This window comes from Ammospiza nelsoni, chromosome 1, assembly GCF_027579445.1.
Source record: "Ammospiza nelsoni isolate bAmmNel1 chromosome 1, bAmmNel1.pri, whole genome shotgun sequence".
NCBI lineage: Eukaryota > Metazoa > Chordata > Aves > Passeriformes > Passerellidae > Ammospiza > Ammospiza nelsoni.
Window position 1 is genome coordinate 65,228,154 of NC_080633.1, and position 243,793 is coordinate 65,471,946.

The window sequence follows — 243,793 nt, forward strand, 5'->3', positions numbered from 1 at the left end:
TGTCACCCCAAAAACAAAATATACCCTGCTGAAAGCTTTTAATGTCTCTACAGAGGGATGCTCTGGGAAAGACAGAGAAGAAACGCCCAGCTAGGCTGGAAAAAAAATTGGAAATGAGAAAGTGGGTGATTTTACAGTGAAGGACATGAAGCCTTCTGCTAAAGCAAAGAAACAGGTCATCTAATTCTGCTGTGTATTTTTCCAGTGTTTGTTTTATCACCTGAAACCCTCTACTTTTTAATAAATCAAACTAATGTAGACAGTTTATGTACAACCTACTACCAACATATGATTAACTGCAGTACAGTGGGTCTTATATTCATCTCAGAGACATTACAACTCCAAGGGGTTTTTTTGCTGAAAGCCTGGAAGATTACTCTAAAAATATTCACAAGAGAGGAAACTTCTGGAGCAGTCTTGTTTTGTTCCTACAGCAAAAGATTCACAGTCCATGGACACCAGAACAAATTGACTAAATTCAATGATTACTGGAGTAATCTTCTGATCACATTTGGGGTAGAAAGACAGAAAGAACTGCTGCATGTTTTTGACAAATACCTACTTCCATCCTTCAGGACAGAGCATTGCACATTTTGGATTTTGTTCTATATTACGGAAGAGGAACTGAATAAAATACCACAACACATCACATTATTTTTTCCCCCAGAAACTGCTCACCAAACCACAAAGAAACAGACTGAAAAGGACTGCCTGAGTTTGGAAAGCCAGGGAGGTACAGACACCCTCAGCCCTCACCTTTAGATGCTGAGCCAGGGCTGCTGCTGAAGAAAATAACTGCAGTAGACAGAACAAACAATTGTACTGAGGAGGACACTGTCACTGAGTCTTGGTAACTTACAGCCGCATCAGTGAATCAATCTGCCTGTGGCTTGCAAATATGAAGAGCTCCTCTGTTCCCTGCAAATATCTTTTTTGAGGGCAGAAGTAAATGATTTATAATGGGGCACAGCTGACTCTTGCTACTACCTGTCTCACCTGGGAAAAGGTATCTCATCTGTGTGTAACAACACACTAATTAGAAGAAACAGGTGAGAAGAAGCAGGAAGAGGCAAGTTAGTAATGAGCCAGTCACTAAATTCAAGCACATTCACATTATCATAAGTCTATCAAATTTAACTTGCTATTATTATATTATTAAATTTATCCAACTTCTTTATTGGCTCCATGACAAGATTCCCTTTTCCTAGGGATCAGGAGGTTGGAAACACATTGTATACACACAAGAATACATAAAAGCAGGAGCACACAGGGATAAAGCTGTGACCAGCAGGGATTTGGGGCAGTAGAAAAACATGGTGGGACCCTAAGAATTTTAACAATGCAGAGAGACTGGCAGAGAGGTGAGACCTTCAGACAGTAAGGTGACAACAGGTTCCAAGAACATCTGTTTGACAAGCATTGAGCATATGAGGGAAAGACAGAACAAATACCAAAATTATCATGCAGAAAACAACTGATGGGCTGAGATATACAGAGCACAGGTGAGTTGCAAGGAGATGACTCTTTCTATTCCAGAGTTGTATGTCTGGTCAGTCTCTTGACTTTGCAATCCTCTATGCCCTACCTTGAATGAGCATAAAGCATTTATTACAGCCAGCTCTTCCAAAAAACCAGTAAAGCTCTTCCAAAAAACCAGTAAAGCAATTAGGCCATTTTCAGTCTCCCTGCTATCAGCCCTGCCATCACCTCCTGGTCCATGCCCACTTCGATTTGGGCCACTGGCTTTGCCCACCTCCTTTCCTCACCAATCTCACACCATGCTCACCTCTGCTTCTAGCCTGGCTTTTTACTTTCTTACCTTCAGCTACAGGTGACACATTCTTCCTTTCCACTTTCCCAGCCAAGGAAATCCAGCTGCAGCACAGGACCACTCTTCTCTCAAATCACAGGCCAAGTACTGCAGAACAGATTAAAAGATAGCCCCGATTTTTACAGCTTTGTGGCAGTTCTCCTAGCACTCTCAGGAATAAAAAAAGCTTTCCTGCTTTCTCCTCTCTTGACAGACTTATACTAAATCACTAAGGGGAGGAGCAAGAGATCATCTCGTTTCCTAAGCAGCTGGGATCCCACCTGAGAAGCTGAGAGAGACAGCCCATTAGATAGAGCTTACTCTTTCAGCCCACCTCCAGGCCTGGTCCAGTTGGTATGTTTTGCAAAAAAATTGTATTAGCAATAGAGAAGAAAACCTGAAAACCACCCTGTGTTGCCTGGAAAGAACAATGGAGAAACAGGAATATGAGGAAAAAAAAAACCTTAGAAAATAGAGAAGCTTTATTCAGCTGGTTGAAAATTTTCCAGCAATCTGACAAATAGGAGAAATAAGAGACCTGAGGATACATTCTCTCTACACAGTTAACCCAAGCTGTTCCTTGAATTTTGTTTCTTAGGTACATTTAGCTAAGGTTATCTGGCCAGGTATGGAATAAAAGCTGTTGTATGCATATACACACATCCATACAGACTGTTCCACTCAAGAGCTAATAGTCTCCCAGTGCCTTGTCATGTTTTCAGAAGAGCAAATGATCATCTCTTTGCAGCCAATGCCATTTCTTCCATTATTTCCTGGGCAAGAATTTTAACTCCCTGCAGCACAAAGCCCCATAAACCCCTGATGATACAGAGAGAAAAGCATAGCATCAGTAAAAGTGCCTTTTTGTAGCAGGACCACTCATGTGGTTCTGTCTGGCTCATCTGTGTGCCACATGTGAATGTTAATCTCTCAAATCAACTCAGCAGCAAAGATACCTTGGAAAAAGCAACAAGAAATGCAGTACTAATAGCAGGCTACCTCAGATAAACTTCCTAGAATCAAAAACTTAAGATGAAGGTGGGGCATGGTGTAGTTCTACTGGTGGGCTGAGAAGTGATCAGCTTGTCAGCTTTACTTGGGGAGAGCACAAATCTGTTTCAGAAGTGAAACACTCAATTCTTCATCCTGTGCACATCCTAGGACTTAACCCAGAGCAGGTAACTTTTCCACCTGCATCTATTGGGGCAGGGTGCATGTTAAAGGTAGGTAGCCTGGTAAACGCTTTGTGAAGGGGTTGTTGTGTTGTCTGACCCCATTAGACCAGGGGAAGAACCATTCTGAGTCTTTCTAGGATGCCTTTTGGAAGAGGCTGAGCACTGCGTGGAAGGCAACTTCAGGGGAAAACCCCACATGGATTTCTCCTTTTACAAACTTCACAACAACTTTAATAATTGCCTTTATTAGGAGGATCTGCTGAAATCCACAATTTCATGCTTTTTAACACAATAAGCTTCTGAGCCTCTTCCTGCAATACAAGATACAAACTCTTGGCTGGGCACACAGTTTAAATATTTTCTGGATTTAGAAATAATTTAAAAATAAAGACCAAATGTCTCTGTTGAGTAAACTAATTTCTGTGTTATTAATAAGAGAAGCAGTTAAAGCCTGCCTTATTGAATTGTGTATTTAACTGAACACTGATCTAACTCCCACTGAAAACCATCCATGTCTTTCCATTACTTTCAGTGGATGTTGGACTTGTCTCTTGATGCTTAAGAGAATAGCTAAGCAGGGAGAACTCAGTTACATTTCTGAGCAAAGAAACAGCTTGCTGTTTTGACTTAGTTCAAGTGAACAGTACATTGTGAATATTCCTGTGTATAAAATTACACTGAGATGTAGCTGACAACTGCAGGGCTCCTCACCATGGCTAACTGCACAAAAAAAACTAGGACAGCAAATAGGTGCCAGGTGTCTGCTTTTAAAATGCCTTCAAGTATTAGATCTCCTCCTGTTTGACTGCTGGGTCTCTTACCAAAACCCTCGGGGCACAGTTCAACAGCTCTCATGACTAAGCTCCACAGACTTGTGTCACAGTCACATTTGCACTGCTCCCTGTCCCTTGACAGGTTGAAAAGGCACCAGCAAAGCAACAGAAGCCCACAACTCCATGGCAACTGTGGAGGAGAGCACTGGTCTCCCTGTCAGTGGCAATCTCTCTCTGCTAGCCATGCGTGGAGGGAGACACACAAGCCTAGGCAAGGGTGACTTGAGGAGAAGCATCTCTGGAGGTCAGCCCAGCCAGGGCTTGCTCTCCTCAGACATAACCACCACAGACCTGTTTCCATTGGAGTAATTTGCCTGAATTTATTTCCTTGATCTTTACCAGAGGGCAGCCAGCTTTCTGAGACTGAACTCGAACTGGCAGAGCAACCAGGTGAACAGAGTCGGAGCTGCAGATGTTTGAGTGCATCAGCATCACTGGGGCGGGCCAGAGGATTCCTACCCCGGCTGTTTGGGGACAAGGCCGCAGTCTCTGAGCCTCCTTGCATGATGAAGAAATGGTCGGTGCACGATGCTGTAACGCGTAGTCAGGCTCCTCTGAGCACACAGGCTTGAGCGCAGCTCGCTGCTCCTGCCCTGGGATTTTCCCTGGAGTTCCAGCACAGAGCGCCCCCGGCAGGGGTCACCCTGTCCCGCGGAACTCCGTCCCGGCGCCGCTCCCGCCCCGGCACTGCCACCGGGGGGGTCAGGTGTTCATTCCTGCGGCTTTTTTGTTTTTTCCCCCCCCGAGCTTCTGAACAGGAAGGGAGAATATTCCGTGCCTGCTGTATTTATGCCGCCGTCCCTTTTAAGTCAGTTTCCTAAGATACCCAGCTACAAGAAAGATGTGAATAACTTCGTTCACGCTGTCACCAGGAAGAAAAGCGGGAGAAAAAATAGAGTTCCAAGAATACAGAAAGACAAGTTCAAGGGAAGTAAAATTATGTATGTACTATCAGTTTGCTTTTTCTCTTACTCCAGAGGCAACTCTGCCACAGGGAGCAATGCCAGCCATACTCAGAGATTTCTCCTACAAGAGTCACCTCTGTTGAAGGGAAATGTTCTGTGTGATGCTGAAATTAAGAGTTCAAAGGAAGGGAAAGAAATGCTCAAAATAATCAGTGGATCAGGGACCAGGTTTGATTTTTTGTGGGGTTGCATCTGCCTGAAGGAAAGGCAGTAGGCAGGATCCTGTGCTGGTGGGAGCTCGCAGTGCCAGGCTGCTTTGCCTGAGGCTGACACTCGTGTTTGTCCATGGAGCTCATTCCAGGGCAGGTGTGAGTGCTGCTGGAGGTCCCTGGGGGGCATGGTCACAGCTCCTCCCTTCATGAGTCTGTGTTTCTTCTCCCCTCGTACTGATTTAGTCTCTTTTCCCTTCCTCATTTTGTTCCTCTATTCCTCTGATACTGTTCCTTATGACCCAGTTTGCCTTCTCTCCAGCATGCAGAGGAGTCACTCGGCTTTTTCCTGTCCTTTCTGCACTGCAGTTCTTTATACGCTGAACAAGAATGTTCCATTTAAAATACCAGCCATTGCTGCTGAACCACCAAACCCCTCCGATTTCAAAACAATGTCTGAACAGCTGGGACAAATGTTTTTCTCACAAAAAGTAAGACACAATTTACCACTATGCCCTACATCCTCGGGGAGACACAAAATACACACCTAGACCACATTTTCAAATAAGCCCCTAATAATCGATAGACAGGAGTAGCTGGCAGGAACTGAGATGTCTCCAGTTTTGAGGCATTTGAACTCAACATCCAAATGGTTTTATGTTGCATAAGTCTCTGTTTTATAAACAGCCTGTAGTGCTGAGACAGTGTGCTGCAGCAGCTCTTGGGAGCTCTCTCTTGTGAAGCCACACTGTTTCCTAAATTACTCTGTTCTCACTTTTAATATTATCCAGAATGATGAAACTAAATTTGTTCCTTAGAGCTTTGCGTTAACTGCCTGTCTCTGTCAGTGCACTTCAGACCAAGCCAAAATACTGAATGGTGGGAGCACAATTGTGCTGCACAATGCAATGCTTTGGCTTGAGTTCAAGAAGCTTAATGCCAGAAAGGGGCAGTAAATAATGTCATTACTCCCTATATATACTGAACTTTAAATTTAATTACAGACTGTAGTACCAAGGGTACAGAAGGATTGTAAATGAAAAAAAAAAAGAACCAGGAGCCTTCAACCTCCCTTTGTTTTTCAATGTTACCTTTACATTTCAAAACAACTTGTCCTCTTTTCAACTTCTGTCAGAAGTGCTGGTTTCCTTTGAGGAGCCAGTCGTTCTTATTTCAGGCAGCATATCAAGAGAAACCATGTTTTCCCAGCACATAGTCAACAAGCACTGAAAAGAGACTTCAGTGACTGTAGAAGCAACTACTGAAAATATCCCAATTGGTGTAAGATTCCTATGTTTAAATGTGCAGGGAAGGTTTGGGAGCAGTGGGCATAGGGAAAGGGCAGGATTAATGAGGAGGGAAGGCTGGACCAGGGTGCTTTAGGATAGAAAAGTCCCTCCCAGAATGGCAGTAACAAAATTATTTCCCTCCTCCTTTTGAAAAACAAAGCAAAGCAAAAGAAAACACAAAGTTTTGATAAAACAAAGAGGTAACTTTACTTTACAAAGTAAAGCCAGTATCAATCACACACAGCAGGAACTCAATTTAGCACAGTGAATTCATTCTCTTTTCCTGTTGACTTGCAGATTAGGAAGGCACAGGATAAAGAGATCCTGTCAGGGATATTAAGGGAGCTCTCCTGCAAAGATACCATACATAAGCTCTGCTCACAGTCTCTCCTTACCATGGAGCAGCCAGCTCTGGAGACGTGTTTCCAGCTGATTGACACTATCTCACAGGGGGTGAGGACAGAGACAAGCTAGAATGTCCTACCCAAGTGTGTGACCCCTGTGTGCCCTCGCTCACAGCTACTCCATTGCCTGGGATTTAATTCTCTGGAGTGATTTGTTCTGAAATAGGGACCTGACTGATGTATACATAGCAGAATAAACCTGCCCACTATCATCACTTTTCCACTCCCATTAAATTCAGTTTTCTCTTGTTCCTTCTGTGTTTTGTGTTTAACAGGCCATCTTTTATTTTTAATATTTGAACACCTCTGGCAGGTGCTAGATCTGTTCTTCCTCCCTGGCAGTTTTAGCATAAGAATTGTTTGGCTTTGGAGGAAAGTGGGGAAGAAAATGAATAAGGTAAACATAAACAAATTCAGAAAAATATTTGCAAAGACAGCACTGGGAAAATTCTCTCTCCTCCACATGAGAGCCTTTAGTGTGCAGTGGCAATATGTAGTGACTGGCCACTACAGTGTGCTGGTATGTCTGCTTCCATTATTTTAATTCTCTTTATATTCTGGAAGATATTAAAGCCAGCTAGTGATATGGAAGGTAATGGTTACTGGTGATGGCATCTCTGAGAGCTGCTTAGACATGAGTCACACTTCAAAGTCAAGAGTAAGACCTGCTGCAGAAAGTCCTGCTGGCACTAAAAACTTCCTTCTGAAGTGGTACTCTCATTTAGTTGTGAGAGCCTTACGTTTCCTGTAACACTCCCTGGATGCCTAGAGCTAAAAACATGAGCTATTAGAGTTGGAATTACTGAGCCAGAGCTCTCAGCCTGGGACTGCAAGGGATCATGATCCTCAGCAAAACACTGTGACTTCCTCTGCAGTGGGAAATTAAACATGCCTGGGGTCAAGTGGCATGGGATGCCAACATATATCCTATTAAATGGTCCTTGATCCAGAGTATTCTCTGAATTGTGCCTGGGAGCTGTTGGGACAGTGCTAGCTGCCCAATGTAGCAACTGCCAGAGGTTGTTCTGACATTTGAACTCATGACAAGTTTGTTTATTCTCAGAAATCTTCCTTGACACTTTCAATTACTAGAGTAGGCACAACCTGTCTGAAACAATGTTTTCCTCACTTTTCTGCCCAGTGTACTATTCCTTCCTCTATCCTCAGTAAAATGTGCCTTTGACTATACTACCAAAATACTTATAATTATCCCACGATTGAATACTTAACAAGCTACTTTAGTTAATAAACAGCCATGTGAAATACAAAACTCATTAACCTGTACCCAGTCTGCTTGTCACAAATACTGTTTTTATCACCAGCTCTAGCAATTGATAAGTCTCATGCTTTACCATATTCCTTTTCCTTTAAGAGTTCCTGAAAGATCACTGCTTTGCAATGGCAGTTCAAACACTCTTTCTGGGCACTTGGTGGCTGACAGGCAAAAAGGAAAAAAAAATAGAAAAAAAGAAAACTTTCTGATGGATAGCCCTCATAAGCTAGGAAGTCAGTGCTCTCCAGCAACTAAACTGCTCCAAGGCATATCCATATCAGCCTTCAAAAAGAAAGATATTTCATGATCCTATAGGATACTGAAAACAAGCACTAGATGGAGCAGTGGGTAAACTTCTGGACTCTCTCCCTGCTTTTATTCAATCCGTGAAGTTACCAGATAGCCCTCTTGGAACCTGAGCTGACAAGCTGATGCCAGGTCAGTAGTTTGTGAAGACACAAGTGTGCCTTGGGTAGGGCTGAACCATTAGTCTGTATTACAGGACTCTTTGGATCCACGGCAGTTAACACTGATGTGTAACTGGTGGCCACATTCCGAGATGTACTCTTAGATGTTTGTACATTCTTCTTTGTCTAACAGTTCTGACTAATATCCATCCTTTTTGAAGATTTTCACTAAGGATCTATAAGTCCACAGTATCCCACTTATCATTTGACTGCTGAGGACGTCAGTCAGCAAAATCAAAACCAGACCTTCCTTTTTAATTATGGACTGTGCATTTTGCCTTGTCTGCCTTACAAAAATATCACAGCTTTTTCGTAGCTGAGAGACAAAGACTCTGGTCTTCCTTGGTGTTTGAGGATTCCCAATATAGGGTGTCCCTAACATTAGAAAACTCAAAATGTATATGAAGGGGGAGAATTTTTCACAAGGCATCTGGTCTGGGTTTCAGGCATTTTCCCAGTTGGAGAAAAAGTTATCTTGTTGGAAAGGAAAAAGCATATTGTTAGGAAACAGCCTCATGATTCTTAGGGTAACTTGGAGGGCAAGGGGAATGCTGAAATTAATAGCTTTTAAGCATTTGGGAATGCCAGTGTGGACTTCAGCTTTCTTTAAAGTACAAGAAATAGAAAAGAGGAGGGGATATTTTCACCTCTTTCCTTGACAAAAAACATCTTTGTCATGTCAACCAACAGCTAGTGCTGAGCTTATCACTGCTTCCACTCTGCCCTGCTCTCCCTGTTCTGGCTTCTGAAACTTACACCCTTTGGAAATGATTGAATAATGAACTTTTCACTTCAGGCTCTCTCAAATAAGAGAAAAAAATCCTGTCGGTTGCATATGGAGTTCTTAAATCTAGCTTCAAGATGCTACATTTGAAAATTAATTGTATAAATGAAAGAGGGTCACTTCTAAAATGCAAAAGAGGATTGTTTTGAAAATAACAATTGTTTTAAGGTCTTACCCTGTGTCTTGGTTTTTTTGCTCTCTGGACTGTTTATCAAAACCTGCCCTAGTTTGCCAATTTCATAGCAAATGACTTGAGTTTTCCAGAAAGTGCAGATGTCCCCCACCAGATTACTAAGAAAATAACAGTAGAGTATTTAATGTTTGCGAGAGAGCTATTCGAAGAATTATTCATGTCAGCAGTTAGTCATAAACCTTTATACAAACATTTATATCACCAAAAAGCTGATGAGAACCCTAAATTCTTCACTTAATTTTTTCCCCTCACTCTTCCCTTTTCTAACGAGCTTCCTAAATGAATCCAATGGTTTGTCCAGAATTCATCCATCTGACTTTATGGCTAGGATATGCTCCAAGGAGGTGGGAACAGCTTACAGCTTGGTTAGAAGGACTGAAAAATAAGTTTCTTTTACTCCTGTAAACCTGGCATTTAGCTGAATTCAAGCATTGACAGGCTAATGGTTGTTGTTTAGCTGCAACACCAATTTATTTTACATTTTAAGACCTGATGTAGCATCATGCTCCATCTCTCAATAGCCCCAGAAGCACCTCGAGAGAGAGGCATCAGGGACTTTCTCTGCAAGGGAGAGCCCAGCCCACACAACAGTAATTATTACTTTGCTCACCTTGCTCCCTTTCAGTCACTGGTAACAAGAATGGATGCCCAGACAGCAAAGAGTGCTCCAACAGCTCATTGTCATCTCCTCCAGCACAGGCACCACAGGCAGTCACTGAGGAGGATGGACACTGGAGACAGGAAATTGCCTCTTTTGTCTGTGCCTGAAGCTGCTCCTGATTCAAGGTGTGATGGCAGGACGTGTCAACACCTGACAGCACCCTCATTTTCACAGTGTATGCAAGATGTCAGCAATAAAACCTGGGCCTGGGAAAGGTTTAAAATAAGCAAAGGAATGCTAAATTACACCTTGAAACCCTACTCCAGAGAAATGCAAAATGACAGTATTAACCTGAGCCAAAAGCACTTGATGTTGGAAGGAAAACCCAAGCAACAGTGGCTAAATTGACAGAAAAAAGACCTCAGTTTATGCAAACATTGATGACAATGTTGATGACAATATCGATCAAGAACAAAAACATCCCTGTCACCTAATGGGGAAAAGTAATCTGCACATGGCAATATCCACTGGCAGTATTACTGTAAATAATCACTCTGAAGTGCAATTTATGATTATCACTGAGACCATTTTAAAGAAGAAAAGAGTATAGGGTGATAGCAGAGAAAAGTTTTGCTTGTTACTTTATTAATAATGATTTGTATAATGCCTTGTTAGTCATCATTTATATTTGTGTAGAGAACTTCATTACAAAAGTTACTCTGCAGATTCACCTAATTGATTCTATAGAGAGAACCACACTGATTTTGAAGACATGCACAATAAATATTACATCACTTTCACTTGCTCTTCTGTTGGCTGTACAGGAGAGAAATCCTCTTTCTACCACATACTGTCTCTGCAAAACTGTAGACCCAGATGTAAACAGAACTATGCTAAAACAGTGAGTACACACAACATACTCTGCATTTGCCTAAAATATACAAATTATTGCAATATGCAATTTACTATTTCAAATGACAGTTGATCTGAATTATGATAAAGTACTTGAACCAAATTTTTACTATTTATAAACATTTCTTGAACTTGAAAGCCATGCACTTATTCAGCAGCATGCGCATATTCCATATAATGGGATAATGAAGTGTAGGAGCTAAACCAGGCTACCTGCACTTTTTGGCATCCTATGTAGCATTGTCAATAAAGTGATGCTGTGGCAAGGGGAACAGCTCAAGCGTATCACGAAGCCCTGAAACAAGCTATGCCATTATGTGAAAGTTCCCATGAAGCCCCAGTGACTGTTAAATTATTGAATGTGAATTGCTTGAAAATACAGCATTTCCAGCAACTCCTTTGCAAAAGACTGAAGTGTTGCTCACTACTAGATATCTCAAGCAATAATAAAATCAAAGCATGAAATCCCTATGCAACAGCAAATTAAAGAGAACGAAGAGAGCATATAGTATTACTGAAAATTAAAATTAAGGATAATCTTGTATTCAGTGTTTGGATTCAGTCTTCATCCAGAAAGAAAATCCTACAATAAGTACCTATGGATTCATCTTCTGGTAGCATGAAATGTCACTGCTTTCCCCACACTGTCACTGTGACCCTCTGTGCAGTGGAGTCAGAATTATTTGGCTCATTGCTGTGAACTCTCTGTTCTGTTATTGTCAGGACACAGCATTCCTTTTCTGCCAAAAAGCTGGGATGTGTGCAAAGCAGGAAGACTTGGGCCTTGCCCTTTACCCCTTGCCTGTTGCCCCTTCCCCCTTCCTTTTCCCTCTCCTTCCCTTTCTGTGCTTTGCTTGGGACAGCAAAAGCAGCTGTTTTATTGGTGTGGTCCTGGAGATCTCGGATTAAAGGTCTATCAATTTATACCCAGTGTACATATATATATAATATACATATATTTGTATACACAGCATTTCATATCAGCCAGTGTCATGTGATGGTGGGACTTGGTTTGCTTGCTGGGAGAGTATACCTTTTATTTAATAAGAGGAGTGTAGGTATTGCTGTTTTTCCTGGATGCCTCTTGGGAACTTTCTTTGACATCTAAAGCCTTTTTCTGGCAACCAGTTTGTTCTCTAACAACAGCAGGCTGGGAGTTGTGATAGATCCCATTTAGTCTTTTGAGAAACAACTAAATTCTGTGAGCTAACTTGTCTTCTTTTACCATCTAAGGAATATTGGCAGGCTGCAACCATTTTCCTCTGTTAGCTCTTGAAATGATTCTTCATGCTTTTGTCACATAATTAAAATTAGATTATTGCAACTCCCTGCTGGCTGGCCTTAGAGCTTTGTAAACACTCCAGCTGGCCCCTAGGTTCAGAGTGAAAGGGATGCTCTAAGCATATTCTTTCTTTGTCCTCTCTTCTCTCATCTGTGTTGAAATCACTGCACTTGCTAACTGCCAGCAGAATGTATTGGGTTATTGCTTTCTAAGGGCAGTGAACATAATGTTAAAGACATTATGTGCCAAAGTCTCTCTCAAGCTTTGCTTGAAAGAGCCTGGATGCAGGAGCTTTCAATCTATTTTCTCTTTGTTGGTGAGGTCTCTTTTTGCTGAAAAGAAGGGAAAGAAGGGGGAGGGAGTGGAGGAGCACAGACTCTCCTAACAGAATTCAAATAGAAAATGCATAGAGCTACACGATTTCAAAAGCAGGGGCTGACTTTCATTGACCAGTGTGTAAATACCATGGACATTATGCAGTTGCTTCTTCTCCTATGACAAAATGACTCCCTTCCACCCCAAAACATGAAAGCCATTTTGAAATAACAGCCCTCCCACTAGAGCTAGGCTTTCTGAGTTCAGTAGGCAGCATTCCTGGCTGACTTCTTTTTATGTCACATTTGCTTATGGACCGTTACTCCCACATTCACATCCAGCAAGTTCCGTCTTATAAATCTTGCATGGAACATCACAACCGTGTGAGATTTGCCTGATGAGCTTGTAGGGATATCATATTAAAGTTCTCAAGGGTCTGCATGACTAATTGTTAATGAGAGAGAACAATGCAGGGATAATGGTGCTTTAAAAGTAAGTAATACTAATGGCATAGTTTGTGTTTGGATGTGATTGTGCATCTTGCTGTCACATGTAGAGATCATCTCTTAGTGTCCTCTGGTTTTATGAGCCCATAACCTCAGCTCTATAATCAGATAGTCAGTAAGCACTTACTCTGCTGAAGGAGAATTATCGTGGTGAAGCACAGACAGGCAGTAAAGCTGGCAGTATTGAACTCTGCAAAACTATCAGAGCCTCATCACTAAAGCCAAGAGAACATTTGTTTGGGGTGAGTTTTTACACAGTCTTGGCCAGCCAGTGCTATGAAATGATGATTATGGCTGCAGAACCACTGGGGTAATACTGTAGAATACCAATATTCTCCTTATTTGTGCTTCAGCTTATCTCTCATATTAATGATTGATGTTCCAGCATGGTCATCTCTGTGCCCAGTCATTTTTCTGTGCTATCTATTCCTTTAGACACCAATATTTAGTCATGCAGTGCTGTTACTAGCCAGGGGCTTGATTTTAAATCCCTTGGACAGATTTCCAGAACGACTCCCCCATCCAGCTGAAAGCATAAGCACTGCAGGTCTTTGGCAGCTCTGCAAATCAAGACTGCAGCTCCTAGAAGAAGTCTGAAAACAGTTGATTCTTACACTCAGCTTCCTGCCACAGTGCAGTTTGTGACTGCTGGCAGCCACAACATAACATAAGCTCCGTTTCTTTTCTCCCCTGTTTCATTGGGGATTTTGCTGACATAAATACGTTACCATGGGTGAGCAAGTGCACAACGCCATGGCTAATGCAGAGAACATCCTCGCCTACAACAGGGATGGCATTTGCCATGCTCTGCTGCTTTCCCAGTGCAAACATCTCTGCTGGGGACCTCACCACTGCAGGGCTGGCATGCCACTGCCTTTGAACAGGGACGGTGCCAACCTCCCAGACAGCCGTAAGCATGCGAAGCCAAGACACCATGTATCAGGGCGTGTGCATGTGTCAAGGACAGGTTTCCCAGCCTGAAATGTCAAAGCAACTGTTTTTTCCCTCAGGAGGTGCATTTGTCTCTATGGTGAAGAAAATGTATTATCACAAGTGTTGCCTTTGAGCTCAGAGCTGGATAAAGACCAAACAGACACTGAATCCAGCAAAATTTCAGCATCCCCCTCTTCTTATCCTCTGACAACTTTTTTCTTCCAAGAACCAGTCTGCTTCCAAAAGGAGAGAACTAAATACTGACCAACACACTCCTTGCTTCCAGACTTTACATGACAACTGCTTGGAAAGTGACACTTGAAGTTTGTTCTATTGAGGACTAGTCTCAAGTCTAGTGCCTTGTTAGCCAAATTGGGACTCCACTTCTTGTGAGCCCGTGTCTCCTAATACTGGCATAGATAAATGGCCTCTAACTGGGCTCTCCATTTTGCTCCTAACATTACAGACCCCACACAGAGACACAACCCTTGGTTTCAGAGCTGGGGACTTGCAGAGGGCTGTGCAGTGATCCTGTTGCTGCTGAGTCTCAAAGGAATGAAGGGGGTGACTGATTCCGGTAGGCTGGCAAGCCAGCTAGGACTCCAGCTCCTGACCTCGCACCAGCTTCCCTCTGGGTGCCAGCTGCTGACTGTGGCTGACTCACTGATGAGAGCCAAAGGAGCCAAGACCCACAGGGTATTTCACTCTTAAAACATCTTGCAATGCTGCAGAAATGCAGGCTTGTGGAATAAAACAGTTAAGCAGAAGATGGATACTTTTTCCCTTTCCCAAAACGGGCGAGCAGAAAAATCTCTAGTTGCCTTTCACAAGTAATTTCATGTTACTTCTCCTGTGTTGCTCTGATGTTTTTGTTTCAAAGAGAGTGAGGGTGATGTGGAGTTTTGTTTCTTTCTTTATTTTTAATTAGCACCTCTGGGCAGTGACCCAATCAAAGCCTCATCTCCCTAACAGAAGGCTGTCTGACCACAACTTGCATGTTCCAATTTTCATTCACAAGCAAAGACTATCTGTTATCCAAGTATTTTTACTCTGTCATAATCAAAATACAAATTGTAGCTTAACTTAAAATAGACATGTCAGAAACACTTGACATGACCTGCATACCTGTCAACAAGTGATAATCAAATTTCCTTGCCATACTAAAGTTGGGCAGAAGACATTTATTTAAAAAAAAACCCAACCCAACCTATCTAGTTTCCATATTATATTGAATTTCTGAGACACAATGGGAGTTTTTATTTTATGCAAAGGATTCTAAAAGGAGTACAAGCAGTTAAAGGGATGTCTGCTGCAGCTGGAACAAGGGTACAACTTCTCTTTGAAACAGCTTACATGCAGCATTACTGAAACTTAAAGAGCAGAGGTGGAATTATTTCTCTGCTTTTTCCATTTATTGATTATGCAAATACAGTTTCCTTTGTATAAATATTTAGCTTCTCCATTTCTCTCTGAAAATCAAACAGCAGCAGGGCTAGAAAAGCAGGGAACTCAATTGTAAAACTGGCATTACGGTGTATTTGTGAAAGTTGAGAGCACAAATTGTAGTGCATTTTTAATGAAAGTAAAACCCAAACTGACACTGTGCCTTACAAAATTATTGGGAAAAAATGACACAGTGCCAAAAGGAAACTTCCTACAGAAGAAGATGATTTAAAAAAATGTGGCAATGTTTAGCAGAAAAAGATAAAGGTATTAGGAAAGAGAAATTATTCTAGTTCCTTTCTGCATAAACTTGATCTGGAAGTGTTTGCCAGAAACAAAAAGCTCACCCTAGGAATACAAACAAATAGGCCTCTACAGTACAGGGTTAAAATTATCCATGTCTCACTAACTTGTGATCCAGACTAAACAGGGCATTAAAAAATCCAAAAGAGCACCGCTTCTTCTATTCCTGAAGAGACTGAAAGGGTACACTGACATAACAGTTTCCAACAGCTGTGATAACAGCCTGTGCAGGGTCATGCTGGAGCTGATGGACAACAGCCCCTTGCACGCAGAGCACTGGAGCCGTGCTTTGGGGGTTGCCTGTTGCCAGGCTCAGCTCTGGTTACCTTGTACAGTATATCGCAGACTAATCCTTCTGTACTTGTCTGATCCTCCTCTGAGGGTTCTTCCCCATCTCCTTTTCTGGTTTTGCCTAGGCACAGGAATGCCTTTCCCTGCCTCCTTTACTGGATTTTGCCTGTTTCAGCTTCTGACACAAAATGGCCCTTCCTCGCCCAGAGGTGTTGTGAGATGCATAGAAGAGAGCTTTCCTTTTCCACTAATTGCATGGGTTTGATATGTAAAAGTTACAAACCTCTACTAAATTCAGTACCAGAACAAATCATCTCTTTGTCATGACATTGCTGCTCTAAGACAGGAACTTACTGGGTTAAAATCTGAAACACTTCTTATTTATTTGAACAATCTCCCACTAAGTTCAATGCAACTATACTGAGAGGAAACTACAGTGAGGACTGCTGAACAGAAAAGCTCACAATTATCAAGTAATTATCCCAGGAAACCTACTGCCGAGGGAGATACTGTTGCCCTTGATCCCATGGGACACAAGGACCATGACACAGCAAGCTTTGGCCCTCTTTGCTAGCCTTAATCCCAGCTCTGGGAAGACTGCTGTTCCTCCCTGAAAAGCCACTCCATGGAAGAGGACTATAGAAGCACATCCCAGAATACTTCAGCAGGGTAAAACGGAGGGCAAGCTGCCCACAAACACACATGGTAAGTAAGGAAAGTAGATACCAGGCCTCCTTAGCTGATGAATATTCCAAAATAAACGTCACAGGAAGAGACCTTTCTCCTGTCCAGCAGCACAGCTTCAAGAGGGGCATCTGCAGATCAGGTGTTGCCATGGGATGCCTTCAGATACAGTCTCAGGATGTCTTGACTGTTTCCTGTGGATTCACAGAGCAGGTGAAAGAGTGAATTCTGAAGATATTGTCCTCTCTTTGTATGTAGTCTGAGGGACCTGGAGTCGGACTCTTCATAAGTCTAAAAAAGTTGCAAATACCGTATCATTTCTGGCGGGAGGAAGTGTGCTGGCACCCCAGGGAGGCTGAGGAGCCTTAAAAACTAAAACCCAAACCTGACTTTTTTTGCAAAGATGCCACCTGGATTCTGACAAAAACAGATTTGCAATGCAAATTTGCATATTTTAGGAAAGTCTGAGTGCAGAAGGTTAGAAAGGTGTCAAATGTCTGATATAAACTATGTTCTGAAAATACATGGAAGTAGTATGGATAAAGATGATGTCAGAGGTGTTAACCAGTTTTCTGACTATTTGTCTTTGCAGATGGCACTTTATGTCAGTGTAATTTTTAAGCTGCTTGTGGAATTCTCCCTTTCTGTTCCTCCAGATTCAGCTGTCCCTTGCAATCCTATCACTCTGGACCATATTCTAATGCCCTCTGTTGTGCCAAATGGGGAAAGAACCAGTTGCATTTGTCATGCTTTACAGGAGGGGTAAAACATATGAAAAGCAGCAGGAATTGCAAATTTTTAACCTTTTCTTCTTTCTCACACAAACTGACTGTGATTGCAGGAAAAGGCAGAATTGACATGTGACAATGCAGAGTCAAAGGATGGGGAATTCATCTTCTAAGCAAACAATGAAGAATAGCTGCAGGACTTTTGGCACCTAAGTATGATGAAGCTTTCAAGAGCATTTCCTCTTGAAGGAACCTGATCTATTGGAGATTACACATACTGCATACTCAGCTTGCACACTTACAGAAAAATTCCGTTTTAGGCAATTGTAACATGCATGTGTTTCAACCATTTCCCTGGCACTAGAATAAACAAAAATGAGGAAAAGAGGGCTGCAGAGAACGATACAGAGAGGCTGAGGATTAGAGGAAGGAACATGAAACCATGAAAGGTGTATATGCCCATATTTTCTCTAATGCTCACAGCAACTACTGAGTAAGCAAATGGCCACTCCTAGTATGACTAATGGTGTAACTACTTAAGGACTTATTTCCACTGAAGTTTACGAAAGTTAAATCAAAACAAACCACACAGTTTAAAATAGAAATGTTCACTATCTGCTGTGAGCTGCAGCAGACTATTTCAGCCCATGCATGATTTTAAGCACACGTGCAGTTCTTTGGAAAGAGATGCGGTGCTTAAAACCACGTGCTCACATTGACTGCTTTGCTTAAGTGGGGTCTCCATCTGACCATACTGCGCTGCAAATCCAAAGTCTTTGCAACTTTACTTTGTAGGCCATTAGTTTTGGCCCCATGGAAAGCTATTTATAAATATCTGAAATAATTAAATCAGATCTGTACAGCAGAACAAGGAATCAACGAAATATGGTCACTATGGCAACAAATATTTTCTGGATGTAATTTCACTTCTAATCAGCAATGGCATCCCCATGTTCCTAACAATGGCAAAAGTTGTCAGGCTTTTTTTCTTGTTTCCCTGTTTGTATTAAATGTGTTTTTACAGAGTAAAACAATAAATGTAACGTTCAAGTATTTTAGACAAAGGTCCCTTTTCAGAAGTATCTTACACTAGTTGGAAAAAATATTAGGAACTTGAGAAATAAATCCATTGTTTTCCCATATTCTTATTGCTCTCCTGCCTCCCTGGTACAGAGCGAGCCTCTGCTAGACTGAGAAATTTCATAGGCTCTAACTCTGCATTCAGATGTAAAAGTGATCCCTTCATCACCAACAACAGCTCAAAGCAGGTTAGAAAAAAAAAAAAAAAAAAACACCACAAACTAAATTGCTGTTTTTGACAGGCAGTGCTGGCTGACTCCTTTGTCAATATTGAACAAAAACAGAAAATAAAACGTGCTCACACTTCACCAGACCCCATCTGCAAAATATTCTTCTGGCCATGTCAATCACAAAAGTTAGGCTCTACATGCAGTACATGCTGGAAGTGTCAGGACAGGTCATGTCCTGTTCATCTACATAGTCTCTGAACTCACCAACTTGGCCACAGCCTCCTTGGAGTTTTGGAAATTTCATGCTTTGTGGATTGAGTCTTTGATAGGTTGTAGATTTCTCAGAGGAGTTTGTGAATTTGTCTGCACTTGGTGGAACTCAAAATCACCAAGGAGATGTCTGAGCTTGGTTTCTCTTTTATTTTTTTTTTTCCTTGAGTACATAAAACAACATTTCAAAGATAGTTTGAAACACCTATCTTGTCCATTGCTAAATGAGAGGGCATTTCCAGGACAGGTCTGTATTTCCTCTCTGGTTTTACATTCCTGTTTTTTATATAATCAGTGGCCTCAAAGGTATGCAGTCAGTTAATCTACTTTTTTCCTTTGCTTAAAAGCTAATAACTCCATTGGCAGTGTCAACCAAATGCAGCAAAGGAGGTCAGTCCTCAGAGACTGTCAAGATTGTACAAGTTTCATGAAAGCAGTTCTTTAGTAGAGAGAAGTGATCTTTTCCATGGCATGACTGCCAGAAAAGTTTGTTCACTTATCACCTGCGCAAGAATCTGTGTTAGCACTGGGGCAAGTGGCAAAAAAGTACCCACGCTTCTATTGCCCCACTCAAGGGAAAAGGTTCAGTGGGAGCTGACACCTTTTTTAGACACTGATATAAATCATAGCTCTTCATGAAATCAGCCTTTGTGACTCCCAGTGCACCTGACCTTGCCAATCTTATACAGATGATTAAATTGTTAATATTGATCATTAAGAGGCTCTTCACAGTTACCTGTGCCAACTCAGATGGGAGGTTTTAGATTGAGGTCACTCTCCAGTGTAGATTTATTCATTTATTTATTTATGATAATTATCATGTGATATTTTGGAGAAGAGAAATCTATTTATGCAAGAGAGGCATTAGGTTTGTAAAGCTCAAGCCACACCCTCCACACAACCAAAACAGCAGCAAAGCCATACAGAGATGCCAGAGTAAAGGACATGCTCAGCAAGCCTCTGACTTGCAAAATTTGGGGGTTGTTTTTCTTCTCTTTTATCAGTGTGGGAAATTCACGCTAGCAAAGGAATTATAGCTGAAATGAGGTATTTAGAAAATCAGCAACAAAATACTTGGAGCTGACGTGACTCCTTTCCCTCTGATCTCTAGCCTCCAAGCCCCTCCTGACACAACTCACCTTCTGGATACAGCAAAGAGAGCAAAGGAAACTGATGACCTCTCACCCACATCAGCACCCACAGCAGCAGTACCAGCGCATTAGGCCAGGTTGCTCTGGGAATATACAGCTGGATTTTGGCATAATATTTATCTTCTTTACTCAAACAGTGTCTTAAAGCAAATATTCCTGGTAAAATTAAATGCTACTAGTTTTGTCTTATGTTAAAGAATGTCTTCATGTCCCCCTGTGCATGGGTGAGGGATTCATAAAATCTGAGGTCCTTTATGTTGCATTGAGAGGGTACCCCCGCCCTCAGTGTGGCTGTTTGTCAGTGGGGTGACAGCTGCAATGCGGGGTTATCTGACATTTGTTTTCTAATGCACATGCTGTTTCAAAAAGAATAATGTAAATGTAAACAAATGCAAAGGAATCCCGAGGACAGAAAAATATTTACAAAAAAAACACTTAATGAAAAGCCCACATATTGCTCTGTATTGTTTCACTGACTATATATATATGTGTTAATTCTTCTAAGCCTCATTTGCCTAACAGCATGGAAACTGCCAGCATTTTAAGAGCTGCTATCAGATAACTTGAAATGACATTAGACAGACCATACAAACAGCACACAGACTCTAGTGACTGTTTCCTCGGATCTGATCTGAGGTGCAGCATGGTTTTGCTACATGTAAACTTTAAGGTTGCTGGACACCACCTGAGTCCCTAAGCTTCTGTGGTAAGAGAAGTTGCACAATATATTGCAAGCAAGGTCATGGCTCTGAGAAACCTCATGTGTTGGGGACCGATCTGAAATTTTTATTTATACCCTTGCCAGTCCAGGGGGTTGTTTTTCCCTGCTTCTATCTTCTCATACTTTGCTGTCAATTCTTAGTCAGTGAGATGAGAAAACTGTTACATAATTCCTGAATTTCACTTTTAGGACTGTTTTCCTGATGCATCCAGGGTCACAGCAGTACAGAGAATCCCCAAGCCATAACTCCCTGTGCTACACACTAACTCAAAACAATCACAAAGAGAGACAGGCGGTATGGATCTCAACCACAGAGATACTCTGAGATCTTGAAAACACTTGTGCATGTACTGAACTCATTAGAAGGAACTCTTTATTATTTTCTAGGGTCTTTTCACGTGTTTCAGAAGATGCCTATTAGGATGACAGCACAGACAAAACCAATAAACTTACAAAGGATACCTTTACAGAAGAGGGAGAAGAACAGAACAAATCCTCCAGAACAAGCTGTATTTCTAGCACACTATGCATCCTTTTACAAAGATTTCCTCCATTTAAATAAGATTATGAAAATATTTTTCCATCCCCTGCATATAATGTCAAATTTAAATTACTCTTCTTACTAGTATTTCTCATGAACTTCTCATCTGGTTGCATTTAGGGTCTCTATTTTTTTCAAGCCAGCTGCCTTCCCCCCACCGATCCAATTTTAATAAAACCTGTTAACACGCTTGTGAGTCAAACATGAACAAAAATCTCCCATTCCCTCCAAAGTATGGCATTCATGAAGATGTCATGAATAAATAAACATTCTCTAGTGTTCTGTTTCTTTTGTCTAGCTTATTGGTGTTGAGAAACCCTCTTCTTCATTTATTTATGTTGGTATTTTATTTCCTTATTGAGTTTCAAAGATGAAAAGAGAAAAATAAATACCAAGGAAATAGCTGATAGACTGAAATGACCAAGAATTTTCCCAGGGATGTTAAAAAACAGTGCTTTAATATGAAGATGTTGGATTCTCATTATTTCATTTAATATACCTGCTTTTAATATGGAATGCATGACATTCTGTGTATGAGAGCAGACAGCAAGCCAGTATAGTAAAATCACTGTGCAGGAATGCAGTTCCTTCTAATTGTGATTTAATGATATTGCATTTTACACCCCTAAACAACTGTTGTGCTCTGAAGTGAGGCAATCCTGCCTAGTCCATCCCTGTTCAAATGGTAGAATATGTACAGATCAGACAGCAAGTCAGTTTTGCACCAATCCACTGAGGTCCCCTGCACTTGCCTGCAGCAGATGCAATATCCTTACCTTTCCCCAGATTCCCTAGGGACACAGTGCATGCAACATACTTGCAGCTCCCAGTGAAAAGACAATGTGCAGGATCAAGTCAGCAAGTGGGCTGATCTCTTTATGTCACCTCATACTTCATTACAGATCTTGGTAAATTGAGCAAATCTCAGAAAAATCATTGCTCAGACTCTAATTTTTAAACGAATTGATAAACCTCAGTGAAAATTAAAAGACTTTGACAAATGCTAATTGGGTAGGCAAGATGCTTATCTTGAGTCTCAAAATACAGTCTACCTTTTGTGTCTTAAAAAATCCAAGTACTATACCTGATTCTTATATGCAACTAATATGAAATTTTAATTGTTTCATGTTGCCTGGTCCATTTTTCAAAACCACAATAATTCTTTGGTAGAATTAAATCCAATTTGATCCTTCTACATGGCTTACCAAGCGACAGTGTAGTATCTTTTCTACACAGTGTTAACACAATCACTGTATTTTCTCAGCAAAGGTCCTTTCTAGAGGTGAAAATGGAGGCATTAGAGCACAACATGCTTTCTGTGTCCTACTTCATAACCTCACACCTTATATGAACTGTGAAACTTAAGACTAAGGGACAAACATGACAAACCAGCCAAACAGTACTATTTTTATTCTCATGACAAAGCCTGAGTTTGGTTGGTTGGGTTTTTTTACTTCTTTTTAAAGGCAAAAGTCATGCCTTTTCCAACTGAGGACAATAAAGGCTGTAAGAATGCTTAGAAACCTCACATTACCTTACTGGGTTGCAGCAATAAGTATGTAGATGCTACACTGACAAAAGTCCCGCTACTCAAGCGGTAACATGCTCTAACTTCCACTTACTCTGCAAAACAAAACAATAAAAAAAAAACCAACCTGCTGCATAGTTTTGAGGCTGTAGCCCTTGGGGCTGGAATCTTACAGGTTAAACTTACAGGTAAATTTTTGACAGAATTTGACTTTTAAATTTGTAGGGTAAATGCAGAGAGTAGTGGTGACTCAGTGCAGGCAGAGCTCCTCCCTTCTGAGTCACTTCTGCTTGGATGTCACAGGGAGACGGGAGCAGTGCTGCATACCTGCAGGTGTCACCTTACCAAGGGATCGTACTACAGAGATCCTGACCTTTTGGCAGGGGGCAAAGAAAGCCTCCACGATCTTTTGCACATGGAGGGTTATTCCACTTTAGTGTTTGGGCCAAATTCTAACTTACCTCATTCCTACCTACCAAAGAAAGAAAACAGAAAGGGAAAAAAGATATCTCTGAAGCAGCAAAGATAATGTGGTCTGACAGTCCTTGAAGAAGAGGAATGCTGTGTTGCAGAGGAGCGCTGGCCGTACCACAGCAGCAGGTGGTGAGACTCAGCGCAGGGCAGTAAATCTCTCCAAGGTCCTTCTGGACTGAAGGCACTGAACAGTCATCACAGGCTGCTATTTTTTTTTAACAAATCACATCTAATCCAACAAGTGGAACCACCTAAAAGCTATTGTTATATTGCAGCTATTTTTAGTTGAAGAAACCAAGACTGCAAAGTAAACTGGATAGTAAGAAGCACAGACTAAAAATACTTGGCAGCAACATGATATATTTGGATCAGAAAACATGGCTGAGCTAGTAAACAAGCTACTTTCTCCTACAGCACAACTCATGAGCACAGGATGGGTGAGACTGGCAATACACTACCTATCCAAAGAGACAACAGCACATAAATGGGATGACTTCCAGCTAAAGTCCATCTTCCTCCTCTCTTCAGCCCTTGCAAAGAAAGTCTCAAGCTTTAGTCTGACTGTGCAAGTCACAACATGAAGAAGTCCTCCACATGCCTATCAAAAGATGCTGTGAGAAGAAGATGGAGCACAAACCTAATTCATCTGCATTTCCTCTACACATCTTTGTGCCCCAGATACCTCCAAAGGAAAGGAGAGGACAGTGCTCTGGAGCAGTTATCTCTCTTCTTTGCTTGTGCTGTGATTAGCAGACATCCCTGAGTGAGTGCTGAGGAACACTGAAACCTCTCTTTTCCTCTTAATGAAAAAGCAGTCAAGGGAACATTTTGGACTCTACTTTTAATTGCTTAAGCAGTGAGGTGAAAGCAAATTTTCTTGCAAACTCAGTTTCCCCAGTACAAGCAATACAAGAAAAACTAAGTCCTTAAAAAAAAACGAAAGGGTTGGGTTGAACTTGATAAATGAGGATGTGGTATTTTCTGGCCATAAATCAGAACCTTCCAGCTCTCTGACAGGAAAGCACAAGTCACTCCTCTGGAGGGCTGAGAGTGCATGAGGCCACTGACACGGCTATTCCTGAATCCAGAGCTGCGTTCATGTCATCAGTTTCTCACTAAGGACTAAGGGGCTGAAGCGCGTTTGAATGAGCTCTTCTCTGCATTTCTATCCATGTATCCACATTTCATTTCTACTAACCTACTTCTGCTAAGAGATGTGCAGAGTTCTATGAGGCTGATGTCTGGCATACAGCTTGTCGACTGCCAGTTTAATCCCTTGTAATAATAACTGGTGAGGGTTTAGTGGCTGTCTTTCACCAGCATCCCCATATTTGTTTCCCCCCCCACACTTATTTGACTGCAAGTCAGATGCAACATGATGAAATTTAGTTTAATTTCTTTGCTTTTAGCAGTGCTTCACCAGTTAGACTGATTGAGATTTTTTTCTCAACAGTATTCTTTGTACCAGACTTCTTGTTTTGCATTCAAAATACAAGTAAGTAATGAGTTTTGTGTTTTATCAGTCCAGGCTATGTGTATATGGCTCAGCAGACAGGTCCAAGCACTGATTTTCCCATTGGGCACTATGGTGGGGTGGGTGTACAACATTTTAAAGATGCACAGGAGTGTGCTTAGCAGGCAGTCATTCAGTTATCACACCACACAGAACACCAATGGGATTTTGCAGATTTTTCAAATGTCTGTCTCTTAGTTGCCTGTGCTCAGGACAGGTAAGCATGAGACTCAGGTGTTTCACACTCCAATTTCTAAGTTTTAGCTAGTCTGCAAATCCCAGTTTATTGCTTCCCTGACACAACTGCCTTGCTTTTTGTCAACATTAAGAATCATTTTTCTAACCCTGAGTGTGTCACATGGTGGGTGTGAGAGCTTTGTGATTTTGCAGGTTCAGCCTCTGGCATCGGCGCTCCCTCCATTACAGCATCATAGGACAACTTCAGTTCACGCCAGGCACCAGCTTCATTCTATTTTCTGAACTGTTCTAGCACTGGCCAGCACTGTTCAGTGTACTACCCATGACTTGGTATTCATAAATCCTTTCCCTTGGGGTTTTTTCCCTAACATACCTTTTCCTTATGTTCCCCTACAAACACGACATGCATTGTAACTTTTATGGATGCCTTCAACCTCTGGCTTCACTCATCATTCACCCCTGCTTCCCCTGACATACTTATTATTTTCCTACAGATAGGCAATGTGTCTTAAATCTACAGTTCCTCAAGCTTTGAACTTTGTTTGCTGGATCACTGAAATTCTGTGTCACCTCTTCCATTGCCCTTTAAAGGGAAAAATATTCCCATCAGAAACTACACCTGGTGGTTGACATTTGGTGATTTAATTGGGAATAAGGACGTTTTCATAGTTGAAGTTCATGTGGTTTAGAGCTCTGATACTGTAACAAAAGGGACTTTGGAATATGGCAATATTAATAGGTATCGGGGAAAAAAGAATCCTATGATGAAATCTGTTATAATAGGGACACTATCAGGAAAGAGGTGGTGGAAGCTTCCCCAGTTAGGAAACTTTTAGCAGAAATTCACAATTCAAGAACTTATCCTAGATAAAGATTGTAGATCAGCAAGAAGAGTGAGAAGATGATGAGACTTCCAAGTTTCCCTCACTGTGATCTGTTGGAACATGATTGTACAACCTACTTTATGCTTACCTAGACAAAGTCAAACTACCACCCATGTAGCACACACTGAGCAGAGCAGAGGTTAGACATTCTGCTCTCCTCTGTAATGGGACGTGGTTGGTGGAAGTGCACAGATTAGCAGACAAAGCTGTGCCTAATGTTATTAGTCGAATGCTTTCACAGAGCTATAGCATTATGGAACTTCAGCAGAAATGTCTCACTGACCAAACTGATGGTCTTGCTAGGTTAACAGAGAAAGGATTACTTTTATTTTCAGCCCTGCATAACAAATCATGGTGGTTTATGCCCCAGGCATTCTAATAATAGTGTTAGCAAATAAAGTGTGCATGTAAGTATATGTATATGAGGTATATGTATATAGAAATTCCAGCTGCATTTAATTGATGGTGCAGTGAATGTTCTGAAGACCACTATTATTTACTGAAATAAAGCACTAGCAAGAATGACTGGTGTGCAATATAATCACAGGTCTTTGTTGCTTCCAGAAACCTAATGAATGAACACACAACATCCATTGGTTTCCAACATGACAGGCATATGGTGTTCATAAATAAATAAAAAGCATGATATTACAGTTACGCTGATACCACTGAGTGGCAACATTTGGTAAACTGGAAAGCTGATTATTCTGTCCTACCTCGACAGCAAAAACACAAAATCTCTGAGTAAAACCAATTAATTGTGACTGATAGCTTTTGGGGTTTCCTCCCATTAAGCTGTGTTACTAGGTTCCAAATGAAACACTAGATCACTTTCTCATTTATAGCTTCAGATATATATTTTAAAACCATTAAAATTACATAGAATGTAATTGGCAGCTACAATACCCTTCAGCAACAATACCCCCATACCTAGGAGGGATTCCCAGTGATATATCAGACTGCAGCAGGAGCTGGGTGCCTAATCTACTTTGATTTAAAAGTGAGATCCTGAAAAGGCCAAAATAGCTGCCTGCAGGAACAATCCTGCTCTTTTACAGTGATCTGCTGTTTGTGGTAATTACCAAAACATGGGTAACCCTGATTCAATTTCCAAATTTCCTTGCGTTTAGGAACCTCAGTTTCACATCTCTCCCAGGAATGCTCTACCTAGACACTCCTCTTCCACATGTTCTCACTTCTTTCCAAAACTGGCACACTTTCACCAGTGGCATCATTCCTGCAAGATTTGCAGCATATAGAAATACATTTCTTTCTGCTACACTTGCATTCCGAAGCCACAACCAGATCCCTAGCAATATCAGCTGATCCATCTCAAAACACCAAAATACACCAAAATACATATTATCTTAAGCAACTGGGGACATGACACTGGTGAAGTTGTTCACAGACTTCCCTTCAGCACAATAAATGTTGTACAGTCCATGCCTTTAAATCTTAAAATCCATTAGTCTGACTGTAAACTTAGCCAGACATCCAGCATGGCCAGGTAAACACTATCCCGTCAACTCAAGCTAACTTCAGGCTAATCCTCATCTGAATTCATGCAGATTCATCAGTTTTCTGTGGGACCTACAGGTTCTGTAGATAATCCTCACTCTTCAGGCTTTGGAGAAACTTAGCCCTACCACAAAGACACAAGCCCCAGTCAGTCCAGAACATTTTCACAATGTGTGAAACAGCTCCCTTCCTAGGCTGTTCATGGTAACCTCCTTTGGGCTAACACTAGCCCAAAATCTGGAGTTAACATATGGTATAGGAGAGAAGCATGCAATATATTCCTGATCACTAAAGTGTTCAAATGGTCTTTAATTAATTTCCATATGATAGAGGTCGCCTTTCTCTTTGGGTAAACCTAAAGTAATGATTAAGACTGAGATATGGTTGGAAAAGATTTTTATTTTTGAGGGCTGCTGAAGGAGTAGATAGCCGGGTGCTAATAGAATCGTATCAGCCACAGTTAGGTCATAAGATCATGCATCCAAGAGCTGGAGGCCTGTTTTTCACAGGTTATGCCATGCAAAAATAAAGGCTTGTATTCACAGTGGACTGAATGGACTAGAGGAGGTTGCAAATGATGAAGTATCACTTCTCTGGGGTTTAGGTAAGGATTCCTAGGAATCTTAAGGCTGGAAAATCATACCCTAGATTCTGTCAGGACCACAAAAGCAGAAAAAGGTCTGATGCTAGAAGGGATGCAAGGTAAAACTGAGTTTTGAGGAATTATACTCCAATAGTAGGGGTTGTTTTCCTGTTATGATGTTAGTAATACAGTTCAGTTATAGGAATGAATGGGCTAGAGAACTGTATTTATTCCTGACTTTTACTGGAATTGCCATCTTAAATTGAGGATGCTAATATAGTAATAGGACTGTTGTAGCATAGCTTAGAGGATATATTTTGATCTGTTAATGGCCAGCTTCACTTCTGGTTTTACAGAAGAGGATGTGTTAGCCTGTCAGAGTAGGTCAAAAACTGTACTGCAGATATTTTGAATTAGCAGTACAAACAAGGGCTGCATGATGAACCCTACCTACATGCAAGAAGTTTGTCTTTTGTTGAGACATAGGCATGGAAAATTAGGGGTTTTTTCTGAAAAAAAAATCCAGGATTTTTTCTGAGTCCTCAAAGACCTGCTGTTGCTGCTAGACCAAAAAGCTGTATTTTGGGTTTGGGTCTGTCAATGTCATCCGTCTTCCCCTGGGCTGAAAAAGCTGAACTCCTAAATACATCTGCAAGTATTTCTGGGACAGCCAAATGTTGCTTTTCTGGCCTTAATACGGGAGTTTGTGCAATGACTGGAAAGCCAGGCAAATTCACCCTTTGTGCAGACACCACAAGACACTCAGGAGTGCTGGGCACAGCAAGGGAAAGGAACCGTGATGGGATGAACTGCATTTGGTTTGAGATGAACATTTTAAAAGTTCATCTTCCTGGTCCACAGGGGTCTGAGAAGGTAAATGCACTACTAAGTGGGCTGGGTGTTGCAGGGCTCCATTGAGCACTGACACCCTTAGCTGGGCTACTATTTAAGTTCAGGTCACTGGGCTAGAGTTTAAAGTTACTATTAGCCCTCGGAACAGAAGTGGCTGGAGTGTCAGGTTTAACACAATGTTCCAGACCAACAGGAGAGTCAAGCTGGAAGACATCTGGGGACAGAGTTAGCTGACCTAACCAAATTCCGGTGAACGTTAAGGGCTTGTCATAATTTCAATTGAAAAGCAACATTTATGTCTCATCCTGCAGGTGCTGCTAGATTTCACTTGAGTTAGCCTTAACATGTTAAACCAAATTTAACCTGGAGAGTCTGAAGGGTCAACTAGGGTTTAGTGACAGCATGGCTTAGGACTGGTATAGGTACAGGCCATTAGAACTAGGAAAACTACTGATGACAAAATCAAATGGAGAGCTAAGGTTAGGTATGGGCAAACAGGACCTGAGTTTGGTGCTAAGTGCTCTCATTACGGTTAATGTTTGGTACCAGAGGGGCTGAAGAACTTAGTGAAAGTCTGTCCTCCAAATGATGCACTGCTCATTTTTCTAAGCATGAGAGTCTTCATAGGGAAAAGCCTAGCAGACAGAAGAAGAAAGTGAAAGAGGAAAGAGGCACACAGTACTTATCAAGACTTTGGGACTGCAAGAGAATCGTTTAGAAGTCTATACACATATGCACATCTGTTTTCCCCAATCTTTAACCTTCGTCCCATCCTTCCGGTCTCCCTGCGAGTCTCCCTTCCCCCCAACTCCCACAGTCCTCTGTCTCTTCATGTCACACAGACATTCCTTTCTTTATGTTTCTCTTCATCCTTCCCAGTCCCAGCATTGGGCAGAGGCAGCAAAAGAAGAGAAAAACAAGGGAAACAGCTTTACCATTTTTTTTCATCTTGTGACCAAACGAACAGCAAGAATCACAACCACCAGCACCACCACAATAAAAATGGACGTGTTGCAGCACCGTAGCCTTGCTAGCCGGGAGAGAGCAGTAAGTGAAGGCTGCAGAGGTTTGACCACAAGCCCTCGGGGAGGGATCGAAGCATTTGGGGACCGCCAGCAGCCAGTGAGCCGGCTGTGCCCGCGGGCTCTCTGGCCGGCCGGGCACCGCTGACCCCACCGGAGCCTGTCTCCCGGCACTTGCTGTTTGCAGCAAACCTGCCTCGAAGGGCACCGGGCGTCCCCGAGGGGCACCCCTGAGGCCGCCCCTTTGCCTGGCGGCCCCGAGGCCCGGCTGCCGCGGCACGGGGGGCATCCAGCTGTTGCCAACAGCTGTGTGTCAGCCCCGGCCGCGCCGCGGCCGAGCGCGGGGTCCGCCCCGCCGGCGTCCCCGCCCCTGCGAGGAGGAGGAGGAGGAGGAACCGAGAGTGACCGACCCGGTGGCTTTTAGGGGGGAGGCCACTCAGTTGTTAGAGCCCAGGCCCTGCACTCCTCTTCCAGCTGCTGTTTCTGCTCGTTTCCAGCACTACGGCCGCCAGGCTGGCTGCTGCCCGGCCTCCCCTCCTCCTTTTGCCGGTACCTACCTCAAAACCGCCCGAGGCTGCGAGGCTCCGCTCTTGAAGGAGGAGGAAGCTGGGTCTGCAAAGGCAGAAGGGAATTGCATTGTAGCTGGGTGGCGGGGGGAAAACGGGGGGCGGGGGAAGAGAGGAGAGAGAAAAAAAATTAAAAGGAAAAAAGGAGCGGGGCTGACTCTGGAAGCGGGTCTCGCCGCCCAGGACCCGCACGCCCCGGCCGCCACGCGTGGGTGCAGATCACGGCGCGGCGCGCAGGGCCGGGCTGAAGATGCACACGACGCAGAAGGACACCACTTACACCAAGATCTTCGTCGGGGGCTTGCCCTACCACACCACCGACTCCAGCCTGCGCAAGTACTTCGAGGTCTTCGGGGACATCGAGGAGGCGGTGGTCATCACCGACCGGCAGACGGGCAAGTCCCGGGGATACGGCTTTGTAAGTGCCGGGGCGCGGGGCAGGGCGGTGGGCGGCTGCGGGGGGGCATCGCGGGGAAACTTCCGCGGGGGCCGCTCTGAGAGCTCGGGTGCCGGGAGGGGCTACCGAGCGTCCGGCTTTTTGCTTTTCTCTCTTTTTTTTTTTTTTTTCCCCTTTTTATTTTTCTCTCTCCCTGCTGGGGAGTTTGGATAGAGGCGGAGGGGGTGGGGTGGGGAATTACTGAATAAGGAGATTGAGGGGGGGAATTACCCAATTCCTCGCACACCGCCGGCGCGCCTGTTGCTCGCTGATACGGCCGCTGCGGGGTTTATCTGCCGGCGGCCGAGCTCGGCCCGCGCCCTCCGCCCTGCGCCCGCCGCGGCTGCCGGCGCCCCGCTCCGCTCGGCGGACGGGCCGGGGCCGGGGTCGGGGTCCGGCCGGGGGCCCCTCGGCGCCGCCCGCGGGTACGGCCGGGTCGCTGCTGTGGGCGGGAGGCTTCTCCTTCCCCGCGGAAAGGGATCTAATGCGCGGCATCGCCCGTTAAGGTCACCATGGCTGACAGAGCTGCTGCTGAAAGGGCTTGTAAGGACCCCAACCCCATCATCGATGGCAGGAAAGCCAACGTGAACCTGGCGTACCTGGGTGCCAAGCCGCGGATAATGCAGCCAGGTGAGGAAGCAGCCCTGAATGGCTTTTCTCTCCGTACCTCAGGTTTCTGAAGAGAGTAAAACTTCAAAAAAAGGTAGTGCTGCCCTCCACCTTCCTGAAGTACGCACATAGTTGGGCGTGCTTTGGTTTTGATGTTTAAATGCAGCATGTAGTAATTTTCTGGCTATTTTGCACATGTGCCTTATTTAAAAAACAAAAGCGATCAAAGATAAAATATCTGGAGTTCCCCAGGAAGACTTCCACAGCTCAAACACTTCATTGGTTATTCCTGCTGCTGGAAATGTGGTGGCGCTGACCATTTACAGTATCGTTGCAGGGTAAGATTGGCCTAGGAGTGAATCGCTTCCAATGTGTGCGGTCTTATTAATACAAACAATATCCTAATACAAACTTCTCAAGCAGATGGGAGCTATTATGCAGATTTTAAAATGAAGGTCTTAGGCTTCTCCTAAGACCACATCTGAGACAATCTGATGTCCTAGCCACTTCCCAGACTACTGCTTTGCAGCAAGAGTGAGAGGAGCATGGAGTGTGTGCACATTTGTGCTCTAAAGGAGGTCATTCTGAATTCCCCTGTGTTTAGCCTGATGAACACTTGTGCGAGTAATTAAGTGCCCGCCAAGGAAAGACAGGGTTTACGCTAGGGTGTCTGGAGAACAGAAATGAAGTTGGGATTTGACCCCCTGTGCTAAGTCCTGATGAGTAGAGGTGACTTAAATCTTTAAGTCTGTAGAAATTACACAAATACACCAATGAATGAAAAGTACCACACAGTCATTCAGATGTTAAAGTTAGGGATCCAAATGGAGCACCATGTAAAATGTGAACAAAAACTCTGTACTTGTTTAGAAAAAGTCATTTTCCTAAACATCTCTATGAAAGCGTGTGCTTTACTGGTTTAAGTTCTCTGTGTGTCTGTGTGTATGGACTCATATATTTTGCTTTCTAATTTGTGGTTCTACAGCCTTTTAGCTGTTGTTACTGCAGGCTGTTAGTAAAGGCTCTTACTCTGCGGTTATGTGTGTGTGTGTGTGTGTATACATATAGCATAAATAAGTGGCCAAAAAACCCCCATACAGAGAATGCGATGTGTTTTTGTTGGTAGGTTTTGCCTTTGGTGTCCAGCAGCTTCATCCCGCTCTCATACAGAGGCCTTTCGGGTAAGTCTCAATGGGACCTCAAACAGGGGAGGAAAAAAAAATCTTTTTTAAAAAAAAAAGGAAAGAAAAAGTATGATTGTTGAAGGCCTCTTGCAATAGCATCCTTAAAGCTGGCCAGCAATGCTGAAGCTCTCAGATTTATAAATGTATACTCATATACTCAAAAAAATGCGCTCACCTTGTCGGTCATGTTCTAAATGCCGCAGCTGAGTCAAGTTGTGTGGGACGTGGCCCTTCCGACTAAGCACTCCAGTCCCACATGACCCTATGATAAAACAAGGAGGTATGACTTGATGCAAGATTGCTGTGCCCCATTTCTCTTTTTTCAGCTTGACTCAATGTTATTTATCTCTTTCTAATCTGACAGGGATCGTTTACAGTTAAGATAACTGATCAGAAGGATATGATGATAAGAGGTGGAATAGTTCTGTTTGGAATTAAACTCTGTAACCAGTAGACTCAAACACAAACAAGCTAAAATGGTGATTAACGATGCATGTATGTTTTTTCATATAGTCAATAGACCTCCGTGTGCTTTTTTTTTATTTATTACAGTAATGAAGTGGTGTTGATAGCTAAACTGTGTGCTTTTATTTAATTGAAAGAGCTGTAGTGAAAGTTTTTTGGGGGGGATCTTTTTTAATTTTGGTTTTGTTGTTGAGGAGTGACTTTGCCATGGGGAGCAAAGGGCCTTTTTTTCCTTGCTTTCAAGCTGTAGCCTGTGACTTTTTTAACCATATTTTGTAGTGAGTGCTAAATTGTGTGACTTCTTGATTTTTAAGTAAATCAACATATTGCTTGCATGTTCATAATTTTTGGGAGGTTTGTTCTTGGGAAGGGTGTGGATCTCCTTATTAACGATGTGCGTCCATTTGGGCTTTCTAATTTGAGGGGATTTTTTCTTCAATCTGTCTTTAATATGTAGTGCATTTCTCCTGAATTTGAGTATAAACTATTCCTAAGTGGATCTAACTCTTGCTTTTTATAGGCATATCATTAGGAGTTGAAGTCTGCTTTAAGCTTTCCATAGTGCCACTTCGCTAATGCACAGTGACTGAGAAACTCATTGTGAATTAGTGCCTTTTGCTAATTAATGCATAAGCTAACAATTAAGTAGGGAAAATGTATCATAGATGTATTTTGTTTATTTGGTTAGAATGGCTTTAGAATATAATACTTACCTGTTATTAAGCCACAACAGCTTCTCAGTAATTTGATTTGTCAGAATGGAAGGAAAAAACAGTTCCTATCTTGAAAACCACAGGAAAAAGTTTTTCCTAGAAACTTCATTTTAAAAGAGCATGTTGATTTTTCCAAGAGTGGGGAGGCTGTAAAAACTATCTTTTTTTTTTTTTTTTTACCTTGTTATGATTATCCTCTACTGTTATTTTGCTTGCTTCTTTGAAGTGTGAGATGACAGTGTGTATGCAGTGATCAGTTTATGATGCCTGCACTAAGGTAGGCAGGAGGCAGAACACCTCCTCTCCAGAGCTGTTAAAACACTTGTTGAAAAGGGAACTACTGAATTGTGCAGGGATCAGCTGTGGAGAGACTGAGTATTTGCTGAGCACAACAGAAAGGGAGGATCTGTGGCAGTCCCTTGCTTAAAGGACTCTGCAAATGTAGGTGTCTTTCTTACTTTCCTTACCCAAAGCCAACAATAGATGACATAGACCATATTTAAGTCAGGTAAATCCTTCCAGCAAGCTGAATAAGGTTAGATTTCTAATGCATTCACATAAATCCGAAAGAATGTTTGTCACAGAGTCATGTATATATGAAATTGGTAATTTTTCATTCATCCTTGGCTGTTGCATTTCTTTTACTATGTAAACAATAGAGATTACCAATCCTTCTTCCTCCTCAAAATTTCCAATGACCTGTACCTTTATCTAAAGTACGTAGTTCAGATTAAGGAGAACAGCATTCATTAGGATGAATGAACATGTTCCTTCACTTCATTGAAAGTAAGAGGGAATGTTTCAGCACTTATTTGAATCTCTTTCTGTTGAAGAGTTCACTTTTGCTGTGTAGTTTGCATTGAAATACATGGTCACCCTAAAGCCTTTTTTCTTCCTGTGCAGTTGCACTTTGGAAGTACACTTCCCTAATACGCTGTGTGAAACAGGCTGTAGTGGTGATTCAGTGCCAATACTCAGCTAATCCATACACAAAAGCTTCAGATCTTTTGTGGTTGAGTTTTGTGTTTTTTCCCTAACAGTGCAAATTAGTGAGGTGCTGCCATATTTTGGTACGGTCAGCTGTGTTTTAGAATCACAAAATCATAGAATAGCCTGGGTTGGAAGGGACCTTACAGATCATGTTGTTCCAACCCCTGCCATGGACAAGGACACCTTTCCCTAGACCATGTTGCTCAGAGCTCCATCCAGCCTTGCCTTGAACACTCTCAGAGATGGGGCATCCACAACATAAGGTTTCACATCTATCAAATAATAAACTTAAAATAATTTGATTATGTTACATTACTTTTACTGAGAAGATGCAGAAGTTCAATATTCTGACTTAAGTACAACACAGTTATGGTGGAGGGAGACAGAAACTAGATTAGCTTCAACGCATGATGCATTTAAAATGCAGGGAATTTTTTTTATTCAGTGCTGCAGAATAACATTTCTTCCTGCTCTTTACATTCAGCATCTATCTTACTGTTGATGTGTTTCATAGAAAGCTGTTTGATCACAGAATTGGTTATTTATACAGCTTTATTTTCGGGATTGTTTATTAAAATACTATCTCTGAATTCAACAGGAATTTATGGAGGGGGAAGATGACTTTGTTTCCCAAGATAGCTTTTCTTATTTTGCTGATCTAATTTTTACTTTAATATTGGTGGTAAAATTCAAGGTTATTCATAGGTATTGCTGAAGGACATAGCTGGTGTGGAGATTTTTTTATTTTCTGTCTAAAACCTGTACTTATATCAAATGAAAACATACCCACTGTTTTCAGTAAGACCAGAGTTAAATCCAAAATGCTTAAGCCCATTATCAAACAGTTGGCTGATATGACATGCTTGGTATCTTCCAAGATTTAGGCAAATCTGCCTTTCTTAAGAGAGAAGGAAAAGCCCCCTCTTGAGTTTTTGATCAAAAGATCTGTATAATACTAGACTACAGACAGCCTGAAAAGAGGGAATGAAGCTGGAACAGTCAGAAGTTAGCCTGCTGTTACGTCCTCTTAGTGGTTATCAGATAAAAGGAAACATAGTAAGGGTCTTGTATGTTTAATGTTTATGCAACCTATTTCTCTTTAAAGGAGAGCTGTTCATTGGTGAAAATCTGCTCTTTAACTATGCTTACAAAAGCAAACAATGCCATGCAAGAGCCAAAGCAAAACATTTTTTTTAAAGTTGAATATCTAGTTTTTTTGCGAATGTAATGCTGAGAGTTCTTTAACTAAGATGCACTACTCCTGCTGAATTTCTATATGCCACAGCTCTCTGCATTAATCTCAAAAGTCTCTTTCCTTTGAAATTATCATTCACTTTATTGTTGCCTATAGGATTATTCTTGAGGTCTTTAGTTAAACATAAATCTTCTGTTATAACAACAAAGAAAGTCTTAAGGCACATGGCAGGGATGTAGGTCATTGAGTTTTGAGTATCTCAAAGCTACAGTTATTGCTGAAGTTAAATACGGCTTCTATTTTCCTTTATTGCAAAAGCATAAAACAGTAAATACACATTCCAAAATAAAAACTACTGCCAGGAAAGAGAGCTTAAATCCTGTCAATTTCTCACACTATCACTCTGAAAAGTAAAGCAGCAGCTTTTATTTAAAATTAAGGATACTAAGGATTTCTAGTGTAACTGGGAATTGCTTTTTCAGCTTTTGACCTGGCAGAGCATGAAAAGCAGTTGGGTTCTGAATGGCTGAGATCTTCGTGTCCTGGCCTCCGCAGTAGGTAGAAATTTACTTTGGCCATATAAAGCCATTTTACTTGACTGAAAACAGTTGTAGCATGACAGATGATCAAAAATAGCCCCACTGCAGCTTATGCTGTCAATCATCATGTGTTAAATGGCATGGTGGAGAGGAGCCTGCACAGGGTTTATGTTTATTGTAGGGTAAGATGTGGCAAACAGATAATGTTTCATAACTTCACCACCTGTTAGTTTCTTGGCTTAAATAAACCAAGTCACAAGAGCTTAAGTAGAAGCACATATATCTTTCTGTCTTTTTCAAGGATATGGCTGAGTATCCAAGTGTCTTCAGAAAATCTTAGTAAAATCAGTTCAAGGCAACACAAGCAGCCTGAAAAGCTTTCTTATTGTCTCTTCTGTTAGAATTACTCTCTTCCATAAGTGCTGAATGTAAAGATTGCTTTGATGTGATGTTAAATGGACTCTTCGTGATGCAAAAGAGGCTCTCTGTGACTTCAGATTTGTTTTTATACTTCTTTCCCTAAATGCTTAAGAAATATGGTGTAATGTTTATTAGAATTATACTTGGTTGATGACCAATACAAAATGCTTGCTTATGCTCATCCATATGGAGAGCTCAGGTAATGATGTGTATTTAAATGCACAGAGCCAGCTTAAGTATGCTTCAAATGCACTTCTGGCTAATCACTTCATAAATTAGGTGAGTGTTAAAAACCCAACTTATGGTTTCGTTTTATGTTTTCTTTCCCTTCCCAATCCCTCCCTATTTGTCACTCTTTTTTTTCCCCCTTCCCACAATAGGAAATGAATTTCATTTACTTGTTGGGTTTTTATGATTGTGGTGTTCACGTCTTAAACATGGCAACTGAACATTTCTCTCTGCTAATACTCTTATTCAAGTGACTGAGCTCTTTTTTTCTGACAAAGAAAACTAAGCTGTTTTAAAGTCTATTATCACTTATTTTAAACTACGTTTTGCTATGATTCCAGTTGACAGTGTCCCCTCTGATTGCAAATGTTTCCTTGTTGACCACTTAAGTACATCTTAAAGCTGTTTTAAAAATGAAACAAAAAATCCCCCAACAAACCTTTCCATGAAATCTTGAATTTGGAGAATAGAAGACACTTTTTACTACTACAGTTTTCATCTGTGCCTAAAGTGTGTTCAAAGGTTGGTGCAGTCTTTAGAGGTGTCTGTAAAGGTAAAGAAAGTTCAGTATGAAATAGCAGTGAATCTGTACAGGAAGTTTTTCATGCATTTATAGATATTCACTGGCTGGGAAGGAGTTGCATATATGAAGGACTTCTCTTTGGCAATCCAGATGCAAGACAGGGTTATGAATGTAAAAGTATTTTTTTAAATCATATTATAATATAAAATCCAAACATGAGATTAACATGTATGTACACTTGTGTGCTAAGACAAAGATATGATCAGTTTTTAAAAATAAAGGGCTAAGTAAACAAGCCAAGAAAGCAAATTATGTGACTTGGACAAGATGGGAAAGTGTTTACTCATCTATTCAGAATGGTTCTTTCTTAAACTGTAAATTTGTGGGTTTTTTGCTTTTGTTAAGCACCAGATCTATTTAGACTTAATCTTATGCCCACCTCCCAAAAAACTCTATGCTGTATGTCTTGCATAGAAATAAACAAGCTGGCACAAAACAGGACATCAGTGACCTGATAATCAAACAGGTTTGACTCTTGTGTCCTTATGAACTTTTATAAAAGTGTGATGCACATGTACTTAGGAGTCACTGTTATGGATTTTAATAGCATCTATGTAGCTTCCCCTCAATGGCCTCTTGTGACGGAGTGAGCTGCACTATCGTTCGTTTGGAAAGTGTGATTCTTGCTGTGTTTACCACACTTGTGAACTCTATTTAAACTCCTTTGTCGCCTGTGTTGGTTTTTTTCTTATTTTTAATAAGGGTGACTGAGGTTGCAGAGAAATTAATGTGTGCTGAGTCTGCATAGCAACTTAAGTAGGGTTGCCACAATACACTCTTAACACGCCTCCCTGGGAAGACTTGACATAAAGTCAGAGTTCAATAATTTTGTTGCCTTATTGGCTGTTGTCGAACTCATTATAGTGATGCTGGCAAACTGCTCAGTTACTAATAATAAAAGTATTACAGGAAGTAATTTTACTAAGAGTCAAATAGTTAAGAGAGAAGAGGGGTAATAAAAACGACTTACAGGTGATTTGAAAAACAAGTACTGCAATTTTCCAGATGGAATAATCAAGCTTAGTCCTTCAGAATTGTCTTAAAACAGACATCACTAATGCTGGTGCTTTGAATGGCCTTAAAGATAATATCCTTAAGGAACACCGAACACCCCAGCTTAACTCAGCTACAACGCTGTGCTTTGGAGCTATGCATCTCTTCGGGCCAGTGAACTGATAATTGGTCCATCGAGTCAAGTTATTGTGGCAACCCTATGCACATAACAACAACTAAATTGAGTTTGTTTTAGTTCGGAGTATGAATATGGCACTTAGGCGCTGACTCGCGTACCGACTCTAACTCCCTCTCCCATCTTTCAACAGGATACCCGCTCACTATGTCTATCCACAGGCTTTTGTGCAGCCCGGAGTGGTAATTCCCCACGTGCAGCCCGCGGCGGCCGCTGCCTCCACCACGCCCTACATCGACTACACCGGCGCGGCGTACGCGCAGTACTCGGCGGCGGCGGCCGCCTATGAGCAGTACCCGTACGCCGCCTCCCCGGCCGCTGCCGCCGGCTACGTGGCGGCCGGGGGCTACGGCTACGCCGTGCAGCAGCCCCTGACCGCAGCAGCGCCCGGCACGGCCGCGGCGGCCGCGGCGGCGTTCGGCCAGTACCAGCCCCAACAGCTGCAGGCAGACCGCATGCAATAGCGGACGGAGTCCCGAAGGAAGCTCGCCAGCTCTCTCTTCCTCTTCTCGGCCTTCCAGTAGAAGTAGTTAACAGTGACAATTCGTAGTAACTAAGGAGCTTTAAAGAAAGCGATGCTATTGCGAAACTAAAGATTTTTATTCCGCTGTCTTCATACAGTATGCATCCAAATCTTGTTGTTAGAGGGGAAGGGTAGTGCGGCATGTCTAATTTCAAGTATCGAGCCAGAAGAAAATGGGGGGAAAAATACTGTACTGTCATGAAAGAGTGGCAGGAGTAGCAATGGGACTTCATCTTTTGAAACAAACAAAAGAGAACCAAAAAAAAGCAAAGATGTACTTTCTACAGTATCAGGGAAGCAAAACTGCCTTTTAGAAGTAAGAAAATGGTATCTGAAAAGTTTGAACCAGGGAAAAAACTTGAGTCAGCAATATGTAACCTTTAACCATTTAAGAGGAAATGAGCTTAAAGCACTGATTGTCCTTTCTAGCTTTCAGAAGTTGTCTTTGTGAGACAGGACCTTGTCACTGTCTCACTGACGGGCACCGAACAACCCAAGGAAGATGGACGGCTGGTAAGATGGTGGACAGGCACCAAAGTTATTTTCTTCTCTGTCCTCTGGATGAGTGGAACTATGGAGCAAGTGATGTGGAAGTAAGGGGTGCAACAGCTGTAGAGACAATCAATAACACAGACAGTTCTGGACAGAACACATCACTCGTGCTCATGTGATGAGCTTGTCACATCCTAATCCCTCACCCCATCCCGTTTCACTTTTGGGAAACTTTAACTGCTGGTGTCAGCTATTCTGATTCTAAAATAGGATCAGCCCTTTACTACAACAGCCTTCTCTTTCTATTTATTGCATCTATTCGTAACTTGTGAATAAAGGCAGGAAGAAGCCTAATTAATTAAAACCTTTTAAGAACTGTTTTAAGGGAATTTTCTTTTCTGAAACCATTTGTACAATTTTAATATCTATTTCAGGATTATATTTAAAGTATTTATTAGCAAACATACAGTACACAAGGCAACTTTTTGTTACCAAGACTGCAGTTCCTGAAGGGTTAATGGTATGTGATTTATACTGTGCCTTAATTGTTATGCTATTTAAAAAGAAATATTTATTTTGAAAGTTTTACTATGCTGCGCTCTAAAGAAAGCGACTTTAGATGTGACACTGTAAAATTATGTATTCATCTCATGGTATAAATTATTTAGTAGGCTTAGATGTAGCATATTAAATATTAACCTAATTAACTAAGGATGTTGACTTGGATTTATTTAAATTCAGTATGTGCACTGTATGAGGGTACTCTTAAATTAACACTTTTTTAGGTTTTTACATAAAATATTGCTAGTTCATTCTTTTTCCCTCTACTAGTTATTCATGTAGACCTCTCAAATACATTAGTGCCGTTTTCTCACTCATCTGTATGTAGACTGACTATTTTTCCCTTTGCTAGAAAATGCTGCTTTACATTGTCCTGTGAAACTACAATACTTGCAATTTTTATTCTTGACCGAAATGGAATTTAATATTTTACACTGTATTGGATTTTTTTATACTTGAACAATTTCATACAAGGGAAGACAGGATAGCATTTTTATGGACTTTATCCAATGTCACTGGATTTATTTGAAGTATTCTGAATACTAGCCAGTGTTACAATGTAGATGTGACTCTCCTGTGCATATTATTTATTCAGTATGTATATTGCTTTACAACATTTCAGATCTCTTAATCTATTCACTCGTATTAAAACAATAAAAGAAAATGTTGTCTCATCCTGTCTAGTGTTGTTCTTGCCCAAATTGTCTTAGATCTTGTTTTGTTAAAACTAGAGGGGAAATCTTTTATATAGTTGTCCTGGTCTGTGGGGTGAATAGCAGCATGTACACTGACTTCAAATACACAGAATGATGGGAACTGCATTACATGGAGGAGATTCTGTTGAGGAGATGGAGAAGATCCATTCCGAGGTTTGTCATAAAGTAATTCAGAATGGAAGGGACTTTGGAAGGTCTGAGGTCCTTTATGTCTTTGTCCAGTCAGGTCTTTAAAAATCTCCATATGGAGACTGCACAACACTGGATATTCTATTCCACTACCTAATTATTCCCGTTGTGTCATTTTTTTTCTCCCTTCTATCTAACCAGAACCGCCCCTGCTCGTTACAGCCCTAGTCTCATTGTTTGGCAGAAAGCCCAGCCCTATCTTCTTGGTAATCTGTTAGGAACTGGAAAATTGCTGTTCTCTTCCATAGGCTGAACAAACCCCAACGCCTCACCCTTGCCTCACAATTCTCATGCTTCAACCTCCGGCCGTCCTGCTGACCCTTCAGTGGAGTCGTTCCAAGTCTGCCAGCAGCTGTCATGTACTGGGAGCCTCTAGACTGGACCCACTATGCCAGCTGTGGTCTAATGAATGCTGAGTAAAATGGAATAATCAATCTCCTTGATCTGCCATCTGTGCTCCTGTTGATACAGTCTAATGCACTTTCACTGCTGCCAGAGTTTACCACTGACTCCTGTGCAGCATGCCCCAAGTCTCCCATGTCCTTTTCAGCAAAGCAGCTAACCAAGCTGTGGGGGTTAGTCCACCTGAGATAAGGAGTGGTCTGTTTGTCCTGACTGAGCTTCATGACGTTCCTGTTTGCCTAGTCCACTGGCAAGTATAGATCCTCCTGAATGGCAGGCCTGATCTCTAGGGTCAAGTACACCCTCCAGTAAGTATAGTCAGTCTACAGACCTCACTATACTGCATCCCATCTCTCCCTCCAAATCATTCACCGAAGTATCAGACCAGCCAGATCCTGAAGAAACTCCACTGTAACCAGTGGAGACAGAGCATAAACCCTTTTGACCAATGATTCAGTTAGTTTTTTTACCTAACTATCCATTTGAAATTGGATACAAGGATTCTATGGGAGACTACATGGAAAGCCTTGCTAAACTCAAGGTAGACAACATTGATTGCTTCCCCTCTTTGACAGATGAAGTCACCTCATCACAAGAGACAATTAAGTTGGTCTGGCGTGATTTACCCTTGTAAATTCATGCTGGCTGTTCCAAATCACCATATTCTCCCTAATGTGCCTGGACACCTCTGCCAAGATGACTCCATGGTTCCATGGATGGTTCCATGATTGTTCAGTATTTCCCTAGATTGTCCTGCATGCCCTTTTTCTGAAGATGAGTGCATCGTCTGCTTTTCTGCAGTCGCAGAAGACATCTCCAGTCTCCATGACCTTTCAGTGACGACAGCAAGCAGCCTCAGAATGACAATATCCTTGGGTGCAACCCATCAGGTCTAATGGGTTTATATGGACTGAGCTTCCTCAAGAGGTCCCTGAATCAATCTCCTTCCACATCTGGCAGCTTTTTGGTCCTTGAACTCTTCCTACAAGCAAAGTGATGTTACTAAAAACCTAAAGGTCAGGACACCTTTTTGCATATAGTAATTGAACTGGGAAGCTGCTCAGATCCAGCTGGTGATGGATTTGTAATCTTTAGGACTACTTAACATTTCAGTGCCAGTCCAAGCCACTAATGACCAAAAGGAGTTGCCACCTGATATCTGAAAGAAGGCTGTGGAAATGCATGGCAGCATTAGCCAGTTCTTTGAGGAATGGGGGGATGTTCATACAATCTTCATACTGAAATTCATCACTGCAGCTGTCACTCTTACTGTGACTTCAGCAGAAGCACAAGCTTGACTGCAGAATTTGAGCTGCTCTTTCACCCACAAAAAGGGTCTTTTTCATCTGCAAAAGAAGGGAGTAGTGAAATTGAAGGGATAGAAAAGATTTTTCCTGGTCTTGAGGTCAGACTTCATTTCACCATGGACAATTATGAAACTCCAGAATTGAAACATTCACTAACATCCTGGCCTGACGCTGTCATGGTTCTTAAGAAGTGTTTCAAGCCTGGCTGCTGAGAAGTGTTGCTGAACTGCCTTTTGCAATCTGACCTTAAGATCTTCGACCTGGCAGAGCACACTGTAGTGCTCTTTCTGCTAATAAGCGTGTAAACACCCAGCAAGGAAGTGAGCAGGAAACAATAAATGCCATTTTCTACTCTGTTCTTCTATTTTCTTACCCTGGTCTTGCTCCAAGAGGCTTGCATAGAAGACATGGTATCAAGCAGGAATCAAAGTCAGAAGTGCCTCTGAGAGAAAGGCTGAGCACACTGCTGGCATGCTAACCTTCTCTTGGATACAGGATGAAGACAGCATCCTTTCCCTACTGAAGCAAGCCCCTGACAATGTCCTTGGGCCTTCCCCTGCCTCTGCCTGGAGGTGACAGACACCCCCAGGGAGGGGTGTGAAGGGGAGTGCTTGCTGCCCTGGAGGGGTCTATTTTGTGGTAAGCCACAATTGGAACAGAATATGACTCAGAATGGGAAAGTTTATGACTCAGCTTATAAAGCTCAATCGCATGCTGGCTCTAACTTGACAGAATAAATAACATCAGCAAAAATGAAAATGTGTGAGCTCCACTAGCAAACTTAGCTTTGAGCACACAACATGAACACTAATGCTTTCTTTTGATAAATGAGTAGCTGAACAGACCTTTGTACATAAAATACACCTCAGTAACACCTCACATACATGAAATGCCAACAGTTCACATTACCAGGACCAAAATAAAAAAAATGAGAAACAGCAGCACATAATTATTAAATATATGAACACTCAGAAAAAAATGTTATCATTTTACTTGAGAGATGGTATATATGCAAAAAGCTGCTCACAATAAAATTTCCAGTTGAGTTTCCAAAACCTTCAAGAGAGTTTCTATATCGAAAAGTGACCAGTGCTAAGTTTCAAGAAGCTGAAACTAGGAAACATTGCCAAGGAATATGTAGATCAAAAAAGGTGCAATACTTTGAAAGGTTACATTGATGACCTGGCTGCTAAAATTGCAGTTTTTCCTAATATAGTTATTTTCCTATTAACTAGTGAACATAACTTGGCATTGCTAAACTTCATTGATTCTACTTGTTCTTGGGTTTTTCAAATATGTAGAAGGACTATATTAGAATGAAACTAATGATGCAACCACTCAAAGCACCTCTTAGTCTTGTTCATCAAATGCTTACCCATTTTAAACTGAGCAACTCCCTAGCTATGCTCAAACCCTTGTGAGAAAAATCATTCTATTTTGAACCTATGTATCCGTTTTTAAGAGCCTGCATATGTTTAAAAATAACATGGTTATGTGTGAATTTACAAAATGCTTACTGTGACTGATGATTGGGCTTTGGGGGCTTGTTTGCAGATACTTTTGTCCCTCCAAAATGCAGTGTAAAATTATGAGAAAAAATTAAGATTGACACAGTGTCAAAGAATAAGGAGAAAACTACAACCATGACTGCATTCAGATGAGCATATAGAACAATTATCAGCTTTTCTCATCCTAAAGAAAATTAGCTCTGGAATGTTTCCCAGTTCCATGTGCCAATTTTGCTGAGATAAGCCATGAATTTGGGCTAGCTTACACTATCATAATTTTTGACCTAAACAGTCTGGGAAAAGGGAGGAATCCACCAAAGTCTGTTTCATCACCAAGCATCTGAAAGTCAAAACACGCTATCCAAATTAATTGGTTAGAGGTCTCTGATATACATATAATCCTCAGCTCAGTATCCTCATGTTAATCTTTGGACCAGACTTCACTGTGCCTCCTGCTTCTTCTCTGTTCTCTACATATGGCTGTTGTGGGTGATTTGTTCCCCACTCCTTTACAGGGCAAGGGCTCTTGCAGCTGCCCAGTCACTTCCTTCTTAAGACTTACACTAAGTAAAATAAGAAAACCCCATTGTCTTTCCCCTCAAAATTTACAAAATCTGGACAAGTCTTTACAAAATAGCTCTTTTTATCTGCAGCTCATCTTCTTCTGAATTTGATGACTACATTTGAACCTGAGGAAAAGATGTCAAAATACCAAAACCGACAGAGTTGGGTCATAAGCAAAGCTCAGTGAATCCATCACCTCTCATTAGGCTGTTAAAAGAGTTTTTTCATTGCACTTGCAAGGACATGAATCAATCTTTACAACACACTTGAAGAACAAAACACATTTTTATCCAGCAATGCAGATAAGGGATTTTGCCACCCTGTGAAAAATTTGGACTTTTGTTGTTGCTGTTGTTGATGATGGTTTTTGGATTTGTAGTGATGACAAAAATAAGCTAAAGTATAAAATCCTGCAGTAAACAAACTTGTTTCCCTTAACAGTAAAACTGGATAATTTAAAAAAAAACATTTTATATTAACCCCCCTATTTTTTAAAATAATAAATTGCTTCAAAGCAAAATATCCCTGCACTTAGAAGCAGAAGTAAGAAGAGTAGATTGTTTTTGTTTTTTCCTGACAAGAATCAGTAGAATTGAAAGGCTTTCAACAAACACACCACTGCATATTCCAACTGCTACAACGGGAAGGCTGTGGATACCATGGTGTTGCCAAAAACTGGGATTCCCTGGCTACTTGTTCAAACTGCTGGAATTCGTCTCCTAATTTGATCACTAATAATATTTCTGAATGAGGATAGAAATAATGGAAGTCTAGAGGAAAACCTTGTTTTCGCTGAGGGTAGGTGGACAATTTCGGAATCATGGAATCATTTAGGTTAGGTAAAGAATGTTAAGATCATCAAGTTTAACCATACTGCTTTATGCAGACAAGTAAACATGGGGAAGAACAGCCCAAGCATAACAAAGCTGGAATTCAAGCTTTTTTCATATAATGACCAAAGCTTTTTTAAGTGATGGACACTCTCAATTAAAATGTAATTTCTTCATCGCAATAGCAAAGAAGGACTTAAAAGTGACTGCTCTCTTTGTCCAGTATGCTCTTGCCCTAGCCTTGGAAGATCATAAGTAGCACATTAGTGGAATGAGGAATGTTCACAATTTCTTTTTCAATATATGATTATGGAGTAGTGTGAATTCCTTTATATGAATTCACGTTATGAGCATTATTTAAGGAAAATCTGTTCTTCATTAACCAAGGCTTAGGCATCACAGTATGTAAGTTTATGCATCAATCTTTCTTGATTTTCATCAGTATTAGCTTTTTCTCCATTAGAGAACTGCTTTATCAACTAAAATATTTTCTCCTTTTCTGTAAAGTGAATCATTTCACTAAGCCAAGTGCCATCATCATTTATGCTGGTTTTCATGTTAAGTGAGAGTGAAGAGATCTCCAGGCTTTATTCTTCTGTAAATGTCACCAGTTCCGTGTACATTACTGTGTCTTGAAACTGGTTTTCCTCTGACCTTATCAAGAAGGGCTGTCTGCTCTAACAACACCTGGGATCTTGCCAAAAGAAATCAGAATCTGAGATAGAGTTCCGAGAACAGCAGCTGAGTGTGAAAACAGAAGTGTGCCCACCAGCCTTCAGAGGGCTGCCGTCAGCGGGGAGCTGCCCTGACGTGGCTGCAGTGGGTGAGCTGAGTGAGCACCTGAGAAGGGCACACCACAGCTCAGAGGCTTTCTTTGCCTGCATGCATCAGCTTAGCTTAGCAAACGCCAGTCAAAGGGCAGAGAAAGCAGCTCTGTAGAGTCTTTCTGGGGAAGAAGGTATTGGTGCCCACTAGAACTTCAAGAATGAAGCTGGCTTCAAAGATCTTGTGTCTTGTCTTCAATATAATGAAAAAAAATGTACGAAGTGCCTTAGCCAGATCCCGACAACAGCAGTGGTGCTTGCCAGCAGTTCTCTAAGAATACAGGTTGGCAGAGATACAAACAGTGTGTGGAGGAGCCTCAAGGAATCTGGCTTTCCTAAATGCAGGGAATGGCAGTATTGGGCAGAAGCAGGCGCTGTCTCTATTGCATTTAAGATACGGTTTATTTGAAATGTGGCTGCTCTGTATTAATGACCCCTTGTTTTAGCAGGACAGCTGGGATGCTGACTGCCACAGCCATTGCTGCAGAAAGAACAGAATAGCAAGCTTTAGGCACAATCAAATGAGCTTAATTTCCAGCCAGGGCCCAGACTGAAAACAGAATGCATGAATGTGCCCTGAGAGAACTGCAGGAGACCAGAAAGTTTTGCTCCAAAGGGGTAAAAACTAGTCTGCTTGGTAGTGGTGAAAGTACAACTAATTGCAAACATTAAAAGAGTTTACTGGATTCTCAATATTTATTGTGGTGTTTAATGCGATTATGAATATGGTATGATTGTCTGGAGATTAAAAACTGGATGAGAACAAGGGCAGTTATTGCCCATTTGTTGACGTCTGAGGACAAAATCATAAATATGCCAACATGAAAAGAAATTGTTTCTTGGTGGGATGTTCTTCAATCTAAGCAGGTTTACCTACAAAGTCTCCAGTTCTGTCACTCATACAGGTAAAAGATCTAATGATACTGACTTTTAATTCCTAATTCAGCAGTGATCTCAAGCAAAGAACATTTAACTGCACTGCTCACTTATACTGGTGTTCAGAACATTCTTGGTGTTTGCAAGTCTTTCTGGCTACCCCAGAGAACAACTCATGAGGGCCTTGTTGTGGAGCAGAGCAAGCAGCATGCAAACCCTTCAAGCAGCTTTGTGTTCTAGCAGGCATTGATCAGCTCTCAAACTTATAGAATGGGAACAACTCTTAATACCTGTGTGGGCTTAGTGGAAGAACAATTCTGCTGTTCAATTTGATGTGCTGGAAAGAAGAAAAAGGCAGGACATGTTCATGTTTGTGATGAAGGGTCCTCTTCAGATAATGACTCGGTGTAGAGGAGAGGAGGGGAAAAAGAAATATTTAAGCGATGCTCAGTTTCTTTCCCAGAGTTTGAAGCAAATCATCAGTAGTAAAATTTCACATGTTCTCAATTTCTGAGGAACAGTAAAAAGCAATCTTGGGATTGTTTGAGAAATGATGTTTTGAGTAAGATCACTCACTCAAAGAGCAGAATGTGTGGAAGCCATGCCAACTACGGAATGAATGTATCGTGATCCATTTAAATGGAGCTGCCTAAGCACATCCCTAGTTTGTAGATCTCACAGCAGCTTGTCTGGATATACAGGTTCGCGCTCCTGCTGCAGGAGGTCCTGCAAATTCAGTCTCTCCATGACTGCCTCATTTTAAATAAAAATATAACTGACCAAACCACTTTTCGTTCTGCAACTGGAGTCCTCCTTTCTCAAATTCTACAGCTGCATGACCCTGAGCACCTTTCCTGGGGGGAAAATTCTCCTAAGTCGCAAGGTGGTGCAAGCTACAGACAAACACCTTCTTAAGGTACAGGCTGGAAAGCAGGACGTGCAGAAGGCTGAGTGATTTCAACTACCAAAAGCAATGCATTAAAAAAACCTAGCAGGAAAGTGCCTCCCCCATTATTTCTCAAATCCACTATCTCACTTCTTTTCAGATACGTGCACCAGCGCTCACTTCTCAATTTACTTTTTTTTTTAAAGCAGAAGCCATCTATATTTACACCAGAATGTAGAATAATGAATTGCCTAGTCTGCTGCTAATAATGGAGAAAATAAAAAAGTGAAGATGAAATTTCTTATTCCAAGAGAATAATTTATATAAGTATAAAACATCCAACACTACATCTTATACATAGAATTTCTTGCAAGTCTATGCTTTTATTAATTGCTCTTGTTAGAGATATATAATGTCAAAGCCTTCAAAAAAAATAGATCTTATTTAAAAGACACAGTCAAAGGCTTTCAGGTGACTGAAAACTTAATTTCAATGCTTTCATTGAAAACAATTCCTCTGCACTATGAACATGCTTTTTTACTCACTCCAAGTATTTTTCTCTTTGCCAGACAAGCATGACTTTCCATTACTGGAAAAGGGAAAGTGCTTCCTGTGCTTTCTGTCTCATTTAGTATTTTATCATATTGGACTGTAATCCTTTGACAGGACACTATTATTTTCTTTAATTAAAGTTTTTAGTATAAGCTGCATAATGAATTATATTTCAGCAATATGTGGTAATAATTCAGATCTCTTTTAAAAAGGTTAATTCTAGTATATTTTAATATGCAGTTTTGTACTCTCTCCCCCTTTCAATTTGCTCTATTATATTATTACTCCACAAGTCTATTTTCATGCCCTTCAAAAATGCTGTTGCTCTTCCTGGACACAATAGTGTGCTTCAGGCAGCATAAAAGATATCAGGAATTTGATGCCTGATTATGGCTTTGTTGTGGCAAAATAATTATTAACTATCTCCATTCTCTTTAATGTGCTTTGCATCCTTCTCTCAGTCGGCTATTTTTTCTTCTCACAAGTTTCAAGTTGAAACTATGCCCTCTAACACATTCTAGTTCATTGGAGGTCATTAGCAAACAGCTTCAGAGAAGCTAGACAGCACGTTTGCTCTTTTCATGTTGCTGTATTTCAGTTTTTTGATGGGACAGAATCTATTAAGATCTTCTCCTGTACTCTTTTTCTCACATAAGCTCTTTGTTCCTTATGATCTATAGGGAAAAAGTACATACATACTGTCTCTTGCTTTCACAGCTGAAAAACAGTAGACAAAGGTAAAGAACGTGCTATTGTATCAGATATTGGCATATGTCTTTACATCACTGGTGCACACGCCTCCACTAGATTCAAATATGTGATCACATAAAAGTAAATTAAAATTCTACATATGGCAAAATACATACAAAAACACACTTGCAAGTGTAAAGTGTAAAACCTTGAAAATCTGTGCATTTTTTAAGTTGACTTTCCAAAGTCACCATGTTCTTACTACAAACTTGGTTTAGACCCTGCCACATTCTAGAGGCAGCTGCCCAGGCCTGCCAAGCCTGCCAGCTCCTCCAGCTAGACCTCTGTAATACAAAGCCATCTAAATCTTACAGGTCCTACCCAGAATGACACTTGGAGCTACTGAAATCCACCACTACCTGTGCATTTCCTTCACAGAAAATGATGTTCCACCAAAAGGTTTTCACGTTCACAGTAACAGGCAGGTGAGGAAAGAGACAAATAAGCAGTTAAAATTTTGGTCCTAAAGACTATAAACAAATGAACCGTATTGTTCAGAAATACTGATTTTCTGTGGAGGAAACATAAGTTCAAGAGGAAGAAGAGGCAGCAGAAAAAGCCACTTGCAGATTCTGAAAAAAGATCCGTGAAAACAAGAGGAACTTAGGAGAGCAGAGAGGAAAAAAAACCAAGTAATTCATTTACCCATTCAATAGTCAGCAGAATTTGCATATCCATCCCTTTGAAATTTTGTTTATCTCCAGCTGTTTTTCTTATCATTTTGGCATGTTTTCTCATCACATGCAGCCATTTAGCTTTCAGATGCTCTCACTAACAGACTGCTGGCACCTTTCAGCTGCTCCCAGGCCTTCTCTTTTAGACCTCCCAGCTGCCTCTCTTACCCCTCATAACATGACTGGCCTACCCAATTTTTTAAAAATTGTTTCCAGCTGCCACATTTGTTGCTCTAGATATTTTCCATTCTCTCCCCCAGAATACGATATTTTGGAGTGTTTCTGTGGGCTGATGGGATGACAGCAGATTTCCAAAGCCTATTTCTACCCTAATAGGAATCTCATTTGAGTCCTTTTGATATTTTCATGCACCAAACTGAAATTTTTATTTTTTTGCTGTTAGTGAATGCTGGGAAGCTGAGATGAGGAGGAGAGCATGGTGCTAAATCACCAAAGTGGTAAAAATACAATGATCTATGACCAGATAATCAAATCTCACCTCTTGCTGTTCCACAGATCTCATGTATCTTGGTTCTGCCTTCTCTTAGAACCTGTCAAATCTCCCACACTGTATGCAACACCTCTGAAATTTAGAAGAAATTTCAGGTCATTTCAGCTTAACAATTTGGAATGACTAGACCAAGAGCATCCCAAATCCTTACACTACTCCTGCAGACTGCAGCCTCTGGAACTGACATGGAAAAGGCTCTATGTATTTTTAAGAAACATAGATTGATACATGTTAGTCCTTCAACTTTCATGGTCAAGAAAACATCTTTATACACAGATTCCTCTTAACTGCATAAGAGACAGTTTAGACACACCTGGTGGTGATTCTCATGCAGTCTTCTCCACTTTAGAAAGCAGGTAATGCTTTCATGTAGAATGGTTTGCAAAATTTTGTCCCAAACTTATATGGTTATAGGAAATTCTAATTGCCATCTAATTAAATGTACTCAAATTTCAAAGCTATTTGTCTTCCTTTTTTTCCACATTTGGGCAAAAGTAAAATGGAATCTGGTCATATGAGGCACTTAGAAATTATAAAATCCTACCTGGATTTTAACGATGCCATTTGAATACACATACTTAAATGCTCAGAAAAGAATAATTTTTAAAACCCCAAAGACCTGCATATCATTTAAGTTTCTGTGTGATTCCCTCAGAGCTGTTCCTTTTTATTCAAGACCTTTTCTTATCCAGACAGAAGCTCAGATTTACCCATGGGAGAGGCCTGGGTGAAGAATCTTTGTGCAACAGGTGCCCACTGTGCCCAGATGAGCCAGGACAAAATGTGTTGGCTTCTGGCACTTGTTTTGAAATAGGTCATGAACTCAGATAATCCATTTATAAACATTGCACCAGGCTGTAGGACAAGGCACATGTTTGGTGGTGTCTGAGAAAGGAACCCTTCTCTACCACGGTGGAGGAAGGATTCTCTGCTCATCTTCTTCCATTCTCCTCTCTGCAACTCATAGCACAGTGCTGCAGTTCCATTCTAACTGGAGAACAACTGGCCAAAATCAGGACACACAGGAAGAGGAAAAGGACTTCTGGATCTGTGTGCTCATTCTAAAACTGTTAGAGGGAGAAAGGAACCGTATTATGAGGCCTTGAAAAACACTTAAGAGCAGCTTGCAGCTTGATTTTAAGAACCAGTTAGGTCACTACAATGGCCAGTAAGAAGCAACCATAGAATTGACAGGCTCAAGCAGAAGGAGAGGTAGGAAGAGAGGTTTTTAACAGAATCACATTTTCATACTGTCTGAAAGCAGTTTCCCTCTCAAAGGGTCTAGTGGTGTTCTCCACAGCACAGTGAAATTATGGAGAGCTCTCCAGACACCTTCAGAGAACTTTGTGGTGGGTCTTGTGGTCTTGTCTTCAGATTAGATGGATATAATGAAGTGCATTAGCAGACGTTTTTAAAAACACCTAAAAAGTCAGTAAGAGCTGTGAGATCTTTGCAAGAAATAAGATTGCTATCAGACCTGAGAACAAAAATCCCAGGTTCCTTCCCAGTTTGGTTCTTATTGCTTGCAAAATGCTTCTCTGGTACAAAGAGAAGGAATCTGGAAGTCAGCTCATGAAATAAAGGAGAACCAAATTCCACAATTAACTAGGTGTCCTGGTTTAGGACCATCATCTACCACACACAGTTCTCCATTCCTGCCAAGTACTATCAATACTCTAAAAAGAACCCTATTACTAAGAAATGTTGTTATTTGGAATAGACAAAGTTGGGGTTGCCTAGTTCCAAAGAAACCAAATATGCTGACCATGACACAGCACTCTGAGCTTTCCACATGAGATCACTAGATATCTTTGACAGTGAGAAATGAGAATGGGATTATATATTCAGTATACAAAACACAGAATCACTTTCTATATCTAGGCTGCATCAAATTAAATGGCAAGAATGGATTTAAGTACTTTCCTTCTTAAAAAAAATCAAATAGTATATACAGGATAGTATATATCCTGTTCCTGTAATTAATTGGACTAGCATTAGCAGATAATGACAAATCCTATTACTCTCTATCTTACATTTTAGCACTGAATACTGTAGTCTGATGCAAAGCAGAAAAATAGAAGCAAATTGAGAGTCATCCCCACAGACTTAACTTTACTCAAGAAAAATTGCCCTAGTCCTATTTTGTGGTCAAGAGACAGACACATAAATCCTCTGAATTGCTATCAGAAGGATCCTCTTTCTCCTGCTTGTAGAAGGATGCAAAGAGGACTAGCTCACCTAAGGTAAAGTTTGCTTCTGTAGTGTTATTTTCCCAATGTACAAGATTTTCTGCTGTTTGTTTTGTTTTGTTTTTTCAAATAGAAATAGAAGACAGTCATTGCCTAGCTTTGCCTCTCTGATTAATACTGAACTAAATCCTAACGACAGTTCCTAGAGACAATCACAAAAGCAATATAAACCCACAATAAATTATGAATGTATTATATCAACAGCAACTCTACTGCTAACTCACTACCAGGTTGATATCAAAAAGTGGTGTCTCCAGTACAGAGTTCTTTAAAAAAAAAGTCAAAGGGAAATAAAAAATGGAAGGAACATGTAGCACCACACTTTTCAAATTTGAAATTTTGTAAGTACATAATCCAATTAAATGTTCTTTTATGAGGGCAAATGGAAGTGCACAGTGATCTCCAAGTCCTTGGTAAGAACTATATATTTTTGATTTGGTTATTTTCAAATTTACTGGTATATCTAGTGTCAGCATCTAGTTAACAGAGCTGACACAGTGGGGATGCTGTACAACATGCACATTAAATGTGATATGTAGTCCCATGTAGCTTCTGCAAATGAACATTTGCAATTCTCTAAAGACCACAGACTGTAAGTTAAGAACAGATGCCACAGACTTGAATCCCTATCATGAAATACTAGGGTATGAAAGAATTAACCAAATATAGTAAAAAATTATCACTTAATTGCATATTGAATTTATCTTATGCATGCTGTGGAATACCAAACATGTATGTAACACATTCACTTTATGCATACAACATGTATTTTTTAGATATTGGTTATTTTGTTCCAATCAACAAATCGTTTTACTGCTGGCACAAAGTTGCCTGTTTTCCCTTACATGCATACAGCCAAACATAGTTGGGTAAAAGTCAAAAGTCTTTTCTGCATAGCCTTTTCCTGAACATTTCTACTTTGTTTTGTTGCTCAGTGTGTCAGCTGTGTTTAGTCACTTCTGCTCACTGCAGTGTGAACACACACACATGCATGCATCTGTGTGTGGACTGAGAGCCAGACAACATGTGGAACACCTAAGATGTGCTTGCCAGGTATCTAGCACAGGTGGAATGGTACAAAGCTGCAAACACAAAAGCCTCACATGACTGTGTGCGTGAATTTCAAATAAACTCAGTGTCTGTGGCCCAGGTTTTGTTCTTGTGTAGCTTCACCGAGTTTATCTTGTGACATATTGTTGTGGTTGTTGTTAAAAAAAAAAAACCTGCTAGAAAAAACCAGCGTTTTTCTTTACAATAAAAAGAGAAGGGTGGATTATACAAGTTTTTTTGAGATATTTGAGCCGGAATTACTGTGATCTTAATAGCCATTTCTACCTAGCCAAGACAGTGAATCAATACAGTGTATCTATTTGTTAAACGAATTCTCTTCAAACAAAAGAAAGTAGCAGGCATTTAATGAATAACTAGTCATAGCAAACCCATAGCTTTTAAAAGATGGGCTAAGAAGTTGCAAACAAGTGTAAAAAGTTGTGGCATATAAACAAAATTATGATAGAAAGTTTCATTTCTTCACAAAGCTGCATCAGAATTTCAGAAATGATCAGGGACATGCAAGGAAGCCCAACATTCCCTCCATTACTGAAACACTGGTTGTATTAATTTGAGCATTATCTGATGCACTACCAATACTATCCTTCCTTTTTTTTTTGGACAACACCACAAGTGTAGTGTCAGTAGTTACAACTTGTAGAGCCAACCAAATGTTTGCTGTTACAACACGTTCATGGAGGTGGTAATGGCCAATCCCACCTCATCCTGTACAACACTGGCCAAAATAGCCAATGGTGCTGCCAGACTCAAATTCTGTCACTATGTCCTTCTGATAATACAAAAGGACAGAGTCCCACAAATTCAGATCTGTCATCCTTCTGAAACAGATGGAACCTGATCGGAAAATTATCAAAAAGTTAATTAGAGTCAATTGAGCCAACTGAATAATAAAAAAGCAAAACAGCCAAGTGATGTATATTCCCCTGCCTTTTGCCATAGACAGGCACAATCTATCTTTATTCACTGCATATACAATTACTGGTATGCAGGTTTGATGACAAGCTATTCCTTAGAGCACATAACAAATTCCAGGTGAGTTAATTTGTGTTGAGCTGCAACACTGCAGAGCTATCTGAACCCAGACCCTGCAGCAGCAACAGGTATCACAGGAACTCTCAAGTGCAACTTATTCTGATAAAGCCCAGTGCAAAGTTCAGCCACTGAGCTTTTGATCCACAGGATCTGGTCTGTGACTCACATATTCAAATTTTGCTATAAGTACCTTGATTGAGGCTTCTGAAGTTAATAAAAAATTATGAGGTAACATATTTGACTGATCTCAGTCCACAATTCACTGATCCCTGTCAACACCTCAGAGTTCCCACTTCCCAGGGTCATATCTGTGTCCAGTGTCTGAATTCTAGGTCTAGCAGGAAGTCTGTGTGACCTAAATGACCTAAAAATATTCAATATAGAAGCTATGTTTGATGGGCATGCATTTTTGCTACACCACACAAATGAAGTTTTAAATCCTTAGCAGCATACGCATTCCTAGTTTCAGATCAATTTCAGTGAAATAACTCCATGGACACTGGGTCAGATGTGCAGTAGCTATAAAGCAGCAGATCTCTGAGCTTCCTGTAAGCTCTGGAGACCTAGAAGAACAGAGCATTTAACCCGAAGTGTACTAGGTAAAAACATAGTCTCCTTCTAAAATATCAATGGAAAAATTTACTGAATTTGTCTCCAAAGATATACTGGCTGAATAATACTACCTGAACTCACAGTTCTTGCCTTAAACAGGTGCCCTAATCTAAGATGCAAATAAACACAGATAAAGGAAAATAGTGAAAATATTATATTGGAGAGATTCAATACAGTAAAATCTGCAGCTTTCACAGCCTTTTCAGTATTGAGGTCTATTTCTCAGAAAAACAGAAGTTTGAAGGAAGAGGGGGAAAGATCGTATATTTGTCATGGTCCAAATTTAATCTTCATTCAAAACTAAAAAGCCCCACAACACTGTCAAAGCAAAACTGACACCCCAAGCCACCTCCAACTGTCAAAACATTTCTATTAATCTGTTTAAAATAACTTTAATGGCCTCTCCAGATTTCTTATTCCTAAAATGATCCTCTAAAATAAAGGAATTAAACCCCTGTGTTTAAAAGGTCATTGGCATAGGAAACAATGAGTTAACAATAATGAGGTATTAAGAGCAGTAATGAGGTAATTTTTTGATCCCAAGCTAATCCAAACAGTTGGAAGATAATTCCCTAATGTGCCAAATAAGTTCCATCCCTCTCAACTTTGAGAGAACAAAAAAAAAACAAGCATGAAAATAGGAGTGAGGTTTGTACAAAAACACATCCCATGAATGAATCTAGGAAATCATTAAAACTGTAATAAATTGGAAATAACATATATGGAGCCACAGGATGGATTTTTAAGCTCTTTCAACACAAATTTTACTTCCATTTACTGAAATCACTCTCACTTAGTATGAAACTTCATTTGACACACATATTGTGCCTCAGACAACAAAAAGCAGTGGCTTGGCCAAATTTCCTACCAGATCTGTGGATAAGGCCACAAAGCTTTAGTCTGCAGGGAAAAGCAGTTGACTTGGCAAGTCTGCCTATGGCTCGCTGACCTTTGTTTCAGAAAAGGTCACTGCAGAGTCAGGTTCCCGAACTTCCCAGGGATTCTGCAACTCTAAAGCTAGGGATCTTTTAGACTATAGCATCATGGTATCCTAAATAAACATGAATAAATAAACCCTTTTTTTAAATTCCCACAAAACCTTTTCAGAAGTGCAGGAGCAATCAGGAGTGATACCAGTCCAGTTCTTGGTTATCAGCAACCAAGACATTGTTGAAAAGCGCTGTAAGAGCACACAAAACCAGCTGCATGTAGGTGAAAGGCTGAAGGTTTCTGTGTCTGTGTGAGGAGCTCTGATTGTCTCTTGTTTGCCCTGAGCACAATTATGAGAATTTAGCTTACAGTGCTATCAAGCTGGCTCTTCTTGTTACATTCAATACAACGAAAAAATGAAAAGGCAGTGATTTTTTTTTCCCCAATTATTTTCAGTGGAAGAATAGAACACTGTGCACCTTCGGCTGTCGGAATGAAACTGTGAGCCAAGGCAGATTATAATTGATTTGCTAAAGAAGCAAATAGAAACCCTTGAGTTACACAGCATTTTCAGCAAGAGAAAGACAGACTGAAACAGGTTTAACACTGATGCTAGGTTAAATCTTAAATTAGGCATGTGCAAAGCCTTTCGGTTTTTCAGGGTGCGGCTCACATATGGAATGAACAAACCAGTTTTAAAGAGGTGACACCTCCACAATTAGAATGATTATTTTAAAGAATCATAGAATAAATCAGATATGGAATTGTAAATGCTATAGAAAAATCATCCTATTATTATTAGTTCCAAAGGACCAGTAGCTGCTGACACTGCTGAACTTTGTGATCATTCTTCTAGATTAAACTACTAGTAATTTTCTAAAAAGTGAGTTTCTTTTCTATACTTTATGTAATTTAAATTCTTATCTTTGGTTTCTTTTTTAAAGATGCATCAAATAAATGGTTTAAATAAGACAGAAGAAGCTGTATGAAACTAGTCTTGCTGAAATGAAAAAGTTGCTTTCTTTGGAAAAAAAAAGATAATTTAGGGGCCTGTGGATTAGATGATCTCAAAAGGTCCCTTCCAATGTAAAAAATTCTGGGATTCTCTGATAGATATTTTTATATATTATATGTTCTATATTTCATAAATTTAATAAACTTTCTATTTTATTTTACTGATAAATATTAGTTAATATTAAATATTTTTTCATTACACATTATGCAATTTTATGCATTGTATTTTATATATTCTATCATGCAAATAAAACAAAATCAAACAAGAGATAATGTGGCCATTTTTCTTTAAATAAAGTTACAAACTCAAGAAGTACTGGCAAAAAATAGTAAGAGAGAAAACCAGATGTTCCTGTGTTGTTGATGGAGTATTTTAACAGCAGTCTCCAGTTCAATGTGTACAGTGACAACAAAGGAGCAGCCACCATGACTATTAGCACTGCAATTCCTTATACAAATGGATCAATGGATCCTTATACAAATGGATCTGTACACACACACACACACACACACACAACAAACCAGTCCCAATAGAACACTGGTTCATTTTCATTCATAATTCTGTGTGCAGTCACACCTTTCCACCTATCCTGAAGATCATGAATTTGTATTTGGTGGGGGAATGGATGTGTATTTCCAGCACCCGAAATTTTTGAAAAAGGGAAACTGCAACTGCTTTACAGCCAAGTATTAACACCAGGCTGCATCCACCGGCGCTGGATAGAAACTGAGTAGTCCCGGCCTTTGCAGGTGAGCGTGGGAGGTGAAATCCACCGTTAGGGAATGAGGTTGCCAGGCAAGACACACACACACACACTCCCACACAGCAGCTGCTGCTGCTGTTCTTGTCAATAGCCCCAAGAGAAGGAGAGAGACTTTTTCAAAGGTGAGCTGATTCAACTGCACAAGGGTTTAAGGACATTTTACTAATTATTTCCTGAATTAGAGCTATCTTCAACTAAATAATGGTAACTGCTCAAGCGGACTTTGGCTGGAACAGGAGCAGACCCCTAAAAACTGCCACCCACTCTCTCAAATCAATGACTAAACTTGTGCTGACTTCAATCACCCTGGAATAAACAGACCTTTAAACCTGAGGCTTTCCCTCAAACAAAAATGGACTAAAGTCAGCAGGTGTTTTGCTCAGAAAGGCTCCAGTATGAACTTCCAACTACTAAAAACAGCCCCTGGACACATACAGATGCACTGCCCATCATCCATCAAGTCTCTCTACTGAAATGTAGTTTTGTAGAAAACCTAAACATCTCTGAGGAGCTGAGCTTTTGCTTATCATTCTCCTCCTGGAGAGTATCAGGAAACATGAATTAATAAGTGTATTTTCACCTGTACTAAGGGGGGGTCTAACGCTTGTTATTTGTTGTCACTCAGCAAACAGTCAGAAATGTGACACTAACTTTTGAGTTTTGGTTGTACTCTTGAAAATTAGTGTTTGCATTTCAGAAAATGAAAACATTAAAAAGGTTGAGATTGATGTTATAGAACTGACATCCAAAATGACAACAGGAAAGTGGAAAATGTAGCAACAAATATCAAAACAACTAGTAATACCAAAACAGCAATTGTCCCTTCTTTTCTTCCCTGCTTTTATTCATTGAACAGTAAATTACCACAGGAGATATGCATACAGCCTTTAGGCTGGAGATCTGTATCACACAATAATCAGTATAATCAATCTCCAGCAACTCCCATATGTGCAGCACATCAGGTTCTCTACCAAATTTGTTCAATAACTACTATTAACACTTTAAGGAAGATATGGTATGAATACCACAGGGATTCCTGGAAAAGCTGCACTTCAGGAAATATTTAAGCTTCTTAAATTTTATAACATTAATGCTGATGAACCATTATAAATACTAATGAATGACTCTAGAAAGGGATCATGTGTTGTTCAGCCCAGCTGATGACATAGATGAGCCTGTGGTTCCAGGAATGTTAAGGGGACTATCTTTCCCCAGAAGATTTCACTCCAGTGTTCCTATGACACATTTTAGTTTCTTTTTATGAAATGCTTTGCAGAACTCTGCAATTCACTCCCTGCTGCTGCTGACCCCAGTGTGGCCCCTAACTTTGCTGATTTCTAAGGTACATACACAAGAGGTGACAGCAGCCACAGACAAACCACTGAAGCACACTGAGGCAGCCAAGCACAGGCAAGCAGAACAGGTTTAGCTGATTATTGCAGGATGAATGAAGCTGGTGGCTGGAAGAGGCTGGATTGGTCTGCTCAGAAACCTGAACAACCATTTGTAAGCCATGGCACAGATGAGTGCCTACTGGTTTGACTTTGTAAATACATTCCGCATGGCAATACCCAACTATTTGCATTAAAACCATTTAACCTTTTATAAATACCACAACATGCAGTTTTGATGCTTTAAACACACTTCACTCAATCTGTGGTGCCTGAGTCTATCTTATAGTGGGGAAATGAGTTGGAAAAATGTCCCAGCTCAGCAGCTGGGCAGTAGAGGTAGATGACCTCCAACAGACCAGAGGGACAAGATAGACCTGAACTTCACTGGGATGCAGAAAGGTCTCTTGCTAATCTGATGTGCACACCAAATGAACAACAGTAACCTAATAACAAGCATCTGTAGGCCACAGATTGTCTATGAAGGTGCTTCTAGGTTTTTTTCCTTTGCATCTAAACTATTTATATTTCAACCTAATGGGACATATAGGAACTTGGATTAAAAGTTCTTTTATCAATTATTTGTTTCACAAATATTACAAATTACATACTATTCACAGTCATATTTAGATTGTACTCCAAGTATTTCTTTTTTCCCTTCAAAACCTACATATATGATTAGCCTTATTAGCTCGAGGTTAAATATCAAATCTTCATCATATTTATTGTTCATGCTTCTTTTCATACTCTGTGATGTCAGTTAGAGTAGTGGAAATCTGTATATAATCAATAGTATTGTTCCAGAAGTACTGAAACAACTGAATTAGAATCAAAACTGAAGTTCTTATTTACACCAAGGTTTTATACATTTTTACTCTTCATGGTTTACCTCATAAATCAGCCTTAGAGTGTTGTTTTCCCTTCTTTTCCTTTATGAAGATACAAGAATGGCACACTTGATGAGGGATTAAAAGAGAACTCCAAGATAAATTATTCATGAGAGCAAACAATATTCTTTTCTAAAGAAAATGATAGCTTTTAGAAACTCAGTGCAATATATGCAGAGCCTTTGTAAATACAGGAAGCAAGAAAATAAGAATGAAATAAATGACTGGTTTTGAAACAAAAATACTATTTCTGGTACCTACATGATTGGCCTACATTTACTCAAGGAAAACATTCATTCAGACATGTAGGCTGAAATGCTGACCCTGTCAGCCAGCAACAAAACACTTACTAACTTGAGGAGAAACAGGATTTCATCCCATCAGTGTGAAATATTTATAGTTCCTCCAATCCATTTTAGATATTAAAATTAAGCATATTTTGTTACTTTTCTTTCTGTTTTGTTACTTTACTTTGCTCCTCCTCCCTTTTTGAGAAAGAAAAAAAAAGTAAGGTAAGTAAGGTAATGTGGCTATTTAGACTAGATGATCATTTGTAGGTCCTTTCCAACTGAAATATTCTATTCTATTCTATTCTATTCTATTCTATTCTATTCTATTCTATTCTATTCTATTCTATTCTATTCTATTCTATTCTATTCCTTAGCTTGATTCATCCTAGACCCTTTTTGGCTTTGTATTTCCAAAATACACCTTCTTTATTCAACAGAGGAAATCCTTCTGCCACAGATGTTTGGAGAAATATTGAGAAAGATTTCAGAAAAGGGGCCTAGTCTTAAAAAGCTCTCAAAATATTTTAAAATAAAAAGATGCCACTCCACTTGCTATGAAGAATATAAAAGCTGGAGTAAATGACTGTGCTAGGCTGTATGCTGCTGTGCCTGATCAGCTCTGCATCCCTAATCTAGGTAGTCATAAATTGCAAAATAATAATTTAGTCTGACAAAACTGCATAATAATATAAGTAATGTACTGTACTAGGGATCCTTGTCAGCAGTGTCACTTTGCAGGAGGATATAAAACTGAGATATCCTGACTCTTCAAGTTCTTGGCTGAGGGAGAGGTTGAAAGATAGAAGAAAACTCGCATTGCTGTAGGGCCTGGCATTCTGCATGGGGAAAAGCATAAATCACCTCAGATTCTTTCAAGAACTAGGTAAAATATTTCAAAGACTCACATTCAAAACTCATGGGTTTGCCCCCTCTCTATTAGGGTAGTAAGTGTATTTACAGAAGATAGCTGTCAATAGCTGAATGGGTTCTTACAGGAGAAGACCAAGCACGGTGACTATGTTGAGGTAAAGGTCTTTATTTACTGCCTGAGTGAAATGATCTAACAGGGACTAAGTGCTTTTCTTGCTTTCCCCTCACCCACACAGTGCAAAGGAGCTTGGAGATGGACAAAACCAACTAGGAACAGCCTTGGGAGAAGGGGGTAGCAAATGTCACCTGGCAGCTTATTAACAGTTGAGGAAGAACAGAGGAATTCTGTCTCTAAGGGGCTTTTTCTTTGATTTACTTGGCCTGTAATGAACACAGCTGGGGTTACACTACTTAGGAACCACTGTTTAAATAAGGGCACAGTCTATGTAAATGCTTGGAGCAACACTAAATTTCTTTCAGAATGCACATTGGTTATCTGTCCTCATTGCTATTTGATCTTACAAAGTCTTCTCTCTGTAAAAAAACTTATTAAATTATCAATTCATGTGATTTCACCACAAATATTGCACAATTAGGTGTTTTCTTTGAAGCACCATTCCCTAGAATCAGGCAATTCTGTATTTTAAATAAACAAAAAAAGTTTCAAGCCCAATGGTTTTCACAGTAAACGTTGGATTTATTAACAAAAAAGAATCTCAAATATCCCCAGTTTTTCAGGAAAAAAATCTTATTTTCTGTGCATCTGGATTTTTCAGTACCTCTGCTGCACCACCTGTCAGGGCTTTCCTATGCAACAAGAATATTGAACTCTGGTAATCATTTTTAAGTCTTCCCAGAAAAAAGTTTAGAGCTGACTCCATGCTTTCTACCACTAGCAGATGGAAAAATAAAATAAACTAGAACCTGGATTTACTGGGGGGAAAAAAGGAAGTCACCTCCTCAGCAATAAGCAAAAATGACTTTGACTGATGACTAAATGAGTGATTTTAACTGTCAGTAGTCCATGAAGAAGACTGATGCATTTTACTGATGTCATAGACACAGCAAGTCTTGACAAGCTCTGATCACAACAGTGATGCCATCACACACATGGTGATGAAAGAAACACAGCAGCAGACAACAAGGAAAAAACATGTCACCTACAAAGAAAAAAATGCAGCTGCAAGAATACCCAGATTAAAACACCAGACTTGCATGCCTGACCCATTTGCACATTCTGAAAGTGACTGGAGCTTCAGGGATAGTGGAACACATAAGTCAAAGAAGCTGTGGCATGCAGATGACCATGAAAAACTTTATTTAACTTCCAGCAGTGTTTGGGTGCACTTGCATTTTTCTCTGTTGCAGATGGCTTACAAAGCACTGGCTAAGACTAGGCTGAGAGCGTGGACATTTAAGTAGCTGCAATTATCCTACTCAGATGGTTCACAGCTCACATCTGGGTCTGGAACAGTGAGCCAGCATCATGGTAAAGTTGTCCTGAAACTACCAAAGCAGAACTATACATTCAACTACTCAGCTGGAAGCAATAGCTTGCTTTGTTTAGTTGTGTTGGGGCCTCACTAGAGAATACTGCCAGTCTCTCTTAAACAATCTTCTGCATCCCAGATTGAAAGGAAGGTGAAAACAGAACCAGGAAGCTTAAACAGAAATGCCAAGATCCTAAAATGAGAAAACTAACACTGACCAATGAGTAAGACTTTGTTATTCCTTTTGACTACTGCTTCCATAGCTTTGATCCACAGCAAGAGAGATCAAGGTGGCACAATAACACTACACTCACATACTTGGAAGATTTGCTCAGTCAAATCATCCTCACTAGAAGTTCCTTGCACATTTCTTCCTGTAGTTAAATGAAAACCACAAAATTTCACTTGAAATCCATATCAGAATGCAGTAGTGTACTAAACAGGTTGTTTAGCAAAAACACAACCATGATCATGAATAGACAGGGCAATGTAAACACTTAGAGCTGAGCTACCATATCCACTGAGGAGCTTTCCCAAAACTTCTGTGGAACTGAATAAAACCACACAACTACCATTAGTAAAAGTGGTCACAAAGATTAGTATTTGTGAGATCAGAACAGTTTCCCCTTGGAAACAGCAAAGCCCTAAAACATATTCTGAATTATAAAGAAGTGAGTAATTCCATCCCTATGTGACAAGCTGCTTAAATACAACAGGAATGCTTAAGTGCTCTGCTACACAGGGCTGCCATTACTCACACACTTAATGATAAGCGCGTGCTCATTACTTCACTTTTTATGTTGCCATGTCTAAAAAGAAGCATGCGACTAGTTAATGTACAATTATAAGAGCCCAAACCCCAGAGCTCACCGCATAAAAAAGAATACAGAGAAGAGATAAAAAAGCAATAGAATGACAGCTATGAAATGAAATGTAATTTGAATCTACCTGCATATTTTACAGGTGAATGAATGACAGATTTCACCCCAGTTTGAAAGAGGAAAAGCTGTCCACTTCTTTGGCAGAATCTTCCCTTTATTTTTTCCTGCGTGTTTTGACACTTGATCTGTACAAGATAACCACAAAGGGCTCTTCAGGGATCCATTTTGCTAATTAGCTATATTTTATCAAATTCTGTGGACTAAACAGCAGATTTTGTAAGCAAAACCAATCCTGACATGTCCTGAATGAACTCCAATATTATTTAAGTACCTCTAGCAAATCACACTACCAATATTTTCACATGATAGTCCAATTTCTTTTCATATCAGTAAGTGCTTCTGCAATTTTAATCCATATTTTCTGCATTGCCCCAGCAGACTGCATGAAATTAAGGCAATAAGCAACAATATTTGTGGCTTTCTCCAGACTCATCTATGAATCATTTAGGTGCAACTTTCATCAATAAAGAAATTTTACAATCATATACATTGAAAGTCCATTTTCAACACAGACTAGGAAAGTAACAATTAACATTTTTAAGTCTTCTTCTGCGGGAAAAAAAATCTATGCAAATAAAAGATGCATCAGAGTATTTTCTTCTAAGTAGGTTACAATGCTGTCATTCTACAGAGATTTTGATAGCCTGCATCTACAGCTTCTGATGTGTTCTTTGGGATCCCTGCACAACTTTAGAAATACACTCTTCTATAAAAGGGAATAAAACATGTCAGCCTTGGCACAGATTGTCTGCAGCAGCAATGTTAGGAAGTAAAATGAAAAAAGAATCGTAAAGTTGTATTAAATCAAATCTACTAGACTCCATGAACTGCTACATTTTAACAGGGTAACTTCCTGCAAGAGGGCTATTACCGCACCTCTTTGCTTAAGAGGAGCTCCTCAAAATTTCAAGAGGACTATGGCCCAAGTTAGAATTTTAAGGCTTCTTCAGAATGTTTTGATCTGGAAGTTGGTGACCATGTCTTCACTAATAAAGTACATCAATAAAAATCTTTAACTGTTAATGTTTCAATTATGTACATTTGAAGCATCAATGTAATTTCTGTATATCTGAATGTATTGTTAGATTGAGGGCAAAGTGGCCAGTCCCAAGGCCTGATGTTCCAGTCATTCCTTGCTCAGTGTTTCACTTGACGTCAATTCCAACACCCACTTTCAAAACTTATTCTTTAATGCTGTCCAATCCCTTTTCCTGATGGAAGAGAACAAATGCATGCTATCTACTCAATTTTTTGCACATATAATATTTTGCAAAGTCCAAAATTTGCACATCTTTCATATTCTTCTCTTTAGGGGGATGTTGCTCAGCCTGAATTGAAAGCTCTGAAGTTCTTTGGTAGAACTGCCCTTTCAGATTACCTTTACTTATTACAGAAACTGCAAGGCTTTCTTCTCTAGCATTTTCAGGCACTACATCTTATATCTTTGCTTGCCATTGGGTTTCCTGCCTTTTATGAGGTCACTTTACAGTTACTGAATCTCCCTTTTTCTTCTTACTAAATTTATTACTTCTTGTTGTTCCTTTTACCTTAGACTAAGCCTTTTATGTTTGCCAAAATTCTCCTTGTGGTAAGAAGACTGTTTAGTTGACTGTTTTGTGAAGAAAGGACTAGAAGACAGGAGCAAAGATGGATTACAGACATGTTTTAGACATGTAGGGCATATGGTCGTTTGGTAGCCTCATAAAACTTTCCATAGAAAAGGAATGCCTCATAGTTTCTCCTTCTTTTCTGTATGCCCATTATATAAAAGGATGATGTGAAGTGCTCAACTGAGCTCTTACAATAAGAGCTTATAAAACTTTTCATCACTGTTATGTTTGCCCAATTATCCCATCAGAAAAAACCCAAACAATATTAGAGGTAGCAGCAATTTAATGGAATAGTTTAGAAAATATATAAAATCGGATGCACTTGAACTATTGACAATATAATTTGATTAAGATATGGGATAATTTGGTTCCAATAATAGCGCAAAAGCAAAATATAACCGCGGGGTACGGAGGGCAGGGTTCTGGGACCCTTGCCACCTCACGTACGAGCTTGCCAAGTGAAAATCACCCCTTATATGCCATGTGCCAATGCCATCTCCTCCCATTTTTGATTCATCACACTTCTACCTCCGCCCTCATCACCACCTTCACCATGCATGCTCCACCATTCATTTAGGTGGTCACACAAGTCTTCAGGGGTTGTTTTTGATGAAGGCCTCTACTCTTGCTCCTTCAACTCACCCCTGGGTTACACATGCGCACCAAGCCAGTACAATGTAAGCCAAAACTAACTTATTACTACATTTAAGCATCAAAGCAATAAATCTCTTATAGCTGGCATTTTCCTGGGACCCAAACAGATTTTCCCTTCTTTCTGTTAATTTTTAGTAACTGTTATCTCTTGCTTTTTTCCTGTCCTTGAACATCTGCAGGATGGGGCAGGGGGAGGGGGGTGGAAACCCTCCTCTCCCTTTCTTTCTTGGCATTACATCTTTTAACTGTTTTATTATTATTTTCAAATATTAATTACTGTATCAATATGATTACTGTTTCAATTTTGCATGAATCATACCTATTTACCACATCACTTAACTGCATTTTCTCAAATTAAATTGAGATTCTACAGAAACTCTACTGCATTTCTCATCCTAAAGTTTCAACTTATTATGCAGACACTACACAAGTCTTGAGATTTTTTTTTCCTCTGAGTTGTAAGAAATACAGACCTGGAGATTTACTCTAAGTGTAGTAGTTTCACTGTTTCTTAATCCTTTTGGGTTTTCCTTCCAGAAGGAGATCTTCTGGCTTGTTTCTTGTCTCTCTTGAGTAGTTTCTGTGTTCTGTGCATTTTTTCAATCAGGTTTTCAATTCCATATTACCTTTACCCTTCTGGAAGTTTTGGCAAGACCCTCTGGTTAAAACATGTGCTGTTCTGTTGATTTCATCTGTCTGCTTGTACACGCCAAGGAGAACTAGTTCGTTTCACTTCATACGGGAAACTATGCCACTGATTTTTTTGCAATTTCCAATGCCAATTACATTGTCTGCATTACTGAGCTTGGATCCCAGACAGATCCTTGCAGTCTGCTTGCTTTTGCTTAACATCGACTTTAGGCATGTGAGGTCTGTGAACTGCTATTAACCATGGCATTCTTGTTAAAATATGACTTTCCTCAGCCTACACTTAACTGCTGCACAATTAAAACAAATCCTTGTGTTCTATGTTTTACAGTGATGCTGTCAGACCATCAGAAATGAAACATAAATTCTTCTAAAATAAGCTATATATATGACAGAAAAATGCGCTACCGTTTTTCACATAACCACATGGTTGAATTGAAAAATATATTGACTTGAAAAATATATGTGGTCTTTTTTATAATCACCATCTAATAATTTTTTTTTCCATTCAGAGCATACTGTTTTTCTAGAGGCTGTGAATTCATGGTCCTCTCCCAAGACTTCTGTGCAGAAAAGCCAATTCATTTGCTATGAGCACGTGAAGCAGATTTCAGGTGAAGGTCCCTTTGGACCATGTGGTGACAAGCACTGCACAATTGCAGAACACTCACGCTTCCATTTGGCACGGGGTACGGACTGGTGCAAAGCCCGGCGAGCCTGACAAATGAGGCCTAAGCACCAGGGTTTGCCCACTGAAGTCCTGGTTTCATGGCACACTGATTGAAGGCAGCAGCCCCACCATAGGCCCAGCTAAGCTGTGGCCAGGCTGACACAGTTTAGTCCAGCCCAGAGCAGGCAATGAAGTATCCAGGTGTACATGAGGATGTCCTCGACGTTCCCTGCCGTGTGAGGTGAGGGGTCTGATGGTTTTGACAGAAGCCTCACTCTTCCTTCCTGTTGTGGACCACAGCAGTGTCTTGTGGGATGCTCACTCCCAACCCTCTCAAGCTGTGCCCGACGGGCAAAAGCAGGGCCACCGTATCAGCGGCCATCCACCCTGGGCTGCCTGCAGTGTCCCCTGCTCCTCCGTGATGCTCCACGCATCCATTTCCCCGCAGATTCCCAGCCGCCGCCGTGAGACACCTCTCCCTCTCCCTCTCTCTCCATTTTCACACTCCACCCACTTTTTGCTTTCTTTCTCCATCTCTGCCACCGTCTCTCTCCCTCTCTGGACTTGTCTTTATTTGGCACTCCCGGAAGCCGCTGGGCATTGCTCTCCCTGCCTGCCCGGGCAGCTGATGTGACTGACTGACACCGGCTCCCGCTGAGGAGGAGGAGGAGGAGAAGGAGGAGGAAGAGGAGGAGGAGGAGGAGGAAGGAGAGCAGCGGCGAGGCGAGGGAGGGGGGGAGCGAGTGACCGGCCGCGGATTTTCATTGCAGAGAGGAGGGGGGAAAAAAGGCTACGCGGGTCATCAAAACAGGTAACTCAAGAGCTGGCGGCGGCGGGAGGGGCGGGATGCCGGGCAGGCGCGGCCGGGGCCGCGGGTGCGCTCCCGCCGGTGGCGGCGGCAGCAGCGGCCTCAGCGGACATCTTGGGGATGGGGGAAAGTGATGTGGGGGCGACTCCGGGCTCGGCCGGGGGTGGCGGGGCGGCAGAGTTATTCCTTGGGCGGGCAGTGCTCTGGAGGTATCTGGGTCAGGGACCCGCGCTGCCCCTCGACTTCCCTCCTGTCACCTGCGCCGGCCTGCGCACGGGAAACCTTACCCTCTCTGCCTCCCCCCCTTCCTCCGGGTGCTGAGTGGGAAGGGAGTAATCTGGGCTGGGAGAGGGGAGACCCGAGCGAAATACCACGGCATGCGAGGGATCCTCTTTGGGGCCGAAGCCGGATCTCGTTCGCCGAGCCCCCCGTCGGCGCCGGGAGCGACTCCGAGGGGGCTTTCGGCTGCGGCCCGGCCCCCGCCCCGGGTTCCGGCAGCCGACGGGTTATTAAAAATGCCCTCGGCTTGTTTGTGCAGACCTGGCTGTCAAGCCGTGCCGATCCTGAACTCTCTTAATCAGCGTAAGATGATCTAATTCTGAGGCGGGCGGCTATAGTGCCGCTGGGTGTTGGGGGCGCCGAGCCCTTGGATCCCTTGGAGCCGGAGGTGTGCGTGTGGTGGAGGTGGCAGAAGAGCCTGCAGGTTTAGCCCAGAAGAAAGGGTTAAATAGCATCTTAGGGTGAGCGACCTAAAGGCGTAATATATACCTTTACATAAAAATATGTAAAGGATACTTCAAATACAGGTAGCTTTCAGAGGGGGCGAGAGGAAGGTAGAAGTGAAGCCGAGGTCCTGCATTTTGCAGTATCTTGACATCAGGAGCACTCCTCCAGAGACGCAGCCAGCACAGAGCCGAGAAGAACTTGTTGTGACCTCACCCAAAAATGTGCAATCTGTCCTTTGCTTTGGGGATTGCTGTAGATTTGTATCCTGGCATTACAGCATCAATACTGAGGATTTTTACCAAGTAGGATTCAGATCTTATAATGTGTAGGGGCAGTCTTAAAAAACAAAGACCATCTGGTGAAGAGAGCTTTTTTTATATACCCTACCTAATTGTTTTTTGAGTGATGGAAAATGTCAGAAAAAAACCCTTCACAGAGGCCAGTCCATTTGGAAGTAGTTGGAAGGGATCTGTTTAGCAGGGGATCTGAGTGGGATAAACCTGCAGATTTTATAAATTTGTTTCTAAGCCAGGAAAAAGTGACAGTGGTTTATGGACTACCATGTTTCATTGTTTTGTGAAATTGTAATGAGAAGACTCATCCTACTTCAGAAATGTAACTGGAAAAATAATTTAGAATAGTAACATGGTAGATGGAATGAGTTGGAACTCAATACAGTACTCTCAAATATGGCCTTTTAAGACATTACTGTGATACCCTAATTTTTGTGCAAATTTTATCCTAGCATTTCCTTTTAATTGCTTATTATGCAAATGATAGTAAACTTTTTTCTGGTTTTATGCATTTTCAGTACCAGGATTTCATAACACTGGCTCTATTTTGAGCAAGTTTGCACAAAAACAAAGGCAATCTACCTTCTGTAACAATGCCAGGCACATACAACAATATGGTCTTTTTGGTCTTGAGCTTAACAAAAATGCAAGTCTTCTGAATACTCCTATGATTCCTTTGTGTCTTTCCCCTTGAATGCTGCTCAGATGTGGAAGGTGGACAGGCAGAACTCCGAACTTAATGAATAAAATATGTTTTCTCAATTAAATAAAAATGAAGAGGATGTGCATTATTTACTATAATGGTAGAACCAACCTCTGACATGTTTTCATTATTCTTTGTCAGCTGTGGCTCTCACTTCAATGGAGAAAAGTGCTTCTTATTATACCATAAGGAGCAAGGGTACTAAGATTACATGTATTAAATTCCCTCCCATCATTAGATATTCTGATCCCACTGTATCATTTTTATTGTCCATGCAAAATATGTTGGGCACCCTAGGTTTAAAAAAAAAAAAAGTCATTAAAATTCACCCAGGTCCAAAATTCTTGGTAATCTGAATTAGCAGATACTGGGAAAGTAAGAGTGAGTAAGGAGGACTGAAAACCAGGCAACTTGTATTCAACTCTCAGGCTCAATGTTGACTTGCAACATCACCTGAACAAAGTCAGTTAATCTATGCTTTAATCTGTGGCCTATCAGTGGCAATAAAGTTGCAGTTGGTTTGAACTCTAGGGAGAGAAATGATGAACTGCCAAATATGTTAAAGAATATTCTTAGTGGTTCTGCACGAGTTCTAACATCACGTGCATCAGCAGCAAACTCAGTAGCTGCAGTTGCTGCCTACTGGAACATCTGACTACATGAAAGAGAACATTCTGTGCTTATTGGGGCAGAACCAAAGAAACACCTATGATAGATAAGGCATACATTTTTTGCAGTTATTCTTCTGCTTTATTATGAACTGGTTAAAGGATTTTGCTTGATAAAGCACCCTTGATATATAAAAATAATTTAAATTCCTTTTTCTAAATCTTCAAGTGCATCTTTTGCAGTAGAGGGGACAAATGGGAACGTGTCATTTTCATGTGGTACAGAGTCCACTCCAGTTGCTTACATAATACTTGAAACTCTAAAGATTCAGCTTTTCTTCAGAATGTTACTGCTAACAACTATACCAGATTAGCAACACCTTTACTAAGCACTGTATGCTGAAGTGACAAAAGCATGCGTGAGCACAGCTGCATCTATGACAATGATTATGCTGATTCAGATGCTTCATCAAGAGTAGGGAGTGTGGAGCTTCTTAAGTGTCTGTGACCTCTGTCACCATTTAGCAAGACTTTATGGCACAGACACCACTAGAGTCTACACACATACTGCCTACTGCTGTGTTAATTTCACCTGTGTACTTCAGGTATTCTGACTATCAGTTTCAGGGACTTTTTGTTATTTAAAAGGTCCCATTCAGACTACTTTCCTGAGTATATGCTAATGGCAATTGCTTTGTCTGACCCACAATTTTTCAGGGAACAGCAAGCAAAATAGGTTGCTCGTAGAATTCCAAATACCAGTAGTATGCTGGGAATTAAAGCCTTAATGCTTTTGTGGGCTATATTAAAAAATGAAACAGGAAAATGCTCAATTACATCGTTAAATAGTGGCACATTTTTCCAAGATCTGCTCAGATCCTAAGCTTTAAGCTATGTTTTGTATTAGTTTAAATATTTAATTAATTGCTCTTTGGAAGGAATGCAAAGAATCATTTACATTTCTGTGCATAATCTGTCATTGTCTAGAAACAGCAGACTAATTCACCTAGAGCTCTGGGTCCTCTAAAGCAACAGCCACCCTCAAAAAGGCTGACTTTTACAAGCCTCTAGGGTAGGTCCAGTTTGATTCCTCTGTGTTTAGCAAGACCTCACACTGAAATACAGGAGGGATAGACAGTTAAATGTCTAAGATCTTGTATGTGAGCAGGTTGTATGGATTATCATTAAAGCTTAGGACCTCTTAAGTAGTAACCAGGTTATATCCGGAAATAAAGGTCTGTTTTAGTAGCAGCTGGCCCATTTCATCCTGAATCAGAAGCAAAGGCACAAATTGCAATGCCAGCAGTATTGCAAAATCAGTGGGATGAGTTTTAGAATGGGATGCATGAAGACCTTAAAATTTTGTGACCAGTAAAGATCCCAGTTGAGCTGCAGAGCAGAGGGAGGACTCATGGCAAAAAGTTTGCTTAAGCCCCGTTGGCTGCTGCTGTGCTGGAGGAAGAGCCACTGGCTACAGGCTGAGTGGAGCAGCCATGATGAGCCTGAGACCATCAGACACAGATTGCAGCAGGGTGTTCTGGTAAGAGCAGGAACACTTGCAAACTTGGCTGAAATCAAGCCCAACTATTCAGGCTTCAACATAATATGGATATGCATGAGAAGTAGGGTGTGGAAGTTTTGTGAAAGGCCACCAGCGCAGCAAACAAAACTTTTACAAACCTTGATACTGAATAACTCTAGTCTTTTCTTCAGAAGTAATTTCACAGTTTCTGTTTTTAGAGCTTGCAATACCTTTCACTTAGTTTTAACTCCCTCCTTTGTTTTTTTCCTTTCACATCCTGGAAGTACTGAAACATTTGTACTTTGGAATTTACCCTTTCAGAGAGTTCAAATTTACCCTTTCAGAGAGTTCAAATTCAATTTGTTTGGAACCATAGCATAAAGATCTTACTGTTCAGTTATTATGAACTGCACTGAAGCACTTGAATAAAATCAATGCCTGCATGCAGTATTTTCTCGGTTCAGCAAGACAGTCTGCTTACATACAGTAATTGGACTTGTGACAGGTAATTAAATGGTTTGTAAGGCCTTTAGGATGCTTGATTACATGAAGAGCACAACACTAATATATAGTAAATGAGGTGGCTAAGAACACTGCATTTCTGTTGATTGCACACATACTAAATTTCATACACTTCATTTGAGGGGGTAAAGAAAATAAATCCAATACAAAAGACCATGAGCAGTGGTGACATGAAAAGTGAGCATAAAAGGAATAGGAGAATGTACTTAGAAACTGGGTTGCCTTGGTTATTTTAAGTCAATCATGCTTACACAAACTGTCAAGCAGTCTTGACTGCTTCAGTATATCATTAAATAATTAACTCGCTCTTTGTGATCACAAAATTCATGACAGTCAAAATTATTCAGCAAGGGATAGAAGCTCTTCACAGAACTTCCCAATAATTAGGAAGTGAACTGATACTCCAGGAGATACTAAGCACATACATGAACACATGCCATATTTTAAAGAATTCGTATTAAATTATCAGAGGCCTACTTGCAGTCCATGTTGTTATTATTACATTGACTTGTAGACATACAGCTTGATGTGTGCAGTTGCTCACCCATATTATGGGACTAAACTGGGATGTGATAAGAAATCTAAAATGCATCAACAGTCAGAGGTATTTGTCAAAACAGAGATTGTTTTATGATGCAAGTTTTACAGTTTTTTCTGGACAGTGGGATGAGTAAAGGGTTCTATTCTTTTTCAACATGGTTTTGTAGACAGCAGCTTGATCACTAGGAGCGGGAGAAAAGCAGAGGAGGAGCCAGAATGCAAACAGAAAATTATGCTTTGTGGTACCAACAGCATAAGGCCAGACAAAGGAAAACACTTGGGTTAAATGGGAGAGATTCAACGTGAACCTGCTTTTACTTCTTCTATGCAAATGGTTTTTTGCTTATAAAAAGTAGCCCTTTAAAAACACAGAGGTTATGCCAAAGAAAGAAGTCCACACACAAGATAGTTGATGTAGCACACTATTATGCACAGCCATAAGGGACTCATTTTATAGCATAACAGTGGCTTTAACACACACAGTGAGCTACAGACAGAAATATTTTATGATGGATATGCTAGAGTCAGCTAAGACTTCAGATCAACTTAATAGTGAAAATGGCACATTCATCCACAAAAAGCAGAAGTCATACAGACATTTTTGTCTTTTTTGCTATTTCAGTTATAACTCTCCATCTTAACAAAAATAAGGTCAAAATTCTAATACTGTTTGATATACAAAACTAAATATTTTAACTAGGTTTAAAAAATAAATAATTCTCTATACTTAAGAATTAATTGCTCCCAAATGAGCTTGTAGTAGATTTATGGGCAAAACAATAAAAAAGGCTCTGATTTGAAACTCAAATCATTCTTCTCACACAGGGCCCTACTGAGAGGTCATCTGGTTTAATCCAAATTGACATCAGTTTGAGAAGACTCTGTTTACATTCCTCCCCTACAGCTAATGGAAAACAAAATACAAACCATACAAGGTAATGTTCCTATTGGTCTACCAACACATACTTTCTTCTCACCACTGTTCCCTTTGCATTCTCTGCCCAGAATCTTTTGTGATAGAATTTCAAAGTGCTCCTTTGTACCACCCAGCCAGTACTGAGCTGCTTCCAAGCTCTATCTGGGAATGAGGAACTCCAGAGACCCCAAGCCAGAGGGGTTCTGAACAAGAATGGGGTGCAGCAGGAATTTGGGTCTCATGGGAAAGGTGGCAAAGAGACTGCTTCCTCAAAACAGCTTGGATTTTTTAGGTGTCAAATGATGATATAGGAAAAAGAGCCATTTCAGACCCAGGCTGTCTGTGTTTGTGTCAGAAATGAAGTGCTGTACGATGCTTTTGTAATTTGAGGGGATGTTCAGGAATGCATTTCTCCTCCCTTGATGTATGTTGACATAAATTTGTACAGAGGAACTCTCAGAGGACATGGTGCTGTAGATCTATAAAATGTTCCTGACTGGCTCTCTGATAGCACCAGCTGGCAATCTGGGGAGTTGTGTATTTTATTTAATATCGTGGTAGCAATTTATTAAAAGACTAAGAGAGAAAGCACATGTGCAAGGTGCTTCCAAGGACAGTGTGATTTTCCACTTCCAAGGCAGTGCAGCAATGGTGAATACAATTAATATGCACATGGCTGCCTGTATTCTGGTTTAGGCATCTGCCCTTTTTTGGAATAGAGAGGAAATCCAAATCTGACATGTAGGATATCAGATGATGTGCATGAGTGAGACCTGGCATCAATTTTCAGATGCTAGATGAATTTGGACGAACTGGCACTGAGTGGGCCAGGGGAGGAAAGCAAATAAATTAACAGGACATTTATTTTCCTTTCAAATTAGTAGAATGTTAGGAAATAAAAAAAACTGTGGAACTTTGTACTCTGTCTCTTGCTGATGTTTGTGAGAATCATTTCATACTTTACAAGGTAGCACCACTCCTTTGTTCAAAACTCCATTTTTACATGTCTGGTATGTCATCATATGGTTTTTTCCCCTTTATGCTGCTGTACTGCTTTTCCCTGTGCATTCATTACAACTTGTTTCTTCTTGAGGATGGACCAATATAGTCCTCTGTTGTAAGTCACATACAGTAGTAACAGGAACAGTATGTGTGTGTTTTGACTTACAGTTTGCTGTTTGGGATCAGTATGTCAGGAAATTCTAGTCTACAGCCAAGTTTTTTCCCCTGATAATAGATAAATGGTGCTTTGAAACAGCTGGGGAGGAAAGCAGTGATCTCCCAAGGCCTGTCTATAAAAAGAAATCCACTCTTTGAGTTTCAGCATGCTTTCTTCTACCTGGTTTTGGCTTTACTTCTTTTGTGGAAGAAATGACAGATGGTGATACTACCACATGCCTTTAACACTCCCAAAAGAGATACCACTAACAGTAAACAGGGTAGAGCTGTGGATCTTCTGTCTTGATTTTGTGCCCAAGAGACGGTTACCAATGTTGTGTTTAAATGATTTGTCAGTAGATGTGTGTTAACACCTTTCCTCACTCTTAGGTGACCTTACTTTCAGTGAAGGACAATGTTCTTCACCAGGAGAGCAACTGGATAAGGATTATATGGGAGTTAAAGCATTGTTATTTTTAACTCTTTATAGGTGGTCAGCATCAGCTCTGGGAAAAGATACATGGTTTACCCTGATAATCACTTCAAATCTTTAATTAAAATCCTGACAGGTGAGATAGAGAGTCTGTCTTGAAGTAAAAACATGTTTTATGAGAGTGGAAGCATGCCACAGACATATTTACATCCTCTTTTCTTTAATGTGCAGAGATTTAATTGGACACTGTAAGTAGACCAATCTTATTATTTATTTATAATATAAGCTCTGATGCTGTATCATGGCAGATAGTATCTTCACAGAGTCAAGCTTTGCCATTTGTATTCTGATTCCTTTTGAGCTGTGGCTTTGTGGTGTCTCTTTGACCAGGCAAAGTGCAGTGTGGAATAAGTAATCAGATAAACAGCTGAATATAGGCCAAGAAAATGCTGAAGTGTGTCATAACGTGTGCCAAATATGTAAATCTCAATGTATAGGCAAAGATGTCAGTGTTTAGATTGAGAATGGATGAAGAGAGTTTTCATGCTATTGTTCAGGAGATGTTTAGAACAGTAACTTTAATTCCTGTGTTGTTTGTAAGGTAGATAACACTGTGTCATTTAATGGTAAAGAGAGGTGTAAATGTAAGATTTGAATATACAACTGATTGCTCTTTTAGTGTTATGGACAGTAATCACAAAAATGTTTTTGCACTTTATTCATACATGACAGGCATAACTGTGTATTCTTATGTGCATGTACACATATGTATAGAAATAGATGGAAATACCATGTACTCATGGTTATATAAATCTACAGATAAAAAGGTAGACAGTGTAAAGATGATGATTATTGAGTGTAATATTCTATATAAAAAGAATAGAAACCTGACATCCCTAATATTAGGGTAAAAACGGTTTCTACTTCTGTTTAAAGACTCTGACTATATATTATTCTATGATTGCTGGTGATGCCTGCTTTTGGAAGAACGTTGTAGTTCTCCAGTTAATGGGACTAGAATAAAACAGTGACCAATATAGTGAATAAAAGCCTATGTGGTAGCAGGAAGGTATTGCATAAAAAGATCCTTCAGGTTTTTGAGCTGGATTATTCCCCTGAACTTCTGACACCACAATGTGTAGTTTTACTGCCTTACAGAAGGTCATTTATTGGGTAATACATCAGAAGTCTGCTCATTTGTGAGACTCCTCAGACCTCCTGGTGTGTGCACTCAAATCATTGAGTTTGTCATCAAACAGTCATATTCTTTCACAGGCAAAATCAGGCTGAAGAGGCCAAAAAGTAACAGGTCCTCCATAGAAGTTTGTGCATAATTTTTGTGACATTTGATGACATCACAAGGAAAATTTTAAGGCAAATGAAAAAAACTCAACTTACCAGACTGTATCTTTACATAAAAAATTAGGTGCTATACTAAAAATATATTTTAAAATACTGATGAAATTAGTTGACTGTTTGCTGTGTTATGTATTAGTATGCTATGTTACATCATCCAGACTTTAGAGTGGTTGAAAACAGAACTTTTAAAATATACACTATTTTAGGCTTTTATGTAGTAGGGTAAAATGTGAAAAGAATGTACTCATAATATTTTTTAGGATTAACAGTGCTTTGTTTTAAGAAAAATTTTAATATTCTCGTAAAAGTTTGAATATTTCAGAAGCTCCTCTGATCCATTCATCTCATTCCTGCCAAGATATTTGTAACCTTACAAAAATTTAAGGTGTGTTTTTTTAAGGTGAATTGATTTTTCAAACAGAATAGTGTGCATTTTGCAGTATAAAGAAAGTACATTGCCAGTGGGTGAAGAAAGGTGATCCCACCCCTTTGCTCTTCACCTGACTGAACTCTTAGGTCAGGTCAAGAATACAAGCAGTTTTCATGGATAACTCACCTGGCATGGTGAGTTGTCTCCTGTTCTGAAAGCAGCCCTGGTTCTGCAATACTGTGCTTGGATAAATACAGATTCACGTAAATGGACTCATTACATGACTAATGAGCCCTGGTGAGGTCACACCTGGAGTGCTGTGTCCAGTTCTGGGCTCCTCAGCACAAGGGAGACATGGAGCTCCTGGAGCAGGTCCAATGGACAGATGCAAAGCTGACCAAGCAAGTGGAGCATCTCTTCCATGAGGAAAGGCTGAGGGAGCTGGGCCTGTTCAGCCTCAGGAGGCAGCTGAGAGGGGACCTCATCAGTGTCCATCAGTATCTGAAGGGAGGGTGCCCAGAGGGCAGATCCAGGCTCTTCTCAGTGGTGCCCAGCAATAGCACAAGAGGCAGTGGGCAGCAGCTGATGCCCAGATGTTCCCCCTGAATACGAGGAAGAACTTTACTGTGCAGGTGACCAAGCACTGGAACTGGTTGCCCAAAGGGGTTGTGGAATCTCCTTCACTGGTGATATTCAGGAACTGTCTGGATGCAATCCTGTGCCATGTACTCTGGATGATGACTTTAGTGGGAAGGTTGTACCAGACGACCCCTCTGAGGTCCCTTCCAACCTGACCCATTCTATGATAAAACAAGAGAGCCCCTCTGAATTTTTACACTGTTCATGTGCATGCTGTTTAATGTCATCCTCTTTGGGGGTTTGATTTTTTAATTTAATATAAATAGGAAAACTCCATAAATTCCAAACAAAACTTTCTCACGAGAATGATTCTTTCAAGGGTTTCATGCTGTAAAATCTTCTACTTCACTTTTAGGTCAAACACAAACCTCAGTATATTGATAAAGTCTGAAAGTCCCTCCCTGTTTGAAAGGCAGCATGACTCAGAGCACAAGAGCTTTGCACGTGTTTCCACAGTCCTAGTAGCTAATTTCCTCTCATGCTTAAAATTTTAGTAGAAAAATATTACTATATTTTACTAATAAGAATTAGTAGTACTTGTTTGTAAATGAAAACATTTATTTCCATGGTACTTTACTTATTGATTATAACATTTAGGCACTCTGCACTGGCTGTGGAGACACTGAAGCAGCAATGTTTAGTTTGGTTGCTGAGTGTTCCATAGTGGTGCATTTTATTGGAATCTGCTATTAGGCTTTAATATCTCTGCAATACTAGCAGGCTGTTCTTTAGGAACTAATATATTTACACTTGTGTTCCCTGTCTGCCTAACCATTCTAGTGTCTGAGCCATAGAGGAATCAATGTCTTGTGGAAGAACACCACAGGATGATGGCCCCAGAGAGCCTCTGACTCGCTGCTTATTCCCCTGTTGCTCCTGCCTTTGCACACCCCGGTGCTGGGCAGGGGATGCAGCCTGGTGTGGGGGCTGGGCTGGAAGTGGCCACAGGGAGCATGTTAATCAAGAGCCATCATCACCACATGCACCCCTTGCCAAATGTCACTTATCAGGATCAAACACTCCCAACCTTCAGTGGGGAACGTGTACCTTAAACTTGCTCTATTAAATGATAGGGGATTTAAACATAGCTTTGCCTTTGCTTATATAACTTTCTCACTCTGTATGGTATACAGCACTTTCTTCCCAAGAGATTGGCCAATATTCAAAAATGTCAATGCCTACACTGCCTCACATGTAAGAGAGTAGATAATCACATTGTGAAGAAAGAAGGCAAGGTGTGAGTTGTTAAAAATGTAACCTAATTTCTGTTTAATCTTAAACCAAAAGCACTGCAGCAGTACTGCACAAGCAGGCCTCTGGGGTTTTTTTTTCTATCCAAATGTTAATCAGCATATGATTTTAAAAGTTTGGGGAACACTGGTTCATATCGGGTGCTTCTGTAAGAAAAAAATTATATAAGAAAAATAAACAGAAGACCTTCTTGGATTTTTGTGTAGTCTTCAGTCAAGTGGCTGGGTCCTTCTAGAAAGTATAAAAGACCAAGGCAAATTTCAGAATGAGCCTTTTCAAAAATCAGTGAGTATTAATTGGGTCTGTATGTTAGTCTCTGTAAATGCTGACTCAAATCATTGTAGGCATAAGATTTTACCAATTACTTTTATGACTATTCCAGTTGTCTCAGTATCTGGCTGGGAGCATATATTTGCATTTTGTCATAAGCTGTTCATGTGCAGACTGTTAAAAGCTACACTAGCAGTGGTTGGAACCTGCTACTTAGAAGGAAGAGACAGAGTTGACTGCTGATCCCTGCTGACAAAGAAGCAACTTACCCTTGAGAGCTGCTTCACTGCAAATGTTTATGTGCCAGAAAGACAGTGCTTAAAAAATGAGAGTTTTACCATAAAAGAAAAAGCCACAAGATGAACAGAACTGCAGCATGAAGCAAGGACTTTACTGAGAGGGGTCTAACACTGTTTCTATCATAATGATTTTTTTCAGAATGGCAGAGACTCATGGCTTGATGGAGAGATTGGAGAAAGCAGTGACTCGACTCGAATCATTGTTTTCAGATTCACACAGATCTGGTGGAATGGAGTGTGATGGCATCAATGGAGTCAATGGAAGTAAGTATGTTATCTGTTATTAAAAAATATCTCTGTTATTAAAAAATTACAAATAATGTATATGTTTGTCTTCTAAGAGGGAATGTGATCCCACCTCCTACAAATTCTGTATCCAAATTTTAAAAATTTAAAAATTATTTAGAAGTACCATGTGACAAGCTTAGTAGCATGCACAATCTGAACTAATATGGCCTAGAAAATTAATGATTTTACTGTTTCTTTAATATACTGTCCATCTCTTAAGCTTTATTACTCTTTCCATTTTAGCAATTATATTTACAACTTACATAATTGTAAATAACTCCCCTGGTGAAGATGTCTGCTTGAGCCCAATTAGCAGAAGAAATGAGACATCCCCTAAATGTGCAGCATAAATATTCCTGTAGAAGTCACCAATGTAAACACTATTGATTTGCCAACTCTCTCTGAATTTCACAGTGCAGACCCACTTAATTTGTTTAACATCCTTAATCAAACATGAGTTTGTTTGGAAGCATTTACTCACTATAAATCCATGGCTTTACATTCTTACCTCTTGAGCTGTCTGTTCTCAAGTGGCTCTCCAAAGCACTACAGTGGAGAATATACTAAAAAAAGCTTGTTCTTTGTCTACTCATATCATATCATATCATATCATTGAATCATATTTTCTTGTGCCTTAATTTTGTGGTACCTGAAGTTATAGGCTAAATAACTTTACATATGTGCTACTTCTAAATATGATGGAATAGAAATGCTCTTTCCTTTCTCCAAAACTTCTTTTTTTGTCCAGAACCCCAACATGCATCTCTTTATTAGCTTCATATTCGTTGCTTTCTGTATTCCTTGCCCTTTCTTGCATTCTCCAGAGAAGACCACATCCCAGCATGGGCTCAGCTGCTGTACAGAAGCTGCAGGACACATCTGAAGTTGCAGGCAGTTTCCTTTACTGACACAGCAACAAGTGAAGTGTGTGAGGTGCTGTGTCGTCCCCTATGCCAGCTGACACATGTGAGGGACGTTCCCTGCACCCTTGTGTGCCATGGGCCTGCACACTGGCAGCTGCTGTGGGGCAGCTGACTGAGAGCTGTGTGTTTCTGTGGCAGGAAAGGAGCATCTTCCAGCAGGCTTCCATGGCAGATGAGTTAGCCAGGCACAGAAAGCTTCACTAGAAAAAGTGCTTGCAGTCCAGAGAGAACCTAGGCAGCTAGCAAACTGTAGCAAAGTCAGGGAGAAATATCCATATACAAACTGACAAATAAATCAATCACCACTAGGAATTGTGCAATTCTCAAAGAATTTAGTAATGTAATGAGTCCATTTAGGTGAATCTGTATTTATTGCAGAACCAGGGCTACTTTCAGAACAGGAGATAACTCACCATGCCAAGTACTTCCATGAAAACTGCTTGTATTCTTGACCTGACCTAGGAGCTCAGTCAGGTGAAGAGATTCACCCCCCAGGGAACCAGAGCCTGAACGCCCCAGCAGATCCCTAGAAGAAACCAGCTAGAAGCCTTGTTGAAGTGTGGTTATAAAATACACCCACTGGGAGACTGCAGTAAGAAGCTGAGATGAGCAGCACCATGGGGTGTTGCCAGGCTGCATGATGTCTCCAGGCAGAGCTGTCTCACACAGGGACTCAGGAATTAGCTTATGCTGGTGCAGTTGGGAAAGTCTTCAGTTTGTGTGCCTGGTCCGCCTACAGTGCCCCAAACACCACTCTGTGCCTTTGTCACTGTGCCTCTGCAGAGGTTCACATTGCCACAGACACTGCAAAGGAAACAGTCTTACAGGTACCTTCTTTCTTTTTCTCCTTCAAAACTGTCACTCAGGCCAGAATGTGACCTTTTTAAAATCTCCAGTCGAAATGGAGGTATATTTCTTCAACCATGACCTCTATCCCCTAAAAGACCATTCCATAAGTAGAGTTAATAAAAAAAAATAACCTTGGCTTTTCAATTAGTACATTTTCAGAAACAGGATGGGAGATCTGTACCTTTACTGTTTTCCTAAAGGGCATTACAGCAGCAGAACTGCAAATAAATCATTCTGTTGCTCTGCACGGCCCACAGCAAATTCTAGTAAATGCTCCTGGGAGTGAGCTGCATTGAATAGTAAAAAATAGCATCGTTGCTTTCTAGTTCTGCATAGGAGAATTTGGTGAACTGTTATGTAAAACTCTGATCTAAAAGGAAAATGTTACAATGAATCTTTTGGAAGCATGCACAGATTTTGAAAAAGAACATAAATGTCCTTTGGAAAGCATCTCCACAGCTAAAACCTTTTGTACATTAGGTCATTTGAGGGGTTTACACACAAACACTTAATATGGAAGAAAGCCCAGAAATTCCTCAGAATTATAGGTGAATGGCATCAAGAGAACAAAAGGAGCCTTGAAATCCCACCTAGCTGGCTAACTACATTTTCTTTTTCACACAGGCCACTGCAAACTCCAGTTGCCAGAGCCTGTCTTTTATTCTGTCATGGAGCCAGATGACTCTTGTGGAATAAAGGGGGCTTTCATAAGTGTGAATTTGGACACAATTGTTATATAGTGCCAAAAGGTTAAAGCAAATTCTCTGGGGAAAGCTTGGTACCTCTTCAGAGCAATCCTCAGGCTTTATTAATGAGGGAGAGAGGCAGGGAAGAATTTTAACCTTGTTCTCTCAGATCCTACATATGTCATAGATTCACATGTGTGTCATTCATGCTGGATCTGGCAAAGGTTCTGAGCATAGACAAGACATGAGGGAGTAAAGGAAGGGTTGGAAAGCATCCAAGGAAAGATTATTTTTGCTATCTTAAAAGGTACCACGTAGTGCTAGGTAGAAGCCAGGTGCTTAAGAAACTGAGACTGATCTGCATTTTCTGATTGTTCACCTAATCAGGAAATTGCTCTGTGTACCATATAGAAAATAGCAGCTTTATTCCTCCTTTGTAATGTATAGTATATATAAAGTCAGTAGGGTATGTTGTCTGGAAGACTTGTTTGAGCTTTCTTTACCCAGTGACAGTTTCGCAAGGTGAGACAACAAAACGAGGCGATTACAAAGCCATATCTCACTGCATAAATCTACGGTCAACCCATTCCAAAGACTCTCTTACTGGAAATGGAATTGGTTGCTATTAAAAGCCACCAAACATCACAGAGATATTCAGGAATGGAGTAGTATAAAAATAGTTGTTAAGTACAGTGCAGGTTCTTTTTAGGGGATGATATTTGGTTAAAGTACAATAGGGGAATTTTATTAAGAGAATTACACTCCTCAGGTCCTTTGAAGGGCTGAGAGATGTTTGTTTTAGCACATGTTATTTTAAGACAAAAGAGGCTTCCCATTACATTATACACAGGAAATTTTCTTACAGGTTCCTATTCAAATACTACCAAGAGCAGGATTTTTTCCTCTTCTTTCTATCTAGGACGGAAATAATTTTGCATCCTTTTTCACTGATTTCATTAATCAGAAATGAAGTTACTGAAATCTCCTCAGTTTCTATGATACATCTCCTCCATCTGCTACACATCCTATGCATTATATACTTTATGAACCCATTATAATGGAATGTTCCTCTTCTACAGGCATAGCACCGTATGTGGAGGCCTTTGATAGGCTGCTGAATGGAAGTGTTGCTGAGTTTCTCAGGTACAGCAAGATTCTTGAAGGTGATGTGAAGACACATGTAAGTATTGACTCAGATTTTCCTATGATGGTGGAAGTGTACAAGTGTTGGAATCTGTGTGATCAGCCTTGATTTCTGACTAGAGGGGTATCTTAATAACAGAACAAACTCTTAAGTTATTAATGCTTGTAGTAGAGATCGCCTGGCATTACACACTGAGTACAGTTGGTTTGGGAATGGCACAAGGTTGTGTGGATTCATAAGAAGAGATTGCTTGCCTTCTACAGCACCAAAGTTGAACACCATAAAATGCAAAATATATAAATATTCTCAGTCAAAAGCAATTTGAATAGTTTTATTGGCTGCTGAGCTCTTTGTAGGACAGGAACAATTAAAAACATGTGCCAGCAAATCAGTAGCAAACAACAGGTGGGCCCAAGCAATGATATCTTCCTGTGGTTGTTTTTCTAGGCATGTGTATCATCATTCCAATTAAATATAGAGATTTTGTTCTGGTTGTTTGTTTTATTATTCACATCTCTTTCATTTGTAACAATGTAGCAAACTAAAAATGATTCAGCCATTTAAATGACCTTTTGTTAAAAATATAAGTTGCATCAAGGAAGTACTATGGTATCATTTTCATTATGAGAATACTTTCTAACCTTATGATCTTAACCTTGTGATCCAAACTTGTTTGTGTTGTTTTATTTTTTTAAGCTGGTCTTCCCTAAAATGGGTGGTGATGTAATTGACAAGGGATGGACTCATTTTACCAACAGCTTATCAATATAGATATGGGGGAAAAAAAAAAAAAAACTGAAAGCCATCCCACACACAAGAGAGCTGGGGTCAGTGCAAGCTGGATCTGAAGGAGTGTGATGCTTTTGACTTTTCTAGTAGATCCATGCCATCAGGCCTTCCTCTGTGTGTATGGTTCCCAGTTGATTGCTGCTGCTGCTCTACATAACACTGTGGCCAGAAAAACATGCAGTCCTACAAGCTACTGAGATTCATGTTGCAAGGCCAACATAAATATTCCTATTTATGTCTACTTACAGAGAAAGATGACTGGATTATTTTGTCATCTGTGTTTTTTTCCTCTGGTGTTGCATGTTCTGGTTTGTAGGACAGAGTTTCTGACCTAGTTAGGCCTAGAAAACAGGAGGGAATAGGAAGACCAGGCAATCCTAGATGATCTTTGTTTTTCTAAGAAATGCTTCACTCCCTTTCTATTTGAAAAAGGACAGACAATTATACTATAAGCTACAATATATGTACTTTGTTCTTCAGAGAAACTAGAGGAAAATAAATAAATGGGGGTCGGAAGGTTGGAGGAAGAATTATGGACCTAACTGAACAGAGGATTGCTCCCTGGAAAGGATTGATTCTAACTTGGTTTTTACATTCATTAGACGTCATTATTTTGCAGTTGATTTCTCAACAGTTTAGATCTGAGTGATACAAAAATAGTCTTCCTACCAATACTAAGCAGGGAAAGGGATTGCATTAAACATTCTAAATTGCTAAACCCTTTTTAATATACACTATCTGTAAATGTTTAAATCATTAAATCAGTAAGTGTATTAATTTATGCATTTGTCACTATTTCTTACTCATAATTGAGTCCATATAAAAGATTATTAATTATTTGTCAGCCAAGTCTGTGGACAGTCCCTAGCATATTGTTGATGATAGTGTAATGCAAGCTGTGATATGGAGTATTTGTTAGTGCTGTGAGCTTAGACATTGCATTAGCTTTCTTTACATAAAGAAACCGGTGATTCTGATTGCAGCCTACTAAATATTCTGAAATCTTAGATTCTGCATTTACAACGTGGAGCAGACTGTGGTTGCCTTATGCTCATGCTTATCACTGAAGCAACATCTGTGCTTTACCTTAACAAGTGGAACAAGGAGTATTTTTCTTCTGGGTGTCTTATAGACCATGTGTCCTCAGCATTATACTTGCAGCTGCTGTCTCTTTCACATAATGAGCTGAAGGAAGGTTGTATTTTATTTCAAAAAACACCTGTTGCCTTGAAAAACCTCACATACCTGATGGACCAGAATGGTAATATGAGAGAAAGAGAGACTTCATATTATGCTAAAGAAATGAGGGATTTAACATGATGTGTTTTGTGCTGATGGCTCTAATGTTTGTGTGGTTTGTGTGCCTGGCAAAAGGAAGAATTCAGACACAACTGGTATCTATTGGGGAGCCTTGTTCCTATTTTTTCAGCATGCTGTACTCTAAAAAGTCTGCTGAAAGAGAACAAAACAAACAAACCACAAAAAAGAACTAATAGCTAGCTTCTGGCTCTCTTAAACACAGCAGCACAGTGGGCTTTACAAAGATTAGTTTATCAGAGTCCTGCTTAGGCTCAATCTTGAGAGCAAGATATTTCTCATTCAAATTACAGTACATATAATGGTGAATCTCTGAGGTCAACTGCACTGAAGCAATAAACCACTTTTGAAAAGACAGGGAGAGTGGTTAGGCTTTTACATACTCTATTTAAAGCAAATTACCCTAAACAGCTAAGATAAGATCTTTTCCCTATTCTGTCACTGTGGAGTAAAGATCTGGTGATTATATGGATATTTATATGAAATGCAAAGTCCCCTACAGGCCCGGGTTTTATGAAACCACTTTCTGCTGTCCATGTCACAACTAGAGCATGTGAAGTCAGTGAAAGAGTGAAAGTCAGGACTGCTACCAACCAGCTGTCTTTGGCCCGACATACCAGTGTCTTGGAGGCTGTCACAAACCATAACAGGTTGTAACAGCCCTGAAGCTGACTCTCCATACATGCCAACACCAAAAGCTGTCCTTCTGTCAGAATAAAGGAAATTCAAAATCAGTATAAAACAGATTGTGACTCTACAGCATAGGCCATGAATCCAGCACTGCAGAAAATGTGTTAAGGATGGCAAAGAGCTGCTTGTGGAAGACATAGTGTACCTTTAGATTGTGTCCCAGTGAGGAAGCTGGGTTCAAGCAGGTTTGGTGGGCTCTTCACCTTGGCAAACAAAGAAACCAAGACTTTAGAAGGCCAAGAAGCAGGTTTTTGTTATGTGTTTATTATGAATTTCTTCACATTATTTTTGTTTATGTGCTATCTCAAGTGGTGGAATACTTTGGCTTGAATTTGAGTAATGTACTAGATGAGACATCACGATAGGAAGAGAATGTACTGGTTCTACAAGAGAAGGATAGATAACCTCACATTACCATATTTTAGTATTTTATGTGGTACAGAGCAGAGCATAATTGCAGCCTTCTGTCAAACACATAAGCTAATACTTGCCTTTTAAAAAATGTTTATTTGTAAAAATCTTTTAACCTCCCAACCCCACCAGTTAAAAGAACAGATTGTCTGTGTGATTCATTTATGTTCCCTCTTCTCTCATCCAAGCCTATTTATCTTGGAATGGAAAACTATAAAAATATGGATGCCTTTTCCCTCCTTTCTTCCATCAACTTCCAGCTGCTGAAATGCAGAGCTCAAAACAAAAGCTGAAAGAGCTTGGAGCATTCAGAAATGAAGTGGTAGGTGGCTCAGTTGCTCCTTATTGGAAGAGGGTTTGGATGCAATCCATTATATGTATGACTGGCTGAACAAGGTTAGCACTGAGAATTAATTCACAGCACATTATCCAATCTGCAGGAGTTCTCTGTGTGCATGTACTTGTTTCTTATCATGGTGAGCAGAGAAAGCAATGTGCATCCCACAAATGTCATATGCACATACCCAGAGAATTTCTTTATCTCTTACATGAAAGCAGTGACATTCTTCTCTTCTTCCCAGTAAAGTCCACGTAAATAGAGAGCTGAAAGCAGGAGATATGTATTATGAGATATATATGCACTTTGCAGAGTGCCACTCTGGTTTGGATTATCAGTGAAGTTAAAAAATCCTACCTTTCTGGTTTTTTTCAAAAGAGTAGTTATGACACATGAAATAGCTGCATGTTGTCTTTTCATGTGAGAGATGCTGTAGGAGTCAATGATGTTCATAGCCCTGAACTTTGAGCAGAATGTGCTGCTGTCTGTGCTACACCAAAAAAACCCCACTTTTGCACTTATATCTTAGCTTATTTAAATGCAGACTATCAACCCCATTATTTGACTGATTCCTCATTCACAAGGCAATTTGCTTACAGGGCAACAGAATGCACAAGTGTACTCTCATGTTCATCTTTTGTGCTCAGAGGCTGTGCGGTTTTAGGCATTGTGTTGAAAGTTGAATTAGAGCTCAGAGAAGAGGATGATGTCAACATGCCCAAAGAGAAGCTTGCTGTCAGACTGCCTTTGCATTTCTGTGAGAGGTATTTTCTGCTACGTGGAATAAACACCAAACCAAGGTGCTAGTGCAGGACTGGGTAAAATGGAATACATAACGAAAGAATAAAAAGGTAGATATTTTTGACAGCATACAAAGTGCACTCAACTGAGAGCAAGAGTCTTAGAGTCTTAGAGTAGAAAATGGTACTGCTGTCCAGCAAAAGGGAAAATAAAATAAAATCATCAGCCTTGGAAATCTGTCAGTGTTAAAGTTGATTTTGTAATGCTAATTCAGCTATGTTTCTCACCCTATGTATGTACTACAAGATACTTCATAACATGAGCATTAAAGAATGTTCACTTTAATAGAAGAAAGATGGAAATGCAATATATACAGTCTAGCTGAGAGGCTAATTTAGAGGTCAGTTTAGAAAAAACCTGACATTTCTAGAAGTTTTACAACTTTTGATTGCTCTGTTCTAAAGGACAACTTCCCATATGGCCCTAGGGATTGAATCTGGCTTTCAAAACAAGCAGGATTTGTTGAGGCAGGTGCAGTGGTGTGCAGACATACAGTGCTTGTACCTGTTGGACTGTATGACACCTGGTTGGGAATAAAGATGGCTCCTGAGCAAGAAGAACCTGTCCATTCCAAGTCTAGAACACCACCTCCTGAAAGAGTGCGTGTTTTTCCAACAATTATAATGGATCAGGCTGTTGGTTTCTTGACACTGACATTGCAGTAAATACCACTTGTTTTCCTTATGATTTAAAAAGGCAAGGAAGAGATAAAAGTCAAACAAGTATTGAAAAATCAATGCCATGATGGCCAGTACTGAGCTTTGAGTTGTGTATTGCTGGCATGAGAAACATGCACCTATAAATCTGGTGGGGGATAGGGGTGGGAATATATGAGAATATTCCATATGGCATTTAGTCAGAAACATAAGAAATCAGAAATACAAACACTCAAGGTTGTCAAGAGTTATTCATAACCTGTTTTCATGGGGGTTCTTTGAATGTGGAGTAGTTCCTGATTTAATCCATAAGCACTGATTTCAAAGTAGTGCAGTTGATCAGGGACCATTACAGACCATTTTTGACCAAGGTCTAAAACTGTTTTCCCCTAAAAAGGATATTACATGTATGTGGTTACTCGGTGCAATGGGATTTTCTGATCTCCTGAGGATGCTAGAAAAAGATATCAGAATTATTTCAGTGGGTAACTTTATATGCAGTGTGAAAACAAAGAAAAATCCATCATGTTTGCCCAAGAAAATGTTAGATAAGTCACTCTTATGAAAAAAGTCTGATCACGAAGGTTATTTAAATGGCCAGATGAATTCAGAATAATATTCAGTGTTCACACTAGATATAAGGTCCACGTTTTACCAATCAATTTACTTAACGAATGGAACAATTAATCAAGGCATGCATTGCATTTCTGGCCATTTGAAGTCAACGTCAGAACTGATCATATGCTTTAGCTCATGCTAATTTTGCTATCCCTATACAATTTTTCATTGAAGCCCTTTAAGAAAATATTTGAGTCAACTGGCAAGAAACCAGTTTTTCTTGGTGGTTTTCCAGGAGAAGCAGTGTACAGACTAGAGGCATAAGAGTTCCACAAGTTGAAAACCACTGCGTCAGCTTAACCAAAAATCATAAGGTGATAAAATTACATGGCTAAAAGAGCGAGCTAAATCACAGATGGCTTTAGAGTGTGAACCACCTACACTCAGAGCCACAAATACAGTGTGAGCGTGTCTCTCCATGAACCCGTTGCAAAGCCATTGCCTAGGACACTTGCTGGTATAAAGTCAGGAGAAAACTTCTCAGGGAGGATTGAATATATGGAGTTGGCACAGAGCCAGGGTCCATGAGGAAGCCTTGGTAATGACTTTTCTCTCTGTTTCAAAGCAGTCCAGGATCTAGAGAGCATATAGGTGACAGCCATCTCAGGCACTTAGTGTCACAACTGCTGTGAGGTGTGTGGTTCTCACAGCAGTAATTTCTGGTGAACCACTGCCAAGTTACACTTTCTTGATTCATCAGAAAAACAAAGGCAGCCTCCTTGCTATTGTCATCATCATGAACCTCTTGCGAATGAAAATTCTTTTTACTGGTGCTCATAGTGCTTATATCTCTGGTGAAGATTATGAGTTGGAGTGGTAATATAATTCAAACCCGTTTGGTTCAGTCTGAGAAATACACATCCATGAATGGGTTTTTTTTCCCTTTTTTGTTTTGGTTTTTTTTCTGTTTTGGGACACATGCTTGAATGATGTCATGTGTTGCTACAGGCTATGAATAAGTCTTTTATTAATTTTCAATCTCATTCTTTTCTGAAGAGCACGTGTACACTCTTTTCACTCATCTGCCTCCCCATCCCTGACCTGCTTTTATTTTGCTAGTTGGTTGCAACTGTTTTGAGTGTATAGAAATGCTGGGCTTGGAAACTGAGAAGGCTGTTCATTGTCGTCAGCAAAAAATCAAACAATGAGCTCAGAATCTGGCTCTTCAGTCAGTTTCTAGTAAAAAGGAGTTCAGTGAATAATGAGAATTAAGCCACAAGGGAAACCAGTGGCTTTGAATGTTGTTTTAAATAAGCTGGGAGTGCTGTCAGGAGTGATGAGGGTATAATGTGGCCACAAACATGCATTGCCTATTTTTATCCAGTATGAATTGCTTGATCAATATGGTCACATTTCTGAATGTTGAAGAGTCCATTAGGATAGATTAAACCATGTCACTGTCACTGCTAACTTCTTTTAGTCTACTGACACCCATAAATGAAACTATGTATTTCCACAATTAATCTGCACTGCAAAGCAGTTTAAGTATTGGTGTAGAGTTTCATAAGCTTAATTATGTGTTTTATCCCAGAGACACAGTAAAAAGATTCATCAAGCATCTTTATGTAGAACTTCGAGGCTGAAAGATTTCTTTCTTGTTGCTTTAATACACGTTCTGTTTTTAAAAACACCTTAGTTCAGATCTGCTTTTAAATCACATCCTTGCCTTTTAGAGAGGCTGAGGCTCCCTCTCCAAGTACATGTAGGGTTTTGTTATTTAGCACCTCTGAAAAGGAAAATCTGGTTCAGGTGGGAAGAAATACTAAAATATTATTATAGATGTCTGAGCTTTGAACTGACTTCCATGTTAGCAAATTTTGGTTGGGCGCCTGGGATTCTTTCAAGGCAATGAAAATGGAAGTGAATTTACAAGGAGACAAGTTCTGGCACTTTCAGCCTTTGAGTTGCTTTCAGAGAGCTCAGAGGGACTACTTGCAGAGTGAGGTGGCAATGTCACCAGTTGTCTTGAAGTGTATGAGAGGCAGAACATACAAAAAAGTCTTCTCTATATAAGAACTTATTTGTCCAAGCTTTCTCTCTAAAGGTAGTACAATTTCTTAGAAATCAGTAGGTCTTCAGTCTTTATCAGGCAACTTGTCAGACAAAGTCAAGAAATCAGTTCTTCACAAGGGTGCTCAGTGATAACTGCTAGAAGAATATTTCTGAAGTAAAACCTCAAGAAGTGCCGTAACTTTTTTAATTTACAGAGAGAAGCATCTGCACTTCCTAGAACTTATATTTGTTAAATCAGGGACACATCTAAGGCCTGTGAAATTTTAAAGTCTTTTCTGAAATTCCTTTAATATGGATTTGGACCTTCACAGAGAAGGGCTTCTGACAGAAGAGCTGGTGATAGAGAGTGGGGGCGCTCAGCAGCAGCCTCAGGGACAAAGCAGCCCAGCAGAGAAATAACCAGAGTGCCTGCAACCAGCACAGCAAAAGCGTGTTTGTGCACATCACAATGAGACCTGCAGGCCCCGAGATCTCTGTGGTTCTCTGATGTGCTGGCTTACAACATGTGCTCCATGGAGGAAATGTAGGTTTGCTTTTCCTCAGGGAAATGAGGTCTTTCCACAAGTAGTTCCTCAATGCTAGCAACCAGGTCCTCCAAAGAACTCTGAGCTCAGATGTTCATGGGAAAGAAAAAAGGCACCTGAATTTTAAAAACTGTTGATCTTGGTAATAACAAAGTTTAGACTTCATTACTTCAGTGCATTGTATGCAGTTTTTGTTTATTTAAAGAAGTAATGCACTTTTTCAGAGATGCATAATGTAGCTCCAGGTAACAGGAGAAACTAGAGGCTTCAAAGAGCTGTGAAGCGTTAATGTACTCCACTTCCTGTTCTTCAGCCTGATCATGAACTAAGCTGGTTTCCCTTGCCATCACTCTCAGAGAAACATGCTTGGTTTTTTTGTACACTAGGCAGGATGAAGAGCTGTAAGACCTCTCAGGAAGACTGTGGCCAACTTCCTCCCTGTGCAGGTTGGGGTGCTTTCTGTCCACTCTCCCTAATACAGATTACCAAAAAAAAGAAAAAACATTCTGCCATGGCATAATCTTTGACATGTGATACAAAGAATATTCATGTAATATTTTTACTTAAATGTATTCCCCCTGGAAAAGCCTTTCATCTCAGGAGTCCTGGGTTATTTAACAAAATGGAGGCAGGTCAAATCCCACTTATCACTGATTGCTTTTACTCATACTCTAACGCTCATAAAATACAGTATTGACAGTCTTTGGTTATTAGAAGCTCCAGCCAACAATGGTGGCCTGATATTTTAGTGACGAAGAGAAGCCATTTGTTCATATGGTGGTTTTATGCTTGTTTTTAAAATGTTTGGCTCTTTTTATCTGTTGTTTGTTTCTATTGTGATTGCTAATGACATATTACAGAGGCAGAAAATGACAGCACAAATCCTGCACAGCTGACAAACAATTTTGTGGCTTAGTCTGGTCTATAGAGAAACACCAGGGACTAGGTGCTTACATCTAGATCAGGTGCTGCAATATGACAATAGCACCCTTTGCTTCTACTGATGTGGAGGCCTCTAAACGTGGATCCATGGCTGTGTGCTGTGCAATGAGGTGGCAGGAAATCTCCATCAGGTGACTCGGCCCTTGGCAGAAGTCTGCGATGGAAATGGCAAACTTGAATTCTTGAACATTTTCAAAACTGCTCAGAAAAGAAAGGTGGTGTAAAACCACCAACACTTTAGTCTGTAAATAGACCACATCTTGAGTAATGAGTGGACTTCTTATTTTTGTACACAATTCTCAGTATTTTTCTGTAGGGGGATAGAATATAAGAAAATAAAGATAGTGTAGAAAGTAATCTTACCCCTAAGGAGTTGCAGCTGGGCCAATGATCAAAGATTAGGAACAGGCCTGACTTTACCAGGCCACAGCTGTAACCCATGGGAAGAAGAGTGCTATAAAAGAGTGGGATGGCCGGTTGGGAGGGGAGCTGGAGTTAGTTTGCTCTGTTGTGAAGAAGAAGGAGTCAGTGCTCTGAGGAGCTGCCCACGAGAAACACCAAGAAGGTATGAAACTTTTGTGATAGGAGACAACAGTATGGAACCCCTGCAATAACATGACAATGGTTTTCTGTGCTGAATTTTCTGGAACCCCTGACTATCAGTATGTTACATCTGTTCTTGGAAATTCTGTGTAAAAGTTGAAATGAACAGAGGTCAAGAGACTCATATCTTTTTGGCCGTTGTCAAAGAGATTAATGAAGAATTTGTGAATCTGGAAGAAAAAAGCAGTCTGAGCTTTAGGAGAGCATCAGCTAGTCAATAGCTTTGGTCTGGCCTTGCTCTTCCTCTCTTATGGATGGTGAAGTTTATTTGAGACATTTTTGGAGAATATGATCTCCTATTGCTTCACTTGGCAAAAATAAAGAGCTGCAATGGCCCTAAAGCAAAACATTTATATCCATTTTAAGCAGTGACAGATGAACAAAATAATTGACTATTTCTGCTACTAATATTAATAATTAATTAATTAACAAAGCTGACATTTCAATAGTATTCATTATGTTTTAAACTTAACAGTCCCTTGAAATCAATCAGAAAAGCATGTCATTCAAAACTGAGAGAGTTCAGAGGAAATTGTGGAACATTGCGGCAAACTTTATTGGTGCAAGTGGTGCAGAACACTTATATTCTTTACTCAAGGCAATTAATGTAAAAACAACTGTTGTGTTTTTAAATATCCCTTTTTTCTAATTCATCTGTACAGTTCGTGTTTCAGATGGAGAAATAAAATGACAGCAGCAATTTACCCCAAATGATTCTATTCATTTTACATCATTAATTAGCACTGAGAGATCTTAAGGAATGGTATGGTTTGAACTCCACCAGAAGTAAAAGCGGTTTAAGTCACAGTGAAGGTTACTAAAAATTAATGAACAGAGATATGGCTGCTACTCTGAAACAAGTAATACTGTGCATTGTTACATGACACAGTGTTTAATACACTGGCAGATATCAACATCCAAAGAGACCAGCACCCAATTGACAGCACTGATTGATACTGTACAGGCAGTAGCACCGCTGAGAAATGTCAGCTAAAATTCCCTAATATAGACATAGCCATAAAGGCTGAAAAACACCAGAAAACCTCAGTACAGGGCACAGCTAATTGGTGGTAGTCAATGTATCTGTCTGAAAGTAGAAAATATCTCAGGTGGTGTCTGGTATTGTGAATACCAATGGCAAATCTCACACTGACTTTGATTTTTAATTGAATTTCAACCCTGTTTTCTGCATGGACCAGTGAGAGAAAGGTGACAGTTTTTTTCTTTTTTACTTTTTGTTTTCCAGAGTAAAAAGTGCTTTGTTTGTAGAACTGTGACTCTTTAAGGATTGGTCCAGTTTTTAAAAATCTCTATCAGCCAATTAGCTGTTCAAAATAAATACTGTCTATTTCACTAGCCTGGGTGGTTTCTATAGCAGCCCCATCTTAACTTAAACTCCATTCTTTTTCCATTTCTTTCCTCTCCCTTCAAGCCAGCAGCCACTTTACCACTTCACTTTGAAGAGGCTTTTGAAAGCAAAATAGAAAAGACAAACGGTGTCTCTTCCTCTGGTAGTGCTGCTCCTCTTAGAGAAAGGCTGGGGGCAAAGAAGCTACATCTGTAGTTTTCATTTGCGGAAATGAAAACTACAGGCAGTCACTGTGTCATTTGCTAGATACATAGGACCCGTAATTATTTCTGCAGAAGCTGTATTTTGAACTAAGGACCACTAATCCCCATTTTTCCGTTGTGTCCTCTTTGCTATCTAGAACTGTATTTTGATTTGGTAATTAGCTCTGTTAAAGTTAGCACAGCTATTATTCTCCAACAATAGAAATCCAGTGGATTCTGATATTTACACTGTGCTTTTAAATGCTATGATTTTGAGGAAATGCAGTATTAAATACAATAGCATCTGACAAATTCAATATTATAAGGTCAATAGGGTAATTTTCTTGACTAAAATTTCATAAGGAAATCTTATGTTTGTTTCTCTTATTTCTATTTAGTTTTGGGGTTTTTTCAACTAGTGAATTTAAATGTAACTTGATCAGAGTGCATGTGCCTGCTTGTTCTTGTAGCTTGCTTGGCACATAAATAATATTTCTTTATTGGTACTTGGATACCAGAGTGAAGGTCAACTTAAATTGAACAGAACATTTAAAAGGAGAAAAAGGCAGATCATGAACCTACATATGCTCTGTAGAGCTGAACCTCAGCAAAACAAACTGGAAATTTAAGCTTCAGGTCCGGTGCATCTCTGTCTACTCAGTTTGAAATAGTGCAAGTTTGAGTGGAATTTGTACTCATGCTCCTTCAAACAGGTCAGCAGCATTGTCTTCATTAGACATCTCTCATACAGCCTCTGGCAATTTTTCAAGCAGTGGCTTCTGACAAATATCAGAGATTGGCATTGTGTTATGACAGAGAAGGTTAAACCAGTTGCTATTTAAAAGATTATTTCTAAATACGTATGATTCTTAAATTAACCTCTGCAGGCTTAACTGAGAAGAGACCTGTGCTGTTACTGTAGTGGCAACAGAGAGATCACTCACTGTGGTCAGCCACAGGTTTCCACAGCATGGAACTGGGCTGTCATGGCACACATGTCCAACTTCAGCTCTTCCAGCCACATCAGTCCCCTGAGTTGGCTGTCAAACACACCTGAGGTGAAGGATTAAGATGCATTATTCCACACTCTACCAGTGGGGAAATTGGGGTGGTGCATGGAACACCACATGGTCCTGGAGTTCAGGTCCTAAGTCACAGCTGTCTCCTCCAGCCTCTAGAACAAATTGCTAAAAGCAGAGTAGGAAATGCTGTGAGGAATTTGCTTCCTTCAAAATATTCACCTCATCTGAGGAATCTGATGATTGATGTGTCTGTACGTAATCCCAGGAATGCCAAAAGGATTACCCTAAGTTATCAGGTGTTAATTTTCTGTTGCTCCAGAACATGTCCATTTTTGTCTGCAGATAGATGTGTGCAAGTTGGTGGTGTACTCTATTCTGACAAATTTAATCATGATTCCTATACTAATTTTGGCATTCAAGCCTCATTACTAGAATTTAATGTAACTGAAAGAGTTTCAGCTGATTTCTTCTGTAGCAGTCTTTTGTCTGAGCCACACAAGCTGTTGAGAAAGATGCCCTCTGTTATGTTTTCACTCATTAGTCTTTGCTGGTTTTGAGGGGGGAGGTCTCATGAAAGAGTCACCTCCCTCCAAAATTGTAGCGCTGCCTGCTCAGTTACACAGCCTGGCTGCTAAGCACAAAGAGGTAGCAGTGAAGTGTCACATTTGAAAGACTACTAGAAAGAAGTGGAATGGTGATAGACTGAACTAATGCATTCCTAATGAGAAGAAACTCTTCTGTTACTTTGAAGGGAATGTAGGGAAAGAAATACAGCATGCTCAGAAGCAGTAAAAGTCTGAAAGCTGTTTTTAATGCTGTTGCAGAAAGAAAGAAGTCACTGTGGCAGAATTCTTATAAAATTCTACTTGTAAAATGCAAATACTGTGTTAGCATGATCGTTTTATTAAGATGTACATTCAGAGGTGGGAGATCTGGCTGCTCTGATCCCTACACAGTTAAAAGTTTTGGGAGTGAATAAATTTTGGGCACATAGCCCAAGCCTTGCAATCAATATATAGTCTACTGACAACTGAATGTTTCAAACATTTTGTAATAAATTTTGAATAATAAAAAAAAATGCAAGAAGCCACCATTTAAATGTAGCATTCTTTTGAAGTAACTCAAAAGAGTGTTACCTATGGCTTCTGTGCTTGTGTGCACTCAATTGCACAAAATTTCTTAAAGATTGTTCCCAGACATTTTGAGAAAGTGGCCTTGGCCACACTCTGCACCAGAGGAGAAATAATAGAGTTCTGGAGGAGAAGTGAATCCTGGTTCCACATCCAACAATAGTTTTCACACACATGTGAGGCATAGTCAAGGAATGTCAGTCTTTTAAGAGCATCAGTGTGTATCATCCAATGGTCTGTCTCCAGCTCTAAGCAAATTCGAGTGCTTGATCAAAAAGAAATGAACAATGAGACAAGAAATCAGTTGTTACTTTGTACTCAGAGTGGAGGAAAAAATCCTCTTCAGCCTCCATAGTGATCACTGGGATCCCAAAAGCGTGCATTTAATGCAGTGCAGACAAAGTGCCAGACAGACACATTTTTTCAAACCTCATTGATGTTACAGCTCAGTATGTGTTCAAGAACTCAATAAGCAATCTTAACTTTCTATATCTAAGGACTGTTTTCTCATGTTTATGATCTGTTTGATCAGCATTTAAAGCTCTGTCTTAAAATAATGCTGCCTCTTTGGAGGAATTGGAAAGATCCCTTCTGAACTTTTTGCATTGTTGGAAATCTTATAAATTTGAGACCATATTTACTCATGGCCCAGTTTTCAGACCTGTGATTATGTGCTGACACTACCATTTTCTTCATTCTCTAGTTGCATTGTCTATGAGAAAGAATTGTCATATTCCTCAGCCACTTTCTTGCTAAGAAAAATAAGTGAAACTTACATTTTCTTTGTGTGACAGATAGTAATTGTTTTAAAAATCCAAGTAGCTTGTTTCAGCATCAACTCTGATTTAAGCTCATCTTCTTTTTAACAAGGTGACTGTTAATTCTGTGCACATAATTCCAGAGGAGATTCTCTCTAATGACACTTCTGTAGATCTGCTAACAATACTTTGCCATGTCCTCTGTAGAACTGCATATGTTCTTTTCACAAAACCACCTTCCTGGCATTTATACTTGTATTTCCCAGTTTTCAGCATTTCCATTTAATCAGTTCCATATTTACACTGAGAACTATGCATTGTTTTAAAAAGGTACCAGGGAGGATTGCTAATTTTTTTCCAATTCATATTATCTGTACCAACAAAATTGTCTTATTCTTCTTAAGCGATGAGTGAGTCCTTCTTGACTGTGTTAAAACCTCCTGAACTTGGGTTGCCCAAGAATTTTATGAGTGCACACCTAATTCTTGTTCTTATGACACTAGAAACACATGATTGCTCCTAAAATTAATCCTTGAGGAGAACAACTAGCAACTTTCCTCCTCTCAAGTAACACCATCTGTAATATACCTTATTATTGCCTCTGCTTATCAAGATTCTTATCCAACTGAAAAATTTTAATACTAATTTGTGTCATTTCCACTCAAAGTATGCGTTTCCCATGAGGACCCACAATAAGCATTTTATATGATACCCAGAAATACTAGATCTTGCACATTATCTTTGTGTAAAAAGTAAAGTAATGATTTCAACCATAGGTAATCCCATTGTAGTTTCTCCTGCTTTTCATTTCCATGTATTTTAATCATTTGTTTCAAATCTGGTTTAAATGTTCATGGTGCTGAAGTCAAGCTAACAGTCATGATATCACTTGACTTAACTTCCCTCCCTCTTCTTGGGCATCTTTGCCATTATTGTGTATTTCTGACATGTAGTACTAGCTCCAAATAATATATATTTAAAATATTTTCTGCTTGTGCTTCCATCTGCCAGTGTCTTCAGTAGTCTGGAAAAAAGATAATGTGGACCCAATGATTCTGTCACTGAGCTGTGGATATTTGACTTCCTTTTCAAATAATGTAATTCCCATTGATTTGCCATCATTCTCCTTAGCTACCCTTTCAATATCTTTATGGATATTGACTTCCTTGAAACTGAGGAAGAGCATGTTATTCAGCAGCAGATAATCTATACATCAAAAATAATGTAGACATACCAAACTTGCCCTTCTGAGCAGTGTCAGGGCTTCACTTCATTGCTTTGTTTCTTTATTGTTCCACTAGCTAAAAAAACACATCTTTGTTTTACTTTCCCATGCGAGGTACAGTTCAAAAAAGCTTTTATCCATCACTCCTTTGCTGTATGTGTTACAGTGCTTGAAAAGAAGTTCTGCTTGATAATCCAGGCCTCCTCTCACTCTGTGAGGATTTTGTACCTATTCTTATTATATTGCTTTCATTATTTGTTCATGTAGAGACACTAACCCTTTCCTACAATTTCTCTCTCCTGCCCAGTGCACACAGGTTATTTCCATTCTTAGTGTAAACGCATCCTTTTCCTTCATTCAAGTAATTAAGTTCCTCAGACCAATCATCTTCTTTCATTGATTTTTCTATTTTCTAAAAGTTTGCCTTATACTAAGCCTTAGTTACAGATTTATTTTTATCCATCTTGCAATCTAAGCAGCACTGAATTCATTCATAATCACTTCCTCCTCAGGAATATCAGGTTTTTCTCAGCTGTTTTACAAGGTTCTCCTCACACACACAAACCCCCCCCTAATCTTAAAATAACTCACACCTTGTTGTTTTATGAATTTCTGTACCAAAAAGAAGTCATCTGAAATGTCTAAGAATATCTAAACCTTGCTATTATTGATTATATTTATGTCTCTGGAAAATTTAGGCTTCCCTTATTATTTATTCCTTTATCTATTTATAGAGATGATTATACCCTTCCAAATCTCAGCATGTCAGACCATATTATCCCTTTCTCCCCAAATACTGTCCAAGCTGGGTCTCTTTTACCATCTTCCTTGCAGTGACTTTCATCCTAACAGATTGTTTTATTCATGCCATCACATTTTAAGATGAATAAACACAATTTAGCTGTTTTACTTTGCTACAGCATCAAATTTCCTGACTTTCATGTATTTTAAGTTGCATCCACATGGGTCTGTATATATAATTACCTTGTTTTCTTTTTAGATTGAAAAAACCCCAAGGAAAAATGGCATGCACTTCCCCACCCTTTCACAAAGTGATTATAAATGTACCTATTCATATTAGGTTAACTTAAGAGCATTTGTTTTGGCTTGGTTTGTATTTAGCAATATATACTAGTTATGAATAATTCTTTTCTATACCAGTAATGCTTTTTCCTAGTCACTACTCATCCACCTGGATGAGGTAGAGGTGACACTGGAATACTCATTCAAATCAGTGTATATCAATAAGAATGTACAGAAAATGTATAGGGTTCAAATAAACGAAAAAGACCAGAAATTTGAACATTAGTAAACAGCCATGAGTGTAGATATTTATCACCCAGCCAGACTGGTGACACAAAAGCATACTGTCAGGTGCAGCTCTAACCCAAATGCTAAAGTTCTGTGAGTGGACAAGTGCCCAAAAACCTTCAGCCACCATCTCTCATGGCCATCAGTTGTGCCCACAGATCATGGGCAAGGAATGAATTACAGCATACTCAGTCAGCAAATGTGCCAAGCTCAACTCATCCTGAACATCACCACAGCCTAAGCTGCAGTTCAACACAAAGCTTGCAGATTGCTGTTCCCAGTGGTAATAAGTTCTTGCTATGCACTTGGGTATAAGCATCACCATTAAAATGCCTAGACATACTCTGAAGTGATAAAATTAAGTCCTCTGTGACTAAAAGTAGGAATTATAACTAAAGGCTTATAACTGCTTATCAATTAATTTTATTTCCTGTCTGAAGAAGGTAGGGAATTTAACCTTAGGTGTAAAAAAAAAGAAAATTATAGCTAAGCTAGTACTTTAATACATTTCTTCCAGTCAGTTTGCTGTGATTTAGATGAAAAGCAGCAAGGAAGATTTGAGCTGTCACACTTGACTTTCAGCTGCCACAAAGAGGCACTGGAGGTTACAGGCTAAGGTTTAATTTATATTCCTCCTTTTGTTACAGGCAGAGATGGTACGTGCTGCTTTCCAAGCACAGAGATCTTTCTTGCTGTTAGCATCGCAATGTCAAGAGCCTCAAGAGGTAAGGAAAGTGACCTGGAGCTTCAAGAGGCAGTGTATAAAAAAGTCTGTGTTGCCGGATGTTATTGATCCTGCATTTGCTTTGTTTGTTCCTTTATTTATACAGTGCACTTGAGGGCTTGCTTTCACTTTCATAAGCATGGTGTGCTGTAATAATCAGAAAGCCGTGGTCTAGGGTTAAGAACCTTTTCTGTGATGAACCTGTGAATATAAGATCATTGAAGAAAGCAAAGGAGTGTCCACTTTACATTTGTAAGTGGGATCAGGCTTTCTCTGGAAGCTGGAAATGGCTATTTGCCAGTCCCCCAGGGATGCTACATGGTAGACATTGAAGTCAGAGTATAAGCTAGTGAGAGAAAAACCAGTATTAGCCCATACACTCAGTATTCCTCAAACTGAGGTCCAGGTTAGGCCAATTCTGGGAGGAGGGGAAAGCATTTTGTCAAGAAAATGAAAACTAAACTTTTATCAAGTTGATTTATATACTTGTTTCAGTGGCAACTCTTTAAATTCTTCCCTCACTAGAAAGCTCATGGAATCTGTGGAGTTGTTATGAATCTCATTTGTAGTTTTTAGAAGGCTCAGGGCCAATAGCACTTTATCATTCCTGGCAATAGCAATCAGTTAGCTCTTCTGTGGGACCACCCTTGAACCTTCCTCCTTGGAGTATGCAGAGAATTGTCTTCCCTTGCACAGTCCCATCATGGCCTTCAGTTCTGCCTTTTTCCACTAGTTCCCTGCTCCAAAGTACATTAAAATCCATTTTCGCAAATCAGAACTCTCTGCACATGGTATAATTTGTTGAAGTTATGCTGTCATTATTGTTCTTAGAGACACAAATTGGAAGTTTTTCTAATCAGTATGTTTTAATGGCAAGGGTGCTTAAGGAAAAGAAAAAAAAAGCCCATAGATATTCAAGGGTAGACTTCAGAGTTCCAAGCAAGAAGGGATCAGTCATTTTTCCAGCTGTCTCTGATCTCAGGGAGTAAAAGTGGGTCATGGCTCACACAGAACAGGCAAAATTCCCATTGGTACAGGCCTCAAGCAGTCATTTATATTGGCTGTGAATACAATTGCACCTAGTGGCCCACAAAATTCTACATGTTCATAGGTAAAATATTCCCCAGTGACCAGTTTCTGATGGCCCATAATGTAATGCAGCATTCTGGAGTGTTGGGATTGTCCCAGCTCTGGTACAAGAATAAGCTGTGGGTCCTGCTTTGGCCTCCTGTGCTGATGTGCTATCAGTAGGATTCTGTCTGCTTTTCCAGTGAGAATGGCCATGGCTTCTGCCTACTCCTACCCTTACAACTTTCTGACCTCATGTCAGAGGTCAAGTTTGAGATTTTTCAACTGTAAAGTTTAGAAAATATTTTTTAATGTCAACAAAACAGTGCTAAAAACAAACAAGAATGAAAGAGTAGAGGTAAAAAGAGATTCTCTAGCAATCTAGGATGATGGTTACAGAAGCATTAAGAAAAGCAATTAATAATTAAAATCTTATTAAAAACATCACCAGAGCTGGCCATCCATATGTCTTAGTTGTACATTATCAGGCTTGCATAGATTTCTGCATCTTGTTGAAGGCAAGAAAGTACACTTTTATCATTTAACTGTCCTTTAGCACAGAGGACATGCCACATGATATGTGTGTACACATCATTCCAAAGTTAAAATACCAGGAATATTACAGACTACGTTTTCTTTTTATCAGTGAGAGCAAACCCAGTCCAGTTACTTACTTTTTTAAAGACTGTTAGCTACACATTTTTATAGACATCAAAACACACACTGTTGTCCATTCTTTTTCTCTTTTTGCATTTTTTTTTTGCACAGATACACTCAATTATACTATGGACAGATGTGAAAGTAATTGAAGGCTGCCTGTTCTGTGCAAATTGAGAATTTTTTTCCCACTGCAGAGAGTGATGGTTCTAGGCATTAGGTTTTTTATATCTCCATCACAATGAGGAAAAAACTTTCTATTATAAAGTCACATTGGTCAAGCATTTTGAAAAAGCTGGTAATCACCAGCTAACCCAGGAGAAGGAAAGAAATAGGCATTCTGCTCCCCCGGGGCCTTACTGCTGTGATGTCATCTCGGCTCTGGTTGTATTTATAGCTTAGAGCCATGGAGTCAGTGTGGAATCCAAACAGGAAAGCTGATCATTAGTGTATCAGAATGCACAGAGTAGAGAAAAGCAAATGAAGATGACAGCATATCTATAAATGCAAGAGAAAAGAGAGTAATTCTGTCATTCAGCTGTCTAGACTGTTTGCTTTATAATGTAAAGCTGTGAATGAGCCAGCGAGTTGCAATTATGGCATAGGAGCTTTGTAGACATTCAGAGACAGCGGTGTGGAGACTGAGGGGATTTACTGAGTTCCTGTCAGGTTGGGATGTCATACATGGTGCCTTTAAAAAAAAAAAGAGGGAGGGGAAAATGTGCTGGAAAAATAAATTAGCTCAGCTCCTGCAGCTTACAAACTAATGAATAAGGATTTCAAACAAAAGGAAAGCTCCTATATCTATAATAATCCTTGGATATTTTTGTGCTCAGCAAAGAGAGAAACACGTATCATCAAAAAGTGGTATTTTTTTCTCTCTATGGAAATTGTGAAGTTACAGAATTCATTTCACTCTTTAATTCATGCTCTGAGTCACTAGCACACATTTTCAAACAGTCAAGATTGCTAAAAGTTACTTTTGTGGAGTTTTGCTTCTTGTTAATAATGCTTTTTTTTCATTTGGAATCTGTTGCAGTGCACAACCTTTATTATCTGTATATGTGAAAGTAGTAGGAGCCAGGAAGGTAATTCCAGCTGGCATACCAATCTAGCATCAACTGCAATAAATTACTTTGCGGAGAGCATGTTCTGTTACTTTTTATGGTCATGTTCTATATTTGTGTGTGCAGTGGAGGAGATCACATGACACAACCACCAGTTGATATTCCTATTTGTGTATGTCCCAGCTAATGGCTGCTAGATACAGGCTCATTCAGCAAGATGGGATTTTTCAGTCCATCTACTTACCAGAAATTATTATCTGATACAAAACTTCAAACATTAAAACAAAAAAATGTCTGTTATAAATTGTTTACTACTATAAATAGAATAAGATAATAGATGAGTTTATAAAAGAGTGCAAAGAAGATGGGAAAATAAATTAGAATATTGCTGTAATCTGTGAGAAGTTGTTTAAAAAGATATTTTCAGACCATGTGTTTGCATGTTGCTTGGGCTATTCAGAAGACAGGTTTTAGCATAAACCTTCACAAAACATTCTAAAACAGTTTGGATCTGATTTTCTATTTCCCACAGTCTAAGCCAAATGCAATTCTGACTGAAATGTGTTTTTTATTTCATTGCATAATAATTGTAAAAGTTATTAGTGTTCCTGGCAAAATTTATCTGTTTAACAACTTTCTTTAATTTGCAGTCATGAATGCTGATCACTGCTCAAAGTCACTGCATTAAATTCTTTGTGAATGGTGACTCATATACTGCCTTCTCTTTATGAGTTGTTATATTTCACTTTAAACATTCAAACAGTTGTAAGAGTTGTTTTGAGGGCTTGAGGAATCCATTGTTCCTATGCTGAGAACAAATTAATGAGATTATTATTTTTGTGAATCAATATAAGCATATGCAGGATGAGCATGTTCATGGTGAGAAGTACTTCAAACAGATTTAAATGACAGATGCAGTTCAGACTATAAATGATTACGTAATTTCTCATTAGAGAAGAATGCTGAGTTCATATGACTGCCAAAGCTCATGGATTTATTCCTAACATTGTGCAGACAAACATTCCAATTAAATACCTAGCTTAAATATCCAGATCCTGCACGCAGGTGGGAGGAGAGGGGTGGAAAAAAGTGAGAGGTAAAGGAGAGCTTTCCCTTTTTTTCCTAGAAAAGGGAGACCTCACCACACCTCACAGAAACCCAAGAAATTGTATTTGAATTCAGACTTAGAAGCATGAGAAAAAGTCCTTCTGTTTTTATTTTTATAGCCAAGCAAAAAGGAAAAAATCTATTGTAGGGTTAGAATAGTTGTGGCAAAATCTTTGACTAAAGAACTCATTCTCAGGATTTTTATGTAGAAATCAAAAGATGAAGATTCACAGTTCCCTACTCTCTGTCAGTGTGGGATTGCTCATTTTCTTCTCTATTTTAAAGTACTTCAATAACAAGACTCCTGGGACTTATTATTCTGCATTCTAGCAGGATTTGTTTTCTAATTACCTTGACTTGCTTATGTCATTCCATTTCCCCCTACTTTTCCTCATGCTTACTGGGATCACCCTTACTGTTTTCCAAAAATACAAACAGTAGGATACTTCTCACCTTGTTAATTTAGCACATTCTTATGCAAAAGAGTTTGGGCTGAGTTTCGATGCCATTCTCTCAGCTGCTGAGAGTTCACTGCTGCTAACCTGCTCCTCTGTGTCTAGAAATAGCTTAAGGGAGAATTTAGTTCAAGCCTTTTAAGGCCCTCAGGCCTCAAACTCAGAGAAGGTGCCAAGAGTGACATGGACAGGGGCCTGAGAGTCCTGAGCTCGAAAGGGAACCCCTTCCCCCGGTCCTGTTCTCTGAAATGTTGCCAAACTGTTGGCATACTTCTGTTATCTGCAAGCCTCCAACTGCATGTGACGCGTGGTCACAGCCGCAGGGACGGACCAACAGTTCCCAGTCTCTAACCCACTGCAGTGCACAGTTCACAGGCTCATTTTTGGGTACTGTTGCAAGCTCTTACTCTATTTCACGTCCAGATAGCCCCTGACACCTGTTACCTCATAATTCTGTCTCAAAATCACTCATCTGCATTTTATCAGCCTCAAACTCATTGTATTTTCAGTTCATAGAATCGTTTAGGTTGGAAAAGAACTTTGAAGTCATCAGTCATAAACCCAGCACTGCCAAGTCCACCACTAAACCGTGTCTCTAAGCACCACATTTGCACATCTTTTAAATACTTTCAAGGATAGTGGCTCAACCTCTTTCCTGGGAAGGTTATTCCAGTACTTGACAACCTTTTTGGTGAAGAAATTTTTCCTAAACTCGAATCTGAACCTCCCCTGTTGCATCTTGAGGCCATTTTCTTTTGTCCTGTCACTTGTTACGTGGATGTAGAAACTGATCTACACCTCACTGCAACTCCCTTTCAGGTAGTGTAGAGAGCAATAAGGTCTGTCTGAGCCTCTTTTTCTCCAGGCTAAACACTCCCAAGTCCCTAACTGACCCCTCATAGGATTTACTCTCTAGATCCTTGACCAGCTTCATTGCCCTTCTCTGGACACACTCCAGCCCCTCAATGTCTCTCTTTTAATTAACTTCTCTAGGAATCCTCGTCCCATTTCACTTTCTTCGCTTGTGTTTGCCAAAACCCCCAGCTCAATAAAAGGTGGAAGCATTTGAGATTCACTTGTGCCCCAGGGGCAGTGCACTCAGCAGTAAGAAGGCCCAGAGGCACTCAGGGATCGTGGGAATGCAGAAGGGCCATGATCAGTGCAGCATCACCCAGCTTGCACAGAATAGAGGCAGAGATTCACATCAGTGGCAGCTCTGGACTGGCTCACACCAACATCCCCAGGCACAGACTTGCCAGCAATTCCCATTCTGTGCAAGAATCAGGCTCCAGTAACCAAAGGCTCCTTGCACTTGTGACCTCCAGTGTACCTGTGTACTCTGGATCCTCATTTGACGTGCTAAGCAATCCTAGGGATCTGCAAGCCTTTATCGGATTTCTGCTGTTTGTAACATAATGTCCAAAAATCACCAGGGTAGTTTTCAGTCCCTCTAGCAATGTTCATATTCAAATTGTGCCATGTGAGACCCTACTGAGCTAAGCTGATAGGACACTTCCTCTCCCATTGAGTACCATATTCTTTATTTCTGCTAAACACAAATCCCAACTAGTACTCTCCTTCCTCTGTGTTACACAATTCTTTCCTGGGATTTATGCATATAACCTTCTAAAAAGGAAAGCACAGGGTGTACAGATAACTGAAAAGCAGGGCTTTTTGATTCACAAGTTAGTTCATTATTTTCTTTTTTTCAAATTTTATTTTGGTCTAAATCAGACCACATTTGTGAATTCCAAAAGTTATGTCAGTTCCAGGACTGCTCAATGAACTGGACAGTCTTATAGTTTGGCCAAAGATGGAAACCTGTAATATCTAACATCTCTTTCCTGGGACATGCCCCATGAAAGGTGATTGCTCTTAGCAAAGATTCATAGGATCTCAGATGTTGTGAACAAAGCAACTGTGGCTTAACAGAGTCTCCTTGCTACCTGGAATGCCCTGGACCCCACTGACATGGACTATAATCACAGCAGCAGGATTGAGTAGTAGTAAATCAAAAAGTTGAAAGCAGTTTATTAGTTGTCATTGTTCTTGTTGATTAATTGTGGGGTGTTGCCTGTGTGCCTAAAGCAGGAGGAGCCTTTCTTGTTGAAAATACTGCCCACAGAAAGCTGCAGTGGACAAGAACACAACACACAGAACATTCAAGTCAATTTAAAACCAACCAATCCCAGCCAAAGGCAGTGGGTGTGATTCTGCACTGCTGTAAACTGATGTATGCAGGTTGTATCAGGCCCTGGATTTCTCCACTGGTTAGAAGTGATTTGTCTTTCACATTCCTCTCCATTTGCCCTGCCTCAGAGTTTATATTTAAAAATAAACCCACAAATGACTAAAGTAGTAATTTGTCATGTGGGTTGTGGTTTGGTATTCCCTGTTTTTTTTCCCACAAAGGACAAAACTGCCACAGCTGATATTGGCTGTTAGATTGAGAATTTTTGTGCTATCTAAGAGGAATAAAAGCCAAATACCAATTAAGTCACTTTGGAAGCACACAAATGTGCCTAAGCTTCTGTGCTGATGAAGCTGACCAGACAGTTAGGCAGATTTGTCTCTCTGTGTCATAGTCCTGCTGCTGCACAGCAGTGAGTTGAAGTGGCAGAACCTGTACTGTTGATCAACACATCAAATACTTGTTACACCGCTGTGTTGAAAATTTACAGTCTAAAAAAACTAGGCCATAATAAATTAATGTAGTTAGGTAGGAGGAGAGGTTTGAACCCTGAAAATATCAGAATACTAGAGTATTAATGTAGTGATCTCAGAGAAAAATCTCACTTATGGTCTCTACAGCCAATCAGAAAATAGTCACAGAGAAAACATTGGATTTAGGTGGAGTAGGGTAAAAAAAATTATTTTATATAAATTTAAATCAATAGGTTATTTCTCAACCTAATCTGAACACTGATTCCATCCAGCCTATGTAAAAAGGCTTAAAGAAAAACACAAACCTTTCTTAAACTGCATACCTACCAAAAAAAGTATGAAGTTAAAGTCTTTACGTATTTTGAAAATATAAAAAAAAGGGGAAATTACAGTTAATCAAAAACTATTTCAGTTCTAGAATCACAGCCACTCATAGCAGAAATGCATCTCACTGGTGATCTTATTCCTGTAGACACAGGATGGGCTTCTGCTCATCATCTTTAAACTGTCAAGGTAGGAATGTTGTGTAAGGTATTTTTCTAGGCTCTCTTAACAGTAATGGCCAGCACCTCTAGAGTCCATTTCTTCACATCTATTAATATCTTCTAACATATAGTCATCTAGTATCTATTAATGTGTGCAAATAATTCCTCAGGGATATTTCTTTCCTCATTTACAGTAGAAGGAATCAAGTCTCAGCTGAGAGCAGATGCTGGTCTGTTAAATTGTTAGAGCTGAGTGTGGTGTTGCTATCCATGACATCTTTCATCCCTTGAAAGGATGAGGTGTGGGATGGGACTGTACTAGGCAGTTTGCAGAGATAATGGCTGTGTCTTTGTTAGTCTTTTAGCTCACTGTGGGACTGTATTTCTCCTTCACATCAGCCCTGTTTACTATGTCATGGTTTACATTATAGAGCAGCCTAAGGTGTACAAAGTGGGTGTCATTCTGAGGTTAAGTGGAAGATCCACTCCCAGGCAGCATCTAAACCACAATTTACAGCTAGTCCCAAACAGCACCTCCCTTACATGCATACTGTGAATGTTGGAGCCTCAGCACCAACTGTTTTGCTCTGCAGAGTCATTCCTGTTAGGCTGCACTGCTTGCCAACACATACAAAGACACCTGATTCAGATCAACTCCATGTTTCAAACTTGCTCCTTAAAAACACAAAGCAAGTATGATGGAGATTTTATGTAAGTATGAAGGAGAAACTAACAGAACTGTGCACCATGGAATAAAGGTTGTACTCACGCTGTTCGGGTTGCAGCTGAGTAAAAGGAAGAGGCTGTTGATTCCGAATTCTCTGAGTTTTCTTTTGCTGCTCCTATGCCAGAGGTTGCCATGCCCTCATTTTGCATAACTTAAAAGGGTATTTGTTCTCCTGACATGTTTTTTTCATAATAGGTCAGGTTGATTTGAACACCGTGATAGTGAGTCTGAATTGTATTGCCACTCATCAACATAAAAATTCTTCACTAAACAATCTCACCCCTCAAAACCATGTAAGATTAGCTTAAAAATATATAAGATCTTTAAAACCATAGTTTTTATTTACCTTCTGTGTTTTGTGCCTTTGTGATTCATGCTGGCAGGTTTCTGCACAACATTGTCCTGAGAAAATACCCATTTTCCCAAATTAAAGCTGAGATTTTCAAGTAATCACTGGTTCAACCAGCCAAAATTTAGGCAAGCCATTCAGTTTAATGTGACTTTACAGGCAGATTTCAAACATCACAAAATCCAAAACTTTGGCCTTTCTCTTGAACTGAGTGTCCCTGTCCACCAGTCCTATAAGCCTGTCACCTGGGGAATTTCTTGTGTGGGTATTTTCTCCTTCACAATTATACGAAGGAGAAGAAAGTCTGTGTAGCGTGATCTGTTGGAGTACTGGTATTCCAGGCCATTTTATGAGACTGGGCTGAGACTCTTAAGTCTCTGCAGCCAAAGCCTAAGGCAGTTCTTTGGCATGCTGGAACTTTTTTGCAGTGTTTTGGCTAATTGTGGCAATTAGCCAAATTGTCTTGATTTTCTAATAAGAATTATAAAATATAAGCTGGCTGGTTGTCAAGTTATTTGTGTTTAAAGTGACAATCTGGTTTTAATCATTATTTTAAAAGGAAAAAAAGGATACTGGGAATTACTTCTGATATTTGTCAGTTGTGCCCATGTTGCATTTTTAAGCATTTCAGCAAAACTGATATTATAATAGGAATGGTGTTTATAAAGAGACTCTTAAATTTCTGTCAAACAACTGTGCTGGGTCTTAAATGACAAGAAATTTTATCTACACATGCCAAAGGCATGCTGAAGATTTTTCCAACAGTTCTGATTCATCTCCTGGAATTCCCTTTTCTTAGAGATACAATATAGACATTAATTTTATTAAGTCAGCTGTTTTAATATGCATTGCAATAAAGAGATTATTCTTCTAGAACCCTCAGCACAACTGTTTCTGCATTGTAAAGCCAAACAAGACTGATTACTGCCAGAATTAATGAGCCTTTCTATACCCATATGCCATACACTCTGTAATTCATCTGCAGTTTAATCACTAACTAAAAATTTAGAACTGAGACAGAACTCAATTCAGTGATTCCTTGCAGGCTGTGTTCCTGTGTCAAACCCTTACACAGAAACTTGGAAAACAAAAAGCTTCCACAAACACACACATTTTGTGCAGCCATTGCAGAACAGGATGAGTGCAGTGAAGGGGAGGCAGACTCTGCTGCTCTGCCAAGACCTCTCTCATGGGACAGAGCTGAGCAAAGCCTCCAGCCCACTCTGGTGTCACTGCAGTGCCAAGGGAATGATTACTTGGAGAAAGTTTCCCTAGCAATACATATTTCATCTTTAAAACTTGCACAGGTTCTGTGAAATTAAATAAATCCACTACATTTTTATAAACATTTCTTATAAATATGTAATCATTGGATAGATTAAGTCCTGTGTTTTGAGGGACAGAATCTCTGTGCCACTAATAGAAGATCCTCAGAAAAGTGGCTGAGAGCTTTTCTAGAAGGAATAGGAGGAGGTTTGGGTCATTGTGGGTTATTCAGAGAAATGTTTTGACCATAACTTTGCCTTCTTATCTATAGAAATCAAAGTATTCTACAAAATAAAACAGCTATGTTAACACCATTTCATATCTAGGAAACTGAAGCACAGAATGCTAACCCAGCTTTACTGAAACCTGATGAAATTTGGTGGGAGAGCTGCAAAGAGAACCCCCATTTAAGGACTCTCACTTCAGTGCACTATCCACAGAAATGTGCTGCCTCCCAGTGCCGTCTAGATATACCAGGCATCTGTGGAGCTGTATTTTTAGGCCTGATATTCTCTTTGTCTGGAACTGGGCCATGAAGATTCACAGTAAGCTCAGGACTGTAAATATCCCTCAGACTTTATGGGAGGAAAACTGGCATAATATCAAAGCAGAACAAGCAGTTTCTTAAATTTCAGTTTTGTTAACTACTGTCATACTTGAAAGATTTCCCTGAAAAATAAGAAAATACCCAAGAAAATACCAGCTGCAGCATGTTGTAAACAAGCAAAAATTAGAAAGGAGAATTTCTGCAGACTTTATCATGTTATGGCAACAAGATCATGTTTTCAGAACTACAAATTATGGGGGTTTCAGGGCTTTTTTAGACTTAATGACTTTTGCTGGTCATTAGGTCATCAACAAAAAATCTTATAATTTCACAGTAATACTGTAAATATTTGTTTTCTCCCAACCCATTTTGTTGTAGGGAAGATCACATATCCCCATATATTTCTGATGCATAGGTCTTTCTCAGAATTACTCTACCACTAAAATGTTCAGGCTCTGTAGGTAGATCAAAATACTTTTCAAAATGCACAACCTCTTTTTGACACATTTTTGAAGTGTCTTTGACCTGTGCTGATCCATAGTAAACATGCTTATTCTAAGCTGACATAAAATTCTCTAATGCTGAAGTCTTCTAGAAAGGTGAAAAGAAAAACCTTAAGATGACAGAGATCAAGCAGGACATATGTGCCCATCATTTTTTGTGTGTCATGGCAGCATTAGTACTCAAGATCATGAGGATTAGTTGTCTCCAGCAAGCACATCACAAATAGTCCTGGAAAAGGTGAGAAAAAATGCAGAATTCTGCTGCAATCCTGAGTGGTTTCCAAGTGAAGTGCCAGGGAGGATCAGAATGGTGCCCTGCCTTTGCTGGGACATTGTATGAGTTTGGGGAGCATACTTTTGCAATGTTAGAAGGTTGCAAGGTACAGCAGTTGTTTTGCCTGTAAACTGATGACTCCATGTCCCTCAATCTGCTGTTTTCTGAGTGGAAGAATTTTTCCCAGCGAATTAGTGCTCTAAATTAGTTTTTCTGAGACACTGGACCAGTGTGATTAGCATTCACTTTGCACAGGAAAGAGTTTGGATAGCTTCTGCATTCATTTTGCTTTTCTCTTTGCTCCAGACACTATTCCTTCCACTCAGCAGTCATTCCCATGGATACCATTCGTTTCTGATTAACCCAGGAGAACTTCCCCAAACCATGGCTTGCAGGCAGCAATTTCCCATGAAATCCTTCTGCATTGCTTGCAGCCAAAACATTAAAATGTACCAAGAAGGACAGGTAAAACTGATCTTGCCTACAGTGTCTTACTTTCTCAGTCTTGTTGCCAGATAATAACAGGCAACTAACAAGTAGTTTGTGTTTCTTGGGAAAAACAACTTGGTTAATAACACGAAAAACTCAAGAATCTGAAGAAGTTCAAGGGACATCAGATGAAAATGACAGTCATTCTGCTGACTCTGAGCTATGGGGTTGATATGGGTCTTAATCTGGGCAGCATGTGAAAATGCTGCCAGTGCTGAGAACAGTTTTTGCTACAACACATTATTAATACTTAATGTCTGTGCATTTTATCACTGCAACTGTAGGAGGGTAATTAAACTGTTGCTGTAATTTATGGTGACCTTTCTTTATGGATGTAAATCAGAAAGCAAGGAGGACAATATTAAACTACATGGTGCTTTTGGACCACCCACTGTTAACATCAGTCCCTCTCCTCTCCTCTCCTCTCCTCTCCTCTCCTCTCCTCTCCTCTCCTCTCCTCTCCTCTCCTCTCCTCTCCTCTCCTCTCCTCTCCTCTCCTCTCCTCTCCTCTCCTCTCCTCTCCTCTTTTTTTTGCAGAATGAGGTGGCAATGCTTCTCAAGCCAATATCAGAGAAGATTCAGGAAATCCAGAACTTCAGAGAAAGGAACAGAGGAAGTAAAATGTTCAACCACCTGTCCGCTGTCAGTGAGAGCATCCCTGCCCTTGGGTGGATAGCAGTGGTGAGTGACACATGGTATGGTTGGGAGGGCTGTTAAGAAGCTTCTGGATGGTGCAGCCCAGGATAGTTCCAAATCATGCAGTGCTCTGCAGTCTCTACTACACCCAAGAAGGTAATAAACCTAGTATGTCAGGGGAGGTGTCTGACTAATGTTTTACTTCCTTTCTCCTTCTGTTGTTTCCTGCTACCATGGGGTGATGGTCCTAGTCTCCTAAACCAGGCCCTTATGTCAAGGAGATGAATGATGCTGCTACCTTTTATACTAACAGGGTATTAAAGGACTACAAGAACAGGTATGTTACCAAGCTCCAGTGTGGACTAGCCAGAGAACAGAGCATTAACCATACCAGTAGGGTTCACAGTGCTAGCACGGGAAGTGTTTTGTAAACTAAAAAGCATTTGATGAAACCTTCTTGCAGTAGCATAGTTTCCCCTCCTCACCTCTGACCTGCAGCATGCTGCAGTGAGAATGGCAGCAGTGTTAGCAGTGCTGGATTTCACCCTCTGCACATTTTAAGATTAGTTTTAATTTTTCTGGCATTCCAGCATCATGAGCTTATATGCAAATGCCTGTTTACATAGCGACGTGTGGCTAGCTGGCTGCTGTGCATCCTCCTCTCATTTGTGCTCTCATACTGTTGCTGCTCTTGCTCTTGGCTTCAAAATGTGTATTAGGTGGTAGATATATACAGATTCAAATTCCATAGCTCCTGATTGGATTTTTCTCTGCACCACTTCACTATTCTTAAAGAGCACAAGGAATTCACAAGAAAAGTTCCATGAATGATATCTGTGAACTGATGGAGAAAGAGAAAAAAATTCAGGTCCTTCTTTGAAAAGTCATGTATAAATCCTGCTGACTTGATGCTTTTGAAGGCCAGATTTTGGGTCTTGATTTTCATATCCCAGTGAAAAATGGTATTTGCTATTGAATTTTTCCTCATTAGTGAGGAGAAGGTTTTAAATATTAAAACCTTTCACATGTATTTATGTTTCTTGAATATGTATAAATATAAATGATATGCTGTATATAGTATGTTATTTTATATATATTATATGTTATATCTTATTCCTAAAGCCTGAGTTTACCTACTGAAGGTAGTACCTGATGCTGGGGTAACTGATGATTTTTACAACATAGTATCAGTGTTTACACTGGAGAAAAAAAACGTCTTGTGTAATGGTATAAATGGAGTACATTATTTAGGTATTTAATTCTTCCTTTAATGAGGAATTATTTCCCTGTTTTTCACTGAATCAAACCACAATGTCTTCCAAAGTATGGAAGGCTTTCCCTTGACTTCAGTAGGCTTTGGATTAAACCTGTTGACCCAGGTCCTCCACATTATTAAGGATAAAATTCCAAAGGAAATAAATGGAAGGTAGACACACAAATCCTTGTAAGCAATCACTATTCACTAATAATTTGTTATAACTATGGACTTCATCTTACAAGCAGCTTTTCTCTTCATTATTTCCTGGTTTCATTTCTGAGTCCCATTGAAGGACTAACGACAAAGATTCTAAAGCCACCTTTGACTTGTACTTTAAAAATTCTTCATGTATAAATATTTTGGTCTGATGACTGTAACATGACCCAGTATTGCCCTGGCCACATTTGAACATGGCAGCCAGAATACCTTACAGAGTCAGTGGGTATTTAGTTTTCTAAAGTTCAGCACCCTGAAATTACATCTGGGTACCTGCTGTAAGGCTCAATGTGCCTTTAGTGATTTTTCAGTTACTTTGAGCCTGAGAAGAATGGTGACACACACTTCTAGCAGGAAGCACTCTCTGCTAGAGGCATCCTTTGCTCTTGTTTGTCCTCTAGAAGGATCTAGAAGCTTTCCAATGTAGTAGCTTCAGTCTTTGCAGCACTGGGCAGGTTGTCTGCCTGCTAACTGATTTGTCCATGGCTTTTAGCCAGTCATTGGGTTTACCTGCTTTAAGCAAGAGCAGCACTGCTCTCTGATTTTAAATACATTCACAGATAAATATTGCCTCTGTTTTTACAGTGACACACGCCATGTTGATTGGGTGAAGTCATATCTGAACATCTGGTCTGAGCTTCAAGCTTATATCAAAGAGCATCACACCACAGGTCTCACCTGGAGTAAAACTGTAAGTACTCTTTCTTTCTTGAAGAAGAACCATAAAAAGCCAGTAACCTCTTTGTCTTCTAATGTGGGTCATTAGCTCAGGAAAAATAAATATCTATGCCAGGAACAGAAGTCATGGTCCATGGATTTCCCAACCAAGCCAATAAATGTTTGAGATATAGGTGGAGATGTTCAGGCCATTATGGTACATGTTTGGAGGAAGAGAAAATAATTACTTGGGATTATTATAGCCATAACCCTCAGCTGCAGATGGTAAAGAGAGACAGACACAGTTCTACATGCCTGTACAAGGTATGCAAAAAATTGAAGGACATGTCAGACCAAAGGAAAACTGAGGGAGCATGTCATGGAAAGAAGAAGGATGGTGGGAAGAATCTGAACAAAGAGAGAGATTTAATAACAGGGAAGACAAAGACAAGGGATACATAATTTTGTAGATGTATAGCTTTATAAAACTATTATTTTAGATATATAGAAATAGCTTCTGAAACAGAGAGAGTAAATATAACTGCATACCTAATTATTTATGCTCCTTATGTAACCTGCTTCTGTGTGTTACATATGAGATGGTAGCAATGAATATTTTTCTCTAAGAGAGGTATAAACATGAAAAATTAATTTTATGTTTGGTATAAATGTAAGAGTTTATGTCTACCATCTACATTGATACAGTGTTCTATTTTACTTTAATAATGTGCTCGTGTTTATCATCTGATTAGGAGAACTGCTGAAATATATTAAAAATGTAATCGTCCTGCTCTTTACTGATACCATATCCTAAACCTACCATATACTTGCACATGCAGTCTTTCACACCAAATTTATAATTTTTAGGTGTACACAAATATCATTATTTTTAATTTTAATATTCAGAGGACTAATACAGGTCACCATGTAGTTCTCAAAACATAATGGTTTGTTATAGAACTAAAACAATATGTTTTAGTTCTCAAAACATAACAGTTTTAAGAACTTGGGAACATAGGGAAGTGAAGTAGAACTTTCAGATTAATGGCCTTCCAATCCAAACCATTCTGTGATTCTATGAAGTGTAGCTTAACATGGAATAAGAGCTGCAACACCCTTCCTGTGAAGACAGGCTGAGAGAGTTGAGATTTTTTCAGCCTGGAGAAGAGGCTTCATAGAGACCTTTTTGCAACATTGCAATGTATAAAGTGGGCTTGTGAGAAAGACTGGGAAAGACATCACCAAAGCTTGTAATGACAGGACAGAGGGCAATAGTTTTAAATTGAAAGATTGAATATAAGGAAGAAAATTTTTATTTTGAGGGTGATGAGACACTGGAACAGGTTGCCCAGAGAAGCTGTAGATACCCCATCCCTGGAAGTGTTCAAGGCCAGGTTGGGTGGGACTCTGATCAACGTGGCCTATGAAAGGTGTCCCTGCCCATGGCAGGGGGTTGGAACTGGATGATCTTCAAGGTCCCTTCCAGCCAAACATTCCCCTGATTCTGTGGTACCTGGAAATGTTGTTTTCTCTCTCCCTCAATGGAGGTTATAACCATGTAAGAGAATGTAGGTTACTTGTGCTCAGCAACAGGCTGCAGCTTTCTCTTCATAGCCTTCATGAGGCATTGTACAAGACCTTTCAGTTCTCAAGTACTTGAGTGCAGGTTCAAACATGGGAGAGAACTGTGATCTGCATGTACATCTTAGTCTGAAGCAATGCAAAAATGTTTGAACAGGATAAATTAGAACACTGTAATTATTAGCTACGTTGGAAGTTTCTGTAGTAAAAAATGTAAATATTAAGCATGATTCCTTTATTTAGTACAGAATTTCACACTTGGTACATCCTATTCTTTTATGATCTGTGAACGTGAGAAGATCCAATGATTTCTAAATTATTATTACATAAGGACAAGGAATTGTAGTACCCCATTAGCTGAATTAGCCTGAGAATCTGGGACATAATTCATTCTGTTAATACAGAAATAGAATAATCTTCACCTTTAATAGAACTTCACTAATATGGAGATAGTGTTACGAGGTGAAGGCTTGTTACAGCCATTTGGTCAAACAGGAGGAGCTCTCAGTGCTGGTGAGTACTGGTTGTCTTACTCAGAAGGGTAGCTGTTGAAGATTATGTTTGACTGGTCCTAAAACCAGTACCTCAGCTATTGTGTCTTTATATTTCTCTGTCTTCAGCTGTCCAAGAAATTGCTGAAATCTAGGTGTGACTTGTTTATTTATATTAAGCATCATTTCCTGCCAACAGTGCTCATTCCATCATGAGTGATGAGCCCATCACTGCATGTGAAGTACTGATTTCACTTCACTTTGGATATCACTCATATCTGGAAGTTGTCTTGGAAGTATGCTTCATTTAAATTATCCTTTATGTGATACGAGTCTCAAAGATTAAATTGCAGACTCATTTTTATGGATGTATATATTTTTTTAAGTTTTACTAAATGTGTGTGTAAGAAAATTAGAATCCAGTAAGTTAGCAGGTTGTTTAAATCGCTTAAATGTTATTTAAATATTTCTATGAAGCTTGGTCACAAATACATTCCAGAAAGTAATGAGCTGCTCAAGTGATAATTTCATTTTTGTTATACATTTTAAAGTGTTGAATGGAAGTCACAGATTCACATTGTGTGAAGTTAAGCATAAAGGTCTGCAGAAGCAGGGTCTAGACAAAAAATGTGATATATAAAAAGGCTGTAGATATATTCCAGACACAGTTGTTAATCATTGCACACAGCAGCTTCCACTTACATGCATAAAAGGAAAAAAGGAAAAGGCATTAGTTTGGCAAGGCATTAACAAAGTGGAACGTTTATGAGAGGCAGACATTGGTGTAAAAAAGGTATTTTATTATAGAGGGGGAGAGAAAGAGAGAAATGTCTTGGGGTATCTAAGTACAGATTTCAAAGTGTATTATACCAATAATTTACCCTTCACATCTGCAGAAGTCAACAAAGCAATGCATGAAGTTTCTATAAAAAGCTCTTAAGTAGCACATTTGGATATTTCTAACCAGAGTGAAGCGTCAGGAAGAATATTAACTACTTCTTCTCTGCCAGCTGTATTGTCAATGCTTGAACTCCAACCAAACCCCAGGAGCATAAGCTTAGATCAGAGGATTTCCTATGCTTGGGTTTCCAGAAAGGGGACAGGATTTTTGAGTTGGTGCTTGGCCCACTAAGCTATACTGTGGTGTGCACATTTGTGTGCATGCAAGATCCTAAAGCTGTGCCATTTCCAGCCTCCCATACCCTTCCATCAAGCTGCACAGGGCAGCTGCAGCCAGCCTTGGAAGAGATCACTAGTACACACAGGAAAGTGTTCCTGGCTCTGGCAGCTGGCACACAGGCAGACACTTCAGAGGAAAGAGAAAAAAAATGTCTTAATGAATTAGAAGACAGACACAAAAACTGGTGCAAAGAGTTGAAATAATGTTCAAGCAATCACTTCTGACAATAACACTTATCTCTATCTGCTTTATAAAAAGTTTGTGATAAAAACATGTTCATGGATTTTTGGGTCTAACACAGTTCTGTCTTACTTTGGTTGTGCCAAGTTGTGTGACAATATTTTACTTATTAAGGGCACTCTATTGAAATGTGTGACTGTGTGAGGAGAAAGCCAAGGAAATAGTGAAGCATGTAGTGTATTCAAGAATACACATAGAAGGAAATAGTGTAGTTAAGGACCTTTAGACTTCTGTGTATCTGAACCTGTTTTGCTCCTTGTATGGAGTGGTGGTACAGAACCAGACTGGACTGTGTAAATTGGCATTTCAAGGCATGATGGATATGGTTAGTATATTTGATGGTACTGTGCTCACAGAACAAAAGTACATATCTAATGTATGTTTGTGAGCAGGATTGTCCCAGAGAGTAAAAAGTTCCATGTATTTTCAACATAATCTGAAATGGTCATTTTCATTCATTGATTGTGCCTGTGGCAGAGAAAATATGCTTGCCAGTGCAAGTCAGATGGATCTACAGTATTTCCTTAAAAGTGTAATTTTGTAGTTCGTTATCTTGGATGTAAAGTGTCCTTCTGCCTCCTACACCCTGTGCTGAGTGGCCATTCACTATACTCACTACATCTCAATTTAGCTATCTTGACAATGGGGACAATAAGCAATTACCAGCCTAATGGAGATTTGTTTTAATTTGCTACCAGATATGACATTCATAGATGTCAGTGAGTCTTTGGAAAAAGCTGTTGTTACAGTGAAATATTTTAAGTGCCCAGGGTAGCATTTTACCTATGCAGTAATTGTCATTTTTGCTTGCTACAGCTTTCTGTTTTTAACAAGCAATCCACAGCTGTAATAGTGACCTGTCCTTTTTCAGTTCTTTCTGATAAAGAGCAAGTGCTTTTTTTTCTCTTTTTTTTTTCTTCAGAAAGGATTCTGTTGAAGCATGCTTCTTTCTACCCTCCACTTCTTTTTGGTGATGCAATTAAATGAACAGCTGTAATATAAGCTCACCAGAATGCTTAATGAAAAGTTTGTTTGCTACAAGACCTGCATGAGTAATCTGGGGGAAGTGAATCTTCTGCTCCTATTTCTGTAGGTTAACCTTGCAGCAAGAAAACAACCAGTAATAATAAGAGACTGCTGTAGTTTTCCATATATCAAATAAGAGTTAAGACGCAAATCTTGCTCAGAGATAATTGTCTTAAATGTTTCAGTTGCAGGTGGATCTGTATTTAACATTTTGTTCTTTGTATACAATAGTAATTTAGGATAGATTTTACCAGCAGAATACAGAATTTCACTCAAGTGATAAGTGAAATCCTCTCCCTCTTTACAAATCAAAACAACTTAGGATGAAGTCTGCACATCTTTAAAAGCAGTTGAGATTTATTTAAATCCTGTTACCATTGAAGCCAGTATCTTCAAGTATTTTTCCCCCTGAAATAGCATTTTTAAAAACATTTATTACTCCTTAGATAGTACTCTAAAAACATTCTTTAAAAGCTGAAAATCTCCACACGCTCCACACCAAGAAGTACCATCATAATTCCTACATTAGCCTTATTGAGTGCAATTATCCTAGTCCCAGTGCAGACTTGGGCATTTTATTCTAGTCTAAAATAATTACCTCCAGACATTTTCTTATAAATTGGCCCTGCCTTTCTCCTGTTCTATCAAAACATTTTCCTGTAATACATCATCTCTGTACATATTGATGTGAACAAGCTGCAGAAGACCAACTTCTGCAGGCAAAAGCCTCCTATTATCTGCCCAGTATCTCTTCTGTGCTGTGTTTAGTTTGACCTACTTATCAAGCAGCCATCGTCTGAGCCACTTCACTAAAGCTAAAGGTCAAAACTGTAGTGCCAAATTCCAGCCACAGCCAGGACTGCAATCCCAGAGGCCTTACTCAGATAGAAGGAAGGGCAGCACAGATATACCAATTTAGATGCCTGTATCTCGGAGAAGACATAGACATTTCCACAGCGCTCAGTTTTTCTCAGTAATAGCCTTTTCTCTCCTTTTCTGTATACCTCCCATTCCTTTCTCTACCCTTCCCTACTCCCTATTCCCTTAGATTTTTTTTTGTTGAAAAAATTGTATCCTTTAGGTGCAAGTGTTTCTTTCTCGGACAATAGGCAGTGTTCTGGTTTTTGGTACAGGGTCAATTAAAAAACTGGCTATCCTGGCACCTCTACAATAGTTGCCTCTTTGGTGGAGACTGCCTCAATCACATCCCTGTCCCTTTGAAAGAAAGTATTTTTACTCTCTTATTCCAACAGTGGGTGAAAATATTTGTCTTTACTGTATATCAGTTGTATTCTCTAACTTGGACCAAGCACCATTCAGACATATTAAGGGAAAACCTGGGCAAGGCCTGCAGCCTAGTTCCAGTGGAAAAGGGAAAGGAAATAAAAAATTGAAAGTGTGCAAGAGAGAAAAGGAAAGGTATATCTATTAAAACTTCACTATCTTGCTAAAAAGATTGGTCTTTTTTTTACCCAAATTTTTCTGTAAGTAAAAGATGGTTGAATCTGCCTGTTGGAGCACATTACGTGTTGGCAATTACATTATCATACAGTTCTCAAATGATTTAGAGAGAGCGTGGCTGTATAAAACATTTCTGGTTGGGTAACTCTGAAGATGTAAGCATCATTTTAAATCCTGAACAGGTGATGAACGGCAAAAGTATATTACAGGAGGCTGCAAAGCTTGAAAACTCTGCAGATAAATAATTCTGCTGAGACTCAGTAACAAGGAAAGAACGGAGCCGGGTTTTTGTTGCTTTGTGTTTTAACTGACAACGATTACAGGCCCTGCAAGTCAGCTGTTTCATCCAGTAAATTGCAGCTCTCTGGGCAGCATAACTCCTTGCAGACAGGTGGCTTAAACAGAGTAGGTAATAGAACTGTTGTGCTAAGCTACTTTTACACAAAAAACACCTTAACAAGAGCTCTGTGCCTCTGAGTCACAGTCCACCTGTTCCCAGAGGTTGATGATATTTTGAGCTTCACAATTCTTGTCTTTGGCTGTGCATATGTATGAAAAGAACAATACAGAATGCTGTAATCATTTTAGGTGTGAAACTACGATTACTATAAAGGGGGAGAAAACAGCTATATTCTTCCTTTTTCGGGGGGGGGTGGGTGGGGGGGAAGAATGTATTCCCCATTAGGATTCCTGTTTGTCTGCTGCCATGAAAAGAAGGCTTTTCAATAAATTAAGGGAGGGATTTCATGACCTCTCTCTAAGCCACCTGTTGCTTCAGCTGCAAATAGATACTCACCTCTTAATAGGAATGGCCAATAAAATAGGTACTGTATATCATACACATGCATGTATAATTTCTTTAAATGCATTATATAGATGCTTATAATCTTCTGGGCTCACAGTAAAATCAACCATTGCAGCTACAAGAAATGCATTGTTCAGATGCTCCCCAGCAGGTTCCCAGCACAAGAACTTTGTTGCCCTCAGTGTCCAGGCTGCACTGTGTCAGCCAAAAGCTGGATAAACACAGAGGAACACTGCGGGTGTTTGCACAGGGTCTGGCACATAAGCCCCTCATATCCCCAGAGATAGGAGTGTCTAACAGGGGCTCCTTGCTGCTGCACTTCTACAAATATAGTAACAGTGACATGGAAGGCTAACCCAGGGAGCTGTTCAGCAAGAATAGCTCAGGAAATAGTAACATCTGCGATAAGACATAAAAAGAAATTCTTACTGTCTCTCGGTAGCTGAGCTCAGACCTGAAGACTCGTCAGGCTGCATATGGCCACTGAAAATTAGTGACAGTATGGCATCCAGAGCACTTGTGTTATATCTGAACAGTGTTTTATTTCTCTAACAAGATTGGCTTTGCCCTATGCTCCGGGGCAAGGAAGCCTTTAGGAGAAATGTGCTTAACAAGGCCCAGCTTCTCAAACAGCTTCACTCAGCTCTGCTGTAATTTCAAGGGAATTAAATGAGAATTTCAACCAGGCAGCTATCTCAACATAAACAATCATTTATTTCTTCCAGCAAGGCAGTTAGGTGAGAAAAAGAAATGTACCTCACCCTTCTGCCAGTTGTACAAGATGAAGGTAGAGATATAACATACTTTGAGGTTGTACCACAATCCTGCAAACCCTGCACAGTGAAATTTATCAGACCCAGCAATGTCAGCAGCATCAGACACTGTTGCTAAAGGAAGCTTCTCTGCCACAGTCAATGGGAGGCCCTTGGGCCTCTCTGCAGATGGCTTGGGGCTATCCAGCAAGGAGCAAACCCTGACCCTTTCCTGTCACCCCATTTAGAGCATGGGTGGAAGCTGAAGACAGCCCTGGGGGAAATTTCTGAAATGTTTTATCCCCTACAGGGCCTGCATCTCCTGTTCCTGATAGGACCTTACTCAGGGAATTACATTTTCCTCCATTTCAAAAAGCTCCAGGAGCACATTTCAAAGTACTCAAGTTCACTATGATGCAAAGCTACCAGGTTAAAAGTTACAGCTTACTTTTGTGTTATATTTTCACACAGTAAGGATGACTCTATCTGTTGTCCCCTGCTAATTCTCACTAGGGGCATACTTGTAAATGATGGAAAAACGACCACACAAACTAACATGTTAATAGGAGCAGTCAGCAATCAGTGTGACTTGACGTGGTGTCTGCAGACACCAAAGCACTGAGAGCAGCAGCTGTTGCCCAGGCAAACAGCTGAAATAAAAGAGGAAGAAAGGCAGCTTGCAAACAACCGCCTTCACTGGTCCAAATGGCTCCTAATACTTTTTATGTAAAGACACACTGTTGTTAACATCTGCGTGAAGTTAATCTGAAGAGTTGTTTGCAAATAGCAAAGCTGCTAAGCACCTGCTGCTTTAGGATAGATGAACTTTTGTGGGCATGTAACATGCTATTTTATTCCCAGCAGCTCTCACAAACACCACCCTATACAGAACAGAAATGAATGGACTTTGTGAAGGGAACGTCTGTTGAAATTGGATAGGACTATACACAAGTATTACCAGATACCAGAACAGTTTTAAGAGCCTGGTTCAGAAGTATCCTAGAGCCTGAAGCATGTAAGTTGTCTTACAAGAGGAACTAAGGAAAGCAAAGTAATTGTCATTGACTGAGGTTGGTAACTTGGAGCTTCATTTATTAATAGATGTCAAAATGAATTTAAAAAAAAAATCCTGGAACTACTTCACTTGGCTGATTTTTAAGTTGCCCTTTACATCAGTGTGTCTGAGTGCAGCACAGGTCCCATCTTCCTGGCATGCAGGGAATGCAAGAAGTGAAATGTGTATTCTATATTTCCAGTTACATTTTGTGCTTTCTGCCCCCTTTTGAGAGTTTCCCTGAGCCACTTTCCCACAAAGAATTTCACCTCATTTGAATTTTTATTTGATTTCAGTTAGGTATGTTAAAATGGCAAGGAAAAGAAGACTGTAGCCACAGTTAGACTGTACCCCTCTTCCCAGCAGGTCTGTGCACCTTCTCATTAGTGAGACTTGTCTGTCTTTTCCATGCCATTTTATTTCAATGGGAGATTGTCCTACTGGAGTCCATGTTGCAAGATGGGAGATCTACAGTGGAGCAGTTAAACCATGTACTTTGGAGACCTTTTTTTCCTGTGATTTCTCTTTCAATTATGCCTGGCCTAATTTATGATTGAAATTGTTTGCAGTTTCCAGAATGGCCCTAGATGTTGAAAATAGCATGCTACAATATCAGTTAGCTTGTGTAGCTGTAACTTAGGTCTTAAACTAGACAAGATTTGCCATGCAGGAGAAAAGCTAATAACCAGGGTTCAGTCTGTCTTCTATTTCTATGACTGCACAAAATAAAGGAGTGGGAAAGGTGACAGAACCTCAGGTGTCTTTACCTTGTGATAGCTTCTTTATTCTTAATTAGATCTAACTCAAAATCTTTTGTGCTCAGTGGAGATAACCACTGACTTTGGTGGAGGGACCAGGCTTGTAAAGGAAAGAAGAGGCAGATGAGCAGCATGAGTGCAATGAATATGTTTTTTTCTTACTTTTGAAATCCACTTAAAAGGACTAGAATGTCTTAGCTGCTCAGGTCAAGAATTGAGATTTTTGAGTAGACTTGTTTTTTCATCAGTACTCCACTAAGAGGAAAAAAGCTCCTAGTTTCCCAGATCCTTTCCTACCTCGTCTGTTCCTTGAAAATAAATATAACAATCTCCAGTCATACAAAACCATATCAAAACTTAACTAATGTGTTTAAAATCCTTCCTTTTATCTGTACTTTGACAAGGAAGTTCTTTCAGAGTTCTGAGACAGAGATGACCTCATTCCATAGATAAACCCTCCTGAGTTTTAGTTCTGTGTCATTACATGGATATTCCCATACTTCAGTTGCCATTTGGGAAACTGCCTTTGATACACTACTCAGCAGAATTATTCTAGCCCAGAGTGTCTTGCACTGGTCTGTGATGGCCTTGAGTTTGACACTTGAAGCAAAGACAGTGCCAGAGTGACCTCCCACTCTGTGTTATATGCAGAATACACAGATAGCTTCCAGAAATTTTTTCTCCTTTGCACCTTTGCACAATTTAGATAGTGTTAATTCTAAGTGGATGTGTGAGTCTTACACAAGTTTCTGGAAAATTACAGCACTGTACTGGTAGGCAGGTGGAAGCAGGAGGCATTTTTGAGAAATCAGATGTCAGTCTGGAATTTGGCAAGCGAATTTTCATCTCAGACTAGAAGTTATTAGCCATTACCACTACTGCTATTAATTGCCTTTCATAAAGTGTACATAATTCATAACGGCATGTTCACACTGTGAATGGTGAGTGCCATTTCTGAGTATCTGAGTGTTTTAAAAAGCCCTGCAAATGCAATGTTCATAATTCTGGATAACCAGGGCATAGTGGATTCAGTTGCTATGGTTGCAGGCAACAGAAGGGGAATATCTGTATTGCACCTCAGGCAGTCATAACTGATTGTACCACTAAATCCACTTACATTCTTTTATTTTAATTACAATAATTCATAGTTCTGCTGACTCTGCTGCAGGTAACTTCACTGGCTTTAGGAGAGGCAGGGAACAGGCACTATAAACTGAGGGCCCAGTGAAGAAGTTGTCCCCACCCTAAGACGCTGACCTGTAATAAGGAAGTATGTAAGCAGAAGCTCTGAGCTAAATGTATCTGTGCAACACTTGAATGTCTCCAAAAGCAGTAGACTTTAGTTCCAGTATATCTTGACAACAAATTATGATTGGTTCCAAAAGTACACTCTTCTCATTTGTTTACATTTGATCAAAAAGATTTAATAACAAGAAGAGAGCTTATCCCCTTAGGAGATCTTGGACTTTTATTCTGTTTTTAAAGTATATCTGAAGAGTAAGTTAAAAAGGAGTATGTGGACCTCAGCCCTTTTCCTGTTATCAGTTTGGGATTACAGGCCAGAACAAGTTTTACTTTTTAAAAAATAGCTGTAGTTTCCACTCCCATGAGATGCATGAATCAGATCAATGCTTTGCTGTTTCAGTTTAGTGGAAAGCAGAAAGAGTAGTACCATAAATGGTTAAAAATATCCTCAGAGGCCAGCGAAGCAGTATCTGTTTCCAGGATGGATTACCAGGGGCGCACTAACAACCTGTATCTATTAACAAAGGCAGCCAGTTAGAGGAGCTGTGACTCCCTAAGTCGCTGTAATTTTCCCATTGTATCTGCCCACCTGTTAATATTTGCTGCTGCAATGCACAGTATCTCTGTAGCTACCTGAACTCATCAGAACCAATCTGATTTTCTCAGTAGTTCTTTTAGAAGTTCCCTCTGTGCTGCAGAGAGGTAGGATCAGAGTGACACTCAGTGGCAGGATAGTAAAAGTGATTCTCAGATTGTCTCTAACATCTATTATCAGGATGTTACAGCATTCTTATAAGATTTTAGTCAGATAATTATTAGTATTTCTGTCTTTTTGATAAAATTCTATGTAAGAATTGTAATTCAGACCAAAATACGTACTTTTGATTATGCAAACTGAAAGAAAGATTTAGTTACTTACTTTGCCAAGGCCCCCTTCGCTCCTAACTTGTGTGCTGTGATCTCCTGCAACTGAAACAAAAAGGAAAAAAGAATGTAAGAAATTGAACTAAGAACTCAAAAATTGAATTTCAGAATCAAGATACTTGAATCAACGTAGTTTTACATTCTGTGGTATTTGAATCTTTACCGATAACTTGAACAGTTCCAAGAATAGCATTTTACATCTTGCATACAATTTATCACGTTCCCTATGTATATTTGACAGTTCATTAACCTCTCCGTTATTTGTGTTGTACCAGAACATCATCTTTATAGGGAAAAGGGAAATATTTTCCTTTTTGTGTAAGTAAACACTGGAATAAAATATGGAATAGTTACTGTTAAAGGTTTTTAACATCAGCCCTTAGAAGTGTTTAAGACAAATATTTTAGGTGGAGTCGTTCTGCAGTAAGGGTAGAGTGTGGGCTGTCAGTCTTTCTAGCTGTGCTTGCGCAGGTGCAGGAAAGGATTCATAGGATTGTATTCGATTATGAAGCCAGAAATTCTCCTGAGCCTGTGACTTTCTAGAGTCACTCGAACCCGCAGCATTCAAGGATGTTAATAAATAAGAGCTGTTGTGATACAATGTTCCTTGAAACACCGTGTGTAAGATAATTCCCTCTGTCTCCAACAGGGTCCTGTTGCATCCTCCATGTCCATGCGATCTGTTCTAACCGGCGGCTCCGGCCTTTCCCCGCCACCTCCGCCCCCGCCGCCCCCGGGACCGCCCCCCATCTTTGATACGGAAACCGCCAAGGACGAAGGAACCGCGTCCCGCTCAGCCCTCTTTGCACAGCTCAACCAGGGCGAGGCAATTACCAAAGGTCAGGAGACAAGAAATCGAATTGTGATCCAGCAGTCAAACTACATCAAGAGCTGTTACATCTTTCACAGCATTTCACAGCTTTCACAGCATTTTTAAGTTACATTCTGGCAGCTCAGATCCTTCTGAGGCTTGCAATGGTTCGATGGAGAAGGCTGCTCCAAAACCTCCTTTAGAAGCCCTAGCCACCCAATAAGTTCAGTATACCTGACATTCACACCATTTAGAGGTATTTTTTTAATTTTAAGGCAGCCAGGCTGGATATCTTCAGCCCCCAGTAGCTGGTCAGCCTCTTAAATTGCAATTGCAATAAAGTTTTATCTCTCTTTCTGACTCATATTGAGTGTACAGACCTGTGTCAAAACATCTTACATGTCAGGTGAAATAAAGCTTTTTGTATTAATATTGGACAGCTGTAATTTAAGTATGTATCTGTGAATTTAAATACATATGATTGATATATTTGCATTTAATGCTGCAGGGATAGATCAAATATTGTCATAAATTAGAAAAAGAAACTCTGATGGAAAAACATGATACAACAAGCTCTCAGAGCTTGCTACAGACAGAGAGGGACCTAGACGACATTGTGGAATTTTCTGTTGAAGATACTAAGAGCCCATTGATAGTAGAAGAGTTTTTATATGATCTGCTAAAAGTATGTCAGCAGTTACAATTCAGGTTGTTACACAGGTAAACCTTGAGGAAATTTTTTTAAAAGGTAATTACAGAGAATAACACAACTACAAACAAACTTCTCATGCTTCAAGATGAGCACTTTAAGGATTGGAAAATAGACTCTCTTTCACAAGCACCCTTCTTTTTGGTTTTTAGGGCTTCGGCATGTCTCTGATGACCAGAAGACTCACAAGAACCCCAACCTACGTGCCCAAGGTCCACCTGTTCGTTCTCCAACAAAAAGCCATACTCCAAGTCCTACCTCTCCCAAGAATTCTCCACAGCAGAACCATCCCCCTGTCTTGGAGCTAGAGGGAAAGAAGTGGAGAGTGGTGAGTTCCAGTCACACCTCTGAATTGCAACTTGCACATTGCAAACCAGGAGGAGCACTGAAACCTCTTGTCTGTCATTCACATGCAACAAAACGAAGTTGCAACTAAAAAGGGCTGAGTCCTCCATTTCTCTGCATTTGCTACACTTCAACTTTTACTATTCTGTAGGATTTTAAGTTAATTCATTTGTCTCTGAGAATCACTTATTAATTCATCTCACTGCAGAACATCAGAATCGGCATATAAATTCCTTGTAAAATCAGACAATGCCTCAGAAACAAACCCATTAGAGAAAAACACCAATTAAAATCTTTTCTTGCAGGCCATTCCTGTGAATGAGAGAGAACAGTCATCACAGTTTCCCTAGCCAATGGAATTATACATTTATATTTCATTGCCCATTCCATGCAAGCATGTCTTCTATGCTTAAAGTAGAGGAGTGTTTTCCTTTTGCCCAATCTACAGATGGAAAGAGGAGATTTATTCTAAGTTTGGGTGTTAATTTATGTAGGCATATACCAAAGAATCGATGAATGAAAATTGATGTGACTGTGTTGGTTAAGAGAGAGCAGAAAGAACATGCAGTTTAGTCATGCAGAAAGTTATATACACAGTCAGTGTATATTACAGTGGAGTCCAGTTTGCATAAGGAGCAGTCACTGTTTGCCTGTGGTATGTTGTTATGGTTCTACTACTTGGAACTTTCCTTGTGGAACTTTCCTGGACATCCCTGGAGTGTAATTGTTCTTTTAAGCCTAGTGAAAGGAAGTTTATTTGCCTATTACTCCATTATTGTATATGGTAATGCCTGTATGTGTTCAGAATATTATATAACACTTGTGGAAGGAAAACTTGCTCTGTTCTTCAGTCTGAATCAGATGGGAGCCAAACAGCAGTTTTGTGAGTGCCTTTTTTTAATTGTTGTGAGCATAACATCTTTGCTGCAAAATTAATGGATTTTATTGCTCTCTGTGCTAACTTCTTCAGCTCTGCAGCTCTAAAAGATGCAGTGTCATCTAAGGGTCACTTAGGTGAGATATCTGGTCACCAAGCAGATTAAGATTTTAAGCCACAGGAAGGATATTGCTGTGTTGTAACTGAAGATGCAATGACTCGAGGATAAATTGTACTAAACTCTGTCTGACTGTTAGCTAAAGACTGTTAGTTAAAGACAACCAATTAAATAAACTTTCTTTTGAAATAGGAATATCAAGAGGATAAGAATGACCTGGTCATTAACAACACTGAACTCAAGCAAGTGGCCTATATTTTTAAGTGTAACAAATCTACACTTCAGATAAAAGGAAAAATCAACTCAATTACTATTGGTGAGTGGGTAGCTCAGCTGGGCTTCAAGTGAGTCTTAAAAAAAAATGACTTATGTGATTAATAATGCATCTGAATCATTCCATTCATTTTAATGATTGATTATGAGAGTAAAGTCACTCAGCTATGCAGTGCAGGACTGGGAATTTTCATAGTTAATGTAGCAGGTGTGCATGCATTTGCTTTTGTCTTGCCTTTCTTATTTATGATTGCTTTTATTTTAGACAACTGTAAGAAGTTTGGCCTTGTGTTTGACAATGTTGTGGGAATCGTGGAAGTGATCAACTCCAGGGATATTCAAATTCAGGTAAATATCCAATTGAGAGATGGAGACAGACCTAGAACAAGTGGGGGTGAAAAAGCCCAACATATAGTTACAAGAGACTTTAAAAATTCACAGAGCACAACAAAAGTTAGAAGTATCCAAATGGATCTTTATATGCTCTAAATTCTGTTGATGTTTTTAGAAAATGCTTGTGAAGAGAATTTACTATCACTGAACCAACCTCCCATAGCCCAGTGCCTCTGGTTCTGGTGAAGCTGAGAGATCTGTACACTGGCAGAGCTGTTCCTTCTGTCCCGGATCTGCTTGCTTTCATGCTAAGCAACTCCCAGCACTTGGAAGTTCAGTAGTGCTTACAGAAGAAATTCTAGCAGTTAGCTAATTGACTTCTAAGTGCACAAGATTTTTTTCTTTACTTATCCTCTCAATGGAAATGTTCAAATAGACTGTCAAAGGACAACTAAAAGCTATAACATAAAAGTAGGTGCTGGGATTTCAAAAAATCTCCCTGGCCAGTGATGTGACACTTTATGTAATTAAGTAGTTACTTATTTGCCTTCAAAAAGCTTAATCAGACATCATCTTCCTTATGATCCTCATGAAAAGAAAATACACGTATTTTAAATCTCTACATTGCCCTCTCTAGTGGGGACACTTGTCCTGCTCAAAATGTACAGTCTACCTGACACTTACAGCACTTCAGTCATCCTGTTCCACAGAGGTCTAGCTACCTGCTCTAATACTGGGTTGTGTCTGACACACAGTGTGTAATCTCAAGAAGGGACTCCAGGGCATACTATTTTGAGTGAAAAAAAATGTTAATTATTACATTAAACTGCCACTCTTCAGAGTGAGGTCTTTTGCTTAAGAGGCTGTGCCTGCTGTATGACATTAAATATAGGCAGTCCTGCTCCGTGCTTCAGAAGTAATGGTCACAGCCACCACAGGGAATAGGAGCAAGATGGAGTTTTTATATGTTGAACCTTATGCAAGTGACTGAAGTGTAACAATCAGTTTTATACATGATCACTACATGTCTTTTTACAGCAGAGGAGACAGTGAGTTATGGATCCCAGGCACTTATTTGAGCGGTTTTAAAATAATTATATTGTTTTAAATCATTACCTCTTAAACTATTCATGAAAGCTGAAAAATCCGTATGTAATAAATAGCAAAGCCCCAGCTTGCTAATACTCAAATAAAGTGGAAATACTTTTTTTAAGAATCATGTTCTATGAATATTGATAAGGCTTCTATGTATATCATGGAGCAGAGTGGGCATCCATTTAGGAAGGCAGGATCTGGTTATCTGCTGTATGCAGATTGAATCAGGCAGCTCCCACAGGGCTGGTGTATGCCAAGTGCCAAGCACCTCAGTTTTCTCAGTAATTTGAAGACCTGAGTTCAGAATGTCCAAATACATGATATGTTAAGGCAACAGATTTCAGTAAATTAATCCTAGAGATTTTGCTATAGTGACTTCAGTGCCATATTGCTTGTCTCTCCTTTATCTCAGTGGTATATTTTTTTCTTGCCAGATGATTGCAAAATTTTTTAAACACCCCTTCCTTCTGTTCTTGATTGCATAAGAACCCATTTAAGAAGAGGAACTTTAAGATACATTGATGCACTGCATAGCTCATACTTCAGGATAAGGGTGGGATGCAAGAGGACAGAGCACTTGGTTTACTGCCACATTTAAGGAACTGAAGTTGAAAGATATTCTTTAATTAAGTGATGGGAGACACTCTCATTAACAAGTACATCTCTGTCACGTGCTGTCACTGTTCTATGGCTTAGGATAATCTCTGGTGTTTTGATGTCCAGAGTATATTGCTGTCCTTGCTAGAGAGGGCAGGAGCAGGAATTTTACTGACAAAAAGTGAGTCAAGTCTGTTGGCCATGAAGGTATCTTTCAATCTGTAAAATTGTAAACAAGAGAAGATTTCCCTTCCTCGCCTCAAGTAAATCCTGCGCTTGCTCTTAAAGAGACATACAAAATAGTTTTAGAGATTTAAATTAGTTGATCTTAGTACATATTCAGAACTGTAGCTTGCCGGAAGAGAATAAAAACCCTTTCCTGTTGCATGCTACAAGAGCTTTGAAGTCTTCAGAGTGTATTACAAATCCCTTGTTGAGTATTACTTTATGCTGGGGTCTTTCCTTTGCCCTTACTGGGTTGAAGTTGCCATGTTTGACTTCTTAGCCAATACTCACTGCTGAGCAAGGTGAACACTGCCTAAATATCAGCACAAAAGTATCACTGAAATTACAGAGAATCAGAGAAGTACTGTCATCAAACTGTATATTAAAAGCTTGCTGTACATTACAGTTTTGTTGTTGTGTATAGGTCTTTGTTACCGCCACCAAGAATTTTCAGTGTCCAATAAATCAAATAAAAGCGTCACACAGGCAGGTGACACATAGATCAGGTGCTGGTGGCCAAAATTAGACCTAGGAGGCAATGAGGATTTTATTAACAGTATCTGTGTTTGCATTTTAAGATTTGATGTTAAGTAGATTTTATTTTGCAGGTGATGGGGAAAGTGCCAACCATTTCTATTAACAAAACAGAAGGCTGCCACATCTACCTCAGTGAGGAGTCATTGGATTGTGAGATTGTGAGTGCCAAGTCATCCGAGATGAACATTCTCATCCCCCAGGATGGTGATTATGTGAGTGAGATATTTTTTTAAATTTCCTTTCTCTTTCATGCTAGTCTTGGCAGCTAAGAGCATTTAAGCTGCTAGGAAAGAAACTGATGTAACACACATAATTATGTCACCAAAAATGATCCAAAACAATTTAATTTCTATGTGCCTGTATCTCAAGAGGAAGAATTCTTTATTTTCCGGGGCACAAAGTAATTTCAGAGATCAAAAATCATGTCCTCTCTTTCCATTCCGATGGCTTCATGTCCTATCCATTTGATCTTTTTTTTTTATATCTAAACATAGTCTCCCAAAGAAATTACCTTCACAGAAGAGCACTTAAGTTGGAAGATGATGAGGCCAAAACTAAGATAAATGTAATGCTATTACAGGTGAAATAATACAGTATGATATACTTGTTTTTTCTACAGCTATTGATACATGGGCAGCAGCTATAGTACTTTGTACTATTTTCAACATATGTCCTTAAAAGCCACTTAAACTGGCATTTTTCCAGTTCCTTTCCTGTTCTAGTAAAATTTTCCTACTGTGCACAGTGGCATTTCTAGTAAAGTCATGCTCTGTCACTTCACACACAAGCAGGCAAAGTGTGTGTGAAATAACAGTTCCCTGGTGTTGTCAATGGAGCAGAGTTGAAATTGCAGTGCATGGCCATAGACAGAACTTAAATGTCTTGCTAGTCTCTTGGGCTGGAATTTAGTACAGGGGTTTAGGCTTTATGAAATAAAATGTGTAATGAGAACTTTTGTGCTTCACATTTCCAAATGTGACTGCTAGATGGCCAGCTTTACACAAGTAAAAAGGGAACAAGTTTTAGTGGGCTCATATTCACTTATTTTTTTTTTAAAAAGAGTCCTTTTGTTCAGTCTCACCTCAAAATCACCATAACATCAGAAATTACTGGCTACCAAAACATCTCTTTGAGGTCTAAACAAAAAACCCTTCTCTTCACATATTTTTTTTCTTTACTGGGTACAGAGAAATACTCAACAACATCCCCCATCATTTCACTCAATTTGTAGAATAGAGGGGCATTTTATTTGATGTTCTGCTTCATTTATGTACCCCACAAAGGATGCTGACTAGTTTGAAGTGTATCACACTTAAAATGACTGGGATTTTTTATTTTATTTTATTCTTCCATATTAGAGTATTGCTTTTGTCCTTAAAATTGGACTCCTGGTTTAATCTCCATATCTAAATCCTCTATACTGTCTTCCAACACAGACATCGATGGAATCTGAAGTCATTTCTGACATGAGGCTTATTTACTTTGTTGATGCAGATAATGGTGTGAGAGAGATTATTGCAAAGTCATACCATACCAAGGCTGTTTGAAACTGGGTAGCAATCAGCCTTTTTCCTCTGTGGCACTGTAAAATAACTTCCTAGGGTAATGAGGAAGGCTTCTCTCTAATCCCGGCATGTCTGAGCTATCAATGCTTTCGCAGTCATGTAGAACTAATAGTATTCCACCAGTTTTCATGAGCTATCCTCTGTTTGTTTAACCATCACTGTTGCTTTTGTTTCCTACCAGAAAGAATTTCCGGTTCCTGAACAGTTCAAGACAGCATGGGATGGATCTAAGTTGGTCACTGAACCTGCAGAGATTGTGGGTTGACTTCCTCACGCCATGGAGCACTTGCTGACCGCAGCCAGACTGCGGCCAGCACGCACAAAGCAGTCATGTAAAGAAGTAGAGGTAGCAGGAGTTCATGCTGCTGTCATAGGCCTTCAAGCATTAGCTCTGCATGCTAGGAACAGTAACACATCTGGCACCCTTTTGTTAGGCATCCCGGTCCTGGTCACGTCTCCACACAGTTTGCCTTCACGTACAATTTTAATTCTGAATGAGAATGCAATAGGTTAAACCCCTCCACCCTCCAGTCACATCATTGGTTTGAAATTTTGTGTACATTTAAGCCAACATACTGCATGATACACTTTTTTTAATCATCTTGCTTCAGTGCATTCCTTTTTGTATTTCTGCTAATCAAAAACAGCATTAAGACTTTAAGGTGTTTATTTTTGCCTATTAAGCAATTCCTGTATGATGCAGTAAAAATGTACCTGTAGAAAGTATGCAATTTCTTGCAGTTCTGTGGCAATCATAATGTGTTTCGTTTCAAACAAGCAAAAAAGGACAACTGTCACCACAGCAATACATGAAAAAATGAAAATGAAAAAAAATCTGGTAGTTTAATAAAAAATGTTTTTAATATGCATATTTAGAAGATCCCACAGTTTTCTGTGAAGATTTTACTGTGGTTCACAGACTTGCTGCTGCCTTCTCTTTTCTTGCAAATTAGTAATTTGTTCTAAGCTAGGGCCTCATAAATGCTAAAACCTTTCAGAAAATTACTTGAAGGTTTTTTGCTCCTTGGATTTCTTTTTTTTCTCTTTTTTTTGGGTGACACTATCTCTCACTTTTTAAAATTTCACATTTTATGTTGCATCTTATACAGAAAACCAAGACAGACAGACACGTCTGATACCAGCTAGTTTCCCTCACTTATGAAGTTCCTTTAAAATATTTGTATTGTAACTCATCATGTTCATTAAAAGTATCATCCGGGGGTTTTTTCCCCACATTTGTAGAAGTTACTCAGTTTCAAATACGTTCACAAAGCAAAGCCATAGATTTATGCCATACTAATTCTGAGCCCAAATAAAGGACTGGTTTAGTCCTTTGACTCTGCTTTACAGTCCCTACACCTTTTTCTTTTTAACAAAGCTGGAGTATTGCATACATTTGTACTATTTCAGCACATAGTACAAATAAAACTTAAAAAATTTTAAAAGTCAATTTATGTTTTTGATCACTTGTAATACTTTGTATCACTGAAATCACAGTGACATGCTTGCAGAGCTAGTTACAAGCTAAATTTTGTGCCTAACTTACCTTGAAAGTACATTAACTCTTAAAGGTTTTTAAGTATACCTTTGATTGTAAACCCTATACAATAGAACCAGTAGTGCTCATTCCTTACGGTTTTGCTATCTGATGTTTAACCTATGTGTATAATGTGTTTGCTTTAATATATATCATTTTTTCAACAGTAAACTTCTTATGAAATAAACAGAAAATGTACTTGTTTAAAAACAAAGTTGTTCAGAGCTTAAGCTATTGCACTGTTTGTCCTACAGGCTTTCTCTTCCTTAAACCCTGTTTCAAAAGCTGGAGTGAGAAAAAGTAGCTCCTCCTTCCATTTCAATAAAATATCACCACACTTGCTGCCATAATCCACCTCACAGTGAGTAGAGGATATTCTGTATGCTGGCAAATAAACCTGAAGTGTCATGCACATAACTTAGGTGACAGCCAGCAAATTGAGCTTTTCATGATTCTCACTTCTAGGTACACCTGGATGTTCCAGGGATTATGTCTAGGGAGATGATCATGATGTAGTGCAAGTTGGTATGGTTTGCCTTCTATTTTTTGCTTTTCCTGCTTTTCCTGTTGTGTCTCTATATGGCTTCAATCACAGGTGGTCCATTCCCTATATCACTTGGATGTGCCTCATCTCTGAAAAATGGGCATCACATACTTGTCATGGTACAAGGATTGTTGAAGGGCTGAATCCTTAAATCATAATTGTAATGTGTTCCACAAAACAATCTCCTTCTGGAGCATTCTGGCCTGAGATACTGACTTTTTCTTTCATATACAGCATCAAAGAGGGAGCAAGGCATTATGCAGCAGCAGGATGCCACTTACTGCTTTGGAGGTAAGACACAAACCAAGTATCAAATCCTGATGATAAACAGAAAGCAGCAAGACAGCTCTTAATCACTACAGAGGCAAATTCTTATAGTTCCTCTGAGGGACTGAACTCCCCCATCAAATACAAAGTCCATGAAGGCTGATCTGATTCTTCTTTAAACATTTGAAGGCAAACTCCTTCATGGCTAGACCTTCACCTTAACATTCACGTTAAGCACATTGCTTTGACTGGTCATTTAGCAGAAATAGATCCTGTAAAATAACAGCACATGCCTGACAGTCTGAGCACACCTCAGACCTTGGTCAGAGGGCAGAAGTTTAAAAGAAAGGAAGAAGGCCTTGCATGGACAGACCCAAGGCAATTGCTTCAACTGAAGAAAAGGATACGAAGTCAATGCATGACTGGACACCAGAAAAGTAGGAGAGAGACCTCTAAAATAGATTATATCCAGCACTCTTAGTCAACCACATAACAACAACAACAAACCTATAACCACCTTTTGTCAGTTCAGTTTGGTCATCATAAAAAATACTTGTCATACATTTCCAGTAGGTTGGACTGTTCTTTCCCTGCAACCTGTCAGTAAATTCAAAATTACAAAGGAGTGCTAAATCAACAAAGTTCTGCTTCTACTTTACATGAACTTGTGTACAATTAAAGGTTAAAAACTCATTTGGTGGAAAATCAAGTTTATCTGAAGAGTAGAAATAGCCAACAAACTGCAGAAGAGTCATTTGATGAGTCATCTCAACCATGAGCAGTTGCAGCCACCAAGTTTTCAGCAGCAAGACTGATCTGTGTTTGATGGTTGACTCCAGCAAGGAATGAACTGCTAAATGCTGAGCATCCCTGAGGTCCCATTGATGGTTTTTTTACTGCATGCAGTCACACAAGATATACCCCTTGATTTCTGTGTTACACTGCACTAATATTGTGGTCATGCCCTAAAGTCAGTACCACTGCCAAAACAGCAAACAGTTAATTTGGTTCATATATTAATAGGTAAAAAATGTGTATGGTGGAATTAGCCAGTTTATTTCTATAAACCTGCATGGGTCAAATATTCACCAGTACAGATGGTCTCAATCAGACAGTAAAACACACATAAAAGGGAAGGTGAGTTGTTAAATTAAGTGTCTAAATGTAAAGAGCTTTTTTTCCTATGAAAAGCTTCAATGGATGTCACTTTCTTAAATAGAACAGGGTGCAAAGAGGAGGGAGCCAGGCTCTCTTCAGGAGTGCCCAGTGACAGGACCAGAGACAATGGGCACACACTGAAACAAACACAGGAGATTCCCTCTGTCCATCAGGAAACTCTTTTCAGGTGCAAGTGACCAGCATTAACACAGAGAGGCGATGGAGGCTCCCTCCTTGGAGAGTTCAGAAGTCCCATGGCCATGGCCGTGCACAGCCGGCTCTAGGGGGCCCTGCTTGGGCAGGGGCCAGGTGAACTCCAGAGGTCCCGGCCAACCTCAGCCCTTCCGCGTTCTGTGATTCGCGCTTAGTTGGTACTAAGAGCCCGCGGAAATGAGAAGCATCGAGGTAGTAACTCCAAGTACCCACCAGATGGCAGGAAACAGCCGAGGCCAGGCCTTCGCAAGCCTTTAATGACAACCTGCGGGACTGCAGTGTTTGCGAAGGGCGTGAATGCTGTTTGCCATTGAACTGGGGAACTCTGCTCTCGAAAAGTCACTGTAAAACACTTAATATTACTTTGATCTTGAAATTATCATCTTGGTAAAAGGTGAATGTTTGAGTGGGATGAACAAGGAAGAATAAAAAATAACTACTTATTACAAATTATTAAATAGATATTTTGGGTTGGTTTTCCTTCTTTTTTTTTTTAACACTGCTAAGCACATCTTCATTTAAAGAATACCTGATTGAACTTAAAAGTAATATTTAACAGAGCCATTGAAGATAAAGGAGTAAGTAATTTCAAATCTGTGTTTGAAAACCAGAAATCTTTTCCACGAGTTGGAGAATTAGGCACTTGCTAAGGCTTCCCTGTGCCATAGTTATTTTGCAGACAAATAATTTTTGTTCTTACTCTTTCCTGAATCTCAACATATCTGGATCTGCAGGAGTTCCTTACTGCACTGTGTTCATCACCCTGTGCCTCACATGTCTTTCCTAGAGATCAGACATTTGGCCACTTGGAGTGCTTCAGGGGCTCAGTTCAGTGTGCACCCTTAGTGCACTCTCCTGATGTGCTGTTCAACTGGGCTCCTTCTAAATATGGAAGCTTCCAGACAAATGGAGCTAAGGTTCAGTCGATGACACAGTATGGTAGCAAGCACAGCAGTTAGCAAGAACATACAAAGCAGGTTCAGCTTCTCTTCTTGAGGTGATCTGGGCCCAGCTGCTGTGAAAATACTGCCCAGAAGTAGCTACTGCTCTCTGAAGAAAATCAGGCCCCTGACTTGTGATAAAATCCCCCTCTTATTAGATAAAAATCATAAATAATGCTCTCCAAGGAATGTTCTGACTACCAGACAAGAACCTGCTCTGTCTTCATGGCTGAAATAACACTGAAAAATCTTTTTGTGTGCCAGAAGTTTTGTAGAAGAACAGAGAACATTCCCTACTCCACCACCCAAAACTGACCCTAGTGGTCACTCCCTAGGTTTAACCCTTCTTCCCTAGGTCTTGTGGCATGCTGAGGACCCTACCTGATCACCACTGACCACCAAAGACTCCTGCTCTCCAAAGCCATAGTCCCACTGCTGCTTCAACAGAGGCACCACCACACTTCCTCCCTGGGAAGAGAAGGGAATGCGACAGAGAAGGGAGTAACCAGTAAGGCTTCCCAGGGCCACATTCCTGAGTAAAGCTGTTCTGTTGTTACTCTGCCTTCAAACAAGGCCAAGGTCAAAGGCAAATAAAGGTGTTCAAGCACAACTCCTAAATCGGGCAGTACTAATAAACAGGCAATGACACAAAAAAACTTGTGTACCCTAAGATAAAAGCAGAGAAGTTGTATTTTTTAATCAACTGTGACCACCAGGATTCTGTTTTCTCTATTCCACTTGAAGCTGCATCTATTAGAAAGAAGTTGCTTCAGTCAATCTGTAAGGCTTTAGAGCCAATCTCTCTTTCAAGTTCCGTAGATGGATGAGACAGATCAGTTTCAGAGTGAAAGGCTCAATTAATTTAATTTAGGAGAAAGTTGTACCATTTTCCACACTAAATGTATAACATTTTACATTATGTAAATGCATACATATATTTTTTGGCTCAAGTTTCATGTTCTGTATCTGGCTGCTTGCCCCAACAAGGGGAAAGGTTCTTATTCTTTGGTGACTCTGTATAGTTTCAGTGATGAAGAATCTCTTTACCCATCATTTGCATTTAATTTCACTCTGTACATGATCATAAATACCAGATCCAAATGTCTAAATAGCATGAATTGTAGCTGCTGGGCCCAACAATAATTAACCACTTTGCAGTTGTTGATTAATGTCCAACAACTCTCATCCAAGGACTCTTCAGAAGAGCTCCTACTATTAGAATATTTCAGCATGATGCAGGAGATGTGATCTGTTATCCCTGAGCAAAGAAAAGAACTGAACTTCAATGCTAGGGTGATTCCTCAGTTTTAAAAGTGGTTTCAAACCCTTGAAAACAAGATGCTGGAAGGCATAGCAAAAATGAGCAAAGGCACAATGTCTGTGGCTCTGTACCGCAGCCAGGTTCACAGCACACCAGTGTTCATTACCTCCTATTAAACATGAAGGTTTCCCCACTCAAGAGTGACTGATCAGGTTTTTCAGCATCACCTACACTTAAAGAGCTTGAGGTGAGATTCCAGATTCCCCTTAAACCTTAACTATTATGACACCAGCTTTTAGGTGCTTACCTCCTCCTTTTGATCTAGCTCAGAACATTTCCTCTTGCCTAAATCTCATTTCTAGGAAAGAGGGTATTTAACTGCCAAGGCATTCAACTACTTCATCAGCTGGTACAATGAGCTTCCCACCCACAAGCTAAAGCAATGTAGCAGGGAATTGGTTCTGCAGAAGACTATAAATACTGCCCTGTGTGGCAGTCTGACACAGCAATGAAACAAGACCTTCTACTACCAAAAGCCTAAGCTGTGAGGTTCTTACTGCTGGCAAGCCATGTTGTCACAGCATCTCTGTCATGTGTGTTCCAGAACAGAAAATCTGAATGCTCCCAGAATTTGTGGGTCAGTTGTTGGGTATCTTTTTAAGCAGAAGAATGAAATACTAATAACTGGAAAATGTGGGCATAAGGAAACATTACATTGTTACCTGTTAGTCCCCTGCTCTCTGCTGTCAGTGATTCCACTTCACCTTGAATATCCAGAATAATCTCATAGTGAGTTCAAACTATGGCTATACCTGTGTAATGCTGCTGCTGGTGAGCCTAAAATTTACATGTGACTGGCAGCATTCTGTGAAGTCTCTGAGATCTTGTAATTTTACTTTGAGATCTGATCTGGCTTTCAAGGAAGAAGTGAAATATTACAGGGAAATAAGTCTTGTTACATTTCATTTATTGTCAGTTTTCCAAAATAGCTTTTCTATTAGGAATTAACAGATGGTTTAAAGCCATATTTTCCTCTATACACATGTCTATCTTCCCTCCTTTTTTCCTTCCTAATCATGCTAAATCTTGCTGTGTTTCCCTAAACATTTTCCCATATTGATTTCACCAAGGTCTACATTACAAAACATGCCAGGGTAATTAAAATCATAGCTGCACAGTGAGTGCCAGCACCTTACATAACTGCATAGTCTTTTATGGGTCACTATTTGATAATCACTTAGGCAATTCATCTCAGCTTGCTTGTATTAGAGACTTGCTCCACACAAGCTTCTGGGACTGAAAGAGTGGAAATTTCTGTTGGATACATGGGAATAATTCTTTACTGTGAGGGTAAAGAGGCAGTGGAACAGGTTGCCCAGAGAAGCTGTGGATGCCCCACCCCTGGAAGCATTCAAGGCCAGGTTGGACGGGGCTTGGAGCCACCTGGGCTGGTGGAAGCTGTCCCTGCCCATGGGGCGGGGATCTTTAAGGTCCATTCCAAACCAGGCCATTCTATGATTCTATGATTTTATGAAATTACTTCAATTTTTTAAATTAGGTGAGATTAAATGGGAAAATAGTTCACCAGGGAGAGGCAGCAACTTCTGTTTTTGTTCAGCTGTGGCTTGTGCTGTCTTCAACATTTCAGGTTCCCAGTATGTATTACTGGTTAATTCAGTATTGAGCTGTGTTAGCATCTCTGTCAGACAGAACTCTTGGTCTGGTTGAGATGCTTAACAGAGCACAGAAACCTTAAAGACTAAAAGTTAGTTAGAAGAACTGTGTTTAAACTTGCTGCTGGTTCTTCGTTCAGCATTTGAGGGGAGGAAGCGCTGTGAGGGGCGGCTGAGGGAGCTGAGGGTGTTTGGCGTGGGGGAGGCTCAGGGGTGACCTTACCGCTCTCGGTGACTCCCTGAAAGGAGCCTGTAGCCAGGCGGGGGTCGCCCTCTTCTCCGCAGAGTTTCAGGTTGGACATTAGGAAGAATTTCTTCGCAGAAGGGGTGATTGGACATTAGAATGGGCCGCCCAAGGAGGCGGTGGAGTCACCGTGCCTGGAGGTGTTCAAGGAAAGCCTGGAGGTGGCACTTGGTGCCCTGGACACGGTGATGTTCAGGCATAGGTTGGACTCAATTACAGAGGTTTTTTCCAACCTAAACGACTTTGTGGATTGTGGGGGTGTTGTTTTGGGGCGTTTTGTTTGTTGTTTTTGGTTTTGTTTGGTTTTGCTTTGGGTGGTTTTGTTTGGTTTCGATTGTTTTGTTTTTTTCAGAAGACAAACATGATATGTATAGGGGAAAAAATGAAAAGGGGGAAATAGAGGAGAAAAAACCCCTCACAACATTACTACAGGAAAATAAACCCGCAGAACTTGCGCACCGTCAGGAGCTCCGCAGGCCGCTTCGCCCGCACGTCACGGGCAGCGCCTCTGCCTCAGCGCTCGGCGATACCATCTCGTGGCAGGGGCGGGGGGGAAGGCCTGTTTCTCCCCTCGCTCAGTGCCCTATTCGTCAGGCCCTTCCTCCCCCCCCTCCGCCGCCGTAAGTGGGAGAGGCGAGGCGCGGCCCCGGCGCACGCGCGGTGAACGCTCAGTGCCCGCCGCGATGGAGGAGGTGGCGGAGGGCGGCCGGGCTGGCGCTGGGGCGGCGGCGATGGCGGAGGGCGGCAGCCCTGCCGGAGATGAAGCAGCCAACGCCAGTGCCAACACCAACACCGCGTCCTCACCACCGCCGTGCTCCCCTCCGGAGGGCGGCGGGACGAAGCCCCTGAGCGCGGCGGAGTACGCGCGGCGCGTACACCAGTGGCTGTGGGACTCGTACTGCGGGTACCTGGGCTGGCAGGGCTGCCCGCCCGCCTTCCTCGCCGCCGCCGCAGCCGCCGCGCAGCCGCCCCCGCCCGCCGCCGCTGCCTACTACAGCCCCTTCTACCTCTTCGCTCCGCCGCCGGCACACACGGCCTCGGCCGGGACGGGGCCCCGCGCCCCCGCCGCTGCCACCCCAGCCTGGCCGGGAGCGGCGGGCGCGGTGTCCCCCGTGCCCAGGGCGGCCTCCGGCAGCGCCGCCAGCAGCAGCGGCAGCGGCGCCTCCAGGGACACGGGGCGGCCGGCGGGTGAGTGGGGCCGGGGCCGGGGCTGGGGAGGAAGGGGAGCCTGGGGAGAGCCGCTGCTCCGAGCAGAGGGATCTGGAGAGGGAAGCCGGGGCTGTGCGACGTTGGGAGTCGCTGCGCTTCCGTTGGCTGCGGCCCCGGGCATGTGGCTGTGCCGTGTGACACACGGTGACAGCCCTAGTATCAAGGCCGTAAGGCCGGAACTTGGTCCATAAACAAGTTTGGATGCAGGGTGACAGCCCTGATACCGAGGTTGTAAATCTAGAGCCAGCAGGTTTGGGGGGATTGACTTGAATATACAGTTTACACTTTCACAGCTTGTAAAGATGTTTTCTTGCATACGAAGGAGTTGATTTTTTTCCACTGGAACTTATTCTTGTGGTCACAGGCTTGTAATGCATCTAGCTTTTTAAGTAGCCCGTTTGGATTATGTAATCTAAACTAATTTTGCCTGCTTGAGTGAGCTCTTGGTGCTCAAATAAAATAATTTCGTGGAATCGAAGCAGAGAAGTGAAAACATGCTGACGTTGAACAAGCTTAGGCAGTGGGACCCGAGATAAACAAACGTCTGTTGCAGCTGTAAACATTGAAGGCAGTGCACAGCAGGCCTTCTGTTTATATTTTTCAGGAATAAAGCAAACTCACTCTGATTACATGAGAGGTAAAACCAGGAGCAGCAACAACTCCTCACAAGTTGAGGAGTGCCTAGGTCACATTCCTTGAATGTTCATACCACTGTGAGCAATGTAGGAAACTGTGGAGGAGAGCACTGCTGGTGGACTTTGGAAAAAAGCCAGAGCTCGTTTCTCCCTGCAGGACAAAGTACGACATTGCTGATCTGTGACATTATTTATAAGCTTAGTGGCCGTATGTGTGTGGAAGATGTTTTTTGTTCCTTTTTTCCTTATTTTCAAGGGAAGGGAGCCTAGCCACTGAGCTTGTTTCTTTCTTATATTTTTAAGCAGATTTTTTTTTTTTTAAAACATGGTTAGGACACAGAATAGTATTTTCTGCAATTATGCTCTGATTCTGTTATAGTTCAGTTATGAACTGATGTTACCAGTCATTAAAGGGAGGGTTGGACAAAGGCTAGGCTGAAATGATTCTTGGAATTTTACCTGTTTTTTCAGGAGCTAATTCCATATATTAAAGGTTATTTGGGGCATGAATAACATCTCATGCTGCTGAACATGGTTATTCTGAATATTGCATACTATTGCAGTACACTTGGCCTTCTTGAGGGGACTAGGTATGGGATGCAGCGATACAATTCAGTTATAAACAAAGACTGCTGGGCTGATGCTTTAGCTTCAGATTGCAGATGGATATATCTGGAGCAGCTAAAGTGATTATGGCTCCTTCTTCCCTGCTGCAGATTATTGTCCACACAGCAGTGAGGCGAGGCAGGGCAGGTCATGATCTGTCCCTGTGCCAGAGCAGTTTACAGCCCGTGTGCTTATGTAAGCTGAAATAAGTGACAGCTTATGTTAATGTGGAAGATTTCAAATTGGAATGTCAAAAAGTGGGATTGTTAACTGCCTCTTCAGTCTGCCTGCAGGTGTGTGTCAGAGCAGCAGAATTTAACAGCACCCTGGGCAGTGGCTGGCTCTTTGTGGACAGTCACCATGATTTAAGACATTCCTTTGCCTGGTCCCTCCCTACCTTACTGCAGGAGATTACTGCTGATCCACTGGGAACAGTAGGGCAAAAGGTGCATCCAGGCCCCAGCTGCCCTGTGGCTGACTGGTGCAAACTCCTCTTAAGCACTGTGTAGATGTAATATCCTAGACATTGAGCTGGATGGATTTTGAATTTGGCTGTCCTTGCTGAATAAATAGTAACCCTTGGCAAAAGAGTGGATTTCTGATATCACAAACAGCTTGAATTGCTGCAGTGTAAATCTGCCAGAATCTAAGGGTTGCCAAGGTTTCTTAATATGATGGAGTTAAACATAATTTGAATACTTATTTTCCTAGCCCCATGTAGCTTCTTCTTTAGGCAGTCATTTAATTTAATGTATTCAGTTCTGAATAAATCAGTCTCTGCTACCAACTCTAACAAATGTGCTGCTTTTGACAGAGCAGATGAAAGCTTTCACCTGGCACTGTGTACTCAAACCAGGGTTAGGAGACTGGCTATGTTTCCTCATGCCTTAGTTGAAGAATCTCTAATTAGAATTAGAGAACTTGGACAGGCTTTGACAATGCCAGTGGAATCCATTTTAGTGTTATACATGTCACAGTTTGACACTGGCCCAGCACCAGGCACCAAGAGAGTCACTTGCTCACCCTCCTCTGCCACAGCTGGGTAAAGGAGGGAAAAAAGAAAAACAAGTTAAGGAGGCTTCTTGAGTGAGATAAGGACAAGAGGACTATTTCAAGGGAAAAGCAGGCTCAACTTTAGTTGCAAAGTGCATTCTGCTGCAACGTGGGCCTCTCTTTCCATGGGATGCAGTCCTCCAAGGACAGACTGCTCCCTGGAAGCAGGGATTCCTTCTCTCCACTGGGTCTCCCACTGGACCACAGCCTCCTCCAGGCATCCACCTGCTCTGGCATGGGCACCTCCCCACGGGCTGTGGGTGGATCTCTGCATCCCCTGTGGATCCCCATGGGCTGCAGGGGCACAGCTGCTTCACCATGGTCTCACCATGGCCTGCAGAGCAACCTCAGCTTGACACCTGGAGCACCTCCTGCTCTCCTTCTCCACTGACCTTGGTGTCTCCATGTTGTTTCCCTCACATAGTCTCACCTCCTCCTCTTCTCTGACTAGAAGCAAAACTCATTAGTTTGTTTCGATTTTCTTCTTAAATATGTCATCGCAGAGGCATTGCCAGCCTCCCTCAGTGGCCCAGTTTTGGCCAGCAGCATGTCCATCTTTGTGGCCACCCTGCTGCCTCAAACCAGGCTGCTTGTGCTATTGATGCAGAGTGATCAGTGCAGCAGGTGTGAAACAGAGCTCTAGAAACCCAGGGATGTTAAATAAGAGCTGGCTCTTACCCAGTCTCTGCCAGATTCTTCTTACCCCGTTGAAAAGTGCTCTGCGCTTTTGGCTGGCCTCTCACAGCTCGTGGGGCCATGGCTGGCAGCATCAGTCTCAGCGACTGAACTGGGGAGACTTATTCTTATTGAAATTTGATGATGAATTTTGAGACTAGAGAGTAGGGTGATTTTATTTCCTCTTCTGTCCTTACTCTCTGTGGGGATAAGCATTCTCAGAAACAGTAACAAAACCAGTCCCTGTTTCCACAGGTTCCATGTGGTAGTAGAAAGGCCTTTCTAAGTGAAGTACTGGTGTGAGTCATTGCATGCTACATGTGAGAGTCATGTTCTTTGGAAAATAGAGGAGTAGCTGGGTCCAGATGAAATTATTTTGCAACACTATTTCTTGGAAACTTTCTAAGACACTCTCTAATATTTTCTTTGCTCAAATCACCTGAGTAACAAAAGCTTGTGGCTCCTTACTTTGTGGCCATTTAAATAGGAGAATATGTTATGTTTTTTGGCTGGAGGTAGAGCAGTATGCTGTGTTTTATTAAAAGTAACATGTAGAAATGTTTATGTCAAGTATTTTCATCCATTCCTGTTTGTATTTGAGTGGAGATAAAATAGTGTTTTACTCTGAGAACTGGTACTTGGTATACATAGAAGCCTTGGTGCTGAGGGATAAAAAAGTTGTGGTAGGTGTGATTTTCTTTTTAATCTGACCTCTCAGATTTACACAAATCTGTTCTCTATGAGATTATTCTAAACAAAAGAACACAAAAACTGATCTTCTGTACTTCCGTTCTTTAGCAGGGTATGATTTTGCCTGTGATCCTAATTATGAGAGGCTCAGTTCTGAAACAGTTGAAGTTCTTCAAGAAGCTTCTTCAAATTCAACTTAAACAATTCAGATTATTTTTTATGCATACATCTTTAGAAATGTTCTCAAAAAGCATGTGAGCAGAGCTCTAGATTATGTTCTCGTAGAGAGGTTAATGTGGGTTTTGCTTTCGACATTAGTGTTAACTTTGTGTTAGTGCAGTAAAATCTGGGTAATGTGAACTATTTCTGTTGCAGGTCGGGAGTTCCTTATCCCTTCTCTGGCACACAGGTTCATAGCAGAGATGGTGGATTTTTTTATTCTGTTCTTTATAAAGGCAACCATCATTTTAAGTATTATGCACCTCAGTGGAATAAAGTAAGTTGAACAATTTAAAGCTTTGTTACATACAGCTTTAAGCTTTTCATGCTCTTTGAGGTGTCAGGTTGTAATTATGGTATGTTTTTGCATATGATATTAAATAAATTACAGAAGTTGAGGAACAGCACCACTAGGCTAACTTCATTGTAAATACATCCTGATTTTGGGTCAGCTATGGAAACAAAGAATTTGTACAGGTCTGTAGGCTCTCAAAGTCACTAACTACTAAGGAAAGATTAGACTTGCACATTTATGGAGGGGGGGAATAGCAAGATTACAAAAAAGTTCTTTTGAATTTTTAAGAAAAAACATGGACAAACTTTTAAACAGTGTTCAAAATGTACTAAATCTGGCTGGGATTAAGTTAATTTTAGCATCTTTCATGCTAATGTATAGCATCTTCTGTGGGGCTGTATTTTAGATTTCTGACTGAAGCAATGCTAACCCCACCAAAAAAAAAAAAAATCTGATCAAGCAGATCAGATATGTATATACTTTGAAAATACATCCTGGTTTCTAGGAATGCTGCCACACTGCAGGCTTCACTGGGTGTAAATTGGTTTTTTTAAAAAGTGCAAGTAATCAATGTGTGTGTCAACCATACACTAGACTGAAAGATTCGTCATTTCACATTTTTGTACTCAGATGTAGTAATTTACCTCAAACACTTTCTTTTTTAACTGCTTCTTTAACTGTAGATATCTTACTTCTTAACTCTCTTATTCTGCTTTGGGTTGGTGTACTCAATATTCCAGTCTGATTAAGAGATGAGATCTTGGTGCAGTCAATAATTCCACTACTGTACAAACACATTTTGGAACCCAGGCTTTCTGCTCAAGAACCATCCAAATGTTGCCTGACTGTAAATTGATAACAGACATACAGATAACATCTTCCAGACACCTTCACCTGCAGCTAGAAAGGGGTATGGAAGAGGGTCAAATCCAAAACAATAAATACGTCAGTGTAAATGATTGCTGGGTTTTGTTCAGATAAGCAGCAATTAAAATGCCAAATGTTCATTTCTGTTAAGTGGCCAGATCCCATCACCTGTAACCTGACAGTTTGTGTTTCTACTTTGCCTTTAGTAGGTGGAGAAAGATACAAAGTGAAGTAGTGGAAAGATGGGGAACAACTATATGTATATTGCTGCTGTAAAATGATGAAAGAGTAATTTACAGCATTTTCAATATTAATAGTTTTGTGAGACAATTGCTTACAGGGAACTTCAGAGAAATGTTCTGAGAGGTTTTCTGCTTAAGAGACCTGGTGTGCTTGGGGTTAGGCTGAATTGTCATGGAAAGCATAGGCCCTCACAGGCTCAAGAAGAACTTTATTCTCTTCAGGCCAAAGCTGCATTGAAAGGAAATGTAGGTTGTGCTACATTGGTTTTTTTAATTCCTGGGTTGTTTGAGGGTTTTTTCTGTCCTCAAGTCTGAATAAAAAGGAGGGCAGGTCGCACAAATATTAGATGGACTGTTTCAAAGTGGGACTGCACAGTTCTACGTGAGCCTTAATTAGATGCATGAGTGAGAAATTCTTGCCTTAATGTGTTGCAAGTATATCCATTCCAGGTATCAGATAAGAATGTTACATCTGTGGAGTTTATCTTATGAAAATATGCCATTACCTCCAAATGGATGCTTTGCATAGCTCTGTTAGGCTAAAAACCTTAAGGTTTCAATTGCTTTGTTTGAATCCTCCTATTGCATACCAAGGTGCCTCCAGACAAGTATGGTGAGCCGTGAAGAATGAGAATGAGGAACCCTGATGAGAACCCTGATCATGCAGAGGAGGATATGGGGCTCTACTGATTTCTTAGGGACACTGCCAACTTCTCCCTTGCATTTGTAAAGAGTGCCCTTTTTTTTTCCTTGAGTGTAGTGTAAGAAGATACTTGGAGACTTGGATGCCTTCCATTTGTATCAAGTTCAATGATTATGTGCAAAATCTGTTTACCCCCAAGAAGTGTGAGAATTTTCAGAACAATTCTGCAGCTCACTACCCAGGGATACCATTGTGCAAAAGTGGTAATAAAGAATGATCTTTGCTTAATGAAAAAGACAAAACAAACTAGGCAGTAACTCAGAATGAAAACTGAGTGTTCTGAATTTTAATGACTTGTTTAGTATCAGAGAGGGCAAGGAGCTTTTGTTGTCTTATAATACCAGAACGGAGGGAGTGAATTCTGGTATTAAAGGGGTAACACTGGTATTGGGAGAAGGATGGTTTTAAAGTTCAGTTTTATTTTGTACAGGGACATCTCTAAATTTGCCATGCATTACATCATAGAAGAAATAGATGAAGATACGTCCATGGAAGATTTGCAGAAAATGATGGTAGTAGCTCTCATCTACAGGTTATTAGTCTGCTTTTATGAGGTAACCTACTCATAAACATTAACCCCTGTAATTAATAGTTGTGAGTTGTTGAAGAAATGGTTTTAAAAAATAATGTTATCGTTGGCCAATAAAGTAAATCTTCTTAACAGTATTTTGGATTATGTTGAAGCTCATGACATTCACATAGTTGAGGATAACCAAGTTTGGGACAACTGTCAACAACACGGTGATGTGCGGACTTAAAAAAACCTCTCTTTTACAGATAATCTGTATTTGGGGAGCAGGTGGAGCAACCCCAGGGAAATTCTTGCTTGGACTGCGAGTTGTGACGTGTGAAACTTCTGTCCTTATTGCACCCAGCCGTGTGTTAGTCATTCCATCCTCTAATGTCAGCATGACAACGTAAGTGCTCCTGCCTCAGTCCTGCTGCATTCAGGTTAACAGTGTCAAAAGCGTGGGATTTGGAAGGAAGTTCACTGTTGCTTTGTTGTTGACCTTTGCAGTAATTAGACTGCAACAGCTATTGTCAGATTCTGTGATCTAAGAATAAAATGGTAATTATTCAGTCACATGGAGTATTTTTCAGGGTAGGTGGTTAAATCTCCTCTAGAGCTCAACTTTTGTGCTGTGCAAAACTTGGGCACTAAACCTGGAAGTTAATTACTAATGTAAGCAGAAAAGTGAAAGTAAGGCACTGAATGTTCTATTCTGATTTCAGGTCCACAGTACGAGCTTTGATCAAGAATTTTTCAATTGCATCATTTTTTCCTGCGTTCATTACGCTGCTGTTTTTCCAGCACAACAGAACAGCCTATGATATTGTAGCAGGAACTATTGTGGTCAGAAGAAATGGAGTCAGATGATACCAAAAAATGAGATTTCCGGACTGGTTCTAAACATCCCCTCCAAATCCCAGTGAATAAAAGACCTACCCGAGAACTGAAATTGAGGTGTCTGTTGGAATCTTTTGCCCTAATTAAATAGGAACTGATTCAGAAGCTGAAGAAAATGTATGGTTCCTGTCTGATGCCAGCAACTACCTTCGAAGTGTTGGAGTTTTCATAGACGCCAAAGAAGTTTGGGAGAGAAAATATGTATTAAATCCAGGAGTATTAACTTCTGACTGATGAGACAAAACCTGTCTGCTTTAACTGCAAAAAGGAACTGTTCTGTTTGTCAGTTTGTGGAAAGCAGATCCCTAGGAATATGCCACCTTAAAAGAAATGTTGCTCCTACAATTTTGGATGTTGGCAGATAACTAGAAAATGAAGTTCTTCTCCAGGCAGTTGCCTGTCAAAGGATATGGAGGGAGAAACCTGCAGTATTAGGCAGCAAGGCAAATGATGTTAATTAAATTGCCATGTATTTAGAGAGATCAGCAGTGGTTATCAGTGTCTTTTATTATTGCTTCACAGTTCGTATTTCTTCACCTTTCAAGTATTTTCTCACAACATTGATGTGAAAAGTTTTTTTGCATGATTGTCTCAAGCACTGTCACTTACTTCACTTGTCCAAGCTAATGAAGAAGTGAAACAATAGCTGCTTTTTCCTCTGGGAAGGGTGTTACACTGCAGTGTTAGTGATCTGGTGTGTGTAAATAATTCTCGAGCCAGCAACAGTACAGACCATGCTAATGAAAGGTAACTTTTTTGCTTCTGTTTTGAGTGAAAGCACTTGCCTATTTCTTGCATATAATGCAGAACAGAAGTGAATGTGTTTCAGGAGCATGCAGAAAACATTAACTGAAATGTGTTATGGGTTTAAATCTGCAGAAGTACAAATACTGGTTATTTTCACTTTATCATTCTGGCTAATTGTTTGTATATTCAGAATAACTTAAATACTGAATAAAGAAACCTAATATTTTGCATGACTATATCACTTTGATGATTCATTTATTGTCATGTTATTAGCATCTCAGGAAATTAATGTAAGCAATATTAATGTTCTACTGAACTCTGAGTATGGAACTCTTTGATCAGTTTTTGTATGTTCCTCTCTTAGGCTTAACATGCCACTCTCAGTGGCTGCAGTTCTTACCCTGCCTTCAACTTTGCCCAGTGGCTTGGTTGGCAGTAGAAATGTTTGAGAGCTTGGTTATGGCTCTTGTCTCCAGGTGTAATAACTTCATCAGTAACGTGTTCAGATGCTGCAGTATTTCGTTGGACAAGTTGTGTTATTCTGTGAATGACTGTATTGTGCTTGCATTTCAGTTTTCGTTGGGAATGATGATTCAGGACTAGATCCCATGCTTATGGTTGCAGAATGGATGTTTTGCCATCCATTATGTCTCCAGAATGAGGTCACTAACATTTTAGATAACTACTTTAAATATTTATTTTTGAAGTAAAGGAAGAAAAGTTGTCTTGGCTAGAACACTGTTTTTAGAGCCCTTGCTTAATCACATTTTTTGAATACTCCCAGGGATGGTGATCCTACTACTTACAGACAGCCTCTTCCAGTGCTTGACAACCCTTTCCATTAATTTTTTTTCCCTAACATCCAGTCTAAACCTTGTGACACCAGCTTGAAGCCATTTCCTTGTCCTAGCACTTCTTACCTGGGATGAGAGACCAACCTTGCCCCCCCCCCTCGCTGGCCTGCTTTCAGGCAATTGTAGAGAATAAGGTCACCCCTGAGCCTCCTTTTCTCCAGGCTAAACATCCCCAATTCCCTCATCTGCTCCTGACAGGGCTTCTGCTCCATTCTTTCAAAGCCTTTAGCACTGACGCTGTGCATGGCAATCAGCCTGATGAAAGCTAAAGCCATCAAAACCAACTTTAAAGTCCTTTCTGGGATAATTTTTGCCTATTCACAAGAAGAACTTTTATTCTCTTTACTCTTGCAGTGACCTAAAAACTAGGATTCAAAGGGGGGAGGGGGGAGGAAGGGAAAAGCAACACTGTTGGCTAAAACTTTATTACTACCAATTCAGGTATAAGGGAAGGTATCTCTTACCCTGCAGAAAAATACCACCTTTCCACCAGGTAAAGAAAACAGTTACAATGCAAGAACACAGAGCCTGTCCATGGAAATAGGTATACGTTGTGCTGTTGGCTGGCTTTTAGTTTGTCTCTTATGCAAGCTGTATCCCAGATGGTGCTTGTTTCTGCTTGAAGGAAAAGTGCTTGGCAGGTGATTTAGGGCTAAGGGGCACAAAGTGGAAATCTCTGGCATTTTTCACATGTAGACAGCTGGAAACAGGTAATTGCATATAATCCTTTAGTGGCTACAGTGGCATGATCTGACTGCCTCAATAGCAGTGAGAATGTGTGTGGTTTGAAAGTCAAGTTGCTGAGCATTTTCTGTTTCTAGAAACAGTGACTAGGGCCCTACACCTGAAAAGAGCAGGAGGCCTTTGCCTGTCATGTCCAGCTTGTGCTTGAAAGGCATCTCACACCAGCAGCACCTGCAGGAGCAAGGAGCAGTGCTGGGATGAGTGGCAGAAGTGCCAGCCAGGGCCCCAGCAGTGCTTCTGGAGACATTTACACCACTGACAGTGATGCAGTCTCTGCCCTTCTAGCTGAGGGAAGAATTAATGTCTGAGTCAGAGACAGACTGCTGTGACTTGGTACAAATTCAGCTGTGGGTCCCCAGATGAACAAGCATTTCCTCTGATTTTACTAGAATAGTGTCTGTTCTCCAAGAAGTTCCTGTAACTGCTACAGAAGCGCCCACCCCCCATTACTCATTTCCAGTCTTCAGTTAGAACAATGCTGAATGTTTATAAGCATTGGGTTGGGTTTCTTTAATAGCACTACAGAAAATTAACTGCAGTCAGCTGACACATTGCTCAGCTGCTCCAAGCTTCAGCCTACAGTAAAACTCTCCTTCCTAACAGGAGACTTCTAAATTTAAGATCCTCTAAAATCAATGGGAAAAAGCAGAGACTGAAGAAAGCACGAGACATTGCTCAGGTTGAGGGAACCATCTCATAGAGTTACAGCTGGGGGTGCCTTTACAGAGAGTTAAAATTGCCAGGTAATATTTCGCAGTTTTTATTGATGGCATTTATCCCATGGTTTAACATGTTAATTATACTGTAATAAACATGGCTTTAATATTAAACTTTTCCTTATTATCCAAAGTCACCACAGTCCATTTCAGTAAATATAAAAATATATACTTAATACTTTGTACAATACTGGTTTTTGGTCCAAACAAAAATGGATCAGAAAAGCCAATAAACTTACTTTAAGAATTCCCAATTTTAAAGATTTTCTAAATGGATTTAGGCAACTTTGAATAATGGGATTTACATAAAATCTGAGACAATACTAAACAAAAATGGCTGTAACACACAAAATTAAAATTTCAATTTCACAGATTTGTTATGCCAAAAAAGTACATAGAGAAACAAAATCGTATTTACACATCTCATAATAAAATAACAAGGCGAGACAGGTGATAAAGGGCTGTAAGAATGAAAATATAGAAATAGCATATAATTATTAAATGAAGAACTACAGATCTAACAAGTCCTTAGCATGGATCATCCTTTAATCAGTCTTCCCCTATCAGAAAATTTTAGTGCACAATACACCCAAACTCACTCACTTCACACATACACCAGCACAAACTCAGCATAGAAATCATTCGTTATCAACATTCTCTACTCTATACAGCATCCCTCGCTGATATAATTACAATTTCGAGGCGTCAGTAAACGCGGATGAGCGCACGTAGTGGTGCGGATGAAGAGGTATCAACAAGCCATTCACTGTGCAGGCTCTACTCAGGGCTACAGCCAGACCATGCCGAGTCAGTGAAAGAAGTAACTTGAGACTTTTGCTTGAGAACAGCCTTGTTGCCAACTTTACTTGCTACCAAAAAAACGTAACGGGGAGAGGGGAGGGAAGGACAGGAAAGCTAAGTTTTATATTCCTTTAGGCAGATCTGACTTCCGACAAGCCAGCATGAGGTACAATCCCAGTAACTGAACAATTCAGGGTAGTAGCTGAACATTTCAGGATAGTAGCTGAACAATTCAGTCAGGGTAGAAGCTCAACAATTCAGGATAGTAGCTGCTTCCAATGTTTTTGATGCTTTACCGATCAGGCGTTTACTTTCTACGTCTAACTGCAGTCTTTATCTTCCGACCAGCAACTGAAGATCCAGAGGCAGAGAAAACATTTTTCCCATTTGTCCTATTAAAAGAAATTAGTAGTTCAGAGTTTAGGACAGTGTAGCTGAAAATTCAGTAGCAGCACTGAGCAGATATTCCAGAACAACTGTTTCACAGTCTTGTCTCACTAGTTACCAGCTGGCAACAAGCAGCAAATGACGAACAGGAGGAAGAGAGTTCCAGAAACCAATTAAATCTCTCTTATTCAGAAGGTAAGCAGCAGCATAATGGCTGGATCAGGTTCTACCTTTCAAGAACAAGAGAATCTCACATGTGTTGATGTGTGACACTCCTGACAGCTAGGCTCCTTTACAGATAGCGGTGCTTAGTTAGCCAGTCAGGCTAATAAAAGGAAGGATGCCAAATTTAGTTTCAAACTCCAAGGTTCATCTGAACACCTCATGATTTAACAGCAGTAGAGGCTGAACACTGTCCACTGATATTACCCGAAGCTCAAGGGAAATTCTGATATGGTCTCTTACCCCACTGTAAATGTTGGAGCCTGGTTGAACGAAAATCCCGAAGTACCAGAAGGTGGTGCAGGAGCTGCTGATGCAGGAGGATTTGCACCAAAAGTGAATACTCCTGGGTTATTTGGAAAGCTGAAATTAGTAGTATTACTTCCAAACTGGAATACAGAACCTGGGAAGATGGGGTGGAAGCAGAAGGAAGTAAGAAAGCTGAAATTTGAGTTCATCCTTTTCAGTAAAATTCTCATGTTCTTCCCCATTATCTTTAAAGATTATTCTTTTAACAGGTTGCTTGAGATGACAAAGTTGGGGAGTCCACCAGAAGTGTCAGATTACTACAGGAACAGTTTATTGAATTCACAAGTGGAAGAGACATTCAAGACCTTTGGGTCCAACCCCTGCCCTAACACCTCAACTAAACCACCGAGTGCCACATCCAGTCTTTTTTTAAACACATCCAGGGATGGTGACTCCACCATTCCAGTCTTTATCACTCTTTCTGTAAAAAACTTTCCCCTAATATCCAACCTGTATTTCCTGTGACGCATCTTGAGACTGTGTCCTCTGGTTCTGTCAGTTGCTGTCTGGAGAAAGAGACCAACCCCCACCTGGCTACAGCCACCTTTCAGGGAGTTGTAGAGAGTGACAAGGGCACCTCTGAGTCTCCTTTTCTTCAGGCTAAACACCCCCAGCTCCCTCAGTCGTTCCTCACAGGGTTTGTGTTCCAAGCCCCTCACCAGCCTTGCTGCCTCCTCTGGACGTGCTCCAGGGGCTCAATGTCCTTCCCAAACTGAGGGGCCACAACTGGACACAGCACTCAAGGTGTGGCCTCACCAGTGCCCAGTGCAGGGAAGGATCACCTCCCTGCTCCTGCTGGCCACACTGTTCCTGACACAGGCCAGGATGTTCCTGATACAGGCCACCAGGGCACACTGCTGGCTCATGTTCAGCTGCTGTCACCAGCACCCCCAGGTCCCTTTCTGCCTGGGCACTGTCCAGCCACACCATCCCCAGCCTATGACACTGCAGGGGGTTACTGTGGCCAAAATGCAGGACTCAGCACTGGGACTTAATAAACTTCCTCCCACTGGACTCTGCCCATCCATCCATTCACACAAGGAATTTTTATAGTAATACTGCTGGCACACTGATAACTAGTTGTTTGCTAGCTTACATGCCACTATTAGATTTATACCTGTGCATACTGAAGTTTATTAAGCAAGTCTTAAATTGTGAATTTATATTCAGGTAAACTTTCCTGTGTTCATGCAATGGATCTGGGGACTTCCTTTCCTTTAATGTGTCAGGAGTACCTTGTCTGAAAAAACCCCAAACATTCCAATTATCAGAGTAAACTAAGAAGTAATACAGAAAATCCAGAGAGAACTTTACCTTTAAAATGCTATCTGATTAATGAAAGATCAACTGAGTAATGTGTTGTGCACTAATCTGCTTGTACTAATCTACTGATCAGTACAAAAATGTCAGCTACTTTTAATGGAGGCTATTTTGTAAAACTTCTGAGAGGAAAAAAGGAGGCTTTTCCCTTTCAGTATTTGATGTGATATCAAATAGACATTCTGGCACTGGTTTTGTTTTTTCATTATTACTAGTATGGAACAGATCTTTCTTAAGTTACAAGGTTCATTCTCTGCCCCTTTCCCATGGCATTTTATACTTCTTTAGTAAAAAGATCTTAATACAGTCTTAATCCATAAATGCTTAAAAAATCCCCCAAAGAATTCTGACTGTATTTTAAGCAATAAAATGATTGATTCAATTCTCAAATAAAAAAATAACCATTTTGCACTGTGTCTGCTCTTTTGTTTTACACAACCTTACCAGTGATTACTCCGTGGTTTTCAACAGTTCCTTTTAATCATTAGGTTTCTAAAGAAAATAAAGCTCAAAATTTAGTTGTAGAGTTGCAACCTCCATGTCTGCTAAGTCTCTTGCGGAGAAGGCTTACTGTGAAGCTGGATACCTGTGGTACATTGTGTCTCCACAGTCAGGACTGGGACATAAATGACAACTCTATACCCATTACTTTTATGGACAGCAATTCCTGTATTTAAATACACACACAAGGCTGAAGTTGTCTTTCTCCATATAATTCATGAAAAACAAAATAAATGTAATCCTTAAACAGGAGAGGACGGTGGGCACTCACCAGCACTGGGGGTACCGGAGCCAAAGGCTGGCTGCTGGGCTGCCTGCTGTCTGAACACGGAGGGCTGAGTGCTGCTGGTCACCGAGCCGAAGGCAGAGGGAGCGGGCTGAGAGCCAGCGGAAAACAACGGTGTGGACAGCGACCCGAAACTGGGAGCGCTTTGCTGCCCCGAGCCCGGGCTCGGCCCGAATGCTGGCAACTGGCTGGCGCCAAAGGCCGGGCCAGCAGCCGGCGCTGCGGGCCCAGAGCCAAACAGAAACGAAGACGACGACCCTTGGGGACAGAGAGGGATGTCAGCGTGGGCCCCTTACCTCCCACCCTCCAGAATGAATCCAGAAACAAAAGGTTCTCAAGCCTCAGGTCTGCTGGCTGTATACTCATCCTCATTTCAAATTAATTGTGGGAGTATATCAAACAGACACTACCTCAGCCACAACAGGAATTGCATCTTTTCTTTTAAGCAACATGAGAAACACTGTGTTTGTGAGAGTCAGACAAAATTAAATCTCTAACGCACTGCCTCTTCATGTTGTGCAGACAGATTCCTACAGTGTGTTTTAATCTGCATTGACTGAAAGCTGTTTCTACCACATGCATGGAATATTCATTCAAACTGGATTTTTACAACATGCAAAATACAGCTCCTGATTTATCAGGACTAGAAGAACATATATATTTTCCTTTCAGCAGCTTCACCCCTCTCCTATTTAAGTGTTTACCATTATCAACTTCTGGAGGCCAAATCAACCTTGCAGTAATCTCAAAATTTTGGCTTAGCAGAGTAATTCTCTACCTATCATCAACAGAGAACCAGCCCAACGGTTGAGCTGCATTGACCAGCAGAAATCATGAAATGCACCTGAACAGTGACTCTGAAAGTACATGGCAGACCTGCTATGCCAAAGGGACATTTTAAACAGCAGTATTAATGCTCATGCAACAGGAAATACCCTCTAATTGTGCCATAACTTGGAACAGCTGACTTTCTTTCCAAGATGAGATACATGGTAAAACTTAGGTTTCTGAATTTGTGAAGATGTTTGAAATATGGTGTCACTTACTAACAAAATTACACTGAATGTAAGCAGTTAAAATTGATCTGCTGGTTGTTGTAATTTAGGACTCTGTTTCTGATCCACAAAAAAGTGTACAAATTAAACTTCTGTGACTGACAAAGTTAAGCCATCAGGATCAAACTAGATTAAGTCTTTCCCTGACAGATACAATCTTATTTCCAATATCTTCCATGGCTCATAGGAATACAGATAATTTGGTGTATTTAGTCATGCATTTGTTCATGCAATTCAAGCAGTGGAGTAACAAATATAAAACGTGAAGAAACTCTGTATTTCTTACTGCTGTCTTCTCTAAATTGCTAGAAAATTAACATGCACTGGCCATGCTCCTTAGTAAAAACCAACCCTTAAGCAGCATTAATTAATTGCATGTTGAGGTACTCCATTTATAGACACTTGTGAGGGAAGGACTTGGCGAAGCTTGACATTATTTCCAGGAATTCAGAGTTTTAGGTATAGAAGCGCAAAAGCAGGAAAGTTGTAATTCATTGACTTCTAACTGTAAACACTGGATTAACAGTGACTGAATAAAGAAATTATCATTCCCATGGTGAAAAGCTCCTGTACAAACTGAAATCCAGTAAAGGTTTGTCCTTTACAATAAAACTACTGTGGGGCCAATTCATTCCTAAACTGTATTTTCCACACTGAAGGAAAATTAACATTGCTGGATATAAATCCTCAGTATTCTTCTCTTGAATGAACTTCTATGCATTTAGCCTGCACATTTTCCAAAGTAAAATATTAATGGAACAGCATCTCCTTAGTCTACTACATAATGGCAAAAATAAGAAAATGAGAAGAGCAGCTATTTAAAACTTACCTGTTGAATTTGATGTAGTTGTGGCTCCAAAAGTAAATCCTGAATTTGCTGCATTGGTACTGCTCTCTCCTGAACGAAAGAGAAACGGAGTGAGAGTCGAGCCAGTGCTGGAAGATGTGGTTGCTGGTTTGTTCTCTTGAGAGAAGCCAAACGACTGAGATGTTGCAGATTCTGCAGGATTGCCAAAAACAGAGCTGGTCACAGTGTTGCTGGGTTGTCCAAACACAAAGGGAGTGGGAACTGGCGGAGGGTTTGAGGAAGAGAGGGTGCTGCCAAACACGCTGCTGCTGTTGGCTGAAGTGGTGGGTACCACTGTGCTGGAGGAATTGGAGCTCAAGAAGCTGAAGGACGCTCCCTGATCTGAAAGGAAGAAACACAGTTACCACTAAGTCACACAAATGATGTTTAACAACCAAGAAGTTTTCACACAGCAACCATCACTGAAAAACTTTAACCCTCCACTGCAAACTTTCAACAAATTAAAGGATACAAAACTGTGCGATATCTATGAAGTGATCTTTGCACCTTTATAGCAGTAGAGAAACTGCAGCACAGCTGCAAGTAGATAGAAAGAAGATATTCCCTCTCTTCTTCCCTTTCACTATAAAAACAACACAAGTATGAGGCTCTATACTGCACCATATTACAGATTTTATCACCAACTAAGCTGCTACTACTGAGACAGTACAACTTCTGTGCTTACACAAGCAGTTGATACAGGTTCCTTAAGGTGTGGCAATTTTTCTTCTGTCTCAACATAGTATTAAGACTCACTGAAATCTACGAAGAAATTGCCACATATTGCTTACACATCAACAACTAGAACTAAAGACATGCTGCAGGTAGTATATGAATCCCAAAGATGTTGTCCAGTACAGCCTCAGAGGGATTATTTGATAGAGCAGAGAAGTGAAGGCAAAAGATGTTCTATTTACCACAAGTACTGGTTGGTGCCCCAAAGGCAAAAGGTGCCTTTGCCTGCTCACTTTCCTTTTCTGATGGTTTACCAAAACTAAAACTGAATACAGGTTTTGCTGTGCTCTCCTCTTTGGTATTCTCAGCTGTTCCAGATGAAAAGATAGGCTGTGCCTTTAACTCTTCATTGTCAGCTTTCTTTCCAAATGCTAATGGACCAGCAGAAGTGACAGAGTCCTGCTTCTCTTCTGCCCTTCCCAAAACAAACTGTGAGGCAGGTGCAGACTCCACACTGCCGAAAGAAAAGCCTCCCTTCGTTGAAACAGTTTCATCCTTTTTCTCTTCTGACTTCTTAAATGGCAAAGCAGGTGATGCTGCATCCTTTTCTGCCACAGTTCCAAAAGTGAAGCCACTGACTCCAGTTTTATTCTCATTAGTAGTTAAGGAAGAAGTAGAACTTGTAGCAAAACCAAAACCTCCCAAAACTGGTTCCTCTTTCTTTTCCTGCTGCCCCAGACTCGTTGTTCCAAACTGAAATGTTGAAGGAGCCTGACTGCTTGCAGATGGAAGTCCAAAGGTAAAACTGTTACTTTTACTTTCTTTTTTGCTGTCTTCTGATTTAGAGTCTGAGGAAGAAACTCCAAATTTGAAGTTCCCTGAACCAGTAGGAAACTTAAATCCTCCAGTCACAGTGTTGGACGATGCAGATTCGGATGCAATACCGAACTTAAAGCTACTTTGTTCTCCAAATTTAAAATTTCCTGTGCTACTTAACATTTGAGAAGATTCAGAGGACGATGACGGGACACCAAATGTAAATGATGGCATTGCAGCATTTGTAGACACAGTAGCAGTACCAAAACCTGCAGAAATAAGCAACAATGTCAAATTTGCAATATATGATGTAATACATGCAGGCTTTAGCTACATGGATGGGATTCTAGTCTTGAGCTTTCCCAGAGTCAAAACTGTTCAACAAAACACCCCCGACATGCAGACAAGTAAGGAAACTCCACACTTCCTCTCTACACTTCCTCTCTGTATCTTTTTGTCATGGTGCTCTTCTGTGCTGCAGCTGGCTTGGAAAGGCACACAGCTGAGCTCTTTGAAAGACCGAGGTCTTTGTCTAAACTCCGAATGAACAACACACATAAGGGCTTGAAACAAACAACTGTGTCACTGACACAAGCTTTCCTCTAAAAAACCCAATCCTTTTCTGGAAAATGGGTGTGGAAACATGCACACCATCTTATTTAAGCAACATTGCTAAACAACAAATGGACAGTTTTGCCATACTCAATGGAAAAATCACTATACTTAAAAAAAAGGAAAGAGGTTGTAGAATGTACTTCCTTGTTCTTAGTAAGTATTACCTTTGAGCTCTGCTTTGGTGCCTGGCTTCACAGTTTCACAGGCTATGCATTTTGTGGCTTCTGCTTTGTTTTGGACCAAGCAGACCTCACATTCCCAACTTCCTTCAGGCATCTTGAATTTGTCTAAATCCAGAAAACCTCCAGAAGAAGCAGAAACACTGCTACTGGTCACAGGCACTGAACTCCCTGAAAAAGAAGAAAAATAGTTAATCATCCTGCTTAAATCATACACAAATCTTTTAAGAAATGCTCACTAAATTGCAAAGCACACAAGTGTAACAGTAAAAAACATCAAGCTACAAGTTGATTTGAGTCAAACACAATCTGAGAATGTAAACAATAGAAACACCTGGATTCTTCTTTATAATCTATATATGAATTCAAGAACAAATTGAACCAGTGACATTTAAACAGCAACTGCAGTTCATAAAATGCAGGAACACAGCCAATTTCAGATGTAAATTACAGGTGCTGTACTGAACTAGAACTACTAAAAGAATTCCTGGGGACACCAGTTACCAGTAGTCAAACTTAGCATCACTCGAGTTAATGATCACTATCAAGTGATGCAAGGGTGAGAATTTACTACAATGATTCTTCAGCAAGTCACAAGGACAGGACACATCCCAACTATATAGTAACAAAACTAAAAAAGGAACTGAAAGCTTCCAAACCCACAACTCTGTGTTCACCACACAAACTACACTGCCTTTAACAGCAGCAGAAACCTACTGCTGCTGAGGTGTGAAATTCAACACTTGCCCTCTGACTGTCTCCCCGGTAAAGGAAAAGGTGACACTTGATGCTGCACCCCAAGAGCAAACTTCAGCTCCACAAGTGTCAAGAGTGAAGCAGACATCCCAAAGGCACAAAAGCATCACATAACTGCACTCTTCACCTACAATGAACCTCTGAGGGTGGCATTCAAGGGAGAGACACAAGGTAATTTCTCAAGCTCAAAGCAGCAATGTTTCCTAGACAGGAATGGCTCTTCTTTTCCCCAGCACATCCAGGGAATTTATGTCCTCCCATTTTACCTGCTTCATTCATCCCCTTGACAAACCTAAAGTAACTGTGCAAATTTGAAATTATGGTTCTGGTTTAGCACACGACAACTAGACAAAGACTACGCTGACTTGGAATCTGGCTTCATACCTCTGCTCAATTCCACACAAATGCTGACTGGAGACATTTTAAGCCATGTTGTGCAAATACTGCTTCTACCTATGTTTTGAAAGAGGAAAACAAAACCCCAACAAATCCAGTAGTTTTTAGCTCCTTTCAAGGAGTTTACATTTTTCCCCGATGAAAATGAGTCAAATGATTTTAAGCTAATCAAGGCATCCATTTTAGTCATCTTTCCTCACTAGCTGTAAAGCAGGGTATATTTGCTTCAGTTCAGCTCTGCACTAACACATTTCACAATCAGTTCAACTCATGTGACAGGCTGGAATCTGGGCTAAGACCTCCAAAGTGCCTGCAACCACTCCTGCAGAGAGCCACTAATCCATCCTGTCTGGCATACAGCCATGCTGCTCAAAGTATTTTTTATATGCAACATATTTTATTCTTTTAAAAATACACATAGACTAAGACTGAAACAACAGAGAAAAAAGAACAAACCTGTTTTCTCAGACTGACAAGCTACACATTTGCTGTCTTCTGCCTTATTTTGTAGAAGGCACACTGAACAGTTCCAAGAGCCTTTTGGCTGTTTAAATTTGTCTCCAAACCCCAGAGTGACTGTTGTGCCAGTGCTGCTGGAGGTGGATGTCACTGTCACCGAGTTGTCTGTGACCACTGGCATTGTCAGAGCAGGCATCACTCCTGTCCCAGGCTTTGGTGTCTCACATGCTATACATTTTGTAGCTTCAGGTTTGTTCTGGACCAGACAGGTATCACAATCCCACGTGTTGGGTGCTGGTTTAAATTTGTCTTCAAAGCCCAGTGTCCCTCCTGTGGGGACTGCTGTCTTGGAGGAGACACACGGACTCACACTGACCATCTGCTTCGTACTCTCAGCAGTGGACACTTTAGCAGCTTCACATGTTACACATTTGCCATCTGTGGTTTTGTTCTGCAGACACTGGTCATGTGTGTCAGACTGCCAAAACGAGGATGTTTGTTTAGAGGTGTCTTTAGCTGCAGAAAAACTACTTATTGCAGGCCTGGTATAGACCACTGTGCTCGTCACAGGCTGTGCCGATGAACAGGAGGGTGACTTCCCAGCCATAAAGCCTAGTTTAAAAAAAAGAAAAAGGAGAGTTCTTACTAATGAAGCTGTACTGCATGGAAGTTACTTATAATAGCAGACAGCACAAATCTAAACCTAGTGCCAATGGTTACAACTAAATCTAAACCTAGTGCCAATGGTTACAACTATACATTCCAACTAACTGCAAGAGGAAGTCCATGGAAATCTTATCTAAAGGGATGAAATTTCATATACTGAGCTGGGACACAACAGAACACTTATTTAAAGCTTGATTTAACTCTTCACTTCCAAGAAAGTTTTAAAGACACATCTCATTTCTATCTGCCACTAGACTGGTAGATACAAGGATAAACAAACACTAAGGAAAGCTGATGATCTGTCACCGACTGGAAACAATCCAATTTCATTTTAAGACACCATGTCAAATCAAATCAAATTTCCAAAGCTATTTCTGCCATAGTAGATGACTCATTTATTTAGTAGCTGTACAGCAGTTGGTACTTGGAGCAGCAATCCACACAGTATTACCCTACAAATACTGAGTAATAATTAAGCAATAAAAATTAAGACAAACACACAATTTTTTTCTATAATCTTGGTTCAAAATGCACTGGGCACAGGCTAACTCTTTATTTGAAGATGCAAACTTTTCAGAAAACAAGAATCACCAATACGGAAACACTAATGAAAATGCTATAGCAACACATCTTAAATATCAGCACAGTTGAACTGTAAAGCTAAAATAAAGAGTTTCTCTTTTTATTATTATATTATTCTTGCATTGGCGTTGTTTTTTCATATTAGAATTGGAATCTTTGAACAGTGTGGATTTAGAACCTGATTCTGTTAAACTGCTGAAGAAAACTAAAGCCCCTTCAACCACAGGTCTCTCCTTAAACAAAACACACAGTGTATTTTCTCTCACTTAGCTCTTTGCAATATAAAAATAGGCACTGCCTTAAGCTGTACATAGATTTAGTAATAAGAAGTCTTGCTGTAGCTTAGAGGAAAGATCAAGTTCAATTAAGTCCTTTTTCCTAAAACAAAAAACATCATCTACACACACGTTACTCATCTACACTTTTTACTCAAAAAACAACAGTTGAAAACAATCACAATGACTTGGAAACCATTTTTTTTGAAGTGAGACAGCCCACTGCTACTTAAAATTTACATCTGAACCCATAGTAACTGTCAACATTTTAGGTAGAAAGATACGCAACTTCTGAAACACCTTTAGGAATGAAATTACTTTCACCATTCTTAATTTCTGGAGACAGTGAAGGTGAGAGAGGAATTTCCATTTACATAATTTTATTTATTTAAACAAAACACCGATTCTTTGACTAATTCTTTTTATACTTAAGTTTGAATTACAACCTAATATGTAACAGAGAAGCAACACATCCGGTTTGGAGCTGCGGTTTTCCCGTCAGCAATGAAAGCCCCTTGTAACAGAAGGGGGCATGAAGCATAACAGATGTAGCATTTAAGTCTGTCTTTACTGCTGACACGGCCCTAACTGTGACAAATTGTCTGGGGGTTTTTTGGTTGCTGTTGTGCTGGGCTTTTTAAAAATCAATGCAGCTATATGCAAGTGTGTTCTCTGCAAAATATTTTTTAAAAGAGCTCATTATCTCACCAGGGCTTTTTAGAATGTCTAACACACTTCCTTGCTTTAAGAACTTAGCAGGTTTGCAGAGCCCATCATATTCTTCTTCTTCTTCCTTCTTATTGCTGGTGCTGTTTACAGTGGCACTACCTTTAAAAATAAAACAAAACCCACCTTTTACAAAGAAATCCACTTAGAATACATTCACATCTGCTAGAAACAACAATTTCCATGTTTCATTCTTCTTAAATAAGAATCTTCAAAATTTAACCTTATTTACAAGAGTTTATAGCTATAATCTGATTAAAAGCAGACCTGTCACTGAAAACACACTTTGCCTGGAATTTGTAACAAGCTTAGAAATGACAGCTTAACTATTTAACATACAAAAAAGAAAAGAGAATTAGCACTCTGTTTCAAATGCTAAAATTTTTGTTACCTGGACTAAGGATGGATGTCACTGGTGTATCAGTGGATCTGGAAATCTCTGACGACTTTACAACAGGAACACTAAATGTAAACTTAATTTGCTATAAAAAAAGAGAGGGTTTTTTTAGATTTTAAGTTTAATCAAGTTTCACATACCAATAATAATCTGAAATCCAGTCTTCAAACTTTTGGTGGGTGCTGGGTAAAAAATTACAAATCAGAAATCTATACATTTGTTTGTGCCCTTACCAGGGCCAAATCTGCTTTATTGTTCCACAGTATTCTACTAAAGCCTTGAGAAAATGTTGGGATTTATTTACTTACAGACAAGGGAGGTAGCACTTCCACCTCAGTAGATTTCACAATTGGAGATGAAAATACAAATGTAGGACTGCCAACATTACTTGCTGGTTGTACCTGTATTTTCAAAAGAATTAAAGTTTGTATCTAAGAGAAAAGCGTGCCAGTAAAACAACAGCAGCCACCTGAATTCACTGTCCAACAGATATTCTGCAGTGAACTTGGGAAATCTGATGTTTGATATTTCTGATCCACAGCTAAGAGTTGTAAGAGAAAGCTTGCCAGTGAGTGTGTAAGATAGAAGAAGCCATATCAAAATATGTCATCCTCCCCACCCCCCAATCTGAATAAAACCCTGTTTAATCCAACAGGTTATAAACTCAAGTTGGTTAGCTTCATGAGCACCACAGAAAAAGTTAACATTCAGCAAGGAGGATGTATACCCACCCTGAAACAGTATTCACAGTATACAGCAAAGATTTACCTTGTTCATCACTGCTTTTGAAACCATGCTGGGTGATGAGGAGACAGCACTACTGGCAGGGAAACTGAAGCTGAATGTCGGCAGCGATGCCGTACTGATGGGCAGGGGTACTTCAGGTAGCTCTTCTTGTTCCACCTCCTAGGTGCACATTTTCATTTTTGTTAATTTTTTTCTTTAAAGAAGCTGCCAAATCTAATTTTTCACTTTCTTTAGAAAAGTTTTAGATTTCAATCTTTCTTTAAAAAGTTGTAAATTTTAGTTTTTCTTTTTCACGAGACCTACTACCATCCTACCCTGTCCTCCCATTAGTTTCTTAACAAAGTTAAATGTAGCAGAGAGATCTATAGACAAAGCAGGTTTTCCAAAGGAATCCTAACCTCCCACATGAGTCTGCCACATCATTTTTATGGCAGGCAAGTTTCTACGCAATACTACATCCACCACTTATACAGTAAGAGTACTGAAACTAAGCTCAAAATTGTTATCTGAGCAGAAGAGAGAGGGGTGCAGGTAAGATTTATTTTTGGTTTTGTCCTTTAGTTAATACAGATCTAGAAAAACATAACCATTCTAAGATTCTATTATTCCCTTATCTCTTTAATTAAGAGCACAACTCCATGGCAAGTAAGAAAGTGTTCCACTTGCAAAATTAGGTAGGACAGCTGACAAAGTCTCTGAAGTCACTTGAACTTGGAAAAACATCCTATTTTAAGAAGGATGTGTGTTCCTTGGAGTACCAAAACCCCCAAACCAATCCAAAGCACAGAAAGTCAAAAATGAAACAGTGATGAGCAACATAGAGGATCATACTCTGGTAAATCCAGTCAGTATCATGCATCAGGATGCAAATTTAAAATTCACAAATCAGCCTACCTTAAAAACTTCTGCTCTTACCCTTGTCTTTTAAACCCTTTGATTACCAAGATTAGATTGGTTAGAGTTTAAATGGGAATAACCAATCTCTTCACGGTTTGGACAGTAGTACCAATGTCTACTCAGAAGTGACTAAAAAGAGATGCACATTGCTACTACAGACATTTAATGTACCCCACAGATTATATATTTCAGAGATCTTATCTGAAGAGTCTATCACACCTTGATATTGAGAACATTTCTGTTACATTCTCCAGCATTTACTACTTCTTCATTGTGCATCAGCCAGAAGACCAAGTTAACCTCTTTAGATTTAAGATCTAGTAGTAAGCCACTTATGTAACGCTCAGGCAGAAAAATAATCCTTGGGATAATAATGACTATCACTGCATTAAATGGAGTTTCCTCATTAAAACAAGGGGAAAAAATCCTTCACAACAAGTTTGAGCAAGTGCCAAAAATTGTGAATGATCACTAGTAAACCTGCAAAACACTGTCTTCTGCTTCAGGCTCTTGGCTCATACTTTCTACATGACCTACATATTAAAAACCCAACAAAATAAAAAATCCTTTTTTTTTAAATACTTGGCACTTCATTCCTTTCTGAACACTCCACAAATCTCTACCAAATTTATTCATTCAACAACTAATAAGAAACTTTATAGCATGAAGAATATCCAAGATAATACAATGGAAGATTTAAAAAATATAAAACCAAAGCTGAAGCACTTATACGGATAACTAAACTGGAGCCTGCTCTGAAACCCACAGCCAAATACCCACAAAACTGAAATGGCATTGTTGTAAAATACTATGAGGCAATGAAGCTACTTATCTCAGTAATCACAGTGAGAACAATTAACCTGAGACACCCCTACCAGTTGCTGTTTTTGTCCGGGTCTTGATGCACAGTATCGCTCCCTTTCCCTTCTCATCTTGCCACAGGCACTATCCATCCTTCCTCCTGAAGACAGACCATTGGATGCAGGAGTATCGAGTTTGGGGTAGCTCAAATTGCTGGCACAGAATAAAAATACATAGGTTGAGGAAGGGGATTAAAAAGAAAGAAAAAACCCCCAAAATTTATCAAGTAATTGTTTCAAGCTATTATAGCCACTATTAATCCTAGAACTGTTGTGTCGTAATTAGAATCAGAAAAAACCATCCCACAAGTTCCTAAATGCTGGTAAATAGCTGGTGTTCCAAACAGCAAAAGATGAATAAGAGCAGCAGTGAGAATAACATACATAAAAAACAGTCACAACATCCATAAATGAATGATGACTAAGCCAGAAGACCTGAAATAGAAGAACTGATTTAGATTGTTATTTTCTAATGTTTGCTTTTAATAGTCCAGACAGTGGAAATTTTGACTGCCAGTTCTCTGATTCTGTGATGAGCATGTATCTCTGAAGGGACATAAAAGAATAACTAAAAATATACGGGCAGGGGGCGGGTGTGCATGTGCACACAGGAAATGCTGCCAGCAGCTCTTATGGAATTGAGAGGCTTAAACTTGTGTGGCAAGGAAATATGGCAGAAGCTTCATAAGCAGCTCTGGCTTTCCTGAGGCCATCAGCAGAAGCAACAGAGGTGTTTGGGTGTGCCAACATTCCAGAAGTCTATTTAGACATGAATACAGATCCCTTTGTAAGGCATACAAAGGCATTTCACTGTTCATTACAAAAGCCTAGATCTAAACCAGAAACACTCCCTAATCCAAGTGGGAAGGGGAAACAAAAAAACAAAACAAAACCCTCAAAACAAACAAATGTGCACCTCCCCCCCAAACAACAACAAACCAAACCAAACCAAACCAAACCAAAGCCACATCCCAAAACAGAAGTGAACTAAGGAATAATAACAATAAAAAGCAGCACGGCATTATGATGAAGTATCCCTGAAAAAATTACCATATCAAGCTTATCCTGCAGCCAGTCAGCCACTCATTACAAAAGTACATTGGATGACACTGGAAGATACCAGGTCAAGTGTCTAGAGGACTGAGGAAAAGAATTGGTCTAAATCTCTCAGATAGTTGCAAACATCTGCTCAGCACTGTAACCACTGAGAGGAAACCAGATCCTGAAGGCCATATGCTCAAACTTTTCCCTAATCCAAAGTGACAATCAATTTGAATTATGAAATAAAATCTCATGTCAAAATAAATCTTTATTCAGACAATTATAGCATGTCTATGATAGTCCATATTCCTCTTTTCTGTTAACACTTGTCAGCTACTAAGGGGCAAAGACAGTTCTGTCTTCAAGCAAGTCAGTTCAATCTACAATTCTGACACTGGTTTAAAAACTAAACAGCCTTTGTTAGGCTGAACAGAGATGTACCAAAGTACTGCAGGTTAGCTGCATGAAGAGACTCTGGCCCTTACTAGTTTGTATTCCTCCATAATATGACAATCAATAGAGACTGGCTTCACAAAAGAGTTAAAATAAAAAGGACCATCTAGTCTTAAGTCAAAAGTAGAAACACAGCAGTAAAACTTGTGAAAAAATGAAAAGCAGTATCAGTTTCCTGGATCTCCCTTCTACATGGAGAAAGGAACTGCTCCAAAGAAAGCTCAGAACAGTTTGAATACTCACTATTAAAACCTAACACCTGTTAGCACCTCTGCCAAAACCAAAGATGGTTCCTGTAAAGTCAAACTATTAGACTGTAAAACAGAGGATTGGCTTTGGGTTTTTTTGCAAGCCAAAGAATGCCCAAGGTAATGTAAGAATTGCTTGGAAGATGAACAGAGCCAACACATTAACAGATTCCCTAATAATGTTATTTGAAAGGTTGAAATCCTCAAAAAAAGGTTATCTTGTGAGCACACAGTGCCTTAATTCACCCAAAAGATTAGCTCCCCAGAAGGGAGAACATCAATACTATCTCATGTTATTCTATGCCAAGCAAGCAGCATAATGCAAGACAATCTCCTCATGAAGAAATACATAATAATAATAATTATTAACTCTCCCTCCTTTTTTTTCCAGAGACAAGCTGGCACTTGTCTTCAGATGACTCTAAAGGGCTTCTGTTTTTCAGGAAAACTCACAGAGCAGACAAGTGCCTTTGTCATGTAATGAATATTAAAAAACAATCTTCCTCTAGCTTCTTGTATAAACAAATAACCAAATAAATAAATAAATAACAAAACCATACAAAACCCCAAACAAACAAAAACACCACCATTAAAAACCCTAAAAATTGAATTTACTCCTGATCTGTAAGACATTTCACATTATAAAAAATTTTTCAGAAAGAAATTCCTGAGTGACAAAGCCTTCAGACTCCAAGTAATTATTTAATTAGCTTACACTAACAGCTTCTCCCCTAATGAAAACCAAATTGCACAAGTAGTTAAACTCTCTCATAATACAATTTTTTCACTTTTTCTATTCCCTTTTACTGAGAACTGTTCCTGCTCCTCCAAAAGAAGGCAAGTGTGCAGACTGTACTGACAAAGCAAGGGGGCTTTCTTCTTTCAAGTGTTTTAAATTAATAGATTTGTCATACCTTTCAGATGATTTTACAGGCTTTTCTGCAGGAAAACTCTCCTCCATCATGTCCTGCAAAAAAAGTTTTATTTATTTCAAGATTTATCTGAATATATTTATAAACAAAACACAAAGAGAAGACAACCAAACACACATTTTGTACTGTTTTGGTTATTTTATTTATTTCACTAAATATACCTCATCTGTTTAAGCTTGTTCCCTAACTATCCTGACTATCCACCTCATCTCCAGCCCATATATTTAATACCTGGTCATTTTTACATTCAGAGTGATACCAAAACCATGGATGATTTTTTTTCTGAAAGGGATTCCAGTATTGTTTTAAGGAAAGTCTATCAAGGACTCCATCAATACCTAAGTGATCAGAATGGGCAATTAAAAAAGCAATCTGAATTGGCAATTGCTAGAAATCTCACTTGGAGCCCACAGTTCACCTGAAACATTTTATACACAACATCAGGACCTTCCATCAGCTTTCTGAACAGCACCATATGTAAAGGAAATCTGTGTTTCTGTATTTTAATTTTCTTTCACTGCAAAAACGCTGGCCCAACAGCAGACCAGCACATTCTGAAAATAAGCACCAGCCTCTTAGTATGCCAAAGATACAACTACATTCATAAAACCTCTCAGTATCTCTTTCACAATGCTTCCCTCTGTCTTTTCTTAACGCTTACCTCAAGAATACTATTGGTGCTCTGGCAAAAAAGAGCACCTTAGTAGACTGGTTAGACACATTCCAATTTTGCAAGAAGCAGGCAAATTAGGACATGAAAATTTGCTTACTTGATGGTCTGTATCTACCCTTTGGTGAATTTTTCTGGAATTAGTAGCTGATTTCAGAGATGGTTTAAAATACGTGATCCGACTCCCTGTCAGGGAGATTGGCTTTGGTGTCACAAGTTTCTGGACAGGAGGATGTTGCGAATCCACCTTTGAAAGGGAAGCAGCAATCAATTTATCCTTGCACCCACCTGACTTACCACAGCATTGACTGATGATAAAAGTTACAGAACTGCAAACCTCCCACCCGTCTCAGCACCCAGTGAAAACTATGTGGAAGTGTTGAAGATATTTAGCTTGCAGAAGGAAGTCACCAGAAAATCAGTTATGAAATCCAAAAAGCTATAGGAATAGTCAAAGTCTGACTGAATCCTGTGTCAAACTTTGGCAGTTACTTCATGACAAAATAAACAATATTCATAAAAGCAAAATAACTCATGTTACAATAATATGCTCCCATCCTTTCCACTCCTCTGCCCTCACTGTGATTTTTTCACTGACTAAATCCATTAATTTAGTATTGAAACTCTTAAGTAAAGTTAAACCACGTTCTGGGTTTCTCCTTTTCCTACATTTTCTTCCTTTGAAGTTACACTTAAAAAAAAATTTGTTAAATATTTTTAAAGAAGTCTCATTAATGCATGCTCCAATGTTTTAGATTTGCATTTGATGCTTTTAAAAGTACTGGTCTGATTTTTCTTGCCAAAGCTTTTTTACAAACAAAGGCTAATTACTAAACAGAAAGTACTACACATTCTGCAAAACTGAATAGAGAAAGAAGGAAGACCCAAAAAGGCCCCATGATATATCAAATAATCTGTAGCCTTGGTGATAAGAAGAGTGAGACTCTGGATGTACCTACTATTTAAATTAGTATCAACAGATGGTTGTGCCCCAACCCAGGTGCAGAACCACATGACCTTCTATGGGCCCAATTCTTCTAGAGCTTGTCCTGGTCCTTCGGGATGGCATCCCTCAGATGTGTCAACTGCACTGCTCAGTTTGGCGTCACATGCAAACCTGCTGAGGGTGCACTCAGTCCCAAGGTCTCAATGATGATGATCTGGCATTTGGATTTGTTACATTTCATCCCACTGATGAATGCCCAATGCTCCACTCCACCTCTCTGCAAAGACTCCTGTCCCCCAAGAGAGTCAGCAGCACCTCCCTGTTTGATACCATCAGCAAACCTGCTAAGGGGGCATTCAATTCCTGCCTCCAGATCACTGAGAGGTATTTGCACAGCACTGGCCCTAGAACCGATCCTGAGGAACACCCCTGGTGACTGCTCACCAGCCAGATGTAGCAAAATTCACTGCAATCTTTTGCATCCTGCTGTTCAACCAGCTTGTCCCAGGGCTGGAAAACTTGCCCAGAGGGATGCAAGAGAGACAGAACCAAAAGTCTCACAAAAATCCAGGAAACTAACTCTGCCACCTTGTCTTCACATGCCAGGCAGATGACATTATTGCAAAAGGGTATCAAACTAATGAAACAGGCATGCACAACAAGAAAAAAAAGTATCACAGTTACATGTTCAATACGAATTATTCTGTCTAGTGTAGATCCTCAAAATAAGAAAATTACCACAAAAAAAACCACCTGTAAAACTTCTGCCTGAGTGTCCAAGTGTCCTGTCAACCATTTGTTTGCTTTAGCAGGAAAACGCACAACCCTCTTCTGGGCACATACAATCCTGTCCTCTCTCTTCATCAAGGGCTACCCTTTCTCCCTGCCAAATTTTATCAATTCTAGCATTATGAGCTAGACAATTTCTCTATTTTTACCCAGTGACAGCTGTATGCAACACTCACTTTCTGACCAATGCCAGGGTCTATGCTGCAAATCTGGTAGATCTTTTTAAATGCCTCATCACAGGTGTGGTTCTGCATTTTAATGCAGAATCCGTTTCAATTTTGTTTCCAATTACTGGGACAATATTTAAGAGGAGGTAAAAAACTTACATGCTCTACTTTTCAACATTCTTTCAATTCATCATATGGCCAAAGACAGTACAGAAATTCTGAGATGTTTAAAAACTCCTAAGTGACTGCAGAACTAATTATACTTCTAACCAAGTCAACGACATAGAAACTTTTAAAAACATTCTGTCCACTTCCATATTAAAACAGCAGATTGAAAGTCTGCATTAAAGAAACACCATTTTTGTTCCTTTGGTTGCCAGAGCTAAAAGTGACCTTTTGTGGTTTCATAATTTAATAAATATAATTTTTAAACAAACATTTTTAAAACAAAACCAAGGAAATAATGATTTACCACAGAAACAATTCTGTGCTACTTACAAATAGGAATTTAGGAGCATAAATTTACAGAAGTAACAAAATTTAACAACTGTTCAATTTTCTCCTTGCCTTGACCAGTAATGAAAAAGGGATTTATTTTTTGGTTAAAATAAACATGGAAATATGCACAAGATCTGAAGAATCAATCAATATTTTTGTATTTCTTGTTATTTCTGCAAGAGAAAGCTTTCCTGAAACAGGAATGTTATAATGCAACTTAACTCCAAGTTGCAGGCCAGGATAAAACCACTTTGTGTGTTCTACAGACATTGTTCCTGATTTATCAGCACACCACCACAAAAAGATAAGACGTGAGTAATCTTCACGGTCCTTCATCCAGTGTGGATTGAAAAGACGTTTTTAGAATTTTCCACACAGCCAAGGCAGCTATAACTCACACTGAATTCATGTGTGTGCTGTCATTGAGGTTTGTGACATTTTTTTAAGAGCTGTAAAGCAGAAAAAGTTACCTATCACAGATTAACATGTTACTGGTTCTTACCTGGTTTTCTCTGGATTGGAAGCTAGTCATATTCAGCACACTCCTGTCCACAGGCTAACAGGGGGAAAAAGAGCCAAAATTAGAGGATGTTTTTTTCCCTACAAGAGGGTTCCATCCAACAAAAACATGGGGGAGTTTCTGATCAACTTACAGTTGACAGAGGACTAGAAACAGGAGATGGAATCCTTTTAGCATCCTGTTGAAAAAACAGGTACAATAAATTAAAATGGACATGACATCAAGTAACATCTTCTTCCTATATTGGCACATTCACTGTGTTCTTCAAACACATGGCATAAAACGTTAAAAGGAGCACCCCTTACCGCCAAAGGGCTTGACATCTTCTCCAATGTCTGCAAGATGCGCCGTGCTGTGGAACTTGTCACACCATAGGACTGCACGTTTGCTTGTTTTGCTTTCATTTGTCTTTTTATTGGTGGCTGAAAAATTAGCATCGCCAATGTTACAATGGTGGATTCTGAGTTCCACACGTGGATTTCATGCCCTACGGCTACACTAGTGATACAACCAATACTCTCATAATGACAGAGAAAAATGCACTCACTGAGCATTCTAGGCATGAAGAAGAAAAATATACTCCACTGACTCTACAGAAGTTTAAGTGGGGCCCTGCATATCTTGCACATGGGATAAAGCAACAAAAGAAATCCTTAAATGTAAAAAGTCATAAAATGGAGATGCTGGGGTCATAGGGTCTCTGAAGTGGTGATGAGGAAAACAGAAATGAAGCAAAACCTTGTGCTGCAGAAAGTACTTTCAGTAGCAAAACAGATCTCGGAGTTTCATGATGGCATAAGCACGGCATCTTAAGCCAGAGTATACAACCATCATCATGAATTTCTAGTTCTACTTCTCTCGTTTCCCCCCCTTCCTCTAAGACTGCAGCTGACTGCAGATCTTTTCACTCACTTTAGAAAGATCTGATTTGAACTGTAACAGATCTAAAATAATACATTGAAAAAATTTTTAATTATTTCAGTCATGTGGTACAACATTGACTGAAAAAGTCAATGTCGTACCACATGACTGAAATAATTTTAAAAAACCTCAGTGTAACATTTTTTAAATAAACTGTTACACCTGTTATGTAACCACATCATGCTTCCCACATAACTACACGAAGACTACACGAATGAAGGAGATCACACAACACATAAAACATGCAAGTGAGACTCGCTGTACGCAGCAACAAAACAAGCTTGTGTCTCCTTTAGATGCCTAATATTTGCTTCCTCTTTTCAACATAAGCCAGATTTTTTGTAAAAAATAAAAATAGCTGACCAAAGAGGACCTCTAGCTTACAGAAATTTTAAATGTTCTCAAATTTGACTCAACACCAAGTCAGGAAAACCCACAAGGTTCAAGATTTCCCTGAATCAGGAAATTGAGTCCCCTTGTTCCATGGTAGAAACAGACTGCGAAAATTTATCTTCAGCTCCTTACAGTTCCTTTTGACTTTTCAGTTTTTTAACAAAGGGCATTCTCATTTAAACAAATTAGAACCAAATGAGATTTTACTGACTTGCTTTTAGAGTTAACTCTAGCTACTGAGAGCAGGCAGGATTTTTAATTTGCTGGTTGATTTTAGACCACAAGGAACACCTGGGGACAAGCAGCTCTTCTCATGAGCCATCTGATGACAGTAAAATAGAGAGCATCTTTTTGTTTATCATGATATGTAGCATGTAGGACTGCATGCCTCCCTCTCAGTAAAAGAACTGCAAAGGATGAGCAAATTTGCCTTTTGAATACTCCTCTATTAAAAAATGCAGAATATGTTCATAATTTGAGTGCTCATGTAAGATCTACAGGCAAGTATAAGGAGGCAACTTTTGCTGCTATTAATAAAGTTTTTAAACTTATGCCATCATTGTAATTATTTACATGTTATTTTACCATAATACATCAGAGGCAGACCATGGAAATTTCTGGAATACATAACAGAGGAAACCCCTAATACAAGAAAGTGCTCAGGAACTAAGACGCTACTATCATTCTCTGCTTTATGATAAGCATTTCTACATAAAGCGTTACACAAGAATTGAAACAAAAACTGTAGGCTGAGTGGGCAAGATAGGAACCGTGGCCACATTTTTCAAGTTAAGTTCCCAGCTCAGAGCTTTTTTGGCCGAGCTCCCCCTTCTGTATTTCAGTTACGTTTTCCCTCCCACTGCACTACTGCTCTCATACCTGGTAAGCAGAAATCTGCACTTTTGTCTGTCTTGCTGCTGCAGCTGCACCACCATAAGAGGTCTTTCCTGGGTAAAATGGAGAATCCCCGAGCTGTCTTGTCTTAAAGACAGAAGTGTTTCCAAGTGACTAGAGAAAGGTATTATGGTAACTGGTTAGTAAAATGGCTACACATTCAACTTGACTAAAACTAATACTGTGCAATACTTACAGGAGAGGGAGATCCAAAAGCAGACAAATTGAATGCAGGTTTTTTAGAGCTAGATGCAGGATGTTGTGAGAGGGAATGAGATCTTTCAGCCTCTGGGGACCAGAGCAGTGGTGCCGAAGTATTTTTTGAAACTGTGATATCTGCCAAAATGACAAATGCCATATGTAAATGCCTTGTGTACATTGAGAAATTTAGTATTAAACATCACACAAACTTCAGAGTTCTCTACAAAAACATCTCACAAAATGAAAAGGTCCCTCAACACTGATTTCTCTGGCACTCTAACCTTCAAAGCTCTTCAAACAGATGAATTTCACATATGGTATGAAACCCAAGTACCAACTCCGAACCTAAAATCTGTTCATAGAACTGTGAATACATGACCTTTCATGTATTTTCAATACTGATCCAATACCAATCTTTCAAAAGCATTCACAAGTTAACAGCACTTTTCCAATATAACACAATTTTATTTTTTTTCTTTCATTATAAAATAAAGGAACTGCATAAACACTGGTGCATCTCTAATGATACAAAGCTTTTCCTATATTGATAGAGGGTTGGAAACCAGCATAGGACAGAACTGACCAAGTCTTAAACCTGAAAAATTACCCAAAGGCTGAATTAACACTGTTAACTACCTATTTTCTGTATGTCCTATGGACACGTACCAGAAAGTTCTAGCAAACTCAGGTTATATTGCTACGCCCTGGCAACACCTACTCTGAATTGTCAAACTATGGTCTCAAGAGAACTGGCTGAGCACACCTCCATCCCCATTTATATGGGGAACTAGAATAATTTGCAAACTTGCTGTTTTGCCCTTTCTCAGTGAGACATCTAGGTCACATTCTACATAAATATAATGTCTTGAGGGTTTTCTTACTTAAAAATGGTGTAGATTCTAATGAGTTTGGCAAAAAAAAAAAAAAAAGTAGTATTGACAAATTATGCCCTCTACCAAAAACAGCGAAAAAAAAAAGGCCCAAATTTGTTCAATCAGAATAGTTGTTTTATTGACTCCTGGTGAAAAAAAATTCGAGAATATCTTGTGTTTTTATTTTTCAACCATATTTACTCAAATTTAGCCAGCTGAGAGATATTCTGAGTCAATCTTCCTTCTAGGCAAGCAACCCAGCTATCAAGCTACAGAAAGTCATCCTCATCTTCTATTATTCCCATTCAAGATTTACAGATAAGCAAGCTAAAACTGCATTTATCATCACTGAATCTTTACAATATAACAGACTCATAAATGTATTCCAAGCGTGGTTATATTTAAAAGGTGACAAGATTATATACTTTTAAAATACTAAAAATTAAATTTAACATCTAGAGCTGACATTCTCCTGCTTTATTTCCTAAGGCAATGTGGAATATTAAAGAATACAAAGTACTTCATTTTATCAACCAAACCAAAGAGAGAACATAGAAGTTACCTTTATCAGATGCTCTAGAGGAGAAGCCACTGGTTGTTGAGATGTTATCATCATCATGCTGAGAGGTAGAATCTTTTATTTCCTTTACGAGGGACAGCCCAGGACTGCCGATGCCAAGTGTGGAAGATGTGGAGGGCTGACAGTGCGGGACTGTGGAATCCAACACGGTGCAGTTCAAATGGCTCCGGTGAAGGGAGGGCCTTGTCAACACATCCGAGAAGTTCAGTGCAGACCTGCTCGTGGATGGTTCTAAACAAGAAGAGCCAGACAATCAGCTTCCCTACAGACAAGCTCACAGAAGCCAAAACCTGTTTTCTATCAACAGCCATGCTTATTGCCAAGTTCTATGCACAAAAATAGAGAAGCCGAATTTAACTTCCTCACCCGGATAGGGTTTCATCTGTCTGATTACAGCAGCAACACTGCTTGCAATACTAAGCATTAATGTGGCATTAACAAGTACTTAAGGATGGGATTTTTCTGAATTTCATCAAAATCTGACCCTGCACTCAAGTGCTTAAACTGTGTCTTTCACTAAATCAAACAGCTATAAATTCCTTCTCCTCCAGCTAATGTTTACAATAAGCTTTCCAAAATTTGAGATTCCATGACAAAAACTGCAGAGTTGTTCATAACTTATCTTTTTTCTTGTAAAAAAGATGGCGTCAGTCTGAATATGTAACATAAAAATACGTATTTGCAAAGATTTTCAGGGGTTTATTTGTTCTGGTGTCATCATCCTCCCTTCCAAATTCTACCATATCAGGTCATGCTACAGGCAATTTATGTCCTATCCATTAGTTTTCGACATTTTGGCACAAAGGACAAAGTAAGCAACACGGCCTCAGTTGTAAGACAGGCATTTTTTCCTCATTAAAAGGGTCTGTAAACACTGCCAGTGTCCTGCAAGAGGTGGTCTCACAGCTCCAGCTTGCCACATGAACAGAATAGCAATTAATGGCCATCTTGCCGGATATCCGTATGCCCTCCCACAGTCCCTCCCACAATTTCTGGGTATGAACATAATTTTGAGACACTATCCCGACATTTCTGCTGAAGCTTAAACTAGCTACTTCAATCTTCAGAAGCACTGCACTGCTAGTAATTGATTCTTCAAAGCACTGGTAGATTTTTAAAACTGTCTTGAGATGAAAGAAAGCATTATCAGACCAAAGGCTGGCCAAGCAAAGGAACATAGGCTCTTGCACACTGGTACCTCAGAGCCAAAGAAACAGGCTTTCTAAAATAAAACCACCAGTAACAATAAAAAAATTATTATTAACTATACCTAGAAAAATTAACTACAACATCCACAAACTGCAACACAAGCTACTGAAGGTTCTAGCAGGTCCCATCTGCTCCTGATTTCTTGGAGCCAGAAAGTATGCTGTGCAGCTGTTCTCACTGAAAGGTCCTTTCACACAATTCTTCAGGAAAGCCAACACATGTTACTCATTCATGAAAACCTTCTCTATTCCTTTATACAAACTTATGCTCAAGTTACAGCTACACAGAGAGCTGTAAAGCTCCTTATTTACAATTAGATAACATTGGTGAGAAAGGTATTTCCTCATTACTTTTCATTCTGCCAACAACAAGCAGCTGACTGTCCACACAGATGGTTATGTACATGTGCTCAGACAAAATTTCTCACCTAATTAAAAACTGAGTTCCCAAAACTGCTAATTTAAGAGAAACTCAAATGAGAGCATATGCAAATTAATGGAGTACTACAGAAACAGTGAGAGGCATAGATATAAAGCACAGATTATTTTTAACATGATAAAAGAGTAGTAAACTTCTTTACCAAGGATCCAAATAGTTTCCAAAGACCCCAAGCTAGCAACGCCACACAATGTTACAAAATATTTCAAAAATAATAATGTCATTAGCAAAGTTCCCCAGATCTCCACTAAACTAACAAAGGAATTTAATAAATTGATTGAAGAAGCTCAAAGGAAAAGAAAAAAAAAATATCAGGACACATGAAGGAATTCTCCTCTGGCATTCTAGCATCTGGTCTTTTGTTTTGAGGAGAACAAAACAGATTAATATTTCTACTACCTTAAGCAATTAGATAAACTCTCATCCCAGATCCTTTAAAAAGAAAATGTAACCCAACACACTTGCAAATGAATGCTAGCAGTATTTTACACTTGGCTACTTGACTATCTGAAGTTAACTAATGACTTTCAAGGGCTCTAAGTGAACTTCCAGTATGTTTAAACTTTGAAGATAAGGCAGTTCTAAAAACTGAGTTACTGAGGTTTATTCCTTTGTTTTTCCTATATGTGGGGTTATTTTGGGTTGGGGTTTCCAGCAGGTTGGTCATTTTGGTTTGGGTGTTGCAGGGTTTTTTGTTGTTGGCTTTTTTTCTGTCCAAACGCTCCTTCCAGCCTCCCCTAGAAATGTAGATTCAAAACCAAAAATCTGTGAATAAATACAGATGGTCAGAATACTAAATGATATTGCACATACCTTCTAAATTAATTCTTGCTGATTCAGGCGTGACTCTCCCATCAATTACCATGGCATCTTCATTTGCATAATCATGGTGATAGTTTACTGGATTCTCTTCCTCGTTTGCAGATTCATTCATGTCTACAAATTTATCTTCCCTTTTATTGAAATACTTCTGCAACCATCCTGGTACAATGTTTTTCACTGACTCGGTCACTCTGCTAAGGAGCCCCAGCTTGAAAGAAAAATATATGCGCACAGTCAGCAGCATGATCTGGGATGCAACCCTGCACAGACCTCAAAGACAGACATTAGATAGCAATATTCATATGAGTAAGATAAGAAGGTGGTGGATCCTTCATAAAGAATTCCTATACTTCTGGAACATGCATGACAAAAATGCACTTAACATTGATTTACTACTAACACATCAGTTTCTGCACTTCCCAGTGACCTTGGCAAAACTTCCACATTCTGAAACTACAGCTGAAGTTCACCAAAGGCTTGTCGAGTCACAAGGTCATAAAGAAATTAAATTTCTACATAACTCCTGATGTACACACATTTTGAGGACACCTTCACTTGAAAAACCATCAAACCCAGAAGCACAGCAATTATCTACAGCAATAGTGATGAACAGTAATAGCTACTAAAATCAGTGAACTTAAATATTTCTTTTTCTAATGCTGAACTGCAGGAACAATGCTCACCAAAAACCCCACTATTCTGCTCTGAATAGCGAAGGGATCCTGAAAGGATCTCCGAAGAAACAGCTACAGTTGAACAACGGACTCCTCACTACAGGACTGTTAAACAGACTCCATTTGATCAATTTTCATTTTGTATCTACAAACCTTAATATTTGGCAGTTACTGAATACATAAAAGCCATTTCCATGTTGACATTTACCAATTATTTGTAATGCTTACATTCTAGTAATTATTTAACATTTTGTTTTAGGCAGTCACTTGTTCCCCATCATATCCTCAAAATTTCAACATGCCTTCTTGTCAAATCTCAACCCTGTGCAGCAGAGTGCTTGCAGCATGGAGCTGCCCCTCTTACACTGACTGCAGCCACAGAACCTGCTGCTAACCTCCACAAGCTTAAGAAAGCACCAAAACTACCTCCACAATTTCAACACTCTAGAAACTGAAAAGCAACAAGAGCATAAAAAAGATTTTTGTTGAACTTCGCTGCCAGTTGCTAACACATGCATCAAGGTACTTGGTTATTTTTCTGGCAACAAAAATTTCTAAAAATTATTATTCATGCGTAGAAAATGGAGAATATTCTTTGAACATGTAGTAGTTAGTCTAGTAAACAACTCTGAAACAAGAACCCTTTCTTGTTGTATTCAACTTTCTTTAAAAATTCAGCACACGTGAAAGAAAAAGTGCATATCTGTCATTCACATATTTCATACACAGTAACACAAACACCAACTTACAGGACAGCCTTGAATCTGGAGTTAGGAAGGGGGCTGGCAAAGAGAAAAGCAAGGTAGAAAACAAAAGTCTATTCACAGAAAGAAAGTCATCTCAATTTACAATTTGACATGTTTCATAATGATCTGTAATTTAATCTTTTACTTGCACAAAGGCAGAATAACTAGCCTGGGACAGCTTAAAGTAGATAGAATGCAGCATAATAAATGCATCTATCACAATTACCACACTAAGACACACACTAATACGCTGTGCTTAGGGTGTTGCTGCTACTCTACATAAATACTAAGCCTCAACACCAGAGCTCAAAAGCAGTTCAGTGCCTGGCACCAGCAAAGAGGCAGCCTGTACTCTGTTCCCAGCCCCTCATTTTCACCTTTACTTGTGACACACTGTCCCCCTTTAGGGGAGTGAGTATTTTGCTGCTACGAATAAAAGCATATCAGGAACTCAGAGGAGTCAAAACGTGCCAAAATAAGCAAATGGTCGGGACACAAACTGCATCCAAGGCAATTGCTCTTTCCAAAAAGCTAGGCATTACTATATTCAGTATTGCTAGAGAATCTCTCCATTAAAGAGTAAGACATTACTGGACATAAAACAGGTGCCAGTACGATTCTCTTGCTGAGGAAATCCTCCCAGGACTGAAAGCTACCTGAGACTCAAAATGGAAGAAGCCACAGGCATCCAGAAGAGTAAACACCCAACCATTAGTAATCCTAATGAGTAACTGGAGAATGCAGCCAGACTAGTAATTAACTAAGATGACGTTTTACCATCCATATCTGACACCAGACTGGTTTGACCCTTTCATGCAAATGGCAGCCTTGCCATTCTCCACACAATCAGCATTCCAAGCTGGGTAACACAGGGTAACTTCCCAAACCTGCCCATGAGCTGGAACTCAGCACAGCAGTACTGCACCAAGTACTAATGGCCTGCTCCATCCAGCTTAGGCACAGTGGTAGACAAGCAGCATAATTTTATACTCCAGAATAATTCTGGCTTAGTGACAAAGCAGGAGAAAGCAAAGTACATGTAAAGGCATCTACATTTCTGTCAGCAAAATATGTTAAAGGCACTGTGAAAGAACTATGCAGGCATTACAAATGAGCCATCATCAAAAACAGATTCCACTAAAAAAACACCTCCCCCCTAAAAGTATTCCACATTCCCCAGGTATGCCTATTCAAATACACACAGATGACACACCAAAAAAAAAAAAAAAAAAACACCAGAATACCTTCCATCATCTCTTATCTGCCCATGAGAGCTAAAAGCCAATCAATAAAGCTCTGTGGTTGGATTCCTGATCAAGTCAGGCAGTTAAGGTAACACTGATAAACTACACATTTGAACATGCACAGTGCTTATTCCTGCCAGAACAATTCAGCAAAATGTCATGCCTTACTGTCTTTAAAGGTGGCATTTTAATCTTACTCTAACTTGCAGTTTTCTTATACTTCCACTTCAGTACATGCATTTGAACACCCTTTCCCTCTCTGAGCACATGCAAACAAGCCAACCCTGTCAGCAGCAGAGCACTCCCCCTCTACGACTGTGTCACCAGCTCTGCACTTTGTTCATCCCATCTCCTCAGAGAGGAATCATTAATCCTTCTAGAAAGCTGACAAGGATAGTACACATCTCATTGATGCCAACAGATCTTCAGATATGAAGTACAAAAGACACAGCAATAGACAACTGTAACAGGCTTATTCTCCAGCCAACTGCTCAGATCCTGATCTTCTCATGCCACAAATATGAACCAGCCTCTTCCAGAACACCTTCATTTAGTATAGCTACTCTGAACATGCCACTGCACAAAAGCTGTTCTAGTTCCCAATCTCAGGTTGGGAGCAGAGGACGTGGCACTGGCACTCAGTCTAATGTTCATAACTTCTCATTTCTACAGGCCACACAGGTACCAAACTTAATATCATGGAAGGGCAGAAGACTCACAGGGGCAGTCCCAACTGTGTGACTGCTGTGTTTTATTCAGTGAAAATGTTTTACTCCTTAACTGACTGATTTCAGAGGTTTGAGCTGCTGTCAGTATCGACTGACCTTAAATACACTCATCCCAAAAAACATCAGCAGGAAAGCTGAACAAAATGAAAATCCACCAGAAAGACCCAGTAGCTTATGAACAGGTATTTACAACAGTTTTTCAATATCTGCGCATCATCTCAAGTGTCTGCAGCTCTGCTAGGTCTATCTAAGCCTATGTATACAAACATCATAGCAACAGTAACTACAGTAACAGCTACTCCAAGGCATATTGGCTTGACATCATGGAATCACTGAACTATTAAGGCTGGAAAAGACCTCTTAGATCATTGTGTCCAACTGTGACCCAAGAGTTCAAACCCTCCTTGTTTGGGCACAAACACTCATTACTGAGTTTCAAGCCCTGCTCCTTAGGTTCCAAGACCTGTCTGAACAGCCCAGAGCATTATTTTGAAGGCTCCACGTCTGATTTGGAAGGCCCAAAGCCTCACTTGTAGAATTCAAAGTCTTTATAAAGTACAAAGGCACATCTCCAGGCCCAAACCCTAGCTTCCAAAGCCTCCTATTTAGGGTTCAGCCTTTATCTAATGGGCTCAAAGCCTTCCTCTAAAACCCCATTTCTAGGGAGCAGAGCCTGAGTTCAAGGTATTGAAGCATCATTTGAGATCCAAGAAAATCCAACTGCAGCAGTCAAACCCTCCTACTCACCTCCAAAAGCCTATTTCTAGGGGTCAAAGCCCTGTGCTGGAGACTCAAATCCTTCCTTGGAGGGCCCAAAGCCCTCTTCTCATAAGGTCATGGAATCATTAAGGTTGGAAAACACCTTTAGGATCATCAAGTCCAACTGTTAACTCAGCACTACCATCATGTTCGCCATTTAACCACATCCTCAAGTGCCAGCTCCAACTGCCCTTCTCTGGACAGGCTCTAGCCCCTCAGTGTGCTCCTCACAGAGAGTGGCCCAAATCTGAACACAGGATTCCAGGTGTGGCTTCACCAGTGCTCAGTACAGGGGGACAATCACTGCCCTGCTCCTCCTGACCATACTTGCTGACAGAGGCCAGGATGCCACTGGCCTTCCTGGCCAGCTGTGCACAGCTGGCTGCTGTTCAGACACTGCTGACCAGCACCACCAGGTCCTTCTCCACCATGCAGCTTTCCAGCCACCTTTACCCCAGCCAGCAGGGGGTTGCTGTGACCAAAATTCAGGACTTGGCACTTCATCTTACTGAACCTCATACAACTGGCCTCAGCCCACCTACCCAGCCTTCCCAGATCCCTGTCTGGAACTTTCCTGTCCTCCAGCTGATCAACACTCCTGCCCAACTTGGTGTGATCTGCAAACTGGCTTGGGGTGCAATCGATCCCCTCGTCCAGGTCATTGATGAAGGTGTTAAAGAGGACTTGCCCCAATACTGAGCCCTGGCAAACACCATTTGAGCCTGGTCACCAGCTGGATGTAACCCCATTCACCACCACGCTCTGGGCCTGGCCATGCACACAGTTTTTTATTCAGCAAAGATCACACCCATTCACACCATGGGAAGCCAGGAGACTGCCATGGGAAATGGTGTCAAAGGCTTTACAATAAATTCTAGGCAGATGACATCCAACATCCACCAAGTGGGTAACTCTACCACAGGAGATCAGATTGGTCAAGCAGGATCTGCCTTCATAAACCCACGCTGGCTGCAACACTAAGCAAAAGATGCAGACAGAAGTATCAGTTACCAAACAGGTGTCATAATTTACTACTTTAAAAGACCACTTCTTCAAAGGATTTATACAAAGAAAGAAAGAAAAATAAGTAGTTTGTGATCACAGTTTGAATTCCAAACTTAAAAGCAGGCAATAGCTGGCCAAAAATATATTTCTTGGCCAAAAATATTTACAGCATAGGACGGTTGTTCCAGCTTGTAAGGGTCTTTCACATAGCACAGGGTGAGGAAAGTACTGGCAGAAGCACTCAGCAGTGACACATTACTCGAAAACATCCGTTCTGCAACTGAGTTGATTTCAGTCCAGAAGGTTCAAGTATGAAAAAAATGTATAAAAATTATATAACAGTCATACACTTACAGAAATTTGCCAGAGATGCAAAATACACAACTGGATAAAAGAGCTGATTTCCACTTCACTGTACACACACCTCTGTAAAGCATCAAATTCTTGCCTCTCAGAGACTTCCATGCTTCCAATTCCAAAGTTAAAGCTATCAGAACATATGAATCAGTAAGTCCTCAAAAAGAAAGTGAAGTTCACTGAGACAGAGCAGATCAATCCAACCAATTCCAAACACCAAAAAGGAATTTTCTTTCCCTCCACCCCCCACAGTTAGCTCATGCCAGCTCTGGCACATAGCAGGCTACTCTCCATACTAGCTGAATTCATTAATCTGGCAAAAAGTACACGTTTCTCTGCTGGGCCCATGAGTTAAACGGGCTCAGTGCACCAGAACTGGCCTGAGAGAAAGCACAATCAAGCAGCCAAAACCAGAGGAACATGAAATAAAACTTCTCTTTTCTTTCAATCATCCTGCGTCCGTATTGTCATTAGACACTGTCCCATTCTCCTCTTCACCTCACCCTTCCCTTGTGCTGCCACTAGCACATACAAGCAACCAAATGATGAACTGTAGCAAGGCTCTATTAAATAGATCCAACCAAAAATCTGTCTATAGACCATGATGGTGAGGGACTACCCCTCAGGGGCATCAGGCTGCTGGTGCAGCTTACCATGTGTCTGCACTGATGTTCATGCAACAGCAGGAACAGAAATGGAAACATGACATGATTGTCTCTCGTAGCATCAGACTTAGACTGGATTAGACTAACTCTGCTTTTCCTATTCAGGGAGTGGCTTCAATTTGGATGTAGGACAGCAGAGTTTGATATTTCATTTAGAAAAAAGACAATAAAACTTATGACTTAATATGAACAATATGTTTCAGGAATGTTATTAATTATGCAACATTTGAAAAACAACAATTTTCTTTAAGGCAAGTGGACTAGTTCAGATTTATTCCTGAAAGTCTTGAAGAAAGGATTATATTACCAGATGCGTGTGTATTTCTTTCTTATTGCTTAAGTGAGCCTTATTTTCCTTAGTCTAGTTAGCTTTAAAATAAAGGTTCCAGGGAAATTCAGGTATTTTCTGGCATTGTATGCACATCTGTATATATTATTATCACTTAAAACTGAGAGCAAAACAACAGTATGTGCTCTGAGAGATAAATCAGTGCCTAACACACTAGGTTAAATCCTTGTGACGCTGAATGGTTTTTATCTGAAGTTTTGTCCACCTTCAGCTGACACAGTGACAACATTACAAAACACACCACAAAGTACAAGGTACCTTTCTCTCTTCCTTTTAAGAAGCACTACACAGGCACTAGTTAACTCTCAGCATCAATCAGCAATGGGTGCTGTAGAGTACATTCACTATTACAGTTTGAGATGGAAATCTATCAGCAGCAAAACCAAAACATTTAAGATTCATGACACTATTTTCTCTTACAACTTTAAAAGCAGTTTTAAAGTTCTTTATTTCCCAATTTAAGAAGGAATTCCAAGTAGTTAGTACTTTTTAATTGAGGACTGCTCATCCCAGCTGCTACAGTGTGTCCCCAGGTAAATTTCATAAGCAATATCTAGAATTATATTAATTGAAATGCTGCTCAGAATTTCTTTCCTATAAGGAAACCACAGTCTAAACTTACTACTTTTATTTCTGACATAACCACAAGGACAAGTTTAAATCTAGAATGATCAGAAGTACATATCCCATGGCAACAGATGGTCTTTACAAATTCATTAGCACAAGTTATCAGATTTTGCAAAATATAACATACATTTTATATTTAGGATTTAAATACATTATTTGCACATAAAATTGTTTACCTTATTTACAGGTACTCTATACACATTAAGATGCAATTCATAACATATTTCAACATCACCAAACATAACTGGTAATGGCAAAGTCTTCATCTTTCCTGCATTTATAGCCAAGGAGTTCATGCATACAAAGGCTATCAATGCATCATACCCCACACTACAAATTTGCTACCTGTCACAATGCACAAAGAACTAAACATTTTCAAAGTTATTTTGCCTGAAAGCACTCACAAACAAAACATGGTACCATCACACTATGGCACATAGTGGTGAGGACACACTATGTATTTAAACCCAAAAACGAGCAGCCCAAATTCTGCAGCAACGCCTGAAGCAACAGTTAAAAGCCATCTGAGATCCACTTGCAGCTTGCCAATGTCCATCTCTATGTCCAGTGCTTCCTACTGAGGATAAGGTTTGAAGATTTGAAGCATATTTCACAAAACTAAGCTACAAAATCTCACTCCTGACATTTTGGAGAACACAGTCATCAAAACAGAAGACTGGAATTAAGTTTTTCAAGATAAACCAGTATTAGCAAAAACCAGCAAAATATTCACATGCTCCCTCTGAAGTATCTTTTCTGTCCATGTTGATCTGTAAACTGAGCTGATAATAGCACATACCAGTCATTTTGCAAAATCTACAGCCAATCCTGTTGCACCCTCAATACGTTATCTAATTCACAAATTTTAACAGGTAAATTAAAAACAGGTAACTACATCATGACATTTAGTTATTTGCTGTGATAATTCGGTACTTCAGCAAAACTCAAAGCCTTCCTACCTTTTAAGTTTCATCCACAGACATTGTGCACCATACAAAAGTTACGCCTCACAATTCATCTAACCAGCATAACCTGCAATTACTTTAAACTGGACACATCTAACCCTGGTGCACACAGTTCCTAACAAGATTCTAAAACGTTTGGTGAATTAAGAATTGGTGCTTAAGAGAAACGGAAGCAACGACCTTTGGACACAGTTGCTTTAGCTGGAGCAGTGAGGGGTACTGTTACATTCCTTGACATTTTAAGGTAATATTCTGAAACTGTAAAGCCCAGGTAGCCTCAACTCTGCTGCAGGGCAGTAATAATCTGTTGTGAGAGGCAGCAGTGTCTTTCTGGCTGTATTTTTTCATCGCACTGCAACTGACACAACCAAGAGCACCTCACTTTAAACATAGAACCGGTATCTTCAGACACTTCTCTTACCAGCAACATGAAAAATTGCCATGGCATGTAGAGATTATTTTTTTAGTGACTCAAGGTCACTAAAAAATCATTTACAAATATGTATATATTCTACAACTCTGTAAAGAAAGTTTAGTAACAAATACCGAGGGCTGACATTAGAACACATGCACTGATATCGATAAATTTAATACGTATCTGGTTGCACCACAGCAATTCCCGAACACAGCTAGATTTAAATCAGTTTAAGCCTTGTTTTTATCTGTTTTGCTTAGGATAATTTCAATTACAAGTGCACCTGTATTACAGTCTCACCGATTTTATATCTCATTACTATAAATATTTCAGTGCCTCACTGTAATTCAGTCTCAAAGAAAATGACAACTGAACAGTTGAGCTCTTTGCTTGGTTTACTTCAGTCTTGGAAGTCACCAGGCCCTGAGCTCTAATAGGGGAAAGAGTTTTGTGACATATCTGCTTCAAAAATATTTGATTCAAAATACAATCACAACTAAAAGCAAAGTCAGCCAGCTCCCCAAGACACTGTCACACAACTTTTTCCAAGAGCACAACCATCAAGAAGACCTTAAATAGCCTCAGCAGAGAAGGAAAGTTTTCTAGTGCCTCATGTATTCACAAATTGTGTATGTGCTATTCACAGGTGTAGGACTCAATGCATGCTGGTGTATCTGTGTTAGCCCAAGCACTTCATCCCAGCAAACGGGAATGCAAAGATGAACTCATGTTTCAGTTGAAAAAACCACAGTAGTCTCAAGCCAAAACCATTCAAAAATCCTACACTTAAGTGCAACACATACAGACTCACAGAATGTTTTGGGTTGGAAGGGACCTTTAGAGGTCATCTAGTCCAAACTTCCCTGCAATGAGCAGGGGCATCTTCAACTAGATCAGGTTGCTCTGAGCCCCATCTAACCTGACCTTGAATGTTTCCAGGAGCGGAGCTTCAAACTCTCTAGGCAACACCTCTCCAACGTATCACCATTCTCTTCTTAAAAACTTCTTCCTTACATCCAGTGTGAATCAACCCTCCTTCAGTTAAAGGAGTCTAAGTCCCCTTTATGTTCTCAAAGGGGTTCATAAGGTCTTCCCAGAACCTTCTCTTCTCCAGGCTAAAGAGCACTAACTCTCTCAGCCTGTCTTCATGGCAGAGGCTCTTCTGCCCCCTGACAATCCTTGAGGCCCATCTCTGCCCTCACTCCAACAGGTCCCTGTCCTTCTGTCCTGAGGACCCCAGAGCTGCAGGCAATACTCCGGGTGGGGCCTCACCAGAGAGGAGTGGAAGAACAGAATCCCCTCCCTCAGCCTGCTGGCCACACTGCTTTGGATGCAGCCCAGGATATGTTTGCCTTTCTGGAAGCACACATTGCCAACTCATACACAGCCTCTCATGCATCAGCAACCCCAAATCTTGGCAGAGCTGCTCTCCATCTACTCGTGCCCCAGCTTGCACTGGTACTGGGGTTGCACCAAGCCAAGGGCAGTACAATAAATACTGAACTGATTACACAGAACATTAAAAAGCAAAAAATACGAGATTTTTACAGTTTAATGGCAGAAAAAAATGGAAAAGTATATCACATGACCTGCCACTAAGAAGACAGAAGAATATTTAAAAATTGGTCAGCAGAATAGCAACCCTAGAAAAAAGCCTCTTAGTTACTCTCTTTTTGAGGGCAAGCTCTCAATTTACTCTGGAAAAACTGCAACAGTGAGACAGAGGCATTATCCTCAAGAGACAGCACAATCCCAAAGACAGAATTAGAGGATAGACCAGCAAAAGGATTGCCAACCTAGAGGAACAGTGACATTTACACTGAAACCGCCTGTGTGTGCTCTGTGGTCCAGCTGCAGCAGCTCTGACAGAACCACACACACAGAGGTTGCATGGCACCCCATGCACCACCTACTACTACAACCTCCTCCTTAGAGAACGGCCAAAACCAGCAGGTCCACCTGGGTTTTGAGACATCTCTGGGCAGTTCTTCCAATATGCTGGCGACTCTCACAGTTAAAAGATTTTTCCTATTATGAAATCAGAATTTCCATTTTGGCTTCTTGAGTCCATTGTCCCTTTGTATTGCTATGAATCTCCTAGAAGAGCTTGCTACACCTTCTCTATAGTCTTATTAGGTATTTGCTGTTCTTAATCTGAACACACTCAGTTCTCTAAGCCATTATGATTTTGATGTCTCCCAACCAGACTCACTCTTGTATGTTTTCCTTGTCTTTTTTTGAACTGGAGAGGACAAAACTAGACACAACAGTCCAGATGCAGTCCTAGAAGTGCTGCATGCAGGGGAAAAAGCAACTCCCTTTACATCCTTCCCACACACTTACTAATACCTCCCAGTATGCAGCTGGCCTCTTTACCTCAAGAGCGTACTGCTGACTCACATTCAACTTGCTGTCCAGCAGGTCGGTGGGGTTGTTTTGTCCCAGATGAAGGACTTCACATTTGCCTTTATTAAAACTCACAAGGTTCCTGGCAGCCCACTTCTGCCAAGTTCCCTCAATGGCAGCCCCATTCTTCATTAGGCAACAGGGCTGAAGTTCCCAAGGGTTTAGTATTATCTGCTGAGGATCCATGGCATTCCTTGGTTGTCAATAAAGACATGGAACAGCATCAGCCTCAATATCATCCTCTGAGAGCTCTATTAGCAATTGGCTGCCACTGGATCTTTGTACTGCTGGTCACAACCCTTTGAGATCAATGGTCCTGCCAATTTTCCAATCATTTTACGGTCCACCTGACAAGTCTGTATTTCACCAAGTGGACAACAGGGATCACATGGGAGACCATGCTGCAGGCATTGCTAAAGTCCAGGTAAACAACATGCACCGTTTGCCCCATGACCACTGAGCCAGTCATCCCAGTGTGTTATGAATTCAGTACGTAATGCTATGGCAGCCCACCACCTGCAGCAACCTGCAATACTTTTGCTCAAACATTTTTGGGCGCACAAAAGATTCTGAACTCTGTCCTGCCGAGTTGTTGGAATCAATCATCGTTGAGCAGCAGCTCAGTTTGTCCATGGCAGGGGAGCAAGAACTGGTTCTAATTACTGACTGGAGGAATAAATAACTCCAAGGAAGTGATGTGCTGCCAGCAACCAAAGACAATTTGCAGTGTCCCAGCTAACACACTCAATTATTTCATCTGCTTTTTTCTTTTCCTAAGATACCACTCATTAATACTGTTTGTCCCCAACACTTCACAGTCTACAAGACTGTCACAACAACACTTTGAAACAAACCCTAGAATATTAATGAAATGCTACAGCAATCATCATCGACAATTTGTACAAGTGTACAGTACTGCTAGCCTAAATGAGAGAAAACTGTCAATATCTCAGTGTTATAAGTTCTTCCCAATTAGAATACATTTTTGTTTACAGTAGCAGTAGAAAGCCAAGTGCCAAATTTCAACACCTGTTTTGCCAATACAGTATCATATTGCTGGGACAAAGACAAAACTTCTGATGTTGACTATCAGCCCATCTTATAAAAAAAATCTTTAAATACACATTAAACATTTCTCCAAATATATTTGTTTTAGCTCAATGTGCTAGCTTACTACTAAACCAAATCAAGCAGAATTGCATACAAATACAACCATGTTAAGAGTGCTTCAAGGTGCAATCCTGTTGACTGGAGTTAATACAATGGTATTTGTGTAGGTCCATATGGACATTCTTAATAAAGACTTTTTAAATTATCATTTTCCTGTTTAAGGCCTATGAAACATTACCTAGGTTACATTGCTCAATATGATTCTCTAGGAACTCTTAAGCAAAGTTTCAAAATTTCCTCACAAAATAAACCTGGTGGTTTGTAAGATCCCTTCTGCCCACTGCCTGCAGTCACTGCCAAGCAAGGCCCACCTTCAAGACAGCAGCAGGCAGCAATGCAATGCTTTAGACACTGCTGCATAGTGTGTTCAGTTCCCAGTCCTGTACCTAGTCCCTCTGGGAAGAACCTTATATGATGTCTCAAGTGACTTGGTGAAACTCACAAATCCAGAGAGCCTTTCATGACCCAGGCCTACGAAAGTGGCTTCCAGTGGCCTTCTGGTCCCCTTTGTCAGGCTATGTCCTAACTACATCAGCACAAGACCAACTACAATACATGCACAGACTTACGCTGGTTTCATCAAGGAAAACATCTTTGGATTTGGACATCTACACTATAAATATCCACTGGCACATACACATGTAGGAAAAAAGGAAAACATCACTCCTTGGCAGAAGTTTTAATGTACAGACATTATCTCTAATATCAAACAGCTCTAACCTAAAGCTTAACGTGAATATAGAAGTTTATGGGAAGGCTATAAACACTTTTCAGGTAACTGGTTTCTTCTCATGCTTAAATCTGCCTGTATGAGTTTAAATAAAAGTGCAGGAGAACCAAAGTTCTCTGACTCCTTCATCTGAATGCTTAATACTCAAATAAAAAAAAAAATACGACAGGAAGTTATTTTATTCTTTTCTCCTTTAAGTCACACTTAAAATCTCTGAAATCTGTTACCTGGATGAGAATGGCACTGCTCCAAGTTAAACCAGCACACACACACAAGCACAAAATTAAACATAAAATTAACAATAGGAACATACAAATACTCTTCTAGAAGCAGTTTAGTAAGCCAGCAATGCAAACATCCCTCCCATTTAACACATCCGCATCGGTAATTCCCACCATCGGTCTATCCAAATGACCAGGACAAACCAGCACTTAGAAACACGGGGGCCACATCTGGAAGATGAAACCCAGATGCTGGATACAGCAGCTCCCTCACCTGGCATGAGCTTAGTTCTCAGAGAAACTGTAATTTTAACCCAAGTGCCTCCTCCTTAACAAGTGCAGGAGGAGGCAGGGTACTTTGGCACTCAGTGCATTCCGTGTGGAGCTGTCAACGCTCTACCCCTAGGAAAGCATAGTCAACGGGAAGAACTCCACCATCCTACTCCAAGAACAGCCTCCAAAGAGACACAAAAAGGCTCTTTTCATTCTGATATGTGACTCTCCCACCTCAGATCTTCATGGTAAGTGAGTGGATACTGTCCTTACCTTGTGGTGCTACTACTTTTTGTTTCTTGGTTTAATTATGCAGCTGCTGACAGTGCACTTTTTATAAAGCAGGATGGTAGCCCAGAAAAGAAAATACTGTGGTTTAGTTTCTTCACTAGTGGGGGAAATCTACTCATAGCTCCATCTTCCAAGAGAAAATACAGGCTGCAAGTCACATCCTCCAAGCAGCATCTGTTCATCCCTCCTATTTGAGACTGGTTTAAAAAAAGACTCTTACAGTTAAAAAACCACACACACCAACATAATGAAATATGGCTCTATCAGGCACCTGGGGAGAAAAGGGCAGGAAGTTCTGCACTTTCCATGTTTATTCCAGAATATATTAAACAAATAACTTCTGAAATCATGGATCAGAGGCTGTATGTCTCCACTCTAGGAAAGTAACATCTTATACATCCTCTTCCTGGCTCAATGAATCACACATTCTTTTTCTGGATAATAACACAGTTTCAGTCAGAAGAACTCAAAGACAACACACAGCTTGGCAACTGGGATATTTGCCCAGAAAGTGGAAGATGTAGGTTGATGTCTCTAGGCAAAAAAAAAAATCTGAAGCAGGGTCTACCACATTTTGAACAAATGCTTTAGCTAATCATCTTTGAAAAGCAGCAGCATCTCCTCTTCCAAATGTCTTCTAAAGCTGTTGCTGCACTTAATGGAAGACTGACTCTGCAGCACGCTGGGCACGACTGGAGAATTCCCACCTGACCAAGCTCCCTGGGAGACTATGGCAAAATAACAACATCAAGAAAGCATAACAACTTCAGAAAAACACACAACAGGCCTACTATTGTAAGCCTGGCATCATGCTACTCATCTTCATACAACTGGAAAAGAAACAAACATCCTAAGATTTTACAGGTATTAGCAACATGGCATTCAGTGCTTAGGCACCTTCGGAGCTTGGTGATCAGAGACTGAGTTTTCAGGACTGCAGTCCTGTCCCCAAGCACTCAGAACAGTTTTAATACAGTACTTCTATGAGCTTCCTTATTGATAATAGTTTGGGGAGCAGATCATGCCCAGACGGCATTGAGCACTTCCATGTCTTCCCAAACTCATTACTGAGAGACAACACCAAACCACAGAACACTTTCTGCAGAGGGGATGTTATATTGAAAATAAGAACGCTTATCAATTAATTCCGGTTCAAGTAAGCTATCTACCCAGAGCTCATCTTTCTATGTAATGCATGTTAGCAAGATATATAGGGTTAAAAAGCCATTCCTTACAATAAATGCACATATCTGACACCTATCTGTTTGACTATTTATCCTAATATATTACTTGTAAATTTGATTGATGTATTTGACTTGCAGCATCCATGCTCTGGGCAGAATCCCACAGATATCCCCCCCCAAGCAAGTGTTTGCTTTGCCCCATTGTTCAAATAAACCTACTAGAAAACACACACAGGTAAGAGACAATAGAATAATCAGACAGTCATCTCACATAATTATTTTAAATTAATCTGTTTTATCGGTTATCTACACCGTGCAGGATATTGCAATTTCAACATTACTCTGTCGTTCACATATGAGCTTTCAACGTTTGCTCTGCAAGTGAAGTGCAGTGATTCTCTGGATGAAGCGTCACCCTGCCCGCTTTACAAGGACAACACTGCTGATCAGTGTGCTATACAAAGGATTAAGTATAGTACTTCCCAAATAATAAAAACTAATTGAACAACAATTTATGCGTAACACAAGCTCAATTTTACATATAGTATTTAATCTCCTGGCTTACATTACCGATTTAATAATGTAAACGCTTTGGTTTTACAGTCAATTTCAGATTCATAAATACACGTGAAAGGCATTTGCAGAGCACTGTCTCCAGGCATCTTGAAATTCTATGACAAACAGGAGTTGGGAAGAATCTTTGCTTCTACTCCCTGCAGCCACTCTGAATGGCACGGGATCTATGTACTGCAATTTAAAAACTGCTTTTTTAATGTTATCTATCTACTCTGTCCTACAATACAAAGAATAACAAACGCCTCATGAATTACATTTTGCTCGTATTGCACCAGCATGTTTAGGCATAAGGAAGGGGTGAAGAAACCTAAGGGCTCTGCAGGCAGCATCCGACCAAAAAAAAAAAGGAAAAAAAAAGAAACCACAATGGGAGATGCCTAACTACCCAGCACCCTCACAGACTCATTTGGAACCTGGAATTCGTCAAGAAAAGCAAATATTAGAAGCGATGCACTTAAATCTGACGAGTGACTCTAACTTGATAACCCAGTTAAGATCAATTTAATCATGATTTAACCGGGCAGCGCGGAGACAAAACGAGCATCCCACGGAGCGGGAGCCAGCCCGCTCCAACCGCGAGGAGAGGGAATGCGCACCTACCCCTTCCCAGCCGCCCTCTCCTCCTCCTCCCGCCTTTGCTCCTGCCTAGCGGGGGACAGGCGGGAGACAAAGGGGAGGCGAAATCCCCCCGCAGCCCGGCGGCGCCGGAGCGGGGTGAGCTCCCGGAAATCCCACAATCCCCACAGCCCCGGCGGGAAACCCTTCCCTCCTCCTCCTCACGGGCCGCTCCACCGGGAAACCCCGGCCCGAAGCCGCGCACGTGGGACTGCGTGGAGAGCGGAGGGGGGAGGGTGGCGGAGGGAAGAGGTCGGGCCTCCGGGGCGCCTCCTGCCGCCGCTGAGGGGAGCGCCGGGAGACGAGCGGGGTAGGAGGGGAAGGACTTCACGGGGCTGACCCGCGACCTCACCTGCTGCTTGCCCCTCGCGTAGGGCGGCTTCGCGGCTCCCAGGTGGTGCCGTCGGGTCCGGATCTTGCCGCCGCCGCCGCCGCCGCCGCCCGAGGCCATGATGCGATCCGGCCCGCCGGCGGCCTCGTCCTCCTCCTCCTGGTGCGGCCGCTGTGCTCCGCCGCGGCCCGGCAGCGCTGTCGCTGTCACCGTCCCCGCGGGGACGCGCCCGGCCGGGCCTCTCTCCCCCCGCGCCGCTCCCGCCCGCCACGCGCCGCGCGCGGCCTCTGGCGCGCGCGCGGGGGGCTCCTCCGCGGCCTCCGCCCCGCCCCTACCCGCGCGCTCGCGCGTCTCTCCCTCTCGCGCGTCTCTTCCTTCCCCGCGTTCCCTCCGCGATCCCTCCGCCCGCCGCTCCTCGCTCGCGCTCTCCCGCCCGGCGGCGGCGCCCCGCGCGCTGTCCGCCCGCCCGCCCGCGGCCCGAGCCGCCGCCGCCGCCGCACCCCCCTGCCCGGCCGACCAACCACACGGCGGCCGCCCCGGGCCGCGCGCGCGTCACCAGCCCGCGCGGGCGCGTCACACAAGCGGCGCCGGGCCGAGGGCCCGGCCGCTCCCGCGCACGCGCACCGCCCCCGCTCCGAGGGAAGCGGGAGGGGCCGGGCCGGGCCGGCTGCGCGGGAAAAGCGCACGCTGGGATCTGCCGCGACCCGCAGAGGGACGTGGCGGGGGAAACGGCTGTCCCCGGACGCAGCTCAGGGACGCCTTGAGGGCTACAGCGGAGGTCTGTGCGGGTCTCGCCGCGGGTGTTTCCACCGCCGTCTCCCCTCTTCCCGCGGCGTTTCACAGAATGACTCAGGTTGAAAGAGACCACAGTGAGTCATCTGATCCAACCTTTCCGCTCAAGCAGTGTCGTCCCAGAGCACATGGCACAGGACTGCATCCGGACACTTCCTTTCTTCACAGTGAGGGAGACCCCACCTCTGTGGGCACCATGTTCCAGTCCGAGCAGTCATTCACGCAGTAGTTTTTTTTCCTCGTATTTACGTGAAAGTTACTGTGAATCGGTTTCTGCCCCTTGCCTCTTGACCTACTGCTTGGCACCACCGAGCAGAGCCTGCGTCTGTCCTGCCACTCCGTCCCCGGGGACACAAGTTATCCACGCTGAACCTCCCCAAAGGGACAGCATGAGGGGGATGTTTCCCTTGCCCCTGACGAGGAGCGTGGAGAACGCGGCAGGAGAAACGGCACCGGGAGGTCTGTGGTGCTGTCACTAGTGAGTGGATTGGTGTAAGCAAGAGAAACAGCAGGTGCAGGTTTTTCACCGCTTAGTGGTGGCATGGGGAAAGGAGGTAGGAGGAGAAAGCTTCACCATGACTTTTACTTCCTCAAAACATGAGGAAGAGTGCATTCCTATTACCAAGTTAAAATACATTAAAATGTGGGGTTTTATCTTACTGAAAGTAAAGGTGAGAAGTTTCACATTTTATTTTTAGTATCAACTTGCCGTGAGATGGATGGAGGGAGCTGAGCAGTGCAGAAAATCACAAGCATCTTCCCTGTGTGCAAGTCAATAAAAATGTTACCCAGGACAGAGCCCTGATGCACCACACCCCCCTTCCACACACAGAAAAAAAAAAAAACCAAAACAGCATTTATCCCAGCACACACACGAAGAAACTAGGAGAGGTTTGTGTGGAACTAGGAGAGGTGTGGGGGGAATTATGGGGACCTCAAAGGTGATTCGGAAAGCATGCAGAAATGTAAAGAGGCAGCAGCTACAGAGGAACAGCTGTAACAAGAAATGGTGTTGGGGAATTTTGTGCTGCCTCTTTTCTGCTTCATACTGGGTTGTTTTAAACTTCATCAGGGTCCTCCCAGTTCTCTTACATGACTTAACTCCTCAATTCTTTGTCCCCTTTTCATTATCTACAGGAAATAACCATTACCCAGCAGAGTGGAATTACTTTCAAGATATTTCTCCTCATAAACTGCACTCTTACTCTTGTGCCCCACAATTGGGAATACAATTTCACATGCAGGGGATGACTTGCAGTGACAGACAATCCCTATCCTTGGAACATGCCTGTTTGAAGTCACCTGCAAGAACCACCTCGTTTTGTGTGAATGGCTGGTGTGCTACAGCTGCTGATTAATTTTAGGATGATGGTCTGCTTTGACAATGGACATGTCGAGATCTACATCAATATAACTATCAAAACAAAAAATAGTATTTTTGCCTGGATTTGCAACTCATTTTGTCCAGGAACCAATTACCATGCTAGCTTTCAGTTTGAGAAGAGGGGAAGGAAGACTAGCATAATGTGTTTCTGTGATGGGAAGAGCTAGATTTACAGAGGGGATGGAAACTGTGCCCATTGGTAACGTACATTCATTGGTGACAATGCTGGCTTCTAAAATGGTACCTGTGTGTGGAACTGACTAAAATAATTCCTGTGCTGGTCAGGTAGGAGCTGAACAAATTTAAAACAAGCTTCCTTCTTCATGCATGCTGAGAATATTAAGGTAAGCTGTAAACACAATTTTCTCTTCCATATACGTGTCAAATGCAGCTACACTAGACATTTGCTCTGTAAATTCAAGTGCTGCTTTATTTACTTATTTTACCTATTTAGAACAATTTCCATATGGTGACATACCTTTAAAGAAACTCATGACTCAGAAATACTTGTGGATGTAGTCAAACAACGTCTATTGACATAAGTCACTGAAGTTAAATAAATGTCATTAAAATGAGACAAAACAAAAGGCAAATATATATATATATATATCTCCAGCAGAATGATAGTGATCATCACCATTTGATCAATCTTCCCTGTGAGTTATATCTGCAAGTTACTTTGAGGTAGCACTAGAAAGAAGCTGTTGGTCCAAGAGCATCCCTGCAAAAAGAAACATTCATGGCTTAAGTACCATTTAACCTTTTTGAACACTTTTCAGTCTTCATTGGTTTTTAGCCTGTTTTTTTCTCCCTGTTCACTGCAGGATCATTAGCCCCTCAAACCATGGTACTAAAGCTTTTCTGTTCAGAGAAGTGGAAAACAAAAACATTACTCTTCTTTAAGAAATAAGTGGGTTTTAGGTAAAGGCACTATCTATCACAGCTAGGTACAATGAAGAGTTTATAAAACCAATACTAAGATTCTTCATTAGACTTAAAAAACCCCACAACATTTCATCTGGGTAATAAAAGACAGAACACAACCAAAGTGAAATAGCATGGTGTTGAAAACATTGCTCCCAATACTTTTTTTTATGTTTCTACTGCAAATCAGCTCTTTGTAGAACTGAGAGCAGGCATCTGTATGATGGACATGTTCAGGTCTTTGTGTAAGCTTGCTAATTCAGGCAGTAGTTGGACGCGCTGGAAGTTTCCTCAATTAAAAGTCTCAGCAATGAATGCCAGCAGATCTGATGCACTCATTTTTTTCCCAAATTTGTGCTTACACCAACACAGAAGCTTTTTCAGTGTGCATTTACAGTAAAGAATTGTGCTGCACACAGTATCTTGATCCCACATATGCACTCCTAACTGGTAAGCAGTATAGACTAGAAAGGCTCAGGAGACAGAAAACAAAGAGAGCTGTTTAAAACAGTATCACACAGGCTGCAACCAGCAGACTCCCCCTTCACCTCACTTTTCTTCTGTGCTGACTAAAGAAAATATATTCCCCAACATCTCTCAGATTTGCACAACTAATGGCCCAAACAACCTCTTTCACTACATTGCATCAACAGTATTTTCACTATATGGGTACTTTACAGCCCAGAACAGAAGGTGCATGTCCAAAAAGGTTCGCTAATGCAGTGTGAAGACCTTGCTGAGATGTAAAATCTGCATAAATATAGTGACTACAGACTCTGAGGTTTATGTGCTGTGCTGATACAGTGCTGATCAAAGTGAAATCACACAACTACATAGGCTCCTTATTACATAATTCACACATGGATCAACCTCCCAAAAGCTAAAAAACAGTGGATATTCTATAATATTTCTACCAAGCCAACACGCACCCTTAGGATCTGATAACAATGAAAGGTTCCCACAAATTACTTGCTGCAAGTGAAGTATGGTGTTAGGTAATGCTATGCAAAGCAGGATATGCACTTCAAAGCAGGAAGCTTCCAGGTCTCTGCCTGGGTTATAATCGTCCAGCTTGTGATGACGGAGCTTGCTAGATACAAAATCCTTTGCCTAGCAACTGGCTTGTACTACCAGGCTCAGGCACCATAACTGTGCACTACAAATGAAGTGACATCAAATCCAGCACGGTTTTTAAAGTTTAACACCCCCACATCCAAATTCAAGAGGCCTGCATCTACTATGTTGAGTTCCCTCCTTCTGCAGTCCTGTGAAACACTTCTATACAGACACACAATTCCCTTCCCCATCCAGATTCTCTTTGCTTCATTTATTCCACTTTCTGTCACATTCCCATTAATAATCTCCCTACTGTGACTCTCCAAAGACCGACCAGCTCACACCAGAGAAACATTCATGTACAAAATCCCAGTTTTCAGCCACTTTGCAACTAGCTCTCTCCAAAGCAGGAAAACAGTCTAAGACTCTGATAGTAATGTCCCTAAATTAATGGCTTTTGTTTGCTCTCTTTCTACATAGGCAGTGCACAAAATTCAGGAAGAATGAAGTTCCTATATCACACCAGAAGACCTTTCTAGTTTAGTGCATCTGTATTTCATGGGTGGAACTTAAAAAAAATCCCAGCTGAAATTAAACTGTGAGAAGAGGGAGATTCTGGTGAGCAGGTAGAAGGGACCTGCTGTGCCAAGTCATCACTCTGCAATGCAGTACTAGTTTCACATTTAATAACAGCATATAGGTTATAACCACCACTTCAATGTAATTAAGTCATCAAAGAAAAAAAAACCTGCCATCCTAGCAGTTATGGTTTAGACTGCCCCCAAAACACACATCAGTACCAAAATGCCTTCAGTAGCTTTAGTAGCTTTCACATGTATTAGCTATATGATAATTTATACTTTTTCTCTTCAAAAAGTATTCTTTTGTTTCCAGCCTGAATTTATTTCACTGTGTACATTAAGTAGTAACAGGAGCTTAAGACCCTATGACCGAAAAGTACTTTATACCCTTTCAGATAATAATAGTTTAGAGGAAGCCACTCAGAAGTTGCTGTTTGAAAGCAGAACTTTCTTCATTGCCATCTCCCCTAACCTCTTTTGACTTCAATACTGAGAACTGTCATCCTAAAATGTTATAGACCTCATGACTATGAAACATCTGAGCACAAAGACTGAACAAATAACAGATGTTTAGGATAGGGTGCAATTTAGTTGAAGAGGATACTGGGATACTCTAATTCCTGATGGGTTTTTCTTCCCTTTAAACCACAGGGTTTTCTCCAAGGATTTTTACGTGTAAGAACAGGTATTATATTACACCAGTTTCTTTGCTGTAAAAGGTCAGATGACAAGACTAACAAGAAGGGCAGACATAAAACTATCAGTAGGTATCATCCTTAGTCTTTGGAATGTTTGCAGCTACAGCAGCTCTGAGTTTACCCTTCTGTATGTTAAAACTGGACAGCACATTAAGATTAAGAGCTTGTAAGATTGCCTAGGCATCTTGGGAGTATGTGAGAGCTAGCTCTTGCTAATGCTGATGCCCATACCAAAGACAAGTGAAATATCCCTACTGCCTCCAGCTAAGCTCCACAAGCCAGAAGGAGAAAGTGTTTCGCATATATAAGTAAAATCCCTTGCTGGCCAGTTTGCAGAAACAAAATTTTATTTACACAGGCAAGTCTATCTTTAGACCCCATTGAACTCTTTACATTTCTAGAATATTTACATGATTTCAAGATGCTCCAAATGATGAACAAAACAAAACAAAGAAAAAGATTACAGAAACTGCCAAAAGCATAGCAAAAGAAACCCCAACCTATCATTGTGCTTTAAAAACTTATGATCTAGAGTAATGTAGAAGAAATGTAATTTTAGCACCTTGGTCATAACGGTCATGCTATATAAGACACTTAAATAGCAGAGGGGATGTCAGAAGTGACCGTATCCAGAGGTTGCCAGTGACAATTCATGAGGGCATCATAGAGTTCTTCACTTGTCTCCATAAATTGTCTGTTCATTTCATCAACATCCAAGTACAGCTGTGGATCTAAAAATACAAGTCTGGTAAGTACAAGTGTCAGAACTTGGGAGGTTTGCACACGAAAACCTGAAGTAAATGCTTAATAAAGTGTACTTTAGGTAAATTTAATGATTTAACAAACTTAATAGTACACCTAGTGAGATGTTTTTTTCACCTAGAACTTCAACAAAGCTAACAAATCCAGCTTCTTTTGGAATTAGTGTAGTCAAATGCTAGGACTGTACTGGTATTTTCACATCAAGCAGAGACTTTGGCATAATTAAAAATTTTGGACACCATTACAAGATATGTCTACTAACGAGCTTAACATACAACAATCTTAACAGAACCAGTACAAAGATCTAGTACCTTCTCCAACAGACCACTCTGGACAGAAAATGAAGGCAAGTTACAAGAAGCCTACTGCAAAGCACTGTTGACAATATCCCATTCTACTTCACATAGTGTACACTATTAGCTTTACAATCCTACCTCATCTTAGCTATAACCCATTCTTTACCCCAAGAGTCACTGGCTTGTACTGTTAAAGGGCAGAAGTATGGCTAAATTCAAGCTTACAGTGACAGAATTATCATTACCTTCAGTTATTAGGTCATCATTGATTTCAGTCATAGCTGAAGCTTCCTAAAAAAAAGAGAAAGTACTCAGTCAGTTTCAGAAAGCATCACAAATCCAAAATAATTTTATGCTCCTAAACATTCCCTTCCTCCCACAGCTATAAAATAAGCAGGAGCAGGTGCTGTTTGTTGGGAAAGGGTTTCTTGTGAGGTGTTTGTTGCTTTTTAATGTTGGGTTTTTTGAGAAAACCATAGTAGAGTTCCACTGGAAATGCACTTTTGGAAGTCTTAAGATGATCATATCTAGATCAGCCAGTTGATCAATTACAACTATTCTTTACTTTGCTTTAAGCAAAGTACATCAGAAACACTGCAAAAACTTGCAGTTAGAACTGTTATTTGACATACAAGAACAAATATTACTGCATAAACATCTAATTCTACAAATGCGCTCAAGCACTTAAATCCAAAAGGTCATGTTGAACACAACCTTCACACTTATCTGACATCATGATTTCAGTTTTAGGACTTTTTTGCTCTGATTTACACAACCCATATGACTTGTTAATTGTGGGGGGTTTTTTAATTAACTATGTAGTATCTTTACCTCAAAAACAGCTGGAGCCATAACAGCATCTCCTAAAGAGCAGTCTCCAACAGCTTGCATGCTATCATAGGGAGTATAGGAGCTGTAGTTGTAGTCAGCATAAGGATCATAATTCCATTGTGAATAGTAGTTCTGATAATCTTGATAATAATCATTGTAGTTGTATGACTGGTACCGCTGGAATTCTGCTTTCAGTCTGAAACATGAGAAGGTATATACAGTTAAGAGTTGGAGAACAACTGTAAACCCAATGCTGAAGTTAACAATTTCACACACAAATTTATGAGGAAACTTTCCTGAAAGTTTCAGGAAGTCTTATGTCACAGCACAATAGACCTCATGTTTGTGAGGAGAGCAAATGTTCACCTTCAGCAATGCCAAAAATAATTATTTCTCTGGATTAACTTGAATTACATTTATCTATATTCAGTTTGGATACTTTTGGTATTGTTTAAGCAACTTACTGATAGAAAAAAGATTCATTAAGATCAGAGACCTTCACCAAGCACTGCTTTTTTAAAGACACTTGAAATGTTTAATTAGTCCTTCCATCTTTTGTTTTGTTAACATGAAATCTTGTTATTTCCAGAAACAAGGGGTAAAGTCAGATTATCAATTTCAGAGAAACATCTGACACTGCCTGTCAATTTACCATGTCTACCTTCACCTTCTCAAGTTTTGGTCCATGAACAGTTGCCAAAGCTTAGCTGTCAGGTGAAGTCAGCACTGCCATTATCCAGAGTGAAGCCAAAGCAGCAGGAAAATTACAAAACTTATTAGTTATGAAGACCAAAGGGCCAGGTGATTAGTTTTCACTGCTTTCCCTCTCCTGAGCAGATTTTTCCCAGGGGCAACTTCAAATTGACTAATGACAAGTATCAACGAACAAGAATAGTCTGTTCTAAACCAGAGATACACCACATGAAAAGCATCCAAGAAATCCCCTATGCTTAGACATTTCCTCGCTGATTACATACAAGCAGACCTCCTGTGCTCGCAGTGTCCAATGTCTGTTTATCTCCACTTTGCTACAGAAAATTCAGATTGGGGCTTTTTGCCAAGACCACAAACTGAAGGAGCTCAGAAATAATTTCCAATGTAAGTAACTTAATGACAACTACTCTGATGGCTGGACTTTTGGATGCTGTGAGAGCATAGTACTCAGCCATTCAGAAACAGGTGAAGATTAGAGGTGTGTATGTCAATACTCACACTGCATTTCTGCTTCCTTACTGTGAAGCTACACATCCATTCTAATAAATAGGTATTTTATTGTCTTACTACTGTAGCAAATAAATGATGTTTCATAATGCCTCCGTCTTCTGCTTCCAACTTCTCTCCTACACCAATCTCTATAGGAAACAAACATCTAAAAATACTGCTGACATTATTCTGGATAGCAGAAGTGAAGAAAACTTTTTTGGGACTTTGTTTTCAGAGCAAGTTAGTGAAAGCAAATATGGACAGTGCTCTCTTAGGTAAGGGCATTTCTGTTCCAAAGCAATGAGGCAACATTGGCAAAACTATCCAGGGAAGAGAAGCACAAGCTGTTATTTTTAGCCTTCTAACAGAACACACAAGCTAACCTCATGAATATATACTGAAATTGTTTCACAGACAGTTCTATTTTTGTCTGTATTCTGGATCATAGTCTATCAAATTTGGTATCAAGTCTCTAACTGGATTGCCTTAAATAACTGACTGAGAGAACTGAGCTGGCAGAAAAAAAAACCTCTCAAACCAAATCAACTTTCAATTTCCTGCTGCCCTAATCACTTGAGGAGCAAAGAGCAGTATTCTAAACAAACTGTTCAAGCAACATCTCCTTTGGCTTCTTCCCCTCTTCCCCTATTTTGTGTTTTCCCACTACTTTAAAACTAACAATGTGCTAATTTGTCTAATCCAAGGGGAAAGACCCAGAAGAGCCTCCTAGCATAAAAATAAACACTTGTTGTCCCTTCTACCTTCTTCAGGCCCAAACACGAAACACTTACAAATACATTCAGCTTCACTACCATAAGCATTAAGGCCGGTCACAAGAGCAGCTAAGCCCAAGTTATACAATCTGGCTAGACTTAAGAGTTGGATTTCCCCAGCAATCCTCCAAGAGGTTTGATGGATCCAGGCAGTCAAAACATAATGCTTCTTGATTTTGCATCCTGTACAGCCATTATAGCAAGGGCCACAGTCTTTACAAAGGCAGAGCTAAAAGAATCCAATTATTCAGAATTACTTTATCAATGCACAACTCATTTGTTACCTTTTAGAAATTCCTATGCTCAGCCGGATTCGTTTTCCCCCCAGACCTGGTGCATTCTGGCAGTCTTGCAGTGCCCTCATCTGATCACCTTGCTCACCAAATCTGACAAAGGCATACCCTCTACAATTTTCAAAAGGGAGAAAACAAATTCTAGTATTCATAACAGTTACAAAGCCAATTAATTCATTTTCTGTCTTCATGAAAATAGTAGCTGCTATAGCTTCTATTACCTAAGCAACCTCTCTGGCATGTGCACATGCACAGAAGATGCTTTCACAAAATTAAAAACTTGGGCCAGAAGCAAAAAGCTTTGTTGATAGCATTAAGATGCAACTTGCTGAAAGCCAGCAAAACAATGTATGTTAACTGCTATCTGTGTAAGTAACCAGATTATATATTTCTGCACTTACAGCAGTTCAGTATATTCAATATACCAGTATTAACCTGTTCCTATGCTCTACAGCTCTAACCTTCTTTCTGAATTTGCTCTCTCTGATTTCTTTTTAAGTTTCTTGAATTAGTCCATTACAGCTAGTGTTTTCTGAACAGCAAATTCACTTATCCCTTCTTCACTCTCTGCCTTGCCAGTCTAACTTCTCCTAAGGTTTATTTACTAATACTAGTATTTCCATCTCCCAATCCCCTAGGATTTGCTAGGCCTTACACTTTTCTTCCACATGTAAAAAGGGAATTATTTTGTCCTGAGTACTGCACTGACTAGGTGGACACACTGCTGTAAGTAAGCACAGATGTCCATGCAGAGCTCTCCTTTCTCCCACCATCTAACTGCTTTCATGCAGATATGCATTTGGCTAAAATGAATCTTAACCCATTAGTTAGCTAAAACTAACCATAAAGTTTCAGAACCCCAGGGATCTAGGTTGTTAAAAAAATGCCAGAGAATAATCTCTCTTCCTGCCTCTGAAGAAAATACAAAACCAGTTCAAATGTAAGTTCTTATAGATTACTTATAGCAACAAACATACTGACAGCATTAACACATTTTCACAGGCATTACCTGGAATATCCCAGCAGGTCTGTTGCTATTTTGCAGTCAATACATGAAGGGTACCTCTTTAGGAAATAGTCATAGAGCTGAAAATCATCTACTTCTGGAGTCAGTTCCCCAACAAATATTGAATAGTCCGGTCTTTAAAAAGATAAGAGAACCACCATTAAGTTTGAAAATAACAGAGTTCATGTCAGTATAAAGTCCCTAACATACAAGCAAGTAGTTATTACTGGACAAATAAGGAGACAAAATATGAAGAGAGTATTAACTGCAAAACTCTGCTAAGCACTGCACAGAACTGCAATGCCATCACTCCAGCAAATTTTTAATTTCTCTGAGTCCATTCTACTGCTTTTTCAAGAATTTCAATGAAGACTCAAATTTATCAAATAATCTTTTTAGAAGTTGGTTTTAGAAACTATTATTTGTTATCTAAAGGGCAGGACACCCAAAACACCAAGAAAAAAATATTAAGTTAGAGCCAGAATTCAAAAAGAGCTAAGACTATTTTGACACCACATCTCAAGCAATTATGAGAGAGATACATCAGGAAAAAAAAATCTTCATTGTTCAAATGGCAATACAATACTAAGTATTCCATGAGCAATACTTAGTGTATAGGCACCAGGTGTGCCATTTCAGGATTTTGAAAATAACTGATGACGTTCACTAGTCATTAGCAATTAAAACAGATAAAGGGTCAGAGCTGCTCCTTTCTAAAGGCCTTTACCTGGTTGTGTTAGTACTACTAGGGACAAACTCTATTCTTCCTGGTTTTATTTTGTTCTTTTTCTTCCGTTTCTTCTGGGGTGTTCTCCACCAGCTGTAGGCCTGGAGACATTCTCTTTTTTTTGCCATCAAGTCCTGTAGGGAGAAAAAAAATGACCTTTATAGTATTTAGCCTCATTTACATTCCTCCCTCCCACTCCCCATCACCACAGGTGATTTCCCCATATTCACCTTGCCCTTGAAAGAAGCCTGGGGTCCCATTTCTCCCTCCGCCTCCCATGAGGGAAAGCAGCCTCTGGGGAAAACGCCTGGCAAAAATAACAGAGCCAAAGGATTGTATGAACAGCCATATTCCCCTGACTTGTCAAGCTGGCTAAAGGATTGACAGCTTCCTCTGGGAATTAGGGACAAACCAGATAGCCTTTTGATGCTGGCCAATCCTAAATGTTAATTAGCTTCAGGACTGGACTGTGTTCCACTTGAGCTCCAGGATGCAAAAAACCCTGCCGCAGCACAATCTGCACGATGAAGAGGCAGGGAAATTGTCACTCTTGCCTAGAAGGAATCTCCACTGTCCCTATCTCCCCTCACCTAGGTACTCTTCTGAGAGATGCCTCTCCTCACTACCCAGCAGTGAGTCACTCTCCCAGGCCAGGAACAACAACAAGAGGCCGATTAATGGAATTTAAGGCGAAAGCAGACCAGGAACAGGTACTAGATCGGCTGAGGGAAAACTCAAACCCAGATGCAAGGCCAGGAGGAAAGAGGCATAAAAAGTACCTCTCAGGGAATTTAAAAAAAAAAAAAAAAAAAGGAAAAATTAAGAAAAAAGAAAAAAAAACACTAAAAACACTAAAACCCCAAAAACCACAGCTCAAAAAGGAAGTGAATGGGGCAACTACACAAAAGAGGAGGGGAAACAGCCTTGTTAACACCGGTTGCCTCCCTCAATGAAGACTCTGAAGAACAAGGACTTCCAAAAATAAGGATGATGTTCCATAGCATTTACTTACGCAGGCTTTAACGTTCTTCCTCTATAACATCTCCACATGTATCTCATACAGAGTGTTACGCGCAAGCTCCTTCAGAAGAACTCGCGCTCAAATAATGCAAACTGCAAAGCTTAACACAATGCCCCCCAACCTGCTTGAGTCGACACAATGAAGTGTCCTGAGGACAGTTGCCAGAAGAAATCTTAGGGCTAAAAGAACATCCAACTCAGAGCAAGCTAGCTATGTCAGCTTTACATTTATTAGGAATTCTGAGTATGGTTCTGGAATCCATTTAGGCACAGCATGCCTGTATTTCTGACTAAATGATCTTACCTGGCTTGCCATGGTTCAAACTGCCTTCTGTCTTTCTCGAACAGTAAAACTGCGCAGGTTCAATTATTACACTCCTTCAGCTGAAAAAAATGTAGGGGAGAAAAAAGATGAAGGATTTTACCCTCAATATTAATTACTTTCAAATATGTTCACCCCACCATATGCTTTAAAGTTATTAATTCAGAACTTAATTTTCTAAGTTCCAACTTGTCACTGCTTATACATTGGAGATAGAAAAAAATATATGGCTAACAGGATTAGGATTAGATGTAATCTTCACTGTCCTAAACTATAACAGACCAAAAAGTTTTCCCATTGTCCAAAGCACTAGAAAATTCTAGATATTGTTTAAGTCTCCTATACCTTACCCTTAATTCTGAAATACCTACATATAATAACCCAATAATCCAGAAGATTCTAAAATAGTTAAAAGCAAGGCAAAAGATAGAGGTTTCAGTATGTTTTATACAACCTCGTCAGTTTCTTCCCCTTTTAGCCAGATTTAAATTTACTTGTACCACAAACTATGCAGCTGAAAACAAGCAGTGGTACACTTCCCATGTGCTAAAGGATATGAGAAATAAAAACAGGATGAGGGCATAGCACAAGCAAACATCTTTCTCTGCACCTTTTCTCCTCCCTCTCGCCTTCTCCACATACATATTTCACTCATTACCATCAAAACCAAAACCAGCAAATAACATCTTACTGCCATCACTAAAACAGTGGACACACTTTCCACAAGAGCTATGCATCTCTGTTGATCCCAATATCCTTTCTTTATGCTTTTTCCCCTAATCATCCAACAAATATAAATCAGTGCAAAAACTAATTTCATTTGCAAAATACTCTGCATTTAATTTCACACGCAGGTGTTCTTCACCCCTACTGATTTCTTACATCTGGTGTATCCTGTGCAGATATTTGATGGTCAAAGTTCTAGTTCCCATTTCCATGCAGGAATTTATGTAATGTTTTAGATCTTGGCTGATTAAGTCCACAGCCACATAATGCAATAAACACAGAGCATCTACAATGCCTTCAAGGATTGCCTGCAGAGTTCAGAGCACTACTTGGATTAGACTAACTTGACACAGGACAGCCATAAATCATAATTAGAGCTTCTATGCATGGTGCTATTCAGAATAACTATGGACTTCATCCCCACAGCCGTTGTGAAGCCAAGAAGAGTCAAGCACAAACAGGCCTAAAATACTAGTAACGTTAGTGTATGCTACACTGAGCACATGCTAACTGAAAGTAATTGTGATCATTAAAAAGAATTATCAGCAGCAAATTCTGCCTCTTAAGGCTTGTCATTACTAACGCAAATATCCACGTAACAATGTTCCTGTAACGCTGGCTTTCAATAAAAAGAAGCACGAACTCCTTCATGCTCTCAACACTGAAATACTGATTTTTGAATTCACAACTGCCCAGAAACTTTTTTTAAACTTACCACTTTTCACTCCTGCAGACCTGATGGAAGATGGCACGCACGACAGAGTGCTCTTGTTGCAAGAGGCTATCGGGAGGCAAGTGATACAAGGGCTTCTCGGTAGGTTATCACCAACTTTTATGCAAAAACGGTTTTGTACGCCTCCCTGTCCAACGTTCACCTTTTCACTAGAAAACAAGATCATTTTAAAAGCAGTTAAAACAGCATGTACTGATATAATACGTTTTTTTACATTTGCTTTAACTGTATCTACAGTCACAGGTAGCTTTCATTTAAGCAGCTTCAACCTCCAGAATTCAAACACATCTTTAATTGGATTACACACACACCATAGCAGCTTTTTATTTTATTCCACTTTCTTTCATTACTGTGTTCATACGGCAAAAAGGTGGGCGAAGCTGTTCACGGCCCTAATCGCCCGCGCAAACACCGCTCATGCAGGCAGCGGGCAATTCCCCCCCCTTCCTTTGGCACTAATTCCGCTCAAACGAGGCGCTGAGGCAGGGCACGGGGATGAGGGAGCCTCCCAGAGCTCTCGGGGCCGGCGCGGTGACCCCGGCCGAGCCCAGGCCCGAGCCGTGACGCATTTCTCTAAGCGAGCCACTCGGCACGACGGGAAGAGCCCGACAGCAAGTGCGCCCCGCCCAGCCGCGGCCCTCCGTAAGCGGCCACACTGGCGCCGGGGCCGCGCTTCCTGCTTACCGTGCTACGCGATAAGAAATTAAGTAATGAAAAAATATAAAACGACCCGGCGAAATAACGAAAGCCGGCGGGGCCCGGGGCTGGGGAGGGGCTGGTTCTCTGGTGCCTCGGCCCAAGCGCGGCCGGGGCCTCCTCGCCCCGCGCGCCCTGAGGCAGGCGAGGGCCCCGCGGCCCCCGGGAAGGAAAAGGGCCGAACATCCCAGCCCAACCCACCCCGCCTCGTTCCCGATAGATCGGTCCGCGCCCCTTTTCCCCGCTAGCAGCCCCCGATCCCGAGCACCGCTCCCCCTCCCCCCCTCGCCATCCCGACACTAACGCCTCTCGTCCTCCCCGCCGCCATCACCGCCAGCGCCGCTTCCGCCCCGCGAGGCCCCCCCTGCGCGGGCTGCCCCACGCGCAGCCTGACCCCTCGCCGCTTCCTCCGGCGCTTCCCGCTCCGCGGCAGCTCCCACGGGATTCTCCTCACCCGCACGGAGCGAGCGCTGCCGGACGCCAGCGCGGGGCCAGCGCGGAGCGGCGCAGGCAGCGCGGCGGACGGGCGGAAGAGCCAGCGGGAGCCCCGGGGCGGCGCCGTGCGGTGGCGGATGGAGCTGGTGGCGGGGTGCTACGAGCAGGTGCTGCTGGGGTTCGCCACGCGGCCCGGCCAGGTAACGGGAGCCGGGGGAACGGGGGGGGGGGGGGGGGGGGGGGGGGGGGGAAGAAGCACAGAACGGTCTGGGTGGGAAGGGACCTTGGAGGCCCTCTCGTTCCAACCCCCTGCCGCGGGCAGGGACATCTTCCCCAAGACCAGCGTGTTCGGAGCCCCATCCAGCCCAGTCTGGAACGTCTCCGGGGAATTGTGTGGGGGAAATGCCCCGGCCGCCCCTCTGGAAGCGCGCCCCGGCACTCACCGTCTCGCCCGTCCGCAGCCGCCGTTCCGGGCGCCGCCGGGGCTCTTAAAGCGCCTTGCGGGGGCGGGGCGGCCTCTCCGCGGCCTCTGCCGCCAGACTCGGCCCCCTCGCTGGCCCGAAGCGCTCCCGGCAGCTGCGGCGGAGCCACGTGCGTGCGGGGTCCGCGGTGCGGGGCCGCTCCTCCCGGCGCCGTGCGGAGGATGGATGGGACGTGGGCTGGGGGCGCGTGGAAGGCGTGTCTCCAGCCTGCCGTGATGGAAAACGAGAGTCCGCCTTTCCTGCTCTTGGGATTTATCTCTGTGCAGAGACAGCTTCGTCTAAGCACAGCACTGATTACAAGGGGCGGTTTGCAGGCTTAAATGCTTTGGACTAATCTCCTAACAGCACATTAACTCAGGAAGATCCCATTACGCTTACAGCTAAGTATAATTCCTCCGCCTGTACTCGTGAGGCCACACCTTACGATTCTGGACCCCTCAAATCAGAAAAGACATTGAGATGCTGGAGCAACTCCAGAGAACGGCAGTGGAGATGCTGAAGGGTCAAGAGCTTAAGTCCAGTGAGGAGTGTCTGAGGGAGCTGGGTTGTTTAGTCTGGAGAAAAGGAGGCTCAAGGGGACCTTATTCTCTACAACTGTACAAAAGGAGGCTGTAGCCAGGTGAGGGTTGGCCTCTCCTCTGAGGCAGCCAGTGACAGGGCAAGAGGACGTGGCCTCACACTGCGCCAGCTGACATTCAGGTTGGGCATTCAGCCTTCATCAAGCAAGAATTTCTTCATAGCAAGGGTGATTAGACATTGGAATGCACTGCCCAGGGAGGTGGTGGAGTCACCATCCATGGAGGTTAAGGAACTCAGTGCCATGGTTGACAAGGTGATGTTCAGTCATGGGTTGGACATTGTGATCCTAGAGGTCTTTTCCAACCTATTTGATTCTATGATTCTGATTTTCGCACGTATACTTTTTCAGCTTTTGCTTTTAAAAAATAAAATTATGGGACAATGAAGTGGAAGCTTTCTGTGGTAAGCTTGAGAAAGACCTGTTTGTTTTGCATTTCATTTACAGTCTTGGACAGTCGTCCCTGATTTTACACATCATGCCCACACTGCCTCATTGTCAGCAGTAGCAGTGAATAACAGATATGTGGTCACTGGGAGCAGAGATGAGACAATCCAAATCTATGACATGAAAAAGAAGATTGAACATGGGGCGCTGCTACAGCACAATGGTAAGGGATCATTTCTTTGTAAAAAACCGTAATGATAAAAAATTGTAGCTGAAAAACTGGCCCTTGCTAGAAAAATACTGGGGTTTCTTTTTTTCTAATAAGACTCTAGTAATGGTGGTGTTGCAGCCATGATGGTGTGATCATACAAACAAGGTAAGCTTTTGAGCATAGAAGGTAAAAACAATTATTCTGGTATTAGCTCACAAATGCTGCTGCTGCTTTAAATTATTTGTAGTTTTATGAAGTGGTTTAGAAGTTATAAGCCACAAATGGCTTATGTGCCATTTTTCTTCTATCAAGATGGTTTATCTAGATCATGCCTAATCCCAGCTACTGTCTTTCCCAGTGTTCTTGCCCCCGTTACAAGTGTACATGAACCACACAAAAGAGAGTTTGTGTTTGAAAGCAGGCTGCTGCTGTCAGAGGAGTTAACCTGGTACATTTCCCACTGTGTGTGCTGCCTGAATTACAGCTTCAAAGTACATGATAGAATCACAGAACAGTTTGGATTGGAGAGGATCTTTTAAAAGTCATCTAGTCCAACCCCACTGCCTTGAGCAGGGGCATCTTCAACCAGATCAGGTTACGAAGAGCGCCATCCAATTTGGCCTTGAGCATTTCCAAGGACAGGGTATCAACCACATGTCTGGGCAGCTGTTCCAGTGTATCACTGCTGTCCTTGTAAAAACACTTCTTCCTTACATCTAATCTAAATCGACCCTCTTTAGTCTAAAACCTTAACCTATCACAACAGGTCCTGCTAAAAGGTTTGTCCCTATCTTTCTTCTAAGCCTCCTTCAAGTACTGGAAGGCCACAGTAGGGTCTCCCTGCAGCCTCTTCCCATCTGAACAATTCCAGTTCTTTCAGCTTTTCCTCACAGGAGAGGTGTTCCATCTCTCTGGTCATCTTCATGCCCTTCTCTGGACTTGCTTCAACAGGTCCACATCATTCTTGTTGGAGCTGGATGCAGTGTTCCAGGTGGGGTCTCTGAAGAGCAGAGCAGAGGGGCAGAATCCCCTTCCTCAATCTGCTGCCCACGCTGCCTTAGATGTAGCCCAGGACACATTTGGCTTTCTGGGCTGATAGCACACATTTCTAGGTCATGTCCAGCCTCTCATCTCTCAGCAAGCCTAAGTCCTTTCCAGCAGAGCTGCCCTCAATCTGTCCATCCCCCAGCCTGTGCTGATGCCAGCTTGCACTGTGCTTTGTGGAACTTGGAGGTTCAAGCCCACTGCTTGAACTTGTCCGTGTCCCTCTTGATGGCATCCCATCCCTCACCACTTACAGAATTTGGTGTCATCTGTAAACTAGCTGAGGGTGCACCCTCTGTCTATATCATTGGTACAGTCATCTGTTAATGGCTGTCCAAATAAATCTGTTTGGGTCATTTGTAGCTCAGTATTAATTAATCAAAAATATCCAGGAGCTAGACTGAGCATGGTAACTGCATTTAAGTCATGTATGATACATCTGGTGATTATGGGGAAGCAGCAAGGGCAGTAAGTCCAGCTGTGTGTCAGGAGCAGGGCTTTGACAGGGAGCATTCCTATCACTGATAGAAGCTCTCTGCCCTGGTGTTTGAGTACTGCTGTGACAGAGAACAGACCAGGTGGACTGCAGACATGTGTGGGTAAAGGGTGCCTGATAGAGCACATTAGACTATTGAATATAGCAAGAAAGTTTGAGGGTTTTTTGAATAAATACTTAGGGAATCATTTAGATTTTCCCAAGGTTAGGGTAGTAGTTGGCATGCCTTGATGGAAGAAGTTTTTCTGTTAAGTTCTACATTCTCTGTTAATTTGTTGTACACACCAATAACTGGTGTGTACAACATTGTTAATTGTATTTCTAGGCACGATAACTTCTTTGGAGTTCTATGGGACTTCACATCTGCTGAGTGGGGCTGAAGATGGGCTCATTTGTATCTGGAACACAAAGAGATGGGAATGTCTGAAATCCATTAAGGCACATAAGTAAGTTTCTTAAATCATCATGTTCACATACATTTTCATGTCTGTTTTCCTTGTAAATAATACATGTGACTGACTAATGTTTTGTTTTCATCAGGGGACATGTGACATCTCTTTCCATTCATCCTTCTGGGAAATTAGCTTTGTCAGTTGGAACAGATAAAACATTAAGGTGAGTCAAAACTGATGAAGAAATGCTGAGAATCACAATTCAATAACTCTTAAAAAGGTGCTATAAGCAACAATTCCATGTTGGGACTAGGCAACACTGATAAAACATATTTGTTATCAAATGGTTCAAAGATCCATCTGTTTGTCTTTTGAAGTTCTAAGTGCCAGCTGTTCATTCCTCCTCCTTGTGAGCTCTGACTCTTCACAAGTCACTTGTATAAATATGTTTGCATTTTGGAGCACTGTTTGCTTAAACTTTTGAAAAGTGACAGATTTTGTTTAGTGTGATTTTTCACTTGGAGTGTTTCCATGTTGCTTTAGATACCTGTTTTAGAGATATAAAATGCTATTTTCATAGCACAAATTTCTATTGGCCTCCTTTTGGTCTCAGTATTGCAAATGGTGGTTTAGAAAATAAATAACACAAGTTCAACATTATAGCATGCAAGCAGTATATGAACTCATCATTTTCTTTTGCATTAAGAAGGCAGAAAAATGCTTAGAGAGGCTTAAAAGCTTCCTTTGGGTGCCTCATGACAGCAGATTGGATTTCAGTTTTGCTGTGCTGTTTTTAACCAGAATGCACATTGCCTGTTATTATGTTTCAGAACTTGGAATCTTGTTGAAGGACGATCGGCCTTCATCAAAAACCTGAAGCAAAGTGAGTTTATCAGTCTAAATCCACTAATTAAGTGCAGTTTGATAGCTTTATTTTTCGTGTAAAGAAAAGTTGACTGAATTAATCAAGTCAGTTAACTGCAAACTTTCACAATGTCTTTTACACGTGCAGGCAAGCATGTGTAAGCTCATGTCCTTAATAATAATCATTTAGCAAAAGGAAAACATAGTACCACTGAAGTAAATCCTTTTTTTCCTTGAAATTTGAGGTCAGAGCATTTAAATAAATGTGTTTCAGTTTGTTTTTCTTTACATGATTCTGATAATTGGAAATAAACATTAGAGTGTATAGCTGTTTGTTCTAGTTTATTTGATTTTTCATTGAATATTTTCTTAGGTCTAGGTAGAAAACAGTGTCTAGCAGCTTCTAAAGATTCTTACTTTTAGATTCTCTGTATCAATGTGTACAGATGCACACATAATTAAATGGTCCCCTGATGGAGAGAAGTATGTGACCGTGATAGCAAACAAAGTGGATATCTACAGACTTGACACAGCTTCAATCACTGGCACCATTACAACAGAGAAGAGGATTTCTTCACTTAGATTTATTACAGTAAGTACAAAAACGAGAGGTGTTGGGAAATTAATTGGTTTGAAACACATGAAATTAATCACACTTGCATTTCTCTTTCCCCATTCCAAGGATTCTGTCCTTGCCATAGCTGGAGATGATGAAATGATTAGGTTCTACAGCTGTGACTCTCAAAAATGCTTGTGTGAATTTAAAGCTCATGAAAACAGGTATTCTATATTTGCTTTATATATTTACTATTTAAATATTTATGGCAATGCTAAGTCCTCTCTAAAGTTCTACGGTTTGTAATGTTCAGCATAATTTGCTTTTGTTTTAGTATAGAAAGTGAAATTATTTATGTGCTACATTCCAAACAGACTTGTTTGCTTTTTGTATGAGCACAAGTACTGTGTCCATGCACATTACAAAAACAATAGGGTACAGAATTAAGAATATTGCTATTCTAAATTTGTGAGTGTGTGTGTGTTTGTGTTTAACCAGTCTTTACTGAATCAGACTCTTTAGAATGCTTCAACAAAACAAACCAGTTGTATTCAGTTCAAACAATAGGAGTGTAATTATGTATTCTCTGTTTTTGAATACCAAATATTTGTCCAAATGTTGCTTTGAATTCATCAAAATACAAAAGCATTAGCAGTAATGTCACTGATGTGTCTAATAGCGTATGCTTTACAGTACTAAAGAGTTCTGAATTGAATCCTAATAAGCCTAGCAAAGGCAAGTGTTCCTAATATGACAGCACTCAAAGCAGATCCAATTTCCTGCCTGTCACTTGGGGGTTTTTTGTTCAAACTGATTTTTTAGACTGTTGCCTATTCATCTTTAAATTGTCTCAGCTTACTGGTCTGAAGTGAACTGCGATGCTATAAGATAATAATGTATTCTTTTTCACATATTCTGTGTCTTTTTCACAGAATAAAAGATATTTACAGTTTTGAAAGAGAAGGACAGCATGTCATTGTTACTGCATCCAGTGATGGTTACATCAAAATGTGGAATCTGGATCTTGATAAGGTTGGTATATTACACTGCTGGTTACATTTAAGAAAATCAACAGAGAACCAGAATTGCAGACAGTTCTGTTGTAAGAGTTCATTTTAAATCACTGAGGAAATTTTAGGTGAAATGTGCCTGTCTTGATCTTCTTCCATGTTATGCCCAGTAGAGATGTATGTCCATGCACATATATTTATGCACTCCTATTTTTTTTCATCTTTGTACTTTTTTTTAAACAAACTATAAAATCTGATGAAATTATGATATTTCATCTCCACTTTTTGTAAAGTCATGCTTTCCATCAGACCTAGCCAGGCTTATGACTATCTAATCAGTTATGTATGTTATGACTTAGTTAAGGACTGCTGTGAATTTCTGTAATGTTGATGACTGTTGCTACTCTTCTGAAAACACAAAGTCTGTGGTTTGGGCAGGGGAAGGTGGTTGTTCATGTCGGGGGAGGAACTTGTCCTTTGGAAAAATTCAAATACATAAATGTTCTGAGTACTTGTATTTCCTGTATTTTCAAACAGTTCTGAGTAACATAGTTCAAGTAACAAGGAATCATGTCTTATCTTTAAAGTTTATTGTGTTTATTGTTTGCTCTTAAAATCAGAAATAGATTTTTACCATTTATTGCCTAGTTACAAAGGATCATACTATATGATAAGTATCTTGGATAGTTCAAATAATTATTTCTCAACATATATACATTTCAAATCTGAATTTGCCTGTTTTTAATTTCACCCACTCTGATTATTTTTATACTTGTAAGTGCAGGAGTGATCTCCCTTTTTCCTCTTTACCTTACATTTCTGTTCCCCTTGTACAGAATTGACAGAGTGATCTTTGCCTTTCTGTGTAACATTGTATTTATTTTGACCTAATTCCTTTCCCTGCAGGCAAAGTTTTGCATAACTGTGTGGGCTGCTCTGTCCAGCTCTAGGGGTAGAATATTCTAATACAGTAGTTTCCAGTGGGTTGATGCTGTTAACACTGCCCATCTGTAATAGACTATTTGTATTCCAAAAGCTGAATGATATAATTGCCTAACAGTGAAAGTGTAAGGTGCTTTCTGACTTCAAATACTTCATTAAATTTAACCAGAAATAAAATAAGGTTGAAATAAACTTCTTTTATGTTTTCTTCAGATTAGAGATGGGCCATCTTTACTGTGTGAAGTCAATACCAAAGCTAGGCTGACGTGTCTTGCAGTGTGGCTTGACCAAGCTTCAGAAATAAAAGAAAACTCTGATAAAACTGCAACATCATCTCAAGGTAACAGAACTTTGTATTTTGAATTGTTAATGTGACTGTGAAATGGAATACACCAAGTGGGAGGCTTCTCCTATATCCACTGGAAAATGTTCTGGTATTTTGAAGAAGTGGGGATATGATGCTGGCAAGTGATACAATACACTTACCAATCTGATAGTGTCTCAAGCCCATATGTTTGTTGGAGAACATAAGCCTCTTTTCACTTTTATTTAAATTCTCTTTGTGTTTACTGGAATAACATACCGAGGAAGCCACTGCAAAGCTTTTGAGACAGATAAGAAAACAAGCAGTTGATAGAACTGCATGTCCTGTTTTGTTATAAGCAAAATTAGGTGTGAGGCCACTGTAGCAGGGCAAACTTAAGAATTCTAGCTCAGATTTGTTTGGGTTTTCTGCTGTTGTTTTTCTGCATTGTAATCTGTTTGCATACTTGATCTTTATGAATTTTAATTTCACATGCAAAACTAGCATAAATGGCACTTTCTACTGTAAAATAAAAAGATATTTATAGCCTTTTTTTAAAAAATGAGATACAAATAAGTCTGCCATTTAGACTACAAAGACTTGATGTAAAGGTCAGTGTGAATAATTCTTTGCTTTTTTTCAGAAACAGAAGATGAAAAATCATCAATAGCCAGGACAAACAAAGATTTTTGGACTACTAAAAGGGTTAAAATATTAAAAAGAAAGAGAAAAATTATTCCAGAGAAACAAAAGCTGGCAGCTCCAGTGCAAAAGAAGAAGAAGAAACAGAATAGCTTGGCATGAAGGCAGCTACTTTGTCTCCTGTACAAAAAGTAAATGCTGGTGTTGCCCTATTTTTTATCAGAATCTAAACCCTAACAGGACATATACCTCTTATCCAATGTATTGTTTAAAAGTAATTATTGTTCTTACTCTAATAAACTGACTGATCATTCTGGGAACTTTCCCTAAGTGAAGAAAGCCAAAATAAATTCATAATATGTAATGTTTATATTTTTCTAATAGTAATACCATACACTTTTTAACTGGCTCTGAAAAAGCCAGCTAAAATAATAAAAATAGCTGCATCTTTCTCAGTTACATTTTTGTTTCACTTAAATGCATATTAAAAACATATACACTTTTTAGTATTGAAAATGTTACTGTTCATTTGACTCAAGGTATGGTCTGACTTTGTCCTACATTTCTTTTCCTACTGTAAGAAAGAACATGTTAAAATTACTTAAAATACGATGATCACATCCCATTCTTACACTCATGGAAAACTGTAATTTCTAATTTTTGACATGGACTTTATAAGCACAATGTTTGGCTTTTTTACTGTGTTCATGCTTAAATATATTTAATTTTTTTAAAAATCTTTGCACCCATGGTTCACATCACTGAAACATTTTGTTTAGAATATGATGCATAATTTTAGGCAGAAGAGTTTATATCAATAAGGTTTTACCTTTTCTTCCCCTTTCCCAATGTATTTTTTCAAGTCCTTGATCTGAGCCATGTTTTTTTATAAAAAAAGAATTATATAATACCTGAAATTTTTGCCATGCTGCTAAAATGTCACCTTTTATGTTTGCACTTAAACAAAAAGTAAATTCCTGACCTTCTCAGTCAATGGGAACAGAAGTTCATCCTAAGCCTTTTTACAAATATACAGTGGGAAAAACAAAGTTGAACAAGGTCAAAGAGGTAAACTAAATGTTTATTTTAAGGTGTAAGGCATGTTAATGTTGCTTTCTGCACTACTGGAGTAGTCATTACTATTTCTGTTTTCAAAGAGTAATTGGAATTATCCTTTGTTCTGATTCACTTCATCCATTCCTCCTTATTTGTGTAGCAAGAGAAAAAGTAGAAAAAAATCAGAAAAAAGATTGAGCCAAATCTAGAGAGAGGAATGCAGGCTGGTTTAGAGATATAAAACAGGATGTAACTCCAGCTCTGTGCTCTGACACTGAAACAAAATGAGCATCATCAGTGCTGTTACAGACTTGTTCATGTGGCAGTAGCAGTATTCTCTTGGAAGTGGGTGTCCATATTTACCTTCTGTAACTGGTTTCCTTACTTAGATAAATTAACAAAGCCTCTTATTTGGATATTCAATATAGTTGATTTATGCAAGTTCAGTTTATTTCAACATTAAAGATATTAAGTTTGAGCTTACACAGCTTTTCATTTTATTGATACCCTAAATGTTTGTGTTCACAAACACATGCAAATACTATAGGACTTCAAATGGTTTGTTGACTTGACAGAAAGGTGCCAGATTTTTAATTCCTAAGGCTTCTACAGTAAATATAAGAATTAAAAAGCTTAAGATTAACTAAGAGAATTGTGTACAGCAATTTCACTTGTAAAGTCTTATGTCTATTTGATAGTGCTTATCTTATGTCCTTGACAAAATGCTAAACTGTTTTTATTGTTTGAATTTTTAAATACATGAGCTCATGGACACAGTGATCACAGTTGCAGAAGCACTAGGAAAAAAATCCGGTCTGCATGTAATTTTAAGATTAAAAAGCAAAAATTCCACAGAATTTGGATTCTAAAGTTTGAACTTAGAAGTAATTACACATTTGTAAAAATCTAAATCCCCTGTGTAGTAACAAAGAATTATGCATCTCATGAGACTCAGAACAATTTGTGAACTGGAGACAAAGAGCGGTCCTTAGGGCAAAACCCATATTTTTTATACTTTGAGTGAATACTCTGCTACTAATGAGTACTTCGGAATTTGTTGTTGTCATATCTTTGTGTACATCTTCCTTTTCAGCACATTTTCCATTCTAGTTTTCAGGGAACTGCTTAGAATGGTAGAGGGGAGGCAGCAGTGCAGAGAGAGGAGATGTCAGCAGTGACAAAGCTGTCCCTGTCAGAAGGGGTGGGTGTGCATGACGCTGGGAGAGGACATGGAGCCGTAGCTGCAAGGAGCAACAGCTCAGAGAGCAGCATCTCACCTGAGCCCCAGGTGAGTTCAACAGCTCCAGCAGCTGTGGATTTCTACCTCTTGGGGAATCCCTGTGCTGGATCACAAAGCAGAGCTCAGTGAAACTTGGACATCACAACTATTACATAGCTTGAATTAAAAAGGAAATACCATCTGTATGGTATTTCCATAATGCCATTATAGCTTAGGTTTGTGTTGGTTGTGGCACTTTGCACAGAGGGAGGAGATTCCTACTTAAACCACTGAGGCCAACAAAGGAATTAAAGTCTCCCCACTTTCTGACCATTATGCTAATTCATAACGATGGCAAAATCTGAAATGCAGCAACAGAAAAGCTGCATTTTGCAGAAAGTACAGGCGTCTCGTGTTTTATGCCTTCTGTTATGAAGAGGAACCAAGCCCCTTCAGTTTAGGGATCTGGCTACAGGAGTACTTTTTCTTTCTATATGGTGAAACATCCATGGGACAATTGAAGTAATATCATCAATTTATATGAAGAAAATCCATTTCAGCACTCAGAAAAGAGAAAGTTTAGCTTTGTAGCCATTAGTCATCTCTACATTTTCCAGGCCAAAAAAAATGCCAAGCATTCTCTTTACAAGATGTTTTCCATCTCCTAGTGTTGAATAACTTCTACAGCAGACTGCTTTTTCTGTCTGTACTAGCTTGTAATTTGGAGGTCCTAGAAATCCCCTACGTGTTCCGTACAAGAGCTATATTGAAATTACTGCTCAAAGCTGGAAGCAGCCTGTAGGCTGCCCAGAATTGTAGCTCATGCTATGCCAAAACCCAACCCCAAATTCTCAGCTGTACCGTGTAACCCCACTTCTGGGGGGCTTAGGTGCACACGACTGCAGTTCCGCAGGAGCTTTGCCCCTCACTGAACAGGAGCACAAAACCTGCTCTGTACTGAGTCAGTTGTAGGCACCAGGGCTTGCTCAGGCATCCCCGATGTGAAAAATGCGTATCATATGATTGGCTTTTCGCAGATATTAAAAGGAATAGTATATGTGTTGTGTTAGAAAGTAATGCTGTATTAATTCTCTTAAGTAGTGTGTTAAATATAGTTTTAGGTTATAAAAAATGTTAAAATAGAAACTATGCTATGTAGGATACTTTTTTTTACAGAAAGGACTTGAAGCAAAATAGCAGCCACAGGATACCTAAATCCTTCAGAGAAAAAGAATTTATTGCCCTCTTAACAGAAGAAACGAACTTCTTCCCGCCTCGAAGGCGCTGTTAGGATTCAGAGGAAGAAGTTGACGATGACCAGACAGAATCCTGTATTTGAATGGAATTTAGGCATCATGTATGAAGTGTATGAATATGCAACAGGCTATTGTTTTTAAGGGTTAACGGGGGTCCTTTTTCGGGCTCGTGCTGCCCAGAAAAACGTACCCAGACGTCCGTAACTCTTTGGTTCTATTGCCTCATATTGTCCTAATCCAAATTGTCCAAATTATTATTACTCTAATTATATTACTATTTTTATAACCATTTTATTACTATTAAACTTTTAAAATTTTAAAAACAAGTGATTGGCGTTTTTCACACCCGACACTCGCCTTCTCCGCAAGCCCTGGCTGCGGGCCTCACCCTGCCCTGCCTCTGCGGTGAGTTTTCACTTGGGTTTCGCGCTTGCAGCTTTCCTTTCCTTCCCCGGAACAGCCGGAAAAGGGAAGTTTTGGGCGGTGCGTGGCTGCCTGGCCTCCCCTTCCGCCGCCTGCTCCGCCCCGGTTGCTGCGGAGCGGGGCGGCCGCGCAGGTGGGGCCCGCGGTGTCCCTGTGCCCCCGGGGCTGCCTTCCCAACAACGCCGCCTGCATCTCTTGGGCTCGTCTCAGGGCCGAGGCTTTAGGCAAGTCCTGCTTGTGGAAAAGCTTGCCATAGCAAAATGCTTTACTTTTTTAAATTTTTCCTCCCCTGAAAAAGGTTAAGAGGTGCTGATCTTCACCCCAGTTTTCTCTTCCAGTTTTCGGCATGGCAGTGGACTGGCTCGGTTTTGGCTACGCCGCCCTGGTGGCATCAGGAGGAATCATTGGCTATGCAAAAGCAGGTAGGGTGCCGAAAGGTGCTTCTGTCTCCCTCCCTCTTCCTCCCCCACCCTCTGCTCCCCCTCCCCAATAACTTGGTGTGAGCTGGGCAGCTTTTTACGAAAGCCTCCTATCTCGAAGTTGACCCATATGTAAATTTTATCGGTTAGTGCCATGTGCTGATAACTTGCTGCTGTTGGGGTGTGCTGGATTTTGAGTTGAGCTGGTGCTTTGGGCTGATAAGGCCATAATCTGCTTTCTGGAGGATGCTGATATCTGCTCTGTGCTCTTTGGGTGAACTGTCATAAGTTTGCTTCAGAAAGGCTTTCTCCTTGCTGTTTAAAATACAAGCATTCTGTAAGTCTTCTGTATCTTCAAGTGACAAAAATCACCACTTTTCCTCCTCAAGAGATTTATTCCCATTTTAATCTTTGATGATAACAGTATACTGCAAGCTGCAGAGAGCTTTCAGAACTATCTTTTCTTCAAGTAGAGCTGAACAGTGCAAATCAGTCCTTAAACTTGTTTCTCTTCTGGACTCTGCATCATAAGCTTACCCTCTGACCTACTGCTATCATTTCCTGTCCTTTTTCTGAGTTTACCCTCCTCCAGACAGAACTGTGGATTTATTCCTGCTGTGACACTGTCTCTTTCAGCTTTGAAAATCCCTAAGCCATCTTAGTTTTTATGATAGGAAGGGGCATTGCTGAAGTCAGTAAGACTCTTATTAGTGCATTTGACTAGATAGATGCTAGTGCCTATTCCAGTCTGTTTTCCATTGGTCTAGATTTATCCTTTGGGTTGTGAGTGGAGTTTAGGACAGAAGGGACAATACTGAGAACTTAAGTAACTAAACTCGTATGGTAACTGCTGGAGAGAGAAAAAAAAAAAACAACCATACAAAGGAGCCATTATATCCTTACTAATAACTTGGGGAAACCAAAAGAAAATGGAGCTTTCATGTGTAGAACTAAGTTGATCTGTTCTTTTACAACCTGATCTATCTACCCACACAGACAGGGGGCAGTAGTAGGTGCCTTCGGAGCAATATGAGAACATGGCAATCAAAGGGAGAGTGAGTGAGTGAGTTATTGATTTATTTTTCTGTCTTCATTTAGCAAGTTCTCTGGGTCCCTGTGTTTTGAAATGTAGGAACTTCTTGAGCCAGAGGTGATGTGGTTGTCCTGGAAGTGTATGTGTCATATCTACTTAAACAATGCCTTGAGGTAAAATTCAAGGAAATTATGGATGTTTCTTAGCTCCCAGGCTTGTGGAAAGCATTGTAGCTACCACAGATTTATTTTAAACTCATATTCTGTGCAAAGCAGCCACCTAGTAGAGTGTGCATCTTTTCCTTGCACATGTGCAAGTATATCAGGTGCTTTCTATCATCTTTGTATCTTGATTTTTATACTATAAGCAGGATACAAAGCAATATTACAGCAACCTTGTTGATGATTGAAAAATTATTACTTTCTGGAAGCAATATGCAGTCCTCCTTTAACATTGACAGGAGATCTTTATCAACTTAGTTTTTCAATCTCAAGTCTTTGAAAGGTGACCTCAGAAATTGAATGTATAAAGAACCACCTTCAGTAGCATTAAGTCCTTAATCCTCTGTTTGCCTTATGGAGGGCATTCACCACTCACAGTGATCATGCTACTTCATTACTTGATATACTCTATAAATAACCAATTTAGATGTGGCATCCTTTATTTTCTGGTAGGTTGGGATTATCATTTATACTAAGGACCTGATTCAAAGTTTAGGTGCATTGAGGGAACCTTCTTCCAAAGGCTGCAGCTACCTTTGGATCAAATCTCAGGTGTACTTAGGAGATATGACCTCTGATGTTCAGCTATGCCCTGCTCCTTGGCAATTCTTTGAATGCCCTCCTGCCCAATTCCACTCACATGTCCTTTTTTCTGATCTTAAATTCTTACAATTTAGTCATTCTATTTTACTGCCTCTCAAAGAATTTTCATAAAACTGTTTTGAAGCAACATGCTTCGGTTTGTGCAAGGGAAACACCAATTCTTTTGCTTTTCTCACTGTTCTTTCAATCATGGATGTATTAATGGCTTTGCTGTTAGAGAACTAAATACTAATTCTGTGTGTATCTTATGCAAGAGTAATTGAAGTGGTTCTTTGTGCTGATCAGCATGGTCTCAATATCTTAAAAACCCCCTTCTCTAATCTTCTTTATGTCAATGAATGATGAATGCCCGTATTTTTTTATTTTTATAATTTTTGGTGTTTTACAAAACAGTTAAGCTGCTGACCAAGGTAATCTTTAAGTTTCTAAGAAATGCATTATCTTCTACTTATTCAGGTAGTGTTCCATCACTAGCTGCTGGCCTTTTCTTTGGGAGTTTGGCTGGACTGGGTGCTTATCAGGTCTCACAGAATCCACATAACATTTGGGTTTCTCTGAGTAAGTAATTGAAAATTTTATTTGAAAAGGATTACATTTACCCTGTATATTTAAAATTAGTACCTAATAGTCTTTGCAGAAGCATTAAACACGGATAGTGTTACAAATCTAACTTCAGTGCTGTCTAAACTGAACTGAACTGGTGGCTGCCAATATGCATCTGTCTTATAATGATGTGTTTGAAGGATCACAGTGCAAGAAAAGTGCTAATAAATGGATTTCTGAACTATTTTTGCCTGGAACCTTGTACTTTGAGCATCCTGCAGCAGGCTGTAACATTTTGGGAAGTGGGATTCCCCTTCAGACTGACCATACCCCTAGCTGACTATTTTATTATCACAGAAAATGGCAGAGATTGTAATTGGCTTATTTTTATAAATGACAAATATGTGAAATTACAAAGGTGTTGATGCCTGGGGACATTTTAGAGAGAAGCAAGCTTCAGTAATGCTGTTTCTTCCTTCTCAGAATTGGAGCTTCCCTTCCCGCAATTTGAGAAGGTAACTGTGGAGAGTTACTGCTTAGTCAGTGTTTAAAGAGCCACCACTGACTACAGCATTTTTCCTCTGAAGCAGTGACAGAGCATCTGGCTCTTTGACATGTGAAAGTCACAAGTCAAAGGGGAATGCCCAGCATTTCTCTCCACTTCACCTTTGTTTACAGGCAATCCACTTCCACTGGCCAGGCCAAAAGCTCTGCATGGTCAAGCCTTAATAACATAACAAACTGCGGATACAGCAAGCTGAAGAAGTGTGAGGTTAAGTGTTTTCCCAGATGTGTGAGACAGATACATTTCTGTAGCTCAGCAGCATATGGAGTCTTTTCATGCCTCAGAGTTTTTGAAGAAGATGTGTTCTGCTGCTGTTTGAAACAAAATTTCATTTTGAGGTGTGCATATTTTGAAGACAGGCTACTAATTAGAGCTTGAAGCATTTTAATACTGAAATATTTTTGTTTTATTGTGTGTTGGACTATGGTCCCAGTCTCTTATATATCTCATTATGTGAGATTATGAAGTGTTCAGTGACAATATTTTGTTTGGTGTTTGAGAGGAAGGATGTCATGGCTAGGACTGAAGATGAACTGGATCCTGCAGGACCAGTCATCACACAGAAGCAACAGCAGGGGGTAAAAGAGTTGTTGGAACAACGTGTGTGCAGCTGTTACCACTGGGTAGCAGATGCATACTAAGGATAAGGATTCCATCAGTGTATGTTTTCCTTACAGTTTTTTAGCATTCTGTCTTTATTTGAGATACTACGTTCCAGGGGCTGTCCTTTCTATCTTACTGAGTCAGTGAAAGTACCTGGCTCCTGTCTCTGTGTCCAGTGGTCAGGGACAATTAATTCTCACCTTGGTAATGCTTAGCACACTTCCCTTTTGAAGTCTTTAGAAAACAAATTACTTAATTCTCATAACATCACTACAAATTAAACATGATGCTACATGTTAGACATGATTACTACAAGTTAGACAAATGCTCTCTCCCTTTTTTGAGAAGTGAGGGAATTATGTGCACAAGTTTAGTGATTTGCCTGTGTGTGGAAGGAGTGAGTTCTAGAGCAGTGTATCATAAATTATTTCCAGTCTCAAAAAGAGCACATTTTGAAAAACAAATTTGAGAAGTATGTGCAGAAGGATATAGAGTGCACTGTCTGCTTGAACTTGATATAGAATACTTACTCTTTACAAACTGAGGCATTTTAAAATTTACACAATTTATTGACTCTCATTGTCCATTAAGTGAAGTAACCCTGTTTCTCTTTTTACTTGATGCTGCTACTTCTCCCTGTTCTGTTAGTTTTTAATTATGTTTCTCCCACACATGCATCTCTGCTGACTGGACTGTACAATCTCTCATTTAAGTTACATCTGGAGCACTGACTGCTGTCATGGGAACAAGATTTTACCACTCCAGAAAATTCATGCCTGCAGGGCTAATTGCTGGTGTCAGGTACAATACTTTTTTTTTTGACCTCCTGTGTGTGATTTCTTATTCACTTAATTAAACTCAGATGGAGTGAAGATATTTTGTGTATTATTTTTGTTCCCATGCATCACTTGGATGAAGTATCTGAAAATGAATTGACAAATTATTGTTATTATTGTTAAATTATATGGGTTTTTTTCCCTTTATACAGTTTGCTAATGGTTGGAAGATTAGCACTGAAGATGTTGGAAAAGCCCCAGGAAAAGTAACTGTTAATTTTACATCTTAGTATTTGGAAAAGGAGACCTGATCATGAAACTGCATGAATGCAGAAGTGAGAAGATGGAAAAATTTTCTGCATCAAGACATTTTTAAATCTTTTTTTATAAGGGGGAATAAATGGTGGGACAGATAGTTTATATACAAGGTAGAGCTGTTTGTGTATAGAGAGAAATGGGTCCTGGGTTTGATTTTTCTGGCATGTTTCAATGTATTTTAACACTTACATGTTTTAATATTCCAAAATATACTTCTGGCATGTATGAAGCAGAGAGAAAATATCCTGTAATTAAGAAAATATCCACAAAGAGGCACCAGGACTAACTGGCTAAATACAATAGTATGTCTCAAACTTTTACACTGAGTATTATGGTGTGCTTTACCTGTTGCATTCTGAATTGATATACCATGTCTTTATAATGTCCAACAGATCTTGTCTTTTTATTGTGAAATGATGCTAAAATGATGCTTTTCTATAAGTAAAATTTGTTACAAACCTTTATTTGGCCTTTTTTTTTTTTTTTTTTTGTACAATTTCTGTGTTTGGGGACAGGGCTATTTTTTTCACCTTGTTTTCTCAGTGGAAGTACTTGCAGTGGACTGTTAGTATCCAAGTGCTATCTTTCAGTGATATTTAAAATCACTTTATAAATGGAGGGATAGAAGATTAAAATATGGGCCTTCATTAACATTTCATTTTAAAAGTTATTTGAAAGGAACTTACCCTGAGGATTAACTAAGTGAGATTTGTGCTAGGCTAAATGAGCAGTTGAATGTGATCTAGACTGTGTAACTGGAGTAAAACACCCTAACACTATGTAATTCTGATATTACAGGCTTATTTGACAATAGAATGTGTCAGCACTTTATTTTTAATCTCTTAGGAGAGCGGCTGTGCCTCTTCAAATCTGTCTTTACTAGGAAACTCTGGAGTCAGGAGGGTTCCTTGTTCTGCTGTGATGCCTGAGGAGTGAAGTGTGGAAGAGGCATCAGTGGCATCTGGTGCTTTTGTTGTCACTCCATCCTTGATTGCTTCTCCTGCACTGAGTCTTGCAGTTCTGTTAGTGCAGGCACAGCTCACATGGGCTTAGCACTGTGATGGAAGAAATGTGTGAAAGAAAGTCCTTTATCAGCTTATTCTTTAGTGATACATAATTATTGATAAATTAGGATTCTTACCAAGTGTAACTCTATTTTAAAGTGATACCTTATGTAGTGACTATTTAGTATTTTACTTTGGGACCTTTGTACCACTGATTATATCAAAACCATGTCAATTGCTTAACATGAAAATGGCAAAGCAGGTTTAAATTAGCTTACATCTTACACACTTGCCATTTCATAGTGTTTAAAGGAATTTGTAAAAATTGCCTCAAACTGCATAAAGCAGATACCAAACTATATAATTTCTCCATTTTGTTGGTCACTTCAGTGCTTGTATTTCCTTTTCTGAAAATGGCATTTACTAGTATTGAGTCAGAGTGACATTTCTACTGTTGTGAGTCAATGGTTACCCACATGGTAGTAACGGGAAGCTATTGTAGTAGAAAGTAGTAATTACAAGCAGATCTGTAGATGTTGGGCCAGTTGTGCTGTGTGTTATCAGTTCTCTTAGCAAAAGTTATAAAATTAATTCCAGGTTTTTGAATGTATTTCATATTGTAACCTCTCTTGTTTCCAGGCACCTAATCTCTAAATAACCTGATCTGTACAGGATGAATCTCCAGGGAGCAACACTGAAAACATGTTAAAGCATGTCTGAAATTGTAGTCTCAGTTAAATCGTTGTCTCTTTTGACTGTACTTTAAGCAAAATCTAACAGAAGTTTTGTAATTACTTTTTTATGTATTTAAATCACCCCTTGTAATTGAATAGAAAATTCTGTCATTGATACAGAATTTTCTATGAGCCATTCAAGAATTAAAGACATAAATATCCATTCTCCAGACTGCCCCTGCTTTTAGTCTGATTGTTAGCTACTTCTAAAAGATTTCTTTCTTGGTTTTTTTTTCCACTGAGACTGGTCTCCATGAAAAATGAGAAAATTACTTTGGCATTAAATCCACTGTGACTATGCTATGGCTTGAATGGAGCTTCATGTTATGAGTCAGCTTGTACATGGATTTTGGAAAGAATGATTTAGTTATTTTTGAGAAATGAACTGCTAAAATAACACTTAAATTAAGGCTGCTTGTTCAAAGCACACTCTGAAAATAAAAATATTAGTTTAATATTTTTTACAGTTTCAGCTGTCAGCACAAGCTGAAATGAATACTGATTTTTTTAAAAAGGTTCAGGAACAGGAAACTAGTTTTACTGTACACATACTGAGTCACCAGGACTCAACAACTCAGAGTTTAATCACACATCCAGAACATTACAGAACTGAGAGAAGAAAAGCATTTGAGTTGTCAAATCCTCGTTTCCTAGAGTGAGGGCCCAAGTCCTCCATTCTACATCTACTTTCCTGATAGAAACTGGGTGGCAAGAGGAGATGTCAGGTATTTTACCCCTCTCTTGAGTGGCTGGCTCAGGACCGGAGGAGGGAATTTTCTTATCACTTTGGTAGGTAAGTGATCTCCTGAAAGTAGGAGTCTGGCCTAAATTTTGTAATTTTTGTTTAAGCCTGTCTTTATAATAGCAGTTGCTTACCTTAAGTCCTGGAAAGTGAGAGATGTTGGGCTCCCTTCAGTTCCTGCTCTGGATGGGTTCAAGTTCCCTTCCCAAGGAAGGGCTCCTTGCCTCAGACCATGGGATATCCTGCAGGGAGAATGTTGACAGGGGAAGTCACACCACAGCTGAGAACAGCTGGCAAAGTTCCTGGGATCTGTGGGAAAAGGATCAACTATTTTTTAAGTCTTCTTTTAAAGTTAGATAGTAACTGGCAAAAATGCAGAAACATCCTGAAGCTGAGCAATGCAACTCAGATTCCTCTGCCCAGAGTGGACAAGCGGTATTTCACCTAAATATTTACTTCTGATTAACTCCAGGGTCTCTAATTCAGGATCTTCTCTCTGGTGCCCCAATTGCTGACACTGAGGCAGCATCACATACATACAGGTTTGGAATGTTACAGAGCACCCAATTAGTGAAAATGTAAGCAAATATTTTGGGGGGAGGGTCAAAATATTGAACAAATGAGTGCCTCAGTTATGGCTTAGTCTTTACAGGTACAACACTGAGACCCCTAGTTCAGCAGTAATATACTCTTAATATACTCAGGCTCAATTCCACCACTGAGTTGAGGTTACTCACACATTGATGGATATCACAACCTACACTGTTCTTCCAATTGATGTGACATTTGCAGGTAGCAAAGATCTCTTTAATTTAGTACAAATGTGTGAAATAGTGTAAGAATTCAGGCAATGTTACACTAATAGTATGGGCAACTGTCTTTCACAAGCCAGCAAAGGAGAATGAGATGTGGATGAAAGATGTTTCAAGTGGAATGGTTTAGAAGGGAAGTAGTCATGTGCTGTCCTACTTTATCACTTGTTCTAAGAATATGGCACAAGCCTGTTTTAATGCAAAGCGAGTCCCCTAACTCTTGTTCTGCTGCAGGCTTTGAAAGTGCAATTTGCCATGTCCCAGTTCTGTCAGTCACTGTGCTGGGAGCTGTTGCCGCCCTGTCATCACCAGCTGAGGGTCAGTCTGTGCTGAAACTAATATGGCCTGAAGTATTGCACAATCATCCTTTTGTGGTGTTAAAATTGCTGGCTTCTTGGCATTACAGTTATGCTTTCTGACTGCACAGCTTAATCACCTGGAAAAATGGGAGGGGGAAACAAAGGTCAGGAGAGCCTCCAAGCAGTTATGACATGAGGAGGAAAGTCTTTGTTTCTACACAATCCCTACAAGTAAGAATGGAAAAATGTTGTGTCAGTAATAGCACAGAGGCATCTGCCCTCATCTCCTCTCCTGCTTCCTTGAAATGCCATGATGGAACAGATCTAAGTGCTTATGCTTTTATGCAATATCCCCAGCTCAGTCCAGTGCAGAAGTGACTTTGGGTGTTTCCTTTAGTCTTTCTGTGCTTCTCTTCTGAACTCTGAAATGGAGATAATGTTTTCTGTATCCCTTCCCTGGCTGTCTTTTACATTGCTGTTTTATACAGTGTGTGGCATTTAATGTTTCCTGCCTCAGGTGCAAGAATTGGTAAATGGAACTGATACTGTTTCAGCGCTGGTAGTTCATACAGTGGTTTGATACTCTTAGAAAAACCCTAATGAAAAAAAATATGGTACGACTAAAGTCTATTTGCCTTGTTTCATCAAATATTAGCATTTGCTAATATATTGCTATTGTATTTTGAGATCCTGTCCTGCAAGCATGGTAACTAAATGGAATTGAACTTTAGTGCTAATATTTAGAGTCATAAAATATTCTCAGTTGGAGGGGACTCATGAGGATCATTGAGTACAACTCCTGACTCCCCACAGAACAATGTAAAAGTGAAACTATATAGCTAAGATAGATATATAGTTAGATATATATCTATATCTATAAATATATCTATATCTATATATATAGCTATATCTATAACTGTATATCTAAGATAGATATATAGTTAGATATATATCTATATCAATATCTTAGATATATATCTATCTATATCTAGCTATCTAATCTATATATCATTGTACAAGTGCTTATTGAACAGCAACAGCTTTGGGACCATCATCACTTCCCTGAGATCTTGTTTCAGTGCTTGGCCACCCCCTCATTGAAGAAAATCCATTTTCTTTTCCCCCTTCCCCACCCCCCTTTTCTTTTTTTCCCTTTTTTCTGCCTTTTTTCCTCCCCCCTCCCTTTTTTTTTTAATTTTTTTTCCATTTTCTCCTTGGTGCTTGTTTGTTTGTTTGTTTTCCCTGGTTTTATTTTTTATTTCCCCCTGTTTGCTGCCAGGCGGTGGCTGGCTGCGCTGGGAATGCAGAGGTTTTGGCAGCGCGCAGAGCCGGGAGAGGGCGGCAGCGCCGCTCCGATGTCAGCCGGGGGAGAAAAACACCCCACCCACCCCGAGACGTGGAGACAAGGATAAATAATAATCAACCTAATTCCAGTTTAGGGTTTGCCCGCTTGTCGCTATCTGACCCGGAACACCAAATGCTGGAACACAAATGCTTGGCTCTCTCAGCTGAATAGGTCCTTAGCTCCTTTATTACCTTTGTGCCGGCCTGAGGAATGAAAGGAAATGATGCAGGCGCAAAAGGCTTTTCTCACCAAGCATACTGTGCAATCCAATGGTCGTGCTGCTAAGGAGCTGATAATAATCGCGCGAGGAATGAAAATTAAACCCTTCTGCCACTCTTCTTACACCCCCTGAAGGAAATCACTTATCTGTACTGGAAGATCAGCCCAGTCTTTCTCGCCTATTTACAGCAAGAAACAAAATCTGCGGGTTATCAGCCTGATTCACAAGCAGAAGAGATTTAGCAGGACAGGCCTCCTTCTCTAAGCACTTTTAGAAAACACACAAGCGTTATAGCTTTGTAAGCTGTTGGAATAAATATATATATAATGAGGGATAGGGTGTTAGCTAAGTTTCTTTGGATATGTGCTCTTTCAGCAGCGCTATAACAATAGAAAATGGCTGGGATCAAATCATGTGCTGTTACCTGAAGGCATCCCACCAGTACGAGAGTTATTGGATGCGCTGAAATTCCTCCTGACCCCTCTGTTCCTCAATAAACCTGCACACAACTTCCTCTGGGGATGGGCCAAGTATTGCTCCATTAGTATGCAGCACCACAGTCAGCAGGGCAGGAAAATACGCACCAGGAGGAGAGAAAAGGGATGAAAAGCAGCAGGAGCGAAGTAAACGCTTTTAAATTCTGGACAGAAACTTCCCTCCACTGAGATTCCTGCAGGTCTGTGGTGTCATGACAAGATGTAAAATATTCTGAGGTGAGAGGTCCATTTACTCAGGTTCTGTTTCTGTTTAAAAAATGGAGCCTAGACTGGGAGGCAGGGAAAAATTTATGTGATGGGACTAGGAATCCAAAAATTGTGACAATGGACACAGAGCAACAATCCTAAAATCTTCTGAAAGTATTTTAATCCATAAAGCTGTTGTGAAAATGATCATTCTGGTTCTCTGTGTGGTTACATATCCCTGGTGTTTAGCAGTGCTAGATGCTCCAATCTGCATTTTTTGTCCTATATACAGCAATATCTTCAGCTCCCAGACACTACCTCACCTGGCAACCCTGCAGCATTTACATCAGCTTGGGGCCTGTCGCCAGACTTTCTCCTTCATGTGCCACTACTGTCTCATCCCTGCCAAAAAACCAGGACACTGTGTTCAACTTACACCTATAAATATCATCTATATGAATTTATTTTTATATAAATTCATTTATTTATGTGAAGGACAGGAGGTTGTTTAGCATCCGGTTTTTCGGGCAGCACAGAGTCACTGATCAACACAGACCCAACTTCAGCCATGTCCTCTTTATGGCCAGGAGGGCAATTAACACACACACTCATGTTTCTGCACAGCAACAGACACTACCATGATTGCACAGGAGCTTTATTTACTCTTTTTAAAGCATTTTGTTTGCTTATCTATGGTTTTGCTTTTTACTAGTGGTAAATACCAAATAACAGTGATAAAAAACAAATAACATTTTCTTCTGTATATCCGCTTCTCAATCTGTCAAGCCAGCAAATATATCCAGTATTAGAAGTCATAGTGACTTTCTGAGACAGAGGTGGCAGCAGCCTGCAATTATTGCTGTTCCTCTTAGCTGTCAACCATCAGACTACCAGCTTCTTTAGGGAATAGTGTGCTGCATGGAGGCAGAAAAGATCCACAGATTTTCTCATTATATATTTGATTTTCAGAATATATCCCACGGAGTGCCCTCTCAGGGAATCTCGGTCCTCATAGATCAGGACTTTACTCAAGACTGCTCCTTTCAGATGAGTGTTAACTTCATGCTGTCACCTATAGACACTCTGTCTGCTTTAGTCAGGGCTCTCCATAACAATGCACGAAAAGATGAGCTAAAAGATGATGGTAAACAGCATTCAAATCCTCCCTTATCAACCACAAACAAGGTGTGGTGGATATGCTAAAAATGCAGCAGCAGGAAAGAAGAAAGGTAACTTTTTTTAAAAATGTGTTAAGTGACACCTAATTAGTGCTAATTTCAATTTTCTCTCTCTCTCTCTCTCTTTTTTTTTTTTTTTTTTTTTTTTTTTGTCCCCAGGAGCAGTGAGGGTTTTGGGGAGGAAGGGTAAGAGGGGTCAGCCTACTGCTAATTGCTTCTCCTTTAGCTGGGTCACTGCAGTTGACCTCATTCAAATCTGTGCTGGGTTGACCCTGACTGGATGTCAGATGCCCGCTGAAGCTGCTCTTATCACCCCCTCCTCAGCTGCACAGGGGAGAGAAAATATAATGAAGGGATTTAAGGGCAAGGAGAGATCACTCACCAATTAACATCATGAGCAGAACAGATTGGACACGGGGAAAATTAATTTGATTTATTACCAGTCAAAACAGAGTTGAACAGTGAGAAGTTGAGCTAAATCTTAAAAACACCTTCCAACTTCACTCCTGATTTTCTCCACCTCCTTCCTGCAGTGACCCAGGTTGATGTGGAGTGGGGTTTGAGGTCAGTTCATCACATATTGTCTCTGCTGCTCCCTCTTCCTCAGGAAGAAGACTCCTCACACTCATTCCCTGCTCCAGTGTGGGTTCCCTCCCACGGGAGATGGACCTTATGAATTTCTGCAAAGTCAGTCCTTCCCATGGGCTGTAGCTCTTCATGAACTCCTCCAGTAGGGGTTCCTTCCACAGGGTGCAGTCCTTTAGGAACAGACAGACTGCTCCAGCGAGGATCCTCCATGGGATCACAGGTCCTGCCAGCAAACCTGCTCCAGGGTGAGTGTCCCTCTCCACATGTCCCTAGGTCTTGACAGGAGCCTGCTCAGCCACAGACTTCCCAAAGGGTCACAGGCCTCTTCAGGCACATCCACCTGGTCTTTCATGGGCTGGAGGTGGATCTCTGCTCCACTGTGGAGCTGTATGGGCTGCTGGGAGACAGCTGCTTCACCATGGTCTGCAGGGAAATCTGGGCTCCAGCACCTGGAGCACCTCCCTCCTCTCCTCCTTCACTGACCTGGCTGTCTGCAGGGCTGTTTCTCTCACATGTTCTCACTCTTCTCTCCAGCTGCAGCTGTAACTTATTTCCTCTTCTTATGTGCATTATCCAGAGGTGCTACCGCTGTCTCTGATGGGCTCGACCTGACAGTGTAGCAAACAGTCCCATTCCAGGCAGACCATCCTGCTGTGTGTTCTACCCAATCTTTTGTTTGTTTCCTCAACTGTTTCCCTGCTCATGCATGTCCTGGCAATGCATGTGAGCAGAAGATATATTTAAGATTAAATTTTCCTTTATACTTCTGAAAGACAATATCTAGTGATTATATCAATAAGTGAAATAATTGCTTCCTGTCTGGAGTGAATCTTTATAAATGATTAAATGCTCTAGAAATATGACTTCAGATAGAAATCCTGACCCTTCATTATTTCTCACCTCAAAAGTCTTTCTCATATAAGCCTACAACAAAGTGCACAAATGCCAGCAATCTGTCTCTGGTAATAAATGAAATTCAGGTGAAAAATCAAATATAATTTATTTCTTCAGAATCATGAAATGATATGGTGGGTGCAGCATGGTAGAGCCACAGTAATACACTATAAGCTTAAAACAACAGATGATGTGGTAAGAAAAGTAAAGATTACTTTATTTGGGTTATGGATTCAATGTCGCCCAAATACCAGTAGGCTTGCTTTTGCCAGCTGTGTTGGTTTTGTATGGCTTGGATTTGGAAGCAGGGGGGTCTACAGGGGTGACTTCTGTGAGAAGCTGCTAGAAGCTTCCATAATGTCCAGGAGAGCCAATCTCTGGTAGCTCTAAAGATGGATGTGCTGCTGGCCAAGGCTGGGCCAATTAGAAATGATGATAATGCCTCTGTGATAACACATTTAAGAAGAAATCAAAACAAATGTGGTGCAGTTGTAATTTCAACCAGAGAAGAGCAGAGTGAGAACATGTGAGAAGAAAAACTCTGCAGACACCAAGGTCCATGGAGAAGGAGGGCAGGAGGTGCTCCAGGAGCCAGAGCTGAGATTGCTCTGCAGGCCATGGTGACACCATGGTGAGTGAGGCAGCTGTGCCCCTGCAGCCCATGGGGATCCATGGGGGACACAGAGATCCACCTGCAGCCCGTGGAGGAGTCCCATGCCAGAGCAGGCGGATGCTTGAGAGGAGGTTGTGACCCCGTGGAACATCTGTGGAGAGAGGGACCCTGCTCCCAGGCTGGAGCAGCCTGTCCTTGGATGACTGCAATCCATGGAAGAATGACCCAGGCTGCAGCAGTTTGAGGACACTGTTGCCCATGGGATGGACTCACACTGCAGCAGTTCACAGGGAACTGCTTGCTGCCTGTGAGGTGGACTGACTTTGGAGAAGTTCATAGAGCAGTTCACAGGTCCCTCCTGTGGGAGGGACCCCACAGTGCATAAGGGGAACAACTCCCTGAGCATTGAGAGAAGCCATGGGTGATGAACTGACCATAAAACCCATTCCATGCACCACTGGGGTAGGAGGTAGAGGTGGAAGGAGAGAGGGGTGTGGGGAAGGTGTTTTTAAGGGCTTGTTTTACTTCTCGCTATCCTGCTCTGATTTTGTGGATAATAAATTCACTTAATATCTCTAAGCTGAGCCTGTTTTGCCTACAATGGTAATTGATGAGAGCTCTCTCCATTAGTGGGATAGAATATAAGAAAATAAAGATTGTGTAGAAAGTAATCTTACCCCTAAGGAGTTGCAGCTGGCCCAATTATCAAAGATTAGGAACAGGCCTGACTTTAACAGGCCACAGCTGTAACCCATGAGAAGAAGAGTGCTATAAAAGAGTGGGGTGGCTGGTTGAGAGGGGAACTGGAGTTGGTTGGCTCCTTTGTGAAAAAAAAAAAAAAAAAGTCAGTGCTCTGAGGAGATGACCATGAGAAATGCCAAGAAGGTATTAAACTTTTGTGATAGGAGACAACAGTGTGGAACCCCTGCAATAAGATGACAGCACCCTCCCAGTCCTTATCTCAACTCATGAACCCTTTATTAAATTTTCTCTTTACTGCAAAGAGGAGTGAGTGAGCACCTTTGGTGGGTGCCTGGCATCTGGCCAGCATCAATCCCCAACACCAGACTTGAGCATATTTTAGATTTCCAGCTGAATTTCTCTATGTACATCACCAAGACTGTGCCTGACTCCAAATGTTAACCCAGTGTAGCTAAAGTGGAATCTGGCTGGTGGGCAGAATGGGCTGGATTTGGAAATAAAGAGGGCAACTCATTTTTTCCCATTCCTGCTACCCTCCCTTAAGTGATTGTTGCCATTGTTTAGGTAGACAGGCCTCTTTCCCAAAGAAGCAGCAATGTGATAGCTTGCAGAAAACTCTCATGCTCTCCAAACTGTTGTGTTTCCTTTATTAGTCTCTCATTTCTGTAGTTTGGTGCCTTTGGCTGCCCAGACACATAACCAGGACTGTGTGTAAGATTGCGCCCAGCTGGAGCCCTGCCAAGTAAAAAGCCAGGTAAAGGCCCCCTCTCATGGAAACATGGGAGGGGCTGTGTGAGCTTGCACTCAAATGCCTGAGCAGGGCACTGAGTGATGGAGAGGAGGAGCTGCAGAGGCAAAGCTCAGTTCCCAAGTGCAAGTCTCATGGAGCACCCAGCGATTCCTGCACACTGTGACTGAAACCCCACAATTATGGGCAGTTGCTGCTCCCGAGGAAATGTCAGCCCTAAAGGCGTCCCAGGACAGCAACAGATGGGGGCTTACCGGGTGAGTACCCCTGGGCACCTTCATTGCGCTGCTTCCTGGGGTGTACCACCTGCCCTGATGTCATCCTGGCCACTTCAGCCACCCCTGCTCAAGACAGCGGATATCTCTGGTCCCTGCTCAGAGCAAACACTGTGGATTTAACCCCTCACAGGGAGGAGGTAGAGCTGACAGCAGCCTGTTCTCTCCAGAGTAATTGACCAAAATGAATTAAATGAATACACATCAATTAGCATTGCCATCTTCCTGAAGCCAGCTGTTGTGTGACCTATCCATGGCTGGGATGTTCTCCATTTCCCTTGGGAAAATAATGCATTTCTCCTCCGGAGTGACCTAATGTTTTTATTAGGTGAGAGGAAGGGGATTATTTGAAGGAGGCTAGTGCTTAAGTTAAATCGCTCTGGTAGGCTACATAAAGAACTCTTAAAGCACCCAGTCCTGAAGCAAAGTGAATTTCCTGCGGTGCTTCTGGCAGCAAACAGGTTGTTAAATGCTCCCGGGTGTCACCCCTCATTATTTTTGTCATCAGTGTGAATGTGCATGGCTTGTGCAGTGTTGGAATCCAGAAAATTCCTCTCCCTGCCCAGGGAGCTCAGGGACCTTAGCACAGAGCCCAAGACCCCGTGTCTTTGATTTAGCCTTTGGAAAAAACAATACCCAACCTTTATATGAAGAATTACAAGCCACGACAGTTTAAGTAAAATGATACTGGATTTATCACAGAGTCAAAAATAGATTTTTTGGGGTTTTTAGAATGGGAGTTCAGGGGGCGAGATGGAGTAAGCTGGGCGTGTCCAGGCTTTCTCCTTCTTCTTCTTGGCTTCCATCTTCTGCTGTGATGGTGGCACTTTTAGATTGGTTTAGAGTAGAAGCTCACTGTTGTTATAAATGATCAAATCGGGAGCCAAATTTATAAGAAAATTTGGCAATGATTTATTAACTTCTCAGCGAAACATAATTTCGATCGGCAAAAAACCCCACCACAGCCAAGGGCAGCGTCGATCCCGGGATCGGCGCTGGGTGAACACAGGGGTCTGACACCCAAATGTCAGAGTCTCACCCTGTTCACCCCGGCTGCTTCACGCAGCAAGCTCTTATACAGTTTGTTCTGCCTGAGGCAGAGATGACCGAATGTTCCTTTGTGTCCCCTCACATGCAGAACCGGGGCCATACATGTGCAGGGGTAGACAAAAGTCCAGTCCAGGTGTCTGGATGCTGTCTGAGCACTCCGGAGAAGTCGGCATTCACATGTAACAGGGTGGCGCCGGTGATCACCGTAGTAGATGCAATCTTCGAGGTGCGAAATCACTCTTGAGTGATCCTGGCATTCCAGGGAAGTCAATGATCATCGCTCAGGAAGGTTCCATTCTTACGTTAAAAGACCTGGTATTATCTTAACGTGGTTGAATAAGACTCTGCTCCCGGCTGGGGTAGTCAAAAGACATCGCTTGGATCTTACAGTATTTTATACATGAAATAGCATTAATTATCTCTACCATATACTACACTGTCTAACATAGGTGATAGGTATTGGAAAGTAATTGTAAATATTGTACACGTAGTGTTAAGTATAAAAAGACAACACCGCCCGGGGGCAGGCAGAATGCCTCTGTCTGTCCTGCTGGACAGACCTCGGCAGGGCAGGAGAAAGAATTTTATAGATAAGATACAATAAACAACCTTGAGACCAAGAAATGAAGAGCTCTGAGTCCTTCAAGTGCCGGGCTGCGAAAAGAGACTTTCTAACGCATCTCGGGGTCACTCTGAGCAGCGAGAGATCCCGAGAGTGCGGGGCAAGGGTTTGTCCATCACCCGTGCAGCTGAAGGCAGCACAGGGGCGAGGCAGGGCAGAGCTGTGCACAGCCAGGAAGGGGCTGATGGCTCATTCCAGGCTGTGTCACACCCTCCAGGCTGCTGAGCGTGGCTGCCGTGGGACACCTGACCCGCGGGGGAGCAGCAAGTGGAGCTCAGTGAGTGCAGAGTGTGGCACCTGCTGGTGGTGCCGGTGGCTTCCTGCCCTGCCTGTGGGCTGGTCAGCTCCACCTGGGGGCTTGAAGCGTTTTGCCGCTGCTCCTCACAGGCAGCAAAATTTCATAAAAATGGCAGGAAGGGAGATAAGGGTTAAAACCCACCCTGGCTGGTTCTCGGTAGAGACCTGCCCTGAAAAGGGA

At 40.5% G+C, this 243,793-nt stretch overlaps 7 protein-coding genes and 1 long non-coding RNA gene across 19 annotated transcripts; 5 read left to right on the forward strand and 3 right to left on the reverse strand.

Annotated features, from left to right (window-relative positions):
• Positions 1-16,597: 16,597 nt before the first annotated feature.
• Positions 16,598-30,912, reverse strand: LOC132071951 (uncharacterized). The gene is made up of 3 exons (XR_009418291.1): positions 30,692-30,912; positions 30,403-30,457; positions 16,598-16,806 (listed from the first exon to the last, which is right to left on the reverse strand). It is a non-coding gene; the product is annotated as an uncharacterized LOC132071951 (long non-coding RNA).
• Positions 30,284-41,212, forward strand: RBM24 (RNA binding motif protein 24). The gene is made up of 4 exons (XM_059469019.1): positions 30,284-30,829; positions 31,354-31,477; positions 32,583-32,637; positions 39,096-41,212. The coding sequence occupies exons 1-4, from the start codon at positions 30,662-30,664 to the stop codon at positions 39,424-39,426; spliced, it is 678 nt and encodes a 225-aa protein (XP_059325002.1). The 5' UTR covers positions 30,284-30,661; the 3' UTR covers positions 39,427-41,212.
• A 27,769-nt stretch (positions 41,213-68,981) lies between these two features.
• Positions 68,982-137,157, forward strand: CAP2 (cyclase associated actin cytoskeleton regulatory protein 2). Of its 4 annotated transcripts, XM_059482166.1 has the most exons (14): positions 68,982-69,061; positions 74,798-74,907; positions 80,807-80,931; positions 84,493-84,593; positions 101,903-101,980; positions 114,175-114,318; positions 114,525-114,610; positions 116,333-116,438; positions 128,571-128,760; positions 129,594-129,769; positions 130,974-131,097; positions 131,320-131,402; positions 133,913-134,053; positions 135,588-137,157. In XM_059482166.1, exons 3-14 carry the CDS (start codon positions 80,808-80,810, stop codon positions 135,669-135,671), a joined length of 1,437 nt encoding a protein of 478 aa, XP_059338149.1. In that variant the 5' UTR covers positions 68,982-69,061; positions 74,798-74,907; position 80,807; the 3' UTR covers positions 135,672-137,157. The 4 variants fall into 4 exon arrangements, with proteins under 4 accessions (XP_059338149.1, XP_059338140.1, XP_059338132.1 ...); XM_059482157.1 differs by lacking the exon at positions 74,798-74,907 and having other exon boundaries at positions 68,996-69,061; XM_059482149.1 differs by lacking the exons at positions 68,982-69,061; positions 74,798-74,907 and adding an exon at positions 76,639-76,727.
• Positions 137,158-143,911: 6,754 nt separating this feature from the next.
• Positions 143,912-152,831, forward strand: FAM8A1 (family with sequence similarity 8 member A1). The gene is made up of 5 exons (XM_059469955.1): positions 143,912-144,432; positions 148,488-148,608; positions 150,869-150,992; positions 151,216-151,355; positions 151,672-152,831. Exons 1-5 carry the CDS (start codon positions 143,928-143,930, stop codon positions 151,814-151,816), a joined length of 1,035 nt encoding a protein of 344 aa, XP_059325938.1. The 5' UTR covers positions 143,912-143,927; the 3' UTR covers positions 151,817-152,831.
• A 2,104-nt stretch (positions 152,832-154,935) lies between these two features.
• NUP153 (nucleoporin 153) lies at positions 154,936-198,852 on the reverse strand. 2 transcript variants are annotated; one of them, XM_059469933.1, is made up of 22 exons: positions 198,628-198,852; positions 182,267-182,483; positions 179,789-180,037; positions 178,350-178,489; positions 178,139-178,267; positions 176,251-176,367; positions 176,079-176,123; positions 175,928-175,981; positions 173,126-173,272; positions 172,338-172,390; positions 169,697-169,835; positions 167,946-168,083; positions 167,486-167,578; positions 167,172-167,262; positions 166,763-166,882; positions 164,529-165,143; positions 162,906-163,091; positions 161,553-162,395; positions 160,618-160,977; positions 158,719-158,991; positions 156,561-156,720; positions 154,936-156,100 (listed from the first exon to the last, which is right to left on the reverse strand). In XM_059469933.1, the coding sequence occupies exons 1-22, from the start codon at positions 198,724-198,726 to the stop codon at positions 156,016-156,018; spliced, it is 4,353 nt and encodes a 1,450-aa protein (XP_059325916.1). In that variant the 5' UTR covers positions 198,727-198,852; the 3' UTR covers positions 154,936-156,015. The 2 variants fall into 2 exon arrangements, with proteins under 2 accessions (XP_059325916.1, XP_059325924.1); XM_059469941.1 differs by lacking the exon at positions 173,126-173,272.
• Positions 198,853-201,185: 2,333 nt separating this feature from the next.
• On the reverse strand, positions 201,186-214,523 carry LOC132071973 (tRNA selenocysteine 1-associated protein 1-like). Of its 5 annotated transcripts, XM_059469845.1 has the most exons (11): positions 214,308-214,520; positions 212,716-212,882; positions 211,257-211,336; positions 210,163-210,239; positions 209,933-210,066; positions 209,209-209,340; positions 208,191-208,310; positions 205,931-206,126; positions 205,345-205,390; positions 204,604-204,772; positions 201,186-201,503 (listed from the first exon to the last, which is right to left on the reverse strand). In XM_059469845.1, the coding sequence occupies exons 4-10, from the start codon at positions 210,190-210,192 to the stop codon at positions 204,636-204,638; spliced, it is 795 nt and encodes a 264-aa protein (XP_059325828.1). In that variant the 5' UTR covers positions 210,193-210,239; positions 211,257-211,336; positions 212,716-212,882; positions 214,308-214,520; the 3' UTR covers positions 201,186-201,503; positions 204,604-204,635. The 5 variants fall into 5 exon arrangements, with proteins under 5 accessions (XP_059325828.1, XP_059325813.1, XP_059325821.1 ...); XM_059469830.1 differs by lacking the exons at positions 201,186-201,503; positions 214,308-214,520 and adding an exon at positions 213,734-213,948 and having other exon boundaries at positions 204,371-204,772; XM_059469838.1 differs by lacking the exons at positions 201,186-201,503; positions 214,308-214,520 and adding an exon at positions 213,045-213,304 and having other exon boundaries at positions 204,371-204,772.
• Positions 213,427-225,687, forward strand: PAK1IP1 (PAK1 interacting protein 1). 4 transcript variants are annotated; one of them, XR_009418272.1, is made up of 12 exons: positions 213,433-214,064; positions 215,371-215,533; positions 217,387-217,507; positions 217,602-217,676; positions 218,284-218,336; positions 218,764-218,909; positions 219,000-219,097; positions 219,806-219,905; positions 221,039-221,165; positions 221,773-221,962; positions 223,938-224,115; positions 225,223-225,687. XR_009418272.1 is itself a non-coding variant. In XM_059469807.1 (10 exons), the coding sequence occupies exons 1-10, from the start codon at positions 214,002-214,004 to the stop codon at positions 221,931-221,933; spliced, it is 1,101 nt and encodes a 366-aa protein (XP_059325790.1). In that variant the 5' UTR covers positions 213,427-214,001; the 3' UTR covers positions 221,934-222,508. The 4 variants fall into 4 exon arrangements, 3 of the variants coding, with proteins under 3 accessions (XP_059325790.1, XP_059325777.1, XP_059325800.1); XM_059469807.1 differs by lacking the exons at positions 223,938-224,115; positions 225,223-225,687 and having other exon boundaries at positions 213,427-214,064; positions 221,779-222,508; XM_059469794.1 differs by lacking the exons at positions 223,938-224,115; positions 225,223-225,687 and having other exon boundaries at positions 213,437-214,064; positions 221,773-222,508.
• Positions 225,688-225,821: 134 nt separating this feature from the next.
• Positions 225,822-231,270, forward strand: LOC132071998 (transmembrane protein 14C-like). Its single transcript, XM_059469875.1, has 5 exons — positions 225,822-225,949; positions 226,064-226,147; positions 228,458-228,559; positions 230,426-230,513; positions 230,701-231,270. Exons 2-5 carry the CDS (start codon positions 226,072-226,074, stop codon positions 230,756-230,758), a joined length of 324 nt encoding a protein of 107 aa, XP_059325858.1. The 5' UTR covers positions 225,822-225,949; positions 226,064-226,071; the 3' UTR covers positions 230,759-231,270.
• Positions 231,271-243,793: the final 12,523 nt, after the last annotated feature.

Bases quoted from the DNA above. Each gene is read 5' to 3' on its own strand.
- FAM8A1 (XM_059469955.1), top strand. From the start codon at position 143,928: ATGGAGGAGGTGGCGGAGGGCGGCCGGGCTGGCGCTGGGGCGGCGGCG. The intron at 144,433-148,487 runs GTGAGTGGGGCC...TTTCTGTTGCAG, and splicing joins GGACACGGGGCGGCCGGCGG to GTCGGGAGTTCCTTATCCCT. The intron at 148,609-150,868 runs GTAAGTTGAACA...TATTTTGTACAG, and splicing joins ATGCACCTCAGTGGAATAAA to GGACATCTCTAAATTTGCCA.
- NUP153 (XM_059469933.1), bottom strand. From the start codon at position 198,726: ATGGCCTCGGGCGGCGGCGGCGGCGGCGGCGGCAAGATCCGGACCCGA. The intron at 178,268-178,349 runs GTAAGTATTGCA...ACCTTTCTCTAG, and splicing joins CTTTTGGATCTCCCTCTCCT to TCACTTGGAAACACTTCTGT. The intron at 167,579-167,945 runs GTAAATCTTTGC...TTGAAAATACAG, and splicing joins CAAAAGCAGTGATGAACAAG to GTACAACCAGCAAGTAATGT.
- CAP2 (XM_059482149.1), top strand. From the start codon at position 76,648: ATGTTTTATGAGAGTGGAAGCATGCCACAGACATATTTACATCCTCTT. The intron at 80,932-84,492 runs GTAAGTATGTTA...CCTCTTCTACAG, and splicing joins CATCAATGGAGTCAATGGAA to GCATAGCACCGTATGTGGAG. The intron at 114,319-114,524 runs GTGAGTGACACA...TGATGGTCCTAG, and splicing joins CCCTTGGGTGGATAGCAGTG to TCTCCTAAACCAGGCCCTTA.
- LOC132071973 (XM_059469845.1), bottom strand. From the start codon at position 210,192: ATGGGACCCCAGGCTTCTTTCAAGGGCAAG. The intron at 210,067-210,162 runs GTGAATATGGGG...TTCTCCCTACAG, and splicing joins AGGCTTCTTTCAAGGGCAAG to GACTTGATGGCAAAAAAAAG. The intron at 206,127-208,190 runs GTAACAAATGAG...CTCATGTTTCAG, and splicing joins AGCATAGGAATTTCTAAAAG to ACTGAAAGCAGAATTCCAGC.
- PAK1IP1 (XM_059469794.1), top strand. From the start codon at position 214,002: ATGGAGCTGGTGGCGGGGTGCTACGAGCAGGTGCTGCTGGGGTTCGCC. The intron at 219,906-221,038 runs GTTGGTATATTA...TGTTTTCTTCAG, and splicing joins GGAATCTGGATCTTGATAAG to ATTAGAGATGGGCCATCTTT. The intron at 221,166-221,772 runs GTAACAGAACTT...GCTTTTTTTCAG, and splicing joins AACTGCAACATCATCTCAAG to AAACAGAAGATGAAAAATCA.
- LOC132071998 (XM_059469875.1), top strand. From the start codon at position 226,072: ATGGCAGTGGACTGGCTCGGTTTTGGCTACGCCGCCCTGGTGGCATCA. The intron at 226,148-228,457 runs GTAGGGTGCCGA...CTACTTATTCAG, and splicing joins CATTGGCTATGCAAAAGCAG to GTAGTGTTCCATCACTAGCT. The intron at 230,514-230,700 runs GTACAATACTTT...CCCTTTATACAG, and splicing joins GGGCTAATTGCTGGTGTCAG to TTTGCTAATGGTTGGAAGAT.
- RBM24 (XM_059469019.1), top strand. From the start codon at position 30,662: ATGCACACGACGCAGAAGGACACCACTTACACCAAGATCTTCGTCGGG. The intron at 30,830-31,353 runs GTAAGTGCCGGG...TCGCCCGTTAAG, and splicing joins AGTCCCGGGGATACGGCTTT to GTCACCATGGCTGACAGAGC. The intron at 32,638-39,095 runs GTAAGTCTCAAT...ATCTTTCAACAG, and splicing joins CTCATACAGAGGCCTTTCGG to GATACCCGCTCACTATGTCT.